The sequence below is a fragment of the Drosophila takahashii genome, chromosome 2L (genome assembly GCF_030179915.1).
Source record: "Drosophila takahashii strain IR98-3 E-12201 chromosome 2L, DtakHiC1v2, whole genome shotgun sequence".
Lineage (NCBI taxonomy): Eukaryota > Metazoa > Arthropoda > Insecta > Diptera > Drosophilidae > Drosophila > Drosophila takahashii.
In genome coordinates, this window is record NC_091678.1 from 19262371 (window position 1) to 19487784 (window position 225414).

General features: G+C 40.3%; 36 protein-coding genes, 3 long non-coding RNA genes and 1 other non-coding gene across 43 annotated transcripts; 23 read left to right on the forward strand and 17 right to left on the reverse strand.

Moving 5' to 3' along the window:
• Positions 1–5808: 5808 nt before the first annotated feature.
• LOC123002376 (uncharacterized) lies at positions 5809–11131 on the reverse strand. The gene is made up of 2 exons (XM_044395001.1): positions 11107–11131; positions 5809–6302 (listed from the first exon to the last, which is right to left on the reverse strand). Exon 2 carries the CDS (start codon positions 6178–6180, stop codon positions 5809–5811), a length of 372 nt encoding a protein of 123 aa, XP_044250936.1. The 5' UTR covers positions 6181–6302; positions 11107–11131.
• Positions 11132–16708: 5577 nt separating this feature from the next.
• On the reverse strand, positions 16709–17598 carry LOC138913433 (uncharacterized). The gene is made up of 2 exons (XR_011419175.1): positions 16974–17598; positions 16709–16914 (listed from the first exon to the last, which is right to left on the reverse strand). It is a non-coding gene; the product is annotated as an uncharacterized lncRNA (long non-coding RNA).
• Positions 17599–31630: 14032 nt separating this feature from the next.
• Positions 31631–31703, forward strand: TRNAV-AAC (transfer RNA valine (anticodon AAC)). Its single transcript has one exon. It is a non-coding gene; the product is annotated as a tRNA-Val (tRNA).
• A 14345-nt stretch (positions 31704–46048) lies between these two features.
• On the forward strand, positions 46049–46762 carry LOC138914832 (odorant receptor 33b-like). Its single transcript, XM_070219522.1, has one exon. It carries the CDS (start codon positions 46049–46051, stop codon positions 46760–46762), a length of 714 nt encoding a protein of 237 aa, XP_070075623.1.
• Positions 46763–46858: 96 nt separating this feature from the next.
• Or33a (Odorant receptor 33a) lies at positions 46859–49004 on the forward strand. Its single transcript, XM_044395003.2, has 3 exons — positions 46859–47146; positions 47728–48434; positions 48590–49004. The coding sequence occupies exons 1-3, from the start codon at positions 46859–46861 to the stop codon at positions 49002–49004; spliced, it is 1410 nt and encodes a 469-aa protein (XP_044250938.2).
• Positions 49005–49454: 450 nt separating this feature from the next.
• Positions 49455–50886, forward strand: LOC108067447 (odorant receptor 33b). Its single transcript, XM_017156458.2, has 2 exons — positions 49455–50182; positions 50475–50886. Exons 1-2 carry the CDS (start codon positions 49455–49457, stop codon positions 50884–50886), a joined length of 1140 nt encoding a protein of 379 aa, XP_017011947.2.
• A 437-nt stretch (positions 50887–51323) lies between these two features.
• Or33c (Odorant receptor 33c) lies at positions 51324–53044 on the forward strand. Its single transcript, XM_017156442.3, has 2 exons — positions 51324–52054; positions 52596–53044. Exons 1-2 carry the CDS (start codon positions 51324–51326, stop codon positions 53017–53019), a joined length of 1155 nt encoding a protein of 384 aa, XP_017011931.2. The 3' UTR covers positions 53020–53044.
• A 6296-nt stretch (positions 53045–59340) lies between these two features.
• Crys (Crystallin) lies at positions 59341–61730 on the forward strand. Its single transcript, XM_017156441.3, has 2 exons — positions 59341–59422; positions 60309–61730. The coding sequence occupies exons 1-2, from the start codon at positions 59414–59416 to the stop codon at positions 61728–61730; spliced, it is 1431 nt and encodes a 476-aa protein (XP_017011930.2). The 5' UTR covers positions 59341–59413.
• Positions 61731–74393: 12663 nt separating this feature from the next.
• LOC138913730 (uncharacterized) lies at positions 74394–90624 on the reverse strand. The gene is made up of 3 exons (XR_011419544.1): positions 89857–90624; positions 78923–79089; positions 74394–74650 (listed from the first exon to the last, which is right to left on the reverse strand). It is a non-coding gene; the product is annotated as an uncharacterized lncRNA (long non-coding RNA).
• On the forward strand, positions 90420–91756 carry LOC138913731 (uncharacterized). 2 transcript variants are annotated; one of them, XR_011419545.1, is made up of 3 exons: positions 90420–90484; positions 90605–90907; positions 91336–91756. It is a non-coding gene; the product is annotated as an uncharacterized lncRNA (long non-coding RNA). The 2 variants fall into 2 exon arrangements; XR_011419546.1 differs by having other exon boundaries at positions 90447–90484; positions 90704–90907.
• A 4976-nt stretch (positions 91757–96732) lies between these two features.
• On the forward strand, positions 96733–107965 carry LOC108067471 (protein-glucosylgalactosylhydroxylysine glucosidase). The gene is made up of 6 exons (XM_070215091.1): positions 96733–96982; positions 103247–103623; positions 103842–104529; positions 106666–107184; positions 107252–107745; positions 107801–107965. Exons 2-6 carry the CDS (start codon positions 103269–103271, stop codon positions 107848–107850), a joined length of 2106 nt encoding a protein of 701 aa, XP_070071192.1. The 5' UTR covers positions 96733–96982; positions 103247–103268; the 3' UTR covers positions 107851–107965.
• On the reverse strand, positions 107841–111520 carry LOC108067470 (U4/U6.U5 tri-snRNP-associated protein 1). Its single transcript, XM_017156503.3, has 6 exons — positions 111190–111520; positions 109969–110864; positions 109357–109904; positions 108533–109294; positions 108241–108466; positions 107841–108179 (listed from the first exon to the last, which is right to left on the reverse strand). Exons 1-6 carry the CDS (start codon positions 111446–111448, stop codon positions 108024–108026), a joined length of 2847 nt encoding a protein of 948 aa, XP_017011992.2. The 5' UTR covers positions 111449–111520; the 3' UTR covers positions 107841–108023.
• A 198-nt stretch (positions 111521–111718) lies between these two features.
• Positions 111719–112254, forward strand: LOC108067485 (uncharacterized). The gene is made up of 2 exons (XM_017156522.3): positions 111719–111855; positions 111910–112254. The coding sequence occupies exons 1-2, from the start codon at positions 111841–111843 to the stop codon at positions 112159–112161; spliced, it is 267 nt and encodes an 88-aa protein (XP_017012011.1). The 5' UTR covers positions 111719–111840; the 3' UTR covers positions 112162–112254.
• Positions 112255–112476: 222 nt separating this feature from the next.
• Positions 112477–113642, reverse strand: zuc (Mitochondrial cardiolipin hydrolase zuc). The gene has a single exon (XM_017156519.3). It carries the CDS (start codon positions 113579–113581, stop codon positions 112820–112822), a length of 762 nt encoding a protein of 253 aa, XP_017012008.2. The 5' UTR covers positions 113582–113642; the 3' UTR covers positions 112477–112819.
• A 39-nt stretch (positions 113643–113681) lies between these two features.
• On the forward strand, positions 113682–114596 carry dgt2 (dim gamma-tubulin 2). The gene is made up of 2 exons (XM_017156521.3): positions 113682–114007; positions 114072–114596. The coding sequence occupies exons 1-2, from the start codon at positions 113776–113778 to the stop codon at positions 114536–114538; spliced, it is 699 nt and encodes a 232-aa protein (XP_017012010.2). The 5' UTR covers positions 113682–113775; the 3' UTR covers positions 114539–114596.
• A 94-nt stretch (positions 114597–114690) lies between these two features.
• escl (embryonic ectoderm development protein escl) lies at positions 114691–117428 on the forward strand. Its single transcript, XM_017156518.3, has 3 exons — positions 114691–115035; positions 115094–115283; positions 116147–117428. The coding sequence occupies exons 1-3, from the start codon at positions 114734–114736 to the stop codon at positions 117044–117046; spliced, it is 1392 nt and encodes a 463-aa protein (XP_017012007.2). The 5' UTR covers positions 114691–114733; the 3' UTR covers positions 117047–117428.
• Positions 117429–117851: 423 nt separating this feature from the next.
• On the forward strand, positions 117852–119385 carry LOC108067502 (toll-like receptor 6). The gene has a single exon (XM_017156540.3). The coding sequence runs from the start codon at positions 117914–117916 to the stop codon at positions 119294–119296; it is 1383 nt and encodes a 460-aa protein (XP_017012029.2). The 5' UTR covers positions 117852–117913; the 3' UTR covers positions 119297–119385.
• A 1124-nt stretch (positions 119386–120509) lies between these two features.
• LOC108067496 (transcriptional adapter 1-like) lies at positions 120510–122277 on the forward strand. The gene is made up of 2 exons (XM_017156534.3): positions 120510–121410; positions 122075–122277. The coding sequence occupies exons 1-2, from the start codon at positions 120611–120613 to the stop codon at positions 122199–122201; spliced, it is 927 nt and encodes a 308-aa protein (XP_017012023.2). The 5' UTR covers positions 120510–120610; the 3' UTR covers positions 122202–122277.
• Positions 122188–123548, reverse strand: LOC108067495 (uncharacterized). Its single transcript, XM_017156533.3, has 2 exons — positions 123392–123548; positions 122188–123335 (listed from the first exon to the last, which is right to left on the reverse strand). The coding sequence occupies exons 1-2, from the start codon at positions 123466–123468 to the stop codon at positions 122270–122272; spliced, it is 1143 nt and encodes a 380-aa protein (XP_017012022.2). The 5' UTR covers positions 123469–123548; the 3' UTR covers positions 122188–122269.
• Positions 123549–123875: 327 nt separating this feature from the next.
• Nfs1 (Nfs1 cysteine desulfurase) lies at positions 123876–125496 on the forward strand. Its single transcript, XM_017156523.3, has 2 exons — positions 123876–124086; positions 124148–125496. The coding sequence occupies exons 1-2, from the start codon at positions 123957–123959 to the stop codon at positions 125404–125406; spliced, it is 1389 nt and encodes a 462-aa protein (XP_017012012.2). The 5' UTR covers positions 123876–123956; the 3' UTR covers positions 125407–125496.
• Hacd1 (3-hydroxyacyl-CoA dehydratase 1) lies at positions 125472–126519 on the reverse strand. The gene has a single exon (XM_017156524.3). The coding sequence runs from the start codon at positions 126384–126386 to the stop codon at positions 125652–125654; it is 735 nt and encodes a 244-aa protein (XP_017012013.2). The 5' UTR covers positions 126387–126519; the 3' UTR covers positions 125472–125651.
• An 8533-nt stretch (positions 126520–135052) lies between these two features.
• On the forward strand, positions 135053–136943 carry Rh5 (Rhodopsin 5). The gene is made up of 3 exons (XM_017156500.3): positions 135053–135379; positions 135441–135787; positions 136249–136943. The coding sequence occupies exons 1-3, from the start codon at positions 135144–135146 to the stop codon at positions 136812–136814; spliced, it is 1149 nt and encodes a 382-aa protein (XP_017011989.1). The 5' UTR covers positions 135053–135143; the 3' UTR covers positions 136815–136943.
• Positions 136944–140973: 4030 nt separating this feature from the next.
• Positions 140974–143315, forward strand: LOC108067422 (uncharacterized). The gene is made up of 5 exons (XM_017156430.2): positions 140974–141745; positions 141809–142082; positions 142158–142193; positions 142254–142532; positions 143153–143315. Exons 1-5 carry the CDS (start codon positions 140974–140976, stop codon positions 143313–143315), a joined length of 1524 nt encoding a protein of 507 aa, XP_017011919.2.
• Positions 143316–144749: 1434 nt separating this feature from the next.
• LOC108067451 (PI-actitoxin-Avd5a-like) lies at positions 144750–144953 on the reverse strand. Its single transcript, XM_017156461.2, has one exon. It carries the CDS (start codon positions 144951–144953, stop codon positions 144750–144752), a length of 204 nt encoding a protein of 67 aa, XP_017011950.2.
• A 594-nt stretch (positions 144954–145547) lies between these two features.
• Wdr81 (WD repeat domain 81) lies at positions 145548–153735 on the reverse strand. Its single transcript, XM_017156499.3, has 4 exons — positions 151868–153735; positions 148930–151316; positions 146811–148392; positions 145548–146177 (listed from the first exon to the last, which is right to left on the reverse strand). Exons 1-4 carry the CDS (start codon positions 153511–153513, stop codon positions 145943–145945), a joined length of 5850 nt encoding a protein of 1949 aa, XP_017011988.2. The 5' UTR covers positions 153514–153735; the 3' UTR covers positions 145548–145942.
• Positions 153736–161259: 7524 nt separating this feature from the next.
• Positions 161260–169242, forward strand: dmGlut (Dietary and metabolic glutamate transporter). The gene is made up of 5 exons (XM_017156529.3): positions 161260–161627; positions 165824–166005; positions 166671–167117; positions 167181–167804; positions 168486–169242. The coding sequence occupies exons 1-5, from the start codon at positions 161588–161590 to the stop codon at positions 168684–168686; spliced, it is 1494 nt and encodes a 497-aa protein (XP_017012018.2). The 5' UTR covers positions 161260–161587; the 3' UTR covers positions 168687–169242.
• A 368-nt stretch (positions 169243–169610) lies between these two features.
• LOC108067493 (sialin) lies at positions 169611–172290 on the forward strand. Its single transcript, XM_017156531.3, has 3 exons — positions 169611–169738; positions 169807–170606; positions 171058–172290. The coding sequence occupies exons 1-3, from the start codon at positions 169696–169698 to the stop codon at positions 171865–171867; spliced, it is 1653 nt and encodes a 550-aa protein (XP_017012020.2). The 5' UTR covers positions 169611–169695; the 3' UTR covers positions 171868–172290.
• Positions 171988–175001, reverse strand: Tom70 (translocase of outer membrane 70). Its single transcript, XM_017156530.3, has 3 exons — positions 174845–175001; positions 173633–174653; positions 171988–172928 (listed from the first exon to the last, which is right to left on the reverse strand). Exons 2-3 carry the CDS (start codon positions 174612–174614, stop codon positions 172135–172137), a joined length of 1776 nt encoding a protein of 591 aa, XP_017012019.2. The 5' UTR covers positions 174615–174653; positions 174845–175001; the 3' UTR covers positions 171988–172134.
• Positions 175002–175823: 822 nt separating this feature from the next.
• On the reverse strand, positions 175824–177741 carry LOC108067499 (endoplasmic reticulum lectin 1). The gene is made up of 4 exons (XM_017156536.3): positions 177480–177741; positions 177309–177423; positions 176425–177251; positions 175824–176366 (listed from the first exon to the last, which is right to left on the reverse strand). Exons 1-4 carry the CDS (start codon positions 177627–177629, stop codon positions 175878–175880), a joined length of 1581 nt encoding a protein of 526 aa, XP_017012025.2. The 5' UTR covers positions 177630–177741; the 3' UTR covers positions 175824–175877.
• A 495-nt stretch (positions 177742–178236) lies between these two features.
• On the reverse strand, positions 178237–182835 carry LOC108067429 (nucleolar and coiled-body phosphoprotein 1). Its single transcript, XM_017156437.3, has 3 exons — positions 181848–182835; positions 179755–180478; positions 178237–178536 (listed from the first exon to the last, which is right to left on the reverse strand). The coding sequence occupies exons 1-3, from the start codon at positions 182501–182503 to the stop codon at positions 178237–178239; spliced, it is 1680 nt and encodes a 559-aa protein (XP_017011926.2). The 5' UTR covers positions 182504–182835.
• A 1228-nt stretch (positions 182836–184063) lies between these two features.
• LOC108067435 (U1 small nuclear ribonucleoprotein A-like) lies at positions 184064–185004 on the forward strand. Its single transcript, XM_017156446.3, has one exon. It carries the CDS (start codon positions 184202–184204, stop codon positions 184853–184855), a length of 654 nt encoding a protein of 217 aa, XP_017011935.2. The 5' UTR covers positions 184064–184201; the 3' UTR covers positions 184856–185004.
• A 1174-nt stretch (positions 185005–186178) lies between these two features.
• LOC108067500 (nuclear protein 1) lies at positions 186179–186980 on the reverse strand. The gene has a single exon (XM_017156537.3). It carries the CDS (start codon positions 186848–186850, stop codon positions 186644–186646), a length of 207 nt encoding a protein of 68 aa, XP_017012026.1. The 5' UTR covers positions 186851–186980; the 3' UTR covers positions 186179–186643.
• Positions 186981–187406: 426 nt separating this feature from the next.
• On the reverse strand, positions 187407–189938 carry Plzf (Promyelocytic leukemia zinc finger). Its single transcript, XM_017156535.3, has 2 exons — positions 189303–189938; positions 187407–189245 (listed from the first exon to the last, which is right to left on the reverse strand). The coding sequence occupies exons 1-2, from the start codon at positions 189813–189815 to the stop codon at positions 188343–188345; spliced, it is 1416 nt and encodes a 471-aa protein (XP_017012024.2). The 5' UTR covers positions 189816–189938; the 3' UTR covers positions 187407–188342.
• A 778-nt stretch (positions 189939–190716) lies between these two features.
• Positions 190717–194234, forward strand: PLCXD (Phosphatidylinositol-specific phospholipase C X domain containing). The gene is made up of 3 exons (XM_017156507.3): positions 190717–192402; positions 193328–193601; positions 193665–194234. The coding sequence occupies exons 1-3, from the start codon at positions 191469–191471 to the stop codon at positions 193900–193902; spliced, it is 1446 nt and encodes a 481-aa protein (XP_017011996.2). The 5' UTR covers positions 190717–191468; the 3' UTR covers positions 193903–194234.
• Positions 193931–201029, reverse strand: JhI-21 (Juvenile hormone Inducible-21). 2 transcript variants are annotated; one of them, XM_070214801.1, is made up of 8 exons: positions 200889–201029; positions 199702–199966; positions 198964–199159; positions 198287–198389; positions 197955–198222; positions 196780–197104; positions 196584–196708; positions 193931–194691 (listed from the first exon to the last, which is right to left on the reverse strand). In XM_070214801.1, the coding sequence occupies exons 2-8, from the start codon at positions 199911–199913 to the stop codon at positions 194418–194420; spliced, it is 1503 nt and encodes a 500-aa protein (XP_070070902.1). In that variant the 5' UTR covers positions 199914–199966; positions 200889–201029; the 3' UTR covers positions 193931–194417. The 2 variants fall into 2 exon arrangements, with proteins under 2 accessions (XP_070070902.1, XP_017011994.2); XM_017156505.3 differs by lacking the exon at positions 200889–201029 and adding an exon at positions 200482–200623.
• A 139-nt stretch (positions 201030–201168) lies between these two features.
• Positions 201169–202291, forward strand: RpL7-like (Ribosomal protein L7-like). The gene is made up of 3 exons (XM_017156436.3): positions 201169–201324; positions 201391–202039; positions 202102–202291. Exons 1-3 carry the CDS (start codon positions 201314–201316, stop codon positions 202213–202215), a joined length of 774 nt encoding a protein of 257 aa, XP_017011925.2. The 5' UTR covers positions 201169–201313; the 3' UTR covers positions 202216–202291.
• A 1085-nt stretch (positions 202292–203376) lies between these two features.
• LOC108067469 (WD repeat-containing protein on Y chromosome) lies at positions 203377–203878 on the forward strand. The gene has a single exon (XM_044395005.2). The coding sequence runs from the start codon at positions 203478–203480 to the stop codon at positions 203796–203798; it is 321 nt and encodes a 106-aa protein (XP_044250940.1). The 5' UTR covers positions 203377–203477; the 3' UTR covers positions 203799–203878.
• A 261-nt stretch (positions 203879–204139) lies between these two features.
• On the reverse strand, positions 204140–210015 carry Rab3-GAP (Rab3 GTPase activating protein). Its single transcript, XM_017156501.3, has 8 exons — positions 209887–210015; positions 209516–209825; positions 207662–209455; positions 206894–207110; positions 206704–206831; positions 205533–206646; positions 204771–204968; positions 204140–204705 (listed from the first exon to the last, which is right to left on the reverse strand). Exons 1-8 carry the CDS (start codon positions 209960–209962, stop codon positions 204529–204531), a joined length of 4014 nt encoding a protein of 1337 aa, XP_017011990.2. The 5' UTR covers positions 209963–210015; the 3' UTR covers positions 204140–204528.
• Positions 210016–210310: 295 nt separating this feature from the next.
• On the reverse strand, positions 210311–213701 carry firl (firelighter). Of its 2 annotated transcripts, none has more exons than XM_070211398.1 (6): positions 213598–213701; positions 212098–212225; positions 211354–211507; positions 211125–211279; positions 210705–211065; positions 210311–210647 (listed from the first exon to the last, which is right to left on the reverse strand). In XM_070211398.1, the coding sequence occupies exons 2-6, from the start codon at positions 212118–212120 to the stop codon at positions 210384–210386; spliced, it is 957 nt and encodes a 318-aa protein (XP_070067499.1). In that variant the 5' UTR covers positions 212121–212225; positions 213598–213701; the 3' UTR covers positions 210311–210383. The 2 variants fall into 2 exon arrangements, with proteins under 2 accessions (XP_070067499.1, XP_017011923.2); XM_017156434.3 differs by having other exon boundaries at positions 213530–213693.
• Positions 213702–217396: 3695 nt separating this feature from the next.
• On the forward strand, positions 217397–219342 carry LOC108067434 (uncharacterized). The gene is made up of 2 exons (XM_044395177.2): positions 217397–217599; positions 218410–219342. Exon 2 carries the CDS (start codon positions 218436–218438, stop codon positions 219225–219227), a length of 792 nt encoding a protein of 263 aa, XP_044251112.1. The 5' UTR covers positions 217397–217599; positions 218410–218435; the 3' UTR covers positions 219228–219342.
• The last annotated feature ends 6072 nt before the right edge of the window (positions 219343–225414 follow it).

Sequence of the window (225414 nt, forward strand, 5' to 3'; positions counted from 1 at the left end):
TCTAGCCATGTCCGTCTGTCCGTCTGTCCGTCCGTCTGTCCGTCCGTCTGTCCGTCCGTCTGTCCGTCCGTCTGTCCGTCCGTTTCTACGCAAACTAGTCTCTCAGTTTTAAAGCTATCGGGATGAAACTTTCGTAAAAGTCGTATTTCTATTGCAGGTAGTATATATGTCGGAACCGACCGGATCGGACAACTATATCTTATAGCTCCCATAGGAAGGATCAAAAAAAAAAACGTAAAAAAATTCTAGCTCCGGTGTTTTTTGAAATTTTACCTTCTACTCTTGGGAATATTTTTTTTTATATTTTTCTGAATTTTTTGTTTTTTAAATCGGATCACTATATCATATAGCTGCCATAGGAACGGTCGAAAAATTAAATGGAAATTAATGGGAAAAAAATTATATCTTTGTTGGTTTTTATCACATTTCTAGTCTAGTCTGGGATATGACTATTTTGAAATATTTCCGAATTTCGATTTTAATTTTTAAAAGATCGAACTACTATATCATATAGCTGTGATAGAAACGATCGAAAAATTAATGTAAAATAAAAAGAAATTTAACATTTTTGCGATTTGTAAATTAATAGAATGATCTGGAAGGGTATATAAGCTTCGGCTTGCCGAAGCTAGCTTCCTTTCTTGTTTTTATATATTTTATTTATTTTTTATATCTTAACCATTTTCCTGGAAATTTGTTTTTTTTATAAAGATATTTATACATTTTTAATAAAATTTTATTTTTAAAGAAACATTAAATTCAAAAAAATGTATTTTAATTTAATATAATTGTTTAAGTTGACAGTCTCCCATTTTTGTTTAGTTAAATTTTGTAACTATTTTATTTATTATTTATACATTATAATATCATAACCATTTTCCCTGTGAAAACTTGCAAGCTTCTCATGCCAGCGGCAATAACCAGCTTATTAAATTGCAATCAATCTTTCTCCAAGGAAAGACACACAAGACGATGACGCCTCACCGCCGCGACGTTTCACATTGAATTACCAATTTTACTGTCACGGTTGTGGCAAATCGATAAGGAAAGCGAAAACAAAATCGAAGCAGAGCAAAGGAAACACCTGGCCAATGTCAATCGATGACCTTGCACACAATGTCAGATGTGCAGAGAGGGTGGCGAAGGGGGGCTTTGCATATAAAACAAAGGAAGAAATGCCGAAATAACACATTTGCCATGCATGCTTTCTCATTCTATACAGACACTTGTTGACCTCGTAATTGCCTTTGTTATTCCACCTTTGATGTACACGAAAATATGGAAAGGTTTAGTTGGGATTTTGTATCATAATTTGCAACATTTACAACATTCCTCATATTTTATTTAATTCTTCATATTTGGTGCTCCGTAAATCCTCGAAATCTGCCTGTCACTAAAAAGTTGTATTTTATGCATCACAAAAAGACAGAACTGTTATATCGTCGAATATTTTATATCCCGAAGTCTGTAAGATTTCCTAGTTTTCATAGCGTACTTTTAGGTACTTTTATAGGTGATTTAAAAATGTATGTTTTTGGTTTTTTAGTCCTAATGTTTTTCCCTAACAAAGGTGTTTACTCACCGATTGTGTAGGTGGCACCGTCCACCGTGAATGTGGCCGCTTTGCATTTGTTAAAGAACCGCGAGGCGAAATCCAACGCTGAATTTTTTAAGCTCGACGATACCCTGCGGATGGGTGAGTCCGGGCAGGAACTGGGTGGATGCCGCTCCGGCGACACCTGGTGGTGCAGCACCTGCTGCTGGCTTGCCACTCCGCTGGTCACCGTGTTGTCCGAGGTCAGTCGTGCCGTGAGGACCGCGGGCACCACCGGTGGCTGGGCAGGTGCACTCGGAATGGATCCTGGAACAGGATCTCTACTCGTCACCGGTGTGGCCGTCCCGGGGGCCAAACGGCGTGGCGCATTCGACAGATTCAAATTGGACATTTTGCACACTCGCGCGTCACGTTTCCTCTTTTTTGCTATGTGGATTTTATCTCTATCGCAGGTCACTTGATAACACTCATTTTGCTGGACGCTGAACAAAGGTCAGGGTTTCAATTAGCCACCTGCTCATCCGAAAAGAATTAGTTTTCAGGGCGATCTGACCCCGACCAAGCCAATTTGTTGTAATTAACGTTGGGAAATTGAAAGCCAAACAAAAATTCGTTTGCCAAGGGCAAAAATTGCAAGCAAATATAAGGTTCCACAGCAAGATTTCCAAAAAAATATGGGCACTTCCAAAATGTCGCTCGGGACATTTGCACACCTTTAAAGTTGAAAAAAAATTGTACAACAATGGATTTTAATTTTAATTATAGGCTTTTCTTTTCACTCTTCTCAAGCTCTATTTTTTGTAAAAATCTTGATTTTGTACCACTTTTAGTTTTTAAGATATCGTTAAAAAACTGCCGTATTCGCTCGGGACAAAAATAGAAGTAGATTTCGGGGAAGTCCATACAACACCAGAAATTAGCGAATTCTGATGGAATATTTGAATGCGATTTTTTTTAGAATGTTGTTCAAACATGTCGCTATGAAATGCTTTTGGTTTTACTCAAAAATTCTTTGCCGTTTTTTTTTTATGCAGTTTCAACCACATTCGCTCGGGACATGTTGCTCGGGACATTTTTTCCGACTGTTTTGTAAAGCGGATTTCTTTACCTCTATCTCTCAATTGCTGGATGTTTTGCTTTTAACTTAATAGTTTAGCATGTGAATGAAGCATTCAGTACAGAAAAATGTCACATATTAGCATTCCTATAGGATAAATTTACAACAAAAGACAGGTCCAAAAAATAACAAAAAAAATAGCCAAAAACTGATTTTTGCGTATATTGGTGGGGTTTGTCATAAAAATAATCAAACTATACTCCAAATTTGTAGTTAAGCTCAGTATCTAACTAATTAGAAACTAATATCGGGGCAAAATCATGTGGAAATATGTTTTATTCAAGTTTCAAAGTTTTTGGCTTGGTGGACTTTTTTTTGGAAGTGCCCATATATATTTTCACCACGAGCTTTTAAAAATGACTTTTCTTTTAAATAAAAGAGCTTCAAAAATAGTTGGAAGCACAGACTTTTCAAACTTTTAGCCCTTTTGGAATTTATTTTAGAACTGTTTTACTCACAGAAACTTCGTTTTTTATTCGCCCTCAAAGACTTATCTTTCTTAAATTCCCATTTTTATTTGAGAAGTTTAAGAGCGGGTTTGCATATCTCTGCTTGCACAGCAGGAAATATTTGTGAAACCGTCGCTGGCATGCCAGCAAAACCCAATTTCAATTTGAAACATTTAATTGAGCAATAAAAAACGTCCGAACGTCTCATTACCAAAGTTAATTTAAATTTCGAAAACATTTTGCTGCAACCGCAATTCAGCAATTTGTATCTCTGTGTGGAAATGCGGATGTTATTGTGAATATTGTGGACATACCTACAATAGATCTGTATCAATTTATCTGCCAACCCTCTTTTCCGGTAGTTTAGCCATTTGCAGTTTCAATTCGTTTTCAGCTTTGAAAATTTAAGCAAAATTGCAATTACAACTAGGAGTGTGCGAAAAGCAAAATCCTGGAAAATTAGTGTCCACATACAAACATGTGTCGAATGCCACCGAAAAGCAAGCAAAGCGGCAGCGATGATGATGATGATGAAAATGGAGATGATGATTGCAGTCAATAAAAACGGAATTACCCAGGCTGAACCAACGTTTTGGTGGGTGGTGAGGTGGGCGTGGCACAGGTTAACCGGATGCCGAGAGGGGTTAAGTGGGGTTTTGGGTGTTCGGGGGGAATTGCCAGTACTTTGGCATTGAGTTGATGACTTTGCCGCTGTCTCTGGCATATTTCTGGCCCTCTAAAATGCGACGAATTAAAGTAAATTGCTTGGAAATAATCACATCCAGTGCCGCACACGCACACACTTACACGCAGAGGCCTAGATACACACCCATACCCACGCAAAACAGGCGAAACCGCCAGACAATGAGTGGCTGGCTTTCTGCGGCTAAATTGCCACCGGTTCCACAGCTTTTTGTGATAATGGCATTCAAATGTATACATTAGAGGTTTTGCTGTTTTTCCCGCTTATCGCGCTGCGGAAAGGCGCCGGGAATTGCCACATCAAATACCGCAAACAAAAAAAAGGTACAAACACAAACAATGGCCATAAAAATATATTTCAACGCAGATTCAGATGGGTCACTATCCATGAAATGTGCGTTGTTAATGACAGAGTGCTGGAATAATTCTCTACACTTAAGCTCCATTCAAAAGGATTTTAATCGGCAGCCAGTGGTTCAGCTTTCAGCAGCCCACAAATCATAATCCTCATAAAAAACCACTCAACTTTCTATCCCGCTTTCGCGACTTTGTCTGTCCGCCCTTCAATGGCATTACTACAATTTTTTTGCTCATTCGTTTACCTGTAGAAAAGCTGGAATGAAATGGTAATATTACTGCTCTATATAGACACCCCTGGTTTTATTATCAGTCTCATTCGCTTGTCTGTCTTTGTTTATGTCGTGTCAACACCCTGAAAGATGGACGCAATGCCTCGGTTCTGCAAAAAAAGGAACTACCAGCTGCCATAGGAACGGTCGAAAAATTAAATGGAAATTAATGGGAAAAAAATTATATCTTTGTTGGTTTTTATCACATTTCTAGTCTAGTCTGGGATATGACTATTTTGAAATATTTCCGAATTTCGATTTTAATTTTTAAAAGATCGAACTACTATATCATATAGCTGTGATAGAAACGATCGAAAAATTAATGTAAAATAAAAAGAAATTTAACATTTTTGCGATTTGTAAATTAATAGAATGATCTGGAAGGGTATATAAGCTTCGGCTTGCCGAAGCTAGCTTCCTTTCTTGTTTTTATATATTTTATTTATTTTTTATATCTTAACCATTTTCCTGGAAATTTGTTTTTTTTATAAAGATATTTATACATTTTTAATAAAATTTTATTTTTAAAGAAACATTAAATTCAAAAAAATGTATTTTAATTTAATATAATTGTTTAAGTTGACAGTCTCCCATTTTTGTTTAGTTAAATTTTGTAACTATTTTATTTATTATTTATACATTATAATATCATAACCATTTTCCCTGTGAAAACTTGCAAGCTTCTCATGCCAGCGGCAATAACCAGCTTATTAAATTGCAATCAATCTTTCTCCAAGGAAAGACACACAAGACGATGACGCCTCACCGCCGCGACGTTTCACATTGAATTACCAATTTTACTGTCACGGTTGTGGCAAATCGATAAGGAAAGCGAAAACAAAATCGAAGCAGAGCAAAGGAAACACCTGGCCAATGTCAATCGATGACCTTGCACACAATGTCAGATGTGCAGAGAGGGTGGCGAAGGGGGGCTTTGCATATAAAACAAAGGAAGAAATGCCGAAATAACACATTTGCCATGCATGCTTTCTCATTCTATACAGACACTTGTTGACCTCGTAATTGCCTTTGTTATTCCACCTTTGATGTACACGAAAATATGGAAAGGTTTAGTTGGGATTTTGTATCATAATTTGCAACATTTACAACATTCCTCATATTTTATTTAATTCTTCATATTTGGTGCTCCGTAAATCCTCGAAATCTGCCTGTCACTAAAAAGTTGTATTTTATGCATCACAAAAAGACAGAACTGTTATATCGTCGAATATTTTATATCCCGAAGTCTGTAAGATTTCCTAGTTTTCATAGCGTACTTTTAGGTACTTTTATAGGTGATTTAAAAATGTATGTTTTTGGTTTTTTAGTCCTAATGTTTTTCCCTAACAAAGGTGTTTACTCACCGATTGTGTAGGTGGCACCGTCCACCGTGAATGTGGCCGCTTTGCATTTGTTAAAGAACCGCGAGGCGAAATCCAACGCTGAATTTTTTAAGCTCGACGATACCCTGCGGATGGGTGAGTCCGGGCAGGAACTGGGTGGATGCCGCTCCGGCGACACCTGGTGGTGCAGCACCTGCTGCTGGCTTGCCACTCCGCTGGTCACCGTGTTGTCCGAGGTCAGTCGTGCCGTGAGGACCGCGGGCACCACCGGTGGCTGGGCAGGTGCACTCGGAATGGATCCTGGAACAGGATCTCTACTCGTCACCGGTGTGGCCGTCCCGGGGGCCAAACGGCGTGGCGCATTCGACAGATTCAAATTGGACATTTTGCACACTCGCGCGTCACGTTTCCTCTTTTTTGCTATGTGGATTTTATCTCTATCGCAGGTCACTTGATAACACTCATTTTGCTGGACGCTGAACAAAGGTCAGGGTTTCAATTAGCCACCTGCTCATCCGAAAAGAATTAGTTTTCAGGGCGATCTGACCCCGACCAAGCCAATTTGTTGTAATTAACGTTGGGAAATTGAAAGCCAAACAAAAATTCGTTTGCCAAGGGCAAAAATTGCAAGCAAATATAAGGTTCCACAGCAAGATTTCCAAAAAAATATGGGCACTTCCAAAATGTCGCTCGGGACATTTGCACACCTTTAAAGTTGAAAAAAAATTGTACAACAATGGATTTTAATTTTAATTATAGGCTTTTCTTTTCACTCTTCTCAAGCTCTATTTTTTGTAAAAATCTTGATTTTGTACCACTTTTAGTTTTTAAGATATCGTTAAAAAACTGCCGTATTCGCTCGGGACAAAAATAGAAGTAGATTTCGGGGAAGTCCATACAACACCAGAAATTAGCGAATTCTGATGGAATATTTGAATGCGATTTTTTTTAGAATGTTGTTCAAACATGTCGCTATGAAATGCTTTTGGTTTTACTCAAAAATTCTTTGCCGTTTTTTTTTTATGCAGTTTCAACCACATTCGCTCGGGACATGTTGCTCGGGACATTTTTTCCGACTGTTTTGTAAAGCGGATTTCTTTACCTCTATCTCTCAATTGCTGGATGTTTTGCTTTTAACTTAATAGTTTAGCATGTGAATGAAGCATTCAGTACAGAAAAATGTCACATATTAGCATTCCTATAGGATAAATTTACAACAAAAGACAGGTCCAAAAAATAACAAAAAAAATAGCCAAAAACTGATTTTTGCGTATATTGGTGGGGTTTGTCATAAAAATAATCAAACTATACTCCAAATTTGTAGTTAAGCTCAGTATCTAACTAATTAGAAACTAATATCGGGGCAAAATCATGTGGAAATATGTTTTATTCAAGTTTCAAAGTTTTTGGCTTGGTGGACTTTTTTTTGGAAGTGCCCATATATATTTTCACCACGAGCTTTTAAAAATGACTTTTCTTTTAAATAAAAGAGCTTCAAAAATAGTTGGAAGCACAGACTTTTCAAACTTTTAGCCCTTTTGGAATTTATTTTAGAACTGTTTTACTCACAGAAACTTCGTTTTTTATTCGCCCTCAAAGACTTATCTTTCTTAAATTCCCATTTTTATTTGAGAAGTTTAAGAGCGGGTTTGCATATCTCTGCTTGCACAGCAGGAAATATTTGTGAAACCGTCGCTGGCATGCCAGCAAAACCCAATTTCAATTTGAAACATTTAATTGAGCAATAAAAAACGTCCGAACGTCTCATTACCAAAGTTAATTTAAATTTCGAAAACATTTTGCTGCAACCGCAATTCAGCAATTTGTATCTCTGTGTGGAAATGCGGATGTTATTGTGAATATTGTGGACATACCTACAATAGATCTGTATCAATTTATCTGCCAACCCTCTTTTCCGGTAGTTTAGCCATTTGCAGTTTCAATTCGTTTTCAGCTTTGAAAATTTAAGCAAAATTGCAATTACAACTAGGAGTGTGCGAAAAGCAAAATCCTGGAAAATTAGTGTCCACATACAAACATGTGTCGAATGCCACCGAAAAGCAAGCAAAGCGGCAGCGATGATGATGATGATGAAAATGGAGATGATGATTGCAGTCAATAAAAACGGAATTACCCAGGCTGAACCAACGTTTTGGTGGGTGGTGAGGTGGGCGTGGCACAGGTTAACCGGATGCCGAGAGGGGTTAAGTGGGGTTTTGGGTGTTCGGGGGGAATTGCCAGTACTTTGGCATTGAGTTGATGACTTTGCCGCTGTCTCTGGCATATTTCTGGCCCTCTAAAATGCGACGAATTAAAGTAAATTGCTTGGAAATAATCACATCCAGTGCCGCACACGCACACACTTACACGCAGAGGCCTAGATACACACCCATACCCACGCAAAACAGGCGAAACCGCCAGACAATGAGTGGCTGGCTTTCTGCGGCTAAATTGCCACCGGTTCCACAGCTTTTTGTGATAATGGCATTCAAATGTATACATTAGAGGTTTTGCTGTTTTTCCCGCTTATCGCGCTGCGGAAAGGCGCCGGGAATTGCCACATCAAATACCGCAAACAAAAAAAAGGTACAAACACAAACAATGGCCATAAAAATATATTTCAACGCAGATTCAGATGGGTCACTATCCATGAAATGTGCGTTGTTAATGACAGAGTGCTGGAATAATTCTCTACACTTAAGCTCCATTCAAAAGGATTTTAATCGGCAGCCAGTGGTTCAGCTTTCAGCAGCCCACAAATCATAATCCTCATAAAAAACCACTCAACTTTCTATCCCGCTTTCGCGACTTTGTCTGTCCGCCCTTCAATGGCATTACTACAATTTTTTTGCTCATTCGTTTACCTGTAGAAAAGCTGGAATGAAATGGTAATATTACTGCTCTATACACTCAGAAAAAAAAATTTCCTTAATTTAAGTCCATTGACCTTGATTTAAGGAATAATGGCTTTAAAATGGCTAAATAAGGCTATACATGGACTTAAAAATTTTTATCCCATATACATTTTAAGTCTACATGGACTAAAAATGGACCTAAGTCCATGTAACAGTCCATATGGCCTTAAGTCCAAAATTAGTCCATGTAGACTTAAAATGTATATGGGATGAAAACTTTTAAGTCCATGAATAGCCTTATTTAGCCATTTTTAGTCCATCGTTCCTTAATTTAAGGAACGTGGACTTAAATCAAGGTAATTTTTTTTTCTGGGTGTATAGACACCCCTGGTTTTATTATCAGTCTCATTCGCTTGTCTGTCTTTGTTTATGTCGTGTCAACACCCTGAAAGATGGACGCAATGCCTCGGTTCTGCAAAAAAAGGAACTACCAGACTTGGATTATGGATTTTCATGGCCATGTGTTTTATGTTATGTTTCAGTACACACAAAAAAATAGTATACATTCCAATTAAAACCAAGTAAATAAAGGGGAAAATTTGAACTCTAATTTTGACAGCTGATGCCTAAAAAGTATGGTTTAAATTCTATTGAAATATTTTTTATTCATTTTTTTTGAGTGTGTATAGCAAGTTATAGTTGTGTGCTTTCCAGCGCTTTCACTTAATTTTTTGTTCGCTGGGCCATACTAATTAATACCTTTGGGCGTTCCTCATGCATAGGTGTGCGTGCCTATGAGTGTGTGTTCGAGTGTGTATGGGTGTGTGCGGCCATGTTTGCAGATAAATTGCGATGCTCAGTGGCTTGGATAAGCAGACCGGCTTTAATTTGGTAAATTAATTCTGAAATATTTAGGTCGCAAATATCCAACCCCCCCGTGGACACACGGTCCCCCCGTCGTCCCACCCCCCGCGAAAACCCAACCCCTCGCACAAGGTCACGGCACGAGGAAAACCCGTCGCAGATAAAAGACTGAGCTATGTATATATATCGAACAAGGAGCGCACAAAAAACGAAACTATGGAGAATGTTGAAAATTTAAGGATTCTTGGTTATAGGGATACAAAGGGGCGGCTGTTGGCATCATCCTTTGATTTGCGCCGAGTATAATCAACTCAGTTGGAAACATTTTCGCGTTAAAACTGAAAAGGAAACTGCCGGAAAAGCAGATATACCATACCAAGCTACCAGGCTCAAAAAAGAAATGAAAGAAGAATAACCCGCAATGGACAAAGGCAAATTGTTGAGGCCGGGCCCAGAAATTTTATATATATGAACGTTTGTATGTGCGGACATAAATAAAAATAAAGGGCCAGCGAATATAAACTTTGGGTAAATTTTGCGGCTTAAGGACAACAATTGGCTGCTCACTTGCCTGCACTGGGCAACAAAAGCCAAGCGGCAGCAACTTTTGAACTTCTAATGAAAATTAATCAAAAATGTTGTGCGGCTTGTTTTTGGCTAAATACGATCAAAGACCTATGCAAATTGGTTTAGTTTTTCGTGTTTTATTCAAAAGCTTCCCCGTTCCCTGTTGCTTAGTGTTATTTTGGAGTTTTTATGTTTTATTTCCACACGAATCCCCCCAAAAAAGTCCCAGCAACACCTGAAAAGGGTTCCTAACCCCAGTTAGATTGACTGAGCAAAAGGGTTTCTCGGGTCAAGCCAACGCCAGCGGGTTTTCGGAGGGGAGTTTTTCAGTTGTTTCAGGTCGGTCGGTGGGTCATATCATGGCCGTCGAGTTAAGTGTTAATCCGCTTTTGTTATTGTTTGCCACACAGCAGGAGTTAGGACGAGGATCAGGTGTCCTTGAGCCCGGAGGTGTTACGGTTTATCTCTCTTTCGGGTTACATAATTGTTAATTTAAAATGTGTTTAATGTGGAAATTTAGTTGTCCCTATGCCCTAATTGCTGGGACCTTCTTCTCCTCGACCTCGTCCATTCGAGCATAAAGCTGGTAATTTATCGAGGGGTTGAGCAGGACAAAACCAACAAATTGCTGTGCAAATATTTGCTGTTAGCCAGCGATTTGTTGTGGCTTCTATTAGGACCACCCGTCTCAGCCAGAAGGGCAACAGGTTTGAGAGCACGGGCCCAAAAGCAACAAGTTGACTTGGCAAACCGAACCACTCCAAGCGCAGTTTTCCTCTTTTCTCCTCGAATATATGTGTGTGTATTTTTCTTTTAGCAATTTCCTGAGTAATTAAAATTGCCACTCGAATCACTTTTCTTTTTTAGCCAGGAACTTCACTTGACGGCACCCGAACTATGCATACACACTGGGCCAAAGCCAAAACGAGCAGCCGAGGGACGAGCACTACGACGAGCGCGATTCGGCGGAAGTGGCGAAGTCGCGATTGGAGGCACTTCCTGTTGCTCTCGGCTGGGCGTATTACCTTCCGGCAAACGTGTTGCCAATCAACTGACTGGCTGCAAATCATGTCCTTGCCTTCAGCTGGCCGTGCGTCTTCCGAAGAAAGAGCGGAACAAATCAAGAGCGGAAGCTCTCAGATAAAAGCTCTGGGAAAACCGAAGAGAGGAAATCCGAAAGAGCGCGCTTGGCAATGATTGTTTATCAGTTAACATGAAAATACACAATTGGCTAATTATAGAAAATATATTTAGACTACAAATAGTTTCGGAGGCTTTTTGGTTTTGAGGAATATTTGTTTACTTTTCGGTTAATACGTCGTAACCGTCAGAAGGTGATATGAATATTAGCCTCGAATTAAAAGGATTTTCTGATCTTTACAATTATTACAAAATATTTACAAATGTGTAAGGAGAGTGCAATTAATAAGAATATAGTTATAGTCTTAAATCATGTAAATTTAATTTAATCCTTTTGATATATTTTGGCCGAAGTGTCGAACAATCAATACAATGTGCTTTCTAAAACCAATTTATTTTAATAAATATTGCGCGTGGCTATAATCGAAAAATATGTCGACAAATTTTTTGTTTCATGGGATTTATTAACAAAAGAATTGATGTTGAAATGAAAAATAAACATATTTAATATTCCCACATATCTTATCACCCTGAATAGCCTTGAGTTTACTATTGATTAACTATGTGCGCCTGTTTTGCTTATCTCCTGCAACAGCTGATTAGAAGGACTCGGGACTGGAGAATTTCTCTTAACTGCCAAAGCTTTTCACCACCGAAAGCTCATAAACTCTCTGGTTCCAAATTCCACTGCCTGCCGCAGGATGGCGCCTAAGTTTTTCAGAGGGAATCCTCGGTTGTTCATGAAAATATTTGGCGGTAAATCTGAAGGCATAGCTTCGGTTAGTCCTGGCACCAAGGATATATTGACAAATGCCTGGCGTAACGCAGACGAGTTGTGTGTAATTTATAACGCCACTGCAGACACGACAAACGACCGAAGACAGCCAACCAAAACCATATGTACAAAAAGATCCAAAAAATAAAAAAAGGCAGAAAAAGTTAAGGAGTCCTTGTCTGACAAACATTCTGCAGGTGTTTAGTTATTTATGCCTTGTCACACGAAGTCTGCACTCCGCATGTAAAAGACAAAACAAATGCTCCGCGCAGACATCATCGGAATGGGTTTCTTTCCCCTGCTCTGCCATAAAGGATTTGACCCAATCCCCATCTCCTTACTCACTTTGTTCCATTTCTCACATTTAAACCTTACTGCAAACCCAGGGCTGCGAGTCCCGAAAATGCTCAAATAAAAACATTTATTGAGCGGTCGTATAAACGAGATTTGAGCAGCTGCCACAGCTAAGTGAAAGTATGTACATTTACATGCTGATGGTTGTTTTTCGGAAAATAATGTCCTGCTAAGATATGCGCACTTCTAATTGAAAAAGTTGTCGGGGGAGACAAGTGTTTTGTGATCCATAATTAAGGGACTTTGAATATTTGGGTAGATTTTAAATGGTCACACAAATTTTTTAATTGAGAACTTGGAATTTTAATTGCTTATCTAAAAAGCTTTTAGCACATATTAAAATACATTTAAACATAATTTGTTTCAAATCTTGTAGTTATTAGGCATACTCTATTTTTATGTTTTCGTTATTAATAATCTTTAAATTTAAATTAAATGTTTGGAAAACGAAATAAAGCCAGTGCAACTAAATGTTTGTACAAGATTAATTGTTAAAACTATTATTGTAAGCAAGAGCTTAAAAATTGTAAGTGCCAAATTAAGCTATAAAGTATACGCCTTCTTCAGTATCCATTTTAAACTTAAAAGTAAAATGTACTGAATTCATATTAAATATTCCTTCGAAACTTAAAATATTTCCTACTATAACAGAGCCTTCCCGTCAAAGTTTTAAATTAAAGTTTTTATCGGAAATTTAATAGCTTTTAATGCTGCTTTGTGAGCCACTCTCAAGTCTTTTAAATTGCAAATTTCACGGCAAATTAAACAATAGTTCAAATTTCTGCTGCCGGTAGCATCGCTTGTCTCTTAAGTGTGGTGGCTGACTCTGGCCATATATCTAGCTGGATATCAAGTCTCGCATGTTGGCCACAAGTCAAGTTGAGAGGAATGGAATGGAGTGGAGCGGAGAGGAGTCTCCTCGGTCTCAAGCTGTGCTGTCTGCTCTGCCTCCTCTGCTTGTGTATTCCACTAGACTATCATGACATTTGAATAATGTGAGCACATTTGGCATTTTATTTTACCATCAGGCATTTGCTGATGTGCTTACACATCTGCCCCTCGCTTTTTTACAACAAAGGGAGCCATCATCTTCTGATGAAATTAAACTGCTCGCCGCCCTTGGTCCTTGACTTGAGTTGCTCAGCTTTTATTTGCCTTTACTATTAAATTCTCATTCATTTGTCTCATCATTTCGCTCACGCCCACAGGGCGGATGAGGTATTGGGTGGCCATTTTCTTTAACATCTTCTATTTTTTTTCGTTTTTTTCTGCCATCCCATCAAGGGGCGTGGTCTAATTACAGCTTGGAGAACTTTTTCATTGTTGCTGCCGTAAAAGTGAAGCTTGCTACAATTCTTTTTTAGAGGGCCATAATTTTCGGTAAACTTTCCAATTAGAAGGTTAAGTATACGCAGCGTAGGCCAGACACAATTTTTTCCTCGGCTTGGCGCAAAGTTTTTCAGCAGCTTGTTATTACTGCCGACCGACCCTTTGCCTTGGACCGTTTTTCTTTCGCCTGCTTCTCATAACAATGCATTGAAATTTTGATTGCAACCATTAAAATGCAAGCGCAACTCGACGGTTTCCGCCCACTGCCACCCACATGGCAGCGCATAATGAGCATTTCACGCAAGTCCCGCAAAGCGCAAGGTCAGCCAAGGACGACAGCACAATTGTTGCTGCTCTCCTTGTTGTTGTTTCTGCCCTTAGTTACTACCGCTCCTCGTGTTTTTATAATTTGCCACAATGGGGACGAGAGCAGCAGCCCCAACAGCGACAGCCGCAGCAATTAGAGCTCGGAAAAACGAAAACAAAACAATCCCGCAAGAGGCAAAAAGGCGGAAAACAAAACTAAAACACGAAAAATGTGCAAGACAAATTGCCATGCCAGCTTGAGCCAGCCAAAAATAATGCGGAAAGACAACATGCAACATAACAAGTGGCCAAAATGTTGCACAATCGCCAGAATACTGAAAACAAAATCCGGAAAAAAATTATGAATGTAAATGTCTGTATATTCTGCATTATATAATGCCTTAGTTTTCGAAAAATAAATTGGAAGTAAAAAAGCAAAATAGCAAATATGCTTTAAAATGAATTAATGAAGAGCCATTTTTTTTAATTGCAAATGGATTAAAAAGGCATAAATATTCAATTTAAAAAACTTGTTACAGATAAAGGAAAACTTTAAGAAACTGTACTGCAAAAATACAACTTAATCTACTTCTAGATAAACATTTTGTCAAGCTGCTACCCATCTTTTAGCTATTAAAGTTTTGTTAAAAACTTCTCGGATTATTATAATGACTCCATTAAATTGCCGTTCCATTCTCGTCTTTCGAAACTCAATATTCGTTGAGCCAACGCAGTGAGTGGGCCAGGCCCAGATTATTTTCCTTTTTCTTCATTTTTATCCGCCCGACAAGTACATCAAAATAGTTTTCCCCGAAATACTTGGAGAAGCGGAAAAAAGTGGACCGCAACAGGCACTTGTAATTTGTTTTTGAGCCAAGGCAAAAGGAATAAATCAATAAAACTAAAGCATGGTCAGGCATAAAATGTTGTCGAGGCTGCCATGAAAAACTCTTGGCCCGAGACATGGGTTTTGGGTTTGAGACCGTTTCTCGGTTTCGGTTCGGTTTCGGTCTCGTTTCTCGAGTGTCCACTTGGATCAACCTCGAGGCTCGGTTGAGTGCACCCACCCATCCATCGAACGCCCGCTGAAAATTGTATTCTGGGATTTCCAATGAAATACAATGCAATCCAAATATTGATTTGCAGTAATTGTTGGCATTATTATTATGCGAGCTGATTAATGCGACAAACGACAAATAACAAGTCCCCCGGCCGGATGTGTTACGTATTCCCGGTCGTATTTCTGTAGCTCTCCCCCGAAATCCAAGCCACAATATTAATACAACATTTATGAGTCACTTATTGTGCGCTCATTATGTAAAGGGCCGGTCCAAGGAGGCAGGGGTCAGCATTAACCAGCAAATGACCCGCACAGCTGGTGGCATTGACTTTACCACCCACAGCCACCCAAACAACCACCCACTTTCCAGAGGTACGAGTTGACTGCATTCTGTTTGGCCCACATTTGTCGCTCTTTTGGGTTATTGGACGCACAAATTAGCGGAAATTATGCAACGATAATTTTGTTCGACTGTTGGCAAGTCGATTCGTTTTATAGATTCCTTTCCTGCGTTCCTGCGGTTGATGGGCGTTTATTATTGCTATTTTTGCATTTACAACGAAACCGCAAATTGCTCTATATTTCCAGGAACCAGAAACCATTGGGCGATAACTTTTACGGCCCAATGTCCCTGATAACTAATTTACAAGCGTAAGAGGATTTATCAGCCATAAGAGGATAACAAGGCTTACCATATGTATGTGTTTCAAAGGGTTAACTGCGCAAATACCGTAATGCAATTATAGTTAAATAATAGGGGAGCATATGGGATAGTTGTTGCTATTTAAAATAAGAGATAGAATGTATTCCCATTTAGTTATGCTTTATGAGTACAGCATTACAATATCAAAGGACATTTGCGCATTTTTGGAAATAAGCCTTAAATACATGCTAATTTTAATTTATTCCAATTTGTTCGAGGTCGCAAAAGTGGTAAAAGTGAAATTAAATAGTTAAATATTAAATAGATATTTTTCTGTCGTTATGGGGTATCGATGTCGACTTGATATGCGGGTACATAAATTCGTTATGCTCGAAATGTAAGCAAAGCCCAGTTCGAATTTCAAATGTGTTTAAGCGCTGTAATTCTTTCTTCTAGTCACATAATTTAAGTCGACACAATGCTTCTTCCTCTCCTTTTAGAAGTCAGAGAATCTCCAAGAGTGAACGCTTTCTCTATAAACGATATGCATATGCAATACCAGAAATTTGTCATGCCCAAATCGATATGACCGTGATAAAATAAACCAAATATGTATTTAATTTTCCATATTTTATCTTATTTATGATTTGCAGTTGCCCGTACATACATGGCATCTTTTTCAAAAATTGATCAAATTAAAATTTATGCCAGTCAATGTCACACTAAATATTTCGTTGTGCCCATTTTCAATATTCATGGGTGTTCGCGTCGCTTAAATGAGTGTCGCGCACGACCATCAGCCGGACAGAATGTGACAGGGGGCGCAATGATAATGCCTTAATTATGCAACAAGGATTCCCTTTTTCCGTGCCACGAACATCACATAAAATACCATAAAAGCCCTGGCAAATGCCATTGACAGCACTTTTCATGGGGCCACAGCCAGAAGACCAGAGGGCCAGAGGACCGGAGCAGAGCGTGAACATGCTCACACGTATTGCCCAGGAATGCCCAAATATATTTCATATTTATAACATAATTCGATATAATGCCCTTAGCGGTACACCAAGTCCAGCTCCTGCGTGCCTCGTCATAAAAACCGGGCAAGCCATACAATTTTGCGGCCACATTGCGTAGGCCAACAACAAATGCCCAGGCTGACCACAAACATCCATTGAATGGCCAGAAGAGGCAGAAGAAGGCAAATTGGTCGGAGTCGGAGGAACCTGGCCAGATAGCACAAACACATACACAAAAGGCCAACAGCAAAACGCACTTTGCCTACCGAGGCATTAACATCTGTTGTCCGTTATCTCAGGCCAGGCTGCTCCCGTATTCCCACTGTCAAGTCCTGGTAGTTGACCCAACAAACGAGCATAGTTTCTATTTATAGAGTTCCCAAAGGCCTCCATAAATAATCGGCATGGCTAATGGATTTCGGATTTGGCAAATATGCCAAGACCAAGACAGCCACTGAATGCTTTCTCAGTTCGCTTCATCGATACTGCCCAGCAATTTCCTTTACCACTTTACAAATAAGATTGTTTACGGAGAGCTTAAGGAGCAAATCAGTTGCAATTGAAATAATTACACTATATTTGAATATGCCTAAGGGCAGAAAATTGGCAGCAGGCCAAGGTTGATGATTATGTAAATAAAATTTAATGATTTAATATGAAGGATGGCGCAATAAATTTAAATTAAAATTAAGGTAATTTTTGTAACCTATAAAATGCAGTGTACACTAGTACTTTAAAGGGAAATACAAACAAAGTAAAAACTAGTTTTTATTACAATTTACTCATCAGACTTTTTTCTGTATATAAGGTGCCAAAGAAAGTAAGCTGGATAAACCTCAGATCTAACTCATTAAAAATCTAAAAATGTATTCTTTTTTTATTCACATAGAAAACTGCTTAAAGAATCATAAAAATAAAATCCAAAACAAAAAAATTACCACACAGAGGATGAAAGTGGCTAGCTGAATGAATGGGAAGTTAAGAAGACTGTTTCATTGCTCATTATAAATGAAAACGCAATCCCATAAAGCACCGCTCGCAGCTGAAGGTGGTATAAGGTGGTATATTTAAATGAAGTTAGCTACCTCCTGGCTGAGTGATGATACTTGCCATTCATCAATTCAATTTGTTCGCATTTCCATTGCTAATCCAGGAGGGGAAAATGCAGGAACTTGCATATAGCAAATAGCAGGCCACGTGAGGAAGGAAAACCTCCTGCCTTGGCATTCGAGCTTGGGGCTGTGCATAACTTAGGACAATTCTCGGTCGCCTCATTTTATTAACTGCTCCTTCGGTTTGCCGCCCCACATGAGCTGCAGTCGCCTAGAACTTAAGCTTGGGGCTGATCCTTGATCCCCGGCTGACTTTCATGTTTATGCTGAGCTCTTGGCCCTTTAAATATGCTAATAATTTTCGAGGCTGCTTTATTAAATTTCTATGGCAACCGAGTAAAATAAAAAGCGCCCCAAAATGACATAACTTATTTAGCTTTCGCTGGTGCCGCTCAAAATTAACACCAGAGACCGAGAGGAGAAGGAGCTTCGCGGGAAAACCCAGAAGTCAACGCCTCCCCTTTTTGCCAGGCTTTTCTCGTCTGTCGGTTTCATTTTATGGCCACGCCCAGTAAGTGGCTTTCGCCTTGATTCCTGCCCGCCATTTTTATGCCAGCTTTAAACTGAGAATTGTGTCGTTAAAGCGGAAGTCACTGAAGTTTAATGCACAAATAATTATTTTATTTAATGCGCCAGCTTTAATCATTTCGCTGAGAGGAAAAATCCTTGCTGATGCTGCAAACTGTTGTTTAATGTGCTGGAAGAATTACTGCCTTTGCTAATATTACACGGTAGCTTAATATGTTATTAATTAGCATTTAATATTTAAAATTATATTAATCAATTCGGAATTCAGTTTAAATTTTAAGCTGCAATTAAATCGTCAATAATCATTAATATTGAACATATTTATAGGGACAAATGGTACTGAATTGCTCCATCTATTTTTTTGACATCTACAATTTTGGTTTAAATTGTTTCTGAGTAAGCAAACAAAATATAATCACAATTATTATAACCAATTAAATGAAAATGGGAACAATTAAATAATATTATATCCACAATAAGGGTCAACAATAGTGCTATGATATTTTAACTATCCTGTTTGGAATTGTAATTAATGGAATTAAATTCACAGGAAATTGCCACGCATCGATAAAGCTGTCAATAGTGACAGCCAATAATAAAGTGAAAAGAATGCGGACCACTGCAGAAAGCCTTTCGAAACCTTATGGTAGGCTTAAATGCAAATGATTGTGCAATTTATAGATTGACAGCCATTGTTGCACATTTGTTTGACCAGGCGCAAAATCTTTGTTAATTACGACTTCAGAGTCAATTTGCCAGTGTCTGTTTGCCGAAACGGGAAATCGCTTTTGTGTGGGTAAAGCTTATTATCACCTGCCCAGGCTCATAAATCATAATTGGCAGCCTTGTGTGGGGTCTCAGTAAATATTGACACGGCGGGAACAATTAATCACACGCAGCAATGTTAATGTGTAGATGCTTTTTAATTATCAAAGGCAAACACGCGCCAATGCTCACATAGAATTTGCGGTTAGGAGCTAAAAGATATATATTTGCATTAAAGCACACCAGGATATATACTTAGGTCGCAGTTGGGGTGATCCGGTGTTTAATACCACTAAAATAAAATAAAACATTTTGACAATGTCTACCATGACATTTCAGAAAGAAAATGGGAAAGAATTTCTCAACTATGAAAAATAGAGATTTTCTTCAAACTCGGTTATCTTGTATAGTTTGCCTTGGTTATCATCTGTGATTTATTTAAAATTTTGTGGTGGGCATTAAACGGCATTATGAATTTTTTATACAATTTTCTTAACCTTTCAAAGTTGACTAATATTTACATAGGTACAATTTAAAGTAACATAAATAATAAAATATAACATATATCCTGTTTAAGAGTTTACTAAAAGTATAGGTCAAACTTTCTTTAAACTCATTTTAAATTAATAAAGCCATTTTGTACCTTTGTAAGTTATTTTTACTAATTATTAAATACTTAAAATTTAATTCAACGTGATAGTGGATTCGGTTATTAACGACACTTAACAAAGTTTCAACTCACAGCTTATTCCTTTATGAACTGGCCAAACTCACAGTCAGATGCCAAATGCAGATTGACGTTGAAAAATAAATAGATTCTGTGTATTTATGTGTACACTCAAAAAAAAATTTTAGAAAATCGCCTATGGATTTGCTTTACTGGCGATTTTTTTCTATATTTCTGGAATATTTCTTGAATTTAATGAATTTTGATTAATTGGAAGAAAATTTTCTTTACCAGTAGAAAATTTTTTTATTTTAAAGAAAAAAATCGCCAGTGAAGCAAATCCATAGGCGATTTTCTAAAATTCGGGGCGATTCATTTTCTGAGTGTACCCATGTCGGGGCCGAGGAGTGAATCATTCGTCAGGCGTGATAAATATGCAAATTGTTTGTCTGCCTTGTTGACCCCGAGAAGGGTTTTTGCACTCGATCACAATAGACATCAAATGGCCAGGACTTACCTTTTTTCGCCTTTTCCCGTCGCCTGCAAGAAGAAGAATAGCAAAGAAGTCGATTAGGAGGGCAAGACAGAGATTTAAACGCTGAATAAACAGGACTCACATACAGGCATGAATATCAAATTATGGAAAACTAAAAGCTTAGACCAAACACAAACAGAAACTGAGATTGAGATTGAGTAGCCGAAGGAGAAGGGAAGAGCTCAAGAGATGAGCCTGTTTGTATTTACGACCCTCCGCCCAGTTGGCCATCTAAGTCGATTCCCTGGACATCCCGACTTGAAGTGCCTCCTGGGACTGCTCCCACACACACTTGACTTGCATATTTTTGCAGCTTATAAATATTATGTTACGGCTCAATAGGCTTATGGCCAAAGGATCTTATCTGCGCCCTGATTGTCACCCATTAGTCATTAGCATCCTCCTCCGAGTTCGGCAGATGAAGTGTGACTCGAGTGGCTACTGATGGATGGATGCTGGGCATCTCGGATTTATGACAGCCAAACATATGTGGCATTTGAATCTGTCGGCCAGGTCGTGTCCTTAATGGGACTTGGCCAACTCTGACAAAGAGATATGCCCCAAAACTTGACCCAAACAAGCTGAGTTTGCTAATGAGGAGTGGGGTAGGCGAGTGGGAGTCCTGCTGGGGTCAGACTGAAAGTTGCTGCTGGCCGGCGTGGTAATGACACTCATTAACGCAGCCCGAAGGACTACGACGGGGAGTCCTGGATGGAGGCGTCCTGTTCTTCTTCTACTTGCTAATCGCCTTGGCTTTTGCAGCGTTTGCATAATTTTAGCGACCAGACAACGTCTAAGTATCTATTTGTGCGAGAAATTTTATTTTTAGCCCAACTTTTTCCAGTTTTGTTTTCTTGGCGCAATCTAATTATGGGGCTGTGAAAATTCATTAATGTCAATGCGAGTGGGGCATCGTAAAAGATAGTAGACTGAAACAAAATTAACTCAATTTAAAATATTTACATGAAAGTAAATTATTATAATTTATATTTTTTTTTCCAAAATACATTGATTTTCAAATCAGCTTTACTATGCATAAACGAAGGTTAAACCTATTAATATCGCCAAACTAAAGCTGGAAAGTTATCGATATTTTCGACATTTTTACGATATCGATGTTTTTAATGAAAAACCACATAAAAATTGCAAGCTTTCGGACTTTTTTCAAGCTCTAGTCCAAACCTATCTTTTAGGCTAATAAAACCATAAAAATTTCTAAAGTATTTACAAAGAATTGTGTATAAATTTCAATCGACGACATTGTTTTTCGCAGTGCACTGTCATACTAAATTAATTATCCATCAGTATTAGCGGCGGATTCCGCTTTCGCTTTGTCACTTTGCATATTTTCACGCCAGTTGGCCAGTCGCCTTTCGGTTGGATTTCCATTAACTTTGTCACACCGAAAGCCCTGGTCATCAATAAAAATTTAATGATTTCGTTAAGCTGCAGCTGCCGCCTACACACACACACACAGGAGCACGTCCATATACAGGCAGAGAGGTCCTGCGATTCGATTAAGTGCTCACATGACTGGGACTGAGAGAATCCCTTTTCCCCTGGGGTCGAAAATTGTGCCGAGTGTGCAACATTTTGCACGAGGGCAGGACCCGACATTTTAATGAAGTTGTAATGAGTCAAGGGTTTTTTGGCAGGGGAACTGGCAGGTCCTGGCAAACTGCAGCTTTTTGACGCCCCCATCCCCACCGCCTTTATCCTGGTATTGGGCCACGCAAATATTTGCCCATATAAATTACAGACATACGCGTATCTGCGTGGCAACGACAACGCGTGGCACATTTTACGTGCTTTGAATTTCAAATTTGATTCACTTTTTTCCTTCATTTTGTTTTTCTCTCCCAAAAATATGGACATGACTCTGCTGGGTCACTGAAGAGGAGTGCAAATATGCTAGATTTCAACGATATCTAAATTTCACTGGGGCCTTCCAGGCATATGAATTTTGAGAACGTTATGTTTGGGGCATAAAATTAATGGATCGTATGATAACAGGGCCCGTTATTGTTATAAAAGCACAAATAATTGAAATAAAAGGGCGGAGTAGTATTATGAGATTTTCAAGAGCGCCTTAGATAAAAATCCACTAAAATAAATAATCTAAATTCGATATGCATATTTTGGAGGAAATTTTTATTTCTTAAAATTAGTGGAGTATTTAGGATTTTGTGGTGGGGTATATAAAACATTTTTTTGTGGTATATTTTTTGTATACCAAACTTCCTTTCATTTTTCACAAAATGGGAAATCACGCCATAACATTATTAAATTAATTATTATTCAGTGGAAATTAACGATTTAAATACCTACTGAAAGTATTTTTTAAATATTATGCAAGCAAACTGGGACAAATTTATTCGGATGCCAAACAACTTTTCATTAATGAAAATAAAACATTTAGTGTCTTATTTCCCACAAAACACAGTAGATTATAAATCAAATCAAAGTATTGTCAGAGGCCTTTCCCTGAGGCCTATTTTCAGCATGACTATGACAATGTTTTCAGCGATTTCTGCGACGCACACTCGAGTGTAAGTGAATTAAAGCGAGTCACAAGCTGTGTACATTTTCGTGGCATACTATGGAGGGCTAGGTAATTGAAATGTATGCATAAATTATGCGCATAAACGGACACGGCAAGGCAATAAACAAAAATAAAAATGCAAAGTGGAACATTTTTGGGGAGCGAAGAAACAATTTCTTCAACGCATGAAATTTTGATGAGTCCACAAGGAGGCGTCGTGGCGAAAATTTACTTGTTCCTCTCACTTCCCTTTTTATTATTTAGCTATTCTCGTTTTAAAACAATTTGTTTGTTCAAGCTGGCACGGTATTCGAGGTGTTTATACCGTGTGCCAGTGTACACGATTTCATTTTGTGCTCATGTTAAGTGCACTGGCAGCAGGTTCGTGAGGAGTCAGAAATATGCAAATTTATTTCTGGTCTCCGGCCGCAAAAGAGACACAGTTTCAGATATGCATCTATGAGATTGTTACCACTCGTTCTCGTTCGCTTTCTGCCGACGACACGTTGCACAGTTGACTGCCCCGAAAATTGAGCAACGTCCGGGATGGCAAATTGTATCAAATAGCCAAACGTCAGCACAACTGCATCGGGCAGATGGTAGTAAATGCCATACTATGGAATGTATCTTTGTATCCGATGCTGTATCGGCTTTTGCCTGTGTGTGTTGACTTCCACTCTAACATGGCCGGCACATTGTTAAAGGCGGGGAATCCCAGGGAGGCTGTGGAAAGGATGCATTGCGAAGGGCTGTCAGGCGCATTTGTGCTGCGCTTTATTTAAATTACTCAATTTGCTAGACAATCTGCTCCGGAAGTGGAAATTAAGTACAGATGCTGGGAAAGCGGTAGTGCCCACAACGCTATACGATTTTCCTTCCTCACTCAAGCCCACAGAAAATTCAATTTAGTGGAAAGTTTTCACTCATATATAGGAAAAGTTTTAAGTTTAGGTTGCTCAGCCAAGGATGTCAAGAGTGCAGAAGATGGTCACAGATAGCAGGTAAAATGAAATATAAAATATATAGAGAAAGGGAGGTTACACTGAGGACAATGCTAACTTTTAATCATACTCTAGTAAATAAACGTTTTAAAATGTTTGTCTCAAAAGAGGTTTGGTATATTAACTTGTATAATTTTGTTTTTGTAGGTGCATAATAAATATTCACTATATTTAAAAGTCAAATCAAAATTCATTTAAAAAAATGTTTTAAGACCTTTTAAAGCTTAAAAATATCAAAAATATCGATAATATCGCTACTGACATCGATAATTTTTAAGCTCTACTCATAAGTTTTTTCTTGAAAATGGAAATAATATTATGCCTGTTGAGCTTCACTGATGTTTAAATTGTTCATTTAATTTTTTCTGAGTGCAGAGCTGCACTTACACACATACATAATATATTTTTCAATGTAACGTGTGCATTTGAAGGTTTCTTTTTCCCCGTACCATGTAACAACTGTTCTCCTTCCCGGCGGTGCGTGTGTGTGAGTGTGCTCTCTGAGGCGGCTTAAGGCGCTTACTCTGTCACCTGGCTAACACAGACACAATCACACCCACACCACCCTCACCACTCTCTGTACAACCCACTGTGGACGTGTGGAATTCCTTTTGCTTTGAAGAGGGCATCCTCTTGGAGCCACTCCACTTTTCCTGGGCCCCGTCTGAGTGCTTTTCGACCCAAATACGAAAGGCGTTTGCCATTTTAAAACAATGTTACGAACTCACCTCGGACATGGCCGGTGTTTTTTGTATATGTGTAATTCTATTGAGAATTCTGGGACACGACAACAGCAGTAACAACGGAAAAGGTTCGGGCCAAACTCTATTTCATTTATTTTTGTAAAAATATTTGACAATTTTGCGACTTTTCAAGACCGCAGGCCGGGGGAATTTTTTGAGCTGTAATAAGCAGCTTACAAAAACAATCTCTAATGCGAAGCTCTGCGTCTGTCCCGCCTCCACCTGACAGTTTGTTTAAATTGGAACGAAAAATAGGGAAAGATAAGGGGCTGAAAAGTAATGGGGGTGGCAATGTGATGTGGAATTTCCTTGATAAGCTTTTATTTCTTGCGGTCATTTAATCAAGTAAATATAAATGAGGGCACATATGTAATATCGGAAATGGTAGTGGCTATTTATAGAAACTTTTTGTATTTAGATTAAGTTAAAAACCCTTAAAAAACGATGTTTTCAACTTCTTATTTAAAACCAGGTAATTTAAAATAATTTATTCAAATTAAATATATTTTCCCACCCAATCAGGTTACAATAAATCTTAAATGATAAAAACTATGTTCTGATAAAAAACTTAAACACTAATTAAATTGGTTCTATTAAACATAGACCCTATAAACGTATAAATGTAATAAAGTTATAACTAACAACTTTTTAGATCTTAAAACATATCTTATTTAAAATCCAACATTATAACAATTGCAAGCACGGCTCACGACTAAGAATATCACAGCTTTTGACCATTTATTCCAGATGAAATCCCCAACATTTCTAAGTAGCTCCCAGGCTAATCTAGCATTTACAGCCCCACAAAGCTCGAAAAGTAAGAAAAATACTCATCCAGGCACCCATCAGGCAAGCAGAAACAGTGGAAGGTCTGGATCCACTGGCAGGCAGGAGCAAACATAAATTGCAGCTGGGCCAACTCAATCATCTGACAAACATTGTATGTAAGTAAGAGCGTTCGCCGAGATATATATCTAGCAAATGGTGAAAACACTTTTGTTGTGTTTTTATACGCTGCTCTTGTTTATAGCGCATTTTGCTGAAACAAAGCAGCCTTCCGGAACATTGCACAATAAAATGGCACAGCAGAGGGAAGCAGAAGCAAGTTGCAAACTCAAAAATAGAGCACCGAAATAGGCGACAAACTGAGCCCGTCCCCGTCCTCTTTGGTCTCGGACCCCGCAAATTGATTTTGATAACATGACACGACCGCCCCCGCAATCCGCCAAACTTGGTCGGGGGTCCTGCAGCTGAAATAAAAAATACGAAAGTAAACGCCACATTTTGTTTTACTTGTCACTTGTCAGGCAGTAAAAGCAAATTACTTAAAGTTCATTGCTTTAAGCGACAGGGCGGACACTGTGGGGTAGTGTACACTGTACACACACTATATAGGGGCTGGGAACTCCCATTCTATAGCTATAGTGACGGGATTTGATGGCAGAGTGATGGAATGGACGCTGATGGGTGATGGACGATGACGTCGGCTCGACTCGACTGAACCTGAACCTTCTTCATTCATTTCATTCGATGTCGCCGCGTATGAAAAACTGAGACTCTCTGACAGGACAACGACAATGGATTGTTTTTCGGAATGTGATCTTATCGGAAATTGTCTATTGTTTTGGGCTTCTAGTACTGGAATTAGTCAGGGAAAATTTGTTAAATGGGTAACATTTGAGAAGAACAAAAGTTGTAATACATCATTTATTCCAGTTCAGAAATCACAAAGCATTTTATAACCTTGGAGGTAATCATTTGTAATGAATGTAATTAATTGTAGTAATTATACAGGCAGGAAGCTCTTGACCTATAAAAATGTAGTAAAAAGGCTAGGACATTAAGCAGTTTTACATCAAATTTATAAAATTTCAAAAACGAAAAAATTTACAAAAATACGGTTCTAAATAAACACCTGAACTAAATTATCAAAGTCTAAAAATATAAATATACTATTTAAGGGAATGCCGATGCCTTCAATACAAACCAATCCATCAAAATTCCGTAAATGTCATACATGAGTAAGTATTTTTTGATTTGATAAAATTGTCACAGAATCTCCAACCAATCGACAATTGTATTTCATCAAAGTCAAAGCAGCGATTTTTCTATTTTGCTCACTGAAATCAAACCAAATTGATGAACAAACTCATTCGTTGGGTTGGTTGGTGAAATCAAAATGAAATTGATTGTCAGCACTTGACACAAGCATTTTTATATTTTTATACATTTTCCCTTTTTATAGCAGATCGATCAATGCTGAACGAGTCCCAAGGACGCCAGCTTGACCAGCTTTTGGGGGAACTTTACATAGATGATTGGACTCTGCGTGGGCAGGGTGAAAATCCTTTTGTTTCATTTTTTTTTTACTTTTTTTTCGTCAAGGGATTTTGGCCTTGTCCATTTGGCTGTCAGGTCTAGTATTTCATCCCTGTTGGGCATTTTTATTGATCCCTCGGGAGTCGGGACACCGTACCCGATTTGTGTTTGACATAAATTATGTCAATCGCTGGCAATTTGCTGGGCATTAATGGGGGGAATATGGGAAATGTCGCGCTCGGAGAATAAAGGAAGTGTGAGTGGTGGTGGCCTGTCAACTGCATAATTAAAGGGCCAAAAGGCGCTTAGTGCCGTAACAAAAACTGTGTCATGGCAAAAACTTTTGCCAGCTTTTCTTTTCTTTTCTTATATTATTTTTTGCTCCCATTCGCACCTGTCTTGCCGTTGTTTAATTATGCAAGAGTAGGCGGTGTTTGCCTTTGCGGCAAGAAGGACGTCACCCTGTCCTGGGCTTTTAAACCAATGAGCGGAGTGGGAGCTGCTAGATAAAAGTAATATGCGAAGAACAAGTTTAAATGGAATTTCCACCACCCACTACCCACCCACCCACTCTATCACACACACATGACTTGGAGGACAGAGACTGAGAGCTGAAAGCCAATAAATCAATGACAAGAACAGCCAAGTGCGGAATGGGAAGGAAGGGAAAGGGAAGCCCTTGGGTGGGCGGACGGGATGAAAAAGTTCAAGGCCGTAATCCCATTTGATGCCGCCACAAATACGCCAATCATGTCATACATAATGTATGACTCGCTCGACCGCAGAAGGGCTAGGGACTGGGATCCACTCGGAACCAGTGCAGAAGCAATTTAAATGCCCGGCCAATTGTCTACACATTATCGACAACAGGTCCACAATCTCGCAACTCAATCTCGCCTTTAGCCAATTACCAAATTTCACACGCTCGAAACCCGAACTATGGCGGCGGCAAAAAAGAAATGCCGAAACTTTTCCCATTACCAGGCAAAACTGCCAAAGTGCTCGGCAAAGAGCGTCAAGAGCCTTGAAATCGAAAAGCCAACACCAACACCAAAAGGTCCCAGATGAAATTTGTTATGGCTGAAATTGTAGCCTGGCTTCCAAATGGAATCACAACAAACTCTAATTGAGTTTCGGCCGAGTTGAAACGATTTGAAAATGGTAGAAAAACAAGACAAATGCCAGCATATGCCCGCCACTCGGCCGAATGTTTACAGATAAAATAAAATACAATTTACCAAGCAGATGTTGTTGGACAAAGGTGAAGAATAATATAAACAGAAATTGATGTATGTCTAAGAGAAATATGAATAAATTTGCAAACTTATTATTAAGTGTTCTAGGTAAATGCAATTCTCAGCTTAGAAATATAGTTAAGGAGATATGAAATTGCCTTATAGTTTCAAGAAATTTAATGTATAATTTCCCAAAGGAAATAAACTCTAAATAAACCGCAAAACAACTGCGTAAATGTTTTTTCTATCGTGATTTGGTCGTTTTAATCGGAATCAATACAAGCAATCAGTCGGGACATAACAATTAACCAGGCAACAAAAATGTACCAAAAACACTGATTGTAACGATAGACCAAGGAATTGGTTTTTGGGTTCAGAGTGGAAAACTCCCGATAAGTTTGTTTGCGTTCTTGGCTGCCTAACTAACCAACTGCGTGCCGCACTCATTATAAATAATGCAGAGAAATCGATTTATTGACTGATGTTTAGCATTTCAGTCTGCGGCAACTACCAAAAATTCCCGTCAACCGGGTGATTGGAGAAGGGTCACAAAATATATACAGAAAGCCTCAGAAAAAGGGCACCGAACGCCTGAAAGTATGCCGCCATAAAATGACAAAATAAACGAAACAAAAAGGGAAAAGACAACGGAAACGCCAGAAACGAAGGAACAAGAAATGACCATTTTATGAAGTGTTTAATGGATGTTAAGTGAGTGTGTGTGAGCCTCATATGCTTGTGTATATGTGTGTGCTGACTATGTGTATCAGTGTGTTATCTATTGAACGCTTGGATGACCACAGCCCAAAAAAAGACCAAATAGACAGGACAAGACCACAGAAGGAATAACTTTGACTTGGCTTTCCTTTCCTTTGCTTTGCTGCTGCTGCTGGGGAAATTAAATTGATTTTCTGTGTTTTATCGGTTTCGACATAATTGTATACCAATTGACTTGGACACCACAGAAGGGAAGTGATTCATTTGCATCAGCCGATGGGAAATAACTTGGCCTCCAGCACATCACTCATACTGTTTGTCAGTTTTTCTTCAACTTTCGGCTTGCTAGTTAAATTACAAATTTTTGTTGAATAATAGGGAGAACTTTGAATATTACCAATGGTTGGAGTCCTATTTTACCCTATTTTTTCATTTTATTTGATTTAAAAAAAAATAAAACGATAACAAAATATATTTACATTAAATTCGAAAATATTAAAAAAAGGACAAATGATTAAAATTCAAAATCTATCATAACCTTTTCTCACAGATCTTAAATACTTTTTCGAAAGTATAATTTTTTTTTAAATAAGTACTTATATGTCTTGCATATATGCATACGAATATTGCACTCCAAGAGTATTAACAAAAAAATAAATACTTACTGGTACAACATTTTTACTACAAAGTAAATATCGATAGCTAAGTAGCTTAACTTTCCCACGTTCAGTTCTTTTTTAAAATTACAATGCTATTTAGAAAGTCAAGTTGCCATGGGAAAAATGTGTGTCTTTGACAATATATTTATCTGCAGAAATCTGCAACCTTCTGGTCACAGTTAAGTGCTCAGGAAGGAGGGAAAAGCAAGCGAAGGAGAAACTAAAGCAATCCCATCAACTAAAAAGCATCTCAACGTGTGTCCGCACATACCGACACACACATAAGCATCTGAGTATCTGTGAGTGTGTGTGTGTGTATCTCAAATGAGACTAAGGCAACTAAGGCGCTTCTAGCTGCAAATGGCAGCACTTAAGCCCACCCCTCCCCATTCTATTCCATTCTCATTCCCATTCCAACCCAGCGATGACAAGCGCATAAAAATGGAAATAAAAATGCCAAAGCTGCTGGCTGACTGCTGCCCCACCCTCCCGCCATTTCCCACCCTCCGATTGGAAAATGACAAATTGCTAGTACGCTGAGCGTTAAAATTATTGCGGCCTGATTGCATTAGTGGCCATGAAAAGCGTTGATTTGTTTAACTAGAGTCTGGCCTGCAGGCGACACGGATACGGATACGGTTACGAGTACGGGTTATGGGCCATGGATTACGGGATAGGAGGGGTAAGGCTATGGTTTACGGGAAAACCGGTAGACAGCCAAAATGGCGGCCAGGCAATTAATGACACATCCATGGCCCGAGCTTCGAGGCCACAGCTACGAGGTGCCCGACGACTTCTACATCCACATCCTCAGCCACTGCCGGAAAATCCTCGAGCCACGCTGACATTTGATTCCGCCGAGGGCAGTGGCAATGGCAAAAAAGAAAAGGTTGAGGAAAACGAGAGCTGGCCAAGTAAAATACGTGACATGTGTTTATTTCGGAGATTTTTTTAGGACGGCACGAAGTTTTTGTGCGCTATTAAATAACAGTTTCGAACAAATAATGTATTTACTTAGTTGGTGTAGCCAAAAATAAATGGGTGGCATTTAAGTTTTTACCAATTTTGGATTTCAAATGGTTTCCCATGAAAAATGTAAAGGTTTCCCAAGTAAACTAAATATTGCCTTGTATTTAAATATAATGAATTATTTTAGTTAAAGTCTTATAAAAAATTAAATAATTATTCAATTATTTGCAAAAATTAAGTAAAACATTTTAGAACCCTTCTTTCCTTAATAAATATTTTAATACCACCCGCTAAATGATTAGAAAAACAATAGACACAAGTAAAAAAGAAAAAATATCATACATATTTCTTTTAATTCTCAAAAAAAAATTAAAGACTTTACCGGAAAAAACGTTGTTTAATTATTCTTATTATTCAATTTGCGTTTTCTAAATGGGGTAGCTAATTGAAAAGCAGATGCAAAAACAATTTCATGAAATCGCAAACGACTGAGATTCCCACATGTGCATTTAATTATTTTCCTAATTGTATGGCTTCGTTTTTGTTTTAAAGTTTTCCAGGTGGAATAACAAGTTACCTCACTGACTGCCTGGTGAAATTTGTGTTGGCGCCACGCCTTCAAGGTGAAAGGGGTGGAAAGTCTTTCCCCACATTACCGCCTGATGCCTCATCGTCCCCTGAGCTTATCATGCGCCTTTTTGGTCGCAGGCAATGCAAGTGCCCCATTTAGCCAGCAGGCCTTTTGACATGAGTAGCCTGCAGCGGGAAATGCGATTCGGATGGTGGCAGGGGGGCGGGGGACGGTGAAGGGAAAAGTGAATGTGGAAACAGTTTCCACTCAGGAGATATGTTTAACGTGGCCAAATGTGCGAGAGGCGATGGCAACTCGTCCAATTTCTCCTTGCCATGTTGCTTCCTCGAGTGGCGGCGACGGGCGTGCTAAGCCCACTTTTGGACCACTTGATGGAGGGACATCACTCCAGCCCATTCCGCCCCGTTCCTAGCTACTTCTTCGGCACAACAGAGTTGTCTTTCTGGACTATTTATAGATCTGATATTTACGCGATTATTTTTAGCCTGCCGCCAGATAAGCTTGCTGAAGCTTGCCTCTGCGCCGCAATAGTTTCAACTGTTTCCGTGGTGTAGCGGTTATCACATCTGCCTAACACGCAGAAGGCCCCCGGTTCGATCCCGGGCGGAAACAGATGAACAATTTTTTTTTTTTTTTAAATAATTTCTTTTTATTCTTCTTGGAGTTTTAATTCATTTTTTAATATTTTATGCAGCTCAAGAAACATGACAATGTTTTTAATATAAATTTTGTTTATAACATTTTTTATGTTAAGCATTCACAGACTAAATATGTATTAAGAATAAAAAATACAAAGAGCACAATTAACAAAACTATGGAGTTTTAACCCTAAGTTATACGAATGTATCAATTATAAAAAGTAAACGTTACATTTTACAAAAAAAAAACCAAAAACTCAGACCACATTTTATAAAGCTACAGTTAATAAGTACAAACTGTACTATTATTTGTATAATTTTAAATATTGCACATAAAAGTGATAAAATTCGTTAGAAATGAAAAAATATTGTTTAGAAAGGTGAAAAACAAAGTTTTAATCAATCTCAGTTTAATTTAAAATCCTCAATTGATTGGAACCTAATAAAAATCTAAGATCATTACTATATTTTACTGTAATTTTACTAAAGACTTCACTTAAAATCTTGGCTGTCCAAATTTTTGACTCTAAAATGCCAAATTTAGCTGATTTACAAAAAAATCCCCCAGCACCTCCGCAACGCATAGCTGTTGAAAATTTTCACTGGTGTGAAAAGTATTTTTCGCACATAATTTCCAGACCAAGCGAGAAGAGACGATGGGACGTCAGCAAACAGCTTCAACTTGTTAACCTCCTTTTCTAGCTAGCTCTTTCTATCTCTTTCTCCCTCCCTATTTTTTGCTCTAGCTCTCTCTGTTACTTTGCCTCTGGCATTTACATGGACAATCTACGCCCACTTAAGCGGCGCCTTCATTGTTGGCCGCTTTTCCCGAAACGGAAGAATGAAAACAAAATATTTAAGCGCCACATTCCCCTCGTTCTTTCCTTTATTTCCTACTAGCGCTTTTCCGCACCCCTCCCCTTTACTCTTGTGAATTTTCAATTAAAAGGCGCTTTTCCCGCATTCACACATGACTTTTCCGCCGCGCGAAATTAACAGCTCATGAAATATGCCCTGAAATGTATGCAACCCGCCATTGTGTTGTGGATCTCATTCTCAAGAGCTCGTCTCGTCCTTGGGAGCCCAGAAATAACGACGCCAGCCCCAAAGGCGGCAATTTAATCACCTGTACGCCGAGAAATAAAGGAAGAAAGTCATATTTTCAACTCTGAAGCAAAAGTCATTAGGTTGAAAAATATAAATAGATTCATAAGGCTTGCATGAGCATCCCATATCCATTCTCCCATGCATAGTACATAGTTTCTCCGGCATTCACTTCCTGTCCGCACTACATTTTAATGAGCCTCTCAATATGCATGACACACAGCTTAAATGTGTAATTGCAAATGAGAGGGACCACGTGCCCTCATTACCATCTCTGGTAAAGCGAAATCAGCAAAAATTTTGGCGAAATGATGACATCGTCGCGTATACGTAATATGTTCTCGTTGCGAGTGCCACTCAATGCATTCAGTCTATGAAAATGTATTCAATTTGTGGCTGCTCCAGATAAATAATATTCTTGAAAATCGAAATTTTCAGCATAGATGGGAGGGAGAAATATTTATACAACCCTTGCGCCAGCGAACGGAAACGATTTATCAATGGAAATTGGGGGGAAAAAATAAAAAACATTTTAAGAACTCTCCATTCAGCTGGTATTGAGTGTGAATATATATTACACATATTTCACATTCGCAAACATTCATTCACGTACTGACAGCCTTACAAATTTCTATGCATTTGCTCGGCACTCACTGCCATTCGCATTCAGCATTCAACATTCAGCGTTCGACATACCGATTTCATTTCGGAGATGTGGGCTATTGTGTGCGGAAAAGTTTTTGGGCTTTGCAAAGTCTGCGCTTAAACTATCATAAAATAATCACAATGAAAAATCAAAAGTTTCTCCGCCAGCACCGGGGTCCGTACAATAAATCAGAGAAAAGCCTGCGCCACTCACATGCATAATGAAAATAGCAGAAGAAAATGGAAAAGTCTTGGTTGGGCAGAAGGTGGAAACTTTTCTGCGCTTTTGTTCGAGGAGCAAAAGTTCAAAAGGGCTCAGTACCGGGGGAAAATGTACCATCTTCTCCGCTCTGTAAACCGGGCGTTCAGTTTCAGGCAGCAGGTGATTAACAGGAGCCGAGGGCCAGCAGGCCAGCAAAATCCATTCATTTGTTGTTTGTCCAGATTTGAAAAATGATTCAGCCTTTGCTAATACGTTTTTGTTGATAATTAAGTAGTGAGCCAGGCGAAACGGAGTGCAGGGTGGGACTTACAGAGATGCGCAAAAATCCTAATTGGAGCATTGCGCAAAAATAAACAAAAACAGCAATTGAAAAACACCGAAACAAGCAGCACTTTAAATCTAGGATGGACCAAAAAATACCCTTTAAATATATTTATTTATATATTTAATATATATCGCAAAGATCTATTTATTTTAAAAATTAATATTTTAATTCTCAAAAAGTGACAAAGTTTGAAATATTTGTTAAAATATTTTGTAAAAATCAATACCCCCTACAAATAATGGGTACGCGCAGTAAAGAAATTGTTTTACTGGGTCTTGTTCAGTTTTTGCTGCTTTGCATACCGCGCAAGAAACAAATCAAAAGTAAATTGCAAATGAAAACCACCTTGAAAAACGTTAAAAAACGAACACACGTTTTATGTACTTTTATTAGTGAGAATATTTCGAGCTAATTAAATACTGAGAACAATTATTGTGAGAGCAATTTAGACAGCAGGTGAGCTATTTCAGAAATTTTCTTCTACTTATTTGGGTTTTGAGTTTGTTATTCTTGAAGACCGCTAATTCGGAAATCGCTTTATTATATGTTTTTTGTTCATCAGATTTATGTATACAAAAAGAAAACAACTGCATTTCTTACTATTTTTTGTGGTTTATTACGTCTGCTTTGTTTTTGAACAAGTTTATTACGTATTTATTTGGTGGGTTAATTTTATTTTGTTTAGATGTACTAAAAATCAACACTTTTTAATTGGTTTTTGAGAGCATTGAATTCTCTAAAACTTTAGGTAGATTCATTGACCCAGGTAAACACAAAATTGTCTGTTAGATGTGGTTCTCATTTTTGGAAATCCTGTTCTTAAATAATATAAATGACCTTATTCTTGGAATAAAAACTTATAATTATAAAGATATTTCTTAGGTTAGTTAGAACTGCTAACGTGGCAGTTCAATAAAGCTTCGTTAATTTTTATAAAATCGACCAATAATATACTGCAATTTAAGAGACATTTTTGGGGCATTTAAATACTTGTTCAAGTTTTTATTAGATCTATTGCAAGTGCATTAAAACTGTGCCAAGTGCAGGACGAGACAAGGAATAAGTCAGGCCGACGCCACCATTTTGTGTGCTAGGAAAGTGCCAAAAACTATCCTTGACTCGCATTTGCATTATGCATGACTTTGCATTGGTTTGGCTTTTTGTTCTGTTATTTTTTTTTTGAGCTTGGGAGGGGATTGAGACTGAGAATGAGAAACGACGCGTAGGGTAAGGTCATCAGCATTTTCATTCCGCTTTACTTACTCAGCTTCTCTCCGGGTTCCGCTCTGTGTATTTTCCCTTCTCAGATTCCGCTCAAATTGTAATTATTTTTTGGCTCCACTGTTTGCACACAGTTTGGTTTTGCGTTTCGTCCGCCAAGTTAAAGCATTCGAAAATTGCTGTGATTTATATTGCTCCTCAGTTGGGCTTCGACTGTAAAATCCGACTTTGATTTTGATTGATTGCAGTTAGTTTATTGTTTATTGTTAGTTATGAAAGCGAGCAGCTGCCGAATCGCGAATCATTTTTCGACAGTCGTAAAGTTTTACTTTGACACATGCCGGGGACTGCGCAATATTTAATAAGCACCCCAAATACAAACGCACACACACTCTGAGTCGTCCGTTAATATATGCCTGTATCACTCATACGTCACGTTGCCGCTTTTCGGGGAAAATGAAAGGGCAGGGAAGTGTTCGGCAGCGGTCAGGAAAAGCTGCTATTGTACAGCACGTGCACTTGACATTTAGTGCCGCAAGTCCCCCAAAACCAATAACCCAAAGGCCCGCAGGTGAGAGGCAACCTCTGGTTTTGGGGAAAGAAGGGGACCGGCCCCATAAAAATTCAAAGCAGACAGCAATCAATGACGTACGTACTACGTAGTGAAATGTAGCAAAAAGAAACATAGAAAAAATAAAACTATTGCAGCTTGCACGATTTGATTTTATAAACTTTCTACTACAAACATTTTTCTAATTAACAAAAATAAAGAATAAGTTTAGTATAGCATTTAAATTTAAGAATTAAAATGTATATATTTTTTTTTATTTGTAATGGAAACATATTTAAAATATTTTTTCTACGAATTATTCCTATAAATATTTATGAACCTTTTTTGTACTTGGGACTCTTCACAGAAAAACAAATCGAAAAATAGGAAATGGAATGGACTTTTAAAGTACTCATTGACTTAATAATAGATTTTTTTGTGTAGCAATAAGCAAAAGTAGAATGACATCAACCATGACCTAACAACCAACCTTTTCTTACATTTTAATTGAGTACAGAATATTAAATTTGTAATTTTTTTTTGAGCCAAGATCATAGGTTCCTTAGGCATTCCATCGGCTTAGTCAATAACCTTTTCGATTAGTTTTCCCCCGTCCGCTCGACCCAATCGCATGGCGTGCCCGAACATAAAAGCACAAAAGGAACGTGGCATTTCCTTGTCCTTGATGGCAATTGTCAAGTGCGAGCTCCCGGATTGCCCCGCTACTTGAGTTTTCCCGCAGTCGCACGAAAAGCGCAGCTGTCGCAGGCATTCCCTCCCCCCGTTTTCCGCCTCCTAGCCGTTACTGTTGCCACTTTTGGCTGGGTTTTCCTTCTAGTGGCGCCGCCAATCATCGAAAGTGAAGTGTCCAAAAAAGAAAGTGCCGAACACAATGACGAAAATCGAGGGGCTTAGGGGAGGAAGTAGTGGGGAAGTTGGCAGGATCGAGAGGAAATAGTCGCGTAAGCGCTGGCCAACTTCCTGCCCGGTCAGTTAACCTAATGACCGGCATTCATGGCCATTTCCCTCTCGTGACGGCTCAAAAGTTTGGCTGGCCCCTGTCCAGGCTTTTATGTGCCTTGTCTTTTGTCATTTATCATAACTTTCCGACGCCCTCCACAAACTCTTTCAATTGCCCAACGCAAAATTTAGTGGCAATAAGAGTCAGACCTTCGGGACTGTGTGGCAACTTTAGTTTATGGCTCAAACCAAAGGGGCAAACGAATTCTAAAATTAAAACATTTTTCCCTTTGCGTTTTTGGAACTGGCTTGGGGGCCAGGGAAAATTGTCAAGTTATGTCGGCAATGAAAAATTATTGCATAAATTAATTACGACGGAGTACGTGCCTGGCAAAGGCTCGACTTGAAAATATCCAGCACGTGCCCCGTATGTAGACAAATGGAGACCGTTTTTGAGGTCGGAGGTTGCTCATGGCGTATACGTAATGGCTGCTGTACTGTAATGTTTGCGTTTGAGGACAAGCAATTAACCACATGTGCATTCGGTGGCGGTTCCTTTGTCCTTTTTACCTGGAAATTGAATTTCCGGCTCTGGGGATGGCAAAATGCAGTTAATTTTCCCTTGTTTTTCAAATCAAATTTCCACTGAAATTGCGTGGCATCGTTGATGGCTTTTATGAATTCTTTATCGCCAAGTGAGTTGTACAAGACGATAGACATGCACACCCCTTTTAAGTATTGATTTACACATTGAATGCCTTGGCTTCTGGTTGAGTAAGCCGTTATAAATAAATTACTTGACAATTATCCCCGGGGCATATTCGGTGGAAAATCCAATTCTCACATCAAATATTAACCGTAGGAAATTTCATTGTAAATTGCGCATACGCCGTGTGCCGCCTGTCTGATCAGAAAACAAATCCGTCAACACATCGCCAGCCACGTAGACGTTGACAACCAGCCAACGCATCAAATTAGCTTTGTTGTGACATTTTCAAAAAAAGAAAAAACAGTAAAACAATTTTCTAACAATAAGAAAATAAATTCAAGAGTAAACACGAGTCACTGGGGGCCATCCATCAGAGTCCAGGACACTTGCTTTTCTCCCCCCTGTCAATCGGAAAACCGAGATTCTGGCAGCCTCTCTGCCGGGCATCTCTTGTTCAATTAAATTAAATATATAAAGTATTTTTTTTTCGATGCGAATCTCGCCGCTGCAATTGGCTTTCACTTTTTATGTCTCTCGTTGTGGGGGTTGGTGGCAACTACAATACGCTTAAAAATAGCCGCCCGTTGGCCAAGGACAAATTATGGTTATTTTTGAAGCCATACAAACTGCAGGGCGAGTAGCCAGCAAGACAAATGAAAAGGTAACAGTTTCTTAAAGTTACTTTCGTTAGATTTCCACACAAAAATGCATAGCTTTTCACTTTCACTGTCCAAGTTTTCGCTTCCTCGTTACATTTTCCATTTATATTTTTCTTGCACTTTTCTTTCCTTTGTAATTTGTGCTTGCGCTAGATTTATCGAGGATTATCCCTCACTTTGGTCACAAACAAGCACACACACACCACACACAGGCACACTCTATTGTTTTTGTTTTTCACACGATTTTCTTAAACAGCCTATGGCCCAAACAATGAAAAGTGGTCCGACGAGAGTACCGTTAGCTGCAGTGGCTTCCAAACAACTGAATTTCCGCCGACGCTTTTGAAAACACTTTTCAAAGTTGCGTTCTCGGTTGCGGTTCGTGCCATGTGCTTCGAACACGCTCGATGCGGCATTTTCATTGTTGTGTTTTGGGTTCGAAGGGAGCCGATTGCAAGGAACGAAGTGGATTTTCCCACCCTTTTCCCACCCATCCACCCATCGTCCAACCGAAAGATGCTGCAGCGCGCATACAAATGGCCCAAAACGTAGAGGCCTCCTTGGTGGAATGGAAAACTCTGGCTGGGAAGCGTATTTCCGAGCGAGGATTTCACTCCGTCTGTGGGTCTGAAAAATGGCTTACAAATGGAAATGAAGCGTGTGTGTAAAGGTAAGTAGCGACATCAAATAAATGGCCATTGTTGTTGCTCTACGGACAGGTGAGGAATGTCTGACATATGGCCCACGTCCATGGATTATGTGTGGGAAAGGCCCATGAGAAGCTAATGATAATCTTGGAGAGTATTTTTTCAGATTTCATAAGGGTAATACAAATTTCGGCCATTTTTAATCATTAATGTTAGTAGTTCAAAGGACAAATAAAAATATATAAAATAATACAAATAAGTTTATAATTTATGAGATATTTAAAATAAAATCTTTTTTAAAATATATGTGTGTTTCCTTAACAGGAGTAACGTTAAGAAATAGTTTAAAAAATTTGTTTGCCATCTAAAATTGTAATCAGAACTAAGCTCTTAGTTAAACATAACTTATTTTCTTGATAATAAATGTATTCTTACAAATCTAGAGAAACGCTCACTAATTGTCTAAATTCCAAACTTACTCCATAATTTACACCTGTATTCATTGCCCATCCCCGTGCTCTTCGTTCATGATGACTGATTGCCATTCTAGTGCCCAATGTCATGTATTGATGATGCTCTGGACCTTTTGTCTGACCGCAAGTCATCACATTAATTAAGAGCAGGCCACAAAATCCCATTCGAATACTTCGATTGAACTGGCAGAGCCGTGAAGGTCGGGCGTGGATCCCGGATCCGGGCAACTCCTAATCCTTGCCACGGCTCATTCTCCGGCATCTTCTGAGCCCTTGGCCCGGCACGTAAAATATGCCAACTGTAAGGAATTTTGCGGCAACGCCTCGCATAGCTGGCAGCGTGTAAAATGAGCGATAAGCGAGAGGAGAGGATGCGGCAGGAGGGACAAGGAGAAGGATAAAACCACACGCAGAGAAAAACAAATTGGTTTTTAGAAAAATAAAAAATGGAAATAGCTCTTAAAAAAGGTAGAAACAAGTATTGTGGAATTACCAGATTTTAATGATTAAAAAAATATACTTAAAAAAACCTACCAGTAAGCCCCACAAATATGGAATGTTTTTATTTTCCCCCTCTTGGAAAACAAAATTGAAATACCTTAATTATAAAAGCATATTGGGATTATTTATATAACAAGGAGGTTCCTAAATATATTATACTAAAATTTCTCACGACCACATGTCTTTATTTAAAAAACTGTTAAAGTTTTTTTCTCACGATATTGAATTTTAATTAATTTATTAAAAATAAAAAAATTTATTCCGCAGTGTATCAGCACATATTTTTATTGCAGTGCACAGGCTGTGAAATGAAGGTGTGAGAAGTAGAAGTTGGCTTCGCCTGCAGTTTATGGTGGTTGTAGTTAATAAAGCGAAAACGGAAAACCCCAAGATACCGAAAGAAGCAAGGGAAAGAGAAGGCAACAGGGAGAAAGAGAGAGAGGGAAACCAGAGTGAAGCACAGCTTGGAGAAGAACAATCAATTTCACGTCAATTGGTTCATATTTTATGGGCTGAGCTACGGATGCGATGACGACTATGTCGTCACGGATGTATCGGAGCCCAAGACTCAGGAATTAAGCTTATAGTTCGAGGTCCTCCTCTCACTGGACTGCCAACTAATGGCCAAAACGCAATACTTGACCCAAACAATATTTGGCACTGACAGCACAGCTAAGCCCAGCCGAACAATTGAAATGTCAGCATTTGTGGGCGTGTAATAACTGCGCTGCTGGTCAAAAGGAAATGGAACTGGCCCGCAAAGCCGCTTAAACAGCCGAAGCCAGCTAGAAAGAGATAGAGCAAGCTTGAAAGAGATAGCTCATAATTTGACAGGGCGAAATTGAAATGCACTTACCCAGGCAACACCTGATCTAGACGTGTTGAATAAGCCATAATCCAGGAGCAATCAATAAAAGATTTTGATTGGGGGAAGCATGCGGAAAATCGTATTTTTAAAGCATTATGCGTGAAATAAGAAATAATCAATAGGTCATTGTAAAATAATTTAGGAACTGTAAATGTAAAAAACAAACATTTAAAAAAAAAAACTTCACATGCTGGCAATTTTAGTTTAAATTAAGGGCGTAAAATAAGCGCGCAAGCCAAAGTTCATAATGTTACTTCATGGGTTGGCAAACTTGGCGAAGCCATCCCTGGACTCAAATATTGTTGTTCCATTGCCAAACATAAGCTGACTATGCAAAACTTTTGTTTGGCAAGCAAAGCGCGTCCTATGCAAAATTGTAACCGGAAACAGTGTTCGCAGCCCCATGGATGCGACTAAGCCAGACTGAATTTGGCCAGATTAGGAGCCTGCTGCGTAATTTAGGCATTTGATTGATGGCCCGCCAACCGGGCGTATGCGCAATATGAGAACGTAACAAATATGGAATGCGCGTGACCGCTGGGTCTTGTTAATCTTCCTTCTTTTTCCCCCAACGAACGGGTCCAATTAATTTGCATCTCTTTGGCAGACGACAAAAGGCTTTCAGGTGCAACTGGGCGTGTCATTCACATTCACCTGCTAATGAGCGGGCGTGTCAAGGTCAAATGTGCAAGCACTTAGTTTAATGATAAGCAAAGAATGCCAACCGAGCAGAGCCATACCAAAAATTCCGCGAATAGCCATTAAGAAAAAAAGAAGGAAACCACTGCCACTGGGAGCGGGGGAAGCGGGGCTCTGGTTAGGAAAAACTACACAAATCGTTCAACACTTGGCGGCACTTAAATGGGGAAAACCACATGATAAAATTAGACGATTAGCAGTGGCCGCAAGTACAGACACACAGACCATCGTTCTAAGGAACTAAGCATTCAAAGAACAGGGGTTCTCTGAAAGGGGATCCAATATTTAAATTACAATTATTCTAACTGAACTTTAATCGGAATATTTTGAACACTTATGAACAAAAGTTTCTATTTAAGGAACATTTATTCCCTCCCAGTTCTTAGGTATTAATCGCCTATTTTTGAATCTTATATCCCAAATATCAAATATTTTTTTTAAGAAACATTTAAAATTTGCTAATCAATGTGACTTAAATCTTTTAATAAATTCATTTTTCTTATAATTTTCTTATTATAGTTTCCTAGTCTACAATTGCTTCGACAGAGCATTTACGTAAAATATTTTTTTTCACCAATTTGTGAGCTATAACATATAATTTTCCTATGTAACTTTTATCTAAAACTAAAAATAATACCTAAAAATTAAACAACATTTAACTTAAAGTTAAATATTATCTTTATGACAGTCTATCCTTGAAAATGTCCCTTATCTCCCTCGTTTTATAAAAATGTACACACTCACGCATGACTTGATTGTTGGCCAAGCAAATAACTAAGGGCCCCTCTGGGTCGCGCCCCTGATGAAAGCACACAAAACAGACCCGAGTCCATCCACAGACCCCGAATAGACTAAGTAAACAAACGTTGAACGCAGCTGGCGGTTGCTGCCGACACGCCGACACTCGATTTCTGGAGCCCCCGAACCCCGACCCCAGCCCACTTTACCCCCATGACCTCTTGGTGGTCAACAAAATAAAGCGCAAAAAAAAAGTATAAATCCATATAGCGAAAGAAACACACACCATTTTTTGGCGCAGTTCTGGTAAATATTTCCGCTGTGAAAAATCGTTTGAAATTAGTTGAACGAAACATAACGAACAGCGATAAAGCAATAAATACTTGACACAATGCCTTCGAGTCCAGTGTAAACACAAAGACTGAATGTGGTCGATGCCAAGGGAGATATCATATCCCAGACTGTGGGAATTTTATTTCTATTATATAGTGTATGCGGTTTACGACACCAGCAAATATATCTATTTAAGATAAATACCCAGAATTAGATATTTAAATAATAGGCAGTTCAAGAATTGAATTTTCTGCTTAAAATATTAACGTTATGTGCGCATAGCAATTTTATGGAAAATGAAAAATCTTTGGTATCTTTTAGTTTGCTGACACTGCAGACTTTTGCTTCCAGACTTTTGGCATTTCTTTTTGTGGTCGTGCAGAGCAAAGACATGGCAAAATTCTGGTTATATTCTGCATTTTATTGCTTTGATATTTTGCACATTTTGGGGGGAAGGATTCACATTTAATAGCCTTGATTTCTTTGCGGATATGCAACCGAGCGGGGTAACCACATTACTGCGTGCTTATCCAGCGATAAACGCGATGTGTTTTATGGGCTTTAAGCATTTAAATTGAAAATCAGAGCCAATTTCTGAATGAACATTCCAAATGTTTACACAATTTCGTTGGTGTTTACCTTCTAGTTGCAAAATTAGTTTCCAAAGGGTAATAAAAGCAAAACGTTTGATGCTAAGCAGCCGAGTAAAGTCTAATAAATAACCGAACAAACAGTACGACAAGTTCAAGACCGTGTGACCTTGCCTATCACAAATTGAACACCCTGCACAGATGGGTCTGCGCCCTTTCTCGAAGCTTTCGGCTGCTTGATAAATTTGAAAACTGTCAGTTTCGCCTGATAAAACCAGAATACTTCTACCAACTCACTGCCACTCACACTTTTCGGGAAGTTTATCGCAGGCCACGCGCCAGTTGCCCTCGAGCCCAACTGGGGGAAAAAATAAGATTAAATTACATTTTGCACACAGTTGTGATTTTCATTAATTTGGTGGCACATAAACACACACACACACTCAAAGGGCAGTCGAAGCCAAAAAATCATATAGAAAAGAGAAACTTTTCAAAAAAATTCCAAATCAAATAACTTTTGCAACTTTTTCTTCCGGTAGAGTGGGGCAGACCACAAACAAAAAACACAAAAAGTTTGCAACAAAAAAAGTTGCAGCTGCCTCTTAATTATACCCCACAGTCAAAGCGAGCATATTGTATATTTTTAAAGGTATGTATTACATACTATGTAACACATTTACTACACCCAGAAAAATGATGGACAACATTTTAGGTCATGCATAGCCTAAAACATTTTAAATGGACTAAAAGTTCCTTTTTAGGTCATATACTGCCTGAAAATTTAAATTTTTGGTATATTTGCCCTACTATTTAGGTCCCGTATAGCCTAATATTTTAGGTCATCGTGGGCCTTAAAATTAATGCATTTTACCTAAATAAATTTGCACGGAACTCTGATACCGTTCTAGCGACGCTATAATTCCCAACCAGTTATAGCGCGGCTTGCATGGTAACCCACTTCCATCGTTGAATAAAACAGCGATTTCACTGCTGAACAGTGAAGCCTCTTCGCTCGTTTTTGTGTGTTGGAATAATGACGACTTCTTGAAGACTAAGCCGACATTGACCTCGAGTTAGCTATAAATTTCTCTGTATTTACTTTATAATATGAAACATTTTTCAGTACAAATTTTTAGGCCAAAGAAAGCCTAAAATTTTGGATAGGGGTTTTCTCATATTTTAAGGCAGCCAATTACCTAAAATCTAGGCCAAAAATTACCCCATTTTAGGCCATTAATGGCCTAACATTTTAGGTCATACAATCCTAAATTTTAGGCCATTCAAGGACTTAGCTCCAGTTTTAGGCCAATTTTACCTAAATTCTAGGCCATTTTTTGACATTTTAGGTCATTTTTTTTTCTGGGTGTAGGGTTAATAAAATATTCCAATTTTTTTCGGAATAAATATATTTAAAATTTCAAGTAATTTAAATTTAAATATGTAAAAGAGTGTGAGAATATTTCCACTAAAACCACTTCTTTAACTAGTATCTTAAACCAACCCACTTTTTTCTACATTTTTTTCTGTCACACTAAATTTCCTTGGTTGTTCATTTTGGCATTACGAATGCGCAATGTTAGCTTGAACGAAAGAAAGCTTATTTTTTGCTTTTAGCCTTGACTGACTTCATCGGCAAAAATAGCATTGCAAAGAAAACAAAAAAAAAATCTAAAAAATTCTTAGAGAGTGGTAAATAGATAGTCAGAAAAACTATGTCGCTGTTCCGTTTTTATACCCTTGCAGAGGGTATTATGATTTCAGTCAGAAGTTTGCAACGCAGTGAAGGAGACGTTTCCGACCCCATAAAGTATATATATTCTTGATCAGCATCACAAGACGAGTCGATCTAGCCATGTCCGTCTGTCCGTCCGTCTGTCCGTCTGTCCGTCTGTCCGTCTGTCCGTCTGTCTGTTTCTACGCAAACTAGTCTCTCAGTTTTTGAGCTATCGGGATGAAACTTTCCCAAAAGTCTTCTTTCTATTGCAGGTAGTATATATGTCGGAGCCGACCGGATCGGACAACTATATCTTATAGCTCCCATAGGAACAATCGGAAAAAAAAAACTTAAAAAAATTCTAGCTTCGGTGTTTTTTGAAATATTACCTTCTACTTTTGGGGATGTTATTTTTTAAATATATCTGAATTTCGAATTAATTATTTAAAAAATCGGACTACTATATCATATAGCTGCCATAGGAACGATCGGAAAATTAATGGAAAAGTAATAGGAAATAAATTCTAGCTTCTTTGGTTTTTATTGTATTATCTTCTACTCTAGGATATGACTCTTTTTAAATATTTCCGAATTTCAATTTTAATTTAATTAAAATCGGACGACTATATCATATAGCTGCCATAGGAACGATCGGAAAATTAATGAGAAATATTAGAAAATTGAACATTTTTGCGATTTGTTTATTAATAGGAATGATCTGCAAGGGTATATAAGCTTCGGCTGGCCGAAGCTAGCTTCCTTTCTTGTTTAGCGTTACGACAAGACAATGTAAACTAAGCCCACGTTTTTAGTAGCTGTTTTTTTATGGAAATTTGACGTCAGAAGCCATCGATGGCGATAATAAAACATAGAAAAGTTAAGAGATGCAACTTTTCCAGCACGAATAAAGGAATATCCTTTATCCTTGTTCCTTTTTTTTACTTCCAAGCAGATGCAGCTAGGAGATTTTAATGTCAAATTATGGCAACTTAGTCCGCGTAGTTGCAACAGAGATTATAACGCAACTTTTTCCTGACTTTTTAACTGCATTTTTATGGCCCATTTAGTACGCTTTGCTTCACCAAAAACAAGAGTATTTTGTATATAAAATCGATAACAGCTTATACTCAAAGGTCAAGCGCCTCGATTTAAGTTTATTTAGAAGGATATAACCCTTACAGCTATTTCCTGTATTTAGTTACCAATAGACAGGTGTTAATTGCTTGCCAGCAATTAATAGTAATTATGGGTAATTGTTACCCCCACGTCAAGCAAAGCAATTAACGTTACATATAAATCAAATCAAAACTGGCTATAAAGACAAGAACGCCTTATGTTACCCTTCATAACTTTTTGAATAATGGAACCGACTTCGCCGATTGTAAGGAGTGATTATCTCTTCAGAACCTACTGGCTCTACTGGCGAATTCTCTGCGTTGAAGGCGATTATCCACTTCGAATTGTGCTGGACATTCTTATTAGCTTCTTCGTCACCTTCTGGTGTCCAACGCATCTAGTTATAGGCCTCTTTTCGGAAAGATCCTTGGCAAACATCTTTAGAAATCTTCCAATTACGGCATCATCTTTTTGCAGCAGCTTCAAGTTCATTTGCTTTCGCTGGAAGCTCTGGGAAATAAAGAAAATCGAGAGTTTGTTTACCGAGTTGGATCATCGAGCTGTGAGTGAGGAAGAACGCTTGTACTTTGATCGCAACACCCGAAAGGATTCGGAAATTATTTGGAAGAGTGTTCTCGTAGCCTACGGATCTGCCAATTTAGCGGCAAACTTAACTGTTCTTATTACGAATGTACTTATTCCGGCTTGGTTTCCCTACGATGTTAATGGCTCTGCCTTTAACCACTGGCTCAGTGTTCTCTACCAATCGATCTCAGGAGGTCTCTCAACTCTGGAAAATCTGGCCAACGACTCCTATACTCCCATGGCATTTTGCGTACTCGCCGGACATGTGAGACTTTTGGGGATGCGTTTAAGCCGAATGGGATATGATCGGGATAAATCAAGCTTGGATATTTCCAGGCAACTAACGGAAAACATCGAGGATTACAAGAAATGAATGGAGTTAGTAAGGCTTTAAAAGAATTAATTGCTCCTAATTTTAATCTTAATTTTAAAAAATGTTTTTAGATTGGTTCGCCTGCTGCGATCCACAATGTACATTTCTCAGCTCGGGCAATTCGTGAACAGCGGAATAAATATCGCCAGTGTGCTAATCTATATTCTGTTCTTTGCCGAAAGCACTTTTGTGAGCATCTGCTATGCTGTGTACTTTATATCAATGGTTTTGGAGCTTTTTCCAAGCTGTTACTACGGAACCTTGGTGACCATGGAGTTCAATGCCCTGCCCAATGCCATTTTCTCGAGCAACTGGATTGGAATGGATCGCAAGTTCATCCGCGACATGGTGGTACTCACGGAGATGATGCAAATAGAGGTGGAAGTAAAAGCTGGCGGAATTATTGGCATAAGCATGAACGCTTTTTTGCAACCGTTCGGATGGCCTATTCCTATTTCGCACTGGCAATGTCATTTAAATAAAGAATTGAACATTAATGAAAAATGTATTAATGTATTAAAATAATAATAATAATAATAAAAAAACAAATAAAATTCTATTTACACCGAAAAACTAGGACATGGCTAGATTGACTTGGCTAGTGATCCTGATAATAAAAATAAATGCTTTATAGGATTGGAATCGTTTCCTTCGAACTATTACATACTTTCCGAGTAATACCCTTTCAATCTAAGCGTAACAGGTATAAAAAAGCGGCAAATGTTTAGACCGCAATATAGCAATAAATATCTTATTTTAAGTGTAAAGGCTTGATAATATCACGTCATGCATTGCTCACACTTGTGTAAAAGGTGATAATTGTTGGGAGCAATTAAATATATAATTACATGGACAACAATTACGCCTACCCGAGGTAGCTGTAATTATAAAAGGAAAAACACTATAAAAGCAAAAGGTGTCGCATTGCCTGACCAAGTGTTCAAAATATGGAGCCATCCTGTAAGGAAGTGAAAAGTGAAAGTCTCTACAAAACATATTGGCTCTATTGGCTACTTTTGGGTGTCGAGGGCGAGCATCCATTCCGATGGATACTGGACTTTGTAATCACCTTTTTCTTCACGTTTTGGTATCCCGTTCATTTAATCCTCGGAGTGTATAATAAGCCGATGGTACAAGTCTTCAGGAGTCTACATTTCCTAGCAGAATGTCTCTTCTGCAGCTTGAAATTTATCTGCTTTCGATGGAGACTTTTAGAAATAAAGGATATCGAAAGAATTCTCCAGGATTTGGATAAGCGAGCTGAGAGCCAAGAAGAACGCAGATACTTTGACCAAGGGCCGAGACGTGAAGCCCAAATGCTATCGAAAGGCTATTTGGTGGCTGCCACATCTTCCATAATCACTGGGACTGCTGCTGGTTTATTTAGTAGTGGTCGAAATTTAATGTATTTGGGTTGGTTTCCTTATAATGTCCAAGCCACCGCATTGGTTTTTTGGATTAGCTTTGCTTATCAAGCTATTGGGTCCAGTATGTTGATTATGGAAAATCTTGCCAACGATTCATATCCTCCAATTACCTTTTGTGTGGTCACTGGTCATGTGAGACTTTTGGCCATGCGTTTAAGTAGAATTGGGCATGATGAGCAGGTATCAATGGCTGAAAATAACAGGAAGCTCATCGAAGGAATAAAGGATCACAGGAAACTAATGCGGTAAGATAGAACACTGTAAAAATTTTTTTAGTTAATTAGGGGTTTTTTTTTTGTTTTTTTTTTTTTGTTTTTTTTTTTAATGTTTTATAAATTATTTAAACATACAATACATAACCAAACTGATATTAATCTTTAATTTTAATCTGACTTTTCAGAATAATTTGCTTGCTTCGCAGAATTTTATATCTTACGCAACTTAGCCAGTTCCTTTCGAGTGGAATCAACATTGCAATAACGTTGATCAACATCCTGTTTTTTGCGGAAAATAACTTTTCGATGACTTACTATGCTGTCTTCTTCGCGGCCATGTTTATAGAACTATTTCCAAGTTGTTACTACGGAACTCTGATGACGATGGAATTTGATAAATTACCATACGCAATTTTCTCGAGCAATTGGATTAAAATGGATAGAGGATACAAACGATCCTTAATAATCCTGATGCAGCTTACGATGGTTCCGGTGGATATTAAAGCTGGAGGGATTGTTGGCATCGACATGAGTGCCTTCTTTGCCACATGTCGAATGGCCTATTCCTTTTTCACCCTAGCCAAATCGTTTCGATTCTAGGAGACAGGAATATTTTTATTAAATTCTCAATAGTTTTTAACTGAAATTGAATAAAACAAAAGTTATTAAATTACCTAACACATAAATAATTCTTACTATCTCTTAACAAAACAATTTATGCTTAACAAAATAGTTGTCTAAATTTAAATATTATACCAAAACTGTTATTACTCAACCCATAAATATTTACTTACGCTGTCGCCCTCAAATTGAAAACCTGGGAAACTAATAGCCCCAATGAATTTACTTCTGTCTAGGTAGAGGTTTTTCAATACATAAAATAGCTGCTCAGACGGTGGTTATCTAAGAAAAGGTGTGAATGTTAACCAAAAATTATAGGGTTATCACAATGACACTAAATTGGTGGGCGTAACATTGGTGGACTATAATTTTGTTGAGGTCCAAGTATAAAAGGGAAAATGCCGCAGGACCTGCACAATTGTTTCGAACATGGATCTAAAGTCGCCAGTTATCAGAAGTGAACACATCTACCGGGCCTATTGGTTATATTGGCGTCTTTTGGGTTTGGAAAGCCCCTATTTGCTGAATCGTTTGCTGGATATTCTGATCACAGTTTTCGTCACCTTCTGGTACCCAATTCATTTGATTCTCGGACTCTTTATGGAAAGAACCCTCGGTGATGTCTGCAAAGGCCTACCAATCACAGCTGCCTGCTTTTTCGCAAGCTTTAAATTTGTCTGTTTCCGCCTGAAGTTGGAAGAGATTAAAACAATTGAAGTTTTGTTTAAGGAATTGGATCAGCGAGCTGTGAGTCACGAGGAATTTCAGTTTTTTAATCAAAATACAAGACGTGAGGCGAATCTAATTTGGAAAAGTTTCATTGTGGCCTATGGATTGTCGAATGTTTCGGCCATAGCATCGGTTCTCTTCGGCGGTGGACATAAGTTGCTATATCCGGCCTGGTTTCCCTACGATGTCCAGGCCTCAGAGCTACGCTTTTGGCTAAGTGTATCCTACCAAATAGTTGGCGTAAGTTTGGCCATAGTTCAGAATCTAGCTAATGATTCCTATCCACCGATGACATTTTGTGTGGTTGCGGGACATGTAAGACTTATGGCAATGCGTTTGAGTAGAATAGGCCAAGATCGAAAGGAAACAAAGTCTGAGATCGGGAAAAAATTATTGGAAAGCATTGAGGACCACCGAAAGATCATGAAGTAATGTAAAAACAAGTCGAGTACTTCGACTATCAGATACCCTTTACTCAGGTACAAGAAATGCGAGGAAGATAGAAGCTATTTCTATTTTTGCTCATAACTTTTTAATGGATTGTCCGATTTTAAAATTTTCTTCTACATTTTGAAAGGTATTAATAAATACAACAAAATGGCATTTACTCTATTGATCTATGAGTAACGGGTATACAAAATTCAAATTTAAAAAAATATTCTTGTTAATACAAATCTTATAATTTATTTTATTTCTAACCGAACTTTTTCTCTTTTTCAGAATCGTAGAACTGCTACGCAGCACCATGAATATATCGCAACTTGGTCAGTTCATATCAAGTGGCGTCAACATTTCCATAACGCTTGTCAATATTTTATTCTTTGCGGAAAATAATTTTGCTGTAACTTACTATGGGGTATACTTCCTATCCATGGTCCTGGAGCTATTTCCGTGCTGCTATTACGGTACTCTGATATCCGTCGAGATGAGCAGGCTGACCTATGCGATATATTCGAGCAACTGGATGGGAATGGATCGGGGATACTGCCGCACCCTGCTGATATTCATGCAACTAACCCTGGCGGAGGTGCAGATCAAGGCGGGCGGAATGATTGGCATCGGAATGAACGCCTTCTTCGCCACCGTCCGCTTGGCCTACTCCTTCTTCACCCTGGCCATGTCGCTGCGATAATGAGTGGGCCCGTGGGGCTGTTGGCCACCTCATTTACATACTCGCTTAATTTTAATTACCACTAATGGCGGCCATTAACGCGGGCTTTATGAAAATTGCATCGGCTGCGTTTAAATTCCATTTAGCGGTGGATTATGCACCTGAAAAATTTGCACCTAAATGAAAATAAATTTAAAAGGATGTCTAATTCGGGCAGAGAAACCGCTAGTTTTAAAATATTTTATAGTGGCTCCTAAAAGTATGCAGTAAAAATAAAACGCAGTCTTTAACCATTTATATATTGCACATTAGATTTCGACTTAGATGTACGGAATACTTTTTGTTTAAAATCCACAGTTTTTTTTTTAATTTTAAGTCTTGCGAATTCTTGCAGTGTATCTACCTAGGCAGCTGCATAAAAGCTGCAACCTCAACGGCGATTATCCATTAGGTGAGCCATGGTCATCATCGATAGTGTTCGTTTTTATCGACCGTTCTGGCTCTGCATGCGAGTGCTAGTGCCGACATTCTTCAAGGAATCCTCACGTCCAATCCAACTTTATGTGGCGGTGCTGCACGTCCTGGTCACCTTGTGGTTTCCACTGCACCTGCTGCTGCATCTTCTGCTGCATCCTTCTCCGGCTGAACTCCTGAAGAACCTGACCATGTCCCTAACCTGTGTTGCCTGCAGTCTCAAGCACGTGGCCCACTTGTATCACCTGCCCGAGATTGTGGAAATTGAATCTCTGATCGGGCAATTGGATACGTTCATTTCAAGCGAGCTGGAGCATCGCTATTACCAAGATCACGTGAAATGTCATGCCAAACGCTTTACGCGTTGTCTCTACATCAGTTTCGGAATGGTTTACGCGGTTTTCCTATTCGGTGCTTTCGTTCAGATCATCAACGGAAACTTGGAACTTATATACCCCGCCTATTTCCCCTTCGACTTGGAAAGGAATCGATGTCTGGCTGCTGTGGCCCTGGGCTATCAGATATTTAGCATCCTGGTCGAAGGCTTGCAGGGTCTTGGAAACGACACCTACACCCCGTTGACTCTGTGCCTTCTGGGGGGACACCTCCACCTGTGGTCCATTCGCATGGCTCAGCTCGGATTTCTCGAGGACGAAACTGCGAGTAATCATCAGCGGTTGCTGGAATACATTGAGCAGCATAAGCTCTTGGTGAGGTAAACCCCGATTAATTTATGAGAAATATTTAATCAGCCAGGAAAAAAGACCAATGAGACAAAAATAGGGGACCTCACATCCGACATGCACCAGGAAATCGATAAATCATAATTTTATTATTTTTAAATACACCCATATAATCTTGATATAAAACGATGATCGATTAAATGTTATGTGGTATAAATTTTGACTTGATATGCTCGAAATGTAAACAATTATAATGTAGTTAATATAATAGTAGTTAATCTCATTCCCACTTATTTAATTTAAGTAATTAATGTTGCGTATTGCTCTCTTTTTCGAAGTCAGAGAATTTCAGAGAGAGACAAATCCGTATTGCATGGTAAAAACGACAATATACCAGATTCTTACCATTCGCATATCGATTTTATCCCGGCGTTTAATGTTTAATTCCCGCTTTAATCTGATTTTATAGATTTTGATCTAAGAATTAAAAAACAGAAAATCTTTAGGAACTGTGAAAAATTAAATGTCGATTGTTTGCGTTAATTCTTAATCTCATTCTTTTCGATCTTGCAGATTCCACTACCTGGTGGCTCAGACCATCAGCCAGGTGCAACTGGTGCAGCTGGGCGGCTGCGGTGCCACCCTGTGCATCATTGTGTCCTACGTGCTCTTCTTCGTGGGCGACACCATCTCACTGGTCTACTACTTGGTATTCTTCGGAGTGGTCTGCGTGCAGCTCTTTCCCAGCTGCTACTTTGCCAGCGAAGTGGCCGAGGAGGTGGAGCGTCTGCCGTATGCGATCTTCTCCAGCAGGTGGTACGATCAATCGCGGGAGCATCGATTCGATCTGCTCGTCTTCACCCAGATGGCGATGGGTTCCAGGGGGCGGGTCATAAAGGCGGGCGGACTCATCGAGCTGAATCTGAATGCCTTTTTCGCCACCCTGAAGATGGCGTACTCCCTGTTTGCCGTTGTGGTGCGGGTGAAGGGTATATAGAGCGGATGGTTAATTAAATGGCCACCCCGGCCACCGTATTGTTATTGATTTTGCCCCCTGAAATTGGCCAAAAGTGGAGCAATCAAGGCGCGAAAATGAAATTTCATTAATTGGCCCCGTCGCGATACGCAAATAAACAGTTTGCCACACGGATATTTTGCTATTGTTCGACCGAACGAACAACAATGGCACATTAAAACAAGAAAGGAAGCTACCTTCGGCCAGCCGAAGCTTATATACCCTTGTAGATAAAGTAATGCTTACTCGGTGCAGTTCCAGGGATTCCAGATTCAACGTTTATATTTTAATTTTGTTTATACATAAGTAGTCAAGAATCAAAACGCCTACTGCTTACAAAGTTATTATTTCTTTGAATATTCCTATGGAAGCCTTAAGATATAGTGGTCCGATCCGGCTCGCTCCGACATATGTACTACCTGCAATAGAAAGAAGACTTTTGGGAAAGTTTCATCGCGATAGCTTTAAAACTGAGGGACTAGTTCGCATAGAAACGGACAGACGGACAGACAGACAGACGGACAGACGGACAGACGGACATGGCTAGATAGACTCGGCTATTGGTGCTGATCAAGAATATATATACTTTATGCGGTCGGAAACGTCTCCTTCACTGCGTTGCAAACATCTGACTGAAATTATAATACCCTCTACAAGGGTATAATGAAATGAAATAAATTGTTTACGTATACACAATTTTCATTCTGATTTCTGTTTGTGTATTTTGTTATTGTAAACCTTGCATAAATCTCAATGAAATCTGGTCGCTTTGTGTTGTTGTAATTAAAATAAAAAATGTATGCCAATCAACAGAGGAAATATTCATAGGTAAATAAAATGCATATAAATTGTATTTATTATAGTCTGATATTCGTCCTTGAGTTTGTTTTATTATGCTTTTAAATTCACAACTTTTCGGTGCTGTGAATGGCAGAGTTTTCCCATTCATCGTCCATTTTCATTTTGTCTTTTTATTGACTTATGACAAGAGACCATCTCCAATATTTAGGACCTTCTTGGGGCACCCCAAAGTGCGTACGTGATCCAAACACATTTTCCGCTCTTTTAGCCTTTTTTATCTGCCGAAATTTAATCAAACTTAAAAGCCTCTGCGAATCGATGCTCAATTTTTAAGCATCCCGAGCTCACACGCACATTTTATGACTGATTTTTAATTAAAACTCTTACCAAGCGGGAATAATTGAATTCTGAACTGTTTCCACTGCATTACATTTCGCTGTTACTTGGTAAGGATTATGAAACTGCTGGGCATACCCTAGGTTTTACAATAGTTAAATAAATATTTCTAAAACAGAATCTAAAAATTATAAATTCAATATGTTATACTTAATTTTTTCATTTTAGATATAAATATAAATTATTATAACTTTAACTCAAACAACTTAATGTTTAAATGCTTTCGTTCCTTTCAATAATTTTAAAAGTACGAAAAAACACTTGCATAACTCTTCATTAAATGAATCGACATGGATGTTCTGAAGATGAGACATCGATAGCATCTCGAAACGGAAAACCCTCTTGCAACATACATATATGTTCTGCGTGGAAATGAAAAATATATTAAAATTTATTTCAACGGACTGCGAGCCTTTTGTCTGAATTGCAAATGAGGATAAGCCCTTGGCGTTGCGTGCCGGAAAAGTGCAACGGACAACGAACTGCATAAGTGGCCAGGAAAGAGGCGCCGGACAAAGGTAGGCGCACACTTGACCAAGGACTCGTTGCAGGGTGTGGAAAGATGTGGGGTGTGGCCAAGGACACGCAAGGACTCGCACGGCGCCCGTGGCAATTTATTGATGCCAACGCCACGATGAGTGCGTACAAATTGCCTCAAGTGATGGCGTTTGCACTGAGCTTACATTTTAATAAATCATTTATTTTATCATAATTTATATAATTTGAGGTGTAAAGTAATTTAAAAATTGTTACCATTTACTTAAACTTAAAAAAAAATGTCTTAGGCATTTATTTTAGCAAAAAAAATATATTTTTGGTTGATTTGAATAAGCAAAGTAACAATCTTTTTTTATTACAACCTGCAATAAATTTATATATATTGAACAAATAGTTATTTTTTATAATTTTTTAATTTATGGTATATGATACTTAACATAATAGAAGTGTTCTGTTTTAGAAAAATATTTTAGAAATATTATCTATAGATAGCTGTATACAGCAACCACTGACTTTCAGCTCTTCTGCTGGCTTCCAAACCCATTTTCACAGTGTGGTGTGAGGATTGCGATAAGGGGTTGTGTCAGTACAATTTGTCGCCTCCAGATGGCGCTGTCCTATCTGTCGAACGCATAGCGACCAACCAACCAGGCAACCATTAAAATGTCCCCCCAGCAACACTTTGCGTCATTATTGAAAGCAATTTCCCACGGCAAATAGAAATCGAAAGAACAAAACAAAATCGAAAAAGAATGCGAAAAATAAAATAAAATGAAATAAAATCACACGGAAAACAGTAGAGAATGCGACAAATGTCGGGGCTCAGGCCGCAGCTTAGAGGCCTCGGCGCGAATATTGCGCATACGCCACCCCAGGGAGCAGCACTCAAAATACAGTCCACAACCCAACCACCCAATATACCCATCTAGAGTTGGGAGCCACAGCAGGCCCAATTGCTGGAGGTGATTTAACTTTTTCTGCCTGCCATTCATTTCCTTTTCAATAGCACAAAAGCACACAGACACCGAGACACCGAGAGATGGTAGAAATATTGTTGGCATACTTTTTCAAGTGTTTCCTGCCTTCCTGCGAGTTGTCCCGACTCCTCGTCCTCCTAGCGCTCAACTGTTTATTTTAACTTTTGGCATTTTGCGAACGCGAACCGGGGGAATTTCGCCCGGCTGAAATAGGAAAGTAAAACAAAAAGCGGTTAAACAAAAATATGAAAAATAAATTGAAACACTCAACCAAACCGGGTTGCTGTCTGTCTGACTGTCTAAAATACCCCCGAAGAGGCTTCCACTCAATCATAGCTTCGGCATTGGTGACATCGGGCATCGGGCCTAAAAGCCATGGCCCTCCTGTAAATAAAACCAGATTTGCGATCTGGCCACCGTCCCCCTGCCGCAAATTGAATTGCCTCCTCTGACCGAAAAACACAATTTGATTGCCAAGCCCTGCGGTATTCGGAATGTAGATGCCGAGCTAAAGCAATCGCAATTTGCGTTGCATTCTGCTTCGGTTGTTTTGTTTTTGCATTTTCCCAAAAAAGTCAACAGAATGTTTTTCTGCTCTGCGATAATATATGCAATATGCGTTGCATTTATAATGGAGAGAAATGCATTTGCACAAGTTTTAAGATTTGCCAAATTGCTAGGAGCAACTTTTGCACAAATCGTTTGGAAAGTAAGACGGTAAAATATTTGTCTTAATATCCAGCACAACTGGTTCATAAACAGTTAAACAATAGTTTCAAAAATGTAACCTTAATAATAATCAGATATGAATCTGTTTTTAATAACTAAAAATAAAATTATTTTTAAATTTATCAAAGATAAATCACTATGAATAAATTTTACATTTAATTTTTTTTGGAAATGGAATAACTTTAACTTTACCGGTACAAATTTATTCCAAATAATAATCAGATTTGAATCGGTTTTTAATAAACAATAAAATAAATTACTATGAATAAATATGACATTTAATTTTGTTGGGTACTCGAATAACGATTTACAACCCATTTAATGGCATTCACAACCATATTGGCTGTTCAATTTAATTCAAATAGATAAAAGCTCGACTGGTAAACACAAGAAACTTAATTGGAATTGCAGTGGCAATTGCAATTGATTATTTAATGAACGCTAATACAGTAAATGTGTCGACTCTAATTGCCTTTTGGCAGTTGCAAATTGTGAGAAATTGTTGAGCGCACTTTCAGTATCGAGTGAAAAAGTGAAAAATGATTAATTACCCGCCGGCCAATTGGCCCCGACTTGGCGGAGGGATAGGGATAGGGATTTTCCGTGTTCGCTGTTCAGCTGCATTGCGATTCGTGTCGGAATTGGCAAAACTATTTTCCCATTCCACACGGCCAACTCAATTACAACGTGGCCGACTGTCGGCTGTTGGGCATTCAATTTCCCCGTCCAGCAAGAAAAACAAGCGGAAAACGCGCATCAAAGACAAACAAAGCTGGCGAAGGGATGCGGGGAGGGGGATGGAGGTTGGATATATGGGGTTGCAAAGGGGGCTGTTGGAAAAAGTGTCCAACATGTTGGACAACCGAACTGGCGGCGCCTAAAACTATGCTCCACGGCATGAATAACAGAGCGGATCAGGCCTTTAGCTTTTTTCGCAGTTTCTGCACTGCAGAATATTTTGAGCTGAAAAGAAATCCACTGTTATTTTTATGCTGCAAATGTATGCACACAATATATACACACAACAAAAAACACGTTGCGGTCAATTCGATATGCGCATGGTCAATTTTCTGACTGACTTTCGAGCATATCGAATTGAGGTGACCACATAACAATTGATACCACATAACATCAAATCAATCATGGTTTCATATCAGTTTTTTTGGGTGTAAACATGTTTAATTAATAAAATAAAATTTATTTTAGCAGAGAACTAAAACCTTTCATAGAGTAGAATTCTTCTTTGAATTATGTTTCTAGGAAACCCGATTTTGCAATCTGTATTTTCTCTGTGCACCGCCACTTCTGCTCTTGCTCTTGTATTTTAGTCATGCATGACAATTTTTTCCAGCCAGTTGCCTTTTTTGCTTTCGGTTTCCTTTGGTTCGCCTCCTGTTATTGTTGGTGTTCCCTTTGTTTGGCTCACGTTGGAGATTTCTTTTTGTTTTCATACGCACTGACACAGATGTTCTGGCTGATGTTGCTGGCGCTACTTTTGTTTTTACAGCTGATAGAGCTAGTATGCCTGCTTGTTCCACTGTCGCATCCCGAATCGACTTAACTTGGCCCCATTAATGTGTCTAACTCATATATGAGAATCCCATGAAAGACTGCTTTAAGGGTGAGCGCATTAATCTTTTGGGTATTATGTGCCTCAAACGGTTTCCACCTCTTGTAAAATATTTCTGCATTTATGGTTTATGAAAAACAATCCAGTTATCTATTAATTTAAGTATTTTTAATAACAAATTATTGAATACGAAAAAAAACTATTAAAAGTTCTTACTTTTGAGATGGATCCTAACAGATTATAAAGGAAATATAATTTTATTTTAAACTTATGTTACCGAATTTCAATAAACTAGACTTTTGCATTTAATAAAGATGTATTTCTTATTTTAGTCGGATACAACGGATTTAATTCAATTAGATAGATAGATATAGAAAAAAGCTAAACTTTGGAGATATTCAAGCTTATACAAGTCATTTGGGAATTAAAAAAAAAAACTCAAATTTAATTTTCAAAAACCAGAAAATATTTCCTGACCCTTTTTCGTGGAGTAATGTTCTAAATGTCACACTTTAATTGAACACTGCTGCTAAACTTGATTTCAAAATCAAATTGTGACATTAAAAAAATCCCATATTGAGCTTTGGAATTCCTCTGGTCTAATCATAAATCACCTGTATTGCGTAAGAGCAGGGAAGCCCCCCAAAAACCACATCCGTCAACGGGGACTGCACTTCCTAGTGGCTCCGCAAAAGACAACAAATGAGCCAGGGCTCTGGTTACTACGCATGATGAAAAACCTGTCGGATAATGAATCGAGATAATCGATAAAGTGTGCCTGGTTACAGTGGAAGTCCATTAAAGTGACCGTTCCAGCCCGGCGCCTCTTTTACTTGTGGGCAGCTATCAAATTTCCCCCTTATTTTTGCCTCCCTTTCCTTGTTTCCAGTATTTTGCAATCGGATCTCGGGCGGATGAGGGATTACAAAATTTCAAATTCATGAGACCAAAGCGCAACAAAGACTGGCTTCGGTGCAGGCCTATTTCCAATTTCCGTAGGCAATGTTTGCTGACCATTTTCATAAGCGCCACCCGATTTTCCCCCGTTTTTCCTTCCATTTTTCCTCCGTTTGCCACTCATCGTTTTGGGCTAGTGGGTGACAATTTTGTGAGCGTGTGTGGTGGCGGCTGAAAAGTGAATGCTCTGCACTGCAGCTCCAATTTATCTGCAGCTGTATCTGTACGCCTCGGGAAGGTCATTTGTAACCTTAACTAAACAAATTTGAAAGCTGGGCACCGGCATATCAGGTGCGGTCAGGTTCTGGCGATGGCCCTTTTTTTCGCCCGGCCTTATAAAATGGCTAGTGGGCGATGGTGGTGGCATCAGTTCGCCATCAGCAGCAAACAGCAGCAGCCAAACGAATAACCAGCAGCCCAACTAGTCGAATACTTAACGTCAGCAGCCATGAAACGGGTAAGTTTTCCGTCAACCGCCGACGGCCATAAATTTTCCCAGCATCGCTTGTTGTTCTGCCGCCATGTAAATCCGGCAAAGTGGAAGTCGGGCCCATAAATCAGGATAATCAAAAATACAAAACGATAAAGAGCCGAGCGCATTAGGCCAATTTAAATAGCCAGAGAAACGGACATAAACCAAATGGAAATGTACAGAGCTTAGATTGGGGTGAAGGTGGTTAAACACCCCATGCAAATTGGGGACCATTTTTGGGTATCCAATTAAAATTTAATTCTTTAACTAGCTGAATTTACACTTTAAGAGATTCTTAAAATTATAAGAAAATAGAGGGTACCTCGACTATCAGATACCCATTAATCCCATAAAGAAAGTGCTAGGAAGATGGAGGCAAACATTCAACAAAGCACTGTTTGCACTGCTTTAATTCCATTATTTGCTCATAACTTTTTAATAAATGGTCCGATTTTAAAAATTTCTTTTACATTTCGATAATCATTAGTAAATACAACAAAATGGCATTTATACTTTTTCGAAATAGTTAAAGATGTGGATAAGATTTAAATTTAAATCAAAAATATGATTTAAAATGTGAAATGACTCCGAATTGTTATGAGTGTACTTTGTAGTATTATTCCAGACTTTTAAGCTTTTTCCTTTTGTAAACTTGACAGCCAATAGAGTCCGACAAACCAACAAATCCCCGCAAACTTTCCGTACAGGCAACATGAATCGCCCGTTGTCGTTTTTAATTTATGACCCCTTTGCAACTAACAAATAAATGGGGAAAACCATTGTGGGATGACAAATTGATGAGGCCAATGGGGTGATTTATGGCGGACAGCTTTTTAATTCGAATCCTGTGCGAATCCTTTTCCGATTCCAGACATACTTGTTGCTCTGCCTGAGCCTGCTGACCTGCAACGTGGCCAACTCGTCCTTCCTGCGTCCCATCGATCTTAGCCAGCTGGCAAAATCCTCGAGCATTCAACAGCAGCAGCAACTGCGCGGTGATCTGAACCGAGATGATAATGGTAACAACGAGGACGACGATGATGCCACCACCCTGGCCCCCAATTCCAGTGAGGATTACGACACCCGTCCCCAGTACAGTTTCGCCTACGATGTGAGGGACTCGCTGACCGGCGATGACAAGCGGCAGGAGGAGAAGCGCGACGGCGATTTGGTCAAGGGTCAGTACTCGTTGATCGAACCTGACGGCACTCGTCGCATTGTGGAGTACACCGCCGACGATGTGAGTGGCTTCAATGCCATTGTCTCCAAGCAGCGTCTGGATGAGCAGCAGCAGCAAAGGATCTCCTCTTCATCATCGTCGTCGTCTCGTTTCAACAGCCTCGAGGAGCTGCAGACCCGTCTTACCGCCCAGGCCATCGCCGAAGCGCAATCGCTGGCCGAGGCCCAGCAGGCCAGTCAACTGCAGCTGGAGGCCCAGAGTCGTCGCGAATCGGAGAACCAGGCGCGCAACCAGGCCCAGCAGCTCATGGAACAGTTCCAGCAGCAGGTGCAACAGCAGGAGCAGCAGCGTCAGCAGCAGGAGCAGCAACTGAGGGATCTCCAGCGCCTCCAGGAGCAGCGAGATCGGGAGGAGCGAGAGCGAGAGCAAAGGGAACGAGAGCAGCGCGAGCGAGAGCAGAGGGAGCGAGAGCAGCGAGAGCGAGAACTGCGTGATCGGGAACTTCGTGAGCGAGAACTCCGTGATCGTGAGCTCAGGGAACGCGAACAGCGAGATCGTGAGGATCGTCGCCAGCAGGCCGAGCGTCGTCAGAGCCAAAACCAGCGATTGATCGATCAGCAGACTCTCCTCTTGGCCCAAAGCCTGCCCAGCATCCAGGCCACCGTCGTCTCGCACCCGCCCACTTTGCTGGCCTCCCGCCTGCCGGCCGCCACCACCAGCAGCTCTTCCAGGACCACCACTCTGCTGACCAGGGAACGCGATCTGGAGGCCTGGCGCCAGTTGCCCCAGGCACGCATCACCATCGATCGCAGCGGTAGCAGCTCCCAGCCCAGCCTGATCCTCAGCCAGCCCTCCAGTGCCACCGTTCAGGCTCAGCTGATCAGTTCGCCACTGCTCTTGGAGGCGGGAAACCTCAATGGATTGATAACCACCCGGCTGAATGGAAATGCTGCACGAGCTGGAGCCGCTTTGAGTTGGTCCAATGGACGTCGCCTGCTGAACAATGATCTCTGGCAGCTGGACAGGCTGGACGATCGTGAGGATGACCGCCGACGGGAGAGTGAGGAGCTGAGGAGCTCCAACAGCGCCGAACGTCGCTCAAAGAACTGGTAATCCTGGCCAGCTTTGGGAAAGCAAAGAACACACAACCCAACCTTCAACTGAACTCAAACGAAACTCAATCAGCGACCTCAGCGATCTGCCAACTGGACCACGAATATGTTTAGCCCATAAGAAAGACTAGATCGAATCTAATGTGTTTTAAAACTAGCCTAGAATCGGGGATTTTGGTGATTCTCTCAGCTCTTTTTGTCTCAACTAACATACAGCAAACTCTGCCAAGAACTTATTAACCCAGCGCCCTAACGCTTCTTTTTCCTCCAGCTAACTTTAGCCCTAAGTTTAATTGTCTTTGTGTTACTTGATAGTTAGTCAACTGCATCAATGTGAAAACGTAAAAAAAATAAACCAGAATATAGAATAAAGGCAGCTCTTTTTTCAACTGAAGGACACCCCGTTTGCAACTCAATTTATGGCAACTTCCAATTAAGTGTGGCTAACTTCCCCGGCAGATTTGAGAAACGTCCACAGGTGGTCAAGGATTTTTTGTTTTGGCTTTTTCACTCCTTCTGGCCAACTAGCCATGGCCAAGCCAGTTGACCCTAATCGCCTTTCATGGACTCTGACACTTTGGTCATGGATGCTGCAGTCTCACACATGACTTTCCACCCCCTTCCTACCATTTTAACCCCCCTTTTTTCAACCTTCATGGACACGTGTGCACGCAACTTGGCCATAAACCCTGAAGCCAAGTTTCTTTAGGGTAGCAAATGGCTACAAATTTTTTAATAATAAACACTCGGCACAGGACGAAGAGAAAACGCTGGAAAAGTTTCCTTCTCCATTCCATAAAGTTAGTCTCTCGTACACTTAAAAATAAAGTTGCACTTGAGTGGTTACTCGAGGGGAGGGGGAGAAGTGGTGCTGAGTTTGGCTAAGGTTATTAAGACGCCAACGCAATAACAAAGTGGCAAAAGGTAATGAAAACCCGTCAGAGGCCAATGAAAATTGCGGTCAGGTGAAGAGCAGTTCGATTAAGAAAATTTCCAAGTGGCTACTAACGTCTCTCTTTATCGTTCTATACTAGATTTTTTCGCAATACATGGAAAATACAAACACAATTTTATGTTAGGTATTTAAAAATAAATGGATAAAAAACAATTGAAAGGAAAAATATTCACGCAATTTTAACAAATGTACCTACTATTTTTTACAAATATATTATTTTTATAATATTGTACAAATAAGTTTTCTTAATTTTTTAGGCATTTTTTAAGTTTTTTTTTGTAACTTATAGAATGTGATTTAGAAATCACTAGAGTCTTAAAATCATTTATAAAGGCGTACAACTTCAAAACCAGAAGCTACTAAGACGCATTAAAAAATAATATTTGCCCTGTTTGTTTGATAAACGTTCTCCCCGTCTAAATTATTTTGCAAATTCTTCAGCTTCGTTGTCTCCACATTGGTTTACGTCAAAAAATTTATCAAATTAAATATAAAGCCGTAGTTCAAGTGACATCCAAAGTCATGGACTTGTCATCCACTCGCAGCTGCTGTGCATGTTGTGCCCGTGAGTCCTTCGCAAGGAAATCACTTAAAAGTTCGTCAAAAGCGCAGCCTGGCTCCCTTAAGCCCTTCGGCTCGACAATGGGCTGACGTTGGCAGAAAGGAAAGCGGGAAAAGAAAAACAAGAGCTGGAAAACTGAAAAACCGTTTGGCTGCCCTGTGAATGTCAAGTCCGTGGGACACAAACAAGGAAGCACACAAAAACCGAATCCGAGGAGCTCAAAAAACGAAACGAACTAAGCTAGTAAGGGAACCCTCTTGACATTTAGCCATCAGCTTCGAAAAAAATTAAAAGAAACAATGACCATGATGAGAGGGAAGATAACTTCAACGATTTAATTGGCTGCTGACCTACTGCCGCGGATTCTCGACATGAATGAATTCTAATAAATTGTAAAATAAAGCTTAAAAAACAAAACCAACGAAAAAATCTAACCACAATAAAAATAAGACTTAGTATAAACCAAAAATGTGATATAAATTAACATTGCCTTCCTAAAGTAAATTGGAAAAAGTAGTCAGAAAAAAAAGTTATAAATTGAATAACTAAGTAAATAATTAGCCCTTGCAATACATCGCAACGGTAAGCCAAAAATTGAAAACCGAAATAAAAAGGTCTAGCATTTAGAAACCCAAAAGACCTGCAAATACTTTTAAATAACCAAATTCACCCCAGTCATTTAAAGTCACCACATAGGTTGCAGTCACAGCTAAAGCAGACATAGATTCAAACCAGCACAGTTTTACAGCCACTGAATTTTAAACAAAAAGTTGGCAGAAACAAATTTAATGAAGGCTAGCTGCCAGACCCAAGCCTAAAAATTTTTAAAATATAGAAACTAAAAAAAATTTTAAAATATTTTTAAACTAATTTTAAAAGTGCCTAGAGCAGCCAATTATTCAAACTTTTTTGGGGTTTACCCTGATTAACATTGTCAATTACTAAAATTCAAAGAGTCTAATTAACCATATTTTGAATACCTAGTTCATTTTTATTTTTAAGATATTATGAAATGTATTGATATTTATGCACTAAAAATTCTTTTAGTTTGTAACTACAGCATATACGAAATTGTTTTTGCCTTGAGTTTTTAACTTCAACTTCAAATTTGAATTGTTAATAAATGTGTATCAGAAATTCGCATAAATCAATCAACACCCAACGGTACTCGTACAACGAGGGCATAACGGAAATTCGAATAGGGAACGGGGTTGCTGCACAATTTCAGGGACAAATCTGCGGAATACCAAAACAAAACCGAGCTCCCGATTGAAATTAAGGAATCATCGAAGATCCGCCTCGAGGTCGTCACACATTGACGCAATACGAGTGCTGAGAGGTCTGGGAACTTGGAACTGAAAACTGGGTATCTGTTTTGCATTGATCTCTATGAACCGATAGCAAGAGTCATTGCCATCACGTGTACGCTGCTTACTTATTAACGCTAGGAAATTCCCCGAACCCCAGAGAGAGACTCCGAACATTAGAGAGCCATTGCAATCGATCTACAAGATTACGAAGTTTCTATTACTCATTTTAGATATTACTTAATTGCCAGGTAATCGAAATCAGCAACCGCTTTTGCGTGTGGTTCCCACTAATTGGGTGTTATACAAGAAATTGGTTCTTTACAAGATAGTAATTTGAAATGATATAAGGTGTTCAGTTTAAAATTGGTTTGTTTGCTTATTATCCTTAATAAACTTTACATATGTATAAGCAATATAGCTCTTTTGTTATTTTTGATTTGGAATAAAATAGTTGTAGAGTATTACATTTTTAACTTTATTTCGATCTTAAATACATTTTAATGGACAGCTAATACCAAATTTATTAACAGCTGCTGATGCAAATGAAAAAAAATTATATTTTTATACTCCTTGTGGCATGCGAATGTCGTTGAAAATTCTGCACATAACTATATTACCCTATGCTAGGGGCAAAAAGAAAGAAAGACCTATGAGCCGCCAAAAGCTGTTGGGCACACGATGCGCCTCGTTTTGCAGGCATTTAAGCTGAAAATTGCTGCTAAAATATTTGCACACTCCACAAGCTCTGAGTTGCAGTCGCAGCTTAATGTTGTTGTTACTGGATGTTGTTTCGATGGTGTTGTTGTTATTGCAGTTGCTATTGCTTTTGCCCAGCTGCATTGATGCGTCGGCAAATGTTTACCCTAAGCCCATAACTGCAGCCTGCTCGCTCTCTTCCCTTCTTTTTCCCACATAGTTGAATGGAACCACTGAGGAAAATAAAGATAGATATGTATATATTTTAAGGAACTTTTATGTCACGTTTAATTAATTGCACTCTTTTTCGAAGTCAAATAATCTCCGAGGGAGAGAAATTGGCAAAATAATATTATATCAATTATCAATTTTACCAGTATTGCATGGTAAAAACAATATGCGTATGAAGACCAGAAAGTTACCAAGCGCATTTCGATTTGATCCCGACTTGTTTTTTTTTTTGTGTGTACAAATTAAATAGTAGTCGATCGCTTAAATTCTGACGCCTAACCTGAAATTGTTTTTTCTTTTCTTGTATTATTTAGCAACCCTTGTGTTTTTCCAAGTGTAAGCTATTGCTCTCAACAGCGATCTATGTCTGGCATACAAAATGCATCTAATTTTGGGCCTAACGACAACTTGTCGCTTGTCATGGCCTCCTGGCCTGAGCCGCGATGTTGTGGTTGTTATTGTTGCCGCTGCCTCATCATCATTTGCAACTGCTGGCAGCATCAGAAAAAAAAGGCAGCAGCTGCCTCACTTGGGGATCAACTTGTGGAGATCGCCGCGCTTTATTTGTGCAGCTTTTAGCTGCGCCTCGTAATCGCAGCTCATAGATCAAAACAGGCGAGCGAAACGCGTGCTAGCTGCCTCTCTTTCTGTCTGCACACAAAAAAAAAACCCAAAGAATATAAAACTTTAAAAAAAGTTTAAAAAAGCAACATATTTATATTATACTCAACTGTCAACAGCAATAACTGAAATATAAAATACCTTTATTATTTTTAATTTTATTTACAAGCTTCTAAGAAGACAATAAACATCATTTTATATTTTACTTAACTAAATCCAATAAAATAAATGTAAAATTATAAGATCATTTTGCTGTAAGAATCGGTGGTTCTTGTTAAAGCCTCTCCAGAAGATCTTCTAGTATCGTAAGGACATTCAACTTTTCTTACCGTGTGGTAATTTTGCATAACATGGACAGCGACTTCTTTTGTTTATGTGAACCAAGTCCAGTTCTCATCAAGTTAAGATCAAAGACGCGGTAAAGAGAGGGGCACATTCCAACGCACAGCTGTTGTCTCTGTCGCCCACCCACGCCAAAAAGTTTTCCCACTGGCCGAAATGACAAGAACGGCAATTCCCACAGTCGGAATTTTCCATTTTCCAGCCAGATTCCGATTCCGGCACACTCAAATTAGCCATCTCATTTTCGCTCTGATTAAAGGTAATTTTCAAATTTTCCCAACAACCCTGCGACACCAGCAACAACAACTGGCCACCAGTGATGGAGGAGGTTCTAGGTACAAATAAACTTTATAAACTGGTTAGGTACAAATTTGATCACCAGAATTTTTTAAAACAAATTCATAAAATGATTCATAAAAAAGTTAATTTTTGGTTTAAATTAATTTTCTAAATTTAATAATTCAAATTAAGTACTATAATAGAGAACATAAAAATAAAATATATTTACATATATTATAAAAAGTCATCGATATTTGTTTTACGGTTCTTGAAATACCTGGAGAATGAACGCTACTTTTTTCGATATTCTCTCCGATTCAGCCCAACCTGAAATACTTGTATATTTATTTTAAGGTCCTGGACTCAACTTTAAATGCGACTAGAATATTTATTTTTTAAATAAAAAAAAATATTTTATATATATTGGTGGTGCCTTGGTACCTGGTACCTTGGTAAGACAAATTATTTTCCCATCTCTGTTAAAAATAAAACAGCAACCGCTACAACAGCAGGCGGCAACTTTGGCACTGCAATTTCGATTTCGCCTGTCGTCTATTTAATGATTGCGAATCGGAGCAGGCCCAACAACTTCCCCCTCCCTCGTCCCACCCTTGCTCCAACAAGATTTCTTGACCATTTTCTGCAGCTGGGTCTGCGGAAAAGTAAAGGAGGAGAAAATTGCCGAAACTAAAACCAGAACGCGTGCGCATTGAATTATGCAGAAATTTAAACCATTTGCCGCCAATCAATTTGTTTTCCTTGCCATCTGGCTGGATTTTCTTCCGTAACTGATATAATAGAACAATGGAATGCAGATCGTATTAACAATACCATTATTTTTTACACGAAAAATATACAACTTTGTTGCAGCTCGTTAGCCACATTGTTGTACTTTTTATCTACAAAGTTAATGTAGTTTTGATTTTAAAATTTACCCAATCATTTTTTTTTAAATAAGCTTACTGTCAAACATAGACATAAAATTTGGACAATTTCTAGCTCGGACTTTCAATAAATTCAAATAAATATATTATTTTTGTCCAACATGACTTAAATCTATTCTAACTGCAAATTTATTATCTAAATATTAATATTAAACCTTAGTTTGTTGCGACGTCAAAAAAGTCTCATTTGGAAGTCTCATTTTCCATTTAATTTTTAAATTCATGTATTTTATACAAAACGTCTTGCCAAACTTCAGTGGATTTTAAAATTTCTTATCAACAGTTAAGTAATTCAACTGGACAAAACAAGTTCTATAGAGCATCTATTTTAAAATAAAATATTAATTAATTTAATTTTTCCAAATTCTTCAATGCAACGTTCCTATTGTTCCTATAACTATCGTCATCTCAAATTCTTAGAATTCCTTTCCAGCAGTAGATCAAAGAAGAGCCGAATCGACGTACCAGAACATAATTAAGCACAAGTTTCAATTGTAGCTCCGTCTGGGACATATGAACGCGAAAGGTGTTTCATAAATATATGTGTGGCTGACAAACAGGAAGCATCATCATTATAAGCCCCTTTTCCCGCTTAAAAGTGCTCGAGCGGAACTTGGCCAGAAGGGAAAAAAGAGTTCTGTGCCGGAATTTATTTGATTCTTCGCTGGCGGAGTGCAGAAATTTCAGTAAACCTGCAAAATTTATGCATGACAAAATCATTGAAGCGTTTAGTTCGCTGAAGGAGAGGGGGAGACCGGACAGAAAGAGACGGGTAACCCTTGCTTAAGGGAACTCTCTCACACTTGCCGAACCCCCTCCATTGTAATGTGTTGTAATTTGTTGCTGTTGCTGTTGTTAGTGCTTCCTCTTTGGCATACTTAGTGCTAAAAGAAAAAAAGTTAATTATCTTTTTTTTCGTATCTCTCTCTCTTTTTTTTATCTGTATGTGAGTCGCTTTTTTGTAGTGATGGCATGCCCAACAGCTCCATTGGGCTATTATCCATGGGCTTTGTGCTATTCTTCGGGAGATTGGTACTTTGTGTGTTCGTTTCTTCTTCCATCCGCTGTGCTGGAACTTCAAGGGACTACGACTACGTAGAGTCGGCGGCCTGGTTCATTGAACTGTTAATTGTGGGCAAAAAAATGGGAGAGAACCGGGAACGCTAGGCGGTGTGAAAGGTGATTTTTCAAGGCTGCCTCCATGTCCGGCCCCATAAACTCTCCATCACATCGTTCCGCTCCACTCACTTCTCATTCTCATTTTTTGTTAAACTTTTTTATGAAAGGTTTTCTCTTGCTTTAGATTTGAAAACTATGAATTAGATTGTTTTTTGGGGTGGGCTTTGAAGTTTGAGGTGCTAATTAGACCGCTCTAATTATTAATTTGCCGCCTTACAAAAACAAAAACGTTTCACTTTGAGCTACGGATTCAATGCAGTTTACATTAACACATTTTTTGTAACTTTTTGATGTATTATTCCCGCACCATAGATGCCACTAAGAGATCACGGGTTGTATAAAAATTACCCCGTGAATTCTTCCAGTGCCATTAACTGTGCCGAGATTACACGATTGAAAATCTTGTTCTTTGTTTTCACTTTATGATTTATTTATTACTTACATATTAACTAGGGACCTGTTCAAATCTTCTTTTAAGTTACAGAATCCTGGAAATAGAATCAATAAAAGAAGAACATGTTAAAACATGGGTCTATAAATCCATCAACACTGAAACTTAATCTTTACCTCTCATCGCGTACAACTTCCGTCATACTTGGAATCTTAATTCTCACAAAGTTTCAGTTCTCCCATAGAGGGAATTAAAACCCGAACACCTTTTGAGATTCTATCCCACGTTGTTTAAAACGTTGCCCCCGACTAGTTCACCTGCTTGGTGAACTTCTGATAAGGTGGCTTTGATCTATCCCACGATTTAATCAAAAACGCAAATTTTATTTTCTTCTTTTTCTGCGGCATCTTAACTCGCGGAAGTCGATTCTGCGCCATACATATATTTTCTGGCCCTCTTCATTTCCATTCATTGGGGGCATGCGTGGGAAATCCATGTTGCATGTTCCACGGCTCCAACTGCGGTTGGCCGCATAATTTGCTGTGAAAATCATTTTGCGGCTGCGTGTTGCATAAAATTACAATTGAAATTTCTTCTTTTCGCTTCTCCTGCACAGTGTTTTCCATCTTGTTTGCGGCGGGCAGAGCCAATTAAAAATTATAATGGTGGATAAACTAATTAGGCAGCGAGAGATTAAGAGCATTTCCATGCTCTACTTGGTAATTGGGTGGTAAAATTAATTTTATTAAATATTCCGATGGGATGGGAAAGATATGAACCCAAGGAAAAGTTCCAAGGGTAGTTCTACATTTTTATGATTATATTAAACACTCTTATATTTTTTGTTTAGTCTAAAATTATTTAGTTATTTATTCGAAGTAGACTATCGCTAAAAAATACTCCCGAGGGCATGTAACCCCAAATTGACTTGTCGTTGGCCAAGCAAATTGTAACATCCAATTGCTTTGGACATCTGTGACCCCTGGGACCTCTCATTATAGGGGCACTCTCAGCTCGGAACTCGGATCGCTGGGAAAACGTCGCCAGTCACGAAGAAAGCTCCGATTTCGTTGCCCGTCTCGTTTCGTTTCATTTGGCTTGATTTTTGTTGTTGTTTTAGGCCAATTTATGCAAATGCCAAATGCTGCTCCACTTGAGGTAATTGCCACTCGTTTTTTGGCTCTCGAACTTTTTCGTTAGTTCGCTTATCAGGCAACGGTAAATCAGTACGTCAGTGGCATAGACATGCCGCGCATGCGCCGTGAGGCGACAGCCATCAATCAAATCGAGCGGCCCGCAATCAAAATACGAGAAACAAACTCGAGCCGAAACAGTTAAAAATCAACAGCTGCCTGTGTTTCGGACTTCATTTTTTATTTCCCCCCTTTTTTTCTGTTTTTTTTTTTCGCTTTTTATTTGAGCAATCGCGTGTGTCTCTGTGGCCGATCTCAAACATGATTTTTAACGACAAATTTACGCGCTTAATCTCGACAACAAAATATGCAAATGTGAGCGGGACGAGGAACAAGGAGCGGCCGGAAAATAAAAAAAATAAAACAGAGGAGGACGATCTTTTACGATTCACCATGTTCATTAGCGCCAACACTTGAGTGGCAAGCAGAGGCGAACAAAACTCTTTAGTGTTTAAGTGCGTTTCATTAATTGAAATGGTCAATTTGTTGCCAGCGATAAGAGAGGAAGCTGCAGACGCTGTAAAAGAAGCTGTTCATCGCAGATTGCAAGGCAAGAGATGTTATTGCATTGATATTTCCACGCTGCGTCTGAATCTGAGTTGCAGTCGATCAAGTTGCCCTAGATGGCCAGCCATCCGGAGGAGTTTGATAGTTCTGCTGGCTGTTCCCGGTGGCGCCAGCAGACTCCATTCATCAGCCAACTGCGACAGCACGCCATCGAGTGGCCTTACATGCATATTTATAGAAGGCCAGGTAGTCGAAAGGCTAACACTCTATTAACTAGGATTTATGGTTTGGTAACGCACGAAAAAATTAATTCAAATTGTTAGCAATTTACCTAGATTTAAGTAAAAATTCTATTCTTAAAGTTTTAAATTATTAAGATCTCAAATTTCAAAATGTTAAGGGTTTTAGTTATACCAAAGCTTTCAAGTAGTAAAGTTTCAGAACAAACAAAATATTAGATGTTAAATTAAAAATATTTTAAATAATGTAATATTTCAGTAAAAATTCAAGTCTTAGAGTTTTTCATTACTAAGATCTCGAATTTCGAAAGGTTTATGGTTCTGGTCATATTTAAGCTTTTAAATACTAAAGTTACAGATCTCAAACCCCAAAGATTAAGACAAAATATTGGAACATAAATCAAAAATGTTTTAAAAGAAAATTTGCATATTTTTTTAGATTTTCTAAGTTCCAAGTTCAATTAATTTTCTTAAAAATAAATTACAATAGTCAAATCAAAGGGGAAGCAGATACCATCGAGCTGAAGTGGGTAATGCGACTCCCGCTTCCGTTACGTTAAAAATCCCGTCAAGAAATCGTGGTAACCCTCGTCAGAGCGTGTGACCCACATACGGATGCGGACCACAAGTCATGGTCATGGCGACAAAAACTTCTCCCAACGGTAAGTGGTCAACGGAAACCTCGGCCCCTCCCCCTCCTCCCCCCCTTTAACTAACTGTTTATCTAGCGGATTGATTTTACTCTTCCTCTTTGAGATCTTTGGGCAATAATGCCTGTCAGACTCTTTCCTCCCACTTTTCTTTTCTTATAAAGGTACATACGTACAGAAAAGCACACTCGAAATAAATGTATCTTTGAGATCTCGGCTTGTTCTAATTGTCCAAGATGACAATGCAGATTGGGAGGGTAACGGTAACAGCACGCACACTCCAACCAGAAAACAGAGACGAGCGACGGACCAAGTCCAACTGGAAACCAATTGGCATTTCAATCACGCATCAATCTGGCACGTTTTTATGATGCAGATCACAAGGCGAAGCGAACGGGGCTGAAAACAGCAACATCAGCTTGAACATGATCATGTTTCAGGCTTTTTTTGCAGAACGAGGATGACGAACTGCAGTCAGTGGAAGTGGAGGAGCCGGGACTCCTTTTCGAAAAATGAAAAATGAAATTTTTATTGGTCGGTTAAGTTTTCGTTACATTTCGTGGATTGTTATAAATTTCATTGATAATTGCCATATATTGATGGCATGATTATGTGCATGATTGTCTGATTGTTACTGTTTCGTTTGCTTTGGTTTTGGTTTTGTTTTCTACGTGCGTGGCATATATGCACTGCAAAAATTTCTCATTTTCTGCGCTGATCTTTCCCCTTCTCGTTTCGTCTCGTTTCGTGCTCTGAAAATTGTTTTCGACGAAAATTGTTGCACGAACCCAAATGCAACCGAGGGAGGTAAGGTGGAGAGATATCAATATGGGGAATATGTAACGAGGATATCTTGCTGCCAGCATTCCTACATATACAATGCAGGCATGTAAGTCGGTTCTTATTAACCATATATAGGTCAGCAGCCTCTGTTGCATGCCTCTTGATTGAGTTGCAAGAAATGAATTTCATCTGGGGGTAATTCGCATTTTTACGATGAAATTAAGTTGGGTCTTGCAATTGTTTTCGGCCCAACTAGATCCTCCATTCGATGTGGCCATATTTTTCCATGGATTTGAGAAATAAATCCCTCGTTTCCATCTATTTTTCCTTTACTTGACTTCGCTTGGCAATAAAAAAAAACTTCACCATTTTTGTTTGCCAATCCAAAGTTCCCATGCCTCTCCATTTCTTGTTAATCATTCTGTCTATCTTTCTGTGTCTTTTTGGCTCATAAATTCCGGCAAAACGAAAGAAAAAACTCCCATAGGGAACAACTGTCAGGGGACAATGTTTGGAAAGTCGAGCTCCACAAAACTGGCCGCCGAAAATGGCTTAATAGTTAAATTTAATGCTTGGCCATAACTAAAAGCTCAGGCTCAAGACAAACTGCCGTTCAATATGCAAATGTGGCCAAAACGGAGAGAGAGGCAGTAGCAAGATCCGATTGGATCCTCTGGTTCCTCTTTTTCCATTTTCCCGGGTTTGTTAAACAAGTCTTACCTGCGACTAGGTTCTTATCAGCCGCCTGAGTCGGGCCTTTCAAAAATAATTGACAACTAAATGGACCATACAAAAGTCAGTGAATGGCGTGAAAAAGAGGCATTCAATGAGGCCGAGAAAATTGTCATTTGACAAAATCGTTAGCCCTGATAAGATACCACTCAACTGCGTTTTTGTGTGGGTCTTTCTTTCTTTCTTATTTATTTATTTTTTTGGTTACCTTTCTGTGTGGGTTGCTGTTCTCCCTGATTTGGACATAAGTGCTCGGTGCTCGGTGCTCGAATCGAGTTCGTTGCCTGAGTCTTTTGTTTCGACGCATTTCGTGTGCGCCGGGCCGTGATTCATTGACCAGGCTGTGAGAGAGGCGACTGGCACGACCACCGCAATTACATCCGGTAATTTAATGTAATTTTATATTTCATTTCAATCGCATGCGAGATACAGCGTCTAAAAATAAAGGCAAACCTGAATCAACTTGTTCGGGCCACTGATTGTGAGATTTTGTCAACATTCTCGACTAACGTGATTTGGTGAAATAACATTAGCATTTCAATAATGGCTTGATAAGATTGGATTTAACTAAACAGACCTTTCGAAGGCCACTCTGTGGCGGCTTCGTTTGATAGCCCATGATTGATTACTCAATTTTCCCGTCAATCTACCGATCTGCCGGCAACTCACAAATTTGTCAACACACTCAAGTTCAGTTTGCCCCAAAACTCCACCATCTGTGGGATCCTAAGTCTTGGGCTATGATTGATTATAGTTTCGGGGAGCTGGAATGCCGAGACAATGCAAGCAAAAGGCCGAAAATATTTCATTAATTAGAATTTCGTTTGTGAGACCATTAACCGAGCCGAGATTAATAAGCGGCAATTAACCAAAGGAAAAACTCAAACAAAACTTGGAAAAAAGCAATCTCAAAAGATGAAACTGTTAGAAAGAGGCGTTGCGCAGCGGTTTAAAAACGCATTTGGGTATCTTTCTGTTTGGTTTTTTTCTTCTCGTTTTTTTTTTGGCTTGCTTTAATTATGCGTAGAGTTATTTCAGTTTTTCTTTCCATTTTGATAAATTAGCTGCCTCCGTCTGGTGTGTGAGGTCATCACGGGTCGGGGTCGTGTGCTTTCAGTTTTCTGTTTTCGGTTTTCTGTCGTGTGGCTAATTAAGCACCAGGCTAGTCCGAGTATCGACTTACCAACTTACCCAAACAGGAAGCGCTCGCCGGTCATCCTTGGCCATTTCCAGTTCTAGGCCCCAACTCTCGATCCCAATTGATTGACAAGACGAGACCAAATTGTAACCGAGTCCATGGCATTTGTCTGCAAAGAGGCGAACGGAGAATGGTAATTGACATAAGTATCAATGGTTACAAAGCGAGGGCAGATTGGTGAGTTATAAAGCAAAGGGTGACTTATATGTGCTATACATTTTCAAGTAAACCAGTAATATAAATGAAAAAAATGGATAAAATATGAAAAATGTCTAACTATCTCATAATTATCTATAATCCATATAAAATTATGTTATTCCTCAAGCTGCCCTCGTATTTCATCCGCTTCCAACCTACAGCTCCCATAACGACAGGAAGCAGGAGCTACAAAAACTTGCCCCAACAGTTGCGTTACCCCTTTTTGCCCCCAAGTCATGGGCGTAGCTTGAAAACTTTCAACTGGGGTTGGTCCCTGAACTTCCAGCTTATTAAGGTTATTAATTAAGGTTATTATATTAAAAAAAACTTGTTGAAATCGGTATTACAAAAATATATATCCTTATAAAAGATAATAAAAAGGTATTTCTAGTTCCTAAATATTAATAACTAAATATTATAATTAAGAGCTGTACATTTTTAATTTTTTAAATTTTTTTCTGTGCAGATCTTGTAGGGTGGTGCAATTGACAATTGCTCTGCTACACTTCGCTTGGTTGGCTCAATGGAATGCAGTTTGTTTTCATTTCGCAGCTGCAGAGTTGTGGCAGCCACATGGCAGTAATGAAATGGCTGGCATTTCGTCCGTTTCGACCAACTACCAGCTACCAACTCCCTATTGCCAACTTACAACTCCCGAGTGGTGGTGGCAAGTATGTTGGCTGCTTATTAAGTGTCATCTCCATGTCGCCAAAGGCGCCGCAATGCAAATGATAAACTGACAGCCTTATGACAGCATTAAGCAAATTGCTCACCGCTCGCCAGACGATCAGCAGACATCAGATGCACATTTCGCGGAGATGGAGATGCAGATGCACCGCCAACTGGACTTAACGATTGGCTTAATAAAATGAAATATTAAATGCGATTAAAAACGCGACGACGACGACAACAGCAGCAGCATCGGCTGAAAACCAGAGCAACAACGTTGAAGGCGACGATGCAATAAATATATTGGAACAGGCCATGCAGCTACCGGGATACACCGGCGATACCCCAGATACCCCTCCTATATTCCCCTGCTATATCCCCAATTGGACATGATAAAAATGTGAAATGCATGCGTTCATTAAATTAATGCGCATGGGGCATGTGGAGCCGGGCAGATAATTAAATGCGTGTTTGTGGCATGGGCGATGGGCGAGAGGTGCCCGTAATGACATTAAATATGTTTAAACATGCATAAATAAAAACAGCTCGATGGGATAAGAAGGGGTCTGACTACCTGGCTGGCTGGGCTGCCGAACAACTTTGCTTGAGCCTGATGTTTTAATCAGGGCGATTCTTAGAGAGAGCCCCTCGAACCTGACCCATTGGGTGCGCTAAGCTTGTTGCAACAACTGGTTAAATTAATGACGCAACATGAGCCGGGGCACCAGTTCTTTATACACGGCAAGCTGCCTCGCTGCCTCGCTGCCTCACTGCCTCGCCGAGATTTACGACGATTCAAATTGCCGGGCGATAAATTGTAAAGTTAATCGCTTGTCAAAGTTTTCGCGGTCGCATTTATCTTCGACTTCTGGCCAGTAGCAGCTGCATCGATGGCATTAGATAGCAAATAGAAGATAAAGATATGGCCACGATTTATGCTCAACCCATGGGAGCCGATATTAATGTATATAGGGTTATAGGCATAGGCACTTTTATAATTTGTTTTGATTACCGTCACTTTAAAAACAAATAACAAAACCAAGGAATTTAAATTTTATTTGATTATTAAGTAAGATTCTAGACGAAAGTCTTTGTACTTTTGCTTTAAGATGCCAAGACTTCGATCCTATAAAGCATAGCCGAGTAAATCTAGTCATGTCCGCCAGTCTGTCCGTCCGCTTGTCCGTCCGTCCGTTAGTTAGTTGAGTAACATAGTAATCTGGGCACTCGACTAGCGTTCTCTCTTGTTTTAATTAATCCACATTTTTATTAAGAATCATTGTAATTAAAATATTTTTAATGTTATTATTTATAGCCTCTAAACAGCAAGGGTATAAACTTCTTTTGATTTGTAATGACTTTAAAGTTCTACTCAATTTACTCCTAATTAAGGTGTACAACTTAGTTTCAACCAACTATTTCTTATTGAAGCCAAACCAATTGACTCATCCGATTGCAATTTATTGGCTGATAAGACAGGCTTGTGCAACTCAGTCTTCTGTTTCCAACTTTGACTGTCTTATCGCAGTCGGAGTAATTACAGTTGTCGACTGCTACCGTTCCTGCTGATGGCCAATATATTGTTACCTGTTCTGTTCGCTGTTTCTATAGGCCCGTTCAATTGAGTCAACGGAGCGAGACAACAATTGTCCATTTCATGAATTGAAAGCGCCGCTGCTGACTCAAGTTGTTCGCTGTTTGTCCATTGTTTGGATTTCCTTTGGGTGGTTTCCACTTTTAATGGGGGTTGAGGGATATGGGGATGGGGGAAATTGGTTTGGAAAATGTCATTCAAGTTGCCAGGCAAGTTGACAAATTTGTCAACTGATATGGAAGCGCACCGAGCTCAGCGAACAGCCTCAAATCGAGTGGCTAAGCCAATGTAAACATGTGTAGATTTATGGGTTAAGCTCGGTGATTGTTGTGGCAGCGGCTTTTGTTGAGTCTGCTGTTTTTCTTAAATGTTTTCTGTGTTTGTTGTCTTTCCCTGTTTGCATATGCATGAAAAAAGGGCTTATTTTTGGTTGTCGAAGAGAACGTGAGGTGCGTGAGTCACGAAAATATAAATATAAATTCGAGTAATGATGGTTTCGGTGTGAATTAAATTTAAATTTTAGAAATTCACAGAAGTCTTTAATTTAAAATAACCTTTTTCTTTTCTGTAAGTTGGGAATTACTTAGTTAATAAAATTTAAAGATTTTTCAAAACTACCTAAGCTCTTTTATGGTAACCCAATGTATTTGTCACGCGTCCACTTGTCTGCCTAGTTATCTTTTTTCCCCTTGGAAAACCTCATGTTTATTTGCGGTTTTAGTTTAATTTATATAGCTCTGTCGGCTGTTTGGTCTATGCGGTATATCTTTATCTGTGCCACGTCTCAAGTTCAGTTCACACGCTTTCACTGGCCGTAGTGTCAATTTGAATTTTATGCCCCGCAACGCTTTGATAGATAAGGCAAAGGCCCCGAGAAACTGAGAGACCGAGAAACCCCATGAGGCCGTCACAGCACACATCAGTGCTGCCATCACTCAGCTTGAAAAACAGGACAGATAAGCCAAAAAAAACAGGGAAAAAAAGGACAAAAAATTTTAAAAAAGGACAAAAAAAGGGACAAAAGTAAATGCGCCTCCATTTTTCTGTTTTACCAATGGGTTTTATAATTACTTAATTTAAATGGATTTTATATTAAATTCAATTATGTAATGACCTACTGCGCCCGACTCACATCCTTCTTTGTTTGAACATTTTACCATGGTAAATTTTTGTGCGTATACGTAATAATCTAAAATTATTAAAATAATAAGAGCATTTCAAGTAACTATATTGGTAATACAAAAAAATTCAATATCTGCCTCAAACCCGAATAAGAGACGTTAAAATCTGAAATTTTTTTCTGACAAAAAAGCAGAGAGTAAAAGTTGAGAAATTTTTAAAGTGTTTTCCTCTTTTTTTTGCTACAGAAAAAATCGTACTATAAAGAAAATGCATCGACTGCTTTGATAATTTGTAAAAATAATTATTTTTTAAGTGCCGAACTGTAAGATTGATGGTTAAAAAGGCGTTTTAGCATATAAAAACAGGTTTACACACTTTCGACTGGCAAAAATAACACTCAAAACCTTATTTTTGAAAAAAGGACAGATTTCCGGATAGGGGATGTTTGAAATTTTTTCCGGATAAACCCGTTAAAAAAAGGACAGATCTGTCCGGAAAAAGGACAAAATGGCAGCACTGGCACACATGCATAATTAGCAGGTTCGCCGGCGGGAACTGGAACTCCGACTCAAACTTCGGTGTTAGCTTATCCCGCTATCGGTTATGTGTACTATGGGTACTAGCCTATTGGTTACTGGATACTCGGTTATCTGGGTTATCTGGGGACCGCGTGGCTTCCGTGAAAAGGCTACCCGTTCGATTTGATGGCGGCATGCCCAACAAATTGCCGCTAATGAGGCGCACCAATGTTGCCCCCGTTTAATTAAAACCATAAACAGCATCTCTGGTTTGGCTTACCTTCTTATAGCAGATGCCGGCACTTTGACTCCGGCGGGGGGCTCTGAATTTCTGTAATTCTGTAATTCTGTACTTCGGCATCGCGGTTCCGCTGAAAGGACTCCTGGGAACCGAAGAACCGCGCTCTGGCCTTTGATGATGTTGTTATGGAGTGCAAAGGAATTTCACTGTAAAGGAAATGCATTTTTTGTGTCAATTGGGTGTGTAGAATTAGGTATAAAATTAAAGTGGAGCTAGATTTCTTTATTGGATAGGAATAAGTTAAGTTAACCAATTAATAACTTCTTCTAGCTACAAAAATATAAAAACAAATATCTCAAACATTTACTTTTCGTTAACGTGAAGTTCCCAACCCAATATGACCAGCGAGAAATAACTAAATACCTATCCCACGAAAATCTAAATTTATAGGCACTTTATCAATTTGACGCCCAAGTAGTTGCCAAATATTTCTTCACTAAATCTTATCAAGCAAACGAAATTCGCGTTGCATTTTGCCGCATGTTCAGATAAATGTCATTCGCAGGCAAAATGCCAAAAGCAATCCCAGCATGGGCTTGTCAACAGCTTTTTACTTTTTGCCATAACACACAGCCAACAATGAGTCGTAAATCAACGAAAGGTGTTTTTTCCTTTTTTCCCTCAGCGGTTTTGCAGTGTTCTAGGCGGGCGGGTTGCCTCATAAAACATTGAAAATTATGATTTAACGCAAATTTTTGTAATTAATCTTGACAAATAAAGCGGCCTGCGGGCGAGAGCAGTTGCAGAGTCGAGCCTGTTGCAAGTGGCAAGTGGCATCTTCATCTTGTAGATGCCTGGCTCCTTTTGGCCCGGCCATGGGGCATAAATCTTTTCTCCACTTCTAGTCGTACTGCACTGAGGTTTTGAATCTCGGGGATCTTGAAGATCGGAGCCTGTGCTTCAAGCCTGTGGTCGGCGCATCGTCATCATCATCATCATTATCCTTCATTATGCCCAGCGAACCGGTTTCAGTTTGTATCTTTTTTTGAGTTTTGCAAAAATATTTCATAATTGTGCCAAGCTATGCAGTTTTTTCTTCTTTTTTTTTGGTTAAAATATGGCCTTTTAAGAGCCGAGAACGAGAGAGAGAGGAAGAAAGAGAGCAAGCGAGAGAGAGTGACCTTTTTGGAGACTTCATCTTGAGCGGGAACTCAGCTCAATCTTAATTATATGTTTGCGCTGAGCTCACGACAAGCCCGATGACGACCAGTAGCAATTATTACCTGCAACTCAACACTCATCATTCACACAGCCAGCAACAACAATAAAAACAACAACTATAGTGCCAGGGAATGATATATGAGCGTATTGCGTATACGCCACCTGGGACAGACTCTGCGAGTTGAAGGCAAACTAATTGCAGCCGGGGCAGATATAACCTGAAGCTGTCATTAAATCGACTGCAACATCATAATCCCTCCCCAAATAGCTGCCACTTCCTACCATCTTTTATCTCTGATTTTTACTAGTTTTCCTTCTAATCAGATTTGTTGGATTTCTTCGATTTTATGCCTCTTCATGTCGGCTACCATTTTTACTGGATTTTTTGTTGTTGTTTCGATGATATTTATGATTTGTTTGCTGGCACGATGCGTCAACTTTGGGCGCGAGCTCTGCTCGATTTTCGTTTATTTTTCGACTCGTATTCTTTTTTTTTTGGCCAGTACTTTTCTTGTTTTGTCAGCAAAGTAAATAAATGAAATAAAAAACGTGACTGTTACGAAAAAGTCGTGTATGTGATTTTTGTGTTGTGTCTGTTATATCGTTTATTTTAGTTTTTTTTTTTTTTGCCTCCTGCCTTTCTGGTTTCAAGTAGTTGACAGTGAGAGAGCAACCAAGCAACCACATTGTATAGTCATTCGAACAATGCGCACAATTTTCAATGCGTTGGCAAAGCAGCTTGGCACGGTTAGGGCCATTGTCTGACTGGCTCTAATTTTTTCCCTACCCATCTAGACGATTTTTGTGTTTTTGTTCAGCCTTTCTGTATCTGTTTTGAGCCGTGTGTCGTGTCGGATTTGTTGAAATATTTATTAATTACCAAGGCACACACACACAAAAAGTCATCCCGCATTCGGGCATTCTGATCTTCATTAGCGACTCAACAAAGCTGATGAGCAGCTTACGGCCTACAGAGAGCCCCTGAGGAAATAGTATAAGTATTGTATACTGTATATAGTATTTGGTATAGCCCCGAAACAAAGAGTTACGTGTTGGCTGGCACGATCTTCGCCAGTTAATCGAAACGGAACTTGCCACTCACCATCGTATCGATTCTTTGTACGACTCTCGTAAAACGTTTTAGCACATTGATGGCTTTCATAGTTTAAGCCACTTTTATCTACGAGATCTGCCATTCTCTGGCCCCCTCCTCCGGCTCAATATAGCACAATAGTTCGATCTGTGGGCCAGCTTGGAACATTCTCTTTTCGCAGTTCAAACGCTTTGTTTTAGCCCTTGGTTTAAACTATTTCACAATCTGATCTTTGCCCTCCGAACTTGTCTTAAAATTTAATGTTCTTTTTAAAGGTTTTTGGGGATTTTAACCTTTTTTTACCATTTGTGTAATTTACAAGAATTTCAGTCGCATTCAAAATTGTTCTGGGAACAAGCTAATTTAATTTTATTTTTTTTTAATTGCCTATAGGGTTTTTTGTAATTCTAACCTTTTTTTACTACTTTGTTTTTAATTTGTGTAATTTACGAGTATTTCACTGATTTTGGGAATTATTTTTTAAACAGGCTAATTTAATTTTTCTTTTTTTATATATTTTTTTTTTTTAGTGTTTGAAATTTTAACCTTTTTATTTTACTTTGTGAAATTTACAATAATTTCAGTAAATTTCAAAAATATATACAAAAAAAATTTTATTTTTTTTTTTATAATATTGCTTTTATATAACACTAGTTTACAGCCGAAATGCTCCCCAGCAACTGATGGCAAATTCTGTTAGTTTTGGACCCCTAGATCACGAAAATAGCACTAATTTTTTTTTCGATGGCACAGTTTTTTTTTAAAGATTTTTTAAAGTTTGAAATGTTAAATTTCGGACTTTTTTCGAATTTCTTCTTATATCTCGGCAGATATCCACCCGATTGGGCCAGTTTTAGTTTTATTTTAAAGTCAATAGATCAGAGCTTAACTTTGCCATACAGCTCAATATGATTGGATAAGTAATGGCAGCGCAGAAACTTGACAAAGATGAAAAATGTGTTTTTTGGTCGACTGTAAGTCGGCTGTATATATCGTAAAAACTCAAAATAAATCCGTTGAAAAATTATAATGGTTACAAACTTAAAGTTTACATCCTACCGAATAAAACAAGCCGGATATGGCCCAAATCCATGGAAAACTGGATTTATGGTGGATTTTTAAAGTTCGGATTTTTCCACTTTTTTCGGTTGACAGAGTCCAAATTTAAGATTTATCATAGGCGGCGACATGTAAACAAAAATAATTGGTGTTGGCAGCCGGGTCACTAAATAGCTAAATCAGATATTTAAAAGCTAGAAAATTATTAAAGTGAATTTAATTTTTGAAATTAAGGTTACTTTTTTCATAAGAATGAACTATCCAAATGGATAGTACTTAATTAAAAATACTTACAGTCATAACGCAAGCAATTTTATATTTTTAAAGGAATTTTCAGAAATTGAATTTATTATATAATTTTCTAGCTTTTAAATTTAGCTATTTTTTGACCCGCCTGTCGTCACCACTCATTTTTGTTTAAATGTCGCCGCCTATGATAAAACTTAAATTTGGACTCTGTCAACCGAAAAAAGTGGAAAAATCCGAACTTTAAAAATCCACCATAAATCCAGTTTTCCATGGATTTGGGCCATATCCGGCTTGTTTTATTCGGTAGGATGTAAACTTTAAGTTTGTAACCATTATAATTTTTCAACGGATTTATTTTGAGTTTTTACGATATATACAGCCGACTTACAGTCGACCAAAAAACACATTTTTCATCTTTGTCAAGTTTCTTCGCTGCCATTACATATTCAATCATATTGATCTGTATGGCAAAGTTAAGCTCTGATCTATTGATTAAATTTAACATTTCGAGCTTTAAAAAATCTTAAAAAAAAACTGTGCCATCGAAAAAAAAATTAATGCTATTTTCGTGGTCTAGAGGTCCAACACTAACAGAATTTGCCATCAATTGCTGGGGAGCACACCAAGAATATTATTTTGTAAACTAGTGTAATTTGGAATTTCTAACTACAATTTCCTAGAATTTTATATTATAGAATTTTGTAAAAATAAAATAATTCAATTCAAAGGGTCTTATTCCCATGTAAGACTTCCCTTCGCTACCATTAGTAACCAATTTCTGGGCAAACTCTATCCACAAAACACCATTTCACCTCCGAGAAGGGGCAATCATGGGGCTGAAGATCGGCTTCTGCTTGGCGCGGATCACTGACTCCCAAGAGCACTGGACCAGTCCATGCCTGGTTACTCCTCCACAGCCGATCGCAATGACTGTGTTCGGTGTTTCGGCCCCTCGAAATTTCAGGCCGCCCATGTCCATATTTAGACAGCGCACAGCCCCAGCGATCTCGACTAGCCTGGATTGTGCGGTTTTCGGATCTCTTGCGTGGGTGCAGCCCGTGCTCCTCGCAAAAATACAAAAAAAGAAGGAAAAACCAAAAAAAAAGAGTGAAGAGAAAACACAGCAATTTATATTCGCTGGCTTTTAAGGCAGGGCCTTTAAGCCAGGCCGACCGAACAGATCGATCTCTGGCTGAACCTGTACCGGTGCTTGTGCCCCTCTTCAATAGCCAGCTCGATAGTTAATCAATTAACTAACATAATTTCGTGCAAAACTAATTAACTACCTCTGTTGCGGACAAATGTTTGCTGTCAAGAGCGTTTAGTGTCATTCATTTTGCGGCCAAGCGGCGCCCACTTGTTGGGAAACTAGTTTCCACCTCTTATAGCAGACAACCCATCGATAGATGTTCGCTAGGCCCCGGATTTTAATTTGTTTGAATTTAATAAGTTTTCGTGTAAGGGGCGGTAGGGAGGCCCCAGAGAAACTTCCGCTTTTAGGCAGAAATCAAAAATCAATACATAATTCTTTTGACATGCCAATCGCACATTTGTGGCATGCAACCAGCAACAACAACAACAAGAACCACATGTTCGCCCCGACTCATTGAGATAAAAATGCAATGTGCCGAGATCCAGGAATCCGGGGAGGCTGGCAACAAAACGACGACAAGGCAGGCAACACACTGCAGTCGGGGCAAATGTTGCAACCGTTCAGGCTGCACCTTCCACACACAGGTAACTAAGAAAATCCAAAAAATAAAAGGAGAGGAAAAAAAAACTGACATCCCAACTTTGAGCCGGGCCAAGGAAAAAGTGAAATCTGCTAGAATTGATCTTGTGGGGAGTCGAAGTCATCGTCGTCGTCGTCGGCGGCTGTGGTTGCTGTATCGCTCGATTCGAATGGGCACCCAAAAAACTGGTTTACACATCTGGCGAGGAAGTTAGCCAGCCCAACGGAGCTGGAGCAGCTTAGCCGAGAACAGTAACAGTGTCCCGGGGAAATCCATAAAATCACTGCGGTACAAGCTAACAATCTGGGATTATTAAAAAATCCATTTCCAACACCATTAAACCTAGTTTTATGAATATTTCTCGAAGGCATTGTGACTTATATATGATAAAGAAAAGCTTTTATTTATTAGATAATAAATAAAGGCAGTAAATAATGTATTAAAATGAATTTATAGAATGTTTTAAGTTTGAATTTGTTCTATAATAATAAGCATTCGAAGTAAAGAACTCAATGAAGTTTAAGTAAAATAAATAAAAGGGCTAAACCAAAAATAGAAAATTCGTTACTTTTAAAAATGGTATACAACTGTTAAAATTGTAAGTCCTTTTTGAAAAACGTTTGGTATTTTTTTTAAAAAGACTATATTTTTCGGATCCAAAACATTTTGATTTCAATTTCAAAGGACTTTCTGACCACTGTGCCCTGGGTTTGCCGCTCTGACCGAGGTCTCAGTTGCAGACTCTCTGCCAGGGCCTTTCATTCGCTGTCAGCATCAATTGAGCCAGCTCCACACCGCAAAAGCTTCCAAGATCTGCTCTCCTCTGGCGAACCATTCAGGCCCAAGATATATGAGCCAGAGCTATGTTGTGACTGCTGCCCGCTGTGCACCTGTGCCCAGAGATGTGAATGTGGATGTGGACGTGGACGCGGATGAAGATGAGCCCATCTGAAGGTGAGGCCAAAACCGAGGAGATGAGCAGGCGAAATGGACTTTTAAATGTTGCCATTTGTTGCGTGAAAACGCAACCGGTAGCCAAAAAACGTTCAGCATTGCGATTTCTTGGGTTGAGGAGGGTTCGGGTTTGAGTTTGGGTTCCTTTCAGCTATTAGGAAACATTTTCTGCTCCTCATCCTCGTCGCATGCCCAGCGGCGATCATTAACGCCAACGGTTTCTGCGGCGCTTTGAACAACATTTTACAACTTCGCCCGAAAAGAGCAGCAAGTAGCAACATTGGCAACCGCAGCAGCAGCAAAAAGGTCAGCTACCGTCAGCCCAAGCAAACATATACGATATATAAAATACAAAAAAAAAGAAATACAGAAAAAATAACATAAAATAAGACGGGGACAGCCGGAGAGATTGTCTGAGCTGGGGCCATTCCAGGAAACCCAACAACTTTTTTAGAAGTGCCCAAGAAAACAGAAAACAGAACAACAAGTGACAAGCCACTTGAATGGGAACCTTTGGCCAGTCAGCCTAATAAAAATGTTGTAGCTGCTGTAGCTGTTGGGTTGGGAACTCTCTTAAATGTTCTTTATATGGGCGGGGAGAGATTTAAGCGGAAGCCAGAGCCACTATTCTGGTTTCTTTTTTTTACTTCCCCAAAATCTCTGACAGGCGATTAGCTTGAAAATAATGATGTAAGCGAATCAAAGCTCGAATCTTTCATTTGTCAAGGGGGAAATAAAAAATAGAAGGTAAAAAAATTTCTTAGGGACTTTTGATTCTTTCCAACTCGTCAGTCTTAAGTGGCATCTATGTCAGTCCTTCACTTTTTGCACTTTCAAGTAGAATCTATGTCGGATTCGTGTGCTAAAGACTCAGGTCCTCAAGTTACCCGCTGATGTTGCTGCCGTAAATGCTGCTGCTGCTGTTGCCTGACCCGTTGGCAATTATCGCTGGCTGACAGGTGGCAAATTCTCACGGACCCCGGGACGTGAACCCTGAGAGCCTCTCACTACCAACTTGACTGCAATTAGACATGCGCAACTGCTGTTGCCGGGCCGCGAAGAGCACTCAGGGGTCAACAGACCTCCGGCAAACTGTCGGCCCTGACTGCCCTGATGGATTGCCAGGGACTCGAGAAAGATTCAAGTAAGAAAGAAAGACTCTACTCAAGACTGAAAGAGACTCTCTTCTCTCTGGTGGTTTGGCACATCACACAAATCACGCACTTTTTATTTGCCCGAGCGGATGAGGCGGCCTTTTAAGGCTGCATCATGAGTTTGCAAATTGTTGCTGCCGCTGCTGCCGCTGCTGCCGCTGCTGCTGCTGCTGCTGCTGCCGGTTTCACTCGGTTTCCTGCTGCAACTTTATGGCAATGGGTATTGGGCACGTCGCTGGCAGTGGTTCTTATTTTAGCAGTGGTAGGTAGGTACTGGTACTGGTCGTGGCGATAGCTCTGGGTCATTTTCTGAGAGGATGCAGTCAAGGCAAATGCAACATGAAACCTCTGAGCACAGGGAGCATAAGGTGTCCCAGCGACAGCAACTGTCGGGTTGAGAGGGTAAGTGATCGACTTGAAGGTGCTCTAACAAAAATTTAGATTTGATGTATTTTAGGAGAAAATATATTCTAGTGAAAGAAACGCAAGAAACTAGAGAAAAGGAAATCTTGAAAAATTCAAACTAAAAATCTGCAGAACAAAACTAAATTTTTAACGAATAATATTAAATCATTTAAAGATGATTAATAAACACCAACGAATCAGTAATTTCTAATATTAGAAGACCACTTGGGGTGGAAAAAAGTAGAAGAAGTCGAGCAAGGTCTCTTTAAATAATTCCCAGAAGTGTGTAATAAATTTAATCATATTCAGACAGTACAGTGCAGTAATTATCCATTCAATATAGCCGATGTACCCTGGCATTATCTACCCTCACCGAAACCAGTTACTGCTCACTGCTTACTGCTCCTGTGGCATGCTGTAATTGATATTGCAACTGTGTGTGTGTGTTGAGCGGGACAGATGGAGCCAGAGCGAGCGGGATGGCTGGCCGACGGGAAGAATCGTGGGTTCTTTCGTTGGCAATTCTTCCAGCACTCCAGCACTCGTCTTCGCATTCGATCCGGCCGAGACTCAACTCGACGCGACTCGACTCACACGTGTTGCTAATGAGACATAACTCAGGCATCAAGATCGGCTTTAGCTCGACGACGATGCGACGCTGCTCGGTGGCTCTGATAACCTAATAAAGTCATAGCAATTAAAGCTCTCGGAAATATACAATATACACACTCCCGGCCGTCTGTCCGTACAACTTGTTTGGCAATATCTTTTGGCCCGAAAACCGCTCACCGACACTCGAAATATTATAAAACAAAACAAGAAAGGAAGCTAGCTTCGGCCAGCCGAAGCTTATATACCCTTGCAGATCATTCCTATTAATTAACAAATCGCAAAAATGTTCAATTTTCTAATATTTCTCATTAATTTTCCGCTCGTTCCTATGGCAGCTATATGATATAGTCGTCCGATTTTGATCAAATTAAAATTAAAATTTGGAAATATTTAAAAAGAGTCATATCCTAGAGTAGAAGATAATACAATAAAAACCAAAGAAGCTAGAATTTATTTCCTATTACTTTTCCATTAATTTTCCGATCGTTCCTATGGCAGCTATATGATATAGTCGTCCGATTTTGATTAAATTAAAATTGAAATTCGGAAATATTTAAAAAGAGTCATATCCTAGAGTAGAAGATAGTACAATAAAAACCAAAGAAGCTAGAATTTATTTCCTATTACTTTTCCATTAATTTTCCGATCGTTCCTATGGCAGCTATATGATATAGTAGTCCGATTTTTTAAATAATTAATTCGAAATTCAGAAATAATTAAAAAATAACATCCCCAAAAGTAGAAGGTAATATTTCAAAAAACACCGAAGCTAGAATTTTTTAAAGTTTTTTTTTTCCGATTGTTCCTATGGGAGCTATAAGATATAGTTGTCCGATCCGGTCGACTCCGACATATATACTACCTGCAATAGAAAGAAGACATTTGGGAAAGTTTTATCCCGATAGCTCAAAAACTGAGAGACTAGTTTGCGTAGAAACAGACAGACGGACAGACGGACAGACGGACAGACGGTCAGACGGTCAGACGGACAGACGGACAGACGGACATGGCTAGATCGACTCGTCTTGTGATGCTGATCAAAAATATATATACTTTATGGGGTCGGAAACGTCTCCTTCACTGCGTTGCAAACTTCTGACTGAAATCATAATATCCTCTGCAAGGGTATAATAACATCCCCAAAAGTAGAAGGTAATATTTCAAAAAACACCGAAGCTAGAATTTTTTAAAGTTTTTTTTTTCCGATTGTTCCTATGGGAGCTATAATATATAGTTGTCCGATCCGGTCGACTCCGACATATATACTACCTGCAATAGAAAGAAGACTTTTGGGAAAGTTTTATCCCGATAGCTCAAAAACTGAGAGACTAGTTTGCGTAGAAACAGACAGACGGATAGACGGACAGACGGACAGACGGACAGACGGTCAGACGGACAGACGGACAGACGGACATGGCTAGATCGACTCGTCTTGTGATGCTGATCAAAAATATATATACTTTATGGGGTCGGAAACGTCTCCTTCACTGCGTTGCAAACTTCTGACTGAAATCATAATACCCTCTGCAAGGGTATAAATATAAAAAATAAAAGTTGCCCAAAAATGATGTCACTCGATGGCCCAAACTCGAACTCGCAATTATAGCCAACACTCTGAGCACTAAGCTCACTGAGGTTGCCTTTTATTATATCATTTTTGTTGGTTATAAACATTTTCGTTCCTTTTTCTTTTTTTTCAGATATTGTTTTTGTTTTCTGAGAGTGCTTTTGTAATATATTTTTTTAGGCCGCTTTGCCTTTTGTGTGTGTGTGGGATCTCGACTTCTTTTAAGGGGTTTTGAAAAATCATTATTTTAATCGTTTATTGACTTGTTTAAAGCGCCGCTAAATGTTTTCCATGCCATTCGAATGCTATGCTACAAATTATGTGAAATGATTGAGCACAAAACTGAGGGATTTTTTCCCCTTCCTTTTCTATTTTTGTTGGTTCTTTGACAGCTTGAATTATGGCCAGAAAAATATTAGCAGCTTGGTAAGCTATGATTGTAAGATTTGAGAAGAAAGAAGTGGAGGGTCTATAAATGGATTTAGAGATCTTAACAGATGTTTTTTCAAGTCGAACTGTATCTAATAAATGCAAGTTTAATTCACAGCATGTCATTTTGATCTAACCCCAAATAATATAATAAAAACTTCGGTAAATTCCTACCCAAGATTACTGTACTCTTTTTGTAAACCCCAAACCAATCCTCCGTTGCCAAGGTGAACTTTCGAAACCATTCATCCAGACCAGGCCAATGAATGGAATCGACTGTGGTCAGATCAATTAGTTTTCAATTTTTCTCAGCGAACAATCGTTTTCAATAGATTTTCTTCGCCCGGGGAACGGAGATCCATTAGTTTTTCCAGCCTGGGGCTGCTCCGCTCTATAGCGGTGATTAATGGTGATGCACCCAATAATCATAAAAACGAAAACCACAGAAAAAAAAGCAACACCTAGATATATAAAAATTTTGTTAATTTTGAACTCACCTGCCCTTTTACAGGCCAAGGACATGGCAGCAGCCTCGTCTGGTTTTTGTGGCGTTTTTTCTGTTTCAGTTTTGTTTTTTTTGGTCGAACATTTGTTGATGTAGTTTTTACGATCATGGCTCTCGGGTCTCGGTGTATATGGCGGTATACGGGCATTTCTACTCGTATACACGCGCTTCTATTAGACCTTTTGACTGTTGGCCACGCTAATTTGTGTCTAGGCCCCTCTCCTTTTATCTCTCATTCCGTCTCTATCCGTTCGACTTTAGCTTTTTTTGTTTGGTTAAAATTTGCAAGTGCTTACTAATAGAACGTTTTGAGTTGTGTTAATGAATTCGAGAGTTTTATTGACACTTTGCCGCTGACTCGTTTTTGTTTTACTTGGGTTATTGTCTTTACTGTTTTTTCGCCAGCTTTTTGTTGCCGTCGGTTTATGTGTGTATGGGTTTTAGTTAATAGAGTTAACGCCACGCCACGTTAGTGCTTTTGTGTTGGCTCCGTAGTATTATCAGTTTATCTAACACTTCTGTTGATAGTGGTGCTGTATTTCCCAGAGTGGTTCGGTGTGTGCGCGTCGCTGGCTGACGGTGCACTGATCGGATCGCCACAAACGTGGCCAACACGACAGGTAAGTAAGTAAGTGAGTGAGAAGGTAGTGCCTCTGCCAGGGGCCTCTCTATAAAAAAGTGACTGGCACTGGCACTGGCACCGCGTTTTAACTGTTTTCAACTGTTTCTGAGTTTCTTAGCTCGTTCGCCTCTGCGTTCCACTTTGCGACTTGCCGTCTATCGTCGATGGCACGGGGTTTTTGTAACCTCGCGGCGGTACAAACTCTCCAAAACTCCAGACAGCCTGCTGTCTCGCTCACTCTCGGGGGAACCAGCGAACCGTATTAGCACAGGTGTAATTACCTGCCGTCGCGGGATATATCCATCTCGCTCGTGCTCTCTCCGAAACGCGTTCTCTTTACCTGTCTTTCTTCTCGCTTCCTCGGGCCTAAGAGAGTCGCGCTCTTCGATCCCAAATGATCATTAGGCCGCTGAGTCACCTGGTATCAAGTCGTTCTTCGGGCGACTCTTCCGATATAGTATCTCACCTCACATTGCATTGCACACAGGAAAGGCATCCTATTATGATATTAAAACGGCTTATATTTGCATCATTAACTTAACGTTCTGAATGATTTAATTTTAATTGCTCAAATGCTCAATATAATAGCTTTAAAATATTAAAATGCCAGGTATTTCTTGTAATTTATGCCTAAGGTATTTTTTCACTGACTTTATTAACATAATAGGAACTGTTTTAACATTAAAGTAAAATATTCCATATATATATCCATAGATAGGTAATTGGTGGAAAATTAAAAATAATTTATAAAATATTTATTTAAATTTATAAATATTTCACAAGCCTAACAAAGTTTAATTATAAAGTATGCCACTCACAATTTTTTAATTGTTTACAATTTTTCCACAGTGTGCTGTCGATGACATTTTCGCTGGTCAAGACTTCCGCTGGCCGATCAGGCATAATTTTTTTCGCCATTACCAAACCGTTTAGAGCAATCTTCTTAGCAGCCTCCATACGCACTCCTTATCATTATACGCCATTCCAAGCGGAACTAGCTTCCTTTGGGCGCATCGGAAGTCCCAGCACGAGGCCTTAATCGATCCCTATTATCATTATGGAAGGTTCTATCGGAGGTTCTTACATTGTAATAAGTTTAAGCTTCCGCTTGTCACTGTAAAAATAAATTAACACAACAATTTCAGATAGATATTACCAGCTCAATTTTCACATTCTGTGATTTTTCACAGAGAAAAATTGAAATCCCTGAATAGGACCTGGGTTTTAAAATTAGTGCTCTAGAAAGATGCTTAAACCTGTTAAAGTTAATCAGAACTAAATGAAAATTTTGGGTTATAATGAAAATATTACCCAGAATATTATTAAAACGTTAAAAACCCTGTTAATAATTAGGATAGGATAGGATGCTTTTAGTGTTTTGTAATAAAAAATAACATTTAATTTTTTTAAATGGTAAAAAATTCTAAAAATTAAGAGATACCAAATAACTTGTGTTTTTTTAGTGTTTTGTTTACTTTCCACCCGTGATCATTCAAGTGGAGCTTTTCGCGCTACTGTTAGTTCTGCGATGGGGTGTTCGATGCTTTGATTTCGTTACAAATAACAGAACAACAGCGGCAGAACATGCAGAAAAGTAAAGAAAAACTTCATTTGTCGTTTTTCATGCTGCTTAACGGAAGCGTTCGCAACCGTTAGGCGCTGGATCCGAAGCTATATGTAGCTATAGCTGGATCTCTCTGAATCCAAGCTGTTGCCGGCGATCCCAGCCAAATGCAATTAGTTGCAGCAACAAACTGCAGCTGCTGCAGTTGCAGTTTGCGGCTGCCGTGGAGCGAGGATGCAACTGCAGCAGCAACATGGGCAAAAGCCCGGCGGTCCGCTTTCCATTTGGCTAAGCAGCAGCCTAAATTCGAGCGTTCTGCAAATGATCTCTGGCAAAATATAATAAAGGAAGTTGGCGAAACACATTTATCCGTCTAATGATGTGATTCCACCCAGCTGGCTGAAGAAAAGCCGTCTTAAGTGCATCTTTCATTTATATGTGAATTCGATAGTTTACCTGGAAAACTGTATTTATTTGGCATTTAAATGGCAAAAGTGTTCTCTAATACTTTTCAGTTTCCTTTGGGCAGTTGTAAATAGATCACGATGGGCAAATTTCTATGCTTTTGGCAATTTTCACTTGAACAATAAGGGTCGCCTTTTCACCAAATTATAAAGAAATCCAAATAATTTTGTAGGCACTAAAATCCTTAGTTTTTCTACAAGTTATAAAAAATATAAATGAACATATAAAAGAAATAATAAATTATTAAATATAATTAATGTATAAAAATGTACTTTATAAATGCAATGATTTTAGACTAACCATTTAATTTCTATTATGATTTTTGAAAGTAAATGAGTTTTACTGTCCCTTTGTTTTCCTAAAACCCCATATAGAAATACACATTATATAGACAGCTAGCGTGGTGAACGAACGCAACTATCATTTTGGCCAGACAACAGCCAACAAAACTCGGTCTATTCGCAGCTCATGTGTTTCATTTGTATTTGAAATGCTCTTTTTTTTATATTTTATTTTTCACATTGTCATCGAACCGTGACGATGCGTTGCTGTTGTTGTTGTGATGTACCTGTACCTACATACAAAACTCTATAGGCAGGCAGTTAAAACCCCGCAGAAGCTGGTGATCTAAGTGTAGAACATGCGATAATGTTTATGGCCGTCCGTTCTCGGTTCGCATTTAGTACAAAAACTCGATAATATAGGGGTGAACATCGGGAGTCCGATCCCACAACTGGTGGATATGAGCGCCTGCATGACATCGAGGTTGTATCGAAACGGTAGCCCCGAAAAAAGGGATAATTAATTATGCCGCGGCTGCTGGTGACATTTTTCTTTTCACCTTACGATAAGGAAATGACGAGGCGCAAAACGCAGAAAATTTTCATGGGTTCCCCCAATAGAAACTGGCACAATATATATTGAGTATCTCGCCTGCGGAAGTTCTCGCTTGGAAAAGAACTAAATTTCCGCTTATGAAATTGTTTTTCCCATTTCTGTTGTCTAAGCATTTGTACATTTGTAGGGGTGTCTTCTGTGCCCCCTAGATGATATAGTTTTTCCACGAAAATGAGTCAGCTGAGCCAGCGTCGATCGCTTTCGGCCAATTGTGCAATTTTCTGATTTCGTTATTGTTTTTTTTAGCTGGCTTTCGTTGCGCGCTTTGTTGCAATCATTGGCAAAGACATTTGGCAAATTGCATTTGGGAAAGCTTTTTGGGGTACGGGAATATCACCAAACTTTCACCTTATGGTGGCTCAATCAGTCAATCCTGCAAATGGAGTTCTCTTCGCGCCAACGTTTCTCACTGCAATTAACAGTCTAATGAACTTTCACCGAAATTTACCAAACAGGAAAAATCATTTCCAGAACCTAACGGATGTGCAAAGCGGGGAAACTGGGACTGAGGTTCGGGTCAAAAGCAATTGGCCGCCCAGCAAGAACAACCAACACGAAAAAAGGGCCTAAAGCTTAATTTCAGATCAACACGGCAAAGAAAAAGAACAGAAGTCGGGTTAAGGTTCCACTGACCAGTCGTCGGGTTATCAAGAGTCAAGTCTCGACTTTTAAATACCCAGTATATTTTTTTGTATGTACTTTTATAAGATTAAATTAGATGGTGCATTTTATTAATAAATTAATTATTTATAAATTATTATTAACATATAAAAATATAAAATTCCCAAACTTATCTACCATCGAATATACCCTGGTATTCCAACATTGGCCAGTTACCTACCCTGTGGCAACCCAATGTAGAACCTTCATTTATTTTCGTAACGTAAAAACAGCCTACTTGTGGTACCGAAATACTAGAAATAATAATAATAACCCACATGTACCGGTATGTAAGACCATTTGACTTTAAGTGAAGTCATCAAAACAGGCCGGCATCAGCGACAAAACGAACCAAATTCTGTGAAACTTTGGCCACAGCCCCGGACATAAAACCCAAAAAAATAAAAATATTACGGAAAGAGGGAGGGAGACTTGAACCGTAAAGAGGATTTCTTAATTACTCAAAAAAAAGGGGGCGGAGAAGCGGCGGGGAGACAACAACAATCGCCGCGTTTAGGGTCGTTTCTTGTATTGGCCTCATCATAATTACAGAGCACTTCTTCTGTTTCTGATCCCAGGTCCAAGTCTGTTCATCAGGGCAATGATATGTGTCGCGCTCTATCGCAGCTCTAGTAGTCGGCAATTATTTTACGACCTAACTGAAACCAGAATAACCAACTCATAACTATTCAGGGCTCTCTTTTAGTTGTACAGTGTGTACACGGTGGGAAAAAGTCCTGAAGTAAAGTAAAATATCAATTAAATTGATAGATTTTGTTATTACTATCCGAAGTCATTATCATATTAATTGTATATAAGGAGTACCATAAAAGCTCCCATTCCTAAGAATGGTCAGTTTATTTGAACTAAAGTAAAACTGAATGAGTACCAAAAATTCATTCATCAAATTTCACTGGACTTCAATAAATTGATTTTTCGTGTAAAATTTCACAAATTTCGAATATTTTTTCCAGTATACTTTCGTATGAAATTCTGGTTACGGACGGCTGCCTTTGACAGATCTACGATAGCGAAATAAAAAAAGAGAGTTTTTCGACCGATTCCAGGCCGAGCCAAGTGTCGCACGTGTTTTCCTTCAGGGTGTTTGCCGCAAGTACTTCCAAGTCGTTATAGTTTTCCTCATTTTAATGGGGATCCACTAACCCAACCTCTGGGGGTACAGTTGAGTTTGGCGGAGGATGCAAGCGGAGCCAAATGTTTCATGCAACATATCAAACTCAACGGAGCAGAAAATCAAAAAAGTGCAAAAGGCAGAACACATCAACAGGTTGCCAAAGTCTGAGAGTGCAAAAGAGATGGCTTCAAATAGGGAGAGAGAGAGGGAGGGATAAAGATAGAGCTAGCGACCCTACAAGTATGATAATAATTTAGACTGTTATCTCTTAAAAGAGCCAACCAACATGCAATATGGTACGGATCTGAGTTCAGCTCCGCTGTAAAATGCAAACAGTTTTCCGCTGCCGTGAATGGAAAACCGAGGAAAAATTATGTGCTAAACACGCAGTCTGAATGAGTACAGTTAGCACAAAATATAAAGCAAATTCTTGGCTGATGCCTGCCTACACTAGGCAACCAAGTCCTTAATAAAAAGAGCATAGAATATTTTATAAGGTGTTTCAAAATATGAATCAAAAACTTCAAGGTATTTTATCAAAGTACACCTCAAGAAAACGTATATTATAAAATCTACAAAAATAATAACTCAAGCTAAGCTTTAAAACCTTTTACTAACCTGCTGACCAAAAGTAATTGTAATATTTTTTATAAGGTCGAAAACTTAACCTGCCAAATCAGCACTTAACATTCGTTAAATACTGTTTTAGTTGTTATATATTGATATACTTATTTATACTTATTTTCAACAATATGTGTTGAAAGATTTTCTATTCAGTTATATCTATAAACAAATATCTATCAGGTATACCAGAGACTTGCTGCCAGGTGTTGCGAAGTGGCGACGGCGCCTTGAACATAACTTCAATTAAAGTGCAATAACATCTCTATTATTGGCCAATGGCTGTATCAATAAGCGTCGTCCACTCGCTGAGATGACGTGAGATATGAAGCGCTCTAAAACAATAAAATTCTGAAATCAATTTCCACAATGTCCGACTCAAAGAAGCGGCAGTGATGCGTAAACGTGTTGAGGTTGAGGCCAATGGAGGGACCTGGGCTACCGGTTGAAGTTGAAGTCCATCGAAGTCGAAGTCGAAGTAGATGTCGATTCATGTTCCATCCTAGCCCGATCACACCTTAAATGGCGACTGGTAACTCGAGAGCCTGTGATTACCTGAGAAAGAAGCGAGAAATATTTATGAACCGATGGCCCCACCAGATCCTCATCAATGGAAGCGGCTGGCCAGCTGAATGGACTATCGCGGGGCCATCTAGGGGGAGTTCCTCTCACTCTATCGGCACTCCATCTCCAAAAGGCCACGGAAAAGCGCTGATGGATATTGCACAACAAAAAATGTAGTAGTATTAAAAAAAACATTTCATCCATTTAATTTTAAATATATTGTTTTAAGTGATTTAAAACCAATGGATTAAAAACGAAGACCATATGACCTAAAACGAATCAATACGAATATTTCATAGTTTCAATATGGAGTCAACATAGAATTTGGAATCACAAATATTTTTCTAGATCTAAATTCTAAATTATTTGAGTAAACTTTCCATTCTTTTAAAAAACATTTTCTTAGTTCGATTTTTCTGAGTACACCATTGCGTAGCAGGAAGCACGCTCCAAGTAACTTATGAAAATGTATAAAAAAGCGGGCAAAGATATAAAGCCAAGAAGTTGGAAATCTTGGGAGGGGTGTTCGGTGACCGAGCAACAACAGGTGTAATAATTGAAATCTGTTTTTCCACAAAACCCTAATCACGGTGAGTGAGCGCGCGAGCCAAGATATATTCTTTGGCAGATATTTTTCGGCCTGCGGTTACGGTTGGCGGTTGTCTAGGCATTAACTCAACCAGCAGCTGTAAAATTACAGCAAATGTTTAACCAACCCCTTCGGAGGAAATTGGGAAGATGGGGGCCTGTACCGGATGGTAGGTCTTAGGCATAGCGCATACGCCACTTGGTCCGCGGAGTCCTCCAGGAGACCGGGTCACCACAAGACCTTTCCCACGATCCCGCGACTCCTGACCTGCCTTAATTAGGCAGCCAGCCAAGCGTTTCCACATGTCGCACCCAGTGCCATTTGCAGCTCGTCTCCTTTTTTCCTCTTATATTTCCATTTTGGTGGATGACTTACGCATTACAAGTGAAGCAAATTAAAATTTACATATCAATCCCCGAAACCAGCAACCTGCGCCTCATGCTGATAATTATCTTTGCACACTATGGTCCCCTCTCTTTCTCCATTTCTCCACCTGTCTCTCTCTGTTTTTCTGTGCGGCTGGTAATTGAATTGGAGTGCAGCCGCGAAAAGGTCACAGACACTGCACATCGCAAGCGCAGTCAGCGAAAAAACGCAACACCAATCGGCAAAATCATGAGGTATTTGGAAATGGAACTAAAAATATATTTTTTGGGTGTTCTATTATTAATATTACTCTATTATAAACCAAAAATTAAATATTAAAACTATTTAATAAGTATGAAAATGATCTAAAATGTGAAAAGCTAAACATTTGAATATTGTTCAATAAATTAAATTTAAATACTTAAGTTCCTATATATTTTATTCACATGCATTTAATTTTATACGGCTAAAACAAAAACTATCTGACATCCCTTTGGAGTTAAACGGTATTAGTTATATGTATGTCATAGTCCATTCATAGGAGTTTTCTTTGACGATTGTTTATCTATTTGTATTATTATTTAATTATGTTTATTATTGTTTATTTATTTTTTTTATTTTTTATTAATTTGAGGTATTGTTTATTTATTTTTATTTACTTATTTTTATTACTTGTTCTATATTTCACAACTTTGGTAAAACAAGTAAAATTTAAGAGATTAACCTTATTTTAAATGGAGCAGTTTATTACATATATAAAACGTTTTTGGATAAATCGAGAAGAATTTATTTATATATTAGGAATATTTAGTAAATGTTTTCGTATCTTTAAAATTTTTGTAAAATCCATTTATGTATCTAATGGAACCATTTGCACTGTTTATAGTTAGATGATTTAAAGTATTATTTGTGATTGTTTAAAAATGACGCGTTCTGGGCAGTGTAATTAAAGCGAGTGCTCAACGCGTGAGATCATCCATGAATAAGGCAGAACCCGTAGCCATCGCCATCGTCATCGCCACTGCCATAACCCATAACCATGGATGTTGCTACTCCGGCTGCAGCCACCTGGGCGCACAAAATAATGCAAATTATCAGCTAGAAATTGCACGAGTGGTCAGGTGCATAATGAAGCAGCAGCTGGGGAAGATGAGCCAGAAGCCGCTGCTCGTCCATAATTGAGTTGCAAATGCTTTGGGTTGGGGTTGGTTGGGTCTTGGCTCTCAGCTCTTTTTGGCCATTGGTTCCCAGGCCAGCGGAAAACTTTTTAAACACTCCGTTTCATAGATAATCATCATAATTATCTGGCAAACAATAAATATAATATCTAGGCAAATTACAACAATTAGGCAGCTCCCGACTCACAGTTGGAGTTGAATAACACCCAAAAGTTGGTCCCAAAAACAAAAAAAAAAGAAACCATGCCAGGGGAAAGCAAATGATTGCTGGCTGCCTGTATTAATGTGTCCCTCCTTTCGGCTCACTGTACATTGTATGTAACACAATGGCTGGGTGGCCGCACAATAAACATGATTTTCACACGCGTTTCATTTTTTGGGCAGAGCACCCCACTCGCTCACAAATTAGGCAGAAAAACACTGGGGTCTAGAAAATTTAAAACGCGAGCAATGGTTTAAGCCACAGAAGGCCAAGATAATTAAGCTATAATATTAAATGTGTTTTAACAGTTCAAAAGCTACATTTAGTTCTCGACGAAATTTTTTCTGTATGCCACAATTCAAAAGGATTAAGATACACGATTTTTTATATAATACACAGTGCTATAATGTGCATTTCTGCGTCAGTGATTTTTAACTTCGCGCCTAATTTCGCAAGAAAAATAATTATTTCCAAAAAAGTACGGTCTGGGGAAATTTCTCCACCCTACGCTAAGGGTAAATTCGCACCTATTTTAAATACATATTTTTATATTTGACGAGCTGGCTAACGAACAGACTACCAGCAGCAGCAACAAATATAGGACGTCAACAAAAATGGTACGCTTGATCAGTGTAGCATATTTTCAGGCGTTAAACTCCCTACATTTTTCAGGTGACGAAATTTCCCCAGTTGTGTGGTGATTTTACCCCCCTGTGTGGTGAGATTGCCCCAGTATATTGGTTTTACATTTTATTTTTTTATAAATCACCAAGCTAATTAAAAAAATAGGGGAATGTCACATTTTAAAGCTTGGTGCTAACCGCATTCAACAATAAAAATAGAAATATGATAACGTGTCTCAAGATGGACAAAAAATAGCTTTGAAAAAATGCTGACGAAATTCCCCCACTCTCCCCTACAGCTTTCGAACTTACTTTTGGTTTCAGTCGACAGAATAAAATTGTTTAGGAAATTATAACAATAATAATTGGTCAACCTTAGAGATTTATTAACAACATTTTAATTCAGCTAAACAAATCTTCTAAAATCAAATTTTTTTATTTGTTTGCACTATAAGGGTCTAGTAAAATTCTAAATATACCTAATTTTGAAAGTAAAGGAAAGGACATATATTAAAAGAAAAATAAAATTAAATTACTTTCATCTTCAAATCAGCCCTTTAAAATATATCGCCCAATTTTGAAAACCAAATCGTGTCGATTTAACTACATTTATACATTGTTTTTGTACTTCTGGGTATTTCATGGCATTACAAACCTCGGATGGCAACAACTAAGCCCAATGCCTCCAAAAGCGGAAACTCATTGGCAACGCTTCGTTGCGTAAATTTCTCGACGCGACTTTTCGGCCAACAGGTTGGCAAAAAAAAAAAGAACAACAAAAAACACGTCAAATAAAACAAGAAGAAAGAAAACAAAAATCTGACGCCAAACCAAACCAAAACCGCCAGCAAAATGGCCGACAATAACAAAAGCCAAAACAAAAACTAAACAACAAAAAAAAAACTGAAAAATTTGTTTTAATATTTCAGTTACGCTTCGGCAAGCGACAACATCGCGATAGAGCCCCCGACTTTGACTTCTTGAAAAGTACCATATAGTACATATATGTATGTGGCGGGGGATGATACAGTGGAAAAGGGTAAATCACTGAGGAGCCCCACATACGATACTCGCCGATGGAGATCTCGTGCCAACCCAAACCACAGCCGTAGAAGACTCTACCAGGCCGAACCAACGAAATGGGGAACGAACACCTGAGCATTTCTTTATGGATCTTGAGCAGAAAACCTATCGCGGCGTAACGCCATTAAAATTAGTGCCGAGCTCAGCTGAACCAAACTTCGGAGAGAGAACTAGGGCCCGCTAAGATTCAGATAAAGAAACATATACAGATACACTATTGTAAAATTGTTAAGAAGAATACCGTACATTCAGTAAATATTTATAATTATATATTTTTTTTTATTACTAAAATTTTACTTATCGTGTTTATGAGCCGATCTTTAAAATTTAATATTGCCAAGCTCTTCAATTATAAATTTCTGTCAGAAAAAGAATATTATAATTTATATTACAAACAATTTTCTTTTAATTACTTTAATTATAAGTTACAATTTAAAACTCCTCGAATTACACCAAGATTAAATTAGTTTTAGTGTACTGATAGAGATATATACTTAGGGGTAACAGAACCATCAAATGGGGTTCCAGTCACGAACGCATATCGGTTATAGCTAGTCGGTTCTTAGCTTGGTTACGCTTCGTTGTCAGATACTAAGATGGCGTTGAATATTTCGGATATGTTCAGATCGGGTGGGAGGCCTATCCAGTCAGATGTAAAGCTCGGCAAGAGCTTCAGCCGGAATCCGATGTGGAAAAGGGCAGACGTTGACTCCCAGGTAATTAGAGTCGACAACAAAGACCATAATTACCTTGTAACTAGGAATTATGAAAAAATCATAAAAATAACTACACAAAAAAAATAGTGAAAAGAATGTAGTCTAGGGCCACCCAGTCACAGAGATCAGGCCTGAGCCACCTGACAGTAGTCAATCTTTAATGACTTTTATTCTTATTTTATATTTCAGTTTTTCCTCTTTACATTAGAAGATTTCCCATGATTGTGCCATTCCCATTCAGCACTCGCATCTTCTCTTTGGGTCAGGTCTAATCTCCGCCTTGATAATCTTGGCCCATCCAAGTCGATGTCTTGTCTGCCCATTCAGATCTCTAAGTGCGGTGCAATAAAAAGTCAGCCACTTGTGTGTACTTCCCTCCTCGTGTTTTACTTTTTTATTGTTTTCAAGTGCTTGGGAAGAATGCCAATTGCCTTTGGACATGGGACAATATTAACGGCATTGAGGTAGAAAAACACAGCTAAATGCCGAAAGGCTACCTTCTCTTCTAGCCAATGATTTTGCAATACTTTATGAGTACTTTACATCAATAATAAGGATAATAAGGCAGCTGTAGAAAATGACTTAATCAACGGAAAGAAAATGTTATAATTAAAATTTACCAATAATAACGTAGAAAGGTAACAGTTCCTATTTAAGCAAGTATTAATAACCGTCTTAAAAATTTTCAGAATATAGTAAACTTAAACGATACCCGTAGGGTATAGGGTGAAATCGGTCTAATCTTTTTTTTTAATTCAAAATAATAAAACATATCGATTAGATAGTTTAATTCCTTTTTGTATAAATTAATTAAGCACTTATTAAAGTTGATTTCTATGGCCATATATCAACTGATAAGGAATCACTTAAGACCTAGGGAAATCACCGGGGGTACTCAATAATATGAAAAGCTAGCAGAGAAAAGTTCAATTCTATTGATTTGACTATAGTCAACCCAATCGCCCCATTCCTTCTCGCAAAAGATTACATCTTATTATCAGCCCTCTTATCACCATTACGAGACTTGCAATTGTATAAAGTGGGAAACTAAATCAGTATACTTCGGACACCGCTGCTGAGTAGATCGCGAAAATATGCTGAAAACTATTTTTTACATCGGTTGTATAGCTCTTTTGCAAAGCTGCTTGGCTGAGACACCTGAATCATATCTTCTCAAAACCCATAGGTATTGCAATTCTGTAAAGAAGCTTAAGACCCTCTTTTAATTATTATAATAAATAATTAAATTTATTTCAGGGCTGTGAACCACTCCGGAGCTGAACCACTCCGAACCGGAGTGGTTCACTTTTTTTTAGAAAACGAACCGAACCGTAAACCGGAGCGCCGAATTTTTTTATAATTGAACCGGAACCAAACCGGAACTTTTTTTTTTGATATTCGGTTCGATTCACGAAAAATTTATTTTGTGTGTTCGTGTTTTTTTATTCAACAGTGTGGGGGGTTTTCTGATCATATTAACATAGAGTTTATTTACTAAGGGAAATAAAAATGCGCCAATTTTTGTGGCTATGCAATGACTGCATCTTACTCAAACAATCTAATAATATATAACTATCATCTTCCAAAACTTTTCGCAGTATGCCCACATTAAAATTACATGATTAAAGCAAAGAGTATACTCTTTGCCTTAACTGGTAAACACTTTATAAATCATAAATCTAGTAACTTTACTTATAAGTCTTAATGTTATGGTACATATTTCAATGAAAATACATGGAAATAAATGTTGACTTTATTATTTCATTAAAAAAAATTTATTTTTTTGAACCCTGGTTCGAACCTGAACCCTGCTCCGGCTCATCATTGAACCGGTTCGCAAACCGGAACATTATCTGTCGATTAGGTTTGAACCCCGAACCGAACCCATGCAAAAATAATATGGGTTCACAGCCCTGATTTATTTGTTACACTTTGAATTTAATGTGCAGAAAACGGTTACTTAGGGACTCCCAAATAAAAAGTTTTTAATATCTATTTTTTTATTTTTGATAATTTTTTGTATATCTATAAGCAAAATGTCTTGCCTCCCACGAATATTAATGACTTTTGTTAATAATACAAAATCTCACATTACAGTCTTCCCTCGGACCTGAGTTTTATGCCAACCCTGGGCAATGGCCACCTGGGCTATACGGTTTTCGGAGATGCGATCTTCATGAACGGAGTCTACAACGGAGCCGGCGGAAATAGCAAGCGAGCTCGCATTCCCAACTGGCTAAATATCAGCACGGAAGTTTGCGATCGCTTCGGTTGCGCTACTGGTAACGATGTGGACATAAATGGAACCAGCTATGAGATGGATCTTCGGGATGGCTACTTCCGCGTTCTAACAACCTACAAAACACTGGGGATTTCGGTGGAGCAGAAAACCTATCCGCACAAGTTTTACAATCGTGCCTTGGTATATGAAGTGGTAGCCAACAGACTTTCCAGCCGAAATTCGAGAATTAACTGTGAGTAATATAAAAATAACAAAAATCTTTAGTATTTATTTAAAAATAAGGATATTTAACAATATACATATTCAAAGACGCTCAAATCGAATTTAATTTGAAATTTGAATCTATAAAATCTTTAAGTAATTCTTTAAACTAAATATTACGTTTGCGATGGACTTATATTTCCCTTATTGTAATTCATTTTATAATTTATATAATATTACTTCTTTTAGCTCCCAAGTTTCTGAAACTCACCCATTTTCCCGGCAACTACAGCGATGCCTTTGATTTTGTCGTTGTGAACAATGGCAGCTCCGCCAGTGGCGATTTTCGCACACTTCGAGGTCGCACAAAGATCCTTGAGCAAGAGAAGTTCCAACCAGATCCCCAGGAGATCTTTGTCCTCTTTAGTGAATCCTTGGAGGAGCCCCTAAAACTGCAGTGGCCCACATGGCAAGATCAGTTTACCCATAGAGTTATCATCACCATAGATAGAGAGGAAAGTGTTGCGCGAAAGGAACTGCAAGATGTGCTCCAGTTGAGCTCTAGAAATCTTCTCCAGAAGCACACCGAATCTTGGAACAGTTTCTGGGACAATGAGTTCTCGATTGAAATTCGTGGCGATGCTCTGGAACTGTCGCAGATTGTTAACGCAGGCATATTCTATTTGGTGAGTTCTCTGCCGTCAATCGAGACCAACCAGAAAAACGAACCCTTCTATGGCTTGAGTCCCACTGGCTTGGGGCGTGGCAATCTGGAGTCGGATTACCAGGGGCACAACTTCTGGGATACGGAGATCTGGATGCTGCCGATAGTCAGTCTATTTGGCTATGAGTATGCAAAACAAGTGATAGACTATCGCAGCAGAAAATTGGAGGCAGCTAAATACCATGCGAATTTGACTGGCTACAAGGGAGCCAGGTGAGAATTATAGTCTATTTAAAAGATATTTTATTATACGTTACTCGTAGGGTAAAAGGGTATATTGTATTCGTGAAAAAGTATGTAACAAAAGTATGTAAAACAAGAAAGGAAGCTACCTTCGGCCAGCCGAAGCTTATATACCCTTGTAGATAAAGTAATGCTTACTCGGTGCAGTTCCAGGAATTCCAATTTTGTTTTTAAGTAGTCAAGAATCAAAACGCCTACTTACTACAAAGTTACAATGAATTTTCTTATATTTGTTTGAATATTCCTATGGGAGCCTTAAGATATAGTGGTCCGATCCGGCTCGCTCTGACATATGTACAGTGAGTCACATTAATATTCGGTTTTTTTTTTTGTCAACTTCAGACGTGAATAAAAAGTTTGAAACTAATAAAACAAAAAATCAAATAATGCGGAAATAAAGCTTATTTTATTACCTTTTCATAGATATATATATGTTATTACTTTTTTTAAAATTTAACTGAGAAACATGCATAAACGAAAGAAAAGCCGAATATTGGGGTCACATTAATATTCGGTTTTCCCTTTTTGTACTAAAAATCAAAAAAATTATTTAGGAAATAAACTAAATTTGACATTTGAAATGCTAGCCATTATTGTCTATGGTATCGTTTAAATATTTTGGCATACTTAAAAATTTTTTTTTTGCCTATTCTGGGCCAGGTTTTCCAACCTAAAAAAAGGATGTACGGGATAATGTCAAATAAGTTTGCAAAGGTACAACAAATTCTCGATTTTTTTTTTTTAATTTATGGTTAAACCCCTAGCCTTTAACTAGAAATCAGTTTCAGCGCAATCCATTCATCACACCAAAAAAAATGGATGGGTACAAAAGCAGAGTCGCTCGAAAATTCATTTTTCCTTAAGTTTTGTATGGAATCAAGCAGCAAAACGCTTCTTCTGAGCGACTCTGCTTTTGTACCCATCCATTTTTTTTGGTGTGATGAATGGATTGCGCTGAAACTGATTTCTAGTTAAAGGCTAGGGGTTTAACCATAAATTAAAAAAAAAAAATCGAGAATTTGTTGAACTTTTGACATTATCCCGTACATCCTTTTTTTAGGTTGGAAAAACTGGCCCAGAATAGGCAAAAAAAAAATTTTAAAGTATGCCAAAATATTTAAACGATAACATAGACAATAATGGCTAGCATTTCAAATGTCAAATTTAGTTTATTTCCTAAATAATTTTTTTGATTTTTAGTACAAAAAGGGAAAACCGAATATTAATGTGGCCCCAATATTCGGCATTTCTTTCGTTTATGCATGTTTCTCAGTTAAATTTTAAAAAAAGTAATAACATATATATATCTATGAAAAGGTAATAAAATAAGCTTTATTTCTGCATTATTTGATATTTGTTTTATTAGTTTCAAACTTTTTATTCACGTTTGAAGTTGACAAAAAAAAAAACCGAATATTAATGTGACTCACTGTATGTACTACCTGCAGTAGAAAGAAGACTTTCGGGAAAGTTTTATCGCGATGGCTTTAAAACTGAGAGACTAGTTGGCATAGAAACGGACAGACGGACAGACGGACAGACGGACATGGCTAGATAGACTCGGCTATTGGTGCTGATCAAGAATATATATACTTTATGTGGTCGGAAACGTCTCCTTCACTGCGTTGCAAACATCTGGCTGAAATTATAATACCCTCTACAAGGGTATAAAAATATATATTCTTGATCAGAATCACTAGCCGGGTCGATGTAGCCATGTCCGTCTATCCGCCTGTTTGTCCGTATGAACGCTAAGATCTCGGAAACTACAAAAGCTAGAAAGTTTGGATTACCCACACATATTCTTAGGCTTCCTACGCAACGCAAGTTTGTTTCAGCTGAGCGCCACGCCCACTCTAATGCCCACAATCTCCTTTAAAATGTGACTGGCACCCCCATTCTTAAAAATTTTTGAAAAGCATAAAAGTAAATGTTGCTGTGCTTTTTTAAAATCTATCAAAGTGTAGAACAAAATTTTTCAAATTGGACTATTCATTAAAAAGTTAATGTCTCCCTCGCACTTTTCTAAGCTGACTAACGTGTATCTGACAATCGAGTTACTCAACTATAGCGTTTTCCTTTGTTTTATTTATATTTTCTTATTAGATTTCCCTGGGAAAGTGCCTACACTGGCACAGAGGTCACCAATCCCTGCTGCCCCGAAGTTTCGCAACAGGAGATTCACATATCCCCCGATATATCCTTTGCCCTGCAAAAGTTTTTCGCCCAATCAAACGATACCGTTTGGGCCTGCGATACAGCTTGGCCCATAGCCGCCGAAGTGGCCGACTTCCTGGTGAGTCGAGCCATTTGTGATGAATCCCAAAATGCGTGCCACTTCCTAAACGTGATGGGACCCGACGAGGATCATCCAGACGTGAATGATAATGTTTACACGAATGCGGTGTCCAAAATCGCACTGGATTTCGCCGAATGGTTGGGTCAAATGTGTGGTAATGCCAGCACCGAAAGGATTGAGAAATGGCGAGAGTTAAGCGATCGATTGGTGATTCTACGAGATGACAATCTGAACTATCATCCCCAGCACCAGGGTTATATTCCGAACACCATTGTCAAGCAGGCGGACACCATTCTACTCGGATATCCGTTGAATTTCGATACCAGGTGATTATCAAAGTTTGCGAGCTATAAATGATTTTGTAGATAATTCCATTTCCTTGCTCTATTAAAGCATCTTACACAATAATGACCTTGGATTTTATGCAAACGCCACCCGAGAATCGGGTCCTGCGATGACATGGTCCATGTTCGCTGCGAATTATCTTAGAATCCTTGAGATGAAGCCGGCCAACGAGTATTTCGAGCGTGGCTACAAGAGCTACGTGCGACCCGAGTTTAAAGTCTGGAGTGAAACTCCCCTCGGATACGAAGGATCCGCTAACTTCCTCACCGGCATTGGTGGCTTCCTGCAAGCCTTGATCTTCGGCTATGGTGGCCTGGATTTTGGCAGAACCAACGACGACCAGTTCTTGATGTATTTTGGTATTACTATGACGCCTCCAAATGTGGACGAAATCCATATCAGCTCTATTCCATACGGGAATGCCAAGTGTAGCTTGACCTACGGAAATCAGTCCTCCACAATATCGTGTTCAGATAGGTTAAGTAAGGGCTTCCAGATGATTCAAGATCAGAAGAAAACTCTGCTTGCCAAAACCTTTAATTGTAAGTAGAATATTTTATTTGGAAGATTTCCCTCTTAAGATGATTTACTTTTCAGTGACCCGTCGCAATGAAGATCCCCCAATTCAGATCAAGCATTTAAGATAAATCCAAAGTGTATTTTGAATAAATATCAAGAGAATTACATATTTAGGCCGGATGCATAATTGGGAGTTCTAATCTTAAGTATTTAGTACGCGGATTAGGAAGTATCTATTGCATTTGGTTATGGTTATCTGGGTAATTAAATCGCTTCTCTTTCCTCCTTCCTTCTATTTTTTTTACTTGAATTTGGCTATTGAGGAGCCGCTGACACCGGGCGCGTTTTTATTGCTGCCACTGAGCACTACGTAAGCGGTCTTGGTCTCCTTTTGCTTCTGCTGCAACATGGTCAGAGTTCCCAGTGGTGTATCAGTTGAACTCATGGTTTTCATTAACTGTAATGAAAGAATTTAGCTCTTAGTTTGTTTTAACCTTTTCGTTTAATGGTTTACTCACCCCATCCTGTTCCATTTTCTTCAGACGCTTTTCAATCTTATTCTTTCCCGGTCCCTTGCCGTGGAACTTGTGTGACAAGTAGCGGAAAGCCTCTTTGAGGTTCAATATGCGGCCATTGTCATCGATATAATCCAACTTAACATTCGGCTTGAAGGTCTCCTTGTCCTTGAAGTCTGTAATCGGTCCAAAGTGGAAGCGATCACGACGCCCAACCTTGTCGTCCTCACTGTAAAGATAAGAGAGCCAATAAAATACAAGTTTATCCTCCAGTTAATGTTTTTTTTAAACTTACCCAGCTGCTTTATCCTCAATGGAATAGTTTTTGGCCTGAAGATGGGCCATTTTGGTGTTGCTAGGCCTGTTCTTCTCCTCCTTTTCCAGGTATCCCTTCGACAGAGCCAGCCGCAAAGCATTCGCTACACCGGCTCCCACATCGGGCTCCTCGTCTAGAATGGCACGATCCTCCAGGTCTTCTCCCAGATTATCCAAATCCGCGGGCTGCATGACTTCATCTGGATTAACCGAATTCCAGGTCCCATGACTCAGGGCAGGCTCATCGTTATGCGTGTCCATGTGCTCCTCCGGCTGATCGGTCTTATCAAAGTCCATCATGTCGTTGGAGTCCTCGTTACGATTTCCGGCCATACCGTAGGTGGGAATGTCTCCCAAAGTGCGGCAAAACTCCGCTGTGGCATTCAATACGATATTGCCGTCCACTCCGGTAAGCACCACACCTGAACTGGTGTCCTCCACGGGTTCAGGCTTGATTTCCCGCTCAATACTCTCAAAGTCGACGGGCAGGGGTTTCTTGATGATACCCTCCTTTTGTTTTAGTTTGCGAGCCTTCGCTAAAACGCGTTCTAAATCGTCATCCTCTGCTTCCACCTTAACTTCCGGTTTAATCTCCATCTCTTCATCCTCGTGATCGCGATAACGTCCACCGCGACTACCAAAATTGGAGGTTCCAGACGTTCCCGCCTCCACCAAAGGCTCAAGATCCTCGGCTTTTAGTTTTTGGCGAAGCTTCTTGACTTTTTTCTTTGGCTTCTTGAACCTGCAAGTAAATACGTGTTATTTAAAAAATATAAGATATTAACAAAGAAGTTATAAACTTACTTGGCCAACTCCTCTGTACTGTATGTGTCCGATGCCAGCTGCAGATTGGTATCCTCCAGCGTTTCCAATCGTTTTCCGGCCAACTTGGTTTTAATCTCCAGTAGCTTGCGCCTGTGCTCCCGCTCCTCATCCATATTCTCGCCAATCACGAAATTCTTTCGTTTTTTCGGCTGCCCGTCGATATCATCATCATACTTCTCCAGCACCGAACGCTCGATGGGATTGCCCAGCTCGTCGTACTGCTCCTCGTACACATTGTAGCCATAACTGAGCGGATTCTGCTTCTTGTTGGCCACATTCTTCTTGTAGCGCTCTTCGTCGACCATGTTGACATTGACTAGAGTATCGCCCTCCTCCTCGTTCAGCACATCTTGATCCTTGAGTGTTAGGATGACGGTGCGTCCTTCACCGAAATCATCCATGTCGTGATCGACTCGTAGACCCTTCAGATTGCCATCGCCATAGGCTCGCTGGCGGGCTTTGGTTTTCTCCTGCTCGAGCAGCTCCGAAACACCAAAGGCCTCATCCAGTTCCTCTAGCTCTTTGGCCTGCGGAAGAGGAAAATATTATTAATTCCCAATAGTATAAATTAAGAGGTGTATAAGTAACTACCTTACGCTTGGCTTCTTCACGCTCGTTGACCACTCGCTTGTTCTTGTCCACCCACTTGGCTACATTATCCGTTTCCTCGTCCGATTCGCCCAGCGTTTTAATGCGAGCCAGACGCTCCTCCAGGAAACGCTTCTCCTTGCGCTGCTTGAGCTTCTCGCGCAGCTTCTCCGCCTGCTTCTTCTCCTTTAGATTGTCCGCCGGCTTGTGCAGGAACTCGCCCCACTCATCCTTGTATGAGGAGAGATCAGCCTCGCCAGAGGATTTCTTCGCCTCGGTCTGGCTTTTGTCTGCTGCCGGCGGCGGCACCTTGCTCGGTCCACTGTCCACTTCGAGTGGCTTCAGGCCCAGCTTGGCGCGAAGCTTGTTGGTTTCCGTGATGGAGAGTACATCGCCGGCTCCGTTTTCGGGTATGGGCGAGAAGGAACGTGAGGAGGGTTTGCGTGATCCCGCCTGTGGGGATTGGGATCTGGAGCGCTCCCGCTGGCGTTCCCGTTCGCGCTCTCTGCCCGATCTCTTGCGAGCCTCGCGCTCCCTTTCGATCTCGCGCTCTCGCCGGGAATCGTACTCGGCATGCCTGGAGATTTGGGGCGGTGGAGGAGCGGTGAGCTCTCGTTCCCTTTCCCTTTCGCGTTCCCTTTCACGCTCCTTGAGGCGCTCCTTCTCGCGCTCCTTGAGCCGCTCCTTCTCCCGCTCCCGCTCGCGTTCCTCCCGCACCCGCAGCCGCTCCTTTTCCCGCTCCCTCTCGCGCTCCTTTTCCCGATCCCTGTCGCGTTCCCGCTCACGTTCCCGCTCTCGTTCACGTTCCTTTTCCCTTAGAAGTTCACGCTCGCGTCCAGAATCCCGCTCCCTCACCTGCTTGGCCTGCTCCTGCACGGGAACCTCCACGCAGTCGGAACCTGCAAATAGGGAACACCGGTTAGAACTGTCTAATCATCAGCAGCGGGGCAATCGCTTCAATCGCTTTAACCACTTCGGCACTCGCCCACTCACAATCTGCTCCAGCAGGGGAACATACACATCTGGAAGAAAAGGAGAAGCGCGGAGAAACGCAACGATGGCTTTAGTATGTCCGGGAAAGGGAAAAGTGCAGGACCAAGGCAATTGCCGGGCATTCGGGCGGTCCGTCAATCAGATTATCGCTTTTCCGCCGGATCCGCCGCCAGCGGCAGTTGCCCTTGAGCCTGGCCTGCACTCGATTGCAATAGCGGGGCAAACACTTACTGTCCGAGTCCGATTCCTCCAGGGAGATGACCTCGCTGGGCCGCTCGCGCTCCTTGTGCTTGTGGTGCTTGTGGCGGTGCTCCTTGTGCTCCTTGTGCTTCTTGTGCTTGTGGTGTCTGTGACGCGACGAGGAGTCGTCTGTGAGGTCCAGGGTCACATCCTCGTCCTCAGTGGTTCGTCTTTGGCGCTCCGGCGACCGCGACCGATGCCGGTTCTTCTTGTCCTTCTTGTGCTTCTTTCCGGACGACGAGGAACCCATTTTTTTTATTTTTTCCAACAATTTAAAGAAAATTTCACAATTTTTTATGGACGACGCCGGTGTGACCGTAAGCGGGAAGCGGAAATATACCAGGCATGCGCAAAAATACCAAAAAATACTTCTTGGCCATTTGCCATTCACAACCAGAGGCGTAATAAGGGGGTCAGCAAATAAATTTTAAATAATCACGACAAATAATATTTTTCGTTTTTTACATTTATAAAAGTAAATGTGAAAATTTAGGTCTAATTTTAGAGAAATTTACATATGATTTATATAAACAAAAATAAGCAAAAATACATAAATTTTTAAAGTTAATTCTTGCTCTTCTCATTTCACCATTCACCACGCACATAATAACAAATAACCACGCGGAGATCGCAACATAAACAATGGAACTAAGTAAAGTAAGTAAAACAAACTATTTAAAAATCCATACTATATTCATTTTGAACCCCCAGAAGTCAAAGAAATCGAAGAACGCCAAGAAGTCGAAGGCTCCCAAGGACTCGGCCGTTTCGCTTAAATTGACGGCTCTACATCGCAAGCAAAAGGAAGTGGCCCGCGTGCTGACCCTCAAACAGGAAATCCTTTTAAGATCTGGGGTGTCCTATTTGGAGTACCTGGAAATCAGGGCAGAGATTGAGCGACTAAATGGCGTGAAGGAGACTTTTTCGCGTCGTGCCGACAAATTGAAACAACAAGACAAATAGTTTATAGATCGATTTATTTTAAGAAAACAATAGAAATGTAATGAAATCAGTCTGAAATATGTATGTAATGTTGAAAAATCTTGTATGCAATATAAGCTGTAACAAAATGGTTTTTAGTTTTTTAATAATCATGAAAATGTCTTATAAAAGGAATGGCGGGCAATAACTTCAAATTTTCTTTTTAGTCGTGTCGGTTTTAAATTTATTAAATACAGACTAATAAGTATAACAATGCAATATACAATGGAATATGGAGCCAATTATGTTTTTGAAAAGTAGTAATCATAGATTTTACATATTTTTTTAATTCTAATAATTTTCAATAGTAGTAACAACAATATTTAAACAGTCATAATTAATTCTAATGTGACAATCACAGATTTCACAAGCTGTTTCTAAATTCGTTTTAGATTTAAATGGTACTAAAATATAATGAAATACAGAATATAATGAAAATAGTCAAAACTTAAAATTATTTTTGATTTCAGGTATTATTGTTTCGTTAACTATTTTTTGGTAGTTATTTATCCATTTCGTTTCGGGAGATTCTTAAGCTTATTAAACTTATAAAGTTAATATATTACCAAATATATTTTATCAGGAAGTTTAAAGGCACTGTTTGGTTAAGATGAGCCTTTTGATGGGGATGATTGGTGCTCTATTCGGTCTGGATTACTTGGTTCTCGTTCTTCTCGAAGGCCTTCCACATGCGGTTGAACTCCGACTGGAGCATGAAGCCCAGCTTCTCGTCATGGGTAATGACGCAGGCCTCCCAATTGCCGCCGAATCCCTGGCGTGTCCAGTTGACGGAGCCGATGACTGCGATGCTGTAACTTGGTCGCATCCATGTGCGTTTCCTCAGCTTCCGAATCTCCTCGACGCGCTCCACGCCATCGATTACGCAGAACTTGTTGTGCATCATGTACGTGGTGATGGGCACGCGCACCGGGACGCCAAAGCGGGCCAGCATAGTGATCTGGGATCCGCCAGAGTAGACCATCTCGCCGTCGCTGATGATCCGGATGGTTACGCCGCGCTGCAGAGCCCGCTTCATGGCTTCCGCCAGAATGATCGAGGTGAAGGTGTAAATGGCCAGGTCAATGGAGTACTCCGCCCGGTCGATCTGCTCCACGATCCTGCCCACATTCCTCAGGGTGCAGTACTTGTTCCGGCAATGAAACACCACCGGTTCCGGTGATCCCGGCCTGCAATTCCGGAGATGCTGGGCGGCACAAATCTCGCCCAGCTCATTGAAGCACACCACTTCGTGCACGCGGCTAGCCTTCTCCCGCTTGGCGCGAAAGTACAGAACCGCCTTCCATATAACCTCGGAAGCTAGAACCGCGCCTACGGCAATGCCAATGGTGGCTGCAACGGGATGATCTCGGATCTGTGCCATAATTAATTGGGAATACAACATTTTCGCAGAATATCCTTTTTTTCAAATAGACAGCTTAGAGTGACCATAAATGTGCAACTCTGATCTTGGGGTTATTATATCTCTACTAGCCTCTGGTCACTTTTATTTAGTGGCGTTGCCATATCGCAGCCATGCGCTTGCCCATTCGAATTAAACAATCAACTTGTGGACAATCTTAGCATTTTACCTCCTAAATGGAAGATGCATCCACCACGCTCTTGCCCGGAGAATCGGAAGATCTGCGGGAGGCGCGCGACACGGAGCTGAAGAAGGTGCTCAAACTGAAATTGGTTTTAGACGAGCTGCGTCGCCTGGATTTGGGGCCAAATCCGAGTGCGGAAATTAAGAGAGCCCTCAAATTGGTTTCCATCGGCAGTCATGCGCGACTGGGCGAGATCGAGGTCGGTGGTCACGAGCAAGTGCTGGGTAAGAGGACTACAGAGTCCCCCCAAAAAAGCAGTGATTAATTTGGTAACCCATTATCCCACAGGCTTGCAGAATGGCAGCAGTTATCCGCCCTTGAGTTACACGGATCGCAAGACGGTGCGCACCAAACTATCCGCTCAGCTGCGTTCCACTTTGAAACCCATTGCCGAACTGGGCGACAAGATGCGCGAGGAGTTTCCGGACGCCTTCGGTGGTCAGGAGACAGACTTAACTCGCGACCAAAAGGAGATCCTGCGGCTGGAGGAGGAGCAACGCAGCGGACTGCAGCAACTGGTGACGCTTCTAGGTCGCAAATGCTCCCTGCTGAAGGACTCTGCCGAACTGAAACTGGGACCGCAAATGGCAAACGAACTGAAATTACAACAGGCGCAGGCGCAACTTGTTCAACTAAAAGCGGAGGTACTGCGCGATTACTTGGTCCACGAATCCGCCTCACGCACCGATAACAGCGTCAAGGCGCACAAGGAGGTGGAGGCGCACCTGGACGAGCTGCTCGCCGCCCAGAAATAAATTAGGAAAACTATAACTATGTAAATTAGGTTTAAATATATTACAATTGTTAGTCAAACAGGGTTATTTTCTGCCAGCAGGGTGGCAACTCCATCGTTACATGGTATTTTCTTACAACGGTCACACTGTTGGAAAAACAGTTTGTTTTTTTTTTTTTTGTGGGAAAATATTTAAAGTAAACAAAAGAAGCTTTCAATGACAGAAACGAATCCTGTTGAGATGATGGCCACGCCCAGTGAGGAGCCACCCGCCGAGGAGGAATCCCTGGACCAATCTCCGCCAGAGGCCGTGCTGAGCAATAACTCCTCGAGTGCCGGCAATGTTTTGGAGCCGGATGATGAGCTCGAAGTGAATTCCGTGGATCGGGATGACTCCGCCAGCTTGTTCAGCACAACTACGACCACCACCAGGAGCAAATCGCCCAACACACGGAAACTAAACCGCCTGTGCCGTCGCGTTAAGGCTCCAAAAATGGTCCAGCCGCTGTACAAGTACAGGTGGGATTCCCTAAGGGTTACATAGGTTTCTAAGAATTAATCTCTGGATAACTTGCAGCTCTCATGTCCGCGAGGACCATAACCACCAGATCTTCGGGGTGCAGTTCAATCCGTTTCTGGACAGAGGTCAGCCCCAGGTTTTCGCCACCGTTGGCAAGGATCGGGTGTCCATATACGAGTGCGAGAGGAGCAACGGCGACGAGTCCTGCGAAGGCATCCGCCTGCTGCAGGTCTACGCAGATCCCGATGTAGGTACTCCAGAAATATACTCGATAGTAAGAAAGGTTTAATTTTAAATTAGAATTTAACTATTATTGTTCTTTATTTATTTCGCTAAAATTACAATGATATTGTTAAAATTTAAGAGAATAATTCTGTTTATTATATCGTTTATAATCTTATCATTTTAAAATTCTATTATCCATATGTTGATCATTTACCTACATATTTATATTCATCTAACTTACCTATTTTTCCTCTCCTTTTAGACCGATGAAAGTTTTTTAATTTTTGATTAGGATTTAACTATCATTGCTCTCTATTTATTTCGCTTAAATTACACATTGTTGTTAATGATATTCTAAGAATTTTAAGGGAACAGTTATGTTTATTATATCCTTCATAATCCTATCATTTTAAAATTATATTATCCATATATTGGTCATTTACCTACATATTTATAATTTTGGATTAGAATATCATATTTATTTATTTCGCTAAAATTATAAATTGTTTTTTAATGGCATTGTTAAAATGTAAGAGAATAATTATGTTTATTATATCGTTCATATTCTTATCATTTTAAAATTCTTGTATCCATATATTGGTAATTTACCTACATATTTATATTTATCTAACTTACCTATTTTTCCTTCTCTTTTAGACCGATGAAAGTTTTTTAATTTTGGATTAGAATTTTACTATTATTGTGCTTATTTATTTCGCTAAAATTAACCATTGTTTTTAATGATATTCTAAAAAATTTAAAATAATAATTCTGTTTATAATATCGTTCATAATCTTACCATTTTAAAATTCTATTATCCATATGTTGATCATTTACCTACATATTTATATTCATCCAACTTACCTATTTTTCCTCCTCTCTTAGACCGATGAAAGTTTTTACACTTGTGCTTGGTCCTACGACTCTGAGACGGGCGATCCTGTCCTGGCCGCGGCTGGTTACCGCGGGGTCATCCGGATCTTCAATCCCGTGAAGCACCAATGCAGCAAGAATTACATTGGCCACGGACACGCCATCAATGAGCTCAAGTTTCATCCGGTTAGGCCGCAGCTACTCCTGTCCGGCAGCAAGGATCACTCGTTGCGGCTGTGGAACATCCAGTCGGATGTGTGTGTGGCTGTCTTCGGAGGAGTCGAAGGACATCGCGACGAAGTGCTGTCCGTTGACTTTGATTTGCGAGGCGATCGCATCATGTCTAGTGGTATGGATCACTCGCTAAAGCTGTGGCGCTTGGACAAGCCGGACATAAAAGAGGCCATCGAGCTGAGCTCTGGTTTTAGCCCCAACAAGAACACGGCTCCCTTCCCCACCATCAAGGAGCACTTTCCGGACTTTTCAACGCGGGATATACACCGCAACTATGTGGATTGCGTTCAGTGGTTCGGGGACTTTGTCTTCTCGAAATCCTGCGAGAACTCAATTGTGTGCTGGAAGCCGGGCAAACTTTCAGCCCCTTGGCACGAGATCAAGCCGCAGGAGTCGGCAACCACGGTGCTTCATCATTTCGACTACAAGATGTGCGAGATTTGGTTTGTGCGCTTCGCCTTTAACGCCTGGCAAAAGATTCTCGCGCTGGGCAACCAACAGGGCACAACATTCGTCTGGGAACTGGACTGTAACGATCCCAATTTGACCAAGTGCAGCCAGCTGGTTCATCCCAAGAGCAACTCCACCATCCGACAAACGTCGTTCTCCAAAGACGGGTCAATTTTGGTCTGCGTGTGCGATGATAGCACCGTTTGGCGTTGGGATCGCGTCAATTAGGCAACCGAAGATATATTTTATGTTAATAATGTTTCTTTTGATAAGAAACACGACTAAAGATCTTCAAATAGGTTACATAATTTATTGGACGAAGACTTTTTTAATAGGATTTTAACTTATATATATGTGCACAGAATGTACACAAGACTTGTACTTTAATTTAAGTTTTTTTATTTTTACAATTTTCTTTTAAAGTGATCAAATCACGAGGAATATATTTAAATTTTGTGACTGGTGTGGGCTCACCTATTTATATTCTGCATTTTAATTTATTAACCTATGTTATAAGAAGTTCAATGCTATAAATATTTTGTTAGACTATTTTATTTAAAGTGTATATTTTAATATTTGTAATCTTTCAAATAATATAAACCAAAATGTCCGTTATGTGTTTTTTTTAGAAGGATAAATTGCATGTTTTGTTATTTTTTAAAAGTCTTTTAAATGAAATGAAAGTTAAACATTTCTATAACACATTCTGAATGAATTTTTATAGGAAGTTTTAGAACGAAAACAAGAAAGGAAGCTCCCTTCGGCCAGCCGAAGCTTATATACCCTTGCAGATAAAGTAATGCTCACTCGGTGCAGTTAGATAGACTCGGCTATTGGTGCTGATCAAGAATATATATACTTTATGTGGTCGGAAACGTCTCCTTCACTGCGTTGCAAACATCTGACTGAAACTATAATACCCTCTACAAGGGTATAAAAATCGGTAAGAAAAGCTTTTCAAAATCAATTCGTGTTGTAAAGCTGATTTCTTCCATCTCTATGCGGTACAAATTTAAAACGGTAAAGAGATAGAAAAAATATAATCTCATCAAGCTGCTTTTTAATAATTGTAATAGTGACTGTAATAATTGTATAATGTATTTGTCATACCTATTGCTGCTGTTGAGTGTCCATGCCTTTGTGTCACCCGATATAATACAAGGAAACACTAACTATTCAGAAATGTTAGAATTGCACATGGAGTCCTGCTTGGACCTGAAAAAACTAAACCACATGCCCAATCTGCATACACTGAAATTGGATTACTGCGACATCGAAACTTTTAGCATGGACTATCTGGTTCCAGTACCACAGCTAACTGCCCTTGAGATCCGACGTGGGAATCTTTTGTTGCTGCACGATAAACACTTTGCCAGGTGGCCCAATATGAAAATCCTTCAGTTGGGAGGGAACTTCATAACTAAAGTAACCAATGAATCCTTCAAAGGTATACCGCAGCTCTGGTTGCTAGCTTTGCCGGGAAATGGTATTGAGTTTTTGCCCCAGGGTGTATTCCATGATCTACCCGAGCTACTGCACCTTGACCTCAGTGGAAATAAGATTATGAACCTTCAGGAAAACACATTTGCTGGAAACCGTAAGCTTCAGATGCTGCTACTCAATAGGAATCCCTTGACGAGAATACCGCCAACGGTTCTGGGATCTCTAAGGAATCTACTTCTTTTGGACCTGAACAACGCTGGACCTCTGCAGAATCTCACACTGCCAAGTGCTCATACCATAATCCTGGACAAGATCGGTTTGAAGTATCTGGATATTAAGGGCAGTGTTATAAAACTCCAAGCGAGGTCCAACCAGCTAATCAATATAAAATTTGCTGACAAGAGCTCTATAATCGAGCTAGATCTAAATAACAATTCATTGACGACTTCTGATATCCAAGGAGTTCTTAAAGGCATGTGGAGACTTCAAGGCCTGGACCTTTCCGAAAACCTCATAGATAACTTTACTGCAGCGAGTGTCAATTCAAGTGAGCTCTTGTTGCTGCCCAATCTTATGTACTTGAACCTTTCGGGAAATCTTCTGGAGCACCTACACAATAATTCTTTATTGCCATGGACAAGGCTTACCCATTTGGACTTGGCGTACAATAGAATGAAAAACTTACCAGAATTTGGTATACAGGACGTTTTTAATCTTCGAAGCTTGAACTTAGTGGGAAATTTATTTAATAATGATAGTGAAATCAAGAAAAGAGCACGGGAAGTTTATACGATTCTCAGAGTAGCTGGTGTGCAAATTATGATTAATATGAAAATATTTGATGATGACACATTGGATTCCGCCAGTCCTTGGACTCTCTTATTCTGTATTTTCTTTTTTATTTCTTTCTTGGCGAACTTATTTTTTGTGGGGCAACTCTGCTATAATAGGGATAGACAAATCGTGCCGGTGGCAACAACAATGGAAACAATAGCTATGAACCAAGTTGATCCTGACGACGAGTTTTTTGATTAACCGATAAACACTATATGTTTTGTTTTTAAAATTTAAAATTCATCTAACAATGGTGCATTCAAAAATACAGTACCGAATACTCGATTACACGTTTTCAAGGTTTTTTTATTGGAGGTTAGAATTGGACAACCACTTTATTTTTTAATTAAAAAATTTTATTTTAAGATTCGGTAAAGATCTTAAAATTAAAAAAAAAAATGTAAAATGTCTTCAAATTTTTAAATATTTATGTAGATCTACTGAATGCAACTATAAATTCATGCAAAAACATGACAATTCTTTATTTATTCCACATCACCATAATTACATTCAAAAAGTTCTTTGCAAATATTTAAGTAAGAAAATTTTTTATATAATTTCATATTCTAATACCGTTAATTTGTAGGAATACCCTACATATGGGCACTTCCAAAATGTCGCTCGGGACATTTGCACACCTTTAAAGTTGAAAAAAAATTGTAAAACATTGGATTCTAATTTTAATTATGGGCTTTTCTTTTCACTCTTCCCAAGCTCTATTTTTGGTAAAAATCTTAATTTTGTACCACTTTTAGTTTTTAAGATATCGGTAAAAAACTGCCGTATTCGCTCGGGACAAAAATAGAAGTGGATTTCGGGGAAGTTCATACAACACCAGAAATTAGCAAATTCTGATGAAATATTTGAATGCGATTTTTTTAGAATGTTGTTCAAACATGTCGCTGTGAAATGCTTTTGGTTTTACTCAAAAATTCTTTGCCGTTTTTTTTTTATGCAGTTTCAACCACATTCGCTCGGGACATGTCGCTCGGGACATTTTTTCCGACTGTTTTGTAAAGCGGATTTCTTTACCTCTATCTCTCAATTGCTGGATGTTTTGCTTTTAACTTTATAGTTTAGCATGTGAATGAAGCATTCAGTACAGAAAAATGTCACATATTAGCATTCCTATAGGATAAATTTACAACAGAAGACAGGTCCAAAAAATAACAAAAAAATAGCCAAAAACTGATTTTTGCGTATATTGGTGGGGTTTGTCATAAAAATAATCAAGCTATACTCCAAATTTGTAGTTAAGCTCAGTATCCAACTAATTAGAAACTAATATCGGGGCAAAATCATGTGGAAATATGTTTTATTCAAGTTTCAAGGTTTTTGGCTTGGTGGACTTTTTTTTGGAAGTGCCCATATACAATTAATTATGACTAATTTAACTTGAACCGGTTTTGGTATTTCAAGCACTTAGCTAAACGGTCACTCTGAACAGCTGCTAAAATTTGTTTTCATTGCAAAATCCTGTAATTTTCTGTTTATCCACGATTGATTGGCCGTAAAATGCTGACCGACCGAGTGCTGGCCACCAAGGAGGCGCTAGTGGTGGCCCTGGGCGACAACTGGGAGCGCTACCGGGCCAACATGAAGAACTGGTTCCGCAGCCGCTGGACCAAGGAGGAGTTCGATGCGGAGTCGCGAAAGATCCTCTCGCCGGACAAACTGCATCTGCACAACCAGTTCCTGCTGGCGCTGCTCAACAAGATCGATGCCTTCTCTCCGGTGGACAATCCGCCGGCTGTGCAAAACAGCAGCAGTGGTGGCGGCAACCGGAGCAAGCGGCGCAAGCGAAGCTCTCGCACCTTCGCCGAGCGTCTGAACTTTGAACTCTGCGAGGTCCTGGACTTTGTGGCCGAGGACAATATGCAGGTCATCCGGCCACCGCCCGCCATCAGTGGAGCCTCGGAGCAGCAGCAGCAGCTGCAGTCACAGCGCTACTGCGCCCAGGAGCTCTTCCTGCCCGATGCGGGCTTCATAATGGGACGCTTTCTGATTGGCGCCTGGGAAATCGGACTCGTGTCCGTGGATGACAACGTCGCCGAGTACGTGGCCATGGCCGTGCAGGTGCTGCTCAAGGATCTGCTGTCTGCGATCATCAAGAAGCGTAAGCATTACAAGACCAGCGGCGAGGGAAACTTCTACTACGATGTGGGTGCTCCGCTAAGGGATCCATCGCTGCGCAACACCGTCACCCGGCAGAAAGTGGACGACACGCCGCTGGAGCTGGACAAGGAGCTGAATACGGCCAACTTTATGCGGCGACAGAACGACGATGTGACCTTTTTGTCAGCCTGCGAAGAAGTGTAAGGATTGCTCTTTATCAGGGACCGAAAAAAATATAATATTGCAAATTTTTCTTACAACTTAAAAAAGTCCTAAAATTTTTTTAAATACACCACTATTTTTATTAGCCATTGTAGTTTACAAATCCGTAATGATTTTAATTTTTTGATTTTTATGTATAATAGTTATTTCCTTTGCATTAAAAAAATAATAATAATTAAGAAAAACATGCTAACCGTGTTGCAGATAACTTACTAAAAATCTTTTAAAGAAGGCAACAGCGCATGTTGTATAACTATTTTTAAAAATTTATTTTACCCACAAAATCACCATAAATCAATTTTAAGTTTTATTCTTAATCACGACGAATAACTGTTGTGTCAACTTTTATTGTAAAACTCAAAAAAATAACCGTTATTCTTTGAGTTTTACTTTACAAATCAGAAAATAACTGTTATGGCCGTTTTCTCGTCTGTCTGTTAAATTTAAAGAAAGGTAAAAACTCTGATTTCCCATACAATTACAAGGTTTTAACCCTACCTTAAGTTTAACAAACGGGCATGAAAACGGCCCTTAAAATACTATTTATAAAATAAAACATATAACAGTTAGGGTCCCTGCTCTTTATTCCCACCATAAGGTTTAGATATCTCTTTTTAACTGTTCGATTTATTCTATTTACAGCCTGCCCAGCGAGCGCACAGTGATCACCCTCAAGGACTGCCAGCTGGCCTTCCGCGATCGCAACCTGATCGGCTCCCATGCCGTCTACTCCATCAACATGGAACGACTCAACATGATGATGCATTAGTTTATTAGTTGTACTTAATTAATATCAGCTCTATGTAGAATTATATACATTATACGCTAGTTTTTGGCTCAGCAAAGTTCCCGTGGTGGTGGCTTAAAGGGCAAGGCACCTTGCATAAACTGTTCCGCCTTGAAGGCTTCGATTTCCTGTTCGTTGAGATCTTCCATGCGACTGTAAACCGAGGATTGGACTTCGCTGGCCATCTGGGCTTGCTGCTGCTGTTGCAACAGTTGCTGTTGCTGTTGCTGCATCATCTGTTGTTGCTGCTGTTGCATTTGCAACTGTTGCTGCTGCTGTTGCTGTTGTTGCTGCTGTTGCATCTGTTGCTGTTGCATTTGTTGCTGTTGGTTTGGAAAACCGGTGGCTGCTGCCTGAGCAAATAATCCGGAAGGAGGTTGCTGCTGCTGTGCCGCCTGGCCAAAGATTCCACCCATATTTGAGTTAGCTGCCTGGCCAAAGATACCCGCCGGTTGAGGTTGCTGCTGCTGTTGGAAGCCACCGAAAGGATTGGGATTCACTGGCTGAACTGGTGCCTGGCCGAAAATGTTGCCTCCTTGGAAGGCTTGAGCGGCAGGCTGTTGTTGTTGCGGTTGCTGTGGCTGCCCAAAGACACTTGTTGCTCCTCCTCCCACAGCTCCTCCGCCAAAAATGCTGTTGCCCGGATTCGCATTCGCCATGCTACCACCAAAAATACTGCCGGCGTTGTTGACTTGATTCGTGGCATTACCGAAGATGTTTCCCGCACTCAAAGTGGGCTTGGCAAAAATGGACGCTGATTGATTGGCCGCCGGAGCAGCTGCAGCAAAGGGATTATTGGGCTGCTGCGGGGCAGCCGACACAGTTCCGCCTTCGGGCGTCTCGTGTATCTTGATCATAATCTCTAGAATCTGCGGCGACATCTGCAGCATGGTCTTCATCTTGTTGGTGGCCTCCATGACCTCGCGATTGAACTGCTGGCCGAATTGTTCGAATTGGTTCTGTCGCTTGGCCTCGTAGCACAGAAAGCGGACCTCCTCGAAGGATTGATCCTCGATGAAGTTGGGGAAATTGGCCTTGTCCTTGAAGGGTCCGTAGGCGGAGAAGGGCCACATCTTGCCATTCAAGCTCGATTCCATGTCGGCTTTGAGGTATTGCCTGAAGATCAAGAGGTTTTATGATACTATGTGGTGGTTCAATCTTCATTTACTCACTTGACATCGAAGTGTTCGTTGTGGCATTTTGTCCCATAGCGGCAAGAACCTTGCTGGAAGAACCGGCACACAACCATCTTGGAATAGATTTATATATCTTTTAAAAAATGCCTAATAAAATTGGGGATATGAAATTAGTACTATCAGCTTCAAAGACAACAAACAAAATTTGCTGTTAAAATACCAAAAGTTAGTATTATGTATTTTAAAGTCCACATGAAAACACATACTGTGTTTATGCCAGGAAATACGTGATATCTACATTAGTTTATGCGAAATATGGCAATTCACGAACTAAACCACATAAAATTAACCGAAAATTGAAATGGCATGCCAAAAAAGAAGGAATATAAAGTCACTTTATCAAAATTAGTGATAATATAGCTTTTTAAATAATAAATCCATGATTTCTTTTTCCGCATAAACGATCCCCGAAAGTATGGTATTTTTTAAGTATATTTTCGAGTCCTCCGGTATATTCCACTCGCCCCAGCGCGGTCCTACCGATTGTGAAATCCGCTTTGATAACGAATTTTAACACCAGAATTATAAGGATTCCATCACAATGCAAAAGGTGTTGGGACGAATCCAGGCGCAGGTGCTGCGCTCCCGGGCCACAAATGCAGTGACCACGGTGGTCAGGCACGAGGCCACCTCCCCCAAAACAGCCCCCAAACCGGCAGCTACATCCAAAGGTAAGCGGTTCTCCCAAAGACATCCAAAGATAATCCATAAAGATTCTGAAAATCCCAACAGAATTCCGGGAGAGACAAGTCCGATTCAACATAAAGAATGAACAGACCGAGGGAAGACCCCTATACCTGGATGCCCAGGCCACAACGCCTATGGATCCACGTGTGCTGGACGCCATGCTGCCCTACCTGACGAACTACTACGGGAATCCCCACTCGCGCACCCACGCCTACGGCTGGGAAACGGAACAGGCGGTGGAGAAGGCTCGCGAGCAGGTGGCCACCTTGATTGGCGCCGATCCCAAGGAGATCGTGTTCACATCCGGCGCCACCGAATCGAATAATATATCCGTAAAGGGGGTGGCCCGGTTCTATGGCACCAAGAAGCGCCATGTGATCACCACCCAGACGGAGCACAAGTGCGTTCTGGACTCTTGCCGGGCGCTGGAAAACGAGGGGTTTAAAGTCACCTACCTGCCGGTGCTGGCCAACGGATTGATTGACCTGCAGCAGCTGGAGGAGACCATAACGCCGGAAACGTCGTTGGTCTCCATTATGACGGTGAACAACGAGATCGGCGTGAAGCAGCCCGTCGATGAGATCGGCAAGCTGTGCCGTTCCCGCAAAGTATTCTTCCACACGGATGCCGCCCAGGCGGTGGGCAAGGTTCCGCTGGACGTGAACGCCATGAACATTGACCTGATGTCCATATCGGGGCATAAAATCTACGGGCCGAAGGGTGTGGGCGCCCTCTATGTGCGACGCAGGCCCAGGGTTCGCCTGGAGCCCATCCAGAGTGGAGGTGGTCAGGAGCGTGGCTTGAGGAGTGGAACTGTTCCTGCTCCGCTGGCCGTGGGATTGGGAGCTGCCGCGGAACTGGCCCTCCGCGAGATGGACTACGACAAGAAGTGGGTGGACTTCCTGTCCAATCGCCTGCTGGACAGGATTTCGAGTGCCTTGCCGCATGTCATCCGGAATGGTGATCCCATAGCCACTTACAATGGCTGCCTGAACTTGTCATTCGCTTATGTAGAGGGCGAATCCCTGCTGATGGCGCTGAAGGATGTGGCCCTGAGCAGCGGTTCCGCCTGCACCTCCGCCTCCCTGGAGCCCTCCTATGTGCTGCGTGCCATTGGCACGGATGAGGATCTGGCCCACAGCTCCATACGCTTCGGCATCGGTCGCTTCACCACCGTCGAGGAGGTGGACTACACGGCAGACAAGTGCATCAAGCATGTGGAGCGTCTGCGCGAGATGTCGCCGCTGTGGGAGATGGTCCAGGAGGGCATCGACCTCAAGACCATCCAGTGGTCGCAGCATTAAATAAAACTAATATGTAAGCCGTTACTGTTACACCACACACTTCGAAAGCGAAGCGAAAAAATAAATTAGTTGGAAGAGTATCTAGGTTTATTTGTACACAAAACCACTTAAAACTAAGCTTAGTCCGAACGAAAATGCTTGTGCAAGAGGTGAGGCAAAAGAGAGACCCCGAAAAAAAGCGAAAAGCGACGGTTAAAGATATGCAAATGATGCAATAATAATTTGCATTCGCCGCTGGTCAAGGTTCAGTTGGCCTTCTTTTTGGCTGCTCCTCCGCCGCCGCCGCCGAGGATCTTGCGGCGCTGGGCGAACATGTGCAGATACAGCTGCGGGAAGATGGGTATATAGCCCAGCATGACGATCCACAGGAAACCGAAGTAGGAGAAGGTCGCATTCCACTTGTTCGGCATCACCACGCTCCACACGCTGTTCTCGCGGGCGTAGCTCTGGGCCCACCAGAAGCACAGCAGCTCCCCGGTGACCCCAATGGGATACAGGACAATGAAGGTGGTGTAGCGCAGGAAGACCACAAAGTGCGGAACCACCTTGACGATATTCAAAGCGTAGTAACCATACCGGATGATCTCGGTGATGGCCCAGGCCAGCAGGGCGATGGGCAGACCGGGCGATACCTTGCCCGTGGGCGTGGCCATCACCACTCCCACGACGACCATCATGCGGCTGAACACCTGGAAGCCAGTGACCACGGGATTCGACTTGACCAGTCCGAACGAAGCATTGAGGATCTCCACGAAGGCGGCGTTCTGGAAGATGATCACGGCCAGCCGCGTGTACTCCCACAGCGTTACCTGCGCCCGGAACTCGGGTCCCTGCAGCAAGTAGTAGTTGACCAGCTGCCAGAGGATGTAGCTCCATCCCACCACCTGGCCGGCGTTGTAGGCGAACAGGTAGAGCTTCGTGACCGCCGATGGCTCCTTGGCGGCGCCTGGCTTGCCGGACTTGACTGCCTTTGCTGACATCTTGGAGCTGCTTGTGAACTTTCACCTCGACGATCGCCGCTGGTTAACTAATCAGTCGTTGGACTTATCGCCCTGTCGCGCGATAATTCCGAAGTCGCTTTCACCTGGTTGGGACAGTGTGACCGCAGTGCGAGCAGCCAAAAAATCCCAAATACACTGGGACACTCGAAATGAAAACGACTTTTCTACACCCTTTACTGAATGAAATAAACTTTATCATAATAAGCTTATTTAACCAAATAGTTTCACCCTATTTGGATGGATATCTATGTTGATTCCAACTTCATAAATACATATTTTTTAAATACAATTAAATAAGTAGATATATTACAAACTGAGTTTAAAACATTTGACAATAGCAAAGGAAGCTATCGAAAGAGTATGAAAACAAGATGTGGCCCCACAACAGATCTAATAAGATCGTTTTTAGGTTCCCCCAATGAAAGCCCCTGGGTACAAAGGTAATACCCTTTACCCGCGTTCATCATATTATGATTATGGTTTTAGAAAAACGTTTTTAATGGTAGGAATGTAAGTACACATTTATGTACATAAACAGGGCAATTAACTTTGTAAGCACTGAATGTATACTCTAGCTTAAAGTCCAGACTTATTCATTTGTTCATTAAAAAATTGTTAACTTAAATCTTAATTAAAGGTATTGTATCTAAAAAATGTTTATCAATTACAATATTGGACAATTGTTGGAATAGCAGAAATTTCAAATCTTCATGAGAGTAGAATTTATATTGATGTAAATTTTACATTAATATAGGGGAGAGTGGGGGAATTTCGTCAGCAATTTTTCAAAGCTATTTTTTGACCATCTTGAGACACGTTATCATATTTCTATTTTTATTGTTGAATGCGGTTAGCACCAAGCTTTAAACTGTGACATTCCCCTATTTTTTTAATTACCTTGGTGATTTATAAAAAAATAAAATGTAAAACCAATATACTGGGGAAATCTCGCCACACAGGGGGGTAAAATCACCACACCACCGGGGCAATTTCGTCACCTGAAAAATGTTGGGAGTTTAACGCCTGTAAATATGCTACACTGATCAAGCGTACCATTTTTGTTGACGTCCTATATTTGTTGCTGCTGCTGGTAGTCTGTTCGTTAGCCAGCTCGTCAAATATAAAAATATGTATTTAAAATAGGTGCGACCTTACCCTTAGCGTAGGGTGGCGAAATTTCCTCAGACAGTACTTTTTTAGAAATAATTATTTTTCTTCCGAAATTAGGCGCGAAGTTAAAAATCACTGACGCAGAAATGCACATTATACCACTGTGTATTATATAAAAAAACGTGTATCTTATTCCTTTTGAATTGTGGCATACAGAAAAAATTTCGTCGAGAACTAAATGTAGCTTTTGAACTGTTAAAACACATTTAATATTATAGCTTAATTATCTTGGCCTTCTGTGCAAAACAAATGCATTGGTTGTGTCTGGCCGTCTTGAAGGACTAAAACAAAAAAATTATATATTTTTACGACTTATGGATTCCGAGATATTGCAGGTGACGAAATTGCCCCTGTGACGAAATTCCCCCACTCTCCCCTACATTGTAAAAACATAAGATCTGGTACGAATTCGGCACCTTGGAACCCCCATATATTTACCAATAGGAAGGGCAAAAAGTACTTGAGAATATCGCCTGTTCGCAGGGCTAAGTATTGAAAGATAAGCAAGACAATAAACAAATAAAATTACAAAATGGTATATATACATACATACATTATACACATATGAGCTGCTTATCGTACCCATTCGGCCCACCCGTAAGCACTTTGAATTTTGATCAAAATGTACTATAATCCACCCCACTGTAGGCGGCAGCTGATGTTTTTCAGCGAGCGACGGCCGGTTTGTGCGATGAGCCAGCAGGCCAACTGATTTTCCTGTTCGCCTGGTGGAAACCGAACCGAAAACCGAACGTGTCTGAAAAAGTCCGCCACCACCACGGGCCGGTGCACGTCCCCACCTGCCAGATCGCGTGTGTGTGGGGCGATTTCGTTCCCCAGGCCGTCGAGTGGAGCGAATCGCTTGTCGCCGTTGTCGAATTTCGTTGTGACTGTGAATCGCTGTGAATCGCAGCGCAGCGCAGGCAATCGGAATTGGAACTTTTGTTCCGAAAGCATCGGCACGTGCTATGTGGGCGGAGGCCCGCAACCACGCCTACCGTGCGAATTAATTTGCTGCCGCTGATGCCGTTGCCTTTGCCGTTGCTGCCCATTTAACGCAAATTACTAACTACTCCCCTAAAAGCCGACGCCTTATCAACTTGCCCGCCTTATCAGCAATCGCTGCCCCGGACTCGTTGGACGGGCGGAGCGGTAATTCCGACAGAGCAGCGCCCACAAAGGCCGATTGGACAAAATTGGAAAAACGAGAACCCCGCCAAAAGTGAATTCCCTCTTTTTCACCAGGCTCGCAGAACGAGAAGGATGTCGAAATGACTGGGAATTCAAGCAGAGCGGTGTTCGCTCGAGTGCGAGCGAGACGACGATAGTGTCGCAATGGCAGGGGTTTTCAATGTGACTGGTCGCCGGTGTGTGCGCGTGTTTGTGTGAGCAAAGAAATTGCCAAAGCTGACAAATTGCGGCAGTTTAAGGCTAAAACTAGTGATTACTGCGAAACTCTTTAAGTTGAGCAAACAATTCTGCTGCTCTCTCTTTCGCTCTAGAGTTATTTTCCCTTTTTTTGTTTAGTTTAAGAAGGGCAATCAAATCAAAGTGACTCTGGTTCAATGGGTGGCTAACAGAGGGCGCCACACATATAACCCCGCGGCATGAAAGGCAAGAAAAACCCAATGCTACACGCCCACAAATGCGAGCCCTGCGCACACACCCGCCCCTCTAGCCGTCTCGCTCTCTTCTCCCCTGTAAGCGGAGAAAAAGAAACGAAACACGAAAAACATTGTTTGTTTGAAGCGCAATTTCTAATGCAAACAGTCGCTGTGTCTCGTCGCCCCTGCAATCGCAATCGCTCGAACATTTTGCTCAATTTTGAGCAGTCATTTTGTTTGCTCACATCACAGGCCAACAGAAAACAGAAAATTGCCCCCAAACGCGCTTGTTCGCCGGCTGTTCTACGACTGGTATGGTATGTTATGGCATAGACTATAAACTATGGTATATGGGGGGCTATTCGGTATTCGGTATTCGCGATAAGATGGCGCGGGCCTAGAAACTGCATGATGGCGGCGGTGGAGCAAAAGCAAACCATGTAGAGCGCCATCGGCGGAAGTTGCGGGCGCCCACTCCGGCCGGACATTTTGTTTTGTGCCCGTCATTTTGCTTATTGCACAAATTTCTACTGGGCCCGCAGCAAAATATACAGCATTCGCCTCTGCCATTAAGCGCCAAAATCGAAAACTATCGCCTAACACCGCCGATTAACTAACAGCCAAAAGGCAAAGAAGCGGACTAAAAGCGTCCATTATTGTGGGCGTTCAACGTTTTCCCACATGAATCTTAACAGGCAAGCAGCATTGCCTGCACATCTCAACGAAAAAAACAAGAAAAAAAAAAAGAGCCAACTATTTATTTGCCTTGCCTGTGTGAGTGGCTTCAAGGCAAAAGAAGAAGCATCTGAAAAGGGGGAATGGCTGTTTTTTGGGGGGAGCGGAAACCAGTTTGTGTGTCGACTGCTGGCGCTGCTCCAAGAGTCCGCCGGCGATTCTGCTTCGACGGCCAGTTGACCAGTGGCCAGCTTTTGATGTTTGCCTTGGCTTTTTTTTACGGCCAGCAACCCTACTGCTCCATTCGGGAGCTGCTTAACAGGCGCACATTAGGTGGGCAAAAAAATAAAAAGTAACTGGTAGTTTGGTTAAATAATTAATAACCTCTTTTAGCAACAGAAATATCTGGAAATAATTCCCTTAATTAATATTTCATTTGTTTACTCGTTTAGTTAGGAATAAAATATAGAATAATTAAATTATTTTAAGATTTTTCTATTGTTAAAAGCGGTAATTCAACGTAAAACTTATAGTAATTAAATAGTAACTGTTAGTTTTGTTAAATAATTAGGTTTACGATGTACATATTACCTCTTTTAGCAGAAAAATCTGAAAATAATTCCCCCTATTAATATTGTATATTTTTACTCGTTTAGTTAATTATAAAATAAGATATCTTTAGTTAAGCGGAATAAAATTGTAATAGTAATTTCTAACCATTTTTATTACTAAAAATTCACCACCAAAAATGATCTAAACATCAATATCTCACCAAGATAACCTCCATCTTACCTTGAACTTCAGCAGCTTATGGCCTGTGAGCCTTGAGAACAGCCTTGAACCAAATACGCTCCAAACAAAGGGCCAGTTAAAGTGGCCATGACACCGGCGACGCTCTAAATTACTTCATGCCTGGCCTTTTTGGACGAGTGCCAAGTTGAGTCAACTGAACGGGGATCCAAACCCCTGGAGAATAACCCCCCACCCATCCATTCAAAGGGAGCCACTGGCCAGTCGACTGGGAGACCACGCCCTGGCCGAGCACAAATGGGAACTTGGGGAACATCGAGTGGATTTGATTTGCGCCGCCGACAGCGATGACGCCAATGCCGGGGCGTCGTCCACTTGTTCTGCGATCGTGCGCCCCTGTTACCGAAACTGGATTTTGGGGCCTGACTGACCGCACTATCGAGTGCCGGGACGGACAAGCGAGGCGTTGACACTTGCCAATGTACCAATCAACCATCGAAGTGAACTGAAACTGAAAATGAAACTGAACCATTGCACCACCGACCGCCACAGCCACACCCACTTGGGTGGTTGGTTGACTGTGGTTAGTTATTTCGTCGGCAATTAGCGAATAACCTTAACCTTAGCTTCCAAAAAAGCTCAAATCAAAACCTGTGCTATGAGGCGCCCAAAAGTGTTTAGCTGGTGGCCGGGCCACCCGAAATACAGCGTTGAGGAAAATCCGGCGAGAGTTCATTTAACCCGCCGCCACGCATCGAGTGAATATTTCCGCCTATCAACCCCCCTTTAACCCCCGCTGCCCCGAAAAGAAACTTGTTTCGTCGCATCTCAATGCCACTTGGAGATTATACACGACGAGCTGCTTATGTCATCGACACAACCCAACCCCCCTCCCCATTCCCATCAAGCAGTTCGCAAAAATTCGCTTTGACCTACTGATTGCCGAAAAAGTTTGCGAAATTTCGCAAAATTCGCAAAATCCTTGAGTTTCAAGGTGCGTCCTTCACTTGGCAATGGGAACGGCCCCGAAATTACGGTCAAGGCGAGAGCTCAACCAGCCGAAGGTTAATATTAGCGGGCGAGGCTAAACGAGAACGAGAATGCGAGTGCGAACGAGAATGAGAAGGCCAGAACGAGATCGCGTATGTGTGTCAGCAGACGTCTCGCTCGCGCGGTGCGCTACACATTTGGGGTCTATTGATGATAATGATTATTAGGTAATTTGATCGAGTTTTAAAATTAATAAATAAAATAAGAAAATAAACTTCATTAAAAAACTTACCAGAATTTGATCATCATTCGACAATCACAGTCCTTATTTTTGCCTTCCCAATTGAAAACATTTCTTCAAGTATTTTCGTATTTGATTCATGATGATTAATAGGAGTACTAACCTTTTACCTTACCTTTTATTTATAATGGTAATTGTCAGTTTAGGGCTAGTACTCAACCCAACAAAAAGTCGTCCAAAACAAAAAACTTCATATGAAGAAAAACGTCAAAAAATTTTGGTTTCATACGAATTTTTTGTTTTGGACGACTTTTTGTTGGGTTGAGTACTAGCCCTTAATCACGTTTAGTTTCTGTCATAATATGTTTGTAGCCAATTTTCTCTTCTAATTTAAGCTGTATAAAAAATAACTTTATTTCCACACCTTTTCGTAATAACTTAACAAACCTTCAATAAAGAATGTTAGGGTGCTCGAAATACCGCCTATTTCCGCGCGATTTTTGATACTTGAGCGGTACAGGCACACACACTCTTTCACAATGAACACGAATTCCGCCTCGCAACAAAGGCGGAGCGAATCAAGTGTTGTTGCTCCTTGTTTTTGTTGCCTGTTTACCCGTGGGTTTTTCGAGTTGCCATGTTGTTTCTGCCGGCGATGTTGTGTTCTTGTCGTTATGTGTACGATATTTTCTGGCCGCCTAATGAAAATGTTGCTGTTTTTGTTTTTTGTTGTTGATATAATAAAACACCGTGCAAACACCGCACACCACAGACAAGGTACACAAGCCGCAAGACCAGAAACGGAAACGGCAGAAATCGCGCGAGGCGAAGCGACGCGTCGCGACGCGTTTTTTGCCGTCGCTGTCAGTCGTGAAGGTGGGTCATTGTGAAATGACAGCGCCGAACCAACCAGGTGCGCAGAATGTGCGAGCAGGAAGCTCTCTTTCCGGTCGCCAGAGCGGGACAGCAGTACTCTGTTTCGGGGTGGTTTGCGCACCATCGTGCCGTCCCTGTCTGACGGCCGTCTTCTCGTGCTGGGCGCCGGTGCGCATTTTTGCGTCTGAAAGAAACAGGTCGAAGCCGTCGAAAACCCGCGGAAACGGAGATTAATGTGAATGTCGCTGCTCGAGGCGAATGCCGAAATCGGCTTGCTGGCCATTTCTGGGCTCCGGTACCCCGATGTCGGAAAATGTCGTGCAAGTGTTCGCTCGCACCCGCATTTGTCGCTGCAAGCACCAGAAAGAGACGTTACATTTCGAATTTGCTCTGTTCCCGCCTGCTTGTCGTGCAGTAAAATGAGCCATTCGAATCGCATGTGAAATTGAGAGACGTTGCGATTTTTACCCTCAAATATGAATCCGTGTCGATGGTTAATGGAAATGCCTACAGCATAAATACAAAGAACAAATATTGCAGAAAAGGTATAGAAATATTGTTATAGGAAATATGAACAAATTAAATGATTTAATAATAGAAATAAATAAATTGAGAAAATTAAAATAGTTGTCATTGCAAATTGTAATTGTTGAAAGACAATCCCGTTTAGAAGTTATGAAACTATGTACAGTGAGTCACATTAATATTCGGTTTTTTTTTTTTGTCAACTTCAAACGTGAATAAAAAGTTTGAAACTAATAAAACAAAAAATCAAATAATGCAGAAATAAAGCTTATTTTATTACCTTTTCATAGATATATATATGTTATTACTTTTTTTAAAATTTAACTGAGAAACATGCATAAACGAAAGAAATGCCGAATATTGGGGCCACATTAATATTCGGTTTTCCCTTTTTGTACTAAAAATCAAAAAAATTATTTAGGAAATAAACTAAATTTGACATTTGAAATGCTAGCCATTATTGTCTATGGTATCGTTTAAATATTTTGGCATACTTTAAAATTTTTTTTTTGCCTATTCTGGGCCAGTTTTTCCAACCTAAAAAAAGGATGTACGGGATAATGTCAAAAAAGTTTGCAAAGGTACAACAAATTCTCGATTTTTTTTTTTTAATTTATGGTTAAACCCCTAGCCTTTAACTAGAAATCAGTTTCAGCGCAATCCATTCATCACACCAAAAAAAATGGATGGGTACAAAAGCAGAGTCGCTCGAAAATTCATTTTTCCTTAAGTTTTGTATGGAATCAAGCAGCAAAACGCTTCTTCTGAGCGACTCTGTTTTGTACCCATCCACTTTTTTTGGTGTGATGAATGGATTGCGCTGAAACTGATTTCTAGTTAAAGGCTAGGGGTTTAACCATAAATTAAAAAAAAAAAATCGAGAATTTGTTGTACCTTTGCAAACTTTTTTGACATTATCCCGTACATCCTTTTTTTAGGTTGGAAAAACTGGCCCAGAATAGGCAAAAAAAAAATTTTTAAGTATGCCAAAATATTTAAACGATACCATAGACAATAATGGCTAGCATTTCAAATGTCAAATTTAATTTATTTCCTAAATAATTTTTTTGATTTTTAGTACAAAAAGGGAAAACCGAATATTAATGTGGCCCCAATATTCGGCATTTCTTTCGTTTATGCATGTTTCTCAGTTAAATTAAAAAAAAAGTAATAACATATATATATCTATGAAAAGGTAATAAAAAAATCTTTATTTCTGCATTATTTGATTTTTTGTTTTATTAGTTTCAAACTTTTTATTCACGTCTGAAGTTGACAAAAAAAAAAAACCGAATATTAATGTGACTCACTGTATATCTTTTGTTTAATAGTTATAAACTTAATTTGGCGATTTACACAATAAATAAAAGTTTTGTTTTCCCAAACAATTAAACTCCCTATTTAAGAAAAGGCACTTCAAGTGTTCCGCTTTCTAGAGTTTGTTCCCAACGGACATATCCTTCAAAAAAGAACTTAAAAAAAATTTATTTTGAAATGCTCCTTTCGTGACTAGGAAGTACAACTGCATTCAAAATACGTGTATGTAAAAACAATTCACTTCACGACTTCAAGGAACAATAAGAATAACCTTTTTTTAAAAACAATGAAAATTAACAGTGTTTTTCTCTGTGTGCAGACTGAAAAATGAATTCCGCTGACGAATACATTCGTAATTTGAGCACCTCAAAAATGTCTTAAGTTGCGGCTAAGACGTTGGGATTATCCTCCAGAGGTATGCACACGCCCCACAAGGCCAAGTTTGCACCTCTTAATCCGCCTTAATTAGATTCTTTGGCCAGCTATAAAAGCATTTTGGCGGCACTTGTCCCAGGCCATAGGTGACACAAGTCAAGGGCCAGCATGTTGGGCTCCAAAGGGAACTAAGTTCGGAGCGGATCAAGCAGAATGCACCTCAACGGCCCAAGTGGGCCGCAGGCCTATGTGAATGACAGCGCAGGAGATGGAGGCGTTTTCCCCATGGGACATGGATATCCGGTGGAGTACCAGCACCTGGTGCATTCCCATTGGAGGGGATTCAGAGAAGCACCCATCTATTATCATGCTGGATTTTACATTGCCTTTGTCGTCCTCATGCTTTCGAATCTTTTCGGAAATGGTTTGGTCATCTGGATTTTCTCTACGTAAGTTTGGAGCCCTAAAAAACTAACAAAGTTGATTCGTTTAAACCCTATCTTGTTGTAGATCGAAGTCCCTGCGAACTCCCTCGAACCTGTTGATTCTCAACCTGGCCATTTTCGATCTCTTCATGTGCACCAATATGCCACATTACCTGATCAACGCCACCGTTGGATATATAGTGGGTGGAGATCTGGGCTGCGATATATACGCTTTGAATGGAGGGATCTCCGGTATGGGGGCTTCTATAACGAATGCCTTCATTGCTTTTGATCGGTACAAGACCATTTCAAACCCAATTGACGGACGCTTGAGCTATGGACAAATTGTTCTGCTGATAATCTTCACCTGGTTGTGGGCCACTCCGTTTTCGGTGCTGCCATTGTTTCAGATCTGGGGACGTTATCAACCGGGTGAGTACTTGGTTTATGAAATACCTACACAGAGAAAAAAAAAGACCAAAAATAATCATCCATCGGGTATTTTTTCATATCAATTTTGGTCCCATCTGTTTTCATATCAAAATGATATTTCCAAACATATGATTTTGTACCATATTGATATGAAAACATACCATTTTGTTATGGAAAAATTGATATGAAACAATATCAGTTCCATATTGTTCCGTTTTTTTCTCTGTGTACAAAAAAAAGCGGGTTCACGTAAAATCGATATGGTCATGTAAAGTTCAGGTCGTTTTTACATGAAATACACATTTTTCGAACAGTTCAAATTTACCTGGCCGCATATCAATTTAAAATTGAACTTATACATATAATGTAAAATCGATCTACGTTAAATATCAATTTTTTTTGGGTGTAGAAATAACAATATTACTATCTTAATATTAATATTTTTCTGATTTATTTTAAAGAGGGCTTCCTCACCACCTGCTCTTTTGATTACCTGACCAACACGGACGATAACCGGCTGTTTGTGCGAACGATCTTCGTGTGGTCCTATGTGATTCCGATGACCATGATCCTGGTGTCCTACTACAAGCTCTTCACCCACGTCCGCGTTCACGAGAAGATGCTGGCGGAGCAGGCCAAAAAGATGAACGTGAAGTCGCTTTCGGCCAATGCAAATGCGGATAGCATGAGTGTGGAACTGAGGATTGCCAAGGCGGCCCTTATAATCTACATGCTGTTCATCCTGGCCTGGACCCCTTACTCCGTGGTGGCCCTCATCGGATGCTTTGGCGAGCAGCAGCTCATCACACCCTTCGTCTCGATGCTACCGTGTCTGGCCTGCAAATCGGTGTCCTGCCTGGATCCCTGGGTCTATGCCACCAGCCATCCCAAGTATCGGCTGGAGCTGGAGCGCCGCCTGCCTTGGCTGGGCATCCGCGAGAAGCAGGCCACATCCGCATCCTCTGGCGGCCAGGAGAGTGTGGCCAGTGTCAGCGGCGATACCTTGGCTCTGAGTGTGCAAAACTAATGGGACTACTAACGGATTAACGATGTGAAATTATGCTGGAAAATGTATTTAGTTAATTAGTTCTAAGGCGCAATGAACTGAAAGAGTTCCAAAAAATACAAACCAAAAAAAGTTGGCATTGAAAATGAATGTCGAGTATCTTTTAAATAGGAATAGGAGGAATAGTTACTTATTTATTTAACTTGGTTAGGTTTAAATAGTGGTGTATAATGGATATGATTTTTAAAGATCGATTTATGGGGTGCGTTTTACTAAACGACATTATCAGTTTTTCTCTAAAAATTTATATTTATAGAAATTATAACTTTGAAGAATTTTTTTTTTCATACTTACACACAAAAAAAGCAAGTTCCCGTAAAAGCAATATGGCCATGTAAATTTCAGGTCAGGTCAGGCAAATCCCATATCGTTTTTACATGAAATACTCTTTTCGACCAGGTCAAATTTTATTAAAACTAAAATTGATCTTAAATAATGTAAAATCGATCTTTGTTCCGTATCGATTTTTTTGGGTGTAGTCGTTATATTCTTTGAGAACAGGCGTTCCTTCACATTTCAAATTTTTGTATAGTTTTTTATATTTATAATTTTACCTTTTTAATTTAAAACATTTCCATTTTAAGGCTAATAAAATCATGTGTCGTTGAGCCTGGCTTGGGGCCTACTTTTTCCCCTCATTCTGGTGCAATTAGGGCAGTCCCAAAGGCCTCTTTTTCCAATCGAAAATACCTTCGTTGGACTGCTTGATAGAGCGCACACTCGGTAATCGGGAACAGAAACTGAAAGCATCGACTAAAAGCGGCGGCAACGGCGATTTCAATAGGTGGCAGTCCAGCCGGCCAGTCCAACCACCGGCGAGGTTGAAGAAGTTGTGCTTCTTTGTTGCTTGCACAATCCAACCAATCCGAAAACGAAAAGCGGCGTTTCAATTCAGCGAATGTTCCACACGGTACCAGGTGAACAGAGGCGCCAGCAACTGTTTACAACATTTAAACGCGGCCGTTGAAAGCGTGATTGGCTGGCCGAGTGGGAGTGGTGGGCCCATCGAATCCGAATCCGGATTCCGGAGCGAGGAGCATGGCAACAATGTTGCAGTTGTTCCCGCTCCACGGGGAATGGGGGATGGGAATACGAGCACCATATCCCCATATAGTCACACACAGACCACAAAATGGTGCGAGCGAGTGGCGCAAAGTGGGGCTTCTTCTTGCTCTTTAAGAAACAACAAACATTTTTACTAGGTCTCCAGCAGATTTAGCAGCATGCCGCTTGGCTAGCGAGCGATTAGATTTCCAATGGAAACTCAATAGAAACGCTGTTAGAAGCGCTACACGCAGGTGCGAGCGAGACGAGCGTAGAGAGTGCGGGATTAGAGAGATGGACAGATGTGTGCATTCAGCATCTGAATGGGAAGTATCGTATGTGGGATGAGTACTACGGGTACTATCCCCCTTCGATACTCCGGATAATCCAATTTGCGCATTGAATTCAAGTGCTGTCGCCTCGGAGCGATTCGATTCGTTTGCTTCTTCGGCGTCCGGACTTTTCTGGTGTGTCGTTTTCGACATTCCTCTTATTGTGTGTGCCCGCCCGACTTGTTGCATGTAATAATAATAATAACGAACGAAACGGTATCGTAGCTGTTTAGTGGATGATTAAACTGAATTTAATCGTTTGCGAACAGGCGCTCAGCGCCGTCGAGTGGGTCGTTCGGCCATTATTGTCGCTGCGTTTCTCGCACTGAAATCCACACGAGTTTAAATTGCCCACTGAATGGGCGGCACTCTACGGTCGTCTCGCTCCCACACTCGTTCGGCGAGCACCTTGAACCCCAGTTGCGAATTTAAATCATAGAATTGTTCTAAGTGGGAAGCAATATTTGATTTTGGTTTAATTATGGTACATGTATTATTACTAGTTAATAAGTTGATTGTGTAAATTTTAAGTAAGAAGTTCTTAATATAAATTAATGTAATATTATAAACAAAGATAATATATTTATGTCAGGGACCGAAAATAATCATTATTTTTGATTTTTTGAACCCAAAAATCAGTCACTTATAATAGTCGGAAAACCAAATGGAATACACCAATTGATACAAAATGGAATACGCAATGACCATTATTTGTGAGCGATATTTTTTTCGCTTACATGTAATGATTATTCCTGATAAATATTTATAAAACTAATAAATAATGATTATTCCTGATACATATTTATAAAAATCATAAATAATGTTTATTTCTGAGTTATTTGAATATCGCTTATAATGATCACGGTCCCTGTTAATAAATTAAATGAGTTGGATTGTAATTTTACCTCCAAGTTTCAAGTTCTTTTTCGAGCTTCCATCCCATTTCCCACCGAGCACCATCTTTCTCCTCCGCCATCTCGCTTGCTCCCGTTGCAGACAGGCGACAACTGACAGTCGACCATCGCCATCTCCGTCTCTCGACATTAATCGTCTTTCTATGATTTTGGCAATCCTAATAATGCCAATTCATGGGGTGGGCGCCTGTTAACTAGCAGCAGGCTTACAGCATTAACATGACGGAAATCAATAGGAGATGACATTTGCGTTTCGGATTGCACCCACTTGGCCTGTCCTGCGGCTCTGTTAACATTTGAACGTTAAAAATTCGATTTTATAGAATTCCAGCAACGCCCCGAAGAGCGAGAAAAGAGCTGTAGATACTCGGATACTCGTAATTACAGAGGCAAGCAGTACAAACCCCAAAACCGAAAGCCAACCAAACAAAAGGCCTCTTGGAATGGCGCTAACAGCAAAGAGTCAAGAGCAAAGAGCCCAGCTGCTACGCATTCTGCGCGCCTCTTAGTTATTATGTCAGATCTGCAATGTGCGACTATAAAATACGTATGCGGCCGACGAGAATTTATTGACTCGACGCCCCCGGCTGGGGGTGTGAGTTATAAAATTGATGGCATAAACTGTCTTGAATTTATAAACACACACACAGTCGGTCCCTCGGCAATGCATTTGCATTTCCTGGGCGCCTGGGCGGTTTTTCGAGTGTATGGTAACATTTTGTAGTCATTTTATGCGCCGCAGAGAGTGTGCGATTGACTTGTGTGGGGGGTGGATTTGCACTCGAACTGCAAAGACGTACGCCTCCCCGTTTCTGGAGGCCTGGTAAAAATTTTCGGTTGTATGTTGGTAACATTTTGTGGTCCCAAAATGTTCCGAGCGGCAGCTCTGGTAACGCTTCTCGCGCCATCCCGCTTCCGCTAATCGGTATGTTGGAATTTCGGGGCCGCATTCCCGACCGCATATTTCGAGTAGAGTCGCGATCAGGGTTGTCAGACCACCGGCTGGGATCGAGGCGCGACAGGTGGCCGCCCAGCTGACGGCCGCGCTACAACCCTGGTCGAGCGTTCCACGGGCCAATGGCATTCCTAACATAACGAAGCCGTCTGCTTTTTGCGCTGCTTGCCTGTTCGGGCAGCTGAGTGAAATTTCATGCAGCGCGATTCTCACAAATTTCGAATTCCCCACATATTTTCGTGGCGTGCCGCTGGCATTTGTGTGTTACTTTTGCCTCTGTTCTCACTGTTCTCGTGATTATGACGTTGTGGCCCAGTCGCCGGGGTGGTTGACTTTCCGATTTCACTGTTTTGTGACCGGCGCTTTGCGACCTTGAGTGGGCGGGTTATTGGACTTGGAAATTCCTCTAGTGATGATAATGCAGGCTTAGATCGCTTTTCGTTTAAAATGGTAATAAAATAAGAAAATACATTCCGGGTTCAGAATGTTAAGCTTTCTTTATGTTTTTATGTAACTCGCAGATTTAGGATTTGGTTTTGAAGTAGATCTCAGAACAAATTTTATGTTGCATACCTTTTGAATACCTTATTTCCTTTTTCATTTTTCACCCAAAGGGGGTGTATATCCTCCATATCCCCCCCCCCCCCCCCTTAATAAGAGTATTCCATTATTTAAACCCCAAAAACAAAAACCAAAACATTCTGAATTTAACAGATGATAACCTAAGCATTAATGTCAGATTCTGGCTTAATATAAACTTTAATCAGTAGTTTTTAAGACCTCTAAGCATTACAAAATCATCATGGTCCACCACATTTATGGTTTGGGTATCAGTTCACAATGTCCGCAGTATCAGTAAACACATAAGAATAAAAATGACGGGAAAAGGTTTAATATTTGTGGTGGCTGTTCTCTTCATCTCCTTAACGGAGGCGCGGAACGAGTCCTTTGTGAATTCTACCAGTCCCAAAATTTGGCTGACCATTGGTGCTCAGCAGAGATTTCTAGAGGTCTCTTGGGCCAATGCTCCCGCGAATAATGGTGATAAAATTCTCGTAACAAAGCAGGATGCCCTCAGCTTTGAGAAAAGTCAGGATGAGGAATCTTGGGTGGCCAATGGAGGTGCCACCGAGGTCGAGGCCACCATTCTACTGAGTCCACAACACTCTACCCACTGGCAAACCACTCAACTTCGCTATGATTATCTTCTGTCCAGGACAGTGACAATTGAAACCACCTGCTACGGATTTTGGGCCAGCTACATTGATTTCCAGGGTAATATCTTGGCCAAAACTTGCCTCAAAGCATTTCCTCGCTGGATGAACGATCTGAAGTCCGAAATAGGGGATGTGACCCTGCGAGATCTCTTTATTCCCGGAACCCACGACTCCGGCGCATATATCCCCAACTTTTCACTCAGCAATGAAAATGTGGAGACAAAGTACTCTGTGACCCAAGATGAGGACATCAGGGGGCAGTTGATGCATGGAGTGCGTTACCTTGACATACGAGTGGGCTACACGAACCAGTTTTACACCTACCACGGAATCGCCCGAATGCGTCCTCTGCAGGAAGTTATCGATCAGGTGCGGGACTTTGTGCGCGAGACCAACGAGATTGTCATATTTAGATTTAAAGAGGAGTATGGTAAATATTTTCAAAACACTTTAAGAACACAGCTAAAAAGAAATTTTAATCCGGTGTCTTTAGGTTTTCCCGCGAGGCATGAAGTTCGACGCCAGTTGATTAACTATTTTCGAGAACAGTTCAAGGATCTCATAGTTAGTCCTTCGCTGATGTGGGGGGCATCGTTGCAGGAAATTTGGGACAATAAGCAGAACATCATCCTAACATACAATAATAACGCTATGCTGGCAGAGTTTCCAGAAGTTCTATTTGATCCCGTGGAACACTTTTGGGGAAACAAGGACACGTGGGATAGCCTCAGGAAATACTTGAACGAAACACAAGAATACCTAAAAGTGTGAGTTCATACATATATAAATATATTTATATTCATCATTATATAATATTAATTAATTGGTTTTTACTCCCACAGACTGGCTAAATTATGTAAAATAGTTAAGTCAAATAGGTGAGTTCATCTGATTAGATACCTGATAAGGTATTACTTCAACCACTTTTACTTTTACAGAACTAGCCCGGTGTGCGTTAATGCGGAGTTAACCCGAAAAGAATACGGTGGTAACGAAAAATACATATTTGGCGTTGCCTGGAACATTGGAGTGGACTTTTTAAGAAACCCGAAAAATGGACTCCGAAAAATGGCTGATGACGTAAACCATGAGATATCACTGCTGTACTGGAGAGAATGGGGCACTTATGCCAATATTGTGACAGCGGATTTCATACGGGGCACAACACTCGTGGAAACTGCCATTGAATACAACAAACACCCGAGAAAATATAAAGGGTTACACAGAGAGAATGAATTTGAGTTGAAAATGTTCTTAAAAGAAGAAGGAACATTTTTAAAATAATGTTTGTTGAATGTGCTAAATCAAGTAAAATTGGCGGTATTAACATCGTTAATCACAATAAGTAAATAATTAGTAAAATCAGTCGTCTAAAATGTATCAAAAGGTTGTTATAAAACTCAATTTAACATTACCCTTCTCACCGTTTTGTTTTCAAATTGTTAGTGCTTACACGGTTTTCAAGAACGAGTGTTCTCGTGCTTACACAGAAAACTTTGCTTTTAAGAACGAATGTTCTCAATTCAAGAACAATTGTACATACATTTTCCTCTCTGTATACAAAAAGTAACACTGAAAAAATGAAATGTTTAGTAAATTTAAATATATTTGATAAAAAACAGGTACTTTTTTCTTTCATTGCAAAACTTTTGCTCTACATAGTCCCATTTTTGGCAATTATTAAATATTTTTTCTCCAAAGTCTAAAAACTATATCATGCAATTTATTTTCGTATCGTTCGTAGCACTCAAAAAATGATTGCACATCTTGGCACACTGAAAATATTTTCTATGGATCTTCCACTTATAAAGTGAATTATTTCCGCACTGCTTTGCAGTAAGAAAGAGCTGCTCGGCAACACATGGCGAACCACCGACGAAGTCCCAACTAGTTGGAGCCATCTGAATCTGAGGGCGAGAGAGTCGGTGGGGAAGACCCTCATTATCCCCTCCGCCGAATACGCACTGCATCGACTGGTCGACTCCTTAAATTCAAGGTGACATCGCTGGGTGCGACCGACCCAAACCCAATCCCGACCAGAGCCACCTGGTCGAGAGTCGCACTCCCAGTGGCCAAAAGTGGGTGGCAGTGGTGCTGCCGGAGTTAGACGCACTATTGTCCTCTGTAAATCCTCATTGTAACAAGCGCCCAGAATCATTGCCTTACGCATAAGTCGACCTGACTCCAGACATCGCAAAAGTGCAGCGACAACAGCAGCAGCACAACAGAAATGCCAATGCAAAAAAGTTGCCATAAAGAGACGACAACGTCCGCATCTCCGCATCGTCATCGGCATCGCCATCGCCCAAAAATAAATGCAACGCCTTCGAATGGACGATCTCCCAGATACTCGCACTCTCCCCACATCCCTCTGAAACCCTGGAGATCTCAGCCCGTCGAATGCAATGTCCGTTGCTGCTGTGATGTTGCTGCTGTGATATTGCTGCTGGGATGTTGCTGCCGTGCTGTGGTTGCTGCTGCTCCCAGCAAGTTCATTGGCCCAGCTCAAGGCGATGCGAGAAAGGAAATCGAGAAAAAAAAGAAGCACTCTGCGAAAAATTGAGCGAGCAAATCATTCTGATTGCGTCCCGCAAACTGGTTTCAGGGTTACGACTGCGACTGCGATGGAAAGTCGTTATCGGTTATTCACGAAGCACTGCACACAAAAAATCATGTTCCCGTAAAATCGATATGGCCATGTACATTTCAGGTAATGCAAAACCCATATTGTTTTTACAGGAAATACTCCTTTCGACAAGGTCAAATTTACCTGGCCGCATATCAAATTAGCATTGATCTTAAATAATGTAAAATCGATCTACGTTTCATATTAATTTTATTCGGGTGTGAGCATAAATAATCTCTGAATGAGGATTCCGTTTAAGTAATTTTATTTTTTTTTTAATATTACACTGTGTTACAAATCTAATGCTTTTTAAATTTACCTCGATGTATGCGATAAATTTGAATTCGTTACGACTTTCCAAGTTAAAGTGCGTTTTCCAAAAAGTTCCCCGACGCAAGAATTCTTAGCAGAAGAACCTCAAAGTTCGAAAAATGCTAAATTGGCCAACTTTCCGGGAGTATCACAGGCAAACGGATTGATAGTTTGTTTTGCTAATAAAGTTTTTTAAAAGTGCCACTCTTAGGAATAGGATAGGATTTACGACTCTAAATTATGAAGATCTTTACAAAACTTTTAAGAACCCAAGTAACCCCTTTCATAAAGTTTGGATATTAAGGACTATTATTTTTGGTTACGTAAATTATTAAAACTTTTCTTTATTTACAATTTCAGCTTAGTTTATTCAATTAATTAATACCAGAAGATTAAAAAATATATTCAATTTTTTTCACAATTAACATGTATTTGTTTTCCAATTTGCATCATACATATGTCGGTTATAACCAGTTCGATCTCCATATTCCGGTCGCTAGCACCTTCCACCCTTTTTGATAGTAATGGGGCGTCCTTGGATCCTCGCTTCGCAGTTCAACTTGCACGGGCTGATGTAGGTTACTGAGTCCGATCCGCAGACAGGGTCAAAGTTGTTAACACATTCGCAGGGGTTTTTTTTGCCCACAGCCAACCCCAAAAGAGCGAACAGGCAGAGTGCGATCAGAGCTAGGCAACGCATGGCTATAGAAGAATGGTCAAGCAAGACTAGAGCTTTCACACACGATCGGTTCTTATTTATAGACAAGCCCCACTTCACAAGCCCCAGTTCGCTGGAAAAACAACAGATTAACAGCGACAAGTCGGGACTTTAAGCACATCCTAAAGTCCAATAGAGCGCATGTTTCAGTAAAAATTGTTCATCTGAATTTTATTCTCTTGGCAGCTTGAATTAAGAAATACTAAAAAATGAAATATTTAAAAAATATTTACCTAAGTAATTATTTTAATTTATATTGCAAAATAAATCCCGCAATTCGCATTACGCGCTATTTAAAATGAAAGAACGAAACTGGACTATCTAAAAACAACCCAAAAGCAATTGCTGGGTTCCTTCAAAAATGTTCCCGTATTTCCATAGCAAGAGGTTTTTCAAAAACCCGAAATTTGAGTTGCTAAAAACAACCTCTTAAAATGTAGGTGTCCCTGAAAAAATATAAGTTGAAGTTTGTTTTTTTTCCACTGAATTATTAATACAAATTAAATATAATCCCTATATTTTAAAATCAGTTACTAGATACAAATGTAAACGTAAAAATAAACACAATTGATGGTGTATTTTGTTCGTATATTTCTATATAAATATTTTACCTCTTTCCAGCTTAAGTAGTTACTTGTAAATACAAATTTGTCTTCTAATGTACAGACATAAATATAAATATACATGAATAGTGGATCTGGAATGCTTTTACATTGTATAATTATCGCATCGAGTATTACTAATTTCTGTATGCTCCAAGAACGTCGCTATGGATGTTCCACTGTCCGACGGGGCTAGTTGTGCGATTGTAAATAAATATGTAGCATTTAAATTCATTGGGTTAGGCGGGAAAGGCTTCCTAGCGACGTCCAATCTGTGTTAGCTGCTTTAAAATAATATTTGGTGCCGTTGGATATAAAATAAACTAGAATATAATATCAAATTATGGTATAGACATTAGCCCTGACATTCTAACAAAGCAGGGCTATGTTTCCGCTCTCGTTGCCAGCGAGGAAGGCTCGATTCAAGGGCAACACAGCCAGGGAGGTGAGCACACCGCGGAATGTCTCCGAGCGGAGTTTGGTGATCGTGCTGAAGGCGTGCGAATGGGCCACATCCGCATAGACGCCCACACGGTTTCCAGTAGTTGCATAGACCAACGAAGAGCCAACGCTCTGCAGGAAATGGGCGGGTTCTGGAGGAGGTCTAGAAAATATAATAGTTTAAGTAACTGCTTCTGATACATCACTTTATATCAGGGTTCGGAAATTGACACACACGTTAAAACATGAAAAATTGTATTTTACAGTGTGAGCAAAATTGTTCATATGTGAGTCAAATACAAAAGTGTGAAAATGTGAAAAATAATTGTTAACACACTCAGATCACTTTGGTTTTTTACACGACGTGTTTATTACTCACTGTGTTTTTAACACAAATGAAAATTACATTTCACAGACATTAAGAGTCGAAGGGAAAATGAAAAACCAGTATGAGCCATGATCTCTTATATGTTAGTTTTAACCATTTCAAAGCATATCTGAATTCTATACTCTAGAAAACCGTGCTTTTTTTAGTTCGACATACAATTCTTACACTTTAATGTCAAAAACTCATTGTGTTAAAAACACGCTGCGTAAAAAACACGTCGTGTTAATAACACATCGTGTAAATGAAACAAATGACATGATACATATATAACATATGTAGGATACAATTTTTCACCCACAAGTCAATAATTTTTTTTGACCTTAACACTTTGACATTTAACATGTTAATAACAAAAGTTTTTTTTACAGTGTGTGCTATTTTCCGAATCCTGCTTTATATACAACTTACTTGAGCTGGTAGTGCATGATTCCATCTAGAGCGTGCCAAACGGCCAGGCTGTGATCCAAAGCGGAGCTCACCAGGAACTGATCACTTGGGGCCGCTAGCTGCAGCAGATCACACTCCATGGGTCGCCACGAATTGATCACCATTCCGGTGCGCGTGTCCAGCTGGACAATGCACCCAGACGAGAGTCCTGCGGCCAGCCAATTCCCTGATGGAGCGACCGCCAGACAACGGACAGTGGCATTGGGCAACGTAGCATTGCATACCCGCCACTCATTGACGTACTCAAAACTCCTGGCATCGATCATTTTGACAGTGGACTCTGCTGTACCCGCAATTACCAGTGGGGAATGGGAGGGCAGACATTTGACCACCGTCACAGCACTGTGACGAGGAGCATCTAGTATGCCAAGAGGCCTTCCGATAAACGGATCCCACAGATGAATGCCGGAATCACAGGAGACCACATAACGCAAGGATTCCAGGAAGCCAAGCGAGTTTATGGACTTTTTATGAGCCGTATAAGTAAACTGACAGGCGGTCGTTTTGCGACCATCTCCTTCGCTGCGCAGCGACCACAGCTTGACCGTCTTATCCTTCGAGGCGGAAATGAAGCTGTTCTCATTATCCAAAGCATAAATAGCTCTCACGGAGTTCGTGTGACCCACAAAGGACTGCAGCCGAATTTGCTTCAGATTTAGAGTCTGATTATCCTTTTCACTGCGCGTCGTTTCATTGCGCCAGTAGGCCAACCAGTTGCCTTTCAAGTGCCGCGTTTTGGGCATCTGATCCAGTTTATAGGCCACCATATCGAGCAGTTCAACATTGCTTCTGGCCACTTGCAGGCGATTTCCCACGATCTGGGTGCCGAAGCTATTGGCCGCCAGTTCGCAAGTGGCATCCACAGAGTCTACATCTTGTCCGGAACTCACACTCGCTGACAATTGAGTTTTGCTCTTTCCACTTTCACTGGGCTGCTCGTGTTCGTGGCACAGGGTCAGCACAAATTCCAGGTTTCCCAGGGTCCTTTTCATATTGGCCTCGCCCAGGAATCGCAGGAAAGTAAGGTAGGCGGTATGCGCCAGCTCCGGTCCAAAGACATCCCTCAACTCCTCCAAAGCGCGTTCCTGCTGCGATGCACCGCCAGCCAGCGAAAGATTAGCCAGATCGCAGGCAAAGTCATTGGGCAATCCAAAGGCCTTGTTAAAGATCAAGAAAAAGGGACTGAGGAGCGACTGGCAGAGGTGCTCCCGCGTCATATCCGATCCCAGGCGAACACTCAAGGCATAAATTGCATCCAGAAACTTGCGAGCCAACAGCGAGCGCCCCAAATAACCGCTGGGCATCAGAAGATTCGTGGAGCTCAGCAGGCGCAAAATGGGCAACAGGATGGCGTCCAGGAGTATGTGCTGAAGATGCTCCATGATGCTGGCATCGGTTAGACAGGGAACCATGTACTTAAGCAGCTGCAGAGAACTGATTATGGCTCCCTCTAAACTGCCAGTGATTCGTTTGGAGCACAGACCAATGAGTTCGCTGATGTGGGGGAAGTACTGCAGCAGAAGAAAGTTCTCGCCATAGAGAGCTGAAATTAAGAAGGACGAGGGATTAGTAGGTGCTCCTTCAATGAGATTCAGGGTTCGGAAAATAACACACACTGTAAAAAACTTGTGTTATTAACACGTTAAAGTGTTAAGTTCAAAAAAGTTATTGATATGTGTGTTAAAAATTGTAGCCTACATATGTTAGAAACATAAATAACACACACATGTCATTTGTGTTATTTACACGACGTGTTTTTTACACAGCGTGTTTTTAACTCCATGAGTTTTTGACATTTAAGTGACAGCTATGTAAATAAATTGATTCTGCCTACCGTTACTAATATAATGTGTCTATTTCATAAAAAATTTATATGTTTTTGGTTATGAATAACTTTTTCCAAATATCTATTAAATTAACAAATTTTGAGGGGTAAAAAATGTCCTACTTTAAATTAAGAATATCGCACACTTTTAAAGTCAAAAACACATTGTGTAAAAAACACGGCGTGTTAATAACACGTTGTGTTAAAAACACATTGTGTTAAAAACACAAGTCATTGAGATTACTAATAACTCACCCGCTATGGACATCAGACACTCCAGAACCCTTGCCGCACTCCGATCGCCCACGACTCTTGCATTGGCAATGCTAAAGTAGTTGAGGTTGGCCGCATCGGGACTGGAACCGAAGCCACCATCGTCCACCTCCGGCAGGAGGTTCTCCTGGCCCACATAACAGAGCGATAGGAGTTTCAAAAGGTTCCTCGTGATAAAACGAGAGGTGAGCACCGGACCCAGTCGATGCGACAGCCACACGAGACTCTCGGCACTCATCTCGCTGATGCGGTTATTCTGCACGGCCTTGGCCTCCGACAGCCGTGAGATGACCGATGCCTGCAGAGAGTCCGAGGCCTCCGCTTCCTCCGTTTCCACTGCCGGAGGAGGTAGCTGCTCAACTGCCTGGTTGATCAACTCAAAGCTGTCCACACTCTTCCGCGAGCCAATATCGCAGTCGATGGCGCTCAGCTGGAAGCTGCGACGAATGCCACCGGCAGTTGGGCACATGGGAATCTCGATGGTGGGCGAGCGGGGACCTATATTGGGTGTAACCAAAGCGGGCGGCGTTTGACCCTCCCGCAAAGACAGCTTATCCGGCGATATTCTGGCTCCATATATGAGTTCATTGATCACCAGCTTATCCGGCGAACCATCCGATTCTCGGGCTTCCTCCGCACTGGCTGCACTCTGGCTGGGTCGCATGTCAAAGGAGTCAATGGACTTGCTGTCCTGGGTGGACGCCCTGTCGTGATCGTCCTCGAATGTGAACAGCTCCTCGATGTCGGGTTTGGTTTCCGGTTCAGCTGCTTGCTCCTCCTCCTCCGAGGCAAAGTTGAGATTCTTGCTCGTCCTCCGGCTGCCGCCACTGTGATAGTGATAGCCATTTCCCTGCTCCGGTTCCTTGTAGCCACCAACTGCCTCGATAAGGGGAGCTATAAAGTGATGAAGAAAACAGCGCAGTCCGAAGCGCACAATCAGGCGGAGCAGAAAGCTGTGGTGATAGAGCTTCACCGACTTGCGCGACTTGAACGAACTGCTGGCGGAGAAGCGTAAATGGCCACCACTGTTGTTGGAACCACCTTCCTCCGGCGAACTAACCCCCTCCACATCATATAACTTGAGCAGTGGTTGAAGCAAATGCTGTTGGGTTTGCGTTACCCCCAAAGCCTGAGCAATGGGATCAAACAAATTCCAGGCGGTCAAAATCGAGGTGCGCTCGTCTCTCAGGAGATCAATTATATGCGGTAGCAGCAACTCAACTGGGGTAAATTGTTCATAAGCAAAAGCCATGGGTTCCAGCAGTCTCTTTGCATGAGCACAGCAAGACATGACCTTACATTCGGCAATCTTTCGGTCGAAGAGCACTCTCTGCCGATCCATCTCTGTGTACCTGGCGCACTCCCTGCCTCCCTTGCAGCTGAAGTGGGTGTGCAGCTCCAGTAGCACTGCATTAGCCTCAAAAGCATGTAGAGATCGGACGAGGGCATATACAGCCATATAATGGCTGGGGAATGGCAGCAACAGATTGGCGAACATGGGCTCTACCAGCTGAGCGGGATTGGGCGGTTGCGGCAGGCCTAGATCCTCTTCTCCGGTGCCCTCTAATTGCAGCAGCAGGCGCACCACTCGACGCACTGGTTTGGGCAGCTCCTGACGATGCACCTCGGCCACCGTTCGGCAGGCGGAGAGTCGAGCCTCAAACGTGGCACTCAAGCCGTTTCCCATCAGAAGCGGGCGCAAACGTTGCATGGCGAAGAGCTCTACTATGAGACATCCTAGGACTTGCAAATCCCGCTCCCTTGTGGCATTCACCAGATGCTGCAGGCAATTCCTCTTCTCTCTCAAGAGATTCTTTGACTTTGTGGGAATTTCTTCAGCGCTGGCAAAAAGTTGATTGGTGAAGGAGTGCTCCGCAGAGTTCTGCTCAAAAAGAAGATCACTGCTGATCATTTTTTCCTCGGGATTAACCGACGGTCGCTGTTGTGGGAATGTGCGGGCGTAGAACGATTCAAGGGTCTCCAGATTGTGTAGCAACAAGGCGGGATTATAGTTATCCGGCAGCTCAATAAAGTTGGTAATTGCATAGAAATTCGAAGCTGAAGCAGATGCGGAACTGCTGTGAACAGAGCCACTCGATCCTTCATCCCCAAGACGCAAGGAGAGATGAGATGATCCACTGTCAGCTTGCAGGTTTTCCGAACTCTTAGCCAGTCGCTTCGCAGGATTCGCGTATATTTGGCTTAGCCTGGGGGCGGTTTTACTAAACCACGGCGTGGCATATCGACGCGGTGGATGAGCGTTGGCAAAGAGTTGCACAATGCCGCGCTGGCTGAGATTCCTGTGCTGATCCACCAGCGTAAGGCAGACATTCTTCGATTTAACCGCCGCCTTGCCACTCAGTTTGTAGCTGTAATGGGAATTACATAGTTAGTAATACTGTGAATTAAATTAAGGAATTTAAATAAATTTATATTTAATATGAACCGATAAGAATTCATAATTTCCCATGACGATGAGTTAATATTCCAGTTGTATAGTATATAGTACAACCAGGGTTTGGAAAATAACACATTGTGTAAAAAACTTGTGTTATTAACATGTTAAATGTCAAAGTGTTAAGTTCAAAAAAAGTTATTGACATGTGTGTAAAAAAATTGTAGCTTACATATGGTAGAAACATAAATATTATTTGTGTTATTTACACGACGTGTTTTTAACACAATGAGTTTTTGACATTTAAACGTCAGAAATATATTCTTTATTTTCCCTTCGATTTGTTAATGTCCATAAAATGTAATTTTCATTTGTGTTAAAAACACTGTGTGTAAAAAACACGTCGTGTTAATAACACATTGTGTAAAAACACACTTTTTAAAAGCTTTGCTCACACTGTAAAATACAATTTTACGCGTTTTTAACATGTGTGTTAAATTCCGAACCCTGTACTGTACAACTCACCCAAAATTGAGATCGATCCAATGGTGCAGCCGCTCGCTTACGTACTGCGACTCCAGCGCCTCGCGGTGCTTGCAAATGAAGTCCTCTGGACAGGTGGCCCAGGCTGGTAGCTCGAGATCCGGCAGATCTTCGTGGATGCTCTTGAAGATCATCGGATCGGAGTAGAACTCAGGGATGCACTCGTCGGGTGTCCATTCCTGGAGCCGTTGAATGGACACCGGATACTCGGCGGGCACCCAGATGGGACGCACATGGGCGCAGAGGATGGCCTGGGGCGTTCGCCTCGCCATGTACACAAAGTAGGTGATCTCGGAGAGAAAATCGGATACGTGATGCGGCGCCTGATCGCCCACAGCTGCATAACTGGCGTCCGCGTTTCCAGGCTGGCTGGCATGGGAATACATGAGATCCAGATGGACATCGCCCTTGTTCAGGCGATACTTGCTCTTGGTTAGATCCCGCCATGTGGCTCCTCCGCGTCCATTGAAGTCAGTCACCCAGGGCATGATGTGGTGATGGGCGGCATTCGACAGACTTCTTCCGCACGCATTGTTCAGTATGGTGAGGTAATCGAAGTTGGACAACTGACCATTGCACCACATTTCGGCATACTCGCGCAGATTAAAGTGGGCGGGATCGTAGGCGAATCGCAGGTCAAACATGGTGCTGCTGGAGGGCAAAACCTGCTGCTGCTGCTGTTCCCTCGTCTCTCCTAGATCTTCACTGGCCATCGGAGTCAGTGGGGACATGTCCTCGCCCGCTGGATTATCCTCAAGTAGATTGCACTGCAGTCGCGGTAGCACCTGCAGCCAAAGATTCTCGCGCAGCACAATGTGCTGCAGTCGCAAATCGCCCAGGAAAAGGCCCTGTCCCTGGAGATGCTTGGCTAGTTGCAGGATTTGGTAGATCACAAACAGTGTCTTGTTGTAATTCCTGCCCAACAAAGCCGGACTGAAGGTGATGCAATCGTACAGGCTGCATTCCAAGGCCGGTGGATAAAAGAAGACGCTGAAGTGAGTGGACGACTCGATGGCCACCAGGGCGGGCAAGACGTTGGCATGACACTGGCCGAAGGTGGAACTCGAGGTGGTAGATTCACCATTTCCCTCACGATCCAGTTGAGAATGCAGCACGGGGCATTGATAGACCCGCTGGATGAGCTCCTTGAGCACAAGATCATGCGGCTGGAGCTGATACTGACCCTGAGCGGATGGCTTACTCGACGGCGCAGAGGAAGTAGACCTGCACAGCTTGACATGGGCTCCATTGTACTTCCTGTAGGCCTCCTCCCACAGCTGCTTGAAATTCGTGTGGGCCACAAAGGAAACGGCCTGCGAATAGGAGAGGGGTAAGTCCGATGCGGCTCCTTCGCCGGCGATTCTGGGCAGCGGGTAAACCCGCGACTGCGGCTGCTTGCGATAGGTCTGCACCAGAATCCGCGTCCACGGATGCTCCAACTGGCCAGTGGGATAAGCCCTTCGATCCAGCGAAGGCCAACTGGGAAAGTGAGTCAGCCGCCTGTTCCGCTCGAGCGATTGCAGCCACGCCTTGTCGCAGATCACCTGGAATCGCCCCTCGCCGCCCGCCTCGCACACATGCTGCGGATCCACTCCGATCTCCGGCCAAATCAGCTCGCAGTCGCCCATTTTCCTGCGCGGATGTGCGGTGCTCCAACTGAAAGCTTGGCAATACTGCGTTCCTGCTGCCTGCCGCCGCAGTTCGATCACATTTTATGACTGGGCGAGGTTCGATCTGCTGCCGCCATAGGCTCTTTGGGTTTAAGCTCTCCGATTTGTCGAGTGTTTCGAGGATTTTCTGTTATCTTATCAAAGAACGCTGCGATTTTGTTCGCGAAAAAATATCAGCTGTTCCATAATGTGACCAGACTGTGGGTTACGGGGAGAAAAATCAACTAAATACTGAATGGTATTTTAGTTTGCTGATGTGAAAATTTCGTTTTAGAACATTTGCCGCGAAAATTCAAAGTGTACTAAAATATGAGATTAAACTATAGATTATTTTCTTGGAAGAAAGTTACGAATAATTCCCATAACTTGGAAAAAAATAAATATGAAATCTAAGACCTTAGCAGTATTAGAAGGAAACAGCTAAATGTATCACAAAAACAAATGTCACTTCAAAGCATTAGACGAGTTTATCTCGAAAGTAATTTTTTTTTAAATAAGTCACTTTTTTGGTGAATAATTGGTTTGTGTATTAAAAGGGTGTTTAGTTTAAAAAAGTTTTTTTTTAGTCTATAAACTAGAATCACATCTTCCAACAAACAAAATTGAATGAGGATTAGATGCCTTTTTAAATATAAAAACCAAATACATTGTCACATGTGTTTTTAAGTTTACAATAAAAATATAATATAATGTATATTATTAAAAACAAATTCGGGCAATTTGTTAAAGTCAACACACGATATTTGTGTTTGCCACTGCTGAGCAAATATTTTCATTTTCAAAATTTTCAACCGATGTCAACACCTTCCTGCATGGCAGCTGTAAAGTTGTAAACTTGGCATGCGACGCATGAGAAAAACACTTGACCGATAATAATCGCAAATGTAATCAAAGGGCGTGCTATCAGCAGTTAACTTTGGGAATTTGGAAAAATTAACATGTACATTAGGGTGGACTTTTTTAAGGTCAACTGAGCAACAACATCTTAAATGGTAGGTTTCTGTGTCCAATAAATTTATGCGAAAACCGAAAAATTTTATATCATCGTTTAGGCGGTGCGCAATGGCCCTAAAGTTTCGCTAAAAATGAAGTGTAAAACTAGGAATTTACACCATTCCATTTCTTGTCAGATTTTAATATGTCAACTTTTGGGTTTCGCTCGAATAAAAGAGTCAAGTAAAAATTTATTTCATGAATATTAACAGTTGGACGTAGCCTAACGTGTAGAGCTTCTGTCTCCCGACAAAAAGGACCGAGTTCGATCCCCGACCCACCATTTTTTTTTTTTTTTTGTGAATCACAATAAAATAGAGATTCTATTTTACAATTTTGAAGATTAACTATTACTTTTGCGTTCGCCAATAAAAATTTTCGTCAAGAAAAATGTCAAAGATATTGACAATTATTTTTCAGGGACCGTAATAGTTAAAAGTTAAAAGCTAAAAGTCATTGATAATTCGTTATTATTGTTATTTTTAAGTTGTAATTGTCTCCCAACGATTTGAATTTTATCACCGACCCCATCGCTTGTTAAATAGCTCGGGAAAGTGATTAAGATACTTTTTAAAATACTGTCAATGTATAAAATCAAGTCTACGGCATCTAGATGAATCTGAAAAATGCGTAATAAACTTTAAAGCCGTTGCGCACCGACTAAAACTAATTATTTTTTACTTTTTCTTTCTTTTATTGATTAAGGATACAAAAAGGCCATATATGAAGGGGTGAGAGCATGGCCTTAGAAATTTCATACAAAATAAGTCCACCCTAATGTACATACATTATACATACATATGTATACTTTACAAATATATTAATTAAGTCAACATAGGTTTGTACTTTGATTAGAACGGGTCTGCTAACTGAAGTTCTAGCTCTTAAGTATATTTAAATTGGCCATTTAATACCGCTGAGATATTTTACTTTTCATTCATACCTTATCCAAAAAATTAATTTAAAGATCCGCAACACTTAGAGTTTATTTAAATAATTTTGTTTGGGCTCCCCATCTCCTGTGTTTGCTACCTCATGGAAATTCCCACGCTCCTCTACCCAAGATATTCCACATTCTCGTCCGAAATCCTAATCTTATCAATGAGTTGGCCGGTTTTTTAAACTGCCGCCATCTGCAGACCATTTCTCCCCATCTCTCTCTTAGACTTTCCTGTTTGCGATCGGCACTTAAAAGAACTCCGATCCAGCATCCAAGTTTAAGGTCAAAAAGTGTTCAACGAGTTTCTCACAAATTTATTAGATTACTCTGTTGACTCGCATATGGAATACAGTAGCAATATCATGATTGTATCTATAAGAAGTGCGATTATGGCATCCAACTGGTTTCGATGCCCCCAAAAGATCCAGCGAACCTTTCTCAATCCAATGCACGGGTTCACTTCCGTTTCGCACAAATTAGCGGCCTTAAATATTGTGTATAAATAACAGAATCACGTGTTAAAGGCTTGTCTCCGGTTCCAGGTTCACCTGTCCAGATGTTGTTAGGAAATTCACTCGAACTCAATATTTGCAAAGTGCCACAATTAAATGTTTTTCATGGTGAGGGGTTGGGGGTGTTTGCCTGCTAAAAGTTCTTACCACATTTCACACTTCAAATGAGTTGTGCAAACAATTAAAATGTGTGCTTATTTATTACATGTGTTGTATAGTATATGGAGTTATATTATTTAATACCGAAGCAGAATGCCAGCCCCCGGCTTCGGGAATATTGGCATTTTTAAAAATACCCTATATACGAGGGCAATTGATTTTGGCACTTTCCCTTACCTCATAAAGCGGCGCACACGACTAATGCGGCCAATTAAGTTATTAAACGCCTTATGGATGACGCACCCAGGAACGATCCCCAGTTGGTCGTACGTCCCGCCCATAAATCGGTATCAATGGGACTCGCATGTCACGGTATACAAACATATTCAGGTATTATTTGGTATAGTGGGCTTTTTTTCTAACCGCAAATCACATGCTGAGCTTTATGCCTCAGATTTGACAGTTCTGTTTGTCCCATAGTTGGAGCGGAGATTCCCGCCTGTCCTCCCCGACCAATCTTATCTTTTCCTTGAAGCCTTGGTACAAAAGTCGCATTATAAAGTCTCTGGCGGCCAATAAAGATTAGGACCGATATTATGGTTAGTACCATTGTAAAAGGCATATTTAAGCTAGCCAACTTTGGCCGACCCGTTCCGCAGTTTATTTAGTTTTATGATCGCAATATTGCCGGGTGAACAGAACAGAAAAAACCCAGAACTCACATAACCCCGTGACCCAATGGTGGCCGGCCTTCGATCAGTTAACCCCACTCCATATCTCTTCGCACCGATCGCTCAATCCAATCCAATCCACTCCAATTTAGCCAAGTAATTCGAGTCTCGTGACGATTTGCGGTCTCGGTCTCGGTCTCGGTTTTATTTCTCGAGTATTTTCTTGTCATCATCGATGACCCTCGAAATGTCAATTGTGTGGCAATTTCCTTGCCTCTATTATTCGTTTCATTTGTGGTAGCTATTTTAATTATTTAAGTGCTTATTTACTGCATTTTACTTGAACTATTCTCGCCTTAACCGATGTCGATCACCTGTTGAGATTTCGCTTGAATGATTTATGGTTGTTACAAACTCGTTAGAGGCATGTGTCTAAAAATGTATGGGGTTAAGCTTAAGTTATTTTAGTTGTATCACGATTGGCGAAAACAGCATAGTTGTGAAAATATAATTATCCTTTTGAAACAAGAAAACGTCATCTATGGAATTTTTAGTACAACTTAGATCGTAAAAATTGCTGGAGATACATGATATCTAATCTTGATATATTTTTAGATTATATCATCATTATCTTTGATCCCTCTAATAAAGATAGTATATGATAATTTGTGCTATCTGTAATAAGAACTTTTCTAGAGAAATTTATCTCTTAACCAGTTTAAATTGCCAGTTCAGTAAAACGGTGCCCAGAAAGCAAATGGTCTTTAATAAAGAGAGCTGAAACTATTTTTAAATAATTATATTGTCATATGTGCACATCTTTATGATTGATACCCTCCCCAAGATTCGAGGTTCCTGGCTTTTGTCCTTCTACACACGCTGTTTTTCAATCCAGAGATGAAATTTCCACTTGACTTCGAGGCTTTAATTGGCCGATACAAGCCGGCCATTGAGTTCCTTTTAATATGCTGTGTGCTCATGGAATTAAAGGTCTTTGGAGTAAAGTTGATAGGAATATTCTGGTTTCAGCCAAGGCGAAGTCTGAAATACCCTTGAACATATGGGCCATGTTTAAGTTTTCAATCGTTATCTATAAAGTAGATCTTATAACATTAATGTTTTTAATAATTAGAAAAATAAAGCATAAATGTGTCACTTTTAATTGCCTATTTGATAAGGCAAATAAGATTAATAAAATGAGATTAATGCTTACAGTTTCCTTTTTTAATATTACTTTAATTATATTAATAGAACATGATTCGTATTCTTTTAAATTCCAAAATGTAATATATATCTTTATTTAAGTACCCTCTGCCAGAGTATTATGTTGTGCTGATATATAAATATTTTGGCGCCCGCCACAGCCCATTAATGGACATCAAATATAAAAGACTTTCGGGCCGCTTCAATTAATTTGCCGTATAGTATAGAACGCAAAATATTTGGTATGCGAGTTAAATATTGAGTGCTATGTGTCTGTCTGCCGCGATGTCTGACCGTCCGTCCGTCCGTTGGTCCGATTGTCCATCTGAATTACCAGTTCAAACTAGTAGCGTTTTCGGTCATGGACGTTTGGAGCCAGTTTTGGCTAGATTCTAGACCCAGTCGGACGCAACATATATTTACATTTCGACTTCGCTTGATATATTCTGAATATTTAGTTATTAATTTGGACAAATATTTCAATTGCAGAGCCGTCTCATTTTGCGCAGCATGGTTCGCTGACTTGGTAAACGTCAATCCGAGATGACAACGCAGAAAAACGAGTTTGAAGATCAGCTCGAATCGGTTTGGATCCTATCGGATTGCATGGATCGTCCGAAATGGATCATATGTGCGTGCGGTTAATTGATGGGGTGCACATTAATTGAAGTTTGTCACTTTTCATTAACCGAGAGATGGAATATTCCCAGTCCACAAGCTGCTTGGAATTCTTAAAACAAAATGCAGGTTATCTAGCCTGTAGATGTGCATATATGCAGTTGTCACCTGGCTGATCTTAAGTCCGGACAAAGTGTGCCATCGATAAGAATGGCAAGGTTTAACTGATAAACATGGCACACTTCTCTTGGATTTCGTTCATTTAGGAGGGTGCTCGGCAATGGATTAGATTTCCGGCGATAATGGACTGATTGCACTGCAGATATTGCATGTGCCAAGTCTTAGGCCAACTCCACTTGGAAACGGACGTACGAAAATCCCCTTAAAGTACATTTCATTGAGACACAGACACCTATTAGGTATTTCACAGCTTATAATATTTGACGAGTCAGTGTTTTAAGTACTCGTTGAGCAGTCACCCCGTTAAATATATACATATATAGAAGGAAATTATGAATGTATATTTATAACCCAGCTTAGCTGCATTGAACCGCATCTGTAACTGGTTAATTCAGACGTCGATTTTTGTGTGTGCCCCGACTTATGCAGATATATCTACTTGTGTAAACATATATAAGTCGAACGAAATTCAACTGAAATCGAAACTGAGTCTGAAATGGCATTCAAGGGGCCTGAAATGAATACGGATCGTACAATAGAAGTGTCAGGGGCGGTTTGAGGTGGTTCACCCGACTAAAACGATAAGCCTTCCCTATTCTCGCGACCGCCAGCCTCCCACCGCCCACCGCCCAATCCCGCCTTCTGTTTTGCAGTAAATTGCATTGCATAAAGTCGAAACCCGCCTCTAACCGGTAAACGCTGCTGACTAACTAAACGTGCAACAAAAAAAAAAAAACATACAGCCATAACTACTACCAAACTAATTCTATTGGAGCCGCAACAAGTTGTCGCTCTCTACTAAAAATACCCTACCCCACAGACTATAGGGTAGCACTGTTATAATACATCTTTAAGATGCAATATATTATCAGTCACTCAAAGTCCCTTCTTATATATTCTGCATGGTCAAATGGGTAAACAAAGATATGTGTTGTTGTTTGTTAAGTTCTTTACTTTAATCTGGCATACTTATGTGATTTAAAATATATATGCATAGTTTTTATATCCAGACAATAAAAAAATGTAAATGTTCTTGAAATTGTATTTTTAAAAATGAGCCTATACTAAGAATAGGTTATGACGACATCTTCGTTATATTGTTTTGCCAAAATTTAATCAGCTTCGTATCTGGTTCCAGATTTTAGAAAAGCTAATATATATTACAATACAATAAATCTCCTTAATTTGGAAAGCCTTAACTAGGAGTTTACCCATAAAAATAGAATAATAACAGGAACCATAATCTTTATTATTGCCAAAAACTTTTCACTTTTTTCTTAAGATAAGGTTCTCTGAGTGGAAAGTTCTTAAAATAATGTAAAAATGTTCATAGTTTGATCGGAGAAATCGGTGATAAACGCATATTTCTCTGGGTGCAGCTACCAATATTGGTAAATTGGCTTTTCTGTCTGGGCCATTGTTGGCAAATGATTCGTGCATTCCGGTTTCGCTAGTTCTAAACTAGAGCAGTGTGCACGGTTTGGCACATAGTCTGGCGGGTTTTTTTTTTTAGCAAATTGGCCTTTTTTTATAGAGCGACATAAAGTGAGCGCGTGCAAGTGAGACTTCGAGTGTGGAAAACCGTTAAGTATTCAGCGCAGAATCGATTGTTCGCCTGATACTGATACCAACTGAAATCGAAATCGGGCTTGAAATGGCCAAATAAACGTAAGTTCCTTGGCGGCGCAGCTGAAAGTTGTGGTAGTTGTTGCATTTGTTGAAATGCTCCACGCATGCGGAGGCCCGATGGCCGATTGGATCGGTTTGGATTGGATCGGCCAAGATAGCGAGAGTTTTTATGGGGTGGAGGTGCGACAAACATTCATTCATGCATGCAGAGTGAAAAAACTATAGTTTATTAGAATTTTGAGTAAGTACTAACTATATTTAATTTTTATTTATAGTACTTTTAGCCAATTTTTAACATCTCAATATTATAATATTCATTGTCATCTGGTGTTTAAATAGGCAGAATAGGCATATTGTTTTTTTACATTTATGGAATTGTTGAAAACATTTATTTGTAATCATTTCCAGGAAATTTTTTTATTCACTGTAAGTTTAACTATAACTGTTTTCAAGATCTAGACTTTGGGTAATAGATATTATTATAGAAATAATGTATTTTGTTTTCTTGACTTAAAAGCTTTTTTAATTTTTCAGCTTATTCCCAGAAATAATCCTTAAAAACGTCAAGGAAAATGTAATTTAAATTCTTCAAATAAGCAATATTTTTAGATAACCGTGGTTTTGCTCACAACGGTATAACTATTTTTCTCAGTGCTCAATTGTGGCAGTATGTACAACAAGTATAACGAGTCAACTCCTTGTCAATATAGCGATACACGATCGTTGGCCGGCAGCTAATAAAAAAAAAACTCCCGCTGCGGCAGAGAAGCTGGCGGCGCAGCAGCAGCGGAGAGGCGCTTATCTGCTCTCATATAAACTAAAGTCGGCGGGAATAATTTTTCATTTGTAATTTGGCAGGCGGCGTGCGCGGATCGGAGAATTAGAACCCAGAGAATTAGCGATCGGGATCGGAATCGAAGTCGGGAGATCAACAGTTGTTTTTTCAGCAAATACCGCCGATTCGAACCGAAAGTGTCAACCCACTCTCTCTCCATCCCATATTCATCTCCGTTTTCGTAATTGCGCGTGCGCCAAGGAATACAGAAAGCGATATATAGAAAAGGCGAGGAAAAGCGGAGAGTTTAGTGCGCGATCGTACGAATTAAGGATCCGCCGTTGTCCTTAAACCCGTAACCGTGGCGAAGGAACTGGCCAATCTGTTGACGCAGCAGACCAACAGTCCCGAGATGACTCAACAACCACAATGGGGCATAAGCCTGTCGAGGTGTAAGTGTTATCAAAGATCCTATCAAAATCAAAAAGGATCGCAATACGATCTCATATCATCATCAGGAAGTGCGAAATTCAGAATTCAGAGTGCGGAATGTGCGGCGGATCGTTGAACTGCGATTCGCGGGGCGCATTCTTGATATAATATCCGAGTGGTTAAAGTTTAAGTTAACCGACATTGACCGACAGCAATATAAAATCCTAAATGTATTGTGTGTATGCTGTATAATGCATAAATGAAAACAATGACAAAACGCTTTTGCCACTTCCGATTTTTTGTATTCGGTGTGCTTCGTGTCTCTCGTTTCACGTTTGTTTGGGTTTTGTTTGTTGGTGCTTCTCTTTTTTTTTCTGCGGTCTCTTAATATTCCCGGCATGCGTCCACATAATTGGTAAATATTTTGCATACGATTTGCATGTGAATAATCAGTTTGGCCGGCACAGGGTACCATATAATATCATTATTTCGATTCTGTTCGGTTCTCGAACTCCCCGATTACGACCATTAAAACGTTAACAGTTATTATGGTCTTGTAGAACCGTTTATGGCCCTGCCCATTTACCATTTCCTCGCCCCATCTCGCTCTGTTCTTTTTTGGGCAAGGTCAATGCAATAAAGAATTCCGTCCACTGGCCCTTTTTTTTCGTCGTCGAGATTGGGCAACCGTTTCTTCTGTAAGAGCTTTACGAAAATAAAATTTGAAATATATGGATTCTACAGACGAAAATCACGTAAGCAACTGAAAGCTAATTTTAAAGAAAGATCGATGGAAAAAAGTTAACTATTTAACTAATTAGCTTTAGATCAGTACAAAGTGGTTGTAAAATGCTTTAATTTACCTAACTGCCAAGTTCTGAATTAGGGAAAATAAACTATATACTTTGTTGTAAATTTCCCCCAAAAAAGGGTTTAAATGATCCCGAACTGATTCTTTTGTTAGCCTAATGAACTGAAAATATACAAGTTGGCCATAAATCAACCGATTGGCAGTCAGCATTACGCATTAGTTTTGAGTTATGGCGATCACCCCGACTAATAGCCTTGTTCTATTGCCCGTCCCAGTTGCTCAAAGTCTCATTATCATATGGAAAGGGTCTTGCATAGGCCTGCTATCTGGTATATGTATTATTATGCAGCAATCGCACTTTAGAGACGACCCTCTGCCCCCCGGCCCATTGACATAATTTTCGCAAGACCGCGGAAATGCAAGCAAAAGAAATGGTGTTTATTCGTTCGGGGCTATCACTGGACATTACCGATTACTGGACAAAGAGCCATAGACCCAGAAATGTCAACAGTCCACAGACAGACAGAAGAAATTGTTTTCATTTTCTCATTACCGCAACGGATATGAATGACTGGACAATGAATACGTTAATCACATTTAAAGAATCTTAAAAACAATAATGCTCAGCACATAAATAAATAGGGACTAAATAGTACATTATTAACTCAAATTTATTCTATGAGATCCTTAACAATCTAAATGCATTTAAATATCTTATATATGCAATTACAAACTGACTTATCAATCAAAATTCCCACAATTTAAACTAGTTCAATTGTATTGTAAAGCTAATTAGAAAGTTTCCCTTTTCCCCGGTGGGACTCCCACTTAGCTTTCATTTTCCACTTATTTACGCGATAAGGCTGCGTTACTAAACTCTGATTAAATCTTGAACGGCTTATCGGGCGTGATGGTCCTTAGATCGAGAGCGGTCATATATTAACGCCACTAAGCGTGATTGGTGGGGTGAAATATTGCCATACTTGGCGGCCGGCGATATGATTAGCACCCATTTACATATATGTATGGGCTTATCAACTTATCACATGGTAATCATATTAGGCGAATTGTTTTTTATTTGACACTCGTGGGGCGAGCAGCGCGAATAAATTTTCTTGCCGATTTTCTGTGTTAAATAACCTGTCAAATATTGACACATCGTTAATTTTACCAGCTCCGGCCACTGGTTTAATGCAATTTGCCAGCAGCCAAAGATTTATTAATGTTAATCTATAGGGAAAATACTCATCGTAAACTTGACAGTGAGTGACGTCGATGGGTTTTATTGCGAAAGCGAAAAAGTCTGTCATAAACTAAGGGAGTTTCGCATCCCATTAAAAAGACAAACATGCTTGTTTGACTTTTATAGGCGGCTTGCGGGATATATATTTTTGACGCAGGTGGGGAGTCGTGGCTAAATGTCAACAAAAACAGCACTCGGTGGCTGTGGGTGATCTAATAATATTATCATGAATTGGATTCTGATTGTGTTTACCGAAGAACCCAAGCTATTTGCTCATTTGGAATGCAGACTATCGGTGTTATTGCGTGCCGTTCTTGTTAGATCTTTTTTGGGATGAAATGGGTCAATGTTAGCCCAGCATGTCCGAGAACTTGATCAATTCAACCTTCGAATTCCGTAGATGACCCTATCAAAGTCACCGAAGTTTGGGCCCTATAAATTTATCAAATGCCGAACATAACTTAATTGGCACTGCCTCCCGCCATTGGTTTATGGTCATTGCTCTCGGTTGCCCATTTGACATACTTGAGATTGCACTCCAAATATTTATCGCAGATCTACCGCACTTGGCCTTATCTGGGCGTAATTCCGCTTAACAATATGATTGCGATATGGTCGATCGTATAAATTACGCTCGCCGATCGGTGGATCGGTGGATTGGTGGAGGTGATTGATAGAGGGACATGTGAGTACGAGTGCATAGCGCCGTTAATATAGCCCCTAATCTTTCGGCCAGGGTGCTCCATACTAAACTCAAACACGAGCCATAAACCTCACGAGACAGGAAGTAGGTTCAAAAGCGGGGCTATAATTTCCAAAATTCTTCAAATGCCATTGAGTAACTACATACACAATAAAATAATTTATAAATGACGTCCAAGAATAAGAGCAAATAAATTTTGAATGAGTTTAAGATTCAATAGAACTTAAAGACGATTGAGAGCCATCATATATCAGCAAATTGTTTATAGAATATTTAATCAATAAGTGAAAAATAGTTATTTATTGACTTTGAAAATAACTGTTGATTGGAACTAGATTATTGCTTACTTTTATATGAGCCAAGTTGGCAACATAAAAAGTTTAATTTTAATTAAATGCTTACTTTTAAATACTTTTCTTCGACCTCTATTGATTTAATGGAATATCCAAGGCTTATGATTCATAGATGACATGAGTCACGTTGAGTAAAAAAAAAGTTTAAAAAAGAAATTTCCCAGAATTAGGTTTATCAACGAAAGTCTGGCCAAAACAGAAAAAAAGCGGAACAGGCCTAATATATTCTTTGATTTTTGAATGAAATAACGCAGTAGACTATGCATAATTTCCAAAACATTAAATCTTAAAACGGGTTTGTGGGTAAATGATCAGCCATCACCCCTAAAAAATACTAATTAGGTGTCATCATGCTTATTTTAAATATCTATTCAAGAACTGAACGGAATATATTTTGTTAATGTCTTTAATGTTAGACACGCTTAATCAACTACCTAAATAATTCATTGAGTGCGAAATTCAAGGAAGTTGCACATTAATGCATCATCAGATTGCAATTATTGATTAATATGTTTGATGCAATTTTTTTAAAGACATCATTAAACAGTTTGGTAGGAAGAAATTATTTTCTTAGCTAATGGAAAATATAAACCATATCTGTAATTTGTTTGTTTGGGTAACTTCAATTTAGCAAGAAAAAGTGGTTAAATAAAGTTGCATTTAAAATTTACCGGTGAAATACAATTACAATCAACTATATTTATTTAGAATTTTTTTCAACACGGATATTTCAATGAATTATTATAATTATTCAATTAAAAACCATTTTGGTTCGAATACCTACCATCCCATCGTTTATATTGAGATATTACTGAAATCGTCCCCAGCAGATCCGCTAATTGATATAGTGCCACAGCAATCAAGTGCAATTTGAAGTTTATCAGCGCAAATTGATTTGTACCCAATTGAGCCACCCGTCAAACTATTTATTCGCACGCTAACCAAATTAAATAAGTAAATTGCCTAAACAGTATGTGAGACGCAAATCCATTCCGCTCGTAAAACGCTTGACGCAGTGGCTCGCCAATGTTGTCCAGCAGGTTAATTAATGCCCCCGAAGAAGAACTCACTGACGTCAATTTCGCTCTCGATCTTCTCGCCCGCAGATTTCGTGATCCCGCAGCGAGTGATCCTGGCCATCATGGGCTTCCTGGCCATCCTGAATGCCTACACGATGCGTGTCTGTCTCTCGCAGGCCATCACGGTTCTGGTCATCAAGAAGAACTCCACGGACGACGATGCTGATCACGCGATCTGCGAACCCGATGACTTGGACGAGGGAACTAGCGTAAGTGAAGATAATCAAAAGATATATTAAAGATCAAACGATATGAAATGTAGAATTAAGGATACAAAACTAAATGTATATTGAAAGATTTAAATGTAAATATTACTAAATTGTATTTAAATCAATAATTAACACGAGAGAACGCTATAGTGGGTGTCCCAACTATCTAAAGGGAGTGCGAGAAAGATGGATGTATAAAATTTTGATTGCGCATAACTTTTTAATGAATGGTCCGATTTGAAAAATGACTTCTAGATTTCGATAGGTATAAAATATACACAACAAAATTGCATTTAAAAATCTTTAAAGGAGTGGGCGCCAGACACATTTTAAAATCGTCAAAGAAACTAAACTTTTCGTACATTAATTCTAAACTATTTAGTTTAATAAGATAGGTATTGAACTAATTCTTTCGGAATTGTGTTATAGTTAAACTTTCGGTATAGAAATTAAACCGCAAAACATGAACTTTTTATTATTTAGTATAACAGTAATACTATAGAGTTCAAATTTTATATTATTTAGTTGTAAATCAATGTCACACTTTTATAATGGACCTAGTATACATATTTTGAATACAATGAGTATCAAGAGTTTTTGGTTTTTATTTTGAGTGAATACATTTTTCTTACATCCTTCCTAACCTTCTGCCTAATTTTTTCCAGACTGGTGGCGATTTCGATTGGTCAGAGGAGCTGCAGGGCTTGATCCTGTCCTCCTTCTACATCGGTTATATTGTCACCCACATTCCCGGCGGTCTGCTGGCCGAGAAGTTCGGCGGCAAATGGACCCTGGGCCTGGGAATCCTCTCCACCGCAGTTTTCACCATGCTGACGCCCCTGGCCATCGAGCAGGGAGGCTCCGACTGGCTGATCGTGACCCGAGTTCTGATGGGTCTGGGCGAGGGCACCACCTTCCCCGCCCTGAGTGTCCTGCTGGCTGCCTGGGTGCCGGCCAACGAACGTGGAAAGCTGGGTGCTCTGGTGCTGGGCGGTGGTCAAGTGGGTACCATCATGGGCAACCTGTTGTCGGGAGTGTTTATTGATGCCTACGGCTGGGAGTTTGTCTTCTACTTCTTCGGCGGTCTGGGTTGCATCTGGTTTGCCATCTTTGTAAGTACTTATTTTTCACTTCTTATGAATCTAAATTAATTCTATTTCTATTATATTTTTTAGGTCTTCCTTTGCTACAGCGACCCCACTTCGCATCCCTTCATCAAGCCCAGCGAACGCGAGTATCTGAGCAAGGAGATTGGCACCATTAGCCGCAACGAGGATCTGCCCCCTACGCCGTGGAAGGCCATCCTCACCAACCTGCCCATGTTCGCCTTGGTTGCCGCCCAGATTGGTCACGATTGGGGCTTCTACATCATGGTGACGGATCTGCCCAAGTACATGTCCGATGTCCTCCAGTTCTCGATCAAGGCCAACGGCCTGTACTCCTCGCTGCCCTACATCATGATGTGGATCGTGTCCGTGGGCAGTGGCTTCGTCGCCGACTGGATGATCCGCAGTGGCTGGATGAGCACCACGAACACCCGTAAGATCATGACCGGTCTGGCCGCCTTCGGTCCGGCTATCTTCATGGTGGGCGCCTCCTACGCCGGCTGCGATCGCGTCCTCGTCGTGGTCCTCTTCACCATCTGCATGGGCCTGATGGGCGCCTACTACGCGGGCATGAAGCTGAGTCCCCTGGACATGAGCCCCAACTACGCCGGAACCCTGATGGCCATCACCAACGGAATAGGAGCAATCACCGGAGTGATTACGCCTTATCTGGTGGGCGTGATGACACCAAATGTAAGTATCGGTAGACTGGCTAAGAGTAACATAAGAGCATTTGTTGATTATCATCTCAATTAGGATAAATTTACCTAGTTCAAAAATTCGATTGTTTAAGGTCCGTTTTTTTCGACCGTTTGTTAAATTTAAAGTGGGGTTAAAACCTTGAAATCGAATGGGAAATCGGAGTTTTAACCCTACTTTCAAATTAACAGTCTTGACTTTAAGACTGAGTTATTTTATCCGAGAATTTTCGTCATAATTCAGTGAATCATGAATTGTGAATCATTAACCATAAAAAGTTCTCAAGAAATATAATACTTCTGTATATTGAGTATTTACTGCGGTTTTCTACATAATACATAATTTTAAAGATCTATAAAAACTAAAGCAGTTACAGTCAAATTCTAAATACGAATGAAAGAATGAATATTTAAACGCTACATATATTTTTGCTACACACAAAGAAAAGCATGTTCCCGTCAAATCGACATGGCCATGTAAATGTCAGCTCATGCTAAATCCATATGGTTTTTACATGAAATACTTTTTTCGACCAGGTCATATTTACCTGACCGCAAATCAAATACAAATATAAATACAAATTGATCTTTAATAATGTAAAATCGATCTAGTTAGCATTATAATTTTTACCATATATATAGATGGCAACTAACCCTCTTCTTATGTTTATCACAGGCCTCGCTGCTGGAGTGGCGTCTTGTGTTCTGGGTGGCATTCGGCGTGCTCTGCGTCACTGCCGTGGTCTACTGCATCTGGGCATCCGGAGAGGTGCAGCCGTTCAACAACGCCCCCATTCAGCCGCGTACCGTGGACTTCGAGGCGCAGGAGCGCAAACCGGAGGCCGGAAAGTCCAGGGGTCTGGAGCAGAGCTCTTAGGGCGGATCGCCAACGAAAGTGCCATATACATATACATTGTAATCTAGTTAAAATGCTGTCTACGTGGATTCGTGATCCGGGAACGAGTCGATCCCATGGGGCATTGTCATACTGTATACGCCGTGGCTGTTGTTCAGATTGCTAGTTTTATAGTATTCCCGATCTGGCCGATCCCTGGCAGAGGCGCCAAACAACTAATTTAAGCGAATTTACTTACACTCCCGAACGTGCGCAGTGTTCTTCTATGTGTATTCCTGTTTTAGCTAGGATAATCCATGTACCCCAATCCTAAATCCTAATCCAAGAACATCCCCCTACGCAGCGCACGCAACGTACTCTCTTAATTATTATTTAGTATTTAAATGAAAGCGATTTCACGTTTAAGATTTAGTGTACACAGAGCTCGTATTGCCGTATTGTAAATCAAATGATGAAATAATTTGTACATTTTAGATTGTTGATCAATGTGTAAAGTGAAACGTGTTTTTAACTATTCTGTTAAGACATTACTGTTTTTATGACGTTAGTCAAATAAAGTGTATAAAGCAAATTAAAATATCGATTTTGTTGATTAATTTTTGGTTTGTGGAACTTTAAAAAACCAAAGAAGAACTTCAGAAACTGAGCTTAATGATTAAATCTATTTCCGTTTGGTTCTAGTTACTGTTTACAAGTTTTCACAAAAAAAGAGAATTTCGATATGCGCATGTATATTTCTGGTTATGCAATACGTATATCGTTGTAACATGAAATACTCTTTTCGAGCATATCGAATTTACGGGCCGCATATCAAGTTAAAATTTATATTACATAATGTAAATTCGATCTACGTTTCATATCGATTTTTTTTGGATGCAGGTGCCTCAGCCAACAAAATTTCAGTACTTGGAGTTTCGAAAGAATGAAATTTAATTTGGTTGAACCTTTAAAAAAGGTAAAGTAATATTTTGATATTCAATAGACCTCAGAAACTAGTAGGCTTGCTACCTATAAAAATAAGAAGCCCAAAATGCTGCCCGCTGTTCAGCAAAAGCTGAGCGATATCTTTATATGTAAGAACCATCCAGTGAATTTCATTGGCATCCCTTAAGTCCTGATAATTACCAATCCGTTCCCACAGATCTTGAGGTGAGACAGCGCTGGGTGCTCTGCTGCTTCACCTTCCTGGCCATCATCAATACCTACACCATGCGACTGTGTCTAGATTTTTCGCTGAACCGAATCGTCTTGGAGTGTGGTGGTGCTGGGCAGGATCAGAGGACTAAAGTTCCACAAGTGCTTAACCCAAAGGCACTGCCCAACTGGCGTTTGGAACTGGCGATGAGATTGAATCAAACAGAATATAATTTAAGGAGCAGGTTAAAAGCAGGCAAGGAGCAGCCAAATCCGGGACAGAAGAAAAGCTACAAGAGGCAGCGGAAAAGCAAGGAGACTGCCACTGATTCCCCTGATCAGATGAGTTCCCCCGAAAGGATTAGCTGCTCAGAGCTGTGGTCTAGTCAAACCCAATCCCTTGTGGTAATGGCCTTTTATGCCGGCTATGTACTAACCCACGTTCCGGGTGGACGACTGGCGGAGCGATATGGAGGAAAGTGGGTCCTCGGTGTGGCTATACTCAGTTCGGCGATGCTGACACTTCTTACGCCCGCTGCAGTGCGTCATGGTGGTCCGTATGCCCTGGTGGGCGTCCGTCTCCTGGTCGGCCTTTGTGAGGGTCCTTGCTTTCCGGCCGTGTGTGCCCTCCTGGCTCAGTGGGTCCCCGAACAGGAGCGAGGATTGCTGGCCAGCTGCGTTCTCAGTGGCGGCGAGATTGGAATCACGATGGTCCAGTTGGTCAGCGGATTGGTTGTAGAGGAGCAAGACTGGCCCGTGGTTTTCTACCTTGTTGGAGGAGGAGCTTTTGTCTGGTTCTTGGGATTCGTAAGTTTTCTACATTTTCTCTTCTCCAAATTACTGCAGTTTTAATATTTCGGAGAAAATTCGACTAAAAATTCAAATAGAATTTCATAAAACTACACTTTTGGGACCCAATTTTGGACTATTGGGATCCATTCGCCTATATAATTTTTCTTTTATATTTTCTGATATCGAATTTTTGCAAGTTTGACACTCTTGGGACCCATTATAATTTTGCAGCTAGTAATATCACATTTTTTAAAGTCCTTTGGGACCAAAACTATTAACAATTTCAAAATTTTAAATTTAAAATTTGCTAGTGCTAGTAATATCAAAGTTTTGCAAATTTAATACTTTTGGGACCTATTAACCTATATAATTTTGCAGCTAGTAATATCACATTTTTTAAAATGTGGACCAAAACTAATAATTTTTAAATTTTTTATACTACAACCTAATTTATTTATAAAAAAAGACCCTTGTTTGTTTTAGTACTCCGGATCATTGTCCATTTATCCAGAGCGAAGAGCGCGATTATATTAGGTGCAATACGAGCACCTCCCTGTTGTTAACTAGCAGAGAAAGAGTAGTTATTCTGGAACGGACAGATGGAGAAGAAGCTGAAGAAGAGGAATTCCGCAGAGAAGTGGAAGCTCCAGAAGTGGCGTCATCCAACACAGCCCCTTGGAGGAGCATGCTGACCAGCACACCGCTATGGGCACTGGTTTCCGCCTCCATGCAGCAAGAGTTCCAACAGAAATTGCCCCAGGAGCTGAAGGTTGTGCTGGACGAATTAAAAACCCGTAACAGCAGTTTGTCGGATGAACTCTCCACCGCCATCGAGTTGATAGCCCCTCACATGGGCAACTGGTTAGCTTCGCTAGCCACAGGCCGCCTGAGCGATGTGCTAATCGAACAGGAGATCCTCACGCGCACTCAGACGCGCCGTCTCATGTCCTGGCTGGTCTTCATATGCGGTTCCATGTACATGCTGCAGATCAGGGTAAACGGGGCTCGCATCTGGAGTGTTCTGGCCATGGGCGCCTACTATGCGAGCATCAAGCTTCTGCCTCTGGATATGAGTCCAAACTATGCCGGCACTTTGATGGGCATCTCCGGCGGAATGGCGGCCCTGCCCACCCTCTTGTCGCCCTTTCTGGAGCAACTAGAGACGGATTACCGCCTGGTGAGCAGCGTGAGGGCCGCCATGTGGGTAATCGGCGCCAGCTACATTTCCGGCGATGTGCAGGCTTTCAACCAACCAGAGCCCGAATCGGAGCCATAATAAGGACACTCGCTTGTTATTAGTTTAATCTTACGCTTAAACATAAGCTACTGGTTTTTGTCTTAGTGGATTCCTTAGGCAACAGATTCTAGATTACATATGTACCATAATACATGACAATTTCTATGCTATAGCTAGGAGCATAAACGTAAACAAGCTTTATATGTATATATATAAATAACAGGTATGGTCGATATTAACTTAATTAGAGTAGGTCTGCTGGTGGTGGTCTGGCTAAATGCTCCGCGCTCGCACTCCTTGTCCTCTCTACACGACGCCCTGGGGCATCAATCCGGATTGGGCCATGGCCGAGACGGAGTTCATGTCGATGCCCAGCTTCTTGGTAACGTTGATTTGGGCCACTGCCGCGTTGCGCAGCGAGTATACATGCACCAGCTCCGCCTGGCTCTTCGCATAGAGCAATGCCTTTTCAAAAAGTTCCACTGCCCGCTTAAGTTGCGCACGCTGCACCTCCACAGTTCCCAGTGTTTCGTAGGCCAGCTCGCACTTGGGATCCACTTCGATGGCCTTGTTGAGCAGCTGGACAGCCACCTCGATGTCGCCGCGCCACTGCAGCACCATGATGGCCTGGTGAACGATGAGCGCTGGGTTCTTTGGCGCCAGCTTCATGGCCTTCTCGTAGTACTGCTGCGCCTGGGGAAACTGTTGCTGATCGGCCAAAACCTGGGCCATCAGACTGTAGCACTCAACGCAGCTAGGGAACCGTTCAATGGCCTGCTCAAAGGTGTGCATCACGCCCTCCAGACGCCGCTGGTCGCCGGCCAGGAGCGACAGGCGGTACTCGGCATAGCACTTCTGGACGAGGGCGATGGCGTGGTTGGGCGCAAGGCGCACGGCTTTGTCGAACTCGGCCAAGGCTTCTTCGATCTGCTCCAGCAACAGAAGGATCTGGGCGCGCTGGTGGTACACGTCAGGGTTTTCGGGATTCAGGCGCTCCGCTTCCGCGAAGTCGGCCAGACCCTTTTCGCGTTGATCAAGCTGGATGTAAAGGGCAGCTCGCTTTATGTAGGCATATGCTCGAAGATTGGGATCGGCATCGGCTGTGGGAAAATATGGTTCAATAATTTTAATTTTTAAAAGAAATTTTAGCAAGTAAAAATAGATAGCACAGTCCATCTTAATTTAAAAGTATATTATCTTATTTACACCCAGAAAGATCCTTTCTGTTTTAGGCATAAGAATATATATTATACTTCATACTTTATATTTTCTCTGGTCTGCAACAGATATATCTTTTATAAATTTATAAATATAAATTCCAATATGTAAAATTGGACACTAAATATGAATTAAAAAAAAATATTATAAAAATTAAATTAAATTCTGACTTATTTGGATCTGCCGACAACGTCATTAAAATCATCTCATTCCTTGAAAAAGCCCAAATTAAGTTGAAAATCTAAATTCAAATAATAAATAAAAATGTAGGTATCTATTTCGATACCTTGAAAAATGCCAAATTAAGCTCAAAATCTAAATTCAAATTATAAAAAATAAAAATGTAAGTGCTAGAGCTCTTAATCTTAGTTAGCTTATAGTTTTAACTTTAAGTTTGCTTTAAATAAAATAAAATAAAAATATTATTTCTGGTCTACAACACAAATTATCTTTTAGGCTTTAGATAAGTATAAATTAAACTCTTAATATGAATTACAAAAAATATAATAAAAATGTAGGACTTTTAAAACATATTCGTACTTTTTTGGATTTACCGAATAACTTTGAGAAACGATAAATATCTTACCATTTGCCAAGATGGCATCAAAGTCCTGCTGGCTTTCTATGTAGGAGCCGCACAGGAGGTGGAAAGTGCCCCGCAGGAGCAGAGCCTCCACTTTGTACTGTGCCTCGGCCTCGGAGGACTCGATCTCTTCGGTGCAGGCGGGAATGATGTCCTCGTACTTTTCCTCGAGGAAGGCGCGGTGGGCGCGCACGAAGCCCCTTGGCGGTGCGTCCGACTCCGAGGCGGCCGGGAGTTGCAAAGTTTGCAGAGGATCCGCAATAAAGGAGCGCATGTAGGTGTTGACGAAGCAAGCCGATGGAACAACGGGCACTCGATTGCGCATACCCTTCTCGGCGTCCACGCGACCCGTCTCCTTAAGCACACGGTCAGCGAACATAATGGTCTGATTGTTCTGGAACATTTCCAGGATACAGGTGGCGGTGACATCGTCCAGGCACTCGTTCATATCCTTGGTGGCCTCGTGGGCGCGGGCACGACGATAGTAGGCCTTCGCGTAGCGCGGATTGAACTCCAGCGAGGCGGAGCAGTCCTCCTTGACCTTGGACCACTTCTTGAGCATCTCGTAGGAGGCGGCGCGGTTCTGATAGAAGATGGCCATGTCGGTGCGGTGCTCCTTGGGGCACTTGTCGATGGCCTTGTCGTAGAAGATGATGGCCTCGTCATACTTTCCGTTCCTATAGCAGTTGTTGCCCTCCGTCTTGTAGTTGTTGGCCTCCTTGAGCGGCGACAGCTTCTCGCCCAGCTCGGCGGCCTTTTTCTTCTTCTCCAGCTCCTTGTCGGGTGCAGTGCCGTCCAGGGAGATGGCCTGCTTTTCGATCTTGGCCTTCGGACGCTTCTTCTCCCCTTCTCCCGCCTCCTTGGGCGCCGCAGTCCAACGCTTAACGGCGTAGGTGCCCAGTCCAATGGCCAAAGGGGTGCCCAGGATGAGCGCCAGCTGCCACTTGGTCAGCTTCACCGAGCCAATGTTCAGAGTCATCGCCATCGTGCCGGACTCCTTGCAATTGTGTGTTGTGTGTGTGATCTGCAAGGAGAGAGCGTTTGGTCATAAATTGTGTAATACTCCGCTGGCTTATCGCTCGGCGCCTTTTGAGCCCGCTAAATGCCGGGCACGGGGGGCACGTTTCTGCACCGCCTAACCCCAACCCCATTGATTTTTCACACCCCCCCGACCTCCGACCCACTGACGCACTGCATCCCGCGAACGCAACTTACACTTTTTCGAAACTTAACACTGCTGTGAATTTGGCAAATATGAAACGTTGTTTGTCCTATTTTCAGTTAGAACTCGAGAAACATAGATTCTATGGTACATCAGCCTGCTGAGCACAAAATGTGGAAATTTGTGGTGTGACCGTGTCGTGTCCACCTGAAAAGCCCAGTGTTCCCAGTTTGCCATTCGCACGGTCACCCATGCATGTGGGCGTACAATGGAGCTCAAATTAATAGTGACATTTGAATTATACCACAAACATAGTTATAACAGTGGATTGTATTTTAGTACCGATTACTTCATAGATTAATAATATTAAGCATTCCCTTAATTTGAAAAATATATTAGGGGCTGTCCATATATTACGTAATCACCTAGGGAAAGGGGGGTGCACCAAATGATTACTCTAGTGAAATTTTTTTTTAATATAAAAAATTGATTACATGTGGGGGGGGGGGTTCCCTCAAAAATCGCCGAAATTGTGATTACGTAAAATATGGACAACCCCTTAACTGATATTATTATTGCACCACCACAAATATTTATTTTATTTATTTATATAAAGCAAACTTAAAGTTAAAACTATAAGCTACCTGATATTAAGAGCTCCAGCAGCTAAGGCCTTCAGCACGTCTGAGGAGTTGATTTATATACTTTTTTCTATTTTATTATTTAAGTTTAGATTTTTAGCTTAATTTGGGGTTTTTCGAGGTGTCTATTTAGATACATTTTTATTTATTATTTTATATTTAGATTATAAACTTAATTTGGGCTTTTTAAAGGAATGATATGATTTTACTGACGTTGTCGTCACCACCACAAATAATATTGTATAAATTATATATAATAGTACAGCATTATTAATTTTTGCAGTGCTAAAACACTACCCGCTGCTGTTCATAAGCACTGCTTATCAGCTGTGCTTGCCAATCACAGGGAAACGTGTGCAACCACCCAAATACCTCCCCCCCTTCAATAGCATTTAAAATTACAATCAATGTATTTAAAATTAATTCACTAGAACAGAAGGACAATCTAAGAGCGGATCTCCTCCTCTGGGCTCGGAACAGGAGCGGGAGCCGTGGTAGTGGCCGATTTTTCGGTTCCGGTAGCCAGAACCTTGTGCAGATTTTCCGTCTTCACCAGGCCATGGGCATCGGCATAGTGCATGAGATCACAAATGGTGGGCGACTCCACGACCAGGATGTACTGGCAGGTCTTGGGCTCCAACAGATACATGGACACGGCAGTGCCGCTGTTGGTCACCGGTGTGCAGGTTAGTTTCACATCGACTTCGCGTGGCAATCCAGTGCGATCGCAGTGGGTGCCCTTGCCATAATGGTGCCAAATGGACGACGTAAAACCGGCACGACGGGCTCCTTTATCCGGATTCGAAACTGACCAAATGCGATGATCATCCTCAGAGAAATATCCCAGAAACAGCTCCACCTCACTGTTCTTATCCTTATGGAACTGGCGCACATGTCGTCCATAGCAGAACTCATACTTCCACCAGCCGTTGCCCTGGAATAGAATAATTAAATTAGCCAGAAGCATGGGTTATTCTATGGGCTATTCCTACCCCAGTCAGGCAGTGCTTGCCCGAAATAAAGTCCTTGATGGGCGTCAGATCTGTAATGGGCGTGGGCCCTGTTCCAGAGGCTGCTCGCGACAACAGCAGCTGCTGGTAGTCGCCGTCCACCTCAAGGTCTCCATTACTGATCAGCTCCAGTATGACTTTGTCCATATCGCCGCTGTACTTAAACGTGATCATATCGCCATCCGTTTTGGGCCACAGTTTTGCTGGCGGCTTGCCCTCCTTTTCCTTGGAGACCAGCAAATCGGCCTCAGATTCAGCCCATTCGTTCAGCTCCGACCGCAGCATGCTCAACGGCCTGTGAGGCTCGGATTCGGAGTTGAAGCATTGTATGGACAGCTCCTTGGTCTCCTCGGCATGAAAGCCACGGATGGCGCAGAGCGTCGAAGAGAGGATAATGGCCTCGTAATTGCAGGAGGAGGTCTCCTTGAAGGAGTAAATGTCGTCCTTGCCATGCGGATAGCAAACGTAGCGCACCATTGTGGTGCGCGGAGCGTCAATGATGTCGCACATTGTGCCATCGCTGTACTCCATCTCGAAGTAGGGATACCGTGTGTTGTCGATCTTGAGGCTCTTGTACTTTGGCTTAATGCCCGCCTTGAGGTCCGATTCCCAGGCCTTCGTTAGCCACTCCGTCTTGTCGTCGGTCCATTTGCCCAGGTAGTACTCCTGGAACTTGACGTTCTTGCCCTCGCGCTCCTCGTGATACTGACGCACATGGTGGCCATGGCAGATCTCGTAGGACCAGTAGGCTTCGATGCGGTACGTGCAGGTCAAAGCGGAGAAAATGGGCTGAAGCAGGCTAATGGGAGCTGCAGATATATTAAATGATATATAAGCCATAACTATACCTATTCCAATTATCTTACACAACTCCGGCTTGTCGGACTTCTCCTCCTCCTTTTGGTGCTCTAAAGTGGGAATCAAACAGTCGTATTTCTCCTTGTCCGGTGTGTAGAAAGTTCGCAGCTGATTGCCCAAGTCCTAATGGGGATATCAATATATACAATATACACATTTAAATTAATTGTTTTACTTACTGGCTGTCCTATCAATTCCGGTACTTCAAAATCAATTTTGTACAAAATTGAATCGTCAAAATCTTTGGCTTCGTGGGACCCCGCTAAAATTATAAAACTAAGCAGCAGTGCTATTTTCGTTATCATCACGTAGGAGTTCTTCATTTTCATGTTGAGAGTCGCAATTCCTTTACATGAGTATTTTCGTGACAAATACAAAAATATTTATAAACGCTACGTGTTGTTTTCCTCAAAAAGCTATGAACAGATGTTTAATGTAACCGTTGCACTGTGAATGGTAATTGTAGAAGAAGAAGAGTAATGGGTGTTCACTGTGTGAATGTTGCTTTCATTTGAACTAATAACCGATTCAACCGGTTAACCGTTACAACGGAATACTTCAATTGCCATATTTAGAAAATAAGCTTAACCAAATACTAAACTATCTTTGCCTTAACATTATATTAATTAATGGCCAGACTCAAAATATCTATCATATCTACATATCTTATTTAAAACAATGAAACGAAACCTTAAAATCAGATCTCTTGAAATGTTTGGAAGTGGTCGCAGAAAGTTAAAAAGTTAAAAGTATCAATATTTCGAATTAAAATTAAATCTATTTTTTATTTTTGGCTTCGATTCAAGATTCATTTCTGTGATCTTGAAAAAAATAGATTTAGCGCAACATTCTCTAAAAAAATGAAAGTCAGTTCCAAGTTTATCTTCAACGTAATTATATTTTCTTTAACAAATATCGCATATAGAATTCAGTTCCCTATCTCATGCCCCAGCCGGGCTCCTTGTCCTTATCATGATCCAGTGGCACCTTGTCGATGGCCTCTAAAATGAACTTGATGGAGTGCGCCGTTCGTGGTAGCCACTCCATGATGCGGGATGTTGTCGAGACTGGCGGCGTCGGTGCATCGCCATCGTCCACAAAATCCGCATCACCACCGGACAGAGAACGAACTCCGCCCAGATAATCCGTATAGTCGTAGTCACTGGTCAAAGGATTAACCTTGGAGTAGTAAATAGCGGCGAACGTTGAGTAGATGATCAGCAGTGCTGTGCCCACCTGTAAATTAAGGATTGATCGAAGTCAAATTAGTATAATCAGATTTAGACGATTTTTAATCCATATCCCATTTTATCGAATTTTATATTAATTCTCCCTATATTTCGTAAATAGAGGTTTAAATATAATACCCCGTTAAATGTATTCTTAACAGACTTTTTAATGAGGTACTATGTCCTCTACACCCAGAAAAAAAAGACCGAAAAAAATCTAAGACCGAATTTCTTACATTACTACCGTTATGTTCTTTTATTTTTTTAAGACCATATTCTTATATTGATACCAAAGGGTATTGATTTAAGACCAGTAAATTTAGATTTAAGTTGAACTTATGCACGCGCGCGAAACACGGTTCGATGGCCCAGTTGGTAAGGCGTCTGCCTCTGATGCGAGAGGACCCCGGTTCAAAAACCGAATAAGTCAAAGTAAGTAAAACGTTTTTCAAATGTATTTCAATTATCATTTCCTTTATAACTTTAAGAACAAAAATGTATTAAAAAAGTTAAATTGTTAATTTACTAATTACAAAAAAAAAAAAAAAAGTTGTGTTGTGAGCGGGAATTGAACCTCGTACCCCCAAAGACAAAATAATACCAGAATCCAGCACCTTGGCCCCTGGGCTATGGCCTTATTATTTCCTTCCTTGGCAGAATGCTTACAGGAGCATTCAAAGAAAATTTATTTTTTACTAAAAATAAATATAAATTTAAGTACGTTTCGTTCCTAAAGTAAGAACAGCGGTCTTAAAAATCCGTTCTTAAAATAATACCATAAATTCTTATAATGATACCAAACGGTATAAAGCTATTTTTGAGACTCAAACAGACACGTTTTCAGACACAATCAGAACAATTTTTTCCCTGAGTGTATATTTTCGTTTTAGATTAGGTTTTAAAGATGTATTAATACATATTTACGTTTGAATTTATAATACTAGATTAAATTTCGTCGAACTTATACTTGACAAAATATACGCAGAGGAAAAAACGACCAAAAATTGTTATCAATCGGATATTTTTTCATATCAGTTTTGGTTTATTCTGTGTTCATATCAAAATGATATTTCCGAACATATGATTTTGTAACATATTGATATGAAATCATACCATTTTGTTATAGAAAAATTGATATGAAACATTATCAATTCCATATTTTTCCGTTTTTTCTTTGTGTAAGAAACCTTCTTCTATATTTATTATATCATGATTAAACGCTCACCTGAAAGACGGCCCAGAACTTGTAGGAGCCCTCCGTGATGACGAAATCGTAGTATCCCTTGAGGGGATCGCCCTTGATATAGCGACCCTCGCCCACATCTGTGTCTGCTTTCTCCTCCGCCTCGGCATCGCGTCTATGTCGTAGTCCTCGAACAGATCTCAGATTGCCCTTTTCCCCCTTGACAGCGGCCACTTTGGTGGATGGAGCCGAGGGAGTTACCGTCTCAACTTTCTCCATCTTCTTCTCCGGCTGCTTTTCCTCCTCCTCGTCCTCCTCATCATCTTCCTCAGAATTTTCCGGAGCAGAAGTCGTCGTGGACGTGGTTGTTGACTTGGTTGTCGTTGTGCTGGGCTTCTTGTTCTGGTTCTTTTTGTTTCCCTCCACTCGTGGTGGTTTCTTGGAGTTAATCCTGGTCTTCTGCTGCTGCTGCTGACGCAGTCGCTCCTTCTCGGCCTGCTTCGCCGCCTGCTCCTGCCGGAACTTCTCGGTGCTCTGCTGATGACGTTCGCTCACCGCGTTCCACGCACCCATTAAAGCCTGGTAGAGATCCCAGATCTGCTTCAGACTCTTCAGCACGGTGACTAGGGTGGATTCACTCTGTACTTGGGCCACTGCATTATCGGAGGCGGGCTGAGATTGCTTGGCCACCTCAGTTTCCGGATGAGGTCGTGGCTGGAAGCCCATCGGATAGTCGTAGACCTCATCGTAGGCGGGATAGGGGGATCTACAAACGAAAGGGATTATTATAATCGTCAATATAATCCGTCTTTTGCAAGTTGTTTACATTATTGTGAAATTGTCTTAAAAATATTATTACTTTTAAATCTCTTTATGCATATAATTATAAATACATATGTATAATACTTTTGAACTGTAGTTAATCTACGAATTGCGTCTTTGAGTTTACTTTCGTATAATAAGGTCAATATGCATTGTATTGCTATGTGAGTGATATGAAATATCAGTAGGTGCTGTTTTTGTTTCTCCCTGCTTTCTATACATATGTACATTAGGGCGGTCCAAAAAATGAAATTCTTTTCTCACCCCTTAACATGGTATATTAAAGTATGCAAAAAATGTTTGTGAAAACAAAACAATTTTTTTTCCGAATTTAGACGTTGCGAAACGTCTTTTAAGTTTGCTTTAAAATTACTCATACGACATGTATAACAGTTCGAATTTGGTCGAAAAAAATCGCTCTCCCATTTCTTGTCTTGTCAAATTATGAATTTCGTTGGAATAATTGGTAAAAAAGGAGAGCAAAACATCAACTGAATTGTTGATATCTATGCCACCTTGATCAGAAAAACTTTTTGATCGAAGGCAACAGTGCGTATGGGTGAAATTCGCAGACCCTAAAACACGATTTTTTTTTTAAATTTTCTTTTGATATACCTTGAATACCACAATGCGCACCGTATAAGCGGGTGAGAGTAGGACCTTAAAATTTTCCATACAAATGTGGACCGCCCTAATGTACATACGTTCTTCTCAGAAATAATATTTTTTTCCACTCAGAAGACGAATATTTTATAAAATTCCAAGCTTTATAACTCATTATTATACCTTTGTAGAGGGTATTATAATTTCAGTCAGATGTTTGCAACGCAGTGAAGGAGACGTTTCCGACCACATAAAGTATATATATTCTTGATCAGCACCAATAGCCGAGTCTATCTAGCCATGTCCGTCTGTCCCTCTGTCCATCAGTCCGTCTGTCCGTTTCTATGCGAACTAGTCTCTCAGTTTTAAAGCTATCGCGATGAAACTTTCCCGAAAGTCTTCTTTCTATTGCAGGTAGTACAGATGTCGGAGCGAGCCGGATCGGACCACTATACCTTAAGGCTCCCATAGGAATATTCAAACAAATATACGAAAATTCATTGTAACTTTGTAGGAAGTAGGCGTTTTGATTCTTGACTACTTATGTATAAACAAAATTAAAATATAAACGCTGAATCTGGAATCCCTAGAACTGCACCGAGTGAGCATTACTTTATCTGCAAGGGTATATAAGCTTCGGCTGGCCGAAGGTAGCTTCCTTCCTTGTTAACTTATTATTTTTTATACACTTTTGTTTACATTTTTCATACCTATTAGGAGGACCTGCCTGGAGCTTCCTGTTATTGCCCTCAGCTGCAGGATGAGTGGCCACTGGAGCTGGCTTCTGTGGATGTGCCCAGGGGGCGTAGAAAGAATCGTAGGGACGTCGCGCTGACGCCCTGCCCTCATCTTTGTCATAGAAGCTCTCCTCCTCCTCCGCCGACTCCTGTTTGGACTCGGGATATGGATATCGTCCCGGTCCGTAGTCGTCGGCCACATCGTAGTAGGGATCCTGGTCGTAGGAGGAGTCCTCCCTGCTCTGTGGTGGACCGTAGGCATCTTTACGTTGTCCCATGACGGAATCCATGCTTTCCGCATTCACCACCACCGCCTGCTGCTCCTCGTAGTTAAAGTTTCTACCCTGATCCGGATTAGGACTGGGATTAGTTGCATTTCCCGCTTCCCGGGCAATGCGTTCCACGGTGGCGATTTCCGTATCATTTTCGGCACCGGTTTTAAAGTGATTCCACATGCGTGTGAGGATCAGGAGATCGCTTTCGCCACCCGAGTGGCTCTGTGCCCGCCCAGCTTCGATCATGGCCACGACCGTTAAGGTGGTCGCAAATAGAAGCAGGGTGAGCACCAGAATCCAAATGGGTGACAGACGTCGTGGCGTCTTCGCCGACATTTCCTCGTAGGCTGACATTATCCGTTTTTTGGCGAAGAATCACTATGGTTCCGAATCCTTTTTTTCTTTTCCAGCACACACGGCACGGCCAGTTGGCTCGGAGTTTAATCGACAACTAACCCAAGATTTCGAAATGTTGCTCCAGAAAAACTCTACCTTGCGATGGTGCTAATGGCGGGTTTTTGGGTATCTAGAACATCATCTATCCGCGGTGGCTCGTTGAAAGGTGCTAATCCGTGGGCCGCGTGCATCATCGTTATTGGGCCAGTGCTCCAGTTTCGATTTAACGGTTCATCCGCCACCGAGTGCCTCAGCAATTAGCACCATCCAGATCCCCATGTAGCCAGTCCGAGTACTCCATACTCCATACCGATCCATCTCCATTCATTTATGCATAATCCCCGATTTTGTTGTTTGCCACAAATTCGTTTTTTTTCGCGGTGAAAGTGTGCAATATGATTCTCTTCCCAGAAGATCGAAACTCGGGCTGAGGAATTTAGGAAGTCGTAATTGGTCGCATTTACTCTGGGTCTTTGGATCTATAGAGGTCCATCGTCTGTCGTGTGCCAGGCGTAAATCACGATCTAGGCAGATCTTACATATTTATCTAAACTTACACATGCTCATAGATCGTGGCAAGCGTGCGACTTTCATTATGGGCTTAGAAAGAAATCTTTTTCTACAATTAAGATATATTTGTGCAACAACAATGGGGTATTTGCAGACAGGTGACATCCCCTGGACGACTTTAGGAAAGATCACATGCTGAAGTAAATTGGAAATTAAATCAATGCAATTGAAACACATGTTTTAATGTCCTAATAAATGGTTTAAGAATTATATGAATAAAAAAAAAAACCTGTATTAAAATACATATAAGGATTTGCACCAAAGGAGTTCTTGTAGACTACAGAATGCAATTTTTTTGCCACAAATCGGGTTTTTTCCCCAATAAGTCGTGCTAATTATTAGAAAATTGTATTTTTCTTTCACATGCCTCACAGATTAAATTCCATCTTGTTTTCTATAACTACTAAAAGCTAAAATAAAAGAAAAAGCTAATGAAATAGTAACACAAATCTCCGGTTAAATCATATTACATTAGTTTTCTATCATTCTATCTATCCAAGAACTAGCGCCATTATATTAAATTTATCAGATACTTCTATCGATTTCTAGATTTTTCTGACTTGCTATATTAATGCGTCATTTGTTTACCGGCGAAACGCACCGTGGCAAACTAGTTTCGTTACCCCCAAAATTGTTTACAATATGGTTTAGACCTCTCACTTGTTTTCCTCCAAAAAGCTGTGGTCGTAAACTTTTTTGTGTTTGTTGTTTTGTTTGAAACCTCCGCGATAATGTTTATCGCTCGATTTCGCTTTATTTTTAATTTTTTTGTAGTTGGACCAGGGGCGTAGAAAGGGGGGTTTTCGGGTAAAAATATGGTTTTTAAAAGTATGTTACAAAAAATTTTTACTCAAAAAAAAATTGTTGTCTGGTAGACATGTGACAATAATTAAGAAATCCGAGTTGAAAATATCTGGTCTTATGATTATTAAAACCTTTATTTTAACTTAAATCACATTTTGGTATTGGCACTGAATAATGATAGAAATTTGTCTCACGCTTTCTAACACTGCCGCATGAAAAAGCATTTTAGTTGCCAAAAATCTGTCTTGATTTTTGCCAATTAATTGAAAAAGGGCCGACAGAATGGAGGTGAAACCCAACCAGACGATCTATATCAACAACCTTAATGAGAAGATCAAGAAGGAGGAGCTGAAGAAGTCGCTGTATGCGATTTTCTCGCAATTCGGCCTCATCCTGGACATTGTGGCCCAGCAAACCCTGAAAATGCGGGGCCAGGCCTTTGTGATATTCAATGAAATCGGGAGCGCTACGAGTGCCCTGCGCGCAATGCAGGGATTTCCATTCTACGACAAGCCCATGAGAATAGCCTATTCGAAATCGGATTCGGATATCGTGGCAAAGCTGAAGGGAACTTTCAAGGAGCGACCGAAGAAGGTCAGGCCACCAAAGCCATCGCAATCAGGTCCCTTGGAAAAGAAGAACAAGAAAAAGAAATCGACCAGCGGAGTTAACTCGGGTTCGAACTCCCAGGCTGAACAACCGCCCAACCAGATTCTATTCGTCATAAATCTGCCTGAGGAAACCAACGAGATGATGCTGGCCATGCTCTTTAGCCAGTTTCCCGGGTTCAAGGAGGTTCGTCTCGTCCCGAATCGCCATGATATCGCCTTTGTGGAGTTTGCCACCGAACTGCAAAGTAGTTCCGCCAAGGATGCCTTGCAGGGATTCAAGATCACTCCCAAACACGCCATAAAAATCACTTTTGCTAAGAAGTGAGCTAAGCTTTCTTAAATGAAATAAATGTAATTAAATTTAATTTAAATGTATATAACGAATATTATTTACAAGCTAAGCATTCTTAAATGAAGTAAATGTAATTTAATTTAAAGAATATATCAACCTACAAATTTCGATGTTGCATATTAGGATCATATCATATGTGCATATGTACTTAAAAAATATTTCCTTTTTATTTTACAAATTTAAATCATTGAAAAATGTATTTCTTTTTTTATGTAAAAATAAAATAATACAAATCACTGTTTTTACAGTTCAAATAAAAATTGATACATTAATTGGTTTTAAAACTTTTTTAAGGCCCGTTTTCTTTAAAGTAGTGTTAAAGCCTTGAAATCGTATGGAAAATCAGAGTTTTAACCCTACTTTAAATTTACAGGCGGACGAGAAAATGGCCCTAAATAATTTAAAATAAAATTTAGTTCAGTCTTTACAAACATACTAAAAAATCAAATTTTTCTTTGAATATAATCAATAATTATTTTTAATGAATTAATGACCAATTTTAGACAAATTTACAATCAACACGTATGACTAATAAAAATAAAAATTTGAAACATTCAGACGCATCATGAAACTCGATTGCCCAAATATTTGTCAGTTGATGATTAATATTCAGTATATGCAGCAGATAAGTAGAAAAACCACCTGATCGAGAGTCTGTTTTATTGTTTACCAAATAAACAAAAAATATCAACAACGCAATTTAAAAAGCCGGCAAATGGCGCAAAGAGAGCGAACGAGAGAGCGGGAGAATTCCATTAGAGTGGACCTTTCTGGAAAAGTTTGTTGGATCTATTTATGTTTTTGCGTTTGTATGTAGGAGTGAGTGGAAAATAACATAGCTTTGTAATTTTCCACTTGTTGTAAAAATAAGTTGTAATGCATGGAAAAACTTTAAAAAGCTGATCAATATGCATAAATGCACCCACACGCGCTAATTAAAACCGGAAGAAATGCTGCTCATGTGTGAGTGCAAGTTTATTTACCTGTAAATTGTGAACTTTCAATGGAAGGTCGGGAATACATACATATTTCCGCTCTAAAACTAAATGTCAAGCTGCATGTGGGTTTTTTTTGCTTTTTTGTTGATTACTCTAAACAAAGAAAACACTCTGCTGCAATTGCATTGGCGATAATCGAGGAGCTGAGTGCAAATGAGTTCAACTAAAAGGCTATAAATATGCGCTCGAACGTGCACACCAACACACCGACGTCATTGGAAAGCATTGGGAAAGCAATCTCGCTTGGAAAGGCGCTGTAAAAGTAAAAGACAAATTAAAATAAAAACACAATTCAAAATTCAGTTTTGGTTTTCTCTTTATTTTATAAGTAATACCTAAATCAAACTTCATAATTTGAAACGCACTAAGGCTTAGCAACTAAAACGTACAAGTCTGAATTAGTTTTAGGAATATATTAGAAGCTAAGAGTAATATCTGCCTTTTTTTGTGTTTGTGAAATTATAAGCGAAATAAAATTATTATAAAGTTCACAAAGTTTTGCGCCGCATGAAAACCCAATGCACAAATACGAATGCAAAGTGGATTGTATTCCAGGTGGCTTTTGTTGTTCTCTCTCTCTGGTTCTCCTTTTCTTTCCTTTACTTCCAGCTTTTCCAGCTTCGACTGCTGTGATTCCACTGTTTTTTTTCTTTTTCTCCTTTTTTCGTTTTAAATTCGAAGATTTCTTTTCTCTTGCACTCTCCTTTCCCCGTTACTTCTTGCACTCCCGCTGCCGCTGCTTCGCCCCCGCAGATGCCCTGCATCAGTTTTTGCAGGCGGCGGCCTTCTTGTTGTTGTTGGTGTTCATCAGCTTGGTGAGAATCTTGCGGGAATGGCCAGAGGGGTCGAAGTGGTTAGTGTGCTCGGTGGCCTCCTTCTTGGAGCGCTGCTTTCCGCTGTGGCCGGAGAAAATGTGCTTGTCATGGTCGAAGTTGTAGTGCTCGTACTCGTCGAAGTGCGCCTCGGACATAATGGCGATTTAAGTTTTTAAGTTGCAAAACTAACTGCGTTCTTGGTTTTTGTACTTTTCTTCTGCAAACTCGCAGGCTGGCTTTTTTATGGGCTGTTTTTTTTCCACTTTTCGCTGCGCTGCGAACGGAATTGAATTTTTTCGCCCGAGCAGCTGCCTTTTATAGGCCGCAGAGCTTTTTGGCCCCCTCTGAAAGCTCTCTCCCCGCCAGAGTTGCCAGATATTGTTATTAACTTTACATAAATGTTTTTTAACGGCCTTACAGTTAAAACTTAATACAAGTATTTATTTTACCTATTGTCTTTATTAATGATGTACCCATTTCATTTATCACCCCTTGAATTCAGGCCCCGTAAATAATTAAAACATATTTTCTCGCACCCTGACAACCCCTTTCCTCTCCCAACACAAGAGAGCGCCCGCTTTTAAACCATTTTTGCTGCGCAATTTAATTTTTTGTTGTTTACAAAGTGCGCGGTAAACAAAAAAAAACACATCGCCAAACATATTATTTTACCTTGTCCATTTATTTTAATTATTAAAAGAAATTTTCATTATACACTCGTTTTAAAAGTCTTATATAACACCCGCCCACCTTGGCCCACAACATACATACATGCATACATATGTATGTGCGACCTAGCATTTATTTCTCCACATTATAAATATAGAAAAAGTGCAACACGAGCTCTTTTTTTTTTCTACTTAGAAGTATTTCCAATTCGATGACATTTTTTGTTATTAAATATAAATTTTTTTAAAATAATTCAAACCCACATAAAATTGATTTATCAATTACCATTAATACACCTTTATTTGGGTGCATTAGAACCTGATCGGATGACCCAGTTCCCTCCCACCATACCATCCGTATCGCATTTGTTTATTTCTAAAAAGCGCAAAGCTTTTAGTTTGTTTTGGTTTAATGGTTTTTATATAAACAACAGATGTTACGTAGCGTTCTGGCGGTGATAAGGTGCTAACACTATCGTTTAGTTAGTCACTTTGGAGGTATTCGTTCTGAATTTACTCTGGAAACGACGCAATAGATTTTAATCACATTCTAAGATAAGATAGATCCAGAATGGGCGCAACAATGTTGTTTCAAGAACCTTCCACAATATATCACAACTTTGATAACAGTTCATTGGTAGCAAATCATTTATGAAAGTTCTCGATGATTCTTCTTATGTCTTCAAGGAGAAACTGATCATTATCGGTATGTTTTGGTTGTTTGATCAGTAATCACTTGGAGATCTTTCCATTCAGCATTAATTTTTTTTAATCTTGTTTACCAAGTTTTTTAGATTTCTTCTTCTGGCATCGTAAAATGTAACACTTGAAAGTGTTAACTTGTTTGTTAGCCAACATTTATGATCGAAATTTTTCGGTTTCCATAAATCTCTACCTATCAGGTTTTTAGATTGGTTCTTCTTGTGTTTCTATTCAATCTATTCCAGAAATCTCTACCTATCAGGTTTTTAGATTGGTTCTATTCAAAAGTCTCTTTCGGCAGTAAAGTTTTCAGTCGTTTGTCAGGATTTGTATCCCTTTTTTCTTTGCTCTTGACTTCCTTGGGTTTTTTTTTGGGCGTAGCAAAGGATTCGATTACGGGTAAATCAAAGTCATCGGGAAAGGAACTGTCCACCGTCTCCGAGAGCTCCAATTGCACCGCCTTCTCCGTGTGAACCCGCTGCACGTGCTCCTTCATTTTGTCCGATCGATGACTACTAAATCCGCACAATTGGCACTTGTACCGATTGGGACCATTCTCTGTATGTTTTAACGCGTGTCGCTTGAGGTTCTTGCTCTGACTGAACTTGCATCCGCAGATCTCACAGATGAAATCCCTTCCCTGCTTGTGGGTTTCGATGTGCAGCTTGAGGTTTTCCTTGCGATTGGCTCGATGCTTGCAGCCCGAAACAGTGCAGGCGAAGAACTCGCCGGTGTGGAGTAGTTTGTGCGACTTGAGGGCCTTCATGTGAGTGGTGCTGTAGCCGCAGACGTCGCAAAGCATTTGCTTCTCGGGATTATGGACCAGGATATGATTGCTCAGGCCCTGTTTCCACTTGAAGCCCTTGCCGCAATGCGGACAGATGTGAGGTGTTTCGGTGGAGTGCTTGGGCTGATGGACAAGCAGGGCAGCTCGAGTGGTGAAGCGGATGCCGCACTGCAGGCAGAAGAAGGGTTTGCGCAGATCACCGGAGTGCCGGCGAAGATGCGTGTCGTACTCCCGCCAGTCCAGGAAGCCCACCTCGCAAAGGGAGCAGGTCAGATGAGAGGGCTCGCAGCTGCCCATGTGCTCGATCATCTTCTGCACCTGATAGCACTTGTAGTCGCAGCCAATGCAGTAGTTTACCTTGCTGCTGGACTTTACGGCCCTCGGGTTCTTTAACTATTAAGAAAAGGTGATAAATTATATATATAGTTATTTCATAAAGGGATTTCCTACCTTAAAGTAACTCTGTCGGTTTTCAAACACATCCTCCGCCTTCCTCGCGGGCTCTGGATTCAGTTCCACGCCTCCAGGCGTCGTAATCTCCGAAATTTCCTTCACCTCGCCCAACGGCTGCAGCTGGAAGAGATTGAGGAGTTCGGTTACGGCCAGGATCTGTGCCAATTCCCGAAAGTGTGGCTCGTGCTCCTTGGAAACGGACATTATGTCCTCGTAGAAGAAGTCCACAATTGTGTGCAGGCACTGGGTGCAGCTGAAATTCCGGATGGTGATCTTCAGCGGATTGTGGATGGAGAACTGCTGCTGCTTCTGGTTGGTGCTTATCAACTGGCTCTGGGCAGCCAGCACGCAGAAATGGACACTCAGGCTGAGGGAGTCATCCGAATCCAGTTCCAGGAGCAGGTCACAGAATTGTCCCGTTCTCCGCTGGTTGTTTAGATAGTTTGACACCTTCGAGTGCAGCGGCTGGTGCAGAGTGGGTATGGATTCCATCGCCTGGGGATGCAGCATTTCGCGTGCTGGGATACGGTAATAATCCGCGATCAAAACAAAATAATTAAATGTTTTTACATAGGACGCCGAAACAGCTGTTACAAAGTATGACCAATTGTGGGTTCCTAAAAATACCAAGAGCAAAATACTAAATAGTATTTTTGACCGTTAGCTTTTGAATTGAAATGTTTACTGCTATTACCGCTATCTCTTTAAATTAAAATTCAATTCTTTGTGTTAAAGAATCCGTCAAAGGACGATGTAAAACAAAGAAAATGGTAGGCTTTAAAAATATAGTTCCTAAAATCAGAGCGTCTTTATTCTTACAAAAATAGCTCCCTTTTCTTTCTTTTTCTTTTAGGTCCGTTTTCTCGTCCGTTTGTTAAATTTGAAGTAGGGTTAAAACAAGGTTTTTCCATACGATTGCACTGTTTTAACCCTACTTTAAATTTAACAAACGGTTGAGAAAACGGCCCTTAAACATTCAAAGAGAAAATGAAGTTATTTTTCAGATTATAGGAACTATATTTTTAAAGCCTACCAAAAAGAAATTGTTTTTAACTCTGTATTTTGAAAATGTGTACTTTACACTACACTGAAAATGTCGTTACGTTACTCAATAAACTTAAGGTTGTAAGATTAAATATGAAATCGGCCTAATCAAGATAAATTTGTTAAAAATCTTTTTAAAATGCACTTTTTAAAAATTTAATTCAAAAAATAAGCCAAAAAAACAATTTTTTAAAAGCTTAAAAACAAGTAAAAACACTTAGAAAATATGTATTACCATTAATGGGCCTCGAATTGTTTGCTCAACACTTGACACTCAAATATCAAGCGTTTACATGGAACGTTTATAAAAAGAACCCATTGCACATGCTCTTCTCGACTCGGTTCTCGCATTTGAGCTTCAGTTGAGAGGCGACGTTGGGTTCGGAATGTCACAATCGGGCAGATCGCTTGCTTTTTACATTAATTTATTAGACGGTGCAAAGTTAGGTTGAATCAAATCAAATCATAACGCTGCCATTGTTTAGCTTCCTATAGGAAATACGCGTATTTAACCTCCGATTATAATTGTGTTCTGAAAAACCAACACCCAACGAGAACACTACACTGCCAATTAAAGTCGAGTGCGAATAAATAAGTTTTTATAATTGGCGCGTTGCTGAGAATTCGCCTGCCCCTATTGTTCAGAATCTTATCCGGATCTCGGTCAAATGTTCTATTTACTCAGTCATTGAAAATTTAGTGAAGTTGTGTTGTATGCAAATACATTATAATCCTTCGGTTAGCATAAGGGCTTAACTACTGGAAATCCCAGGGTAAATAGAAATTTTAATGAGCCGCACGCAACGGAAAAGGTGTCTAGGAAGTCTAAACATCTAAGTCAATTTACACAGACATTTCTTGCTAAGCTCCCGGGTCGGGTTCCAATTTTGTTTATAGCAGGCACCCCATAAAAAGCATTACGGATAAAGATCTACCTGCACCACGGCGGTATTTGGGGTCTGGGTCTCAGTTCATTAAGTGCGGAGCTCTCGACGCGAACGGTTGATCTGTTCAGATCGCTCGGGGTGTCGTGTTTATATTACTGCTCTGATTCCGAACCTCCTCCGATTAACGTCAGTTGCAATCAGCTCGAATCAGCGGTAATTCAATCAGAGAGATATGGTGGGAAAAAAAATTCTACAGCTTGCGGTGATGGCTCTGCTCGCCTCCTGGACGGAGGCTCAGACGGAGCCCAACTATGAGGATCCCAGCAAGCTCAAGGTCTGGCTAACCATCAGTGCCCGCAAGAGATTCCTGGAGGTCTCTTGGAGTAATGCCCCTGCGAATGAGGGCGACCACGTCCTGGTGACGAGAGAGGCTCCGCTCAACTTCCAGTCGAAGCTCCTGCCCAAGCGCACTCCTCTGGCGGCCTTCCGCAGTGAGGAGGGTAGCGGTTCCGATGAAGGAGCCCCCAGCTTCGTGCCCATCAGTGGATTCACCATCAGACCGGATTCGTCGGCATCTAAGGAATCTAAGGAAAAGCAGGAGAAGTACTGGGTGGCCAATGGAGGAGCCACCGATGTGGTGGCCTCCATTAAACCAAGTCAGGGACTCTCCTCCCAGTGGTTCACCACTGGCATACCCTACGATTATGCCTTGTCCAGGAATGTGACCATTCAAACCGCTTGCTATGGCTTCTGGGCCAGCTACATCGATGGCCAGGGCAATATCTTGGCCAAAACATGTCTCAGGGTGTTTCCTCGCTGGATGAACGAGCTGAAGTCGAAAATAGGAGAGATGCGCCTGCGAGATCTCTTTATTCCCGGATCCCACGACTCGGGATCATATCGCCCGAACTTTGATCCGTTGCTCAAGGAAAGTCTGGTTACGAAATACGCGCTGACCCAGGATGAGGATATCAGGGGGCAGTTGATGCATGGAGTGCGCTATTTGGACATTCGGGTGGGCTACTACCGGCACTCACCGGAACCGTTCTTCATCTACCATGGGATTACCAAGCAACGTCCGCTGCAAGAGGTCATCAACCAGGTCAAGGACTTTATCTACGAGACCAACGAAATTGTCATCTTCGGACTCAAGGAATTCCCAGTGGGTAAGTTTATGGTGTAGATATACTTTAAAATATAAAATCTAGTTTTGATAAAAAGATCATAGACTTATTTCGTTCAGGATTAAGGATCTCATTATGTTGAAGTCATTAATGTCTTTATTGGTTAGCACTAACATAATTGTGACCATGGTCATTAGTGGTTCCTGAAGAATTCGCGATCTCATTATGTTGAAGAAATACTGTGTATAAGTACAATTTGCAAGCTTTAAAATTCCAACAAAAGAGTCTTGGACTTGTATATTTTCGATCACCAAATACTATCTATTTAATGATTTTTTTAGTAAAAGTCTTCTCATAAGAGTTACGGAGGACTTGTATTTTTTCAGTCAAAAAATAACAGTTATTTTTACCAGGGACCGTAAATAACAGTCATTTGAGGTTTTTATTTTAAGAAGACTACTGTGATATTTTGTTTTAAACGTCAAAAATAACACTATTTTTACTCTTGTCCACAAAGGTTATGCATGTCATCAAATCTGGAAAGCAAATTAACTATTATTTGCTCATGTCTATACAGTCCATAAAAACCAGTTAAATTCTTGATTAAAACTTGTACAAATCTCAGTAGGCCTTTTAAAATAAAAGTCTCAAATAACTGTTATTTACGGTCCCTGATTTTTACACTTTTATTCTAAAAGTCATGAATAAAAGTTACGAAGGAAATAACGGATGTTCTCTGACATTTATTTTAAAAGTCTGAAAAAAAGCATTACTCCATGACTTATAAATAAATAAAAAATAAACTGATATTCTCTGACATTTATTTTAAAAGTCTGAAATAACAGTTACTTCATGACGTATAAATAAAAGGTGTTGAATAACGATTAATCGATGACTTTAAAGTAAAACTTTTAACTGTTACGGTTCCTGAGAATATCATGTCATAATAATTTCTTGTTTCACTTAGGCTTCGGCAAGGGACTTGGTGTTCACCGCCTGCTGATCAGCTATTTGCGCGATCAGTTCCAGGACCTCATTGCCCATCCCACGCTGACCTGGCGCGCATCCTTGCGAGACATTTGGGCCCGGAAGCAGAACGTGGTCTTGGCTTACGACCATGAGGCCATGGTGGAAGAGTTCCCAGAGATCCTGTTTGGATCCGTGGAGCAGCGCTGGGGCAACAAGCAAACGTGGGCAGAACTTGAGACCTATCTGCGCACCGTCAATGACTTCGACGTATCGTGAGTGCATCCAGCAAATTATGATTAGATAAGGATAAGATTTATCGCTTATTACTCCCGTAGACGATTCTCCAGTCGTCCGGTGTCCGATATGGCGGAGATGACCCCGGAGACCTGGGACGTCATCCTGGACAAGCCAGGCGGCCTGCGCAAGATGGCCGATAACGTGAATTGGCGGGTCTCCCAGTTATATCGCAATGAATTGGGTACTAATGCCAATATTGTGTCGGTGGATTTCATACGGGGCACCACAATTGTGGAAACGGCTATAGAATATAATACCCGCAGAATTTATATGTAGATAGAATAACCCATTTCTATAAAAGATATTGAGTTTGCAATAATACATTTATTTGCTAAGCGGTTAAATTAAACATACAAATGTTGCTTATTGTACTGCTGTGTAGCTTCCCTAAACATGTCACATTTTATATAGTTTGTTCCCATCAAAGCGCATTCAATAACTTCCTGATTGTGTTTTTAAAAAAGGAATTAGGATTGTAGCACCTAGCCATAAACGCTAAAGTAAACTTTAGTGGGAAGTTGGCCAAAAAGGCCTTGGGTTGTGTAAAACCTGTTAACTGAGGAGCATGCTCAAATAAATACATACATATACATACGTTAAAAACTAAAGTCTAATAGATGCCGATTTCGTTTTGAGGAATGCCAATTGCCTATCGAAAATATCATACAAATGGGGCAGGGTATGCTTAAAACTGTTTAAAAATTTAACAGGTTTTTAGGTTTTTTTGAATATCAATTACGAGTGTTTTTGAACTAAAAGCACCAAGTTTTACGGTGGAGGTGTAAATAAATCTAGTTTATCGCCTCATTCGATTCGATTATGGTGGTATTGAAAATGGCCCGGCAAATCTCCACCACGGAGTTGGACAATCGTCCGTAGCACTTGGGCTTATTCTTCCAGGCAATGAAGGCGTAGTAGAATGGAATGCCGGCCAGGGTGATGGCGATACCAATCAGGAGATTAGCTGGCTCCTCGAAATTCGGGAGCAACACCAACGTCGCGCAACCCACCATGAAGATAATGGGCAGAGCGAGATGGACCTTAATAGGTCTTGGTAAGTCGGGCCTGAAAGAAAAATAAGAAACGATTAGTTAATTAGGCAGGTAAACCAATTTCCTTAAAACCTAGAAAATTCTTTCTTGAATTTTCTTCATCTAGAAAGGTTTTCTATATTCGAAGGCAAATTTTCTAATAACAAGAATTTTTTTCTATTTTCAAAGTAAGGCCGATTCAATGGCGAGATTTCTAAAATTTAGAAAATAAGTTTTTAAGTGTATTATTATGAAATATCAAAATCTTTTTAATATTATTGACAGATATATTTTGAAGGTAAAAGTATTTGACACTTCATCATTTATTTAACACCTTCCCAAATGTTTTTCTGAAATTTACTATTTAATTTGAATAAATAAACTTAATTGAAATTTAATTATTTTTCAAATATTTTAAACTAGTTTTAAATATTCTTATGTACTAAAATTGTCTATTTCATATGTCGAATTTTTTAGAAATACATAGTTAGGCTAAAATTAGGTTTTAGATCCTATATTGTTATTACACTCAAAATAAATTTAACCCTAAATTTTAGAAAATCGCCATTAAAATTTCTTTTTTCTAAATACAAGAAAGTTATTTCTAAATCTAAGGAAATTTTTCTTAAGTCAAGAAAGTTTTCCTTAAATCCACGAAGTTTTTCTTAAATGTAGAAAATGGTTACCATGAACTAAAATCACCCTAAAATCTAGAAAAAATGCCCTTAAAATTAGAAATTATTTTCTGAAAAATAGAAAGGCAAACGAAAATAATAAAATATATTGGCAACACCTTTTCTAAAAATGAGTGCCCTAACCCTAAAATTAAGCTAACCCTAAATAATAGAAACATTTCCTAAAAAGTAGAAAGTTTTTCTAAAAAATAGAAATAGTTGTTTTCACATGCTCTGGCACACCAAAATGTTCAATGCCAGAACTTGTCAGCTGCCGGCCAGCTGTACTCGTGGCGCAGACCGTTAAAGCACTTGGTTAGCAATCGAATCGACGCGGGTTCGAGTCCCAGAGCAAAATTTTTTAACTTTTTTTTTTAATGTTATTTTATTTTTTTAAATTTATTTTATTTTATTTTTATTTGTTTTTTTACTTTTTTTTATTCCTTTTTTTATTGATGGCAAGCAGTAAACTAAAAATAATTAGGTTTATATTCAGTTATTTACTATATACTACACATAATATAAATTGCGTTAGCATAAATATATACATATGTATATCGTATGTAAATAAGTAAAACGCGAATGGTCAAAATTATGCAATTAGTATTCAAATGTGTTGTCCGCTTCACCCTTTACATACATTGCTCGGTTTGCCACAGCAAGTTTAAGTGCTACAATGGCCCAGTATGTAGGCCATTCGCTCCTCGCGCGGGAGACCCGGGTTCGATTCTCACGACGGACAAGTAAAAAATTGTAAGTTTTTTTCATGAACATAAAATATTAACTAATCATAATTTCTACATTCCCAATCTTCCGCAGTCCCGTAGTCCACATTTACAACCACATTTGGCTTTGGTTAGATAAGAAATCCAAGCGCAAATACATAATAATAAATACATAACCTTTAACATTCACAATATACAAGACCACACAACGCCTGCATATGTATATAGGGAGGAGTACATAATATAAACGTATATACAAAAAAAAATCATGATTGAACATGTTTTTTTGTTTTGTTTTTAATTTCTATTTTTTAGGAAAATTTCCTACTTTTTAGAAATTTTTGCCCTTAAATTTAGTAAAATTACCCTAAAATTTAGAAATATGACGTCAAAAAAAATCAAAAATATAGAAAAATGTGACCCTAAAATTTAGGGCGAGCTTGTCTTGAAGACAAAAGTAGGGCGATTTCCTTGACTTTAGGGTTAATTTTATTTTGAGTGTATACGGTAAATCATATGATACCAACCTCTTATGCCGGAGCCACAACATTCCAGCTATGCTGGCCACCACTGATAGCCAGAGAACCGAACTGAAATAGTTGATCAACTGGTAAACATTATCCGTGAGCAGCATTAACAGCGACATCAGACACTAAAGGTAAATATGCAAATATCATATAATATCAATTCTAAGGAAAATGCAAAGTGCCGTTGCCAACTTACTGTGAAAATCAGGGAGGGAATAGGAGTCTGTTGCTTGACGTGGAACAGCTGGAAAAACTTTGGCAAATGCCCCTCCTGAGCTCCAGTTGCAAAAAGTCGCGCCGAGGTGAAGAGCACTCCGTTTACACCTCCAAAGGTGCTCAGGGCCACGAAAATGGGAACCATGAAAGCCAGAGGTCCGAACACACGGTTTCCAAAGGTCACCGCTACGGCCAACGAACTGAGCATCTCCGGTTTGTTGACCACTGCGAAATAGGCCAAATTAACCAGAACATAGATGCCCGTGACCAGGGGCATGGCTATCCAAATGGCACGCGGAAGGTTTCTGCACAAAGAAAAAATATCAAATGTTTAGAAAATCAATATTTATGATCTTTATTTGAAGGGTTATATTATATGACTTTTAAATTTCTTTTTATAAAAATAGAATTAAACTGGAATTGGAAACTAAATGTTGGATTCGTCGTGATCTTTTAGGATTAGATTTATTTTAGGATTTCAATATTATAAATTAAATAGTAAAGTAATCAGAAAACTTTATTATAATGTTGCCATTGGAAATATCGGAAAATTAAAATTATAGGAAAACTAATTGTTTTTAATATGAATATTTTATGAAACCAAAATAAGACAAACAAACTTAGGAACTACTTATAAGGTTTCTGAAATTGCACACATTTAATAACATTTACACATTTTAATAGCATGATATCGTTTTAACTTTAAGGGTATATAAACTTCTTCTTGGCAAAGTCAGTTATTTATTCAAAATGCGTAGCGTAATAAAATCTCAGTAATCCATCTTCAAACAAGAAATGTAGAGATAGTAATTTCTATTTCTACTAAAATCTTGATTTACATTTTTCCTTGTGTGAAAAGGAACGTGCTGTTTTGAGAGAATTCCACTTGGAATAGAGGGGTTGAAGCACTTAAATTGATTGCCGCGCTTGGTGAGCAAATTGAATTCGTTAGGGAGACGGCAGGCAGCATCTCGCCCACTCAGCCACTTTCTAAGACCCATGACATCAAGGACGCTCAACAAGTTTCAACTTGTTGCTGCCTGCGCATGACGCAAACGGAATGAATAGGGCAAAAATAATCCAGACCCACTCCACTTTCGCAGCCATTTGTCATGATGGCTTGAAGGACCAGGACCCGGACCCCACTTCACTTACTTGTACGGATCCTGAAGCTCCTCGGTGACAAAGTTCAAATAATTCCATCCGCCAAAGGCAAACAGACCCGAGTAGAAGGCGTAGCCAATGTTGCGGGCGCTGTATGTGCCCTCCCAAGGATTGCTGAAGTTCTCCAACTTGCCGGTGGCCATGTAGTACAGTCCGGCCAGGATAATCATGATGAGGGCCAGCAGCTTGCCCACCGTGAACACATCCTGCACCTTCATCGACACCTTCACGGACAGGCAATTAATGGCGGTGAGCAGAGCTGTGAAAGTGTCAGTAATTAAAGTTAGTAACTGGAATTCAGGGCAATGGGTTGGCCTACTCACTTAGACAAATGGCGGCCAGTAGCTTCACCGCATTCTCCGGCGGTTCGCAGTCCGGGAAAAATGGTTTGACCGCATAATGGGCAAAAGTTAATGCCACTATGGTCTGTAAACAAAAGTATATGGAATTTTAATATTTATACCCGTTACTCGTAGAGAGATCTCGGAAACTACAAAAGCTAGAAGGTTGAGATTTCCCACACATATCCTTGGGCTTCCTACGCAGCGCAAGTTTATTTCAGCCGAGCGCCACGCCCCTCTAACGCCCAACAGGAGTTTAAAATGTGCCTGGCGCCCACACCTTTAAAGATTTCCGAGAAGTATAAATACAATTTTGTTGTGTATATTTATACCTATCGAAATGTAGAAGAAAATTTTCAAACCGGACCATTCATTCAAAAGTTATGTGCAATCAAAATTTTATATATTCATCTTCCCTTTAGCTAAGTGACGGGTATTAAATAGTCTCTCTTGTTTTAACTATATTAAATCTCTTATTCTTTTGTTTTCATTCGAGAAAGTTGTTTTTTCCGTAATTGAATTCAATTCCGGTCGAAGGTAGTCGCCACTTAATAAATTTATATTTATTTGCATCAACAATCAATTCAAAGCTCAGCCCATCCATCAATCAAGACAAATAAACAACCCGTAATTCAATTGACAAGCCTTTCGGAACTGACCTGCGTGGTTGGCCGAATGATGAGCAGTGCTATCCAGAGCCGAAGGAACCCAACGAGCGGTCCAAAGGACACCAGGAGATAGGCGTAATCCCCGCCAGATCTGGTGATACTAGTTCCCAGTTCGGCGTAGCAAAGGGCTCCGATCGTCGATAAAATGCCACAGATTGACCAAATCAAAAGAGAACTTCCCACGGATCTGGAAAAACAAATAGAGATATCACACCGATAAGTAAATAAACAAAATGGGTGAAAATAAATAAACAAATTTGGGAAAGGAATATCACAATAATTATAAATAGTTGAAATTCATTAATAATAATATTTGGTAATTTAAGTTCTAAAAAACATTAAAATCACTCATGGCTTAATACAGCTTAAAATTAGTAATTTATTTATTGGAACTTTTTATCCACTCCCTTATACTTATGACGCACATCTTCCCTGTGGTTCTTATCAATAATTTAAATGTTTGGCTCGCCTTATTGACGTTATTCTTGTAACTGGAGACAGCTCGTTTAAGACACTTTAAAGCTGACGCAATATTTGCCCAGAATTTCGAGGGCGAATCTTCGAGGGAAAATCGACAACTAATAAATTTATCTTAATTGGTGCTAAAGGAATGTTTGCGACAATCTCACCATTAATTAACGCTTAAATTGACCTTTTTGTGAATAAATTGAATTAAGGATGATACTATATAAGTGGGCATATGAATATGCATATCATCATCTCACTCACTCGGTGTATAGAAAGACTCCAGTCGGTGCGATAAAGATGCCCGATCCAATGATGGTTCCGACAATTATGGCCACTCCGTTGATGAGGGTTAGTTTCCGTTTCAGGACAATTTTCTCCTCCCCCTCGCTGGCATTTCCATTCGCGGAGGAAGTGCGTCCGTTTGTGGGCTCCACCAGACTGGTGGTGACCCCGTTGGCATATCTGTCCGTCATGGTTCAGTGCTGGAATCTGGTTTTCTTCTAGTTCTGAATACCTGACATTGCCACTGAGAAGTAAGAGGAATATTTGAATTTTAAATGGTCTAAGTTTTCCTATCGCTAAATGAGGGGCTTCAGCACGTGTTGCGCAAATTGTAAACAAATGGCACTATTTCTTTTTTCTTGGTTCCACTAGTAGTTGCTAATTGCTATTGAAGACCCTTTTTCGATCTTTGCTTCGTTGGCACCACCAAACTAATCTCTCGTTGTCAGACATAAACTTTAATTATGTTTTCCCGACAGCACTATCTTCGATACACAAATTAAGCTTTAAAGTAGCGCCGTTTTGGGGTTGCTATGATGTTTCCCCATAGAGGTTGCGTGTGTTTTCGTAGTGACGCCTTTGCCGCGTGCCAATTTTCACGATTTCGTCATCAAAACTGCGTCGCGTGGCAATGAAAATTGCACTTGCGGAGTTGTAATTGCCCCTTTGGCTTTTTTTTTGCAACGTTTGGAATGCAGTTTGGCTGATTATTTCGGTTTATCTTGTCCGACTTCTCTTGTAATACACGATTTCATTTACCTCGAGCGCGACACAACAAAACGGCTTCGACTGCGAACAGCGACTGTGCGTTGGCATTACAAACGAGACCGGCATTTCATCCTAAAATTAACAATTTCCACCCCAAAACAAGACGCTAGAGTCGAGTGCCTCGACTAATGGATACCCATTACTCAGATAAACAACATTGAAACAATAATTAACGAGAGGGTGGAAATCGCTGACCTTGAAAGGAAGAACTATAAGCGCAGATAGGTTTTGGCGTTTATGGGCTTTGGACCCCTAGAATCTGCATGCATAATACCAATTTTCCAGCTCTTATAGTTTTCGAGATCTAATTTTCATACGGACTAGATTTACTAGGCTAGTGATTCTGATCAAGAATATATATACTTTACAGGGTCGTAAATGTTACATATGTTACATACTTTTCCCCTAAGTCAATATACTCTTCGAGTAACGGGTATAAACAGAGAGGGAGAGCGAGAGAGACCGATTGGATTCGCGAGTGTGCGTAATAAAGCCAAAAAGAGAGAACTAATTACTCAAAACCGGAAATTGGAGTCGAATTGTTTGTTTACAAATTGAAATGTTAGCAGGTGTTACATAGCAAACTGGTTTAACATGTGTTTATAAAACAGATAAATATATTTATTTCAAAAAAAAGGTGAGTACTCCCGCGTGAAATTCAAATTTAGTAGACATTCACACCGAAACGCAGCCAGCTGTTGCATCTGCCAGTTATCGATAACAAACTATCTGTCGCTTGATGCCCATCTCTATCCTTTTTAGTTATTGTTTTGGTAATTGCACGTGTTTTCTTTGATTGCGTTTAAAAAGCCAAAAACTGGCCATGTCAGACAAGTGAGTTGGATATAAACTGGTATAATGTGATTAGTTAATACAGGAGCTCGTTTTGTCACCCCCTAGGTATGCAGTGCCCAACAAATTGCCCGGCAAAACGGTCTCGGTGCTGAAGCATCGCAAGAGGAGGATTCTCCAGGATGAGGCAGTCGTTACGCAGAAGAAAAATGATCGCATCAAGAAGAGGACCGCCAGCAAGAATCACCACAAGTTCCGCCGCGCCGAATCCTTCGTAATGGGCTACCTAAAGGCTGAGCGCACGGCCAAGCGGATCAAGCAGACCATCCTGCGCACCAATGTCACCGAACAAAGCGCCCAGGCCGCCGATGATTGCAATCCCAAGCTGATTTTCGTGATGCGCCATGCGGGCAAGAAGATCTTCGACAAGACCACATCGGAAATATTCCGAACCCTGCGCATGGGCGCGCGCCACAATGCCGTCTTCCTCGAGAACACCAAGGAGAACCAGCTGCTGCTGCGCGTGATCGAACCCTTTGTGGTCTACGGCACGCCCTCGCTGAGCTCCATTCGCGAGCTGGTCTTCAAGAAGGGCTTCGCCCGCATCGACGGCAAGAAGACGGCCATCCAGTCGAACACCATGGTTGAGCAGCAGCTGGGCGACAAGGGCGTGATCTGTCTGGAGGACATCATCCACGAAATCTGCACAGTGGGTCCCAATTTTGCGGCTGTCAATGAGTTTCTGTGCTCCTTTATGGTGGGTTTTACCTTCAGGAGTCCCATTTACACAATACTAATGAGTTATTCCTTATTTTGCAGCTGTCCAGTCCCAGCAATGGCTGGCAGAAGAAGGTATCCGTGTCCTACAAACGCGGTGGCGAATACGGCGATCGTGGCAGTGCTATCAACGAACTGATTGCCCGCTGCCTGTAGAGACCTAAGCCAGTTTACCTTTAAGTGATTGTTCAACCTCAATAACCCATTCTGTAGCTAAGCCCAATACACATTTTATAAAACCAATGCCTTGACATTAGAGCCCTGCATGAATGGATTCAATGAAATATTTTGAATTTTTTTGTTTTATATGAATGAATTAATTAGAATTTTGAGTTTAATAGAATTGAATGAATTTGAATTTTGAGAATTGAATGAATGGCAATTTATTTTGAAGAAGAAATGGCCATAATTTTGTGAATAAGTCTGCCTGAATTTTATTTGCTATACAGTTAACATTAATTTGTTCAAAATTTTCCACTTTTTTTAAAAAAAAATTCATAAAAATGATTCAATTCAAAATGAATTAGAAAAACATTCAATTTATTTCACATAGAATTGAATTAATATTGAATTACTAATACTATGATAAAACAAAAATTGAATGATTCACGCAGGGCTCTACTTGACATTAACTGATTTTTCTCTTTTACCACGAGTTCACTGTAAGCTCATAAAAGCAATACTCAGACCATTAAGGAACCACTAATACTATGATAAAACAAAAATTGAATGATTCACGCAGGGCTCTACTTGACATTAACTGATTTTTCTCTTTTACCACGAGTTCACTGTAAGCTCATAAAAGCAATACTCAGACCATTAAGGAACCACATGAAACTGTCTCTAACGACAATTCAAAATGAATTAGAAAAACATTCAATTTATTTCACATAGAATTGAATTAATATTGAATTACTAATACTATGATAAAACAAAAATTGAATGATTCACGCAGGGCTCTACTTGACATTAACTGATTTTTCTCTTTTACCACGAGTTCACTGTAAGCTCATAAAAGCAATACTCAGACCATTAAGGAACCACATGAAACTGTCTCTAACGACCTTCCTCATTATCCTACATGTTTATCAACATGATAAACTCCACCCACGAAACAACTTTCTTGCTTCTTGGCCTTGCGTGTCCCAAGCCAAGTTCCCAAATTGAACAAACCAGAGAATCAACTTTTTGCTACGAATAATAAATAACTCATAACCGAGAGGTAGGTAAAGGGGTGGGAAGGGTAGGCAGGGAATGCCAAATTGAGCTACTTGTTGCCATGAAGGAGGGAAAGTTGTTTTCCGATTAGTCGGAATCAGTGCCACTAACCTGGTGCAACTCGGGACTTCGTATCCTGCGTTCGGAAAAATTCCAGGCACCATAGAATTAAACATCTGAAACATTTTTCTAAATTCCAAATGAATTCAAATTTTAAGAACGAGGAGTGGGAGATGGAACGCAATGGACTAAAAAAGCTCTTGGGCAGATCCCTGAAGGAGCCTATTCTGGGCAAGCATTTTTCCCTGCCTGGCCGAACAGGACAGCCCCAACCCATCGAACTGGACACCAGCCAAAGCTACATTGCCGTCTACACTCATCTCAAGGTGCACGCCACCGGAATGCCGGACAGATTGCCCACGCCAGAGGCTATTGGACGCGTACAGGCGGAGAGCATGGAGGGCAAATCTAGGACTCGAACTTCCAAGGCCCGCGGAGATCCCTGTTCAACTTTAACTTGAGTTTTAAATTGTCAAGTTGCTTTAATAATATGATACCGCTTCCTAATACCCTAAAATACAACATTTATGGCCGTTTTCTAATCTGTTTGTTAAATTTATAGTAGTGGTTTAACCCTTTAAATCATATGGAAAATCAGTGCTTTAATCCTTATTTAAATTTAACAGGCGAATGAGAAAACGGCCCTTGGGAAATTATGATAAACTGAATAAGTCTAGTTTCAATTTATAAATATCCCTTTCCTGTTTTATCAGTTTGCAAGACAATAGACTTCTAAACAAACTCATAACTTTTAGTTGTCTTTCCAACCTTTAAGTCGAAGCTATAATTTAGTAAAACAATATTTTAACTAATATAATATTTAATGAAATATAAGACATGTACATTTTCCTTGGATGTTTGTCCAGTGCGCATTAGTATGATTTTCTTCCTCTAACTTCTCGATAAAGAATCAGCTTCAGATCAACGCAAATCTTGCTGATAAACGATCAAATAAGTGTGTTTGGTTCTTTCTTAGTAAAAACCATTGAATCATGCAATATAGTCAGTTTCAGGTTGGTGTCAAATATTGTATCCATAGATCTCGATAATGGTGTTAAAAAAATGTGATTCAGTTAGGCAATCTGAGTGGGTTCTTGTTAACCCATATAAAACGATGTTCCAATGCAACACTCGCAATGATTCTTGCGGTCAAAGTTGAATAACGAAAGTGTTCCCTTGTCATCCTCACTCTCAGTTCTGCAGGATACGCACGGCGTTGTACATCTGGGCAATGATGGGCAGCTGCTTGGATTCGCGCCGGCAGAGGTATTTGTAGGCGTGGGACAACAGCCTGTCCAGGGCGGCCACATCGATGTCCGCGGGCTTGGTGGCCGCAATCTGTACGCTGTGCTCAGTCATCGGTTCCTTCTGCGTGAGCAGAGTAATAAATCAGTGGATCAGTACTGCGGATGGTAAACGCTGGCAGCACTTACCAGGTTGTCCAAGTATGCCAGCAACTGGTGGCCAACCGAGGCAATCTTCAGAAACGTCGACTGCGAGCTCTCCGCGTAGAGATTGAGCCTTCGGCCGGCTATCTCTAGCAGCAGTCGGCCCAGCTCCTCGTCTTCACTGATGTCCTGTAGTAGCATCTGGGCCTCCGCATCGTAGCCGAAAGCGTACAGCTCCACCACCTGGAGGAGGGAAAAATATTTAAAAAATATTTTTATTCTTATGTGTTTCCTCTGTTGTGCTCTCTATCGAACTAGCGAACAAACTGAACTAAGAAATCCAAATCACCTTATGGTGCCCGAAAATTAATGTCATGGATTGCTAGGATCACAAATTAAACACAACATTTACAAATAGCTTACTTAGATCCCTCTAAAAGAAGCCTAGGAAAAAATCAGGGACCGTAAATAATCGTTATTTGAGATTTTTATTTTAAAAAGACTACTGTGATATTGTTTTAAACGTCAAAAATAACGTTCTTTTTACTCCCTATACGTTTTATAGCCATTATTTTGGCTAATCAATGTAAAATTCTATGAGTTACACTAAACAAAAAAAAAATTTTTTTACTCTTGTCCACAAAGTAAGTATACATGTCAAAAATTCTGGAAAGCAAATTAACTGTTATTTAAATTAAATTAACTAGTTAAATTGTCGATTAAAACTTGTAGAAATCTCAGTAGGCCTTTTAAAATAATATCACAAATTTATGTTCACTATTTTCCCTCTTTTAAGACCAATCTCACCTGTTTTCTCAGGATGGGAAGTTTGTCGACCTCCCAGCTGTCGGCCAGAGCACAAATCTTGGCCATGTAGAAGACGTGATCCAGGATGTACAACTGCTCCAGGTCCTCCCTAATCAGGTCCATGGTAGCGGAAACAAGGCGGCATAGGAAATCCGTGCGCTGCTGCTGAAGGACGAGATCTGGTGCTGGCAGAACGTAGGGTAGCTCCTTGTTGATGTCCGCCAGCAGAGCCTTGTTGCTCATCGCGTCGAAGAGGATGGTCAGTGGCTTGGAAACGCGTAGCTGGAAGAAGGACACAAAGTGGAGGACGCTGCACAGCTCCGTTTGCAGGCGGAGCAACTGCGGCATGGCGTGATGCTGCTGGAGGGCCAGGAACTGCAGGGGCAATGCTCCCTCACTCAGCGACTGTTCGAAGTGCAGTTCCCGCTTATCGTGCTCCATGGAAGTGGTGAAGTGCTGCAGAAATTCCAGGCTAAGCTCCAGGAACTCGGGCACTTTACCCGCCGACATTTCCAGATCTTGTTGGCACATCTTGTCCACCGGTAGGCGGCCCACTTTCTGTATTAACTTAGCCGCTGCCTGAAGGGGAAACTTCAGGGTGGCATTCCACAACATACAGCATATTCCATGCTTCAGTGCCCAGTCAGGGGTGCGGAATTGATTCAAACAGAGCAGAGCTGCTCTCAGATGATCCAGTGACGAAAGCTGCTTGCTCCACTGAACCATATATTGCCAGGACATGAGACTTAGCAGCACGCCCGACTCCAAGCTGAAGGGAAAGTGGGCACGGAGCAAGGCCAATCGCTCGAGAATCGGTTCGTGGGCATCCTTGTTTGGTGCCTCCACTTCCTTGGCCATTTCCAAGTCCTCTTCTGAGTCTGCATCTTCCTTATTTGGTTCATTCTTTGTCTTAGCTTTACTCTCCTCGTCTATCTCCTTTTCCGGCGCCGAGATCTCCAGGATTTTACTGGGATGCAGTTGCGCACTGATTAGCCACTTGGCCGTCAGTTCGGTGACGATGCCTTTGCCACTGCTTACAATGCTTTTGAGGCTGCAGTCTGGTGGTTCGTAGGACATTTCCGGACCTACAGGATTCTGGCAGGTGAGCGGCTTACTGTAAATGGGTTAGTAATTAATTGAAACCCTATTGATAGCAGGATTATAGACTCACCCAAGTATTGCGCCCAGCACAGCCACATCTTCTAGCTTGCCCGTAAGCAATCCCCACTGGGCCTCATCGTGTGATATGCGTTCCCAGCGCTCCTCCTCCTCGTTCTGCGAGGATTCGTCACAAGATCCCTAGAGAACATCATAATTAAATCATAATTAAGTGCATTAGATTTTATAACTAGAAGGCTTACCTCTTTCCTGTTACGCCACAAATTACTGGCCACCGTTTTGCAGACAATGGCTACCAGCAGGCCAGAAAACTGTTTGCTCTCCAAGAGCAGCTCTCGCACCTCCTGCCACCAAGGTGAGATGGCATTGTAGGCATAGTCGTGAATGTGTTCACCAGCCAGATCGCAAATAGTCTGCACCATAGCAGCTATCCTAGACATGTCATCCACTACTTCATCACTGAAATAAGGATTAATAATAATTAAATGAAGATTAATGTAAAACAGGAGAGAACGCTATAGTCGGGTTGGTGTCCCGACTACCTAATACCCGTCACTCGGCTAAAGGGAGTGTGAGGGAGATGGACATGTATAAAATGTTTTTCATTGCGCATAACTTTTTAATGAATGGTCCGATTTGAAAAATTTCTTCTACATTTCGATAGGTATAAATATACACAACAAAATTGCATTTATACTTCTCGGAAATCTTTAAAGGTGTGGGCGCAAGACACATTTTAAAATCTCTCGGCTGAAATAAACTTGCGCTGCGTAGGAAGCGCAAGAATATGTGTGGAAAATCCCAACGTTCTAGCTTTTGTAGTTTCCGGGATCTCAGCGTTCATACAGACAGATGGACAGACGGACATGGCTATATCGACTCGGCTAGTGACCCTGATCAAGAATATGTATTCTTTATAGGGTCGGAAACGCTTCCTTCTCCCTAGTACGAATACAATATATATAATGGGTAAGCTAAAAGAAGATTAATAAATATAAAGTTTTACCTACCAGTTATTGTACTTAAAAGGCTTTTCAAGCCAAAACCAAATAATCAGCTTCAGCAAATCTCTGCTGGGCAGACATGCCTGATTGATCCACTGCTTGAACTGACCAAAGCACAGACCTTGGGCAAAGAACTGACTGAAGAGATCGATGCTAACGCCGCCGAACTTGTCGGCTTTCTCGGGCAGCAAACTGATGCCCTCTGGACTCTCGATGTTGAAAACGCTTAGGTAGTCGACAAACTCCTCGGTCTTGTGCTCCTCCTGCAGCTTAAAGCTAACCTCTCGGGTGGAGGAGGGTTTCTCCTTCTCGGTGCCGTCGTCCAGTAGCAAAACCAACTTGTTAATGGTGACAAGATCGGCGTCAGAGAGCTCTAAATGCTCCACGGGTGGTTCGTTGTCTCCCCGCTGATTGGCTTGACTTAAAGCCAAGTAGAGATCGGTCAAGCGCTTATAGTTTTCGATTTGAATGACAAACTCCTCGGAGATTATCGTCTCGGGAAGAGGTTTCTCAATGAAGGCATTTATGATGCACTGAAATACCTGCGGCTGCAGCTTCTTGCTTTTGAGCAACATTTCCAGGCACTGTTGTCGCACCTCCAGCGTCTGCAATTCACTAGCCAGCTCGTAAATCTCTCCCAGCACCTTTTCCTTGGCATCGCCATGATTTAGGGTTCTCAATTGATTCCTTAACCTCCTCAGCATGTGAATATCCCGCGATGTTTGGGAGCTTGTCTCGCTGAGAGCATAATGAAAGGGAATGTGCACCTCCTTCAGACTGCCATCGGTGGGATCCAGAAACAGGCAGTGATTGATAGCCAAAGTCTTTCGTGACTGACTACTACCGCCGGCGGAGCCACCACTTCCGCTTGTGCCCAGAGCACTGTGATTGTTGTAAATCAGTTGACCGCTCTTTGAGACATTGAAAGCGGCCACCTTGGGCCCGTTTTGCAGGGCCCAGATGTCCAGGCAGCCCATTCGAGGGGCGTAAATCACCAGGAATAAGGCCTTTCTCTTGTGCGTCTTAATCCCTCGCACAGATCGCTCTTTGACCGGAACGAAAGCGCACTGGGCATCTCGATAGCCCTTCCAAACGCGCAGGATGATGGCCTGCTGCGTGTCCACCAACATCACGCGGTCGAGGTTATCCGTGACAACAGCCAGTCGGCCACCTGGTGCCACGGCTAGCGTTAAACCATCCCTCTTGCCGTCGTACAGGCGACACCGAATCCTCATCGGAGCCTCTTTTGTGGGCACCGGCAGTGGGGATTCCTCCGGCGATGGCAGTGGCTCCGGGGCGCGTCGAAAGAGCCCGCCCAGCAGGTTCTTGTACGCTATTCCAATCACATCCTTGGCCACCTCACCCAGCGACATGGTTTTGTAGCCCTCCTCCGCCTGAAAGAAGCCCAAATAGGGCTCTGCTCCGGCGGCCAGAACCTGTGAGCTCCTCGGCGGCGTGGCGTGCACCTTGGCGAAGTAACCCAGTCCGATGCTCTGCTGGACAATGTAGTCGTATGTCGGCGGTCGCTGTGTACTGGATATGACGGCATCGTTGATCACGGCCTCGCGTTCCTGTTTGAACTTATACTTTTGGAATGGCACCACATCCGCAGTGGGGTAGGTACTTCGCTCCAAGGCACCTCTTTGCACATTGTGCCGGCAGTTGGTTAAAGTGGACATGATGTCCTGGCCCTGGATGAAGCACAGGCAGCGGGGATAGACGATATACAGCAGGGAATCTGCCTCGGAATGACGAGGAGCGGACTGCAGCTTGATTCCAATGACCGGATCTTCTTGGCAGCTAAAAAAGGTACTTAATTAGTGGGGGCATAAGTTTTGATCTCTCAACTATCTAACTAACCATTGAGAGAAGAGCTTCAGGCCAGAGTCCGAGTAAAAAATAATCATGCCCGAAACCAAGCCAACTGCCACGCAGGTCCATTCAATTGCTCCATCTGTACTCCGATTTTGGGTCATCGGCAGACAGGTGAGGCTGGTCACGATCTGGTTGTGATCCTCCAGTTCGCCGCACCATCCCAGGACGTAGGTGTTGGCATTTCCATGGCTGCTCCAGCAGGTGGAGAGGAATGCCAACTTTTCACCCTGTGCCAAGGCAATCAGTTCCCCAGTGGGTGATATGGCATGATTCACCGCATTTAACCAGTTGTCATCTGTTCGGAGCGGATAAACTATGATTACCCGCTGCAGGGAACTATGCCAATGCTTTCTCACCGTGTCCTAGTCCAAAGTATTCCTGAACTTTCCTAAAATCACGGATTTCTCCGCAGTGTTTCACTTCGCAAGCCATCGCCTTTTGTTTTCATCACACAGCTGATTTTCTGTAGAGTTGGCAGTGCAGACAGTTTTAGCGATTTAGCTAGAATATAGCCAACTTGTAATATAGCTATGGCGATAATCGATTTCAGCGCAACAGGTATCGGCAATCAAAAATCGAAGGCGCTTTAATTTGAATTTACCAATTGAAAATTGAGTTTTTAACCACTAGAAGATAGGTTAATTAAATATAAAAATAAATTGCTTATAAATCATAACTTTTAAAAACAAGCAAAAAACCAATTATGGAAGAATTATACAGCAATTTTAGATTATTTGTAATCCCATTAATATTAAAAAGATGGTTGTTTTATTTTAATACATACTCCAATAGTAAGTTTATTGTACTGCAACATATTGTAACTTCATTTACGATCTACTATATCAAATATAACCTAAATTAAATCCGACTCCACGCCGCTGTCGATAAAGTCCTTGAGCATCAGGCCACAATGATCCGGCAGGAGTCGCGTCCAGTTGTTGATGTGCAGCAGGCAGCTGGGAATGGTTACCTCCATAAGGTCGGAGCGATGGGCCTCCACGATCCTTCTGGCCACCTGCTTGGGATCGAGCAGGCCCAAGATCGAGGGGAACTTCACCTTGGGATGCTTGCAGAGACCAGTGTTGGTCATATAGGGGAAGATGGTGGTGGTCTTAATCTAAAAAAAGGCTTACATTAATTTCTTTATTATTAAGGTGTGAATTTGGTGTCCTACCAAATCCCTGTAAGGTCCCTCTCGCAGCTCTGCATGCAGTGCCTCCATCAGACCACGAACTGCGAATTTGGTGGCGCAATAGGGTACCAGGTTAGAGATTCCCACCAATCCCGCAATAGAAGAAAGGCAGATGATGTGGCCGCGATTCTTCTCCTGCATGTGGGACAAAAAGGTCTGGATGGTCCAAAACTGCGAAAATACATTCACATCGAAGACCCTCTGAATTTCCTCGGCCGATTGCTGGAGGATCGGGTGGGTGGGCATTATTCCGACATTATTAACCAGCACCGATACGTGTCCAACCTCCGCCTTAACCCGATCCGCCAGTGCCATAACTTCATCGCGCTTGGAAACATCGCAACTGGAAAAATAAATAAAATCATGACTATTTTGATTATATTTAATTACAGTTTCTGATACCTGTAGCTGTGAACTTCGCCTAGATTGAGCCTTTTGGCTTTTTGGACCGTTTGTAGGTTGTTTTTCTCATCGATGTCCACACAAACCACAGTGCTACCCAATGAAGCATAATGAAGGGCCAGCTCTCGGCCTATTCCATGTCCAGTTCCTGTTATCTTTGGATTTCAAAAATATTACATTTCATTTAATTTAAAATTTTTTACAAAATTTGATTAAAAAAAGTTTTTACCAGGACTATCTCCCCGCTGACATCCTTTTGATTTTTGGGCAAGAAAGCCTGTACCAGGGTAACAAACAACTCCAGAAGGATTCGCACAAAGAGCACCAGAAACTGCAGGACATCCTGGAGGACATCAAAGATGCGCTTTGAAGCAGGTGTCGTGCTGAATTAAAGAACAAATATAGCGTACAATCGAACTGACATTTTGCAACAATTAGTCGCGTTTACTGCTCACTTCGAGTTGGCAAATATTTGAACAAAGTTGAGGCTCGGCAAACCCCGAAATGATTTAATTTATCTATTTGTATGCGCCCGCTGCATGTGCAATGTTCAAACGGTCGGACAGAAGGCGATCGGCGGACTTTGCCAAGACCCCATAATATAGTACAACATAAGATTGTGGAAAATGTTGAGACTGCCTCGAGTATTGACACTGGGTCTTGGCCCCCTTTTTGGATACTCGAGGGTCCAAGCAAACGACAGTGAAGGTTCGCTTGGTTGGAAAATAAAATTATAAAAAATCCCGGATATAAGTAAATATTTAAAAAAAATTTGGAATTAATTAAAATTGGAATTTTTCTATTTCGTTTTTAAATATATTTAATATATGTGATAGTTAATTCAATTGAGGCACAAACGAAATTAAAAGAAGTAAACAATAAATTTTAAGATGTCCGCAAAATAATGCTTTACAGTATGATGTGTCAGTACTTCATCTCTCTGGGATATAAAGCGATAAGCGTTTGCACTTACTGGATAATTTCTCGTTCTATCATTATGCGTAATGGGTACTATCGGGTATATGTATGGTTTCTCTGGTTTCCGAAATCCGGCGCCCTTTGACAGCGTTAATCAAGCAGAACGAAGTGCGATTCCAAAGCCTGTAATGAAAAAAAATGATTTTGAGTCACGGATTGTTTGACTGACTCGTCGCTCTTCCGCATTTGCGGGTTTCCTTTTCACAACTTTTGGCTTTTGAGCTTGGCGAGGAGTCGGTTTTCTTCATTTTTATTATTTTTATTTTCCTCGATTTTACAACCGGCTGGCCAAGAGCGAGCGACGTGGGCGAGCGAGGAGGAGGTGGAGCGGCCAGCGGCAGTGCAACATTTCCACTTTCGTTTTCGATTCGGCTGCCACTAAATGGAAAATTACGTGCACTCCAATGTGGCACACAGAAAAGAGACAAATGTATACGAAGAAAACAGGATGCAGGGGAGTAGAAATGGGGATCACAAAATGTATAAGTTGGAATTTAATTTTAATTTTAAATAATAATAAATTGTATAAAAATAACTGATAGCTCTATTTTGTGTTGCATAAAAAAATCCCTATACCATTATTTTGATATTAAATTGTATTTATATAATTTAAAGGTTCAAAGCTAAACCCTATGAAAATTTTACGTAAAATAAGAACGTAATACTGATTGAGAAATATTCTAAAATCCCCCTTTATTTATTTCTGCATACTACACTGCCCTGATGAATGGGGCTCGATGCCAAAAAGTGCAAGTCTCTTGTGCTCTTGTGGCAGTTCTCTTCTCTTTGGCCAGTTGCAGCTCATGGCTCTTTTATTTTCTTGCAATGGGGAAGCCAAATGTTTGTTGCAACAACCGAAAGACATAACCATAAAATGCAACGAGGGTCTCTATAAAACTTTTCCTGGCTTTTCGGTTGCCTAATCACGAAGGTATCTATATAATTACTCTTTTGCTTTCTTTACTACTTGCATACTGAACTAGTTAAAACGTAATTGTACATAATTAAGAAGGGTGTTATAGGCAATGCTTTTAACATTGATTTATCAAAAGCAACGGAAGAAGCTGGAATTACTAAAAATTGCTTATTTAATTTTTATGATCTCAGATTTTCAGATGATTTATCAGTATATATCAATTAAATAAAGAAGATTGTATAATGGCAAGCTTCAAGACTTAACATTGATAGCTTAATGATTGAATGTTACTAATAGATATAATATCTAAAAGTCATTATTCTTAATGAATCTGACTAGCTATCTTATCATTGTTTTCAGTAAACAGGTGTGTCCATTTAGTTAATGGTTGATTTAATCGATTGGATTACTGTGTAATATCCTGTTATTAAACAACTAGTTTTGCAGTTTTTGGTGTACATTTTTGTTAATCTATTTGCAATATCTAATTTCACTTTCACAAATTACACACTTCACACTGTATTAAGATGTTAAATGTTAATAACTCGAAATCGCCGAAACAATATTAAATGTATTTACACAATACGAGAATTTCCAATGGATCGTTATAGTTGAGTGTGGAGAAGATCCGAACCCAAGTCGAGACGGGAATGACCGATAGGTCTCGCTGCTCGGCGCCAAATGATTCCAGTTTCAGGCCTTCCAAAGCGACGAAGCCTACGTTCGAATCGGGAAGAGTGGAGGCCCCAAAAGAGAGGGTTTAAGAGAGCGGTTGGGCTGGAAGAGACATGGAACGCGATCCTTGGAGGCCACCACAAGCTGACAAATAATATTCACATTTTTTCACTCTTCCAGACAACAAAAAAACCAACCACAGGCGACCTTCAACGGGGTCCAGACGAAAACAAAAGACCAGGAAGCAAAAACTTGGCTTTAACCAACTTGGCTAAGCATGATTTACAGTTTTCATGTTTTGTTTTTACCTATTTTCGAGATGAGTAAGCTTAAGTTCGCCACCAAGTTCAAGTTCAGTGTTCATAAAGAAATGAAAAGAGAGCAAGGGAGCGTCATCTGGATAAAGCTCTTATCCAGTTTTGTCCTTGGATAATGATCAGAATATATGTAAGTATGTATGTGAATGTTTTTAAAACGAAATTCACTTTTACTCGAATGCATTTCATGTTTTGCTTGGTTTCTCTTACCCGCTTATCGCCAAGAAGGAGGGTAAATTGTTATCATGCAAAATAAGTAAAATATAAAAGGAGAACTGGCTCTACATTTCATGCAGTAAAATCTTTAGGTTGGTATAGAACGGTTTAAAAAATGTATAAATTCTGAAAATTAAGACTTAATATACTTGGTTTTTTTTTTTGTATAATATATTTAATATATCTTTGTTTCTTGGGTATCGCATAGTCGTTTCATTAGACCATATACCTTTTTCTTGTTTTATTATCTGATTGAGAGAAGGTCATCGAAGGGCCCTCCCCGCATTTGCCGTTCAATTTTATGCGATCGACGACCCGTTCACATAATTGGTGTCAATTTCGAGTGCAACAACAACTGGAGCAGAGCAACAAAAACAATAGCAACAACAAAGGCAGTAGCAATTGCACTTTTAAAATTATTTAACATAGAAATTATTACTATGTTGTTAACTTGTTGTAATAGTTGAATTTGTTTAATTGTTTATAATATTGTATAATTATCTAAATTATTCAAATATTTATTTAAGAATGACTATATTAAATGCTAGCTCCCCCGTTAGAATAGAAAACAAACGCGACATTAACGCTCAGCCTGTCACTCAAGTAATCATCGTAGTGAACACAAATCAAAGTAAACAAAGAATTTCTGCCTATTATGTACTTCCCCCTCCCACGCGCCTTTATTAATGGGTGGGGTTATTAGTCGGCAGCCAGCTTGTTGCTTAATGTTTAGTCTTTAGGGTTCCAATCCACCCTGCTCCGCCATTCATCCACCTTGATTTTCTGGCTTCATTTGACTTATCGATGTGGCGTGCATTAACAATCAATATGACATGTCAGGCACCTGAATAAGTTAGGGAATAAGTTTGGAATCGAAGAGTCAAAAAGGGTGGAAGGCTTATGGAATTGACCAGGTATATGTATGTATGTATATGGGCACTTCCAAAATGTCGCTCGGGACATTTGCACACCTTTAAAGTTGAAAAAAAATTGTAGAACAATGGATTTTAATTTTAATTATGGGCTTTTCTTTTCACTCTTCCCAAGCTCTATTTTTGGTAAAAATCTTGATTTTGTACCACTTTTAGTTTTTAAGATATCGGTAAAAAACTGCCGTATTCGCTCGGGACAAAAATAGAAGTGGATTTCGGGGAAGTTCATACAACACCAGAAATTAGCGAATTCTGATGGAATATTTGAATGCGATTTTTTTTAGAATGTTGTTCAAACATGTCGCTGTGAAATGCTTTTGGTTTCACTCAAAAATTCTTTGCCGTTTTTTTTTTATGCAGTTTCAACCACATTCGCTCGGGACATGTCGCTCGGGACATGTCGCTCGGGACAGTTTTTCCGACTGTTTTGTAAAGCGGATTTCTTTACCTCTATCTCTCAATTGCTGGATGTTTTGCTTTTAACTTAATAGTTTAGTATGTGAATGAAGCATTCAGTACAGAAAAATGTCACATACTAGCATTCCTATAGGATAAATTAACAATAGAAGACAGGTCAAAAAAAAAACAAAAAAATAGCCAAAAACTGATTTTTGCGTATATTGGTGGGGTTTGTCATAAAAATAATCAAACTATACTCCAAATTTGTAATTAAGCTCAGTATCCAACTAATTAGAAACTAATATTGGGGCAAAATCATGTGGAAATATGTTTTATTCAAGTTTCAAGGTTTTTGGCTTGGTGGACTTTTTTTTGGAAGTGCCCATATCTGATCTGATCTTGTCGAAAATAGTCACTAATGCGCCATGCGTACAATTGTTACTTGAGCCATACATCAAGTGCTATACGTGAAAATATGCAAATTGAGATATAATTATTGGAATATAGCTCAAAAAGCATGATGAAGCACTTTCTTTTTCAGAAATAAATATTAAAATCGATTTTTGGCTTAATTAGATATTATAAACAGTACTAACTAAAATCAAAGCATAAAATGTGAACAAACAAAAACAGAAAACTTTTTAACCTTGACATTGGACAGCAGATATTGTTATGTACACATATTCCATTAACGGAACAAGTTCTTTATTGGAATATTTATAAACATTGCACTTGGTATGTTTTGCTAATTGTCAACCATCAATCCGTCTGTTCGTCCTTCCATTAACATGCAAAACAAAAAGTGAAAGTTTATGATGGGGCGGTAACCGAAGCAGAAATACTCTATTCCAAAATAGAGGGCTTTATTTGGTTATCAGAATTTTTAAAATTATAAAAACTATATATAGTTGTTACCAAATTTTTGTTATTAATTGAAAAATCTTCTTAAGTTCTTTCTTGATTTAAATATGTTTGTTTACACAGAAAATATTACTACATAAATTCATGTTTTGATGATGGTTAATGCATGCAAGACACAACATTCCATTTAAAGCGAACTTAAATAAGAACAAGAAAGGAAGCTACCTTCGGCCAGCCGAAGCTTATAGATTCAGCGTTTCTATTTTTGAAATTTGTTTTTAAAGAGTCAAGAATTAAAACGCCTACTTCCTTCAAAGTAACAATGAATTTTCTTATATATCTTTGAATATTCCTATGGGAGCCTTAAAATATAGTGGTCCGATTCGGCTCGCTCCGACATATGTACTACCTGCAATAGAAAGAAGACTTTCGGGAAAGTTTCATCGCGATATCTTTAAAACTGAGAGACTAGTTCGCATAGAAACGGACAGACGGACCGACGGACAGACGGACAGACGGACAGACGGACAGACGGACATGGCTAGATCGACTCGTCTAGTGATGCTGATCAAGAATATATATACTTTATGTGGTCGGAAACGTCGCCTTCACTGCGTTGCAAACATCTGACTGAAATTATAATACCCTCTACAAGGGTATAAAAATATGTTATTGAACATTATATTTAGCTTAAATAAATTTTTTAAGTTTTGACAACAATTTATTAGAAATCAAAGTTGGTTGATAATAAAAATACGTGTTTGCATATAATTCAATTTTAACAAATAATAGTTTAGACTTCTATAATGTAAAAGTGTATATAACAGCAATAGATCTTAAATTTTAGTGCTCATAATTCCTTGCCTAAGGATGTGTTACGAAATAGACAGAAAATCAGGGTGTTTAAAATTACTTTGTAATCGTTATATTATCCTTTGTTTTGTTATTTATACTAGTGGGCTGCAACTAGTCTAATTAATCGACAATTCGAAACTGCCTCACAATTTTGGAAGGGTATTTAATTGGCCACGCATGTGGCTGTGCTGCATTCAGCGGCGGCCTGAAAGGCGGCTTCAGTTGCCGTTGGTGAGCCGAGCGGCAAACAACGCCCAATTGAGAGCGGAAAGGAAGCCGGAAACCGGAAGCAAGAAGAAGACCGCGAACGGGGGGAGCGTGGAAATGTGAGTGTCTCCTTGCCTGCATTTTGTTTTCTTCCCCTTTGGTGTGTGTGTGTGTGTCTGTGTTAGTGCGGTGAGCTCGTGATTTGTTTACCTGTCAAAATAATAAATATAACTTTTGTTTTCGTGGGGCATAAAATACGGCCAGTTGTTGCTGTTGTTGTTGTTGGCATTGGTAGCGGATTCGAGAAACAAGCCAGCGAAGGACTCTCGACGCCTGTCTGCCGCTTCCTTGCTTCCTCCATTTCTTGGCCAAGTGCAGTGTCAAAAGTCAAGCGAAGGATAATGTGCCTGTCCGACAAGAAAAATGCCAGCCAACTCCATGTAACTGGTATCCAGACCCAAATCTAAACTTGGCCCCCTTAAAACACAAGTGAGAAATATGTAATGGATATGAAACATGGTTAGGTACCCCAATTTCTGAAAGGAAATATATTAAAAATTCTTTTCAATACAGCATTTTAAGGCTCTAAATGGATTACTAAAATACACCATTTTACATTCTTTGTATTGTTTGTATAAAAATAGTGTACTTAGAATTAAATCACAAATTCCAAGTACCTGTTACAACTAAATAAAAACAACACAGAAAAATATTTAAAACACAAACGTTATTATTCAATTAAAAATTTTAATTTTACTTTAATATTCAGATATTGAAAGATTTTTAATCCATGCAGTTAAATCACACAAAATCAATTTGTTAGAGGCCTGAAAGTATGCAACCATTTTCACTCGTCTCTCTCTCCTTTATTTTGCTGTCAAAATCTAGACAATTTTAAAATTTCTTACCTCCATTTCAATCCCTAACAGGTCTGCTTGCATAAAATTCCGCCAGGATGTTCATGCACCATCGCCTTCATGGACTAATCTTCGCTAGGATTTTCTCGCTGCAGCGCAGCCTCATGAAGGGACCACAAGACAGGACTTCCCCATTGGTCTGGAAGCAATCTCATCCTGACCAGACCGTCGGAACATGCCGCAAATCGAGTCTATTGGCGGAGCAGCGGGAGCAGTCGAATCCTTTTGGCAAGGATTACCGCATCTACCAGCAGAACGTCGACTTAGATGCCTTTTTTGGCGAGGAGCCCAAGTACGAGAAGGTGTCGGATGTCTGCCTGCTAAATGACCACTTTATCCTGGTAAAGATGCCGCCACCAGATCCTTCCCCGCCTCCTCTAAAGTCCAAGCTTCCTCGGTGTTTCAAATGTAATCGTGGTAGTCGTGTTTCTCCCATTCGGGAGGAAGCGGATGAGGAACCCTCTCCCTGGTCATCGCGCGATCAAAACGAGATCGAGGTCTTCGATTCCAGTACCAGGCTAACTAATAAGCCAACTCCCGTGATAGTGGAGCAGCCACATCCCACGCTGCAGCTGGAGGCGATCCAATCCGTGGCTCCGGGGCAGCTGAAGGTGCCGCCCATAAGTCGGGGACCACTCCACTGGTTCCTCTGGCCCTTCCGACGGCGTCTGGACACCAGGAGCCAGTCGAAACTTCCACTGGCCGCCGTCCATAAGACCTACTTTGTGCGGTGGAGCAAGCCGCCGGATACACTTTGGCATGGATTCGGAGTGGACACGGTAGAGGTGCAGAAATCCGAGCTTCGACGTTGCCGTTCGGCAGTTTTCTGAACTATCCGCTAACGATTTTGTATATATTTTTTACGCTTACTATCTTAAGGGTCCATTACTTGAAGGAAATCAAGGGTTTCAATAAAAGTTTTAAAATAACTTATGCAAAAATATTTTTTCTTTTTTATCGTACTAATTTTAATCAAGCCTTCGCTTTAGATAAATATTATGATTGATAAATATTTTAAAAAATTTTAAGATCCTTAAGACAAAATTTCATTCATTTAAATTCAATTTTGTAAACTATTTTTCTCTAGAGTTTAATGATAGCTCACCGTAAATTTACTTACCTAAATATTTCTCAACTCGAGCCCTCATGGGCACATGTCAAACTCCAATTTCCGCATGCAAAATTAGTGGCTGCCGCGCCAACTTCAGTTTGCCACAAAGTGTGTGGAGCCTCGACTCTAGGAAACTCCGCGGAACTGCAAAATAATACAAAGAAGTCAAGAAACAAAATACGAAGCAAGTAAATTGCTGGGCCAATGCAGATAAAGCCAGGCGGTCGAGGAATAAAAAGCGGAGTTTAACTCCTTTTTCAATGGAATTTGCACGCGTCCGTGAAGCCTGAAAGTCTGAGGGGTCTGGGGCCTGAGGGGCTTGGATTCGGTTAGGTGGGACTTGGGCTGTTGCTTCATTAGCTTTGGGGCCTGAAAATGTCGGGCAATGTCGTTCGTTACTCCCGCCACGGCCGATAGGTGGCGCTGCCGCAGGAGTCCCACAACTAATTACGAGGCAGCCCGCCAAAGCCCCGGCCATAAAAACAAGTTCATGATAAAATGCCCAACAACAACGGACTGGGAGGTGGAAGAGGTGGCGAGCTGCCATAGACTGCAAGCACCCTGCGCCACCATATACATAATAATAAAATAAAATTAAAACCGTCACGCCAGGCGTCAGTGGAAGTCCCCAGTACCAGCAGCGTACCTGGCCAACAATCGCGGCACAAAACAAAGCCATCGAAACCCCAAGCGAACCGAGTCCACAAGGAGCTACCTCTGAAGCTGGGACCCGGCACCCATGTCCACCTCCATGTCCAGGCCAGGTCGAGAGCGGATCGGGCCAGCGGGTCACAGTAATGAACCATTAATATGCCAGTTCCCCCCGAAAAACGAGGCGATAAGAACACCGCGCTTTTCCTAAAATATTTTAAGAATATTTTAAGAATCTTAAAATATTTTAAGAAACTTATAAATGTCCTAAAATGTTTTACGGGGGTTTTTGTTGAATAGATTAGAGTAACATTTATGTTATAACAGGATTAAAATTCTTTAAAACAATCGATTATGCCAAAAATAAGTTATTATATTGATTAACTTTAAAAATGTTTATTATTAATTAAATTGATATGACTTTTCAGTTTTAATCTCGAATTAAAATGATGCTTTGTAAAAAAAGTTATAAAATATGAATATTTTTAAGAGAAACACCTTTTTCCCTCAGTGCATAAAATAGAGTACTCCATTGTTTTTTACCGCTTCCACCAAAAGGGCGACCTGTGCTTATCATTAATAATAATGTCGGCATGAGGCGAGCGCATTACCATTTGGCCAAATGCTCAATTGGATGGCTTGTATTGTACATGAAATTGGCTTTGAGCTATTGTGTGTAAGCAAGCCATTGTGTGTTGGGGGCTGTGGAGGCACCTGTTCAGGTCGGATGGTAAATGCAACAATCTGGGATCGAGTTTATAGATAGTATCTAGCAGTAACTATCTATAAGAAAGTGAGAGTTCTTCGTATTTAAAAACCATTTATGATCTTGTAAGCCAGACTACATAGGCTATGCTGGTACAGATTAAAAAGCCATAAACATCACACAGAGAAAAAAAAACAAGAACATTGCACTCAAATCAAGAACATTCGTTCTTAAAAACCGGGTAAGCACAAATGTTCTCATTTCGAGTTGAATGTTCTCAATATCAGAACGAAATGGTGTTAGCTAAAAATCCGACATTAAGTTCACTTCGTTCTATTTTCAAGTTGATTTTGTTCTTAATTCAAGAACATTTTTAAATCAAATGGATACAAATATAAGTTCATTTGTTCTATTTTCAGCACTTTTTGCTCTCAGTTCTATAGCATTTTGAGTTTGATTTTAAGAGTAATTTATAAGTAATATTAAAAAGGTAGTTGTCCATTACACCTTATAAAGGTGGGCGTTGCACTTGACTTCCAGCTAGTGTGGAAGTTCATTAAAGACTTAAGCCAGAAAAAAAGTCTTAAAGTCTCAGAATCTGAATTGGGCTCGGTTCATGAAGGGCTAGAACCAGTTGGGAATTATATATAAGACGAAAAGGGCAGATCTAATGGTAAAGTCGTATTGGAGCAAAGTAAAATGGTCTAGTGCCTTCTAGGCGTCAAACGAAAACATCCTAACGCGTTCTAGGAAATCCAAAAAAATTAGAGAATAGAGTTTTGAATCATTTTAAGTTGAAATGCAACTTAATTTTTGTTCTTTCTTTAGTCTTTTTCGTTCTCAAACTAAGAACATTTTCAGATATTGTGGTTTTTGAGAACCAAATCGATTTGATTTAAGAACCATGTGCTAAAATAATAACGATTCGTTCTTATTTCAAGAACATTTTAAGCTCAACTAGATTTTAAGAACCAATTCAACTTAATTCAAGCACATTTAGAACATTTTAAACTTGAAAAAGGGGTTTCTATTTTTAAGAACATTTTCAACTCAGATGAGAACGTCAGAATTTTCTCTGTGCAGTTCATTTAATTTATAATATATTCTTTAAATACAAAATAAAAGATAATTTCAAAAAGTATATAATAATTTCTAAAAATTTGTATTAAAAACTTTAAAGTTTTTTATATAATATATATTACAGTATTTATTTTTAAAGTAATAATTATTACAGTAATATTATTAGTTAAATCCTAATTTAGTTTTTTGGAGATACAAATTAGTTTCTAATTTCTGTCGTAATTTTTGATAATTTCTTCTTAGCCTAATTTAGGGTTAGCGAGCAACCAAAGCCTTCAAGGTTACCAAATGCAAACAAAAGAGGTTATTTTCGCCACCTTTCCTCACAGAGCCACACCTTATTAACCTAATACAACCTGAATTAGCCAGCCAATCCGACTTGCAGCTCTGCTTAATTGGTGGAAAGTAGCGTAACCGTTTCGGCCACGTTAACTTTGGCACTCCGAGTGCGATGGAACCGCTCAGCAGCCGCCTTGGACAGAAGACACTTGCTGGGCAGAGAGGCCAAAAGGAAGCTGACAAGTTGCAAAGGGAGAAGGAGCAAAAGATCCCGCCAAGCATTCCAAATCGATTACGACTGTTTTTAGAAAGATCAAAGAGCGAGTGAGACATACAGCTCTCCCGCTTTTACTCTAGCAAGGTGTTTATTAATAAAACTCCAACTATTTTGCCCCGAAAGAGATGGATATAGGGAAAAAGAAAGAGACGGGGACAGAGCAACAGAAACAGTTGGTGGTACGCAAAGTGTTGACAATGCGAATGCCCAAAGTCCAAGTCGTTGGCACCGACTGCGCAACGACCTTCGGCCGGATGTCCTAGGATCCTAGGGTCCTGGGCAATCATCGTTAATGATGGCAATGTCCTTGTGCGCCCCGATTTGACAAATCAATTTGTGCGCTAACAGCATGCGCTCGACTCCCAGTCCGTTGCAAGTCAGTGGGATAACTCGAGGACGCGGACATACAAAATACCTTGTTCGATCTCTCTCTCTCTTTACATCGTCGATGACAGGGATCACAGTACGAGTAGTTGGCCAAACAGACAAAACCGAAATGTTTGCCAATACGGCTGGAATCTGTTTGGACGGGTCGTGGTGTGCAAGTGCAACTGCTGATAAATGAATCTCAGAGGGTTGCAGATATAACTGTCATAATAACTGAATTTGCCTGCAGAATTCGAATTTCCTTTAAAATATTTGAATCTATTTTACAATACTTTACACTTACATATTACAATCAATTTACATTGAACTTATATAATACCTATTTTGGTAATGCGTTAAGATCATAAGCTGACACTTGTTTAGTAGATATCCCTCTTATAGATTAGATTTTGAAGGGCTTAAGAGTTCGAAAAACTTTTCTTATCAAAAGAAACGGAAGATATCTTGATATAAAAAATGTTTATTTTTACAGAAAATAAATTAACATTTAAAAATAATTTTGAATTGGAAGAATTCTTTATTGCGATATTAAAAGTACAAAGTACAAGTACAAAGTAAAAAGTACAAGTAACGTATGACCGACAAAATTTAAATATACTACAATTTTAGATTTGGGTAATGGGTTTCCTGAAAATATTAGCATGTGGAGTATGTTCCTACTTTTTAGGTAAAGCTGAAAAGATTTTTATAGGCCATCGTAACCTTTATTCCGATATTAAAAGTACAAAGTACAAGTACAAAGTAAAATGTACAAGCAACGTATGGCCGACAAAATTTAAATAGACTATTAATATTAATTAATATTAGCATGTGGACTATGTTCCTACTTTTTAGGTAAATCTGAAAAGATTTTTATAGGCCATCGTAACCTTAAAATTAGTCTAAAAGACCTAAACTTTAAGAATAGTTTGATGTTGATTTTTACTCATAATTTAATACAAATATTGGTCCTTAATTTTAATAAACAAATTGTTCGTTTTTTTTATGTTTAATAATTAAAAATATTATTAGACTTATAAGTACTTTAATCTTGTGCCTTGCCAAATTGATTACTTCTCGTTGATTTTAGGCTTAGCATTTATTAAATTATAATATTTTGAAAACTTCTTTAACATGATCGTTTCATTCACTTGGCTTATTTCGTACGATTCAAGTAATCCCCTTTTATTTCCCTATTATCCTTGACTTTCGGACTTTCATCCACCCATATCCATATCTCGATGCCCATGGCTCGGCTTGGCACAGGACACCTCATTAGCAGGGATTATCGCTGCAGTTCGGGACTCGGGAGAAAGGACTCTACCTAGTTTTTCCACGGAGAAACTCTACCTGACTTTGACTCCGTCCGACTGACTGAGGGTCTGACTGAAAGCTAAGCCTTTCCTACTCTGCTGGCTTAACTCTTGCCGGCGAAAGGACCCTTTATCCTGCGAAAGGAAAGGGGTTCGTGTCCTGGCTGAGCACTGAACACTGAGCACTGCGCACGAGGACGAAGAATGACAGCAAATAAAAGTTTATGGCACCGTCGTAAACGGGCCGAGAAACGAGTTGACCTGGCCGAAGGGCTGTGCGCCGTTTACTGCGTTCTTCCTGGCAGCAAAGGATTATTTCCGAAACGGCCTAATCCTGTGAGCGAGTGAGAGGGCGCTACACAAATCCTTTTCGGCCGCCTCCTGGAACTGGAAATTTTGATTCGCAAATCGCTCGCAAATCCCCCTTTTGGGTTAGTCCACCTTGCTGTCGAGTAAATATTTTGAGGTTTTGCGCTGCTTATGTGCCAGGCAACGCCTGGGTTTATTGGTTCATCATCGGATCAGCAGGTAGATCTCAATCTCAATCTTAATCGGGACCTGACTGCCCCAGATCCGACCGACAGATCCCAGCAACAATTAATAAAAAATTAAATTAAATTTCATCTCGAGTCGCGTCGTTGTAAATTACTGTTTTCCCTGCCTTTGATGTTCAACACTTTGTCAGCTCATTAATCACGGCTTATGGGGAGGGCATAAAGCCAGAGCAGGGAGATCGGCATGTCCATGATCTCTGGACGGAGGCCCCTCTATGTTTTTTTTTGGAGGTTACATCGCCGACGTGCTTTTCCTCTCGCAGCTTTGCTGGGTAATTTTATATCGCTACCGAAAATTAATGCGTAATATTTTGGATTTAATCATTTCCCGATCGAAGCTTTCTTTCGGCTACTGTGGCTGAGAATTTTCTCCCCATCTCAGTGGGTAACGAATTAAAAACGTAATTGGTTTATTAACCCAGTTGGCATTGGGTTTTGTCTAGAAATGGTAGAAGATGACGGATAACAGGTTTGCAAATCCCCCGATTATGGTTTTTAGAAGAACGAAATCAACTAGATCTAAATGGATTTTGTGCAATTTTTCTTTGCCAATCTTTCGGACTACCTGGAAAATCCTAAGTCGATTGTAAAGTCAATATTTACTTTTCTCTCTTGCTGGCCAGAGGAAAACAAACAGCGATTTGCAGTTCTTTCTAGATTAAATCAACAGAGACTTAGCC

What these genes read in the sequence shown, in the direction of transcription:
- LOC123002376 (XM_044395001.1), bottom strand. Translation starts at nt 6,180, where the DNA reads ATGTCCAATTTGAATCTGTCGAATGCGCCACGCCGTTTGGCCCCCGGG.
- LOC138914832 (XM_070219522.1), top strand. Translation starts at nt 46,049, where the DNA reads ATGGAACCGACTTCGCCGATTGTAAGGAGTGATTATCTCTTCAGAACC.
- Or33a (XM_044395003.2), top strand. Translation starts at nt 46,859, where the DNA reads ATGTACATTTCTCAGCTCGGGCAATTCGTGAACAGCGGAATAAATATC. An exon ending in TGATGCAAATAGAGGTGGAA is followed by an intron (nt 47,147 to 47,727) that starts GTAAAAGCTGGC and finishes CCATCCTGTAAG; the next exon opens with GAAGTGAAAAGTGAAAGTCT. An exon ending in GATCACAGGAAACTAATGCG is followed by an intron (nt 48,435 to 48,589) that starts GTAAGATAGAAC and finishes CTGACTTTTCAG; the next exon opens with AATAATTTGCTTGCTTCGCA.
- LOC108067447 (XM_017156458.2), top strand. Translation starts at nt 49,455, where the DNA reads ATGGATCTAAAGTCGCCAGTTATCAGAAGTGAACACATCTACCGGGCC. An exon ending in GACCACCGAAAGATCATGAA is followed by an intron (nt 50,183 to 50,474) that starts GTAATGTAAAAA and finishes TCTCTTTTTCAG; the next exon opens with AATCGTAGAACTGCTACGCA.
- Or33c (XM_017156442.3), top strand. Translation starts at nt 51,324, where the DNA reads ATGGTCATCATCGATAGTGTTCGTTTTTATCGACCGTTCTGGCTCTGC. An exon ending in CAGCATAAGCTCTTGGTGAG is followed by an intron (nt 52,055 to 52,595) that starts GTAAACCCCGAT and finishes TCGATCTTGCAG; the next exon opens with ATTCCACTACCTGGTGGCTC.
- LOC108067471 (XM_070215091.1), top strand. Translation starts at nt 103,269, where the DNA reads ATGCCAACCCTGGGCAATGGCCACCTGGGCTATACGGTTTTCGGAGAT. An exon ending in ACTGGCTACAAGGGAGCCAG is followed by an intron (nt 104,530 to 106,665) that starts GTGAGAATTATA and finishes TTTTCTTATTAG; the next exon opens with ATTTCCCTGGGAAAGTGCCT. An exon ending in CCGTTGAATTTCGATACCAG is followed by an intron (nt 107,185 to 107,251) that starts GTGATTATCAAA and finishes GCTCTATTAAAG; the next exon opens with CATCTTACACAATAATGACC.
- LOC108067470 (XM_017156503.3), bottom strand. Translation starts at nt 111,448, where the DNA reads ATGGGTTCCTCGTCGTCCGGAAAGAAGCACAAGAAGGACAAGAAGAAC. An exon ending in ATTGAGGATAAAGCAGCTGG is followed by an intron (nt 108,467 to 108,532) that starts GTAAGTTTAAAA and finishes TTATCTTTACAG; the next exon opens with TGAGGACGACAAGGTTGGGC. An exon ending in AGAAAATGGAACAGGATGGG is followed by an intron (nt 108,180 to 108,240) that starts GTGAGTAAACCA and finishes CTTTCATTACAG; the next exon opens with TTAATGAAAACCATGAGTTC.
- zuc (XM_017156519.3), bottom strand. Translation starts at nt 113,581, where the DNA reads ATGTTGTATTCCCAATTAATTATGGCACAGATCCGAGATCATCCCGTT.
- dgt2 (XM_017156521.3), top strand. Translation starts at nt 113,776, where the DNA reads ATGGAAGATGCATCCACCACGCTCTTGCCCGGAGAATCGGAAGATCTG. An exon ending in TGGTCACGAGCAAGTGCTGG is followed by an intron (nt 114,008 to 114,071) that starts GTAAGAGGACTA and finishes ATTATCCCACAG; the next exon opens with GCTTGCAGAATGGCAGCAGT.
- escl (XM_017156518.3), top strand. Translation starts at nt 114,734, where the DNA reads ATGACAGAAACGAATCCTGTTGAGATGATGGCCACGCCCAGTGAGGAG. An exon ending in CAGCCGCTGTACAAGTACAG is followed by an intron (nt 115,036 to 115,093) that starts GTGGGATTCCCT and finishes GATAACTTGCAG; the next exon opens with CTCTCATGTCCGCGAGGACC. An exon ending in AGGTCTACGCAGATCCCGAT is followed by an intron (nt 115,284 to 116,146) that starts GTAGGTACTCCA and finishes CTCCTCTCTTAG; the next exon opens with ACCGATGAAAGTTTTTACAC.
- LOC108067502 (XM_017156540.3), top strand. Translation starts at nt 117,914, where the DNA reads ATGTATTTGTCATACCTATTGCTGCTGTTGAGTGTCCATGCCTTTGTG.
- LOC108067496 (XM_017156534.3), top strand. Translation starts at nt 120,611, where the DNA reads ATGCTGACCGACCGAGTGCTGGCCACCAAGGAGGCGCTAGTGGTGGCC. An exon ending in TTGTCAGCCTGCGAAGAAGT is followed by an intron (nt 121,411 to 122,074) that starts GTAAGGATTGCT and finishes TTCTATTTACAG; the next exon opens with CCTGCCCAGCGAGCGCACAG.
- LOC108067495 (XM_017156533.3), bottom strand. Translation starts at nt 123,468, where the DNA reads ATGGTTGTGTGCCGGTTCTTCCAGCAAGGTTCTTGCCGCTATGGGACA. An exon ending in AACGAACACTTCGATGTCAA is followed by an intron (nt 123,336 to 123,391) that starts GTGAGTAAATGA and finishes CTTGATCTTCAG; the next exon opens with GCAATACCTCAAAGCCGACA.
- Nfs1 (XM_017156523.3), top strand. Translation starts at nt 123,957, where the DNA reads ATGCAAAAGGTGTTGGGACGAATCCAGGCGCAGGTGCTGCGCTCCCGG. An exon ending in ACCGGCAGCTACATCCAAAG is followed by an intron (nt 124,087 to 124,147) that starts GTAAGCGGTTCT and finishes AAATCCCAACAG; the next exon opens with AATTCCGGGAGAGACAAGTC.
- Hacd1 (XM_017156524.3), bottom strand. Translation starts at nt 126,386, where the DNA reads ATGTCAGCAAAGGCAGTCAAGTCCGGCAAGCCAGGCGCCGCCAAGGAG.
- Rh5 (XM_017156500.3), top strand. Translation starts at nt 135,144, where the DNA reads ATGCACCTCAACGGCCCAAGTGGGCCGCAGGCCTATGTGAATGACAGC. An exon ending in GTCATCTGGATTTTCTCTAC is followed by an intron (nt 135,380 to 135,440) that starts GTAAGTTTGGAG and finishes ATCTTGTTGTAG; the next exon opens with ATCGAAGTCCCTGCGAACTC. An exon ending in CTGGGGACGTTATCAACCGG is followed by an intron (nt 135,788 to 136,248) that starts GTGAGTACTTGG and finishes TTTATTTTAAAG; the next exon opens with AGGGCTTCCTCACCACCTGC.
- LOC108067422 (XM_017156430.2), top strand. Translation starts at nt 140,974, where the DNA reads ATGACGGGAAAAGGTTTAATATTTGTGGTGGCTGTTCTCTTCATCTCC. An exon ending in ACACAAGAATACCTAAAAGT is followed by an intron (nt 142,083 to 142,157) that starts GTGAGTTCATAC and finishes TTACTCCCACAG; the next exon opens with ACTGGCTAAATTATGTAAAA. An exon ending in CACCCGAGAAAATATAAAGG is followed by an intron (nt 142,533 to 143,152) that starts GTTACACAGAGA and finishes ACTGCTTTGCAG; the next exon opens with TAAGAAAGAGCTGCTCGGCA.
- LOC108067451 (XM_017156461.2), bottom strand. Translation starts at nt 144,953, where the DNA reads ATGCGTTGCCTAGCTCTGATCGCACTCTGCCTGTTCGCTCTTTTGGGG.
- Wdr81 (XM_017156499.3), bottom strand. Translation starts at nt 153,513, where the DNA reads ATGGGCGACTGCGAGCTGATTTGGCCGGAGATCGGAGTGGATCCGCAG. An exon ending in GTGTCTGATGTCCATAGCGG is followed by an intron (nt 148,393 to 148,929) that starts GTGAGTTATTAG and finishes TCTTAATTTCAG; the next exon opens with CTCTCTATGGCGAGAACTTT. An exon ending in ATCATGCACTACCAGCTCAA is followed by an intron (nt 146,178 to 146,810) that starts GTAAGTTGTATA and finishes TATATTTTCTAG; the next exon opens with ACCTCCTCCAGAACCCGCCC.
- dmGlut (XM_017156529.3), top strand. Translation starts at nt 161,588, where the DNA reads ATGACTCAACAACCACAATGGGGCATAAGCCTGTCGAGGT. An exon ending in GGGCATAAGCCTGTCGAGGT is followed by an intron (nt 161,628 to 165,823) that starts GTAAGTGTTATC and finishes TCTCGCCCGCAG; the next exon opens with ATTTCGTGATCCCGCAGCGA. An exon ending in ACTTGGACGAGGGAACTAGC is followed by an intron (nt 166,006 to 166,670) that starts GTAAGTGAAGAT and finishes AATTTTTTCCAG; the next exon opens with ACTGGTGGCGATTTCGATTG.
- LOC108067493 (XM_017156531.3), top strand. Translation starts at nt 169,696, where the DNA reads ATGCTGCCCGCTGTTCAGCAAAAGCTGAGCGATATCTTTATAT. An exon ending in GCTGAGCGATATCTTTATAT is followed by an intron (nt 169,739 to 169,806) that starts GTAAGAACCATC and finishes CCGTTCCCACAG; the next exon opens with ATCTTGAGGTGAGACAGCGC. An exon ending in TTGTCTGGTTCTTGGGATTC is followed by an intron (nt 170,607 to 171,057) that starts GTAAGTTTTCTA and finishes TTATAAAAAAAG; the next exon opens with ACCCTTGTTTGTTTTAGTAC.
- Tom70 (XM_017156530.3), bottom strand. Translation starts at nt 174,614, where the DNA reads ATGGCGATGACTCTGAACATTGGCTCGGTGAAGCTGACCAAGTGGCAG. An exon ending in TGATGCCATCTTGGCAAATG is followed by an intron (nt 172,929 to 173,632) that starts GTAAGATATTTA and finishes ATTTTCCCACAG; the next exon opens with CCGATGCCGATCCCAATCTT.
- LOC108067499 (XM_017156536.3), bottom strand. Translation starts at nt 177,629, where the DNA reads ATGAAAATGAAGAACTCCTACGTGATGATAACGAAAATAGCACTGCTG. An exon ending in CGGAATTGATAGGACAGCCA is followed by an intron (nt 177,424 to 177,479) that starts GTAAGTAAAACA and finishes TATCCCCATTAG; the next exon opens with GACTTGGGCAATCAGCTGCG. An exon ending in GTCCGACAAGCCGGAGTTGT is followed by an intron (nt 177,252 to 177,308) that starts GTAAGATAATTG and finishes ATATATCTGCAG; the next exon opens with CTCCCATTAGCCTGCTTCAG.
- LOC108067429 (XM_017156437.3), bottom strand. Translation starts at nt 182,503, where the DNA reads ATGTCAGCCTACGAGGAAATGTCGGCGAAGACGCCACGACGTCTGTCA. An exon ending in CAGGCAGGTCCTCCTAATAG is followed by an intron (nt 180,479 to 181,847) that starts GTATGAAAAATG and finishes TTTCGTTTGTAG; the next exon opens with ATCCCCCTATCCCGCCTACG. An exon ending in AGTTCTGGGCCGTCTTTCAG is followed by an intron (nt 178,537 to 179,754) that starts GTGAGCGTTTAA and finishes CTTAATTTACAG; the next exon opens with GTGGGCACAGCACTGCTGAT.
- LOC108067435 (XM_017156446.3), top strand. Translation starts at nt 184,202, where the DNA reads ATGGAGGTGAAACCCAACCAGACGATCTATATCAACAACCTTAATGAG.
- LOC108067500 (XM_017156537.3), bottom strand. Translation starts at nt 186,850, where the DNA reads ATGTCCGAGGCGCACTTCGACGAGTACGAGCACTACAACTTCGACCAT.
- Plzf (XM_017156535.3), bottom strand. Translation starts at nt 189,815, where the DNA reads ATGCTGCATCCCCAGGCGATGGAATCCATACCCACTCTGCACCAGCCG. An exon ending in ACCGACAGAGTTACTTTAAG is followed by an intron (nt 189,246 to 189,302) that starts GTAGGAAATCCC and finishes TTTTCTTAATAG; the next exon opens with TTAAAGAACCCGAGGGCCGT.
- PLCXD (XM_017156507.3), top strand. Translation starts at nt 191,469, where the DNA reads ATGGTGGGAAAAAAAATTCTACAGCTTGCGGTGATGGCTCTGCTCGCC. An exon ending in ACTCAAGGAATTCCCAGTGG is followed by an intron (nt 192,403 to 193,327) that starts GTAAGTTTATGG and finishes TGTTTCACTTAG; the next exon opens with GCTTCGGCAAGGGACTTGGT. An exon ending in GTCAATGACTTCGACGTATC is followed by an intron (nt 193,602 to 193,664) that starts GTGAGTGCATCC and finishes TTACTCCCGTAG; the next exon opens with ACGATTCTCCAGTCGTCCGG.
- JhI-21 (XM_070214801.1), bottom strand. Translation starts at nt 199,913, where the DNA reads ATGACGGACAGATATGCCAACGGGGTCACCACCAGTCTGGTGGAGCCC. An exon ending in TCATTCGGCCAACCACGCAG is followed by an intron (nt 198,390 to 198,963) that starts GTCAGTTCCGAA and finishes TTTTGTTTACAG; the next exon opens with ACCATAGTGGCATTAACTTT. An exon ending in TTCCCTCCCTGATTTTCACA is followed by an intron (nt 196,709 to 196,779) that starts GTAAGTTGGCAA and finishes ATTTACCTTTAG; the next exon opens with TGTCTGATGTCGCTGTTAAT.
- RpL7-like (XM_017156436.3), top strand. An exon ending in AGTTTCTGTGCTCCTTTATG is followed by an intron (nt 202,040 to 202,101) that starts GTGGGTTTTACC and finishes CTTATTTTGCAG; the next exon opens with CTGTCCAGTCCCAGCAATGG.
- LOC108067469 (XM_044395005.2), top strand. Translation starts at nt 203,478, where the DNA reads ATGAATTCAAATTTTAAGAACGAGGAGTGGGAGATGGAACGCAATGGA.
- Rab3-GAP (XM_017156501.3), bottom strand. Translation starts at nt 209,962, where the DNA reads ATGGCTTGCGAAGTGAAACACTGCGGAGAAATCCGTGATTTTAGGAAA. An exon ending in CTGAAGCTCTTCTCTCAATG is followed by an intron (nt 209,456 to 209,515) that starts GTTAGTTAGATA and finishes TACCTTTTTTAG; the next exon opens with CTGCCAAGAAGATCCGGTCA. An exon ending in GTGCTGGGCGCAATACTTGG is followed by an intron (nt 206,647 to 206,703) that starts GTGAGTCTATAA and finishes ACCCATTTACAG; the next exon opens with TAAGCCGCTCACCTGCCAGA.
- firl (XM_070211398.1), bottom strand. Translation starts at nt 212,120, where the DNA reads ATGATAGAACGAGAAATTATCCA. An exon ending in ATAGAACGAGAAATTATCCA is followed by an intron (nt 211,508 to 212,097) that starts GTAAGTGCAAAC and finishes TCTTTAATTCAG; the next exon opens with CACGACACCTGCTTCAAAGC. An exon ending in AGGGACCTTACAGGGATTTG is followed by an intron (nt 210,648 to 210,704) that starts GTAGGACACCAA and finishes GCCTTTTTTTAG; the next exon opens with ATTAAGACCACCACCATCTT.
- LOC108067434 (XM_044395177.2), top strand. Translation starts at nt 218,436, where the DNA reads ATGTTCATGCACCATCGCCTTCATGGACTAATCTTCGCTAGGATTTTC.